This window comes from Mastacembelus armatus, chromosome 13 (genome assembly GCF_900324485.2).
Source record: "Mastacembelus armatus chromosome 13, fMasArm1.2, whole genome shotgun sequence".
NCBI lineage: Eukaryota > Metazoa > Chordata > Actinopteri > Synbranchiformes > Mastacembelidae > Mastacembelus > Mastacembelus armatus.
In genome coordinates, this window is record NC_046645.1 from 3,727,049 (window position 1) to 3,973,890 (window position 246,842).

Here is a 246,842-nt window from a genome sequence, read left to right on the forward strand (position 1 = left end):
CGTTTAACACAATCAGTTCAACCAGCTATTGACCTCTTCACTGACTGTATGGTCAGATGAAAAGAAAGGCGACAAAGGAGAAACGGAGAGGGGAGGAGACGAGGAGAGGATCCGTCAGTTAAGGTTTTGTCTGCTATTGACTGTGTGTGACTTGGATTCAGCTCGGCCTTAAGTTACTGTGTCGTAAATCACCAACAATGAGCCCACAACAACATTTTAACAAGGACATACAAGGCAGCTTTTGAGATTTGGACTTCTATGAAGATAAAACGGTGCATTCTGGACATATTTTGAGCATCTATTATAAATGTAAAGCATGAAATACAAAAGAAGATGCAGTGGATTGACAGAGATGGAAGGACAGAGGACTGAGAAACAGGGACTTGTAGGGAGAGCAGAGAAACAAGGCTCTGCGAGATAAAAAAAATAGATTAGAGACAAACAGCAGGAGAGATGCCACGCTGTGCTGATCCACCAGACAGAAAGCATAGAGCGTTAATCAAATTGTGTGGTTTCTTTTCACTGGGACCTGTGTAGACGTGTGTTTGTGTTTGTGTATGACATCTGACCCGACACTTGGAGAACACGAAAGTCATTTCTCACTGTTTGTTTGCATGCTGGGATTTGGACTCTCCCTGCTAAAACATTATCTGTCTGTGCTTCAAGCAGTAAGTTTGCAAAAACAATTCTTCAGTCATAAGTTAATAACCCACATTTTTCATCTGAACTATTCAGAAATGTATAAATTCTAGCAGAGACATGCGGTTGAGAAAAGACCCCCTGCAGCCCTAAATAGTCGAGCATTTACAACAAACACATTGCACTGACATCACACATTTCACTCAGCCTACCGCCTCCTATGACGTGAAATAAAGAAGAGAAATTAAAGGCTTTCAGGCGAGAGCGGTTCCTCTGCTCGTGACAGGTTTCAAAGAAGAGATGTTTGCTATTCATGCTGAACTGCCAGTGGGTGTTTATAGTTGTGCTGTCTTCTCCTCTGTACCATCTTTTCCTCTGACAAGTTTCAAAACAGTTTTTTTTTTTTTTCCCAATCTCCAAGAATGCAAAGTCGCCAGTGGGTTTACTAGTAGTACTCTCCTCTTTCCGTGTTTGTCCTCCCTCTTCTCAGTTTCCCTGTTTTCCACTTCAACACAAAGTCATTCCGTCTCCAGAGTTTGTATTCACCTTCACTCTGAAAGAAAGAGTGAAACAGTGTTTTGTGCATTTTTTCAGCAGTTTTTCTCTCCTCATGAGAGATGGAGGCATTCCAACATCCACACACACACACACACACTGATACAAGCAGCTGGTGATGATAAACAACATACTGTCAAAACTGGCTGCAGTTCAGTTCTTTGTGTTGACCTTTTGGATTACGTTCAACCACTCCTCATATGTAGTGTATATATTTTTTTAAGTTCTGTCTAAAATGATTAGTTCTACGGTATATTCCTCTTGTCATCAGGCGTGAAAACGCTCATGCTTTAGTGCTAATATAACCAGTCCCATGTACCTCATCAGGCCATCTCCCATGTTGCAGTGCCAGACAGAACTGGCACACACTGCCTCACCCTGGAACGGGCCAGTTCCTGTCAGCCTCTGATCCTACAGGAGGAATCAGCTAATTAGTCTGAAACAGAAGAGACAAAGAGGTTTCAACAGCTGGACTGAAATAGAACCAGATTTTCCCTCCCTATTCGTCATATTTACTGCTCTCTGATTTATGCCCTCATCATAATGACAAGTAATCTGACATAGTTTCGTTTCTTTTTTTAGGTTTGCTGGGTTGATTTGAACTTGTTCTGGTTCTAATTGTCTCTTTTGTCTCTGTTTCCTTTCTCGGGATGCTGCGTTCTACCTGCTGCACCGTGGACATCCCTGTACCTGTGGATTTGGAATGCAGGTAAAACTAGTGGTTATTTATTTTACTGTTCTGATAAGGAGCGAATGTAAACGTCTAGAGAACATATACAGACTTGTGGATTGGACCTCTCAAGTAGAAGCTACCAATGCCAATTAGAATGAATGAGAGAATGCTTATTTTCCACTGGTCGTTGAAATTAGATTGAAAATAATCAGGATGAAAACAGGTTGTTTGAACTGTATGACAGTCTGTTGCTCAAAATATTCTGCTGTACAAGTGAAATTTGAGAGGTTGTTTAATTTTTTTGTGTGTGTGTTTATTGTGATTTACATCTTTAATTGGAATATTTATTTTGTATCTCACACTACTACTGGTGGTAGTGATTTCATAAATTAACTGTTTATTTTATGATTAACATCCAATGTGGAGATTCAGTGCGTTCAGGCGTATGTTCGCGCTTCTTAATAGTTAATAGTTATGGCTCAGTAGGTCCCTACTCACCTACTGGAACCAACTGGAAGCCATAGTAGGCTGTTATCATCCCATAAGATCTTCACTGTTGTCATTACGTAAGTTACGTCTTTACGTTTAAGCAAGACAATTACGTGGTTATGTTTAGGCATCACAACGTCTCGGTTATGTTTAGGCATCACAACGTCTCGGTTATGTTTAGGCATCACAACGTCTCGGTTATGTTTAGGCATCACAACGTCTCGGTTATATTTAGGTGTTACAAGAGCTTGGTTATGTTTAGGCATCACAACATCTCGGTTATGTTTAGGCATCACAACATCTCGGTTATGTTTAGGCATCACAACATCTCGGTTATGTTTAGGCATCACAACGTCTCGGTTATGTTTAGGCATCACAACGTCTCGGTTATGTTTAGGCATCACAACGTCTCGGTTATGTTTAGGTATTACAAGAGCTTGGTTATGTTTAGGCATCACAACGTCTCGGTTATGTTTAGGCATCACAACGTCTCGGTTATGTTTAGGCATCACAACGTCTCGGTTATATTTAGGTGTTACAAGAGCTTGGTTATGTTTAGGCATCACAACATCTCGGTTATGTTTAGGCATCACAACATCTCGGTTATGTTTAGGCATCACAACGTCTCGGTTATGTTTAGGCATCACAACGTCTCGGTTATGTTTAGGCATCACAACGTCTCGGTTATATTTAGGTGTTACAAGAGCTTGGTTATGTTTAGGCATCACAACATCTCGGTTATGTTTAGGCATCACAACATCTCGGTTATGTTTAGGCATCACAACGTCTCGGTTATGTTTAGGCATCACAACGTCTCGGTTATGTTTAGGCATCACAACGTCTCGGTTATGTTTAGGCATCACAACGTCTCGGTTATGTTTAGGCATCACAACGTCTCGGTTATGTTTAGGTATTACAAGAGCTTGGTTATGTTTAGGCATCACAACGTCTCAGTTATGTTTAGGCATCACAACGTCTCGGTTATTTTTAGGCATCACAAAGTCTCGGTTATGTTTAATTATTACAAGATCTTGGTTATGTTTAGGCATCACAATACAAGATCTTGTTGAGCTTTACTCCCCTAAACTACTCAGTTATGTTTGCGCATTAAAACTATCTGGTTAGGGTTAGGACAAGACACTTTTATCCAAAGCAACCATTTCTTAAACTTGGTACACAGATACACTAGTCACTATCCAAATTAACATCCTCCTCATAATGATATGAAAGAAAGCATCACAATTAACAACATTTGTTTACTAATTAGCCGCATTCTCCAGCCCTGATCATCTCACGTTTGCGTTCATCATGGAGGAGTGGTGTGTTTATGCACTTTTGTATCTAAAATTGGATCTTTCCATTCTGAATTCAGCAGAGAGTTTTATGACATTCATGTCTGATAATTGCTTGTATTCCCTCTTGAGCGTCCAAACATTTTAGGTTATGAATGGTGCAGTGACTGATAGCTGAAGCTCTGTCATTGTCAAACAGGAAGAATCCACAGCTCACTTCACTCCATAAACCCTGCTAAAATAAATTAGATCAGTCCAGTCTTGTTTCTTTCTGATGCATTGCCTATGTTGAGAAGTTTCCAGCCTTAGCAGTTGACTTTGAGCTTACTAAAATGAACAGAAAGCAAAGGGACTTTGGAACATTGCGCAATCACGGTTAAAAAAATAGCATGGTGCATGCATTGATTTGTAAAGGGCTCTCATAATCTCATAATCCAAGTTGTAAGTGCACAGAATTCACTTGGCTGATAAAAAGCCACTGGTACTTTTCTTCACTTTGTGTTTATGCAGCATTGTGAATCTAGGTTATGTACATATTTGTGTTGGGCAACTAATGGATTAATAACAAGTAATATTTACTGATAGATTTAGTGTTCTTTTACCTTTGTAGTTTAAATAGGAATGAGTTGTGTTTTATTGAAATGCAGGTGTAACACCATTGCACCTCACCAGTGCAACCCTTTTTCCCTTACAATTTTGCTGACTTTGTAAGCATTAACCTCTGAATAATGTTAGGTGCAGCGACACCAGTAAATGCATACATTTTCATAACTGATTTAATCTAATTCGACCATATTTGTTTGATAGTGAAATCTGCCAGACCTGTTTCTAGTCTGTATGGTTGCCAGTGTTTTCCGCCCCATGCAGTGACAGCCATATGGTTGGAGTGTTTTTGTGATGGATACCATTTCACTTTCAACTGCAGTGGGTTGGAGAGAATCCTCCTCTATCCTTTCCACCCAGTCTGAGCTGTACTGTCAGATTTATTCTCTTAATAATATGAAATTGTTTCTTTCTGTGGGCCTCATTTGGTTTGTTGCGTTTACTAAGCTAGTTGTACTAATTGCTACTGTTTGATTGGTTATTTTTTCATTTATCCTGCTCCAGATTAGTAAGGGAAAATAAGACTAGTCTGTACACAAAGAATGTCAAGAGCAGATTGGTTGTTCTTGGCAGCAATGTGCAGTACAACAACAAATATACAGTACTGTGCAAAACTTTTAGGCACTAAAAATACACGGGGCATGCTTTTCATATAGATGGCATAGACAGCTTTTCAATCATCAGTTAACTTCATCCAAAGTGCAGTAAAGGGAACCAAACCTAAATCTAATCAGTATTTGCAGCAGTTCTCTCTGGTTTGACCTGCTCACAGGTTCTCCTGGTACTTTGCAGAACCTTGGACAAGCTGCTGCAGTTCGTCTGTAGATTCAGTCTGTCCCAGTGTTTCTGTCTCTTCATGTGATCCCAGACTGACTCCACACTGCTGAGATCAGGGCTCAGTGGGGGTCAGACCATCTGCTGCAGGACTCCTGGCTCTTGCTTACCAAAATAGTTCTTTGTGAACTCTAGTGGGTTCTTTATGGGCTTGTTGTCCTGCACAATGGGCTGCACAATGAACCTGGGGATCAATCGGACACCTGACAGTGTGTGTTAATCTAAAATCTAAACCTTCTGCCCAGTACTGTAGTTAACAGCCCGTTCTTTTTAACCCTAAGCCTACCTTCACTGAAAATTATTTTAAACTTTGTAGTTCATACAAAACTGCAACTACTTACTGAACAAAACAAAATAACATCTTCACTTTCAAACTGTCTGTTTAGACAAACAACACAATTGATTATATTAGTGGTAAGAGTCTCCCACATGCTGTTGGTTGAAACAGTTTTAATCTTCATGTAAATATTTAGTTGTTCACCAGAATTATTTTGGAGTGAAAAGATATCAATGGCTGTTGACAGAGGACAGGGAAGGTCAAACTAATTGGAGGTTATGTGCTCGGAGTGCTGATGAAGCTCACAAACTGTCCACATGGTCCGATAATGATTTCTCTTTTCATGCCAAACAAAGTGCCAGGCAGCAAAAAAAAAAATTCTGGCATTCACTCTCCTCCTTTTGTTAGTTAATCTGTTGGATGCTTTCATGTCACGTGCTTATGTTCACACTTTTAACTGTTTAATTTCAGTCGGACTGTGCCATTATCTTAGTTTGCTCGTTTTAGTTTATTTATTATTTTCTTTTCTTGGCTGTGATTACCAGAGACAGTTTCTTTCTCTCCCACAAAATCAATAGATTGCACAGTAACAGTATTTATAGAGCATGATGGCAAAATGAAATTATGAAATATAACGTCTTGTTTACAGCACTTAAAAAGACTGGCTGTGAATAGAGTTATATACAACAAACACTGCACTTAAAAAAAAAAAAAAAGATAAATAAATTGATGGGCTTGCATTAAAGTCTTGGCACCATTATTGGTTCACAGATTTGCTTTCCACTGAAGCAATGTTCCTATCAGACTATGCTTCTGCAGCAGTTATTGAACAGAGGGTGAGCCTCCCACTGCAATTTGTGCAGTTGCGAATGAGCAAAAAGCAAGTAGATATTCAGAGAATGAAATTTATATCAGAACTGAAACATTTCCTCAGCCAAATTGATAAAAGTTTTATGCCACCCCTTTTGAATAAAAGTGAAAGGAAGTTTAGTCTGCTTAAAATGAAGTCTTTCTCTTTTAAAATTTTATTGGTTGATTTTTTTTTTTTTTTAAGAGTTGAATAAAAGGCTCCTGTAACTGCCTAATGCTGTCTTTAGTTTAGTTTTATCTTCTGGATCCTACTTCTTTTCTCATCTAAATCAACTGCAACGACCCGATTATAGACAAACTGAATATCTATTGTAACTGCTCAAGAGAATACACAAAAGACAGAATTATTGGGAAGCACAATGTTTGTGACCAGTTCTACATGTGAGCCCTGAGCTAATATTGAACAAGACAAGCTGAATTAAAAAGTCAAATAACACTGGATCCACTTTTTTTTAACCTTAAAATTACCGTATTTTCTGGGCTATAATCGCACTGGAAATAGTCAAAAACATATATAAGTCACTTTGGTGTATAAGTTGCATTCCTAGTTATACTAATTATAGTCTAGATTATCCTATGAAGCATGCAGGCTAAGCATAACAAGCAGGAGTATGTCTGTGAAGATCCTCAGTCGTCCAGGGGAGGTTACCTAGAGGTTGAGTCATGGCAACTGGACTTTCAGTTCTTTAAGGCTGAAACGTTTCTCCACCCATCCAAGTGGCTTCATCAGTCTGAGACAGGCTGGAACCTCCAAATTTATTTCCCAGGTTAGTTTCGCTCCACCCTTAGTCCAATAGGCTCACTAAGTGAGCTAAGCAAATCAGGTGGGAGTCGTTAGACCCATGCCCCTGAGTTGGTTTCATTTCACACCAGGTCTGAATAGACACTCTTTTGAAGACAGTGAGGTACACATTTTGGACAGGGAAGATAGATGGTTTGAAAGAGGAGTCAGAGAAGCTATCTATGTCCAAGTGGAGAAACCCTGTCTCAATAGGGGTGAAGAACTCAGACATAATCCATCTTCAATATACCAGGCTGCCCTTTTGTCTCTTCCCAGCAAATTAAGGAACAAATCCAGTGTTTCTCAGGAAGGACAGACTCTGCAGACAGTTGGAGAATCACAGTGAGTCCACCATTAGATCCTAACGACCCTCAACTGAGCTCACTCCTTTGGTCAGTTAACGAGCCTATTCAGACCTGGTGTGAAGTGAAACTCAGGAGCATGGGTCTAACGACTCCTGATTTGCTTAGCTCACTTTGTGAGCCTATTGGACTAAGGGTGGAGTGAAACTAACCTGGGAAATAAATTTGGAGGTTCCAGTCCAGCCTTTCTCAGACTGATGAAGCTACTTGGATGGTTGGTGAAACGTTTCAGCCTTAAAGAACTGAAACTCCAGTTGCCGTGACTCAACCTCTAGATAACAAGCAGGAGTGCTTTACCAAATTCATTCATCGGTGTCAAGTAAACAACTCTTTCACTTGGTTAACACTAGGACATATAGTGTGACCATTTTTGTTTTTTATTTTTTTTGGAGGTACAATAATATCTTCAGTTGAGACAAGAGTGGGATGTAACACATATAAGTCACGCTATGTAAGTCACACGACAGGCCAGAGGAAAAAAAAGTGTGACCTATAGTCCAGAAAATACGGTAAATTTACAGTCACTTTATTTGAACATTTAATGAAAGTTTAACCTGGCCCTGGTATGTAGTGTTTCTCATCTCTTTTTTGAAAAGCAACTTCTGAGAAAAACCTCTGCAAATATTGGATGAATATTATATTGATCATTATTGGATAGTGTGTGTGTTAAATAGGGCACTAAAGCTCACACACGCTTTCCAGGGAACTTTACTACATAATTTAGTGGTTCCATATATCTCCTCAAAATGCCATTTATAAGTCATTATTGCACGTCTGTACACCAGCTTGATTTAGGCTTTTAGAAAGTGACCAGCTGTGTATAGTTATTTATTTTTTCTCGACAGCTATTTCAGTGAAAGCCATATGGTCGCTGTGTTCGTCACATAGTCACCTTTGTCACGTAATAACCTTTAGTTGGGCTATTTTCAGAAATTTGGGGTTGTGAACAACAAAGACAGTCTATGTGAGAGAACAAGGGCATGAGTTTGCTGCTTACAGGAAGGTAACATACATGTAAAATCCATAGTTACTGTAGATAATGTGGATTAAATGCACTCCTCTGATTCCCCCGTCAGCAGAATAGTTGATATCTGATGGAAACATGTTAGACATATATCTGTCTGTGAACTGAAAAGCAAAAACCAGGACTCTGTTAAGACGCTTCTGTGTTTTCACTGCCCTGGAGAAATACTTTTCATGTTTAGCATCTAAGAGGTTTTGTACTCCACTGTGCAGCTGAACTAACCTTCTGATAGGACGCCATTGATTGTGAGCACACATAAACACACAAACCTGGAACATCATGACACTTTGAGCGTCAGAAGAAAGTTGGAGTTCAGGCTTCCAGCAGTCTGTCTCTGCACATACTCCACACACCTTGTATTTGCAGCCTAACTCACATATATACACTGAATCTACACTGGTGCATTCACCCTCCTTGCTGTAATGATCCTACTATTCCATAAATAGTTTAGTCTGTCAGGTTCTCAGTCATTGCATTGTTTTTTTTTTTTTTTTTTCAAGCTGTGTTCAGTCATGACAGCAAACACAGCCCCCCCCCCCGTATGTTAGTGAGGTGCTGGCTGACCTCTGCAATGTGGCTTCTCTGGGCAGTGACAGATGCTCCTAAGGAAGCTCATTCGCATTGCAAAATAAAATCCCCCACCCACTCCAAGTGCAAAATGGTGTGCCCTGAGTTTGTGCATTTACAGTACAGTATGTGTGTATGTGTATGTATGTCTTTCCATAAGACCTTTAATAAGTCCGTATAGGCTCTCCTCTACTCTGTACAGGAAAGTTCCTTCAACACCATATGTGGGGCATTGTGTGTGTGGCTGTGTGTGGGTGGCTCAGCCTGATGGCTCATCTGATGACCTTCCCTTCAGCTTTACATGTAGATAAAGCTATTCATCTATTCATCACCCCACAGCACTTACGTCTCATTCAAAAACACAATGGGCTGCTTTCTCTCAGTGTCCAACCATATGCTATTTATGTGTTCCTGTTTAGTTTACATTAATGCATGCCTGATTGTTGTTGTTTACTTTATACCATATGCTGTTAATGTTTTTAAAGCTGTAGCACAGGACCCAAAGAGACGAGGAAGACGCGCATCTATCCAGAGCATCTAGTTATCTATTAACCTATGCATATTTTGTCTGTCTGACAAAATGTTCTTGGTTGTCATCTGGCAGCCCTGGTACACCTGCTCATGCATATAATCTTCTCTGTGTAGGGATAGGTGTAAATTAAGTTGTTGCCCATATAATTAAAGACACTGTCCATATGATGGTTACAGCTGTATAAGGTATGGAAAGGAAAGCATGCACACACATCTACACACACCTACAGACACATAGAGGCCACACACAACTATGCAAATAAAGCCACATAGTGTGGCTGTTGCTCCATTTTGATTTTGTTTACATCATCATCATGTTTCATCACTTTCATAGCTTTGGTGATGTGATATTTATTTATTTTTATTTATTACAGAGGATTTACAGTACCCTGTTGACTTCCTCTCACTCTGACTCTTTATTTTTCCTGTAAGTCAAATATCGCAACAACTATTGGATGGATTGACATTCACACATTCATGCCCCTCTGGGATGAATTGGAATAAGACTGGTGATCCTGTTACTTGTTATCTGGGCCCATCATGAGGCAAAAATTAGATTTGTCAGATTGTTTAATTTATGACTAAATATCTGCAGAACTCATGACCTTCCCATCAGCTCTGGGTGTAGACAAAATTTATTGCAAATTAGCAGATGACGGCATGCTCACAATCTTAACTGATATGCTGCACATGAGAAACATATCTGCTCCACAGCATCTTTTTAGCGTTGGTATTTAGAAAGAAGGCATTTAGCTCAAAGCACCGCTGTGTGTAAGTACAGCTTTATAGAGCCACTAGAATCACTACAGGCTGCTAGTCCTTTTTCATTATTATTTAATGGAAACTGTCATTGATGATCCCAGTTGTTCTTCTGAATTATATTTAAGCACTAACAGACCATTAGAGCCAGTTTTAAAAGCAACTAGAACAAAGGAGAGAGTGTAAACATCAAACTCTTTATCTGATGCTAGAAAGAGGATGCATACCAAATGTCTGTAACAGTGACAGTGTTTTTCTCTTCACTTGCTATTTTCCCATCTGTTACTGAGTTTGTGGCTGTGAAGGTTGACTTACCCTCTGATGAACCTTGAGCTCAAGGTTAAAACTGACCAACTCTCAGCTCCTTTGATTATGAAGACACGTTATTTCACGTGCATGAAAAAGCAAGCACACGTACACATTATTTCAATCGAATTCAACTTTGTTATCAGTGGAGCTGAAAGGTGCACATTGTTTAATTTGCCCTTATCACAGCAGCTTTATAGACAAGGCTCTGGGCCATAGATTAAATGTCATTATTTAATGAGATGAGAGCAGGATGGATGCAGCATGTAATTAGAACGAAACATACACTGCTCTGATATATCCATCACCGTAGACTGTGGGTGTTTCTGTGGGCCTGATGTGGGCTTCTCAGTGCTCAGATGAGTTTGTGAGTATGCAAACATTCGACACATTAGATGCTACTCATCAGTCTTCCGGTAAATCTGTTTATGTCACACTCACACACACATCCATGCACACAGACTCAAATGATCTGCATCTTATTTGGGATCCCACTTCTCGAGGCATTGTCTCAAGTATCTAGGGTTATATGTCTCAAGTATCTAAAGTTATAGAAATTATGTAGCAGCACACAGATTGTGTGTGTGTAAGCTATTAAGTGTCCCTGGTAGAATATGTTAATGATCCTGAGGTTTGGTAATAAGGGTGTCTTCCATGACTAATGGACAGAGTCACTATTTACTATATCTATTTATCTCCGTCTCTCTATCTGTGTTTCTTTTTTCTATCTCCCATTTTTCTTTAGCTCATGCAAACACACACGTTCATACAAAATGCTTCATCGAACCTATTTATCATGATAAAATGTGACATATTAGGCAGCACACACACAGACAAACACATACCTATTACAACGAAGGAGCTTACAGTTGACTGATACTGTAAGTTACAGTAATAATGCACTGCAAGACCAACATTTCAATTATGAGGCTCTACTGACATCTAGTGGTTATTATATTTCACTGCCTAATCCAGTAGCGGGGTAGGTAATTTACCATCTCTTTTGGAAAGCAGTTAGTATGTTATAACAGTAACAGATTTTGTAATTCCATGGCACATATAAACAAGTCTGCAAAGAAAGCCCATAAATAGAGCATCTCTCAGTGTTGCCTTGGTAATGATCAGAGATACAGTATATTATAGTTGGGAGCAGTAACAGTTGCCTCCAAGTCATCTTTTATTTTCTAATCCAAACAAACAAACATGAGTTGACAGCAGCAGTGTAAAGCAAAGCAAAACTTTTTATCAGACAAATGCCAAAGACACAGACACCTGTGCATGAAAATGGGCATCTTGCTGTTTGATGTACTTTTTCCACTGCGTTCAAATGTTTTTTGGCACAAGGTTTGCACAAAGTGTTTGATCAGTCTGCCTTTGCCTTTTAGAGGATCTTTGAGGTCAGCTTGTCTGTCGGTGCTATGTGAAGATTTGAAAAATGATATTTAAAACTTTTAATACATGCAAACTACATGAAAAATAATTGAACAGTTCAGTTTCAAATGTAAGTCTGTAGTAAAAAAAAAAGAATAAAAATAAAGTTTAAATAAAAGGCAGTCTTTAAGGTTTCAGATACAGTCAGATGAGTTGAATAAATAATGGAAGGAAAACATATTTCTGTGACCTTGCAGTCTTCATTAAAAAGTAAACAGTAAACATTTCTGCTGTAGGAAAGAGTCAAAGTCAGCAAAAACGATTTATGTCTCACTGGCACATGTTTAGATCTTTAACTTTGCCGTGACCTTTGCAGAACTTACTTGAACCAGGCGTGTGCCTTGCAATTACAAAGCAATGTTTGTGTAAAGAAAAAGTATTTAGGTTTAAAGAGATGATTCATGTTGCACAAAGGGAAGTGTTGGTGTAAATGATGTTAGCTTTCAGGATGATTTGATTGACAGTGTTTTGGTTTAGCAGATTCAAAGCTGGAAGTGCACACACACATAAGCAAATATTTAAAAACGGTTTGTTGCCAGTGAACACACACACACACACACACACAGATACAGATCATGGTCAATATTTGTGAAATGAAATATCTGTGTGTTGTTCTTGACATTCTAATAATAACACAAGTCTTAGACCATGTTATCATTAGACATTGGTCCTACACTGAAGTGGGCCTACCTGTTGTTCTGATTTATACAAAGAGCCTACATGTCAGGCTGATGGGTGACTCTAAATTGCCCATAGGAGTGAGTGTGAGTGTGTGAGGTTGTTTGTCTCTATGTGGCCCTGTGATGGACTGGTGACCTGTCCAGGGTGGACCCCTGCCTTTCACCCAGAGAGAGCTGGGATAGGCTCCAGCAGATCCCTGGGACCCTGGTTAGGACTAAGGGGGTATAGATGGATGGGTGGATGGATGGATGGTGCCTATATGTGTTAGGACATGAACATCTCGATGGATGTGCGTGGTAGATAAGGTCACACACATCTAAATATTTTTATAAACCCATTTTCTACAAGGACTGAGCAAAACTAAAATCGTAGTTGCTCATAAAATATATAAGGAAGCAGCATGTGTGATAGAAAAAAATGAATAGAACACGGAGTGTGTAACCTTCACGCTTTTAATTTAATATTAATTTGAGTATTGAAGATAGTTTCTACTATTTTCCATCTGTAGCTGCTACATTTTAATTGAACATGATCTAAACCTGTTAGTTTTTAGCCGTTCTTTACCATTTAATGTTATTTAAGCAGTGTGAATATCAAGAACTATTTTATACTCCAGAGAGATTTGGCTTTGTTCCTACTTCAGAGCTTCATCGCGCTACACCTTTGGCTATGTCAAGTCTGTTCTTTAATGCTCCAAAGGCTTTAAAGAAGTGAAATTCTTATGCTAGGGTCTACTGCCAGTCACAGATCACTGCTCCTCCTGGCAGATTAAAAGAAAAACAGCGCATCTGTATTCTGAAGTGATGCTGCATTTATTTATTTAATCCAGAAGGGATCATGTACCAGTCAAGCCCAGTGAACAGAAAAGCAGCGATAAGTAAATAATTGAGTCCTTTGCATTAAACATGCTACAACAGTAACAGTAAGATTATTTTCTTAGTATTATTATTATTATTATTATTATTATTATTATGTTTGGCTCTGTAGTAGGATGCAGAAATCTCCAATCTACTCTGTACACACACACACACACACACACACACACACACACACACACACCTCCGCTTTACTCATTAGACACAGCTCAACAGTCTTCTTTGAGATCGCACTATGTCACAGTCACATGCATGGACACACACACACACACACACACGCAAACACACATCCACTGCAGTCAGTGCCTCGCTTTCTCCTTCTCTGATGTTTCTATAGCAACAGCAGTCAGGCCCAGAAGTGGGAGAAGGGAAGCAGTTGTATCCTGAATCCAGAGCCAGTTTAATGCCCAGTTAAAACAGGCAGAAAATACCGGTCAGAAGTTTGACTATGCCTCCACTGATCACCGTGTCACTGCCAACACATCCTGGGAATAGACGGAACAGTAATGCATTAGGGCAAATGTAATTAAAATATGTAGCATTAATCAATGTAAACTCAGTGGACACTTTATTAGGCACACCTGCTCATTAATGCAAACAGCCCACTCAGCCAGAAAGCAATGCTTCAGGGTGCAACACAGGATAGCAAGCATGCAGACTATATACTAAGAGTACAGACAATGTGACATTTGAAATTGTGAAAGGGATTTGTTTTCGTTATACTGTATTGACTGACCAGTTAACTTCCAGTAAATAATGCCCTTTGGCATTGGGGGGGAGGGCTTTAGAGTCCCGCCAATGATTCTTGCATTAAAATTGCATATTCAATGACTTGGGTAATTAGCACATTGAGCAGCAGCCTGAATATAGATGCTGTTGGAACTGAAGCTGCACTTCATGAATTACACATCACAGTGTTGTTACACAACTTCAAACTTTGTCCTACTTGTCCACTTAAAAGTACTGAAAATAAAATAATGGTATTAGTACAGCCTGTGATTGGGTTTGTGGCGTTGGCCTTGCTGTCAGATACAATAAACTGCACCAGAATGTGCTTAAACTGTGCTCTTTTTTTTTTTTTATTTTTTTATTTTTTTGTGCATCTCCATTGTGACTAGTAGCCCTGCCCACTATCAGGCTGTGATCTGCCAATCTCACCCTGGAGCAAATCTCTCTCTGATAGATTTGCATAAAGATTATTTTTCTCCAGCTTACGTTCCAATTGTCTCCCCAAAGTGAGAAACACTGGGGTTGCCAATCGCCAGGGCAGATGGAATAGTATAGTGCATTTTAATTAATCCTGCTCAGGGAAGACTTGGCAGCCAGAGGATGCAGTCATTTTAAACATGGACCTCTCACAAGAATTAGGTTGGCAGCATATGGCTGCAAATTAGAGATTGCTGCCCATATAACTGCAGCATCAAAACAACAGAGAGCATCTGGAGACAAATATGGCTGTGTTGATTAAATGTGCATATGACATAAATTGATAAATAATGAGAGGAGTTTGTTTATATGTTTGGTCAGTCTTTCTGTGCAAACACAGCAAGAAACACATGTCTTTTGCACACACACACACACACACACACATGCATGTGTGCGTATACACACATTCTTTGACAAGCACAGTTGGGATCTGCCAGCATTTTTTGCGGTCCATAATTCTGTAATTTGCTAGTTTGCTCACTCCCTGTTGAAAACCGTTATCTCTGCAGGGTAGCCCATGGCATTTTCTTTTAGAGACTGTAAACAAGTGCTGTCCTCACAAGCTTCCCGTTCCATCCATCCCACTCTGATCCTTTGCAAACTGCGTCCCAATTCACCTTACCACAGTAAACAAGACCCACTTATCTCTTGGCCATGTGTCATTTGAGTTAGTTCCATTTCAGTGGACCTTAAATCATTGAAGTGACCCACTAAATAAGATTCATCATGCATGAACAAAAATATTTGCATCTCAAAAGTCACTCTCAGAATAATAATGGCATAAATCCACTTTACTGATTCCTTATTTATTTACTCACTGGAAACAAGTAGGAAATAATGGGAATTGTAATGTAGATATAAATATCTTTGCATCGAAGCTCCTAATTTTATTTGTGGTAATTAATTTGGAATAAATAGAAGGAGAGATTATCATAGAGTTCTGATGATTATTGGGACTTAAAGAGTAAAGCCCCCCAAAATCCCACCATTCCTTTAAGCTATTTTAGTTCATTTGAATATTTTATTTATAAGAAAAGTAAGAAAAAAAAATTAATTGCCTGTGAAAATGGATTATCCTGCAATATGATGGACCTTTCACTTTTGGCGAGTTTATTAGATTTTGGTAGTGATTTAAATCTGGGATTTCTGCAATTACACAGTTATCATGTTTTTAGCCAGAACATTTTTACTGTGTACATGTGGTGATGGAGAAATACGACATCTGGGATGTGTGCGCGGGCTTTCAAACGGCACTCGTACTTTTTGTTTATTTGGTAGAAATTCAAACCTGCAGACAGACAAACAAATTAATTACGGAGGTTACAGCTTAGTAGTTTACTTATTCGTTCAGTATCATTAAAAAAACAAACCTTTGCGCTTATCGACTCACCACTTTTCTCCAGACCTATCAAGCAGAGAGCTTTTAATTGCAGCGGGGCCAATTTGGACTCAGGGAAATATAAATATGAGTAAGTTGTAGTAAGTTAGAAACAATTATCGCGCAAGCTCCCCTGTTCATCACACAGCATAATCCTCTCCTGCTCACATACAGGGGATGCCTATGAAGAGCTGTAAGGCAGGTGGTAACCAGCAGATGTCTCTCCTATATTGGGGAACAAGACTCTCCACAGAGACTCCCTTGTCTAATTTCAGCTTCTCTCCTGTGTCGTCAGGCTATATAGGCTTATCAGAAAGACAGACTGCTGATAACTGAGTCTCTCACTCCCATCAATTTGAATGAGACAGTCAAGTTTGATGGATGGGGCTTATCACAGATCTCATGAACAAAAATGGCAGCAGAATCACTAATCAGGTTTTCTACACTCCTATCTGATCTATTGTAATGCACCAAGTAAAACTCATAAAGTAAATATCATTCTTTCTTGCCATTTTCTCTCCTTTGTGGACCAGAGTGAAGTTAATTATGAAAACACATTTGGGATTTGACCTTGTTAGACCCCCAGGTTTGGAACAGTGCATTCGGTTTTAGAATAATCATCATTTATTTTGACATTTTACCTGATTGGTTTTTGTGTGTTTATTTAGAATACATTACTGTAGAAATAGTCTTCAAGTCATCACGTACTTTTCAATGTTGTACTTCATGTATTCAAAACTATTGTTTCCCTTGAGCCAGTATGTCATAGAAACCAATGATGTTAAGAATCTAAGTGGAAAAAGAAAAGGTTACCATACCATAAAGGTTTTTTTGTTTTTGTTTTCTGGCTTGTTGTACGACTTATATGTGGTAAATTCATTTTGTCAAATACTCACGCTAGAATGCTCCTCACTCAGTTGAAGATAATACTGTACCGTTGAAAAAGTAAAAGTGTAAATATTAATATTTTATGTGTTAGCTATGTGTCAGTTCAGTCCAGTGTCTCATGGACCTTTCCGATGTGACCTGAGATTCTAGATGATGGATTGAGCGTGTTAAGTGTTTATTACTCTCCTGTTAATGTAATCATTACCAAATCTTTCTTATGTTGGTTAACGCTGAAAATGCCTTTTTTTTTTTTTTTGCCTTTGTTATAAGATTCACGTGGACAAGACATATTCTCTATTCTGTTCCATCCATGGCTTAAAGCTTATGATCCACATACTGTATTGACTTCATACTCGCTCTGCTTAAAATAGAGTCCATGAGCTGAGCAGCTGTTCAGTGGCACAACAGAGCAGGATAAATGCCAGAGGTTTACTTCTTCAATGGCAGCACATTTTGGAGAGCTGTAGACCCTCTGTTTAGAAAAATGTGAGGACGCTAAGTTTTGAAAGTCTTGTTCTTCTGCTTTCTGTGCACATTCCCCTTAATAGATTTTAAATGGCTCAATTACTCGTCAACATGTGCCCACATTTAATTATTATCTTTTGTCATAATATGTGTACTGGATTTTCATTTCAAACTACAGCCTTTGAGTGCTGATCAATAAGCCCCATGTCTACTCAAGTAAAATAAGCTTCTGAATGTAGGTCTGGTGGTTGTATTGACTGGAAAAGTGGCCAGTGTTTATGCTCCAATCTCCTTTGTATGTCTCCGGGTATGTTTTGGTTAACAATAGTTTTATCTGATGCTGTAGAGCGGCTTCCTTTGGACTGTGCCAGCGATTCATAGCAAGATTTTGAGTCTGTAATATTTTTCTCTCTCTTAATTTTTAATAATTACAGTCCTGACAAGGACATGAAAGCCACCAAAGCACAGAAAACAAACTAGGGTGCCATAGTTCCAGTTTGATCTAGGTGCTTTGTTTTTCTTCATTATCATTACCAGGACTGATAAACTTACGACTTATATAGAGTTTTTTAACGCGACGGCCTGTTTCTGCTAAAATTTTGAGGATCCTGGAGCACACACACACGCGCACAAATACACTAATGCATATATTCATGCAGACATCTATGTCCTTTTGATGTTTTCTTGTGTGAACCCACTTTATCAACGAGAAAGAAAAAAAAATGTTGAATCTCATTACTGCACTTTGTTTCAAGTTTAAATTATACAGCCACGTTTTTTCAAACATTTTGCAAATCAATTTTGAGCTCGTCTTTGAGTCAATTAAAAGTTCTGAGGAGATCTCAACTCAATATTGAATACTTTTCAGTCTCTCAGTCTCAAACTAGTGCTGTTTTAGGCAAAGATAAGTACAATGTTTTTGGCCCCCGGCGCTGAATCCTACAATTTTAATACGAGTATAAAACATTTGAGATGTAAGTCATATATTCTGGCTAGCTTCACAAAGTAAAAAATAAATAAAAATAAATAAAAGACACATCTGTCTCTGGCTCTGGAATAAAGACTATACCGAATCCCATCAATAGAACTGCTAAAGGCAATTTAAGTGGAACCAAAAGTTGCAGTCTGTGGCTCGTATTTTTATTTCTTGCCCAAACTGCTTTGAAGTAAAGAGACCATAAGTGGTTTTTCATGGACTGAAGAGGTCAAACAGAAATAGTTTCTTTAAGTATACAGCATACTCAACTGTCACTTGCCAACCATGAATTCATCACATGTAGAAGCAGCTCTGGAAACTATGGAAAACAGACGAGTAGTTGACTTAACCTCACGTTATTGCACTTCGACCTTTATTCCATCTTTATTCTATCCATCACCCTCAAACCACAATAAGGAAGGACAACACTTCCTGTGGGCTAATGTCGTCCGGCAAACGAAGTCAGTCAGTGTTTTTGATCTGTGAAATATCCTTCAGCGATGATGCGACGAAAAGCTCAATTCAACACAAGTCAAATAATTCACCACTTTTATGAGCGTCCTTGTCAACCAGTGAAGTGATGATTAGGTGGAAACTGGAGGACGGAGGGAGATGGTCTCTGGGTTGAGGAAAACGAAGTCTTGGCAGATGACAGCTATAGTGGGGTGAAGTCCCAGCCACAAAAACACTGTTGTCATTTAAAAATAGTTAAAATATGTGCATACTGTATAATATATCCTGTGTGCAGATAGATAGATAGATTCAATGTATATAATGTGGCCTGTGATCTTATCTCAGCTCTTATAGGTACAGTTCATTTTTTCATGCTGTCTCTATTTCTCAGGTGGGTAAATGTTTATTAAGATCTGATTATAGGATGGATGCAATTCAATTAACTAATTTCTAGTGATAACCAGCACCTTATGCAGTAGGAGGAGCTGAGTATGTTCAGTTGCATTATCGGTTTTAAATCTGTCTTTTAAATGCAAGGGCTTGCACTTTCAATTTAGTTATATTTCCCCTTGAGAAACCTCATTCACAGTGCGGCTCTTCCAACTCCCACCAACAAAAGACAGGGCTTTACAACTAAACCATCATTACCACATTCTTGCAGTGTTTTGGGGAGAATTGCACTTGATTTGCATCAGATCTTCTTTCTTTTTCCTCAGATTATTTGCATATATTAATGAAACAATCTGCATAATCAAAAAAAAGAAAAAAGTCTTATCATTTATTTTGTGTCACCTGCAGGACTTGTCTCCCATAAGAAGAGATGTCACTCAGCGAGTTAAAGGCTGGAATGGGGTTTCTGCTTTTCAGGTGTTTGCTTAATTTGATGTTTTGATGCTTATTTGCAGTATTTCTGAGTAAATCCCCCTTGTCAAAAGTGAATACATGTAATCTTCTCAATAATTCGACACAATCCCTCTCAGCAAGTTACCGAGTGTATAACTACAGGAATATTATGACACAGTTCTTATTTTTAATCATGTTCTCTTGTCGGTGTAAAAGAAAACATCAAACAGACTCAGATTTTACAGCAGTGTTGCACAAGGATTTGTGTAGCAAAGGAAGAATAAACTAAAAGCAAGAATTTTATTTGTAATTGGGCCTGTAATGGACACTGGTCTCATCAGCTCCTGCAGGACATGCACCATTACACACCGCTGTGATTGTCACAACGTCTCCTAAAAGCTCATTTAGATTCATTATCTGACTGTTTGAAATTGCTTAGGGATTTTAAACACCTCTCATCCTTGCCCAGCATTTAGGTTTTCGGGTGACCTCTAATGCCTTATCAATGAGAACTATTGACATCCTTGAACACACACCAGCCTTCAAGAAAGAAATCTATCTCTGATTAAAGCTGTGGACCTGATACTGGAGGAGATTAGCAGCCACATCACTTATCCTTTTCCTCTTTAGCAGAGCTAAGTCTGTTCTCTCACTTATATACACACCGTGTGTACTCCTTAACAGCTCTAAACTTACATATTACAACATAAATATCTTTAAATGCTGTATTTGTTTCGTAAAATACTCTTCCTAGAAGTGAAAAAGATAAAGATATGTTTGTGTGCTGCACTTTCATTGCTACATTAAAGACAAAAACTCAGCTAAATGCATGCAGGCCTTAAGGTCTCTTGAGAGGATCGGCTGCTCTGCTTTGTTAAAAAACAAAAAAAAACAAAAAGGCAGACAGATATCTGCACTGGGTGGGCTGGTTTTTAAATCTGTCATGAACCAAATCTAAAAGCGGTTTCCTTCTTGTTCAACCATTATATCATAGGTGCCACCTCTAGACATTTTTCGATGTAGCACGGGTTCACAATGAATAAAATAACTTTACGCTGTCAGGGCTGTGGCCATGACATTATTTCAAGTACATAGATGCCATATGTGTGTCTACATGAAGGCATAATATGGCCTGTTATCCATCACATCTTGCTGAGAGAGCCTCGCAGGAAGAGTGTTTTCAGAGTTGACTCTCACCGCTGCTTCAGCTTAACTTCAGGGGGTAAATGGAGTTTCTGAGAGTGTTGTTTTGTGTCTCTGTGTGTGTCTGAGTAAACGCGTGTTCGTGTATACACAAGCAACTGAGGAACATATTGACGTATTAACCCACTCTCACCAGACGATTAGCAACGGCAAAGTGTCTCTGCTCCACCTCTGTTTGAAACATCCTCAGCTCACCTCTCCTGTTCTGTCCGCTCAGCCAGGTTTTACAATGTCCTCTTGGTTTTTAACAGAGTCCACCTTAAGGTGCACTTGTTTTACAGTTTTAGACAGGGACTCGCTTCTGGGCATAAGCTTTGGAGGAGAAAGCGGCTGCATGATGTTGTCAGGTTGCTTATAAAAGATCAGGTACATAGGATGGGTTTCTTCTGGTTTCTGTAAGAAGAATGTCTAAATCTGTTCTGACACTGGTTCCTCTCTGAAACTGGATAAAATAGAACCAGAAAGCAGTGGGAGAATCTGTGGGTAGGGTTCTTGTTTTCATTTACGATAACAACATTTTTTTTCAATGGAACTCCTACCTGGAACAACACACGTACAGTATGTTCTGCAGAGAACAACACCCACTAGCACAATACAGAGTAGAAATAGGTATACCCCTATATTGAGGGACACACCAAGACATAGGAACCTCATTGCTTTAGTTGTGACATTTCAACTACTTGGATGCACTTGGTTGGTTGTCTCGTAGTTTTGCATGTTACGGGTGATGAGAATCACTGACCTGTCAGGCTGTAAGAGTCCACAGAGGAACCACAGTCACCATGTCCCATCATGTCTTCACTTTCTACTAAACTTTTCCTGTTGTAGTTGCAAAGACCAAGTGTAACTATATTTTGTCAGACACGTCAGCATTTTACATATCCTGCAGGTTTCGGGTCAGCGGGCAGGTCAGGATTCTGTGTATGCGGTTCCTGTTCACCAGCTTAAATGCTGTTTTTCAAATCTCCACTATACCTAAACAAGGGTGTCATTTTAAACTTCCTCTTAAATCCTGTTTCTGCCTCCTCACTTGTGTTACTTCATCTTTCATATATCTTTTCAAACATTTCAGTCTTGCTGTCCAGGGGCATCATCCAAATAAGAGAAGAAGATGTGAATTTGCCTCTTTGAGTTGCTTTCAGTTATTACTGTGCACATGAAGCAATATGCTTAAAGGTTTGACCCGTTTGAGTTTTATTTAGTTTACACACTTACACTATACCAATATCATAGCAATGAGTTTACATTATTCCAGTGGTGATAACACACCAAACATATACAGCAGTGAAGAAGAAGATTATAAGCTAGCAAACATGGATGTAAGCAGTAGAGTCATCAGTAATGTGATCTTAATCTGTGGCAGCATTGTCACATTAATGGGGTCAAACAGGCACATTGAGTAAATCTGTGTCATACATGCATCTCCTGGATGAGAGAGGGGCTGAAAGAGGCCGAAGCCTGAGCTGCAATTGGATTGACCCTGTCAGCCTCAGGTGTGAGGAGAGGTGGAAAGTGTAGCTGGTGGCAAACAACAGGCACTGATTGAAGTCAAGGAGCAAGGCTGTCTTTCTGTCTCCCACTCCTTCCCCCAGCTTCTGTTTTTCCTGCTCTTCACTTTGCACCTCTTGCACCATTATATTCAGCATTTGAAAGGGAAATTCGTCAGCTCCAGTTTCTTATCGTCATTATGACTTAATTCAGTGGTTTCACTGATAAATAATTAAAAAAAACATACATGAAAAAACATATATCTCTTAGTATTAACAATATTAATATTATTATTAATAATATTTACGATATATAGGTGATGGGTTGCCTTTGGCGACTTGAGTGCAGCTGTAACCTTCCTTCCTGATTTGTTTTGTGTGATATGGTATATGCAAGAAATGTAATAATCACCAGGGCACATGGATTAACCTCTGCTGTCACATTGTCTTTTCCAGTGTCACGGGGAAAACAATACAAGTTTCCAAACTCATCAAGTGATTCAGACGACAGTACGTTTTAGGCCTGTCAGATGTGACACGTGTTGATTTGTAGCAGTAGAATCAAATAATTAAAAAAAAAGAAGTGGACATTGTGAAGATTTGCAAATTCTGTTTGAGGCAGAAGGACTATGCTAGCGCTGTGCGTCATACCTGCATGCAGCACTGCAGTGCTCCAGTATCTGTCATCTGCCACTCAGATCACAGCTTCTCTACAACACCAGAGATAAAAACAGAAATAGATCAGCTCTCAAATGAAGAGCAATCTCACGTCTACATACAGCCAGTCTGTTTTTCTTTTCCTTTCCTTGTTTTTCAGCTTTTTTTTCTCTCCTGTTCCCGTCTCGCCATCCTCCCATTTTCGGCTTTCGTTTTTGTCATTTTGAATTGCAGCTCTGATGGGAGTGAAGTAATCAGACTGGACATGGACGGCATGGGGTGCTTTGATCTGGACTTTCTTTTATAGGTGTACACACATATGGTCTCTCTCTCTCACACACACACACACACGCACACAGTGCACATGGCAAAGTCAAGGACCAGCTCAGTTGAAGTATTTGTTGGATTAGGGACGTTCTATGTTATGGCTGTTGACATCCGAACAGATAAAAGGGTTGTCAATCGAGATATATGGCAACCAGATCACAAATTATTACACAGTAGATTTGTTGTTGTTGTTGTTTTTGTACTCATGCTACTTTAAGCAGTGACCTCTGTTAGTTTGCTGACCCCACTAACCTTTATGCTTTGACTGCAGTACTTCACACATAGTTAAAATCTGCTGCATTATCGTCGACGGTCAGCTTTAGGCTAAAACAGGGAATTCTGTGTTGTGTTAATGCATCAATGTATGGAAATGTGTTAATACGAATGTGTGTGTAATGTGACATATATTGAAATTTGCACAACTTGTCTGTTTCAACTAAGGTCTAGACGTCTAGAAATTGAGCTTTTTCTAAATTCAAGGCTTTTTTTGGGATGTGCACTGGGCAGATTAATAACAGAACCGATATGCAAAGCCAGATAATCCTCAGAGTCAACTCAGTTAATGTGGCCCTTGTTTGCCTTTTACGTAACCTAGTTATTGTTGTTTATATAAGCATGACAGCTGCGTGTGTGTGTGTGTGTGTGTTTGTAGTCATGAGTGTATCCAGCAGCTCTGCAGATGGTGCTTTCAATTGCTTTCAGGTGCTTGATGTTCCAGCTGTTTTTAGCTTTCACAATAACAAATTCCCATGGATTGCCTGGTCTGATTGTGAGCACTGGCCTTCATTTGCTGTGGATGATACATACATGCATACAACTATAAATATTATCAAGTTTTAATTCCTCTATGCAATAATTTAGGGGTTCTCTAACATTTTATGTCACTAACCCTTAGAACAGAGGTCACTAACAGGCGGACCGAGGTCCGGGTGCGGACCCAGAAGCCGCCCCATACGGACCCGGACGTACAGCCAAAACAGAAGATTGTGATTTAAAACCTAACGGGGCGCTTCTATTTCCACCGGAGCAGCTTTTTTAGACTTTACGGTAGTGGAAACGCACAGACCAATTGCATGCGAGTTGAGCCATCCCACGTGATACCACTCAGCCAATCAAGTCTGTGCATCCCAGGCGGTAAACATTACGACTCTACAGTGTAAACAGCGCTAGAGGCAAGTTACACATGAAAACAGTGTTGCCAACTTAGCGACTTTGTCGCTATATTTAGCGAGTATTCAGACCCCTCTAGCGACACTTTTTTTTTAAAAGCGACTAGCGACAAATCTGGCGACTTTTTCTGGTGTTACTGGAGACTTTTGGAGACTCTGATGTGTCCGTACTGCAACATTCTTACGCTTCTCAATTTCCCGCAGTAAGACGGCAAATCAGCTGCAGCCGCGGGCCCCTCCCCCGTCACAAAGCCTTCACAGGCGGCCCAGTCCTCTCGCAGCAGTCCCTCCCTCCCAGCTGCAGTCACAGCAGGAAGTGTTCACGCCTCGCGTCCCGACTGCAAATGAATCGCGCGTGCGATCATGTATGTGTGTGATCTGTACTGATGCATGGCATAATAAAAAAATAAAATAAATTAAAAAAGGTAAAATGTTCTTTGTCTAAAATAAATCACTGCATTTGACTCAAACAGCCTCAGTCATTTACAGCAAGGCAAATGTATTTAGTTCTGAGAACTTATTAACTGCAGGCCGTCATGCTACATTATATGGCACAGTACAAATATTTTGAGTGCCCCTTATTCTGTTTCTGAAGTTGGCAGAAGCGTCCATCACAATTACAGCATGTGCCATGGACATTATGCAAATTACGCGATGACGTAATTCAGCGACTTCTAGCGACTTTTAGGACAGCCAATAGCTACTTTCCTTACTGACGAGTTGGCAACACTGCATGAAAAGACAGTACAAAGAAAAAGAAAGAGAGCGATACATGTAGAAAACAAAGGGAGAGAAACTGTAAAGTGAGACGGAGAAAGAGAGAGAACTTAGTTAATGAGAGAACATTATACATATCTACAGCCATACAGATATGTTCAGTTGTATGTTACATGACAATAAATATTGTCAGAAAGTTTTTGAATTGTACTGAATTCATTTGATTTGACAGTCAGGTATTGATTACATGCAGATGTTGATAAAACTACTAGGCTACTTAAATATATATCACACTAACTAGTTAGACATTATGATCTTCCGGACCTTTGCTTCAAGAAATTTTCTCTAACTGGACCTCTTTAAATTTTAGTTGAATACCCCTGCCTTAGAACATACATTTTTTTTTCCTGTTTTCCAGATTTTGCTATATTAGCACAGGGAGATATGCACCTTTATTTTATTGAATGCCACTGAATAACAACTATCAATTAGATCTGCAGATATAATCATAAAAATGCCTTTACAGTTTCCTATAAACGTGTCTGCCTGGTGTGGACACCAATTAACCTATGATTCCTTGCCAAATAGCCAATAGCCAACCATTGCAGACAGCTATTCAAATGACAAATACCCAGTGTTGAATAATTGATGTATCGAGGGATAGCATCAACCAATCAGGCCCCTTCTTCTGCATCATCTCCCCAGTACCCTGCTAGGGCCGTTTAGTATTTATTTGCCTGACCTGGCTCCTTTATGGCTCTGCACTGCTTAATGGGCCAAAAGAGAGATGCAGCCCAGTTTACCTCCCCTCGTAAGTTATGATTCTGCTCAGATATTGTAAAGTTCAGGATGAGTATTTCACAAGACAGGATCAGCAAATTAGCCAGAATAATTTAAAGGCCATACTGTAAACTGTCTCATGGCCAACCCACATATAGGCATTTTCACCTTGTTGTCTGATTAGAGGTCTTCTCAGGACAACATACTGTGTGTGTGTATATGTGTGTTTTTGTGTGGATTAAGCTTGATTGATATTGACCCTGGTGTTAGTTTAACTTGTTATTGCGGCACAACTTGCTATGTAATCATTTTTTTTTACTACATAGTGACCTCATGTGTCTTCCAGCTGCAAAGGTCTGATCAGCCTGCAGAAAGTGCCTGTATGGGTGTGCAGCACCTTCAGAAAGCATGGTCTATATACAGTGGGTACGGAAAGTATTCAGACCCCTTTAAATTTTTCACTCTATGTGTCATTGCAGCCATTTGCCAAAATCAAAAAAGTTCATTTTATTTCTCATTAATGTACACTCAGCACCCCATCTTGACAGAAAAAAACAGAAATGTAGAAATTTTTGCAAATTTATTAAAAAAGAAAAACTGAAATATCACATGGTCATAAGTATTCAGACCCTGTGCTCAGTATTGAGTAGAAGCACCCTTTTGAGCTAGTACAGCCATGAGTCTTCTTGGGAATGATGCAACAAGTTTTTCACACCTGGATTTGGGGATCCTCTGCCATTCTTCCTCGCAGATCCTCTCCAGTTCTGTCAGGTTGGATGGTGAACGTTGGTGGACAGCCATTTTCAGGTCTCACCAGAGATGCTCAATTGGGTTTAGGTCAGGGCTCTGGCTGGGCCAGTCAAGAACGGTCACAAAGTTGTTCCGAAGCCACTCCTTTGTTATTTTAGCTGTGTGCTTAGGGTCATTGTCCTGTTGAAAGGTGAACCTTCGGCCCAGTCTGAGGTCCTGAGCACTCTGGAAGAGGTTTTCTTCCAGGATATCTCTGTACTTGGCCGCATTCATCTTTCCTTCAGTTGCAACCAGTCGTCCTGTCCCTGCAGCTGAAAAACACCCCCACAACATGATGCTCCCACCACCATGTTTCACTGTAGGGATTGTATTGGGCAGGTGATGAGCAGTGCCTGGTTTTCTCCACACATACCGCTTAGAATTAACGCCAAAAAGTTCAATCTTGGTCTCATCAGACCAGAGAATCTTATTTCTCATAGTCTGGGAGTCCTTCATGTGTTTTTTGGCAAACTCTGTGCAGGCTTTCATGTGTCTTGCACTGAGGAGAGGCTTTCGTCGGGCCCCTCTGCCATAAAACCCCCACTGGTGTAGGGCTGCAGTGATAGTTGACTTTGTGGAACTTTCTCCCATCTCCCTACTGCATCTCTGGAGCTCAGCCACAGTGATCTTTGGGTTCTTCTTTACCTCTCTCACCAAGGCTCTTCTCCCACGATTGCTCAGTTTGACTGGACGGCCAGGTCTAGGAAGAGTTCTGGTCGTCCCAAACTTTTTCCATTTGAGGATTATGGAGGCCACTGTGCTCTTAGGAACCTTGTGTGCTGCAGAAATTATTTTGTAACCTTGGCCAGATCTGTGCCTTGCCACAATTCTGTCTCTGAGCTCCTTGGGCAGTTCCTTCGACCTCATGATTCTCATTTGCTCTGACATGCACTGTGAGCTGTAAGGTCTTATATAGACAGGTGTGTGCCTTTCCTAATCAAGTCCAATCAGTTTAATTAAACACAGCTGGACTCCAATGAAGGAGCAGAACCATCTCAAGGAGGATCAGAAGAAATGGACAGCATGTGAGTTAAATATGAGTGTCACTGCAAAGGGTCTGAATACTTATGACCATGTGATATTTCAGTTTTTCTTTTTTAATAAATTTGCAAAAATTTCTACATTTCTGTTTTTTTCTGTCAAGATGGGGTGCTGAGTGTACATTAATGAGAAATAAAATGAACTTTTTTGATTTTGGCAAACGGCTGCAATGACACAAAGAGTGAAAAATTTAAAGGGGTCTGAATACTTTCCGTACCCACTGTATACTATATGTGTGTATATATATATATACTGTATATATATTTCTCAAATGAAATATTTTTCCTCATTGGTTCATTCTTACAAACAGTACCATCAGCACTGTTTCCAAAAGCAGCAGGCAGTTGTCCTTTTTGTGGAAAAAAATAAATAAATAAATGGATAAATTTAAATGGCAACGCCCACATAAACATAAAATCATACATACTTTTTTTTTTTTACTCACTTTTGTTGCACATGGCACAATCCAGTCAAAACATGTTAGAATCAAACATTAAAATGCCTGATGACTAAAAGCTTGTTGCTGCTGACTGAAGATGTAGGCGTGTGGTTAGAATTAGTAGGTGATGCCCCCCCCACCACATCCACCCGTCCTCCCCTGACTCCTACAGAACGTGTTGCCATCAGGCCTCCAGTCACCATGATGATGTATTTATCTCTGGCTCTCTCTACTCATGACTGATGCTTTTCCATTAGCATGCGGGGGAGGCGGGAGGATTTTAAATCTCCAGTGCAGGCTTGCATGGCCAACACCTGAATAAATTCACCCTCATTTTTGCACCTCTCGTGCTCTCCACTTTCCTCATATCAGTGTTACTATCCACTGATCAGGTCTCATCCATTCCTTCACGCTCACGACCATCCTCCGTGCTATCTCTCTATCAACCCTTTTTGCAGGCAATACTCTCTCTCCCCTCATCCTTTCCTCCCTCTGTCTAGTCTAAACAGTGCCATGATAATCCCTTATATTCTTTTCTAAATGGGTCATTAGTCCGGCAGTGTCCCCCGAAAGACTTAGCATTATTGAATCAAATGTGGGAAACGCAGCCACTGGGGAAAATTAATGCCACATCGTATCACTCTCATCCTTCATCTCCTCTCATATGTTTGGCCCGGCTACTGTCTTCATTGAAGGATTGAGGATAAAGACGTATTCCCTCTTTCTTTTCGTCTAGCGGTGGGGCTGGCCAAACGTAGTCAAACGCAATACAGAGCTGTCACTTTTGATCAACGTGATTGAGGCAGTTGAGGGCCTTTTTAATCTGGCTCACGCTCTTTCTTCTAATGGCAGTTTATGGAAAGTAATTTCCTTTCATTTTGTATTTTGCCAGGCATTTCAGAATGGGAGTGAGACTTCAGCGACTTTGGTTCAGAAACCAAAAGATTAGGACTGTTCCTTTTGGTGGAAAATGCTAAAATAGAAAAAGAAAAATGTATCATTGCCTCCTGCAAGATATGGCAAAATAGTCCTTTGACGAGTCGCCTATACAGATTGCACTTTGTATCCTGCTTGCACAAATTCATTTAATAGCCATATTAGCTATTCTATTTTGTTTCCTAATTTATTTTTTCCACGAAAAGCCTTAAGCACTGTTGCTTAATAAAAAGTTACTAAAAAAGGTTTAAGTGGTTTAAATATCTCCCTTTTGCTTTTTTCATATTTGTAATGAATAGTAACTAATGTTAATAGTACAAGTTGTATATTAGAAAATATTTTTCTTCTGGTGCAGTGACTTTTTTGATTCACTGGAATTACAACTCATAAGTAAGCTTTCAACAGTAGCACTTTGGATTCATTTATTATTTGTAAAAATTAAAAATTCATCTAATGCTCTGCAGGTGTATCTACCTGAAGCTATTCAGAAAGTACAGGAAAAAAACAAGAGCAACAGAAGAAAAAGTGCAGTAAAACGTTTCATTTGTATTGAATCTGATTAATTTTCTCACCAATCAGTCACTTCCCAGGTGAGACCAGACAGCTGAAAATTAAACACCTATGTCAATGGTACATCGCAGGATTGTTAGTTAAACAGAGATTGAGAAGGTTTGTGCCTGTGTGTGTGTGTTTGTGTAGGAGTGTGTGTGCACGTGTGTGTTTTCGTCTTTATGTTAATTTATCCCCCTGTTGAAGAATCCTGCAGAATTGTTCAAACCTAGATAGGCCTTGTTAGTGAAATAAATGAGCCTCCAATCACCAGTAACTATGGGAACAAGCCCACATACTATTGCAGCAAGCAGCACAGCAGCAGTGTCACAGGAGCTCATCAAAGAGAGGAGGAAAGGATTTGAAAGACTTGAAGAATGGCTGTTGTCTACCTGAGATTAATATTTTCATTGTGCATCACCTTGGGCTAGAGTTCTTTATTAGTCATTTTCAGTTGTGTTATTTTTTTGAAGTAGTGTTCAGCAATTTACTCTCGTTGTCTCTAAGATCTGTCTCTTTTAGCTGACATTTTATTGCTAGTCCATGAATTTAGCTTTGCATGTGGAGCTTCAAAACACGTATTTATTGTTTATTGACGTATTGATTGTTTTGTACATTCACTCATATTCATTATTTTAATGTGAAGTCACTATAGAAAAAAATTAAAGATATTTGCACAGAGCCTGACATTTAGATGATATTGAACATCTAGTGCCAAAATATACACGGGATGAATGAATTCTCTGATTTGCCCCACTGTTCACCAGTATCGTTATTGCTGCATCCACGTTACAAGCAGTAATTTTGCACCATAATATTAGCCTGGTGGTAGTACACAGTAGACAGCATGCAGTCTGCTTAGAATTGAAGCTCATCAGAGCCAAATGATGTCGTATAATAGTGAATCAATGCTTCATCAGCACAAATAAACAAGGTGCAATACTTCAGGTGCTGACACTAACAACCTTTATCAGGCAGCAGGTCTGTGATTTCTTTCGGTCTTTCTTACAGAGAGCACTTAGGTAATTCCTTTTTGTGTGTGTTCGATTGAGTCTATTATATGAAAACGTTCACCCTGTTACAACTAAATCTGAGCTCATTGGTGCCTGCAGGCTCACTTGGATAAGTGTATTCAGGTAGATGCCTAAACTATATTTTGTTCATTTAATTTTCCACCTGTGTTCTTGAACATTTCATCCACTCATCCGTTAAAGTGTGCAGTCTGAATTTATCACAGTTTAAGCAGTCAGCGATTCTTTCTTCCTTGCAGTAATGCTGCGTAATGTAATGAATGATTTTTTTTTTTTTTTTAAATAGAAGCCTTTTAAAGTGTTCTTCTTTTATACAGATAATTTGACTCCAGGATAAATATTGGGAGATCTTGAGGGGTTAATGGCTCGTGGTCCTGATGACTGCTGTTTCTGTATATCTAGCTCAGCTGCCCTGCTCAGACGCATAGTTTAACAACAGATAAGTCAGAAATACTTTCTGAGCAATGCAGACACTACATTTTAAGATTTAAGAACAGTGTTTGGCTGCGTGGAAAGAAATCCTTTTGTCCAAGACTGACAATGACACCTTTGTGATTATTTTTTTAGAGGTCAGCGTTTGAGGCATTTTTGCAGACTGACAGGTCCAGTGTGAGATTGGGATAAGAGAGAGTCTGCATCACACCCACTTAGGATGACCATGCAGTCTTTTTTTTTTCTGAATTGATGTACATACAGTAAATCCACTGTAGGTGCTGAATCCTGCTGGTTTCAAATAGGGGCACATGTTTCATTATAGTCATATGACGTTTAAAAAAAAAAAAAAGTCACATCTGTGACAACAAAATAATTCTGAGTAGCATTTCTTTTCTGCTAGACAGTACAGTTAATTCCCCTTCAGCTGCACCCTGGAAACATTCATATGGGATGAGCTGTAGAAATGTCCCCATTTGAGCTGTATTCAGAGATCTCTTTGTTCCTCTCCACTGGGTTCCAGCCGAACACGGCACTGCTATGAATAGAAAATCTAATGCTAATGTAAAGTACCATTGTGTGTGTGTGTGTGTGTGTGTGTGTGTGTGTGTGTGTGTCTGTGTGTGTGTGCGCACGCACGCACAGTGGAACTGTGTTCATGTGGGTGCATGATAAAGTGCATGTCCATGGGTTTTGATAATTCATTTCTTATTGGAAACTCAAAAAGATAAAAACAACTGCTGTCCTACATGAGTTTGTTTAAAAACAACAATATTAAAAAAGAAGTTGCCTGCATTCAGACAATTTGCATTTGTTTTGTGTTGTGCAGTGTTATGAGGTATATCACATGTTACAAACTGGCACTTAAATAGTTAGTTCATTTATATTTTTTATTTTTATTTATTTCAGAATAATATTATCATTGTTTATATTTTAAGTGCCCTGACAAGTCACAATTTAGGTTAAGTTAAATTCCAGAACATGCCATTCATGGTAACTTGGATATGTTTAAGCACAGAAACACCAGTTTAGTTTCATATTATTTTAAACTCAATATTTTTGTAGTTTGATGTACTTGCCTAATGAAACACATTTAACTTAATGAAAAACTTAATGATCCCCATGGGGAAATGACAGAATTCACATACCATGAATGCTAATCGAGATATAGGTGTTTGTTTTGTTCTCTCTTTGCCGTCCCCATTACAGATTCATTATGTGCTGCCTGGTTTGGCTTGGCTTGCAAGGATTGTAAGTTTCACCCGTCTATTGACACAGAAGTACATGTTCCTAACTGCTGTGCCAATAGAGGTCATGTACTTACATAGATCAAGATAAGGAGGCTCTGGGTATGTGTGTGTGTGGGTGTGTGTGTGTACCTTCTATCTGTGTGTATGCATGAGTGCATGTGTCTTTTTTTGTATATGCAGTGGTGTGCACATCTTTTATTGATATGTGCGGTGAGGCTACAGTCAAACCATTAGGCTCCTGTAGTGACTTTGTAAATTACCACTGGACTCTTTTAAATATTCAAGGATTTGTTGTTTCTCTTTACACAAGCTTGACTAATAAAAAAAAAAAAAAAGGCTGCTTTTGTCTTTGACTTTTACCCATGAGCAGTTTTATTATACTTAGTTGAATGATCTTGGTAGTTTTGTCGTCAATGAGTTTGTTCCAGACATATAGCACAAGAGCTGCATTATATGTTTTTGCACCATACAAGAGATCATGCACAACGCTAAGACACGGTGTCATTCTAGACGTGAACTAGTGCAGCATCCAGGAAATGCTTCATCTCAAAGATCACAGTTCAAACCTGTCCACTGTGCGTCTGCAGCCACATTGGCGACACACACACACACACACAAAAAAAGCACTCTCATTGGATGATAAGACCAAAACAAGCGTCTTTGAAAGGTCAAGATAAAACCTGAAACGAGATTAGAGGTGACCAAGGTTAATATGAAGAGCCAGGATCTACAGCACACATGCTACAGAAGGCAAGAGGATAATTGAGCTCTAGTGGACTGGTGATAAAGCAACTTTTAATCTCCCCCAACTCTTTTTAACGTGCTCTGGAAATCCCTTTGCATCATCAGGAGAAGTCGAGCTCTCTGTGGCAGGTAAATGAAAGGAAAATACGATTTTGGGATCACCTTCGACCGTGACCATGCCCTGTCCCAACCTCTACACTCACTCGAAGTCAGGGTTGTCGAAGCATCATCCAGGGCAAGAGAGGAGGAGATGTGGTCAGTAAAGTATGCATGATTTGCTATTTAAAATTTTACGATGCAATCTGAGAGTCCTTGCACGAGACTTGCAACATGAAATTTATTCACTCTCACATTCACAGTGAACTTTGAGATTAAAGATTAATGATAAACTAATGCTTCCACAAAATCAATCAAATGATAGAAGATTAAATTTGGATACTTTATGGATTTGGTTTGGATGGCGTAATTTCTCGTCCCTTCTAGTGGAGGGCATCAAATAGGCAGCGGCCAGAGGAGACAGAGTTGAAGGCGGAAGATTCTTGACTCTTAGCACCCAGGAAAACATAAAACATAAAGTTGTTAGTGTTACGGAGATAAAGGACATCTGAAGATAGAAGTTCATAGATATTTGATTTTTAATATTTTTGTAAAAAAAAAAATTCTAAAAACTCTTTGACTTTATCATTATAAATTTTTGCATGTCAATAATGGTCAAAATGGTAATTAAATTTAGATCAGAATGAAGTGTGCAAAAAGAGAAGGGACCTCAATACTTATGAAGCCACTGTATATTAAATGTGAATAGACGTCATTAGAGGCAATTTTAGTGTGAGCAGAGTTTCCTGGAACGTGTTTCCAGAATGAGTTTTTATTAGAGCCTTTATTACTGGTGAACACAATGTAGTTTTAATGGAATCCAATGACATGCACCGCGTGAGCTAAACAGATTACTCTCCTCACATCTCGCCCACCAGCGTTCACTGCTGGCATTCCTCACAACAAGCTGCTGACTCAAGATCGAACCTTCAAGTCTTTAATAACTACAATTTGTAATGTGTTTGTAAATAAACGGTGTCAGAAAATAGTATTTACTTTATATATATATATATATATATACTATTTACACACTTTATATATATATATATATATAAAGTGTATATATATATATATATAAAGTGTATATATATATATATATAAAGTGTATATATATATATATATATATATATATATATATACACAGATAAGTAAGTAAGGTAAGGTAAGTATATAATATTTTCTTCCCACTAATTTGTCTTTACATTCTTTCTGATTGTCACCCCTACCTTTTAGAGCTTTTATTTCCCTTTCTCCAGCTTGGGGACTCCTTCTGAGTCTTTCTTTCTGCTTGTGTGATTAGTCACACAGACCTGAGAGAGAGCAGACCTGCAGGTCTCTGATACCATCAGTATCCCCCCTCATGTTCCCGCCTGGAATAAAATAACTTTGGAGTTAAAGAGGTGTTATTGGTTTGCCTTGTATGTGTGTGTGTGTATGTGTGTGTCCGTTCCTATTTTCTGAACTGAGTAGGTTCGCTGGATGCACAGTGGGATGAAGCACGACTTTCATGTACAGCATTTTGGTGCAAGCTGTTTGAGATCCGGTGCTCTGTCTACGCTGCGACGTTAGGCGCTGGAGACTAAAGCATCACATCAGCCTTGTATGTTTCCCAGCTCACACATTTAAATTTTTGCACAAATTTCTATTTCAAATTAAAGAAAATATTATAAAGGAACAAAAAGTCAGACATTAGATTTTATTTACATTTTATTAATAGAATACAAAGAATGGGAGGAGATTTTTTTTTCAAGTTAGGATTTCAGGTGGAGTTTAAATTTTATTATCAATGTTAACTATGCATATTAAAAATGTTTTCAAATGTGCCTGAGTAAGTCCTTGCATTATATCAAAACAAAACAAATTAAATTTCTATCATATCTGTGCCTGTATTGTATTTAAGATGTTACATTTCAAAAGAGACCAGGATTGTGACAGTAATCAAAAGGGCTGAGGAACAGAGTAAGCCTTTTGTTTTGGATACGCATTTTGGGCATGTGGGAAACAAAATCATTTTCTGGTAATGGGGTAACACAGAGGTGTGTGTGTATGAATGTGTGTGTGTGTGTGCGTGTGCGTGTGTGCTCATATTAACTGTGAGTTTCAGCTCAGTTCTCCTCACAGGGCCAACTTTCTGCTTTGTCAGGCACTGGCTTTTCTGATGGAAAGAGGAAAAAACAAACAATTTACACCCACTGAATCAAAATGCCACTGTTTCCCAGCACCACCGGCAGCATTAGCAGCAGATGTTATCTGCCCTGTTTTCTTTGAATTTCTCTCTATCTTCTGGGATCTGCTGAGTGCACGTTGTTGAAATGGCTCTTAAGTGCAGAAATTGTCTCTGTGATCTGTTAAGCCCTAAATGTCTCTGAGATGATGTTCATTAAACTGAATTAGAAATGATCTGATTGGGAGTTTGAAGGAGATATGAGGAAGCTGCATCACAGACAGCCGTCCACCATCACTGATCAGAAAAGGCGATTTGCAGAGCTATAATAAACCATACCTGGCTGTGGTATGTCAAGTGAATTTCAAGCCAGACTGGCTCAAAACCTCTGAGATCTCAGAACAATAACTATGAATACAGAGTTATATGGGATGAAGATTTTATGGACTTATTGTAAATGCTATAGTCAAAAGGCACTTTAGCTTCTTGAAAATGTGTTTCTAAAGAAGAAGAGGAAAAAATGTCCCTAGACGCATTAAAAAGGAGGACCTGCAGAACCTATTTATTTTCTCCATCTTACCTCTTTTGCATGCAAAAAGAAAAAAAAAATACTCAGTTGGAAGAAAGCAGTAGCTAAATGGAGTTTTTTTATAGATTATAAGAGAGGACACCAGCCTACAATTCAATTATCTTAATCACAGTCTTTGATGATAGCTCATCAAAGACATCCAGTGGTAAAGATGTAGAAATGTCAGGTTATGGAAGACATACTGAAAATGTGGGCAAGAAAAGAAAAGAGTAGTTCAAGTGTTTGCATGAGTCAGTGTTGAGCAGAGGAGGGTCTGGAGTTCGTGTTTTTCTTTCTTCCTTCCTTTTCCCTCCCTCTGCACTTTCTCTTTGGTGCCCAGAGGATAGAGCTCTTGTTCCTTTGTGCTCTGCTGGTTTTTGTTCCAGGCTCTTCTCTTTCATCTTCTCCTGGACTCTGTACCTTCTTTACTCTCTCCTCTTCATAAGTCATAGAGAACACACACACACTCTCTCACACACTCTCACACACATGCATTAAACAGCTAGCTTTGTGGGGCACTCACTGACATAATCCCTTCCCTAGCTCCTTACCACAACTGCAGTCATTACCACTAAATGCCAAACCCCACAATGTGACTCATACCAGGTGTAAATATCTATCCAACATTGTCTTTGAGGAACAATGTCTGACCAACTTATCAAAGGGTGGAAGCCATCTGTGAGGTCCAATCCCTGTGACAGGAAGAAACTCAGTCCTGCTGAAGTAAAGCTTGTTTCAGTCTGAGAGACCTGCCGCTTGCCCTCTGAGTTCACTAGAGTGGACTGACACAGAGTCCTCATTGTGACAAAGGAGCAATAACAATATGTTGTTGCTTTCTGTACATATGACACAGATAATGTCAATACTTTGTTAAAACACAAATTATTCTGGTGATTAATAGATTTAATTTATAGGATTTGACAATTAATGAATTAAAATCACAGTTTTAAAATATGTGAATCCTTGTCTATCAAACATCAACTACTGGAAAATGCAGTGTGGCCTCCTTTCACTCATCCTACCCACTTAGCAGCTTCCCAGCAGTAACCTTCCTTCACCAGCTGTAAGCTTGTGGTTTTAATCACAGTTTCCCGGCTAGTCAACTGGTCACTTTTTGCTGTGCATTAAAGGTGATCCCACTTCAGATGTTGATCACAGAAATCATTAAACGACTGCAGCTTCTTAACAAGGTAGTCATGTAGTTCATCTCTGTCTCACGCCACAGACATGGTGTTAAAAGGGGTCTCACAAGCCTGCTGTTGGCAGACAGCTTGGCAGATGGACTGTGTGTGCGAGTGTGTGTGTGTGTGTGTGTGTGTGTGTGTGTGTGTGTGCGCGTGCGTGCGTGTGTGTGTGAATCCAGCTCCAAATCTGATTATAAGATAATTCATTCATCTCTTATTGAATGATCTTAATATTTAGGAAGCAAACTCGTCTTAACCATGTTAATAACACGACGATGATGTCGTTTAATGATGATTTGATGACCAATTACCAGACAGTATGATGCTGAGTGATAGACACTATGGTAATGAATTATCAAATGTTTTATCTCTGCTATTTTACATTTATTAACCCGATCATCACTTATTCACCACAGGCCTGTGCTGCTGCTGCAGAGGTTAATGTAAAAACAGCTGCTTTATATTTCAGTGAATATCAGTTAAATAAATCCTGGATGTTATGCATGCCCTGTGCATTTAGCATTAATTGAAGGTGAACCTGTTGCACTGTTACAAGTCCAGAAAACTGCATATCACAGGCAGCAGGTTGATCTTTGTTCTTGTTGTTGACTTGTCATTGCCCCATTCATTGCATCTACAATGCTTAAATTTTGCAGTTGTTTTGTTTACCTTACAACATTTAAGATGCTCTGTCCATTATTGTGTATGTATTGGTTGTCAGTGCCTGTAGTTTCAGGGAGTGAGGTTACCTAAATAAAAAATGGGAATGAAGGATCAGATAAGGGATTTAGTTGGCCATGGAACTTAACGAATCCAGGTATTTTGCCAATTCGAAACCACATCCAATATGGAACTGGGAATCTGGAGCCATCCCTATTCCCATACCACACTGTCTGCCTATCGCTGTCTCAGAAAGACACTCTCACAAGGACACATACACTCGACAGTGTAATGCAATCAGCAGGAGCAGCAAACACAACCAGAGAACATCTGCAGAGCACCAGAAAGCCAAATTACCTCTGCTGGGAGACAGTGACCATGGACGCACTGGCATATGGACGGGCAAGCTCTTTCCAACGAGCCCAAACAATGATTGATGCTAGCAGCCGCTCGCTACCAACACTGTATTCCCAGTCCACCAGAGAGGTTCTGTCACAGCCAAATGAGCAAATAAACCATAATTTCATTGTCAGTGACGATCAAATTATCCTGCTAGTCTGATTTGGAGCAGAGTCCACATAGTTAGTGAATTTCTATCTTGCTGTGCACTGGGAAGAAAGAACAATAATAATAAGAATGGTGATTTTATATGTGCATCACTGAAACTCAACACTCTGCCATCTTTTTTTTTAAATTTGTTTTTTTTATTCTTTGGCAGAGTGCTGAGTTAGAGGATGATGAAAATTTCTGTAACAGCAGCAGCCATCTAAACCTTACAAGACCCAAAATAAATCCAGAACTCCACAATAATTATTGTTGCGTATAATCCCATATTGTCTGTATCTATACAGACAATATGTAGCTGCAATAAGAATTCACTGTGTACAGTTGTATGATATAATACAATGTAAATGAAAATTAAATGTAGGCTATTTTTATTTTGTGTTTTTTGATTTATTGACATAGTTTATGAATGCTGGACCTATAGTTATAGAAAACAGACCCTTTTGTGTTCTGACCCTGCCACAGTGAACTGAAGTCTTGTTGGATGGAAACAGGTGTTTTCTCATCTGCACATGTTCTTTAATTTTCTGTGACATATCAGGTACTAAAATGGGTTGAGGGCACATTAATGAGGAAGCAAACCTGTGACACAGCACAGTTTTAATATCGACATCCTTTCCACTCCGTCATGCTTTACATGCTCTGCATCCAAAATAGACTTCTCCAGCACGTAACACTCAAACCTCTTTTATTTATGTCATGCTTGCATGATTCATTTTGATTAAAATTGGTCTTGAAGCACTTGATGTCGTCATTAGATGCACATAAAATGAGATTTTAATGTGATAGGCCATTAATATAGAATGTCTAGTATTTTAGATTTAGAAGTGATTCGTACCAGTTAACCAGTTATTACCAACAGCCTATACGGTTGATTAAATCCCTGCACCCATGTGTGGACAGCAGGTCTGCTAAGTGTCTTCCATCTGCAGCTTGTGATTTAAGAAAAGTGGTGTGTATTTTCAACGTGCTACACAATTTCAAAAGTGGTCAAATGTGGCTATATATACATGTATACAGGCAAACAAATAGCTTCGCTTGATAGTTTTTCCGTAGCTTGTAAAATTCCTGGATGGACAGAAGCGGAGATGGACGGAGCTGCTGACAAAACACAGCTCAGTGAGCAGCTTTCACACGATTGGTTGGCAGGGAATCTTTTTTATTTGTAGCTCGAAGGGATTTAACATACAGCTGAGGAAAACATTAAAAAGGTTGTCAGTGGACTGATGAAACTGCAGGTTTTGAGTGAGTATGGAAAGTTGAGACTGTGATGAGCACTTACACAACCAAAAACTTTAATGCTGTAGAATTAGGTGATCAGCGTTTTAGCTGAAAAAAAAAAAAACAAAAGAACAAAAAGATTTATCATGTAAACTTGGATTAGTCTCTTTTCTTCTGCTGCCATTTAATTTGGATTTAATACTTAAACAACATCTACAGAAGAAAAATAATAGCTTTGAGAAATGATAAAATCTAGGATGATTTCAAACTACTGACAGTCAAATAATTAAACTGCTAATCTATGAGCAGCAAAGTCAAAAAGGTTTTTGCATTGCCTTTTATCAATCTCAACAGGGAAAATCTTATATGGCGAGTTGTGTGTGATACAAGGTAGTTTTAAATTTGTTGTTACTCGTCCTGAATGACCCTCTTGACCACAACCTCTCCAAGCCAAACACACCTGTGTTGTCAGTGTGCCACCACCTGTACACACACCTTGATTCCTGAATCTAGGGCACTATGTCCTTTGGGAGAACAAGCTCACCTGAAAAAGTCGAGACACTAAATGCCTGGCACAAAAAAGATAAACAAAGTACATTGTTAACAGCAGATTTTCCTCTCCACCATTGTCCCTGTGCAGCAGTTTGCTAATGAGAAGTGTAAGAAAAGTATATGTTCATTCCCACAGTGTCCATTTTGCACTCCTGCTGCAGAAAAGAGACAGATGTCGGTATTTAAACTTTACGACAGTGGAACAACTGTGTCCACTGACATTTTATCTTCCTTCCCAATGTGGTTTTGTGAAGAAACAATTAGGCCGAGCTGAACGTGCACCCTCTGCATGCTGCTGCTTTTTTGTGGCTGCATCTGTACAGTTTACATTGCAATCTCTGAGGACATTTTGTTCTGCAGATAGACACATACGTATCCACATATGGCTCCATTGTCAGACATATTTACACTGGAGCCAGAGCTAGTTAAGGGAAAATGATTGCCCTGTTATCTGCAGAGCTTTATTGGAATGTGTCTGTTTTATTGTTCGACCTCTCTACCATCAAATCCACAGACTTGTCAGGCACAGAACGACGATTTCCCAAAAGACACGTTCGTTTGTTTTAGCAGCGCCACATCTTCTCTACCACACACGCAGAGATGCTCTCAGTTCTGCATTTGAAAGTCTGTGTATACTTCTGCCTGTGGAAATAATTACACTTGCAGGCTTCTTAAGGAGGTGTGTAATGAATCTCTCCTGGGGGAGCTGTGGCGTGAGATTCAATAGGAATAGCTTCCTTGTTATCTTGTAAATATTGATATAAATAGGAGAAAGTATGCCAACGTGTTAATTGGCCCTGAGATCTGTTAAAAATATCCACCGGGACCTGGAGGATCTAGCCTCATGATTTCTAATGTGATGCCACAAGGCAAAAGTCTACATAGCTACACATACTGTACCGAGGTTCATGGTGTCCAGATGATGTATCCCTAATATGAATCCATCCATCCATCCATCATCTATACCCCCTTAGTCCTAACCAGGTTCCCAGGGATCTGCTGGATCAGCCTATCCCAGCTCTCTTTGGGTGAAAGGCAGGGGTACACCCTGGACAGGTCACCAGTCCATCACAGGGCCACATAGAGACAAACAACCTCACACACTCACACTCACTCCTATGGGCAATTTAGAGTCACCAATCAACCTGACATACATGTTTTTGGACTGTGGGAGGAAACCAGAGTACCTGGAGAAAACCCACACAAGCACAGGGAGAACATGCAAACTCCACACAGAAAGGCCCCTGATGGGTTTCAAACCAGGAACCTTCTTGCTGTGAAGCAAGAGTGCTAACCACTTATCTACCGTGCTGCCCCTAATAATAATCCACTGCACTGATTTACCAAATACCTGGAAAACATGAGCACGACAAAACTCATTCCTTCAAACATCATGTGCTGTAAGCACGATAGCGTGCTAGCATTTAGCTCAGAGCACCACTTTTAGCATGGCTGTAGTTTTATAGAGCACTGAATGTAATCTGCCTTTTCAGGTCTTAGATAAGGGAACAGAACCAAAGGAACTTTCAGTAGTTCCCAGTATTTGCAGTACTTTCACATCAATCCTTAAAGTAAAACTCATTGTATTGGTGATTTAATTAAAAAAGGTAAAGTCCATTATATATCTGCCTCTAAAGGGATCCTGAAAAGACTGCAGAAATTCCAGATGATATTAATGCTTTGTCATATTATTCCCCAGCAGTAAATAACGAGATACATGGCAGATTTATAGCTACCATGGTAATGCACTTAGTTTTATCTTCCTTTGATGTCAGCCATTAGTAATCATTCCACCGCAGCTTTATGTGTTTGACAAAACAGCCAAGGCCAGCCATTTTCCAATTAGCCCTTATTATCTTGAAGTTTATTGCAGTCGCTCTCTACACGACTTCACTGCAGTGGTCCTCCTCCAGATAATGCCTTTGCGTTAGTATCTTGAATTGTCTGCATTACGAGGTTTTGCATTTTTCTGTGCCAGTGGTGAGGGGGCTGTGACGGAGCAGAACAGAACAGGAGTCCTCATGACTACGAGTTGTCTAATGAGTGAAGGAGCGTCTGTTTACTCAGGCTAATAAATATCTGTCTTTTTCTGTCTCTCTGCTGTAACGAACTGCAGACAGAGGAGCTTCTGCCAGGAAGTGATTATGCCCATGGTAGCTGCTAGCAGTCACCTAATCATCAGCGCCTTATTGTTGCTTCTCTTTAAAGATACACTTTTATTGTCAGTAGGAAAAGTGATAAAACCAAGAAAGGAGATAAAAGGCAAAGAGAGAGAGAGACAGAGTCTGATTGGTGACTCTAAATTGCCCATAGGAGTGAGTGTGAGTGTGTGAGGTTGTTTGTCTCTATGTGGCCCTGTGATGGACTGATGACCTGTCCAGGGTGGACCCCTGCCTTTCACCCAAAGAGAGCTGGGATAGGCTCCAACAGATCCCCGTGACCCTGGTTAGGAATAAGGGGGTATAGATGATGGATGGATGGACACTAACCCTCTCCCTCTCTTTCCCTCCCTCCATTCCAACCCACCCTCAGCAGCTTTCGCCCCAAATTTCCGCCTCCTTACATCAGATGCAGAGAATCAAAACATGGGAAGAATGATACTAAAAGGAGGAGTGTTAGTGGAGTGGCTTTACAAGCATCTCATCTCCCTGAGAGTTTTTTTTTTTTTTGCCTATATAGGTCTGTCTTCTTCATTGGCGTAAAAGTACAAGGCTGACAGAATGTTCAAAGTGTTCAGGATCAAAGAAGAGCACTCTGCTTTTCTGACTGATGGAGGTGGGATTGGATCCAGAGGGTTAGCTAGTGTCAGACTGCATCACGCCTGTCTTCTCTTGCTATCTCCCTCTGTCTGGCTTTCACTTTCTCCTTGTTCTTTCTCTCTTTTGCTGTCCTCCCCTACATGTTTACTGTAAATCACTTTATCTCTCTCCCCCTGCCCCAGTTGTTTTTTTTTTTCCTCTGTCACTCACTCTACTTTGCCTCACTTTCCATTATCTCTCTTGCTTAGCCCACGCTGCATCTCTTATCTTATCTCCTCTCATCCATCCATTTCCTCTATCCCTCACTGTTGTTATCCATCCACTTATAGCATTTACCCATTTCTCCAGCATCCTATTTTACGCCCTACCTCCACGCGTGTCGCTGTTTCTTCATCAGTAGGTTAGGCCCGTAAGGCTGACGGCTATTTAAATCGATGTTAATTAATAAATCTGAGGATTATACTATAAAAGTGCAGGAAAGAATGTGAGGAGGATGCATGTTTACACAGGAGATCTATTTCTGTGTGGGCACAATGGAGAAGTCATGTTTTCAATTAGGTTTCAGGTGATTTCCCTGTTGCATCTACGATCAAAATTCCTTGTGCCAAATCACACTTTCGGTCAGACAAAACCACTCTGTTTGCTCACAACGTGTTTCAACCTCATGATTTATCACACGGTTTATCGTTCTTTCTCTCTTGTTTCTCATTACTGAACACAGCTTGTTGCCAGAACAGCAGAAAGGCATGGAAATGATTTTCAAAGTGTCAGTATATTCTGGTCCTGCATGGTTTCTCCTGTTGAGTGACTGGTGTTGCAGTATTGGCTTGTTTAATGATTTTTATGGTGACGTTCCTTTTATCAGAAGCTATTCAGACAGAAATTATTCATGGGAGTTTGTTGTTCTGCCCCTGCCAATTACAGTAGTAACTAGACACCAGATTAGTTATTGGATTATATGTAACCCACAGTATGATGTGGTTTAAAACCATCAACCTATCAATTGATGTTTGTCCAATAATCAACAGTGTTTAATAAAAATGAAGTAATTTTGCGGTCACATGATCACATTTACTCCCACACTTCCACTTGTATAGAAATCATCTGAGTTTACAGCTGTAATTTGCAATAATCATAAGGTGTGAGTCTTAGTTGGAATCAATTTGTTAAAGGGTTAAGCTAAATAATTTGTTTTTAAGGCATGAACAGATATTTCCTGTTCGTTCACCCTGACCTCCTCATTAAGTTTTGGGTTTTGCAGCAGTAATAATGTGTCTTAGGGTTTTTCACAAGTCATCCATATGAAATCATCCACCTTAAACCTACTTACTTTCTACCCGGACTCCACCCAGACTAGTACAGTGACTCAGGGTATGATGCAACTTAATGGGCAGCAAGAGAAGAAATCAGAGAGACATTTCTCTGAGCTGTGAACATTGTGCCTGCTCGGTGACTTCTCTTAGCAGAAGAAAGGACAATAAACCCAAACTTCTCTCTCAAGCTCAGGATTTCTTTTTCTCCTCATTCTTCTTTAGTTACATTACATGGTAGCAGTCAAATCATAATTTTACAGTTTCTCATCTGCTCTCAACTACAACATAGAAAACATCCTGAAAATATAGTTTTTGTTGTTTCAGTCATTACCCTGATCTTGAATGCCTTCTGCAGATGGAAAATTGTCTGAGGCATGAACAGATTTGTGAAACTCGGCTTCATTAGTGGGACCACAGCTTTACTGACAGCAAAGAAGAGCGAGACATTTGTGCAAATTCATCATCTCATCGTTTTACACTCAAAAGCAAAAGCCTTGTTTTCACATAATTAAGAAAAAACTAGAAGAAAAGTGGAATTATGTTCTGGTGGTCCCATATACAGTGGGTACGGAAAGTATTCAGACCCCTTTAAATTTTTCACTCTTCGTGTCATTGCAGCCATTTGCCAAAATCAAAAAAGTTCATTTTATTTCTCATTAATGTACACTCAGCACCCCATCTTGACAGAAAAAAAACAGAAATGTAGAAATTTTTGCAAATTTATTAAAAAAGAGTGCTCACCTTTCCTAGAACAGTGGCAGGTCTCTGTGGCATTGCTGCTTCTCAGGCCGTGTTGATTCAATACAGATCATGCCAATCCAGCCAGGAGAGAGGTGTGTTAATGTTCTGGTGTAAGTGACTGTGACTGTGTATGTGTGTACAGTATATCTGCAATGTGTACTGTGTGTAAAAAAAACATATACCAGCCACCTTTGTGTGGACGATTCCCCAAGGGCTTCCTCTCTTTCCATCCCTCTTTCTGTCTCGGTGCCTCTTGCACTCTCTCTCTGCATCGCAGCCCAAACAAACACTTTGAAATGCAGCGAGCATTGGTGATGACTATGGGTAGGCCGGCGTTTGATGCTGTCTTTCAGATAGGGTGAACTTTTAAAGAGCTGGGGAAATAGCCCATACTGATGGGCGGAGAGGGAAGAGGAGATGGCAAGCAGTCGGGATCAGACTGGAGCAAAGACAGATCTCAGGGGCAAACCATAAATAAATGAGGCCAGGCCACTGAATTGGCTGTTTGGCTGTTAGGGAGGGAGACGCTCAGAGGGTGGATGTGTGGTAGCTGCAAAGCTCTGCAGCTCTTAAGCTGACGGGAAGTAGAATGAAAGGACAGTTTAAGATCTGTGGAAGTGGAGGGAAAGTAAATTCTGCTAGTATATGGATGGTGGAGTTAGCTGGTCCCAGCGGTTTCTTGGCTCTTTAATATTTATGAGCGAACAGAAACATTGATTGTTGCTTCAGTATTCAGCCTGCTATGATCGGATGTGTCCACTGCTAATGATGTGTCTCGCCTTGGGAGAACACAGATTTGGTTTGTAAACATGCCTGCCTTCCTCCCAACTTCCTCTCCATCTCAATGTGATTATGATTGTAATGGGGACAGTAACCCCCCTAACAGACACACACACACACACACACACACACACACACACACACACCCTTCCTCTCCCTTCACCCCCACCCCATTCTAATTCAGTCTGCCGCTGCTTCAGCTCAGGGAAATACAATCAGAGCATAAGCCATTGACAAATTCCCATTATATGCAATTTCATGGACGATAAACCCATTTGAAATAAGAATGATCCCCTGAATGTATGCATGCAACTCCCCCAATGAGCTAATTATGATTTTTTTTTTTTTTTACTCTCATGCAACCCAGGAGACAGATTTCTTGAAATGAAACTGGGCAGTGAATTGAAAGGAAAATGTCAGCGTATGAGAGGAAGAAATGTGGATTTGTGACTAAAGGTGTTTTGTCTGCGGCAGCAGTTTTTGACGTCTTATTTTGATGCGTGTATTTGCCAACACCCAGACAGTTTGCTACTGTTTCTGTAACTGCAATTTAGCTTTCAACCCACTGCCATTATAAAAAATTGTGAACCAGATTTAATAACAATAAAGTACTTTGTCCTTCAGCCTCACGGAAAACATCCTTTAGAAACTTGAAATCTTAGCCAGACGTCTACAGTCAAGGCTTTGATTTCTTGCTTTGAAATTGAAATACCCTATTAACTTCATTCTACCTCTGTAAGGAGGAAGAAATGAAGGATGTCGTCCTATCGCTTCAGAGTACTGTCATGCTAAGGACAGTAAAGCGTATATAGATAAACAATTTCTAGAAAAGACACACAGTATTGTAGTGACCTATACGTTTCACTAAAGAATTTTATATTCTTTCTAAAATAACAAAATGTCCCACAGAGTTTTCTCCTTTGTGTGTTTTTTAATGGTAATATTCATTTTGGGCCTAAAACAGTCTTCTATGTCCAATTGATGCAACAGGTCCCCTGACACTAACACTGACACTTTGTACTGCTGCATACAGGAAAGCTGCAGAGCCCTTAAACACACACAAACGTGCACAGACTCTGACACAGTGCACTCAAACTCTCACTCTCCACAGTGGAAATAGTCATTTGGGCATCACAGTAAGCTTCTTTTGCTTTTTTTAAATTTAAATTTATAATTTTACAAACACACCTTTTCCCATCCATCCATCTCAACCTGTGTAAACACACATTATTATATATTTGTTGCTGCAGCAACAAGTGTCTTTCCTGTTTAGTAGAGAAAGTCAAAATAACGTATCTCTTTTTTTTTTTCAAGGTTGGAAAAATAAAAGTAATATCACTGGTTTCTGTCACACAGTCATCACACAGTCTCAGTCTTTACCCCAGGATTCTATGTAATTATATCTTTTTGAATTACCCATTAATTTGAAACACACATCACTTTATATGTGCTATAAATACTGTATTTCTTCCGATATTTGCATATCAGCACACCCAGATTGTATCCATAACTTCACAATACCTAGTGTGTAATACTTTGACTGGATCTACTTCACAGTGCATGCATGTGTTTCTATCTGGATGCACCTTTTTGTTAGAGATATGATACATGGAGCATGAATCTCACCGATCAAGCCACTCAGGATCAGTTGCATCTCTGAAATGCTTGTGCTGCCTCCATTATGAATAAACTATTGTGTTTGTTGCAATAGGAGTTTGAATCTGACTAGAGAGTATTAGGATGGAAAACAATTCCATAATTCATAGAGATCCAGAGCCACATGAAACACATACTGGTCCATAGATTATTTACAGCTTTATTTGCATCCGTTGCTTGTGTTATCTGTGCGGCAGCGCGCGTACGTTAAAAACATTTCTGTGGAGGATTAGTCGGAAACTCTGAATCGGCCACCAGCCTCTCCAGCAATGAGCTTGAGCAGCAGTCATTATGTGTCTCATTCATCATCCATTCTTGGACTATAAACTCAGGCCTCTCAGAAATACTGCAATTAATTATGGGTAACCAATTAATACAGCCAGATACAATTATGCATTTATATATCATGACGGTGAGGACCAGTTTTGGCATAATGGTCTGTCTCTGATATTGCCTTTTGGAATCTGTAACTTTGCTCGATTATAGTGTCACTCCAATAAAATGTCTGATGTCCTGGGGCGGTTCTGAAACCTGTCTGGTTCAGACAGATGAGATTCACAAGATGGAAAATCACCTTCCTAGCAGATCAGTGTGAACTTTTATTGAGACGGTGAGGATGGTCATTTTAATGGGTCATGTTTTTGAGAGACCTTTACCGAACTGCCACTGAAGATTCTGGTAAAACCAGCTCGAGTAGGGAATAAATCTGCTGGACAGCTCCATATGACACGGTTTTCAGCTCAGTTCTTCACGATTCAGCATCACCTCACATCACCTCTGGCCTTGATACAAACAAATCTGACACTTCCTTTGAGCCCACTTGTTTTCAGGTTTCCTGGAAGTGTCGGTGACAAACTTAAAATTACTATTTTGTTTGCAAACCCTGACAAAAAGTGATTGATATGACAAGTATATGTTGTTTCTGCCAGTTGGCTCTATGTTGTATATATCAAGCCTCTGTCTCAGATCTGTTCTGTTCTTGAAATGAACTGCAGTCGCTTCAGCACTGAGTCACAGGTAGCTCCACTAGCTTGCACTGTATTTAGTGCTATTAATGTAACCCTCTAATGAACATCACCACCTTCACACTGAGAGTGTGACTGCTGAGAATTATGACACACGTTGAACCTATAGAATTAAACTCTGGGTGCAGTACATGTTCTACATTTAGCGTCTCCCGTTGTTTTCTTTCATTATTTTCGATTCACAGCACTAAATCACATCCTTCAGTAAAAACATACAATGCATATATATATATATATATATTTAAACACATAGATGTCTGAGTTTCTTTCTCCTTATAGCAGCCTTTTATATTCTGGACCTGAAGCTGCATTTACACGGTTTTGAGCCAGCGGATTTTTGCTACTGTAGCGTCTCTAAAATGCTAAATTATTGATGGAGCAGCACACGTGTACTTGTAAACTGTAGCTTTGAAACATTAATGGTGATTGCATGAAAATGATGAACTTTAAAACAAATTTAGAACAGAAACAGAATGATGTGTTTTGGTCAGCCATGAGAAGGAGAGGAGAGGAGTAGCCAGAACTGAGCATAGGACACTGTCATTTCTGGATCATCATCAGACTTTCACAAGAGAACCAGGAGTCAGGTTTCTATATAATGTCAATTTGTTCCTCATAGCGATGGAGCCTGACTGCTACACAGTTGGGTAGTTGTTGACAGCCTGCATCCCAAAAGTGCTGCAACCCAATGATATGCAGTCTCTTTGTTTCACTAGGACTAAATACTTTATATGAATAGTGGTATTATTTTCAAATAATAAGAGTGTTTGAGCCAGGATTGTCTGAGAGGGAGTCAGTAAGCCAATAAATTCTTTTCCAGAGGGGAACCGTTCCTTACAGGTGGAACAATATAATATTTTATTTTCAACATAATATATTTTGTTTTTTCATCTCCACTAAAGAAATTGTTTTGTTTTTGAGGGGATTGGAATCAATCCAAGCTGAAATTGGGTGAGAGGCGAGATGCACCCTGGACAGATCTCAGGGCTGACACACAGAGACAGACAAACACTCACATTCACACCTTTGGGAAATAATCTGCATGGCTTTGGACTACGCCCAGAGAAAACCCACACAGACATGAGGAGAAAAGTCAAACTTCACACAGTGCTGTGAGGTGAAAGTCCTAATTAGTTTTATTGAATTAATTTGTAGTCTGTTTAACCCATTACAGCATGTGATGATTTTGAACAAAATGTCTTTTCCAGACAAGCTCTCACCACAGAACTGCATCTTTATGGCGACGTCAGCCACAGAAAGCACTTGGAAAACAATCATGGTGCTGGATTATGCAGTCAGCTTCTGCTGTGGCACACCAGATTTAAACACATGCATATATGGCAAACCCAGAAAGAGGTAATACTATCATGCACATGCACAAAGCTGGCTCAGTGTGCCGTGTGAGTTATACAGTGAATCGACAATGTAATTGGCCGAAAACTCCATTTAAAGTAATATATGTTTATGCTTAGCTACATACTGCTAACCCTGCAGTGTTTAGCTCCTAGTACAGTCCTGATGTGATGGCATATTCATGAGTGTAGAAATGCGAGCACAAGCACAAACACACAAACCCACGCACACACACACACACACACACACACAGACACAGTGTTGTATTCACAGTGGGCATGACTATAATTGCACACATTGAAAAGCAATGCAAAGTTAAGGTTTCTCTCACAAAAACGTAGGCTTACATTCTGTTAGTGTCATTGGATGCAGTTAGCATTAAATGAAACTAACCTTCACAAAAATACTGACAAAAGTAAATCTGATTATTTCATTTCCTTAAGAAAAGAGTTTAATAAGCAGCTCAGTTCCTTTCACTCTTCTTATTTTTGGATCAGCATGTGCCTCTTTTTTTCTGTCCAGAATAGTAACTGACTGTAACAAAGACAATTAAACACAAGTGGCACATATATGAAAAGAGCAATGCGTGACAAAGAAATCCCATCCACACCATTAATTAAATTACCAGGAAGCCTGTTGGATTTATACTATATTCTTCATTCTTCTTAACAATTTAACGTTGCTAATTCAGCCATGTTTGCTACAGTAGGGGACAAAAGCCAAAAAACAAACAACAAAAAAACGTTTTTGATACACACTTTTGAGAATAAACTACTTCATGTTCAGCTTGGCTGTTCAGTCTGTTTGAAAAGAAGTGCATTTGTTAACTTGTAAGGGGATTAAGCCTCTTTCTGCTGTGAGTAGATTGGCAATCTGGTGAGGAAGTGAAGCCTGAGGAGAAAATTGCTGAGCCTTATGTATTTCAAAAGTTAAGACCCTAGGACCATATTTATTTCCAGACATACTGTATACTGATTTTTCCACCCCACACATCAGGCATTAACTACCACATCCTATTTGTCAGCTCTGTTGCACAAAGTCTCATGTTTTTGCGACTTTTCTCTCTCTCTCTTTTGTCATTCCTTTCCTTTTCCCTGTTTAAGACCATTTTTGTAGTCCCAGTGTGCTTGTTAGACCACAGCTGAAACTCTTCCGTTCTTCGATGAGAAGGGAAACCGAACCATTAATCAGTACGTTTTCTTGACTTAGTGCTTGGGTTACTTTATCTCTTAACACAATTGCTTTTAAATAGCCCTATTTAGGTATTTTCACAGGTGAGAAATAATGGTAATGGAGGTATAGATCATTTAGTTTCACGGATGACGTGCATTTTAGGCAGTCATCGCAGTTTGCCCGCTGCTGGTTGCCAGCAGCTTGCCGGGGAGATGTAGTTTGGTGCATAATCCTCTATGAATTGTCGTTCCAACACTTTGTTTTTTGCACATATTTAAGTAAGATCTGACGTTAATTAGAGATATTAAGTTCTTTTTTTTTTTAACCAGGCAGGTTGCTCCTGCTGTTTTCAGCCAATATGCTACGCTAAACTGTCCAGCTGGTGGCTGCAGTGGCACAAATCCTCTCACGTCTGCCAGAAAGCAAATAGTCCCTGAAGCGTCAAACAATTTCTTTAATGTGGCTGGAGTTTTCTGTACTGCTGAGAATGAATGTCCAGAGGAAAGTGGTGTTTAATGATGTTTTCTTTGTTGCAGTTTTCATCCAGTATTTGGATAAGTAATGGAGGGAGGTAAATGGAGAGCTATTGAAACATTTAGCTTGGCTCTAGAAAGGGCTGCTGTTGAATGCAGCGCAGTGTTCACTCCTTCATAATTGCAAAGTCCTTACACTATTCTGTGCTACGTGGGATGAAATGAGTTATTATATAAGTGTTTTTCCAGAGCCATTAGTACCAGAAACCAACCAATAATGTGAGATTGCTGCACATTTATCTTTGGGATTATTTAGTTTAACAGCTACAGAAGCTAATTCCAGGCAAAGTTACACAACTTAGCTCTGCAGAAGAAAGCAATCCATCACCCAGCCATCAACAGAGCACATACCCAGCATCTAATGAATCACCACACTGGAAGATTTCCTAATCGCTGTGTAGCAGAGTACAGAATGCAATAATGACAGATGGCTATACACTTCAACAGCAAAGATTTTCGCTGGCTTCAGTCAGTAAATTGGCCAGAAGGTGTCCAGAATTGTAATGCAACATCATAGCTTTCAGCAACAGAGCAGTCTAGAGTTGGAATTTCTTATATTTCATAATACTTTTGCTGTGCAGAGTCTCTGCATATATGAATGACTACTATGTATGTTCCACTTCCCTGTGGTTTTCTTTTAATCTCAGGACCTTGTTTTGGCTTCAAGCTTGACAGTTCTGTGTCATACTTTAAAAACTGCTTCGTGCTTTTTGTCATAATTTGTCTTATCTGAAGAAAGAATCAGCTTCATATGACAATCAGTCCCCTGCACACTGTAAAAACACTTAAGAAGATTCTTGGCAACGCTCTAAAATGTTACTGATATAAAAATAAGTACAAAGATTTGGCTTTGTTTGCGTTTGTGGCACCTTCACGCTAATCGCTTTAGAAGATAGAGTTTATGTATTTTATATCCTAACAATATCATTCTTTTTAACAAACAAACACTGATCTCTTAAATCTAGAACAGCCCATTTCATAGTTTTAACATCAAGTTGACGTTTCAGACGCAGTTAGCTTTAACATCATTTCAGACTATTGCTTAATATTCATGAGTTCAGTGGGAGCAGCCAGAGTATTATTAAACTGATAAACACCAAACAAGTGCAAGAATACGGTAAAGAGCATAGACTCTGACAACATTAGCTGAGGGTTTGTTTTTTTTTTCTTTAAACACAAACATATGGAATAATGTGGATTCGTGTGCCCTCTGAAATGAAACACTCCAGGCCAGAACTGAAACAAACTGGACATTAACAAATTTCCATTTTAGGATCAATTAGCGCATCATAAGAGAAAATCACAAGCTGTTTCTCCATAATCTGTAAATGACATCTCTGATGGATTGCAGATACAGATTATATAAACCTGATTAATTCATTTTAACCTGCAACAATAAAAAATCTGTTTTGCTTAAAGAAAAGCCCCAATGGAATATTCACTGTTACTTTATTTTCACTCTGGTGGGAAATAATCTTCTCCATCTCACAGCGAGTGGGCTTTTTTTTTTGCATAATACCAGTTAAAAATGGCCCTTGTCATTTTTTTAAGATCTCATTTTTTACTCTTCCAACTGTGGAATCTGAATGACTGTCAGACAATGTGGGTTTTGTATTTCTGATATATTTCTTTTGTCCTCCAAAAAGAAGGTTTTTGAAAAGCTACCTATTTGTCCTTCTGTGCAGCAGACAGACAGCGCTGAACAATCAAGTCTGCCTTTTCACCCAGTTATATAATTAGTCTTCTGTGAATAAGGACAAAACACTAAATCTTTACCTCTTGGGACCATATTACACTTAGCACGTTTGAAAACTGGCTTAATTGGGCTAACTCTGTTTCTGTGAGATCTAATAGGAGAACATAAAGAAACACAGCAGAAACAGGCATTTCCACATAAAAGCTAAAAGGTTGGCTTTGATTCTGAGACTAAAACTGATGTTAACATCTGAGGAGGTTTGTGCAGGTACACAGCATGTTTTATGTGAACTACTGACATGTTATGCATTTCTATGTGCATAAGCTGTAGATATAATAGAAGTGAGCATTGCTATTTGCAGACAGAACGTTGTACCCTGTAAGAATAGTGCTGGGGGAATTTGGCACTACTCGTGAATGAAAAGCCACAAAAACTAGCAGCCAATGATAAGAAAGGAAGCGAGGATTAAAGCTTTGCCATTTTCTTCTATGTTATGTGTGATGAGTGATGTATTTTATAATACTGTTACATATATCAGCCGTGTTTTGGTATTCAGGTTCAGAAAAGGCGAGAATGATTTAGAGTTATTATTGTGTGGTATCATTGTGAGAATCTTAACAGTAGATCAGTGCGTGGTGAGGACACTACGTTCCCTGAAATGTAGTTATCTTAGAAAAGTTGTTGGGAAATTTGATGACACATTGTTTACACAGATAAACAATGGTGCCTTTCCAAAGCTCAGGTCAGTTTAATCTCTTTTTAACATGTGGTTTACAGTAGATGATTAGTCACATGCTGCAGGTTGGCAGCTGGCAAAGGGTGACACAGCAACATCTACTGTAAATATTATCAATTTTAAAGTAGCTACAGTCCATCAGCTTTGTCGTCCTCCTCTTCCCACTGTGCACACGTCTTCTGGGTTTGCAGGACTGTTTGGCACCGATGCACATCACAGAAGCTCAACTCTGCATTATCTCCTATCCCTTTAGGCCAACGTCAGTGCTGTCATTAGTCTGTCAAAGAGCCAAGCACATACTTATTGTTAGGAATATCCATGATGACCAAAACTGACTATCATACCCGTACTAATGTTGTCCTTTATTTTATTCAGGAGACTTAGAATTTAAATACCTGTCCCCTCAATTTGCAATCATGTGTAACAATTTAATTGCAGATATATATATTTTTTTAAATCATACTAGTTCACTAATTAATATAAATATTACATTAGAGTATGATTCAAAGGATTTGAACACGTGTTTATTCAGAGTGAGTATATGTACACGAGTGGCAGGCAGGTCCATCCTTCTGGTACTCAACTCTCTCTGAGAAAAACCACTGAAAAAAGCATCACTCGTATTTGCAATCTTACTACATTTGTGATAATACTAAATTGACTTTACAATTATTGTAGTGGCCATTTGTCCTTAACCAAATTATCAACAAGTAGCTTAATCCAATGGCCACTGCGGACCATCAAACTTAGGTTAACGCTGGTTAAAAATAATGCAACCACAGGGGGGCATAATCCAGTGTTTTCATGTGCCGGTCCCAAGTCCGGGTAAATGCAGAGGGTTGTGTCAGGAAGGGCACCCGATGTAAAATTTAAGCCAAATCAAACATGTGAATCACAAATATGACTTTCATACCGGATCGGTCGCGGCCCGGGTTAACAACGACCACCACTGGTGCTGTTGACCTACAGGGTGCCAGTGGAAATTGGTGAAGAGACGTGTGCAAGCAGGTTGGAACGGGTGGAGAAAGTGTCAGGTGTGATGTGGGACAAAAGAGTGCCAGCAAGAATGAAAGGAAAGTTGGACAAGACAGTGGTGAGACCAGCAATGTTGTCTGGTTTAGAGACAGTGGCACTGAGACAAAGACAGGAGGCAGAGCTGGAGGTAGCAGAGCTGAAGATGTTGAGGTTCTCTCTGGGAGTGACGAGGATGGATAGGATCAGGAATGAGGACATCAGAGGGACAGCTCATGTTAGATGGTTTGGAGAAAAAGCCAGGGAAGCCAGATTGAGATGGTTTGGACATGTTCAGAGGAGGGACAGTGAATACATTGGTAAAAGGATGCTGAGGTTAGAGCTGCCAGGAAGGAGGCCTAGAGGAAGACCAAAGAGGAGGTTCTTGGATGTAGTGAAGGAGGACATGAGGATAGTTGGTGTGGGTGAGGAGGATACAGAGGATAGGGTTAAATGGAGGCAGATGATTCGCTGTGGAGACCTCTGAAGGGAGCAGCCCAGAGGAGAAGAAGAAGAAGAAGTTCATACCAAGAGATATGGTCTCGTGATGGTTTATTTACACATTGGTCAGCAGACTTACAGACATGAAATACACCTGCATCCTCTCTGTCCCTGGTAAAAAACCACGTGCCCTTGGTCCTGTCAGACCCTCCCCCCTACTTATAACAATTCACTGGCTGTAACAAATGAAACAAGCTAAACAAACAACTAAACAATAAAACACAAATAGCTCCAACAATTATGGTATTTCACCCTTGTGTGGGTGGTGTTGGGGCTGCAGCCCAGTGCTGCTTTTTATTTTCTTTTATTGATAAATCAACAATTTGCAGAAGTTAATCAACAATAATGAGAATTAAGCCTAAATTTCTGAAGACTAAATGTGTATATATTTTCAAATATCTTTCTACTTCAGCTTTAAAAGTGTTTCCATACTTGAAAGATAGCAGCAGTTTGCACCCACAGCAGTTACGCTGGATTTCCATGTTGACCAAAAGTATTTAATAACTGAAATGATCAGTTTTGGAAGGAAACATTTCACTACTTTTAACAGTCTGTGACAGACTGAAACCTGTGCAGACAGCTATCATGACTGTGATGCATATGTCAATTACAATTATTTACGTTTACCTCCAACAAAATTGGATGTTCTTATGAAAAAAAAAAGTCAAGCTCAGTGCATCAAACATTTCTGGTCTGCACTGTGGGTGTTTGCTTAAATTCTGGGTGACCTCAGGTGAATCATGAAATATTAATTGCATCAATCTCAGACAGAAACAACAGAATCAGGGGGCTGTTGTATTTTTCTGTGTGTGTGTTTCACCTTCATTTATGGGTAAGAAGGCCTTAGTTTTGAACAAGGTCAAGACATCTGCTAAAAGTGCACTGAGTTTACTCTCATGAAAATGCTGAACCATAAACTAAATAATAGAATCAATAATACAGCAGAAACACTGCTGCAATATTTTTTTGATGCATTTAAGGGAAATAAACTCACATTTGATCCAATAGACATTTTGAATTTAAACTTTTTTCCTTTTCATTTTCCAGCGCAGACGATTTGGCACCATTTGGTTGAAGACACTTACAGAAACTGATCATTCTAAACATTCATAAATCTTAACAGAACATATCTGACAGGCAGTTTAGCAAATGTCTTAATGTTAACCATTCAATTAGCTGCCTTTTCTCTCTACTGTCTTCAAAGCAGTGAAAGTCTGTGCAGTTATGTTACGACCTTGTGTCAATTACAAACCAGGAGATAAACCAAAACAATGTAGTTTTGCTTTGTACACTGGTATTGCAATGAAGTGCTGACAGGTTTAGTGGGCATGGGTGGTTTGCAGCCAAAGCCAGTGAACTGTGTCAAATTCTTTTCATCCCCCAGGCTAAAAAATGTGTACGAGTCCGACACACAGTCAATACTTAAACTTCATCCCTTTTTATCCTTTGTGGTGGAGTAGTGCCAAAACAAGGAAAAACAAATTATTGTCCTAAAACTTACAGTAAGACACCGTAGATGACACGATGAAAGCAAATGGCAGTAGCACACACATTTATTCAATCTAGCACTTGCATCAGCGCATCATGAATATATTTCTAAAGATTCTCTTCAGATCTTTTTGTTTTGTTTTTTACCTGAAGCCATCACAGCTGAAACTGTGATGTTCACTGGAGCCATGGGGGAAAATTGGTACGAAGTCAAATTTAAAATGACTAGATTATAAACCTGTAATCATCAACAGGCTGGACCCTGCTTTTCATGTCCTGCCTAACTAGAACTAGTGCAGGAGCAGATGGGCCTGCAATGCTGCTCAGCATCACAGGGCTGTTACTCGTGTGTGGGGTCATTAAAGCAGGTCCAGACATGATGGGCAAAGCAATGATGGATTGTAGTTGGTGTGGAGTGTGTGTGTGTGTGTATGTGTGTGTGTGTGCGTGTGTGTGTGTGTGTGTGTGTGTGTGTGTGTGTGTGTGTGTGTGTGTGTGTGTGAGGGTGTGTGAATCAGGTCACCTGTACTCCCTCCTGACCTTCCCCATTTTCCTGTGCTCCCCATCTCAACAGCAGCCTCCTGCAAAGGTTATCATAGTGAGGAAAGCCATAACTCTTTTAAGCTGAGCTCAAAACATATGTTGATACTTTAGAAAAGTTAATCCATATTTTTTATTGTGAAATAATTGAAAAATACATTTTAAAATGTAAAAGCTAAAAGTGTCATTTACCTTTTTAGATACAAAGTATCTGATAAAACTACTGTGCTTTGTAATAAAGAATGGGAGCTCTACCGCACTCTGCTGTTATCTTTTCAGTTTATTTTCCTTGTCTTCATTGATAAGCATGGTGTTCCAAAGCTGTGTGGGTGAATTTCTTTTCTCATGCTACTGATCTAAAGCAGTCCTGGGTTACTGCTGTCACTGCTTATGGTTTGAACTACAGCTAATCTATGAACTGATTTTGTTTAGATGGGGATGCAGAACTAATAGTTGCAGAGATATCAGTCAGATGTTTAGGTAGGTGGTACGATGCAGGTCTCAAAGAGCAGGTAGACCTGAGGCAGAAAGCGAGTAATCTTATTAAAAGCACAGATCTGACATTTAATGAATTAGAAAGCAGCATGTGCCTACATGGCAAACGGATTTTGAACTCACCATAACAAGTTTAACAGAGGAGTTTAAATGTACTAGACTGGGAGATGGTTCTCTGAGAGTTGGGCATAAAGGGGTGGAGCCTAGAGTAGGCAGAGAAAGGGGCAGGGCATAAAGCAGGCAGAGGAAAGGGCGGAGCCTACAGCAGGCAGTAAAGAACATGGACGACAGTGCAACCAACTATTAAATCGCTCTGGAAGAGCAAAAAAAGGTGTGTTACTGGGACATGAATCTAGTAGAATCAATTCCATTATAAATTGTAGTATATGTTTTTATTGTCACTGCTAAACTTTGCTGTTTAAAACTTACTAGGTCTGAGGTAGCATTGTTTGATATTATAAACAAGCTAACATGAGATTATAGAGGAGTGTTGTTTGGTTTGGATCAGGGTTTGGTGAACAAAGCAAGTGTGAGGCCTGATGTACTAGTGTAGTTTCTGTGCTCAGCTTATTTCTTCTCCAGGCAGAATGTTTTTTAAAGCGAATGTTTGATGCATGAGGCAGGTTTGAGGCCTATTAGCTTGGCTTGTCTTAAAAGTGTGATGGAGCCATTGGAACAAGCAAAAAGGAGGGTGGTTCTGGGATGCTGGAACACACTTGGTGCCAGCAGTTTGACCATGACCGGTAGTGGTGCCTATGAAACCATTGGATGGGCTGAACCATGAAAACACTGATGAGGTTGGGGATTATGTTTTTCCTACACAGGTAGTGTTTGCAGTCTTCTTCACAATGAAGAACCTCACCCAGAAACTTGCCTTGGAGATAAAATGCAGAGCAGAAGTCATGAAATCACTTACTGCTGCTTGTAAAGCTTAAATGATGTGAGTCCACACTAAAAACTGAAGGTGACTCAGATGAGCGTTTTAATAATATTCAGTGCTGAGCTTGACCTATTTGGAGTTTGGAAGTTGGACAGTTGGACACAATTTAGTGACTTAATCAAAGTGAAACTGTAAAAGTGACAGGGATTAAAATGTGGTTTTAAAAAGTGAGGGTGTTATCTTCTAGTTAAAAATGTAGCAGCAAGAATCTTAACAAGGTCAAAAGAGACAGAACATATTAGTTTCATTCTCACACCAAAAATGGCTCCTTGTTAAAATTGAATTCAAAATCCTGCTGTTTGTTAAAAGAAGACCTCCAAAACCCCCTGTATCCATGCCCTAGCACCTTGGCAGAGATGTGACATCCTGCTGCACTTCTCTCATTGAATTTTTTTAAACCCTGAGATTTTCTGAAGCCTGGGTAGCTGTCTTCTCATCTTTGTGTCACTGTAACTTATTATCATTAGTATTTTTAGATTCTGTTTCTTATATTTGTCTTTCAGAAATAGTCAGAGATGGTTGAAACATTCTGGTGTAAAGAGAGGTAATCAGAGGGAAACTGGGAGGCTCAGAGACTTTTGTAGTGATGGACATCGAGGTGTGCTTCATGTTACCTGGTTAGGATAATCACCAGTGTTGCAGCACTGGTGATTATCAGGACCGAGTGGAGGTTTGGTCAAATGGACCATCTTGAAACTGCATGGAAACTGCCTTTTAAGAGTTGGAAAAAGTAGAGACAACAATGCACCAAGTGTCACTTTGTCATTTATATTTATGAGAAAAACAGCAGTAATGTATGAATGTCAGAATGAAGTTCCAGCAGCAGGTTCTCTGACTGGAACAATGAGCAGTTGTGTGGTGGGCTGGTCAGCACTGACACGACAAGTGAAATCAAATCCTTCTGTTTTGTATCTGCTATAGATGAGTCGGCTGGCTCCTTAGGAGGTGTGTGTAATGTTGTATATGTATATGTGTATATGTGTATTCACACTGAACACTGAGCTGACAGCGTCCTGTGTAAATCTGTGGAAATGTGATCCTAACAAATGAGCAGGATGCTTCCTTCAAGGTTATGGTTGAAACATTTGTAAAAACAACAGGCCATGGTCTTGGCTCATATAGCTGCACTGAATTATCATTTATTGAGGCTATTTAAACATGATTGTTGCTTTTATCTGATGTGCTATGGTGGGTAATGTACAGTATGTATTTAGGCATGAATGGCTTCAGTTTCAGTAATTTATTTTAATTTTCTTCCATATGTAGTATTGAATTTCAGCAGTTACCTAAATAAATGTATATTTTTGGAGTAGCTGTTACTTTAAATCAGTGACCAGTGTATACTGAGTTTTTGGACAGTAAAGGGCATCCTCCATATCAGGACAAAAGGCCATATTTCTTGAGCCACTGATATTACGAGTTTACCTCATCACAAGGCCAATAGAGGATATGCAAAATGAACAGTGGATGTTTAGTCTTCCACTTTATCCTAATGTGAAATCCACTACTTCTCTACACTATATAAGAAAATCCCTTACTAAATATACACAATAGATTCATGTGATGTAGTGTAACAGACAATGGCAGCTGTCAGTGAAACTGAAATTTGAGCATTAAGAAATGAAAACGCCTCAAATTTAAAGATAAGTCGAAGTTTTAACACTGAGGCAGAAAAGTTATGTAGTTATTTAGCAAATATATAATAACTTACATGAAATGTTTGATGTGATCATCTACTGAATCTTTCACTTTGCTTGACGAAGTGGCAGCAGATGAAACTCTCACGTGTGTATAGATAAGCAGACTCTAATATCCTTCAAATGAATTGCATTAATTACAGGAAACAAACCTAAATGTCAAATTTCTATCAGTTTTTTTAAATGTTTGACTGATCCTTTTTAAGAAGTCATCTTGTAGTCAATGTGTTTAGCTTTTTTTCTGGAAATAGAGTTAAGAAGTTCAGGTGTAATAATGTAAGTTTGAAGGCTTCTGATGCCAAAACACTGCACAACAAGTTAAATTACTTTGGAGACAAAGTTATCAGGACGACAACAATTTTATAATTTGCCTCAACGATCACAAGGTAAACAACTGAATTGCAGCTTTCAGCTCTTCACATTAATGATTTACTAGCACAGTGAATTTACTTGATCACATAAAAAGTTGAGCCAAGTTCTGACCTTCTCGGTTGTGCGAGCCCAGTGGACTGGATGAAGGCGTTGTTGTTTTGTGTGTTTTGACGCAGTGCTGTTGGCCAAAGGGACAATAAGAATGCTAAGATTATACAGTAAGTTGCTTTCTGTGAGAGCTTGTCCTTAATGTCTTACAGAAAGCCATGAATGTAAACAGGCTCTGTAAGCTTCTTGGGGTTTAAAGCTGTTACAGCTGATATATGAAGGTGGCGGCACTCCCTAGGGTGCTGCATGGTGCCGTACGTGGCCCCAGGCTCGTCATTCCTTTGCTGTAAACATTTACCCTGTAATTCACCAGAGAGAGAGTGCGAGATATTAATTTCTGTCAAGGGAGCAGATTCTGGTTTAGTCTGTGTTATTAGATATGAAATAAAGCTATTATCCAAAGAAATGAAGCTCCTGCAGTTTCCCTTTAACACCTAATAAGCAATGAGTCATTCAAGGATTTTATGTTTGGCTGTTATTGACTTTTGTGGCTTGTGGCAATTCTTTCTCCCTTAATTATTTACTCTGCCCTTTAGCCTTTCCCCATTGCCTTTCTTTCTGACTAGAAACCTTGAAGATAAAAACGTGCATTTATGATGATGATGAGCAAGAAAAGGAAAACGATGAAGATGATAAAAGAAATATGACTCGGGGAGAAAAGAGACAGGGAAGACGAAGATAAGAACGTGTCGCAAGGGAGGAATAAAATGAGAAATCGGCAACAACTGACTGCAATTACTGCGCCTTCTTGTTCGTAGCCTCCTAATTAAGAGAACAGAGGGAGAATGCAGATTAGAGGGGAGGGCCTGTAGATAGGCCTGTGGCTCTCCAGTCTTCAGAGAAAGCCTCATCCAGGGAATCTCTCTGTTCATACCAAACAATGAGGGGGGGCCTACATTATTCATCTCTGGGCATCAGACGCAGAGAGACGACAAGAGAGAAGGATGGAGTAAAACAGGAGCGGGGGTGGAGGGATAAAGTGAAGGCACACTGGACTTTGGTAAAAACAATTTAGATTTGCGCATATGTCTCTTTTAACATAACGATTTAGGTTATGCTTATTCAGAAATGTGTGGGTTTTCAGTGACTTTCTGACGAGTTAAATCCTTCACATGCAGTTTACCAAAGCATGATGGTTGGCCTTTTGGCTTTGGATGGTGCTGCTGGGTTGAAATAACTTTGCATAAATGTACTTAAGAAAATTGTTTCTAATTTAGATTCCAGTCGTGTTAAATCTTTAGGGGGTTGTTTAAAATAGGAATGTGTTTATATTTAACCTTCACAGGTGCTGAATGAATGAAATGCATTTATTTTCCACATACTGAATCTAGCCCCAGATGCATTTATCAGTGAAAAACTGTAGCATGCAGGCTAAATACAGACAACAATCAGATGTTAAAGTCTGCCCGGCATTTGACCTACTTGTTAAACATTCAAATTTATCGGGATTTACATTGTGAATAAGTTCACGTGTATTTAGTTTCGATGGAAAGTGGTAACGAAAGCAGAATGGTTTGAATCTGTTAGGAATAAAACATGATTACATAAGAGAATCACTTCTAGCACATTTGACTGTGCATGACAGCAAAGGTTTCACATTATGCTGTTATATCACCCTCAAGGATAGAAGATAAACATGTTTATCACCATCTGCAATGACTGCGGTCAGTGGTGCAACTTTCGTTTCTTAAATTACAATCAAACTATATAAATAATCCAAGACTCTGCCAAGAAGGTTGCGTACTGTATGTTTTGTTTGTGTAACTGTATGTCAGTGAGTTAAACTGTGAACATGAAAGAGTTGCAGTAAGCGATTCTTATATGGAGCCAGTTTAAACAAATTAAACAATAATGCTGTGAGGATCGGTTAATGTGGGTTCCCCCTTTCTTTTAATCATGGTTTTATTTTTTGCACAGCACTAGGGCTGTGTGACTCAGGAACACATGTCTGGAGAGACATATAACCATCTTCATCATGTAACAGTGTTCAAATTACACAGAGAGAACTTAAACACAAATGCAATGAAGGCTAGAAAGTGTATATTAATAAGCTAAAGTCCAACTAACCAGTTTACCTGAGTTGAATAAATTTCATTTTGACATCAAATGACACTCAGTGAAGTTTATTTAACATCATTTGCACATTTTGCAGTGCAGATGATTTTGACTCAGCAAAGTAAAGGCTATTACATAGATAAAGAACACAAGTTAACAGGACAATTTAAAGCAAATGTTTTTAAGCTTTGTTGATTGTGAAAATATTCCACAGATTGATTTTAAGCCCTCTCCAAAAAACACTTTATCAACAGCCATTTTGTGATTTTGTATTATTGTGTATGTTTTTGCTGTATAGTTGCCTCTACTGTCAATTTCTGTCCAAAAAAGCAAGCACTGTTACAGACGTGACCAAAAGACCTGTTGCTTAACTATCATTATCACTGCTAAGTAGTAATTGAGAATAAAACAAAATGTCTGAAATATCCTTTTAAACACATTGCATGAATGAGGCAACTTCACAGCATTGCTTTTAATTTATGACAGTCCTCAGAGTCATGCATATTCAGAAAGTCTTAATTAGTCATCCATCACTTCTTGAAATGCATCCCATAATTCAGTCGATGACAAGCAGCAGCCCAAGTGAAGAGTGGTTACGTGATGTTTGCATGGACTTAATCTTTCATAGACTCATAGAGTGGCTTTGTGTTCACAGGGACGTGCTCTTTCTGTCACACACTATATTCCTTTACTTCTGCGAGGAATTCATCTTGTTTTCACCTTGAACCGCTGCAGATACACAACTGCTCCTCAGCAAGCTCTGCCTGAGCTCTGTTATAGAAGTGAATAGCAAGAGGAGGGATGACTCTCAGGGGGCGACTCTTTTGCAGAAAGATTAAGGACATGTTGTTATGTTGTATGTGAGGAGTAAAGGCTATGGGGGATGAAAGCTGAGGTCAGACCCCAGGAAGGTCCAGTACAGATGTGGTGTGACTCTCAGCATGCTTGGCTATCCTGCCCATTGAACACTGGTTGATCTTTAGTAGATGGAATTAAAGTCTTTTATCATGGAAGTTATTGTGAAAGCAAAGTGATGAAACACTAAAATTAGCTTCCACATCTTGTTTTGCTGCTAGTTACTAATAGTGGATTGTAAATACTCCGTACTTTCACAAGTATTCTTAAAGAACTGTAGTCATTTGTGTTTTTTTTTAGTAAATCTATAACACATCTATGCAGGAGGAAACCTTTTAGGAATGTTATTTAGTGGTTTTAGAAACCACCTTGTATTTCAGCGTCGACTGAAACGAAACAACTCGAAGGCAGAAGCTATTACTCAGTGTGGATGAGCTGGAAACACACACAGAAATGAAAGCTGCCTGATGCACCATGCTGCTTAATGTACCCCAGGATAATGGTGTTGTGTGAAAGGCTGTGTGCAATTGCACCTTGGCCAGGTCATTTGTGGGTCTGGACTCTTATTAGTGACCCTCCTTTCTTTAACATAGGTCAAAAAATCCCTTTCCCACAAGTAAAATATTCCCACCATGGTAAAAGAAAGGCTTTTGTTATTATTATATCTGACATGTGAAGCACATATTGAGGTCTGAGGCACAGAGAAACAACCGATAGGAGAAATAAAAACACACTTATTTGCAAACTCTCTCATTACACATTAAAAAAATAAATTCTGTTTATGTGATAAAACATACAAGCAGAAGAAAACAGCCCTTTAGATATGATCACCTTAACCAGCACAGGGAGAGAAGTTAGTGTATAGATCTTGGGAACACAGTGATCACACTTTGGACCGTCTGGAGAAGAGATTCATTCTTCAAACACCCTTGTTTAGTTCATATATAAACCATCTCACATGTCTACACAAAGAAAACAAGGTCAGAACTGCAGTTCTGTGAGACATCTGCTAAAACACACACAGACCAGCTGAAATTTGGTCAAGGGTTAGGTATTTATGCAAAGGAGCCCTTGAACGGCGCCTGGTGGAGGACTTGTTTGATGCTTAATGTGTCTTTGAAGTGAGTTTTGCATGTGTTTCAGGTTTTGGCAGCCTCTGTCTCTCATCATGCCAGTGTAATCATGCTTCTTTGGGCATGTAGAAAACACATTACTCTGATGTCAATCTAACCAGTAAGAGAAGTAACAAAAGGACTAAGAAAAACAAATCAATAGGTCGTCATTTCTTACATGTGGGTAGAGACTGATCACCCCGTTTATCAAATGTCATGCTGGAAAAATACTTTAGCACTTTGTATTGAATGGATTAAAACAAAAGCTCACTTTTCACAACGATTTTGTCTATCTAAACTTAGAACGATCACTTTAGCACACAGTCTACAAATAGCAAGCTTTGTGCCAAAGTTTTGCCTTGTTTTATGTTTCTGCTGACAAAGAACGAGAGAGGCAAGGAGAGCAAGAGGCTTCAGGCCAAGCTGCGTTATGCTGCATGTGTGTGTGTGTGTTGGTGCTGATACATACACTGCTAAGTATGTTAGTGGGTATCCTTTTTCCTGCATATCATGCATTTTGTTACCAAGACTGGAGTTGTGATAGGAATGCCAGGACAAATTATGCATGCACTCTGTTTTTAGAGCGAGAGAGAGAGAGAGAGAAAGAAACTTGTTCACTTTTGATTACTTGTCTCAGTCCTTTTGACTCGTGGACATCCACACACATGGAAACTTACTGTAAGTGTGTGTAGGCATGTTTTGCCAATGTATTTAGCTTGGTGTGTGTGCGTGCGCGCGTGTGTGCTTGTGTGTGTGTGTGTGTGTGTTCATTCACTCATTGATCTTCTATACCTCATGGCAGAGCAGCAGGCCATTTGTTTTCATGCAAACTTCTCAGGTATTTTTGTTTCATAGACCCAAACATGGGAAATACACCTTGAAACCAAATTCAGCTATAAGGAGGTTTATTCCTCAGTGATGTATATTTAGAAACACACATATACTCACACCTACAATTTCCAAAAGTAATCATAGGGATGGCTTATGAATAAGAGCTGTTTGCTTTCATCATGACTGGATTTTGTTTTCTCCTAAGAGTCTCTGGAGGACAATGCTGCAGCTAAGTCAGTGAAAAGAGCTGAAAACTTTATTTCAAATCAGGTCTTCATATAACTATAGAGGACTTCATTGATTACTTCACATTCAATAAAAAAATGAAATAATTTGAGAGTAAATTGTACTGTAAGTCAGCAGCGATAACCACAGTGAAGACAACAATGCCGGAGCTGCTAGAAGTTGGTGCTCCACTTTCCTTTTGCTGCTGTGAGGCGTGTGGTTGACCTTTACACTGGCATAGTACCTGAAATCAAATAATTTATATTACCACTGGCAAAAGGTTTGTGACCACAATGAAATAAAACATTTGACTTCAGTAGAGACCCGTGTCCATGCAGACAAGCCAAGGTTTTCAAGCTTCTGCACAGCCTCATCCTTCATCATCCCAAATTCTGCACACACAGAGCAGAACATGTAGTTTTTCATGTGGGCCTGCATGATGTGTGTGTGTGTGTGTGTGTGTGTGTGTGTGTGTGTGTGTGTGTGTGTGTGTGTGTGTGTGTGTGTGTGTGCGTGCGTGCGTGCGTGTGTGCGTGCGCGTACGTGTGTGTGTGTGTGTGTTAACATCTGACCCCTTCTTTTCCACTTTGTCTCCTTCCATCTGTGGGCATTAGGAAAACACACTTTAACTTGCTGTCAGTGTTATATTTGATACACATATAGTCACCCTAATCAATGAGCCAAACAAGACTGTAGTAATACTACTGTACTACTGAACTACTGTAGTAATACAGTAGTTCAGTAACCTAGTGTTTCATTGGTTAACCTAGTGTTTCATTGGTTTTTAATAGTTTAAGTGCTGCCACATATCAGCTTCTTTCACACTAAACATAAGTAGCACCTCTTTATATTTGCAGCTCTACACACAGTCACATAACTTGTTGTTATTCTTGTAATACAAACAGAAATGTTTCCATTTAGTTGGCAAATGTAATAATGATCTTATGCTAGCATTTTCTTTTAGGGAAATTTGAAACTAAAACACTGGAGTGATCAAAATCGAAGCAGCAGAGACTAAAAGTTCCCAAATTTAGTAAAAGCCCCAAATGCTTAACCCTTCCCATCATGCAACTAATCTGGATCTTTTCCTTTTACTGTGTTCTTGTTTAAATCATAACTCCAAGTAGCTAACTGAGAGAAACTATTGCTGCCAGACTCATTCTGAGTCAGATATTTTGGGATAAAATCATCAACTTGTGGTGAAAAGACCTTCAGACGTTGATTTTTGGCAGAATGCTTGTACTGTAAATGTACCACCATTGGCAGTTACATAAGAGATCCCGTAGTAATTATAATGCAGAAGTATCTGATACAGGTTGTGCATTTGGTGTGACAACAGGTTAGTACCAAGACTCACATCATGATTCGATAAAATACTGTGCAGACAGTCATTTTAGTAGTTCATGGTTACAGCTGCTGTATTGAACAACACTGAAAGGTCACAGGGGAGGCAAAATTACAGGAAGCCTTAATGAACCGGTATGACTTGAACCAATAGGACTTTTTGTAACTTTGTTCCTAAGGAGACAGAGCAGACGGAGCTGTGACTATAAATCACATAGCACATGTTGACTATATTTTATTATGAGGGAAATGCTTGCAGCTGCTTATTATTATCAGGTCTAATACTGTAACCACGTCAAAAAGTATGCATTATAACGTACTGTAAAACTGGAATGTCTGTGTTATGAGCAATACTGAATTAATTCAGTTATAATAGTGGCTCTTTACACTGGGCTCATACATCTGTGTTTCTTTCTGCTGCTCTGAATTTCACTTTTTTGATTGGTGGGGTCACTCTGCCCCGAGTCATTATGACTAATGAGATGGTGAGTCAGTCAGGGCGCTTCATGATATGTATTAATACATTTACACTGTAGTGCTTCCCCTTTGATGTTTGTTTGTAGGTTTGAGCCCCCGCAGAGAGAGGCATGATTTCTGGTTATGTTTCGTTACTCGCTGCTGTATTTCAGTAAAAAATGCCTCCTGGAGCATCCCTTGATATCACCTCCTTAAGTTGAATAATAGATCAGATGCTACTTTCCTGTCAAAGAAGTTAATTCCCTTTATACCCCTATTGTTTCATCTTTTATCTGGCACACACTGCAACACTTAGCAAAGATAATATCAATTATTATGTACTTCTCTTCACAGTATCTTGAATTAGCACTGCCATTGTCCCTGAAATATTCTCTTGGGCCCTGTGCATTAGTACTGCAGTGTTTGTAGCTGATACAAGGAGAAGTTAGGCATGTCTGTTTTATCTGTACACCTGTCACTACTCCTGCATTATATAGATTAAATTAGGCTAAATTCTGTGCTGTACTTTCTGTATTTGGCTGTGAACTGTTTTCAAATGAAAGTTTTTTTTTGTTTTTTTGTTTTTTTCAAAGTTAATGCTAACAGCAAACCCTGAGCCAAATGTTTCTACTCATATTTACTTACAGTATGTTCTGTACAGTTTATACAGCGTAGGCCGCAGCAGAATATATGACCAGTTCTGCTGTCTAAACTGCACCACCACCCCACTGAGAGCATCCCACTAGCATAATAATAACCCCTCTGTCTTCCAGCCCTCAGTTTGCTTGTGTGTATGTGTGTGTGTACATGTTTGTGTGTATGTGTGTGTGTGCATGTTTGTGTGTATGTGTGTGTGTGTGTGTGCATGTTTGTGTGCCTGGGGTAAAGCGAGCCATCACTGGCCTTTTGTTAGGAACTGGTTAAAGCTGTGGTGTCCCCTGGCCTCTCCTTCTCTGTCTCTCTGCCAAAAAGGGAAGATTTTTTACTTGCAGATGTTTGAGAATTTGATTAAAATGCAAAGCTCAAACCCTACACAGCCATTCCTGTAAAAATCTGCATGCAAAGGAGCACCTCTTGTCTTCTCTTTAGAGTCCAGTAGTCCATTTTTAAGTAGTCTTAATGCATATGCTCTTTCATAAACTGTGTAATCTTCAAGCTAAAACCTCCAGAAGCTTTTAGGAAATAGTAAAGACACTGATTAGTAAAGGCCAAGTTGGGAGCAGCTCTTCAAGCGTTTTAGTGCTAACATTTTAGTGCACTAACATTAACACCTCAAAACACTCCCCAACATCAATTACCTTGCTGTAATTCCTTTTCAGTCGTGCATATATCTGCACTTCCATTCTCTCTAATTTCGCTGTAAAACCCTACATGTAGGCATGTCGTAGGCTGCAGCTGCTGTTAAACTGGTGTATGCGTCTGATCTGCTGCTTTAAATCTACTGATGGTGAGAATAAGGCTTAACTACCCTGCCTCATGCTGGTGGTGCTCAGAACAGGATTACTCCTCGTCATTTGTGCACCAGAACAAATGCATTATATTTAGAGATAAGAGGGAGCGATCATGCAGGTTTGTGCAATGTAAACAAAGTATGTTGTCATTTTCCATTCATGTCGTGTTTGGTGTTCTAACTGTGCATGTACAGAGTTTGAATGCTAGAAATAAAGACTTTATTTCTATGATTGTAAATTATTAACCAAATATCCCCGGAGACAAAACAAAAACGGGAATAAACTGTGCAGCGACTGAGAATGATTCACATTAGTATTAATGTATTTTCTGAATCACATGAAATACCAACTGTGTTGCTTAAATTCTTCCTCTGCAGTTCATTAAGCACATCGTTGAATGAGCATTAGATCATGGCCTATTGGTGCTCAATTGGCAAATGTTGAAATCAGAAGCTCGTTCTGCATTCACATTCCAGTTGAATTGGAAAACGCAGACTTTCACAACCTTTGTCCTTGCTTAGGCTGAAAGTGGATTTAATTACCTACCGAGCTACAGCCTCATGGCAGTCTGGTCAAGAGGCGATTACATCTGTTTAAGGTATTCACAGTTGAGCTTCGCCCTGTTCATGGTCAACAGTGTCTGCACTCGTGGATCTGATTCCCTCTCCCTTATTTCCACTTAAAAGGATGAGGCCAAGCAGAGTAGACTGGTATAAAATATTTCATACAGATTAGCTTTATAAAACTGTGTAGCTGAGAGTTCTGAACATTTTTATTTCCACACTAGAATTTGAAAGACTTAAAAAAAAAAAAACATACAGCTATAAGATTAGATTAAACTTTATTGTCATAGCACATGTACATGCAAATTCACATGTACAAGGCAATAAAACATAGCAGCTAACCAGATGTATACTGGGATACTGGATATGAATACAGTGTCTCACAGAAGTGAGTACACCCCTCACATTTTTGTAAATAATTTATTATATCTTTTCATGTGACAACACTGAAGAAATGACTCTTTGCTACAATGTAAAGTAGTGAGTGTACAGCTTGTATAACAGTATAAATTTGCTGTCCCCTCAAAATAACTCAACACACAGCCATTAATGTCTAAACCGCTAGCAACAAAAGTGAGTACACCCCTCAGTGAAAATGTCCAAATTTGGCCCAAAGTGTCAATATTTTGTGTGACCACCATTATTTTCCAGCACTGCCATAACCCTCTTGGGCATGGAGTTCACCAGAGCTTCACAGGTTGCCACTGGAATCCTCTTCCACTCCTCCATGATGACATCACAGAGATGGTGGATGTTAGAGACCTTGCGCTCCTCCACCTTCCGTTTGAGGATGCCCCACAGATGCTCAATAGGGTTTAGGTCTGGAGACATGCTTGGCCAGTCCATCACCTTTACCCTCAGCTTCTTTAGCAAGGCAGTGGTCATCTTGGAGGTGTGTTTGGGGTCGTTATCATGCTGGAATACTGCCCTGTGGCCCAGTCTCTGAAGGGAGGGGATCATGCTCTGCTTCAGTATGTCACAGTACATGTTGGCATTCATGGTTCCCTCAATGAACTGTAGCTCCCCAGTACAGGCAGCACTCATGCAGCCCTAGACCATGACACTCCCACCACCATGCTTGACTGTAGGCAAGACACACTTTTCTTTGTAGTCCTCACCTGGTTGCCGCCAGACACGCTTGACACCATCTGAACCAAATAAGTTTATCTTGGTCTCATCAGACCACAGGACGCGGTTCCAGTAATCCATGTCCTTAGTCTGCTTGTCTTCAGCAAACTGTTTGCGGGCTTTCTTGTGCATCATCTTTAGAAGAGGCTTCCTTCTGGGACGACAGCCATGCAGACCAATTTGATGCAGTGTGCGGCGTATGGTCTGAGCACTGACAGGCTGACCCCCCACCCCTTGAACCTCTGCAGCAATGCTGGCAGCACTCATACGTCTATTTCCCAAAGACAACCTGTGGATATAATGCTGAGCACGTGCACTCAACTTCTTTGGTCGACCATGGCGAGGCCTGTTCTGAGTGGAACCTGTCCTGTTAAACCGCCGTATGGTCTTGGCCACCGTGCTGCAGCTCAGTATCTGGGTCTTGGCAATCTTCTTATAGCCTAGGCCTCTTTATGTAGAGCAACAATTCTTTTTTTCAGATCCTCTGAGAGTTCTCTGCCATGAGGTGCCATGTTGAACTTCCAGTGACCAGTATGAGAGACTGGGAGCAATAACACCAAATTTAACACACCTGCTCCCCAGTCACACCTGAGACCTTGTAACACTAACGAGTCACATGACACCGGGGAGGGAAAATGGCTAATTGGGCCCAATTTGGACATTTTCACTGAGGGGTGTACTCACTTTTGTTGCCAGCGGTTTAGACATTAATGGCTGTGTGTTGAGTTATTTTGAGGGGACAGCAAATTTACACTGTTATACAAGCTGTACACTCACTACTTTACATTGTAGCAAAGTGTAATTTCTTCAGTGTTGTCACATAAAAAGATATAATAAATTATTTACAAAAATGTGAGGGGTGTACTCACTTCTGAGATCCTGTAATTAGCAATATGAGTAATAGTGCAAGGGATATATACATATACATGTTATATACCACATTTTCAGAAGGTTGTGGATAGTGCAAAAATGAGAAATATTGTATTAGGTTTAATGGCAGATTTCACTGCTCATTATCTTGCAGTTCATTGCAGTTATGTCATTTTGCCTCACCTAATTCTAATTAACTACAGAAAGTATTATGCACTGGAGAGTTCATGGTCCAGTGTGAATCTGCTGCATGTGAAAATGCTATAGGGAGTGACTGCTCTAGATAACTGGGTATCTGTGAACACAGAGTTTGCTTGAAGAGAAGTAATCTCCACGGTGAGTGTCTTTCTGCATGAGAAGGTGAGGCATATATTTATATTTCTCTTTGGATTATTCGACCTTGGCAGGATCTGGAAGTTTTATTATCCCCTTGTGTTCAAATATTCAAATAACAGACAACAACCTTTTTTGTTTATTTTTCTTTAAATAAAATCTTAACACAATAATTTTATTTCTTTAATCCTAATTCCTCAACCTCACTAAATTGTGTCTCACTGAAAGGGACCTCAGGTGGTGCTGTTGTCCTGACAACCAATAAGGGGAGTATCACAGTCAGACGGCTGGATAATCTGAGAGCAGAGAGGGAGGAGGAGGTGGTGGTGGTGGTTGGGTGATTTTCCTTGACTCTGAATAGGAGTCTGCCTCTCTCCATCGCCGCTGTTGGCTGTGCCGTCCCTTTACGCGGAGAGCATTACGCATCAGTGGACTATATAGCGAGGACCCCGTACACTGCCGCACGTTTTCCCAGCCAAAAGTCTTTTAGGAGACCTGTATCTCTCATCTATTCCGGGCTGCTTTGGACCTAAAAGTCGTCCCGCGTTTTCGAAGAAGTCTGGACAACTACTCTTCATTCCTCCCTCCCTTTTTTTAAACCCTTGGATTTACAGCTGCTGAAACGAGCGCTCCTGTGCTTTAAAATGCAAGCTGGACGCAAATCGTGTTGGAGGCAATTGCAGGCTTCTTTTTTCAGACTGCTATGTCTTATCCCCACAGGATTCCCCGTCCGGAGTGTGGATATGCAGAGGGCCACCGACAACATCACCATCCGCCAGGGCGACACAGCGATTATAAGGTAAGACTCATCTTCCAACTTTCCTCTCCTCCCTCCGGATCCACAGCAGCATCCTGGCCGCGAGCAGGCAGCTGCACCCCACAGATCAGTACCAAACGTGACTGCGTTCGTTGGTGGAGGAGAATTATTCTTTATTTTGACGAGTTTGTCGAGATAAACTTGTGTTTCTCATCAGATAACAGAAAAGTAAACGGAGATATTCAGATTCCAGTTGATTAGTTTAGCATCTTAACTTTTATTCCCTCCTCCATCGAGTCCTGACAAAAATCTCTGTAAGTGCCTTTTCCTGACAAACCTGCAATAGTCCTGTCATCCGACTTTATGCTCGACACATATATGAGGCTCCATTTTCTTTTCTTTTATTCTAATTAAATTCAAGAACCCCCCGATAAGGCGAAGTGCGTCATGGTGTTCAGATACGGGGCTTGTGTGTGGACTCGCGATAAAGACAGGGATCCTCAACACAAACACAAACAAACAGAAAAGAAGGATGTTGCGAGGAGTGTGGGAGCGTTTGGATGTTTCTGTAGCTGTAGGTGGTTCAGGCAAGATGAACTGCAGCCTGGACGGGACAGGTTGAAGCGCCATCAGTGTCATAAATGCGTAATTTTAATCAATGTGTATCTGCAGCAGCACGAACATACAGGTGCAGGCTTTGACTTGGGGTTAGGCTGTGACGTAAAGTCAGATTTTGGGTCCCTCATCCCACTTAATCACTTCCTAGACAAGGCAGGCTGTCAACTCTGCGCTATTATGATGCTGCTGGGCAGATGTCAGTGACCACGTGATCCCAGCCATGTGTTTGTGGCAGGACATAAATGCATGGGGATTTAGATCAGGTTGTCTTTTGTAAACAAGGCTCTTTGCCCCCCCTGAGCCCCAGTTCCCCTCTGCACCCCCCTCACCCTGCAGCTACACTGGTGTAACAAGCTGCACACACAGAACAGCCAGTCACATACATTTTTACCTCTCTCCCCGACATGCTTTGTATTTTCTGTACCACCACCCAGACTTGCCTAATAGCTGTGAAAATACAGAATACAGTTTTTGGGGCAGAGAACTGTTCATACACACACACACACACACACACACACACACACACACACACACACACACAAGGAATAAATCCCTGTAATTGATTCCTTCTTGCACACAGGTGCCATCCATCCAGCTACCTGCTGATCAAATTAGTCAATTGACTCAGTTACTGTTGAACTCACCAGGGGTCACAGCTATTTGTTTCACTTTCTAAATCCAATTGACTGTGTCTTTGCTATATTCAGCCATTTAGTCACCCAGTCAGCCTGTTTCATTTAAAGGTGATGGCCGACTTTGCACGTAGCCACAGCTAAACTAGATTATGTTTGTCATTATTGAAACATTAGTGATAAGTGATCTTTGAATAATCACTGAGTGTCATAATCAATTTGATGTTTACACTGTGTCTTGGTAGCATTAGTGAGTTTTATTTATTGTCAATAACACAACGATAAACTGAAACTCAGACCCCTGTGGCTTCGTTGAAAAACACAATCATTTTTCACACCCAGTTTCCACCTGACAAATTGGATGTGGTGGTGGGGGGGTGACATGGAGAGGGGAAAAAAAAAAAAACAAAAAACATGAGGGCAGAAACGCGAGAACTTTGAGCAGGGGTGGGAGGCTGTTGGCTAGTAATTTGTCGAGCTATGTAGTGTATCTGATTCCATAGCTGGGTTTTGTGAAAGCTGAGGGGATATTGGTGACCTGGGGGTGTAATAAGGCCCGTGCTCCTCTAGTGGAGCCTGCGCTCGTGGTTGTGACATTCATGGTGCAAGAGGAACAACGCTGGAATAGAGAAACAGTATGTGGCCAAACAACCACTGTGACAGAACACATAGCAGCAGGCCCCACTACTGAGATGAGAAAGGAAATTTATTTTTACCAGGGGTGCAGAACTGTGTCGTGCTGAATAAATAAGGAAAGTAAACCTTTCTCTCTAGACTTAAAAGTTTTAGATTTGCAGCTCAGTTGTGGTTCCCAGTTAAAGCCTGTGTCAGAGGTATATATTTAAGCTTTATAATGCTTATGAATGAACTGAATAATTAATGCATTACTTCAGTCTTGTGTGGGCCATTTTCAAACCCACAGCTGTAAAGTACTGGGCCTTCTCATTCCCAGTGTATCAAATATACTCACACTTAGTCAAGCACCTTTTTAAGTTGACCATGTTGTTTTCTTTCTCCAAAAAACGAACCATGTACAGTTTGTGTGTCTAAACCTAAACACTGGGTTTTGGGCATACAGACTTCAGTGTCAGTATGAGATGCCAAGGGTTCCTGCCAAATCAGCAGAATTTAAAGCTCTGAGATGAACATGTTGTAATGAAGGCTGAATCATATTTGAATTTTAAGATCCAAAGATCTGCTTTCTTTCTTGTGACTCACCCATACCATAGTTAGTATGTTGTTGTTTTTTCAGCATGTTTTGTTTCACACAGTGCTTTATTCACAGAATCTCATTATCCCTCAGACTCTATCAGAAGTGAAAACGAAATATTGATAGATATCTCCACCGAGCATTGGTGCCTATGGGGATCAGCACTGAATCAAAATTGATTTTCACTGGCTCATCTTCTGTCTTACAAGACTGATACTCAGTAGTATCCTGTTCTCCTTTAGGTAGATATCAGATGTAAAGATTTAGCAACTCTTTTTGGCTAAGCTGGGCACATGGGGTTAATCTGAAAATGATTACTTTATTTATTTATTTATTTATTTATCTTTTTTGAAGCCAGTGACTGTTTGGACTGAGTTAGATAAAGGTTTTCACACCACCATGTGTGGTGTGAAGTGACTCTGGGCTTGTCTGATGTGCAGCGGGCTGTAGGATTAAGCTGCAGTAAGTGGTAAGATTGGTTTTATGTAACTTTTTTCAGAAGTAAGCATGTGGCAATCCAGGTGTTTCTGGTGGCTCTTTGTTGAGTTCAGAGATTACCCACTATCTGCATCTTTGTCCCCAAACTGTGCTCTTGATGTAAAAGGTTTCTTGGTTTAATTTACAGTATATCTGCCTGAAGTGACCTTTTGCCCCTGGAACCAGCATATAAAAACTGCAGCCCAGCAGTGATGTTTGAGACCTATAAGATGTAGATCACTGAGAAACACTCCATATTTCATGGTAACTTAGTCTGTTTTTGTCACAAGGATGATGCCAACAAGTGAAATCAAACTCCTTTCATCCTCAGCAAGTCACAAAATGAATCTAAGAAGAAGAAAAAGAAGAGTTTTTTTTTTCCTTCAAGCTGCTTGTCACAATAGTTTTTCTTTTTAATTGCTTTTTCTGAGTTCCATACTCTGCAATGGCCTCAAGCAGAAGGTTGCAATGTCAGGCCAGGGCCTGATAATTGACAGTTGCTTATTAAAGCATTAATGACAGTTTCTGCGATTGCTCTCCTCTCGGTCAATTATCTTCGCTTTGACAAAACCTTTTGCTTGGCTTGTTACTTCCAGGGAAGATGATTCTGCACTTGTGCTTTGTCCCAGAGGCTCTTCATCAAAACTTACCCCAGAACTCTTCCTTTAATTTGACTCAGCTTGATATTATGTATATGAAATCTGCTAGTGGCACAGACACAACATAAGACATGATATTAGTGTAAACCAAGTTCCAATGCAATTTACAATGGTTATGAATAGTTATTTTCATTTGCATTATTAAAACCTCAACTACTGAACTCATGGCTCAGAGTGCTGCGGTGTGCATTGGACAAACTCCAAATAAACACTTTTGCAACACAGAAACAAACACTTTTTTTTGATGTTGTAGCATATTCCACTTTTTGGAAAGTTAATCGTGTATTTCCATAGTACATCTGGACAGCATGCAGTAAATGTACAGTATTTCTTATATATGGAGATGGCAGAATATACTGAATATTCAGTATTTTTTTAAAGGTTTTACAACAATCCCAAAGTCATCCCTTTGTCACTGAGGTTCTCATTCCTGGTATTTGACAAATATTCTACCAAGTATCTCAGGGAATAGGTTATTGAACAATTTACCAATGCATGATTTAAGTCTTGTGCAAGACTGGTACCAGTGAAGAAAGTAGTTTGGTAAATGTCATGATAATGTCCATTGGGTGGATGTCATCTAAAATATTTGCTAATACAAACCATAATAAACCATGCTGTACTTGTCACTATCAATGTTTTTTCTCCATCAATTAGGCTGATTAGTATTACTGGTTAGTAAAATGTAAGCTTAACACCCATAAACATTTATATGTTTGCCTGCTGGATAACAGTAATGAAACTACAGAGAAAGAAAAATCAGAGTTTAAAGTACAAAAACAAATGGCTGTATATGTGTTTATTCCCATCAGTATTCCATAGCACTGAATTGTAATCAATGTTGTCACATTAAATTCTAATGGAGTAAGAGAGCAGATATTCATTTTCACAAACAGCACGACGTTCTTTGTGAAAGGATTCTGGCGATACAAGTCTGAGTTGTATTCCAAGTCGAGGGTGGAAAACGGGGGAAAAACAGATCAATTTCTGGATTTCCGGGCAGAGGGCAACAGAGCAACATAATTTGGGATGTGCAGCCCCCAGGGGGGCTTTATATTTCTCTCTACAGCTCATCAGACTGGAGTGCTGTTTTTTTTTTTCTTTTACAGTTTAGAGCCTCCCCAGGCATCACACAGGCTCTTTATCTCTTCATCACTCTTCCCCCCATCTCTTTTCTCTCACTGCCAGCCCTGAATTGTCCAGTTGTGCCATTTTAGCCTGATTTGCAGAATGAACATGAAGTCAGACAAGAGAACTAGAAGGAAGAAGAAAGAGTTTCTTCATGATACTGATGAGGAGGAAAAAAATTGGGTGTAAGGGGGGAGCGTGAGGGTGGGATTGATGGATAAAGAGCGTCCACAAAGAAACAGGGACGCAAACAGAGATGAGTATGATGGGTAGAATTGGAGTAAGGGGGAGGGTAGGGACACAGTATTAGTACAATCAGCACAATAATCCCTTCTGTTCCAGCCTGGGCCGGTGTAGGATTTTCAAATCAATTTCATTTTCACTCGTGATGCTCCAGCGGAGTACTGAGTGGCAGTCAGCTGGGCCATGGTAGTCCCCGTTTGTGGCTTTGAACAGAGCAGAGGTAAGGGAAAAAGACTTGGGTGGCACAGGCCAGTGGGTTTTGGTTGATATTTTGCCAAGTCTTGCAAGTTTTATAAGGTCTTTTGGAATGGCTGCAAGTCCTCATGAGTTCCACAGGCTTTCATCTGGGGTTGCATGCTCTGAATAAATGGACCACAGAGACAGTGTGAAGTCTTTTGGCATGGCAAATGAACAGGAGGGTTTTGACGCTCTTATGTGAAGCTCCCAGTCCAATCCAGTCCAGTCCAGTTCAGTTCAGTGGACTGTCGAGGCCTCTTTCAAACCGTTCCAACCAGATATGCATGATGTTTTCTGGTTTGTCATCAGGAAACATACCAGCGCACACTGAGCTTTTCATTGTGTGCTTTCAACATGTTTTTGTGAATAACTCAACCAGGGAAGCCAGACCTGAAATGTTTTTTATACAACTGAATATGAAAGCAGTGCTTCACCCTAAAAGCAATTCCACTCCATTTCCCCCTTTACCAAGGCTTTTGTTAGGGTGGCCAGACTGTCTCTAAGTGCATATATATAAACTACTCAGCCATTTCTCACTGCCTCTGGCAGGAGCAGTAGTGTAGTGAAAGAGTATTGTTACTGCTCTTACCTTGAGACATCAGTGTATTACAGAGCTGCAGCTGTAGTATTTAAAAAAAAAAAAAAAAAAAAACGGTGCACACTCGAAGAGTATATTTGAGATAATTACTGCCTTTACCCTGCTGTGCGGTGTGTAGCATCATCATCTGAGTTGAGCTCGGTTCATCTGGAACTTCAGAAGCAGGTAAAATAAATTTGAACTTGAACAGTCAGGATGAATTCAAATGAAAGCTGAAATGTGGGTTTTTGAGCAGTGATGACTTGAGTCCCTGTAGTTGTAAATCCACATGGCTTTAAAGCAGATTAGGGGCCTGCAGTAAGTATAGTCCTGGATGAACACTCTCAATATGTAAAAAAAAAAAAAAACTATTGTCGAAGATTCCATCGCACTGTGACGACCGATGCTATATCACAGTTGTAAAGATGCAATCATCAGTGAAGTATAATGTTTATTTCAGGTACTGTATACTTTAACTTTTGATGCACTTCAGCGTGAAAGTGTTTTTTTTGCCAAGCTGATTATATACAAACCTCAGCAACGGTGCTCGAGAGAATAAGACATCGAACACAAGATAGAAGTTTGTCTGCTTTGCTTACAAAGCAGCAAAAAAAGCCACAGGAAGGGACTAAGATCAGTTACTTCCAAGAGCCACGTAAGCAAAGGTCATGTGATCCTTTTGTGTACATTAAACAATGGTACTTGCACTTGTTGCCAATGGCAAAACAATGCACCTGTAAACTACAAAGAAAGCTTAAATTGTTGATTACCACAACACTGTCATGCCACAGGTATTCCGTGTACTGGGTTCTAGCATGTGAGTGAATTGCTTAACACCTGTATACATGCCAACATTTGGTGTTGTGGCCAAACGTAGCTGAGTTACAATGTCAGAGTTGAACATTCGCTTCTGTAATCTGTAATGAAGGATCAGGGACAGGCTTTAATAACACACCAAAGGCTGGAACTGCATCTGTACGGTGCCACCAGCATGTTAGTTACTGTAAGTGGAGTCCAGTGTTCAGGCGCTCCAGTAATACCGAGCATCAGTGCAATCAGTTTGGCAGCAGTATATCCAGAGGGAACAATCCATCCATCCATCCACTATCTATACCCTCTTATTCCTATTTAGGGTCTCAGGCATCTGCTGGAGCCTACAGACCATGAACCACTATTAGAAGAATAAACGTGGGTGGCTTTTTTTTTTTTTTTTGTGTAACCTGACTTGGCTTTGTTAATGTCAATGTGATGGCTCTGTACTTTTCTAAATGCCAAATGTAAGCAGAGTTACTGATGATAAAAGCTGTCTAATATACTCTGATGACTCAAAACTCAATGATATCCCATTGCTTTGCATAATGTGAGTTTCATCCACATGAAGATATTTTTAAACAGGTTGGTATAGTCCTTTAATTATAAAACAGCCTATAATGTCACAGATGAGTGAAAAGTAGGTGTCTCTGAATATTAGTGTCTCAGGAATGCATTGTTTAAGTTATATCTGTTTTTAAATTCAAGCATCAGTATGATAATCTCAAAATGACTTTGAATCAGTGTCATATAAGTAGTATAAGTGTGTTACATGAGTTTCTAGCTGTATAACCATACCAGTGAAATGTTGCTTACACCCCAAGGGAAACTGTTTGGATTTGTGTCAAAGCCATGTTATAAGCCATAAGATGATACGAGCTGCATTATCCTACTGAGTTTTGCTTTGCGTTTCAAGAGGAAAAGATATGAAATGGCCACAGTGGTAGAGGTGTAGGAGATAATTAGTTTGTTTCTTGAGCATTTGGCATTTCAGAAAATGTGGATGACTCCATGCTCTACTTGCATTAACGTCTGATTTGTACATCATTAAATGTGTTGTTAAAACTTTTTTTTATTTTTTTATTTATACAGTATGGTGTCATTAGATTTTCAACATTTGTATCAACAAGGAGCAAATGAGAACAAGGGATCAACATTGCTGGTTTTGTTTGCTATTAATTATTCCCATTCAATTGAATTTAAACCTCCTTATCCAGGGAACAACATTGTTTTCATTTGCAGGAATCTCATTCCTGTCTCTACATGGTATCCAATTACCACCAATTAAATCACATCCCCCAGTGAGTAGTTGGAGTATTGATTACTGCTAGTACCTCATTTATAAACCCTCTAATACCTATTTTTAAAATGTCCCACTGACCCTTAATAAAGCCTTCTTGTCAGCTGCCACCTATGGGCTTGTAGAGAGCTCCGTCTGACCCAGGAGAACATCGCAGGCTTTACTAATTCATTATTACCTGATGTTCTGCACTCAAACTTCATTAGCTAAAGCACTGTGCTGCACTTAGGTTTTAAAGGCTGTTTGCGTACAAAGGCTCTCTCACCACCTAAGGACAATGGGTGGCATTTGTCTGGCAACACGTCAGGGAGTGAGGAAAAAACACATAAAACCTTAAGTATGAAGAGGTTGTTGATGATTTATGGGTTATATTTAGGAGTTTCTGTAGTGTACAAAAGAGGCACATATGCTTTTTAGCAAAACTGTTCCCAAACAGAATTGAGTATGGATGTTTAATTATGATTAAAATCAGGAGGGTAATCATATCTCCAGGATGTGTCAAGTCGCATTGAATTGGAAAATATCGGTCTGCCATTTCAGGTTTCATTGAGTCACATCACTCCAAGACGGAGTGTGATTTTTGGCACAAATTGCAGCAATTTGTGTCAAACAGGGTTTTAAAGGGTTATAAAAGAATCTTTATTAGCTAATTATTTCCATCAGCTCTGTCACAGACACTGCTGCAACTCAACCTTGCACACTGTGTTAAGTGACCAAAGCATTGGAACAGACTACAATAACCGACTTGCTGTTGTTTTTAGAATACATCTGTCATATTTACCTCATAAAGTATCAATGCCTCAGAGTTGGGCTGCTTAGATTAGACTGCAGTGTGGATAATTCAACCCCTCTGCCACATCACCCTACAGTACTTAGGATACCTCTGAGATGAAAATATTAAGAGGACTCCATTCCAGTTTTCTCCAGGTCCTCTGGTTTCCTCCCACAGTCCAAAAACATGTATGTCAGGTTGATTGGTGACTCTAAATTGCCCATAGGAGTGAGTGTGAGTGTGTGAGGTTGTTTGTCTCTATGTGGCCCTGTGATGGACTGGTGACCTGTCCAGGGTGGACCCCTGCCTTTCACCCAAAGAGAGCTGGGATAGGCTCCAGCAGATCCCTGTGACCCTGGTTAGGAATAAGGGGGTATGGATGATGGATGGATGGATGGACTCCATTGTAACGTGTGTGTTGGCATGTATTTTCAGCCTCATGTAGATTATGTCTTCCCATTGTTAAAATGAGTAATATTTTTATTGCTTTATTATGCACTGTGCATAACATTTGTATGACTATTAGTGACTCAATATTACTTTGCCCTAAGAACATTTCAAGTTTGAAACATACATTTTGACCTTTACTCTCTGTTTTATATGCAGATTAAGCATTCATATGCCCGAAAAAGTTAATTAATGTTGAGTTTTCAGTTTGTTTAACTGCTACAGCCCCCAAAATGTACGAGTTTGTAGCCATTTGCATCTTCATCGCAGTACTGGAGGACATGACACACTGTGGTTTGCCTGGAGTGAACATTGTACCCAAAGACTAGGAACAGGTGGCCAAGTACAAATGCACGGTCCCTTGGAGAGATGGCAGTAAAAGCCTTCCTTTGTGTCTTTAAACAGAGACAGAACAAAGGAAGAAAACCACTGTCTGTTTAACCACAGCTCAGCTCAGACTCTTTTAACCCAATGGTTAAAAATGTTTTCTTTTAAAACGTTTATATCACTTCTAAAGCTGGTGTCAAATATAAATTATGCAGGTGAGATTGGTCTTGGGCGAGTTATGTGAAATGTTTGGCATGTTAAGAATCAGATGAGGAGCTTTAGGCCTGCATTTTTGTGTTTTATCATTTTTATTGGGTGTGTGTCCATTTTTTTTCATGTCAATGTGTGTTTGCCACAAACAGCCATGTGAGAAGCATGTACTGTACCAGGGTTAAAAGGATTAGAAACCACTACGGTTATCCAATCAGCTGTGGCAGAATACCACAAAAGAGTTGGCAGACACAATCCTTGGCCTACCCCATGGAGTGCAATCATATTTTCTACCATATTGTATTATCATGGTGTGACCACGCTGCTCCATTTGGATTTTTTGTGCCTTACCTTAGTCACTATTGACAAAGCACGTTAAGCAGATATTTTCAAAATCCCCAAACGTGACGAGCTGGTTTCCACTGAAGTGTGTTTGTGGGGAGGTGTGAGCTGCATCTACCATACCTCATTGAACTCTGTCTGACTCATTTTTAGAGCATTGATTTTATTCTTCCCCTGCATTTTCACATTTCATTTTGAATTATTTGTTCCTACCTCTTACCCAGTTTAGGACACTAACCCTCTGGCATGCTTGAAAACACACCCTTAGATATCCTGTTTGTAGATTGTCTTGTCTTTAAAATTGGGTTTAACATCTTTTTGCAGAAGCAACAGAGGTACCAGATATCATATATGATATATATATATATATATATATATATATATATATATATATACACATAAATATATGATTTAACTGTAGGTAATTATTATGTAAGACAGAGCAACTCTTGTGGATTAACCCTTTAATGACTTTTTAAAGTGGATTCCTTCCAGGAAGCTAGCATCAGAAAAAAAAGACTCTTAGCATGTGTTCTGTCTGTGGTAAAATTTAAATTTTCGTAAAGTTTAGTTTTAGAGGACTAATTGGATGTTGACCCAAATTAATACCCTCAAAAAGCCTAATGACTCTGTCCTAGGTTTTCATCTTCTACCATCTTTATTTGTGCTTAAGGAGGAGGGTTTGTTGGGGGGTGAGGGGGAATGCTCTGTAACAAATATAATACATTTTTTCTGTTCAAATTCACTCTAGCTAAGACTGTCCAAGTCTTAGACACAAATCCCCTCTATTTTTATTCAGATTCAGTCTGAGCCCCAAATTCACCCAAAGCAGCCGTTGAATAACACGGTGGCTTTTATTAGGCTTTAGCTACCTCTAATACCAAATATAGACACAAATGAACTATAAACTGCCAGCAGCTCATGAGCCCTGACAAATAAAAAACACCCTTCACATTTGCAGCAGACAGCAGATAGTCAGACACATTGACCAGGGCAGAGCTGCACAGATACAGTACAAATGACAAGATATTAGGTGTTAATTTGACTTCATGAAGTTATGTTATATTAGTATTCATTTTAGTATTATTAATCTTTTTTTTTCTTTTTTCTTTTTAATCGCCACCACCATGACTAATTCAAACACTGCACCAAAAACTTAAGCCAAATTGACAGCCTAAAAAAATGTCTGCTATTCACTGACTGAACACAGTAAGTGGAAAACGCTCCTAATGGTTCCTGTCAGAGACCTGCTTTATGAAATGGTACAGAATGCAGACCTCATTATTTTGCCCACATTACACTTATTTGAAGGTAAAGCCATTCAAACCAGTGACTTTTAATGAATGATTTTAGATATGATTCATGTTGGCAAGAAGGCATTGTGCAGAGAGTTCAGCAATACAGAATGACTGCTGTCTGCCAAGTAAAGGGGAGGTATTAAAAATGCTGGAAAACCACCAATGCAAACGATGCTTTAGGGCACACGAGTTCTAGGCCTTTGTGGATTAGTCTTAAAGTGGAGGCTTACATTTTGTGCTGACTATATAGGTGATAGATGAGACAAGTCATAGAACATGTGAAAATATGCAGAATATGTGCAGATCACCTGTGATGGACTGGTGACCTGTCCAGGGTGGACCCCTGCCTTTCACCCAAAGAGAGCTGGGATAGGCTCCAGCTGATCCCTGTGACCCTGGTTAAGGAATAATGGGGTATAGATGATGGATGGATGTGCAGATCATCCTTGTGTTTCTGTCTTGGTGAATTTGTTCCTGAGGTTCCTTCGTAGTATGCTGTTGGTTGTCTTGAATTTGTATATATCATGTTTATAGAACATTTTTACATTTGCTGATTCAGAGTCAACTTTTTGAAATTTCTCCTGCCGCACCATGCTATGTTCTCTGTGTACACACATTCCATTTCTGCTTCTAGTCTCTCCGTAATTTGTGTTGTTTCTTCTCCTTGTTCATGTTGATGTCTGTGTCACCACACTATAAATCTGTAGAAGGCATTAAGAAACATTTTGGGGGATGGCTTTTGGACAATAGACAAAGATGTGTTTTATGTGATGGTTATTCTGGTTCTCTTCTTGGTCAACATGCATATCTGTCACTTTACATTTCATATAATTTAGCTTTACTTTTCACCCAAGGTCAAACTTTTGACCACAACCTGTGTTGTTTCATAAAGCCAAGTTATAAGAAAACATGCACATGGGGTGTGGTGTGATGTCTATTTGCTCTTTGTCCTACACTTACAGTAACAGTTACGCCCCATCGAACCATATTTAGATAATTTCTGAGACACATTCTGGAGAGACTCGATATGAGGAAACCTTTAGTAGAGTGGGGTTTTCCTGAGTTATGTCACACAGTGGTATTACAAAGACAAAAGAAGATGCATCGCTGAAGTTCCTACAGCTTATACAGTGCTTGCTCATAAGGGAATTGTTGGGTTTTTAGTTTTAGTTTTTGTAAAGTGCCTTGAGATGATTTGTATTGTGATTTGGCGCTATACAAATAAAATTGAATTGAATTGAATTACCTTCTAAATATACTGTCATGCATTTATAATAAGATACCTCTGCTGGAAAGCTTAGATGGAAAATCTAAAAAAGAAGCTTTAGAAAGTTGAAGCCATTGCATCTGTTTTTCTGGAGACATACTGTATGGTAGACCCACCCACAATCCTTTGACTGTCCTCTGTTCTCTGATGCCTTTCTGGCAGGTCCAGCAGGTATTTCTCAGACACTGAGTGTGGCAAAGCAAAGGGCAGGAGTTGATGCCACTGATGAGAGAGCGAGAGAGAGATGATAATGAGAACAACGGTGGGGAAAACAATAATGAAAACAGTGATGGTATGTATGAGTAGGAGGGCCGGTGCAGGTGCTAATAAGCCATTTTAGAGAATATTCACATTTTAATTATGGTAATGAACTATTCCCATTATCATTAGCAGCAGGATGCTGACAGTAATGTCATTTTTGATCGACTGTGCTGTACTTACATTTTTTTTTTTTTTTTTTTATCTTAACCTAAATATTTTTTTGCCACTATTTGTCACCTTTAGGTTTGCAATAACTTCTATCTCAGCCCCAAGACACAAATAATAAATACATTTACTTTCATCAACATTGGGGCATTTGTTGATCTAAAAAAAGGAACAAACTGTACAGGAGAGGTGTAGAAGGTATGTTTGTTTATTTTTCTTCATTTCCTTTAGATTTCTTTGACTCGCTGCCTATTTGAGGAATGTGCATTCTAATGGCTGTCACTTAAAGTTTCTTATCCAGAGCTGTACGAATGAAAAGGGAAAGAAACCTTTGGACTAAAGAGATCTGTTTGTCCTTTTCCCTAAAGCTTCCAGTCTGAAAGAATAATCTGTTTAGTTAGAAATGTTGCATCTCTAATTTGTACATTTTCCCATGAATATTCAAGTCACTCTGCCAACAGTGTTGGATTGTACCAGTGCTGCAATAATACTCACGACTCACGTTTAATGGACATAATTTATTATGAAACCCAGTGACCCCTGCTTTCATAATGTCACAACTCTATTGTTTTAACAGTGTAAAAGCTGAATGTTTCACACTGCGACTCCACAATGTTTTGTTGACAGCAGTATAAAAATACATGAGCTGAGAGTTAGCATTTAGCATGATAGCATGCCACAACCTAAGAATTGAATTCTGTCCTTTAGACTGGTGGAAAGAAAAGCAAAGATTCAGTCCATGAATCTTAAAGCAGGTTTACATGATGTAAGATCTACAGCTCCATCCTGCCTGATTTATGTCAGATTGCATCGGAGCTTGTTAATCCAGCATACGGAGCGAACGAGGGACCGACAAATGTTGTATTGTCTATGTTGTGAGGAGAAACAGAGGGAGAGATCACAGGATACGAGAAACAAGACACATTATCACAGTAGAGACAAAAGAGGCAGAACCCGAGGGATGTTTTTCTGAGTGCACGCCTGCTGCTTTTGATGGTACAGTTGCTGAACAGGTGTGTGTGTGCAACAGGACAGGTGTTTGTGTGAGTTAGTTTGAGCATTAGTTTTTGAGCTAACAAGTGAAGAGGGGCATAGTTAATGCAGCAGAACACTCCTCTGCTCGTTGCCAAAATCTGCCAGGTGCCTTGGATTGTTTGTCGAAAAAGAAATGCAGACCCCCTCACCAATCAACTGCAAGGCTTTCTGCAAAATAACGTATACACTTAACCTTTGTTCCATCTTATTATGGAAAACAAAGAGACATGATGCCAGTTTTGCCTATGACACACAAGCTGGCACTTGAAAGGCAATCAACCTCATGATTTGGCAAAAAGTGAGTGATGAGAGACAGAGTCGGGAGAGAGGGAGAGAAGAAAGAGATTGATCACTGAGTGGGAGGAAATGTCAGGGTGCTCCAGGCAATGCATTTTCCACATGTCGAGGCTGCCATTTGTGCTCTTTTTCACATCTCAGTCTAATGTTCTCTCAAACTTCACCTCACAAGAACATTCAAATATAGATGCACTTGAAAACTAACCTATGCTTTTGTTTAGCCTAACACACATTTCTGCTATAGGCAAGATCATCTACATTATTTCTGATATTTTGGTAAGGCTTTTGCAGAGCTTTTAGCAAGTACATCGGTGTTCCCTTCAGCTTCGTCCATGCATTACTATTGGTTACCTCTCCTTCTCGTCTCTCTGCTCCTCGCCAATTTTCTCCTGTCTGCTTTCTCCAGAGGAGAAGCCAGTGCTTCTCCTTAATTGACTGGTTTTGTCAAACTCCCATATCCACTGTTGCGCAAATAACTGTGTGTTCATTTGTTGTGTCCTCATGTGTGGGTGTGTGCATGATTATGTTTGTGTGCACTCACAGCATATTACTGTGCTTTACCCCTTCGTCTGAGCCTGACGTGTAAGGAGGCCCACCCAGGAAAGCCAGGATTTGCAGAGAAGGCCATAATTATAATCAATCATAAGACAAATCCACTTCCGAGTAGAGTGGGGGTTTCAGCCTCCACTGTCCCGCTACCGAACAGCATGGGAGGCTACCAATTAAAACCCCTGAGCTCAGTGCTGTCTGCTCAGGTCTGTCACGTTGTTGAGGATGGGTTCCCCCTTGCTTCAGGCAACAATCACCTAACATGCAACATACATAGCCTACAGCATACAAACACAGCTGGAGTGTTTATGCCCTGCTAAGCCTCGTTTGTTGACAGTATTCCTGGTGTCTACACTCACTGGACACCATCTCTCTAGTTACACCTTCATGGTATACATCCACATATGAAAGCTTTGATCATAATGAAGCTACAAACATCCATTATTATAAATCTGTCTGACAGAGAATGGCATTACGCACTTTTCATTTTTTCGGTTGAGCTTATTTAAGCACCAGTTTCAACACATTTAATAGTACAGTAATAAATCTAAGACCAACAAGAAGCATGAATCTCTCTCACACAAAGTAAAACTATTCAGCAAGGGTTCGTTACATTATCTCTTAATTCGGTTCTTTAGAAAGAACCCAGAAAATGGAAGTTCTCTTGCCTCTGTGTAGGTGCATTTGTGTTAGGGGTGGGAAAAATAATAATTTTTTCAATGCATCACCGATCACTTTAAAATTGATTTATAGTGGATTTTAATATTTGATTGACTAAAGTCTGCCAGTCAGACACGTTTTACTACCACTGCTAAAACATGATGTTATAAAGCTGATGCACTGACAATTATCTAAATTGTAGATGAATTATGCTGCGTTGCTGTTGATGAACGAGACTGTGATTGGTTTGGTCTTGCTGCGACCTGACAGCAAACTGAATTACCCCCTTGGGGATAAATACAGTTCCTCTGACTCTGAATGTGAATTTGGACTACAAACGGCCTACATGTATGCGTGCTTGTAGCCCATGCGCACGTTTAGGCTCATATGTTTAGGTGCGTGAGCTATGTGAGAAAATGGCGGAACAAACCAAAATTATACAAGCGGTACCTGTTTCATTAAAAGCTGCAGTTTGGAGACACTTTAGATTTTATGAATCAGAAGCAAAACGGGAGCCTGCAGAATGTAAACCCACCATCTGTTTGTCTGTTTGTGGTAAATAAACGGTGAAACAAACTAGAGAACAAAAGGAAGTAACACTTTTTATTGAGGACTGAAAACTGAAGGCTGATGGTTTTATGGCTTTTACTCAAGGATAATACGTCTTTAGGACTATTATGAAAAAACGAATATACAAAAGCTGCTGTTTCAGTCCATGTGTGGATCTGTACACATCAGCAAAGGTAGGAAATACTGTTTCGTTGTGTCTGTACTCTTGTTAAACAATAAGGAACCGCTGTCACTGTGATAATTTAATCCTAAATCGGTTTATGCCATTTGAATTGGGAGTTTTTTTGCTTTCAATTGATATAGTGTGTCGGACTTTATCCAATTAGGCTGACGATCTTTAGAAACACATCCAGAAATACAGTTTCATGGGGTTTTAACTGGTAGGAAATACAGAAACAGTGTATTGATGCATTATTTTGTAATTGATTCGTGGAATGCCTAAAGATTCCCACCCCGAATTTGTGCACATGAAACAAATGTAGTAAACACAAATTTATTGTGCAGTCTTGTCTGGGTGTCTGTATAAATGCACCTGCTGAAAAGTGTCCTTCCCTTTAAAATTATTACATGTAAGTCCCAGAGACATTCAGGCTGAATCATCAGCATGGTACACACACATGAATGAGCATGGCCTTTATTTTGGTCCAGTAAAATAATGACTGAGGCAAAAGGACCTGGGTCAGAGGGAAATCACTATAACAGCTGACTCTTTGAAACTACTGCAAATGCATGCAGGGTTTTAAGCATTAGCCTCCCAGTCGATGGGATAAATTCAAAGTGGTGGACTCTGGATTACAAAGTTCTGTATGCTTGGTACCATTGGTTGCTATTTTAGGAGACAGTCCTATGGGTCTTATCAAAGGCTATGGACAAGTGACTTATATGCTCATTCAGGTTGATTTTTGTGTGTGTCTATCACAGAGTATGCTTGCTGGTTTTTTTTTTTTTTTTTCTCAAAAGAAAAAGGTTATTTCAGAACTGCAAACTGTGCTTGTGAGTGAAGTGGTACTGTGCATGCATTTGTGTTCTTTTGTGTCCCCTGCGGTGTACGTCGGAGTGGAGCGGAAAAGGCAGTGGCTTGGTCATTAGCACGGCGACAAGTTGTTGTGCTTTATTCCCAGCGGTGGCCTGTTCTGTGTGGTCTGCATGAGTGACTTACCTCTAGTTTCCCTGGGCACCTTTAGGTGTTTGTAGCTGACAATTGAAATGCATAGTGTTTGTATGTATTAATGAATGACTGTTTTAGCTTGACTTATGGCTCTATGGACGTGATAAACTATTAGGATCACAGTGACTCTACCTAGACCATTATGGCTGACATGAGTTTTCATCCTTCCCGTAATCATCACATGGGACAAGTTCTCGTGACCTTAAAGCATATGACCAGCGCAAAAGTCATATATTGGCCTTCTAAGCCAAATAAGATCTGCACCTATGCTGACAAGTGATAACAGCCATTGTGTAGTTTTAGCTATTCATTGTGATCAGACAAACTATCAGGGCTGAATGTAACTTTTGACCTGTACACTATATTTAGAGTACAGAGAACATTCTGTTAGACTTGACATTTGTATTTTATTACACAAAGACAATCTTTTTTGGGGCCAGAAATTTTCTGGTTTGTTACAGTGAGAGAGTGATTCTTCATCTTTGTCCTCCCTGTAGCTCATGTTTCTAAACACACCTTAGTGCAGGTACAAGTGTTTCCCTTCGTCTTTTGCTCTGATGCTCGACTAGCTCTCATCACTGTCGGGTTCATTGTTGTGTTTAATCTATTTCCTTGATATCGTGTTAACTGATCCTCAGTCCCCTGAAGCCAGGTCAGGATACAGCAGTAGTGGTCAATCTACCCTGCAGCCAGAAAGACATGGAGCATTGAGGGGAATTATTTGCCTTTTGACTGTTGTGCCAAAAAAAAAAACAAAACAAAACAAACTCCTAAATATTGTGAAACTTTCATGCTTGATTTTTGAGTGTCACATGTTTGAGTAGCTCATGTTTTAAGTACAGGGCCTGCCAGGGCTTATTCATTATCTAGTCGTGACTTAAATCCAGTTCCTCTGTGCCCAACTTCAAATTTCTGTGGTTCCTTTAACATCTTGTTGCCAGGAGAAATCAACATCCAGCTGGCACAGAGCTTCAAATAAACTAATGGTGTTTTTTGATCCATAAACATTTTGTACTGGCCATCTGGCAGAACCCCACTTGGCTGTGCTGATGTTTACTCAGTGAGAATTGTCTGCAGTGAGGTGTTGTCAGATCAGAATACCAGGTATTCGTGTACCTTTGGCACACCTGCTCTGAGGAGCTTTTTCATTTTTTTTTCAAAGAACTAAAGAACTTATTTTATGACACATTGTGTGTGCTTCTGTTTGTTTTTTTATTTACTGTCTGACATCATTGTCCAGAACCAGCAAACACCAAGTACATTTGCATGTCTGTAACATGAACTTCTTCCAGTAAGTCAGTACTGTACTTAATATTTATATTGATCTGCGTGTATATGTGAAGGATTTTGTTTTGTTAGTTCAGCTGAAATTTGCCCTTTGCAAGCTGAGCCCTACTAGGGAGCCTACTTTAGGCCTGACAGACCTTCTGCTGTCTGCCTGGTTTTCTGCAGCCCCATTGTGTTCATCATGCACACACACACACACACACACACCTCTGCCACCATCACCACACGGGTCCTAGATTATAGTGACCTAGATGTAGTGGATATTATTGAACTAGGTTACTGCTAATCAACTGCCTGGCCATAAGCATAGCATGTGTGCATCTGTGTGTATGTGTGTGCACATTTGCAGAAGAGATTGAGTGCATATTGGTTGGTAAAGCTTGTGATTACATTGTTGTATATGTTATTATATATATATGTGTGTGTGCTTCTGTTACCTTACAAATACAGTACTATAAAACTGTGGCTAACCAGCATGACTGTAAAAATTATACGACTGACAGAAGCTTTCTGAAAGTGCCATCCCCTCCAGAAGATTAAAATATTAAACCTTCTTAGAGCTGACTTCCCCAGACATCCTCCATTAATCTGAATCCCAGCCATGTAGTCAGCATTCCCACATTCAGCCACTACCTTACACAGACAGATACACAGATATATTCAGACACATATGTACAGTGTATTGGATAGGAAGAGGCAGTCCTGCTCCAGCGATGATGGAGAAATAAGCTAACAGTGTGTGTTGTTGCAGTGACTGAAAACTCATTACCACTGGCCTAGATATTCACATTTGCACCTTATTCTTCTGGTGTCCTGCACACACTTGAGATCTACATGTATCCACGTGCAGATACATATACATGCAGAAAGCTACTGGACTTTTGCACACCTCTCCTCTGTCTCCAGATACAAAAATATAAAAACACTGCATCACACATTCATCATATCTCTTCATCTGTCACAGTAAAATACATTCAAACATGCATTTCCCCCAATTTGGTGCTATTTCACGCTAATGAGAGGCTAATGGCCTGCTGCTGCTTGAGTGGGTTGCAGCACCTCTTCACACTCCGAATCTTGTTTCCCATGAGCTGTAATTGTTTTGACATTGTGGATGTGTTGACAGAGTGGTTGTCAGCATGCCTGCATGACATTGCACTTGGAACGTGCTTAGATGCAGATATAGTAATAAAGAGAATGTATGATAGAAACAGTGTGCTGTCATACCTTGCCACTGTGGTGATTGTCAAGGTTAGTGGGCTTTAACTGTAGGAGCCTTCATTCCTCAATTTTCCCAAACTGTCAGACCATTTTCGTTTTTTCTTTGTCTTAATCTTTGTCCTCTTCTCGTTTTGTGTCCTTGTGCTGTCTGTTCAGAATTTATTTTACTTTTGCTGCGTTTTAGTAATTTAGAGTTTCAGTAAAGAGGAACTATCTTTGTTTGAAATGCTAATTATCGTCTAATAAATCAAGCCAAAGTAAAAAGGGTACTTATACTGTCTGTGTCTGGTGGGGGTGGAGGAATGAGGCGGGAGTCTACTGTTGCCAACATGCTGAAATACTGCATCTGAAAAATTAAAAGGGTCGCTCAGCATGAGTTGCTGCTGCATCACTAGTATGATTTAAACATTTAGATGTGTTACTCTATGTGCTGCGCCCTGTCAGTGTCGTCATCAAATCTTAAAGCTGCGATCCAGGTGTTTTTTAATGCTAGAGCAGCTGTATTCTCAGGATTACAGCAGAAGGAAGATATATTTTACATATTGTCTGATACAGTAAATAGGCTAAAAATGGGTCATAACATAGTGTCTCTCAGATATATTACGGTACCCCCACTGCTGTTGCCTTTCTGTTATTCCAGCATCTCTGCCCTGTTATCAAAGAATGGTCTGTAAATTAGACCCGCCTGCCATCTAGCAAATGAGAAATGTTTTCCGAACTACAAGTAGTCATTTTGAACAGTCGGCCACGGAGGACTTCTTGACAGCCAGACTCTGGGAGGACCCACTGGCTCAGTTCAACTCTCCGGTGCTCTGTAAATAACCACCATACACACTCTGTCATCCCTATCTACTGTAGCCTGTTTCCCCATCGCCATTATGACACACCTTTAAATGTTCAGTTTTCATTAGCGGTAACCTATACAGCTTTGACACACCATTAGGAGAGTGAACAGGCTGATGTCAATTAAATAAGATTAAGGACACTGTATTACATGCTGCACCATTTTCTGTGAATCCCTTTTAGAGTGAAAGTAATTTGAATCCAACATGGGAGTAACTCTGTCACTAACAATGAAAACCACTATACACTGAGATAAGTAGTGACTGTAGATTTAACTGCTAGTTTAATGAATGGCTATTACTGGAAAAAAATCCAAACAGTATTGCAAATGGGGTTTGAGTTCATGAATTCTTAAGGGTTATAACTTTACAGGGAGACTTGATATTATATATCAAAGATGGTGGTACTGAAACAGAGGTTATTTTGTGGGTTCAGAGGGAGCTGTGCAAAAATTGCACCAAGGTACGTCACTTTGATTGGGTCTAAAGACTACAATTATAAAAGCAAAGAAAAATCCCTAGGTGCCATTTTTTCAAAACTTGAACATGACTCCAGTTATTTTAAAAAGTCAAGTATCCTTTTTGACACAGTTATTTAGGTTGCAGAAGTACAAACTGTTTAAAGACTATGAGTCAAGGTGTAAACTGAAACAGTGCTGTGGATCTTTGGACAGGCAATAAACATGCAAATAAGAATTTGAAGGGGACACTGTCGATTACCTGAGGTCAGTCCAAATTACATTCAAGTGAGCACAGAGTTTATCATGCTCATCAAATCCAATAAACCAGATTTTTTTTTTTTAGCAGCCTTGTTGAGCATCTCTTTATTCCACAGTCACTAGAGGATCCTTGTTAAGATCTTATAGCCCTCCAGTCTTTCATGTTAGAGGCCCTGAAGGACTCCAGCCAATTATCAGTTTTGAATTTTCATCCTCGTAAATTCATTTCTTTAAATTGTAAATCCCTTTTGCAGGGATAAATCATTGGAGATTATTTTGGCCCTTTTCGTCACGCTTTAGGATGTGCTGTGCCTTGAAAGGAACAAAGTGTTCCACCCTATTGCAATATCTCCTTTAGCAACTGATAATTTCAGACATGACACTAATCTCATGGCAATGGTTGGCTTAATAACAGGATTAGTGTGATCTTTGAGCTATGAACATATGCATGAGAGAATGCACCTGCATGCATAGAACAAAAGCCCACACCCTAATAACACACACAATGTGGAAAAGATGTTAAGTCATTTAGGGGGATTTGTTTATGCAGTTTTCTTTGTGATATGCACATGTATGTAAACAGACTCTACACATACACACAGTATTTTACAAATAAACAGGAACTTGCTGAAATATTTGATAATGACCTAATTAATCAGATGATACTGACTTTGAGCATATGCAATATTAGTATTTATTTCACTTCAGTGTGCTTGTACGTTCTGCGACATGGAGAATGTTTTCCACCTTTTTGATTTTGTTTTGTTATTTAAGCTTAAAAATTATCAATTTACTGAAATTTAATTGCTGTAAGCTTTGAAAGGCTCAGGTTGACGCACCACTGTAGATCCTGAGACATGCTCGCTTTAATAATGTGCACACACCCGTACACAGATGCATGCTTAGCCTACAGTAGCATAAAAATCTTGAAACGGAGGCATACACACATATATGAAATAAAAATTTGCATGCAGTAACCTCCCCTCTCCAATAATTACATATTGCATGAGTTTCTGTTCTAAAGTGTTATTCACAGAGCTTGACAGACACTTCTCTCCAGGAAAATTGTCATTACAGTACAATAACATAAAAGAGCAGAAGACATACTATTAATGAAAGATGTATCTTTAATGTTAACACGTAAGGACCAGTTAAGACACATGTGAAGGAGTTTCCTTCTCAATCACTCTGCACACTGGAGTCTCACGCTGGCTGAAAATGTGAGATCTGCCTTCCAAGACGAATCCTAATTAGCTGCTGTGGTAAATGCGCACTGTTCCCTTTCATTCCAGCCATGTCTTACATGGCTCTTTGACTGTGGCATCGTGTGATGCAGCTCACATTGATCTTGGGGAAAAAAACAATATCGAGCCATCTCACTGTGACAGAGTTTGCTGTTTGAAGAATCCCTGGAAAAGTAAGAAAGAATCTGCAGAAAATAGCTACAGCATAATGTTTTTCCCCTTTTCTTAGCATATGTGCAGGTGCTTAAAGGACGTGCTAAGTTGTGCTGTCTTACCTGATGTTTACTGCTCGACTAAACTACTGCACGTCCTGTCTCTGATGGATTAAGCTCTACAGTAAAAAAAAAACTGTGCTTTAACATCATAACAGCAAAGTTTTAGCAGCTTGATGTGATCTTATACCATGCATATGTCCATACATGAAAGAAAATGCCATCTGTCTTTCCACTAAGCTATATTCCTCACTGTTTTCCAAGCATGCATAAATTCACTATTTATAGCCCTTGCATTATAGAAACCATATATTACTCATTCACATTACAGTCTCTTTTTTTTTTTTTGTTTCTCCATAGCTGTTTATTTTCCTCATGATTCACTGCTCAAGATGTAACAGATCTGATCAATGGAGCAGTGAGTGGTGGTGAAGGCTGTGTGAGCTCTGATGGTGATGCTGGTGATGAAATGAGTTTCAGGAGATGGCAGATGAATTGGTTTGTGACACATCTAATGGTGTCATGGAAGATCTCGACTTCATTCTGCTGATTGAGTACACTCGTGCACACATATTCGCTCTCCCTCACACACTCACACCCCATTAATCTTAAATTTGTTAATTCACAACTGTTACACTGAAAAAACACCTGTCAGTGTACTTAAATATAGGGGATTTCCCACTGTATGGATGGTGTATTGAATTCTGTCACAGGCTGGAAAACCAGTGTAGCCATCTGTCGATCCACAACATGTAATATCTGGGACAGCACTTTCGATTGCAAAGGACGATGATGCAGAGGTTTTTCCTTTGAAATCCTTTGTTTTGTTTTATTTGCAGTAAAATTGTATTGTTTTAACTTTGTTCAAAACAAGTTATGACAGTTTTTCACACGTATAAGTGAAGTGTGAGATGTATGTAAGTGAAGTACTATTTACTGTGCAGTTAAAGTAATTCTCGACCTAACATGACATGCACTTGAATTTAGCACTAATACTATTTCTACAAGTAGTCCCTCTTATATTTACAACCACTCATCCAACTTAGTCTATAGTTTATTATATCTTTTTATGTGACAACACTGAAGAAATGACTCTTTGCTACAATGTAAAGTAGTGAGTGTACAGCTTGTATAACAGTATAAATTTGCTGTCCCCTCAAAATAACTCAACACACAGCCATTAATGTCTAAACCGCTGGCAACAAAAGTGAGTACACCCCTCAGTGAAAATGTCCAAATTGGGCCCAATTAGCCATTTTCCCTGCCCGGTGTCATGTGACTCGTTAGTGTTACAAGGTCTCAGGTGTGACTGGGGAGCAGGTGTGTTAAATTTGGTGTTATTGCTCCCAGTCTCTCATACTGGTCACTGGAAGTTCAACATGGCACCTCATGGCAAAGAACTCTCAGGGGATCTGAAAAAAAGAATTGTTGCTCTACATAAAGAGGCCTAGGCTATAAGAAGATTGCCAAGACCCAGATACTGAGCTGCAGCACGGTGGCCAAGACCATACAGCAGTTTAACAGGACAGGTTCCACTCAGAACAGGCCTCGCCATGGTCGACCAAAGAAGTTGAGTGCACGTGCTCAGCGTCATATCCAGAGGTTGTCTTTGGGAAACCTTAAAGATATATGCATTCAGATACTGTCAGCTAAAATGATCAACAAAAAAGATGACAAAATAGTTTTTATCTTCTTGGCGAGAAAACTCTGACAAGTTTTATTTAAATTAACGGAAACGTGCTTAGTGCAGATTACAGGCAGTAACTTGTGTCCTAAAATCAAGGCGTACAGGTGGATGATTGGGTGGAGGTGGTGCTGATTGGTGAGTAACAGTAATGACTGGCAGCAGCATGATGAGCAACAGAGATGATTGCAACAGCAATGCAAGCATTTAACCTCCGTCACTGTCAGTCAAACAAATAAAGTAGTTTATCTTCCTTATCAATGAAAATGTTAAATATACGGTATGTTGTCACGTCTGCATGAACTTCAGAAGCTTTGCGTGACTATCTGGTGTCACATTAACCAGCCAGCCATCCAGCTGGGCTGTATTTTATTTCAGTGATCACTCAGTAATAATAGGAATTGTTGTTGTCTGGAATTTTATTTACTGTTGCTGCAATACAAAAGATTAATGAAATTACTTTGACTTTAATATTGTTTTCATACTGTGTTTTATGAACTGTTCAAAAACAGAAAAATGGAAAAGATCTGTGAGGCATTTTAATAGTTTTCACTTGTTGGTTACGATTTGTGAAACATACCATTATTTTGGAGTAGCACTCGTGTTATTATTTTTATGAGTCTAGATGAATTTAAATTACATAAGGCTTTACATTTTGTATAATCACCTGGAAGAATGTGTAATTGACCTACAGCAGATGTGTAAGTGCTTGAAGATGTACGTTAATGTAAGGATTAACCTTGTTTATTCCACTCTTCCTCCTTCCACCCTCTTCCTCACTCCTCCATCCTTCCTTTGCCTCTTTCTCTGCTTCCCCTAGAGGGTGTTTTGAATTTATGAAAATTGACTCTGCGTCTCTTTGAGCAGATGCTCCTGCTTGGCAACAAGAAGCGCTTCATTAGTTATTTAAATCAGAATAGCCTGCAACTGCATATCAGGCACTAAATTAATTTGATATATGGCAAAAGAAAAATAGAGCTATTAGTGCAAAAACAAAAACATAGTGTCAGTATTGGAGGATTTGCTCCATCCTAATGTTAAGAATTGTAGCAGCATGTTTGGGCGTCACCAGGAAATATGTTTTTTTTTTTTTTTTCTTTTTTTTTTTTCTTCACTATAATCTTGAAAAATACATGCTGCCCCCAGTAAGAACAGAATGAAATTCATAAGGTTTCTGTCTATTTGTCAATCTATATATACATTAGCCATTGGCAGCATATGGCATATAAATATCACGTCCTGCTGAAAATACCAGTGCAGTGTGCACCTTTGTCAAAGAGTACATTTATGTTTGAATCATGAATTTCACATAGCAACCAGTGCGCCTACATAAATGTCATCCATCCTAATGATGATGCATCACCACAGGGAATCATGGGACGTCGGCCCCAGACCATGGACAGTATAGGAGTTTGCATTTCTATGGGCATGTAATATGTGTCGTTTCAACTGGTAAAAACTGACATGATGGCCAATTATTTGTATTTAGAAGCCATACTTGTGATTTTCATTTGACATGTGAGGGAGAGAGCTGGTACTTAAATGAATAGATGTGTTTTGACAGCTGTTGAGATGAGTCGAGTTCCACATCAGCATGGGATGGAAGGAGTAGGTGGATGTCAGTTTATTACATAGGCAAAGGGTCTGTGTGCGTTTGTTCATGCATGTCAGAGCCAAAACATGATACTGAGGTGTGACGAAGCTTCCTTACATTTCCTTCCATCTTGTCTGTCCTTCTCCCCTCAATTTTACACTACCATCTATCTTCACTCCATTAACCCCACCGTCTACCCTCCTTCAGCCTAATTGGGCCATATCTTCACCCCCCTCCTCTTCCAGTCCCATGAGAACCCCACTATCTGTATTTAGCCACCAGTTCTGGCTCTCAATTTGTTTTGAGCAGTCTGCCACCTTGCATTATGTGCTCCTACTTAACATGTCATTTGTAACAATTTGTTGCTTGTTTATATTTAAATCACTATTCCACTTAGGCTAAACAGCAAACAATTGTCTGTCAGCAGTGTCATCCCTGCTGAGTCCTATATGGAGGAACATGCTGAGCTTCACATCTCCATTCACCACTGTCGCTATGGCTCATGACATCTTTCTATTGATGTTGAGCCTTGTGGGACTAAGGGTATATCTGCTGAGTATTTTCATGTCAAGAACATGCAGGATGAGTGTTTAAGTATCAAAAAGTATATTAAGAATAGGAATAAATTAGCAGTTCTGCAAGATAAACTTTTCTTTGCTCTTTGTCTACCACAATTTCTTCTTCCAAAAGGCATCATTGTTCACAAATGGATGACTAGGCTTAAAAAGCTAACACCGAGAGATATGGCCACTGCAATTATACTCCCTTCCCTGCCATTCTGTAATCCTTGTGGGTTATTATGAGTGAAGGAGCCCACTGGAGAGGTTTTCGGTGATCAATCTTAAACCATCCTCTGTAATTTTCCACGGTCAACGCTTCCAACTGGCATGCCCTTGTCGCTTGGCTGCGCCAGCCAATTACGGTCATAACTATGTCGGCTTATTACAGGACAGGCGTGGCCCTTGCTGGCGTATTGACCTCATGCGATAGGCCTTCCAACCTCCAGGCTCCAATTAATTACTACCATGTCCTTGTTAAGCATGCAACCTTAAAGAGGGTTGAACAAATAGCACAATTACTGTACCTGTATATTATTTTCTTTCCACATGGATTAGGTTTAATTAAATTGAACACGCGTGTGCACATTGGAGCCTTATGACAGGTAATAAAGCAAGATAAAACTTTACTGGTGATATACCTGGACTTCCTTCCTGTTGTCTCCATATCTTCTCACAGGCCCAGTAAAGACAAAAATACCATAAAAATGACTTTACTCAATTAACTTAATTAAATATATAATATGTGGCAGATCTTAGGTTAAGTAGGTTACTGAGTTATGACAAATCTCTAATGAGCGATCGACAGATTGCTGACCCACAGCTGGCATGGACTACCAAATTAGGACACATTGAATAAGACCAAGAGAGGAGGAGAGAAAGGGAGGAGATACACAGATGTTTTGTGCTTGTGTGTGTGTGTGTAGTTCAGTGACACTATCATTGATTACACAGTTCTATCATTAGCTAAAGTAGATCAAAGGCTGGCTTGTTGGGGCAGATTTTTGGCTAGTGCACTAGGTCGGTTCACAAGCTGACCTAATAAATAAAGATTTTAATTTTATTACTGTCCTCTGCAACAAAACCTTCATCATACATTCACAACATGTGTTGTAGCTTTTGTGTGGCAGGAGGCTATAAATCCTGCTTGACACACAACCACACATCTCAATGTGTGATCGACCAACTAAAAGTGAGGTACATTCAGGTCATCCCTTGTTGAAGTTCTGCTTCTGGAGAGGGACAATTTGTTTGGAAAATTGTACTGTAAAAAAAAAAAAAAAAGGATAGACAGGTCTGGCATGTCTTTATATACAGCCAGTTTTTGGCAGGTAGGTTGACATTCAGAGCAGCATTGAATAAAATAGGTATGTTAAACATTGTGTGTTCTCAGAGTGAATCTTAAACAACAGCACAAAATAGAGCTTGTCTTTCAAAATGACAGCACTTACCTACTTCAAAACTTGCTGGCGTCTCTACAACACAATGACTTGACAACGCTTGTCTCCTTACGGACACTTACTGTCCATGACAGTGAATATTCAGCTATGACACTAGCTTTCTGTTAGATCATATAGGGCCAAGCCAGAAAACAAAGCTCGTGCACAGTACATGCTTCCAACTGATCAAATGCTAGTGTGGAAGGACTCAAACATGAAAAGGACAACCAGTACCTAACTGTTTTTCTAAGTGTTGATTTTATAGGGTTGTGGTGTCCTCTCATTATTCTGCCCATCCATTTCCACCGGCATAAACGGGGACCTAGCCCTTTTTTCAGTGGAGAATAAAGGGAGCTATGACTCTCAACTCATCAAGAGCTGCAAGTTCTCTCCCACTCTTTTTTTTTCCTCCCTGCTCTCTGACGCTCTCCCTCTTTTCACGAGACCTTCTTCTCCTTTGACGGCCTCTTCGCTGTCCTCCCTCTCCATTAACTCTACCTCTCTTTTCTTTTTCTGTACCCTTTCACCCTGTTCTTTCCGTCCTCCACTTTCCGCTCTATCCGACTATAGTTTGTGTATGAGGGATGGCAGAACCAGATCGTTGTGGTGGTGGAGAGAGATGAAGGTGTCCAGGCCATTACTGACGGGCTAAGTGGTGCTGTGCTGTCCCACTGTCTGACTGTTTTAGCACCTGGCTGGCCTCCACCTAAGTCATTAAAGTTTCTTGTCCCGGCCGTGAAATAAAAGGCCATATCACTAAGGGATAATTTTGGCCCGTGTTGAATCACATTTATTGCAGCTCTATCACAGGCTCTTTGTTCTTGCCTCAGCTCAGAGCTGAGAGGATTATGATGATGTCAACCAAGAAAAACAAAAAAAGCTCTCTCTGTCTTTTGAAAAGTCAGTCACCTCAACTTGCTGCTCTGTCCAGTTAATTATGAATCTCTGTGTGGAGGAAGTAGTTGAAACAACAGAGACAATAAAAAGGAATTGTAACCTATCGGTGTCAACCTAAGAATAATCTCTTGGACTGTATCCCAGACTGAGCCTCGGCCATCACCATACTGATTCTGCTTCATAATTAATGCCTAGCTGATTATAGACCACTTGACCCAGGCTAACGTCTGTCTCCTCTGGGAACAGGAGGAGGAGGAGCAGGGGAAGGAAGGAGCTAATTGTTGGCTGGAGTTCATTGGTGGATGAATGAGGTGGTTAATATGCAAGGAATGGAATGTCCTCGTGCCATCCTAGGAAGGAATAGCAGAGGTTCGTTCGATGTGTGTGTGAGTGAGTGTGTGTTGAAGATGGGCCAGCAAAAGAGAACAGAGCAAAAAGGCCCCAGAGACACAAAGAATCCCTCTGTTGAAGCCAGAGAGGAATATACACTGACTTACAACAACAGAGAACTGAAGGGCTTTCTTCGGGTTTAAACTGTCACGTCAGCGTCCGGGTAGTGGCGCTGTGCCCTTGACAAACGAGCTGGCCGTCCCACTGGAGGATCACCTGTCACGATGGTCCCTGGTGAGGCAGGGAGTTCTGTTAAGAGATCACCTGACTATTCCCACGCCAGTCCTGGCTGCCCAGGAGCAGATAGTAGTAGTTCTGCATTTAAGGTTTGAGTAGGCAGCAGCTGGTTGTCGGATTGTTCTGCTATGTCCTCCTGGGACCTTCCAGTGTTCTGTCTTGTCAGTTTCATGATTAGACTTTTGGTATTTTGGACCATGCTTTAGCTCATCGTGTGTCAGACTCTGTGCACCCCATGCCTTTCCTGGTTTTACTTGCTTGCTCCAGTTCTGAAATTCTGAAACCCCCCCGGTCTCTTCACTGCACCTTCCCCTGGTATTTTACTGACCATAGTCTCCTTCCCCGCTGGGTCCTCAGTAGAATCCTCTCCTTGCTGGTGCCATCTTTCTTGCTTGGCCCCTGGTAGCTCGCCTTGCAGTCCACATTGCCAGCTGCCTACAACCTGCACAATCCAATCAAGTGTATGGATGCTATAAACTGTATGATGCAAATTGCGATGGGAATGTAATTAGCATAGAATGGGATCATCGATATAATGGTTCCATAGTTATTTTAACTCCAGTTAAACTTGAATGATGAGTATATCTAAGCATTTAATCAGTGGATTATTTTCTACTCCCAGCTAATGAAATCTCTGCAGTTACAATATAAACTGTCCTCAGATTTTTGTTAATGCAGTTTCAGCTTACATCTTCATTTGTGCAGTAACAGGAGTGTGCACAGAAGCTTAACAAGACTTCCAACAATTACTGTCCATCACTTGTTGCAAAAACCTCCTTCATTTTCAGCTAGAAGTCATCCATGTAAATCTCCCATCATATTAATAATTTAGTTACAAATGAGAGCCTTTTTTCTTCCCTTACTCAGCACAAAAAAACAAAACTCTGACCTTTACTTCATCGTGTCTTCATAAATATGAAATAAAATAAAGTGAAGCCAAATGAAAGATTGACTAACAACATTTTGAAGGTTGCACATGAACACGAATAGGACATTATATTTTGCAGTCACTCAGAGTTGTACATCATCTTTCTGATCGGGGGATTATATTGGATATGTGTGACTGTAAATCACCTCAACTCTAATTATGCATGAGCTTGTCTTTCTTGCGAGAGCCAACCAATCAGAGAGTTGAACTGAAGTTTTCAGGGACAAGGGACAGGACACGTGCACATAAAGACAGAACTTCACAAACCAATTATTCATAGGCTTGATGTTTTTCTTACTGCATTATATACACCCAGCTACACAAATACACACAACTAAAGTGTTTTTTTTTTCTTTTTTTTCCCTTGGCTACATCGAATATTAAATATTTCTTTTGTCCTGCAGGAGAGGAAGGAAGGACAATCACTTTACCAATGTCAGGCTTTCTTCTACTGAACTGCATCAGCAAAGTTGAGTCCTTGTCAAACAAATGCATTCACTCAGCTCTGAAAGAAGTGATTCTTTTTCTCTCTGCGGTACATTTGAATCACTGAGCCACTATATGTGATTTCTGCTACTGGCTATAGGAACAATGCTGCTTTTGTTTTGTTATGTAGGAACTACTGAATCAGGGAGAATGTGCTACCACATCAGCTATCGACACATCAAGTGAAATTGAAGCCAGTGCCACCCCTGCAAATTCTTTAGTCCAGTCTATGACAACATGCTGACAGCATCAGACTGACCCCTGTGCTGTCATTGCACATATTTGTGCATTTGACTTCACCACTGTATTGATGCTAACATCAATCAGACACCGAAGCGCCTTTATCTGTATCTATACAAAAAAAAAGTGTACAAAGCCAGAGATACACACTCACCAGAATGGCACATAATAATAAAGTGCTGATATGAGGAAAGAAAAAGCAACACCAAAGTTTTACAAAACTTTATATGAAATAGAAAGATTATTCTTTGCCTGTCAGCCATGCAAACATCCACCCCCCCCAAAATACTCTCTCTTTCTGGCAGGAGTGATTTAAGATTGTTAGTATTAATTTAGTTCATGCTCATGTGTTTAAACATCATACCACATTGTCGCTCAGTGGGTGGTCAGTATCAACAGCCTTTTCGCAGGCCAGCAGGCATCCCTTCATAATCTTTTATTGGTCTCTTAAACAGTGGCATTTCTTTAGTTTGTGAAAACAGCTGCATTTCCAGCTGAAAGGGGTAAACATGGTGAATGAGACTTGCAATATTCTATGATTCTGCTTTCACTTTCTGATCACATACCTTTACATTTACACCTGTTTTAATTAAGTGTTCTTATATTTTCTGCACGCATTGTGATTGAATCTCAAAATGTAAACTGTGCAGACAGTTGACTTGCCAACAGGTCGAAGTACCCAATGCTGTGATGATAGCTCTCTCCTTTGCTAACGAAGGGATTCTCTGTAGCTCTTTACCAGGCCCGTTCAAGATAGTGGGACGAGGACAGATCTCGTTTACATAAGATGCTATCATAACGTGTTCTGATAATAGTCCACTTAACGTGTTCTGTATGCATTAAGATGTTGTATTAATGTGTTTTATTTTAAACTATCCAGATAGAGATGGATTATAATACCAGGAGTACTGGGCCTAAAAGTATATAAACGAGAAATGAGAGCAGGGGTAGTGCAGCCATCACAGAAGCTCATCATTCAATGAACACCATTGTCCATGTCTGAGGGCGAGAGCTGGCAAGAGATCACAGCATTGTTGCTGTGAAGGATAACACAGTGGTACATGTAGAAGTGTGTGTGTGTGTGTGTGTGTGTGTGTGTGTGTGTGTGTGTGTGTGTGTGTGTGTGTGTGTGTGTGTGTGTGTGTGTGTGTGTGTGTGTGTGTGTGTGTGTGTGTGTGTCAGAAGCAGCACATACTGATCCACATCAGGCCAACTGTAGAGGTGGCAGTGAAGAGGATGACAGTGCACTAAGAAATTATGGAAAAAAGAAAATTTACAAGTAAAACAAGACATGACAGAAAAGCTATACTGTTGAGAACATGACAGATAAAATATGTTAAAGAAACGGCAAACAGTTTTGCTTTTTGATACATGTTGAAAATCAGGCACTTTGTCAGAAATAATTCAGGTAGGGCAGCAAAAAGCATGTCTAGCCATCATTACTATACTATACAAATACTTTCCAGGCAGACATGACAATACAGTATGTCAGCGGTGATACTCACAACAATATCACACATCCTCATTTACTGCCATTCTGCAGTGGCCTTTGAACAAAAAGCCCTTTTATTCATCTGTTGTCCAGTGTGAATGCAAGGATCAGCATGGTTTAAGGATGGTGGTACATGGAAAGTGAACAGAATGCCAAATGGCCATCAACATGAAATACTAGGGGGAAAAAAATCTTTGCTATATGTTTTATAATTCATTCACTTTCATTCAATTTTAATACTGAATTTGAAATAATTAAAAATTAAATTCCTCTTAATAATGCCGTGATGTCTACAGTATATTAGGACTAATAATCATATCCTGTGGTAGCCACTGAAGTTCTTACCCTCTCGTTTGCCCTTGAAGGTTTGTTTTTGAAGATTTCACAGTTACCCTTTTAAGTCGGTAAAGTGTTATCAATAGTTAATGGCACTGTTAGTTAGGACAGTCTATGTTTTCAGGGCTATTGACTTGCTGCTCTGTATTTCAAGTATGTTATTTAGAAAGAAGGAACTTTCATGCAGTTTACTACTTTGTGTGTGGCAAGAGCATACGAAGGACATTTGCAATAGTGCCGTACAGACATTTGATACCAAGACAGCAGCTCCCTGTTCCTTTATTGGCCAGCTCATCACCAGTCAATTACTTTAAAGTGCATTTTTCTGTGACAAAACATATGCAAATACCGACATGCACATGAATCCAGTCTTTATGAAGACTCTTAAACAGGCCATCTGCACAGATGGCTACAGTACCCCTAAACGGAAAAGCCTCTCCCCATCTTGCTGTTCCTTTTTGTCTTCCTCAACAGTTTCAGCTCCAGACCCTCCTTGTTAATCTGTACGCACTAAACTGATGTGAGATAATGGCCCTCGCGTAATGTCAGAGAACAGAGAGCGTGATGCTTTTTGACACTAATTGTTCTCTCATCTTAAGCCGCCGCATCGTTGCCAATCTCTAAAACACTCCATAATGAAGCCTGTGGTGCAGGATCGGAGTTTAGCAGACACAATGAGCCCACTGATGAAATTCTGATGCTTTTTGTCATGTGTTTATTTATTTATTTTTTATTATGAACAAATTATTTAAGAATTATCCCTGCTGTTCTTCCCTGACCTGTCGCAGATATTGTCTCCGAGGTTGTTCGAGGTAAGAAGATCTGCAGAAGAGGGTGAAAAACGCGTTCCACAAGCTGACTCACTCCGTACTTTGTAGGGTGTGGTTAGAGATAACAGCCATGAGATTAATTTCCAACTTGCTTGACCAAGCAGAAATAACTACATAATTGACTGGGATTGACCTTATGCATGGGTAGAGTCCGAAGCTGCTTACAGATGTGCATGGCTGATGTTAGTACTGATCATATATGGAGGAAGTCGTCGTTAACTGTAGATCCAGTTACTGTTTTGAGGCTTCCATTAGGTGTCTCTACTGCAGGTTACCACTCTAATGCTAGTTACAAATTACACTAATCACTAATAGTACTAATCACAGTACTGAGAAAATATGAACTGTAATATAAACATCATTATCTGATTGCAGTGTCACATGATGGCATTAAGAAATCCAGTAAACACCTCAGCACATCTGTGCTCTATGTCTCCCCATGTGTTAGGCCATGAAAAGCACATAAACAGAAAAGTACATATAAACCAGATAATTAAAAAAATTCATGTTTCTTCCAAACATATGAACACACTGATCAGCTGCTGGGTGCTACAGGCTGATTCCTCTCATAAACTAGCTCTTTGGCGTACATGGAAATGTGCTTATTATGTGTTCCAGAAGTTCTGTGTGCTATTTTACTCTTTAAATTAGATCCTAACACAGTGAAAGGGTAAGCAGCCTCATAATTAATTAAATAATGGCTTAGCCCCAAGCCAACTGATTTCATCTGAACATGTCAGATGGTCCAGGCTAACCCAGCCATTGTCAACCAAGCTGACATTTCAGTCCAGAAGGACGTGGGTTTCCCTTATGATATGACACAGTAGCTACATAAATGACAAGCTTCGGTTTCATCAAGGTACCAGATGGCGACATGGTAATTAAACTGCATGACTTCTCCTTTAAAAACTAATCTTCCCAATTATACACTAATCCATTTCATAAATGAGTTAGAACAGATAGACTGCACTGTATATGAAGGGTGGTACAAATATATAAATGCCTACAACTGGACACTTTGATTTGTTACCCTTTAAATTGTAAACATTGCTTTAGAGCCAGCCAATTTACTTGACGAACAAGAGACATAACTAACCACAAGATAAAGTAGACTGTACCCCAATTACCTGATTAAAATAAGCTTTAATGGGGATTCAAGGGATAATCCAATCACAGTTTCCATCATTACCATCAGAACGGACCAAACAAAGCCATGTGAACACAACACTTTCCAAAGTCGTCATTACAGCTCCAAGGGTGCGCTCTCATTACGCTTCTCTTAGGGAAGAAATCAGTTAATATTTTTAGAAGGAAACAGTTGAAGTTAAGAGTGAGGAAACGACACCCCAGTCTTTTTTCTTTTTTCCTTCTTTAAGCCATCCATTGTTGAAATCGATTGCTCCGCTTTAGTGAATCCCTAAGGACCCATTTACACTGAGTTGGCTGTGTGCTGCTCCATGAGCTCTCTCTTTTTTACTCTTTCTCTCCTTCTGTCTCTCTTTTCCCAATACACTCTCACTCGCTCTCAAGCACACACACACACAAAAACACCAGACACCAGTGGCTAAAGGTGTTCTTAATAGCTCAATGTTTGATCCACTGTCAAATAGCAAGAGATATACAGTTTCTAGTGACTGGAGAAGAAACCTGAGAGGTGGATTTATTTCCCCTTACAAGACAAATCCACCTCAGGGTTAGTTTGTGTGAGTGTGCCAGTATGTTCCTCCTTCTCATTCACAGATGCTTTAATTTTAATGTACTTTCTTATTATTTGATGTTTTTGTTTTTGAGTGGTTAGCACTGTTGCCTCACAGCGAGAAGGTTCCTGGTCTGAAACCCATCAAGAACCTGTCTGTGTGGAGTTTGCATGTTCTCCCTGTGCTTGTGTTGGTTTACTCCAGGTACTCTGGTTTCCTCCCACAGTCCAAAAACATGTATGTCAGGTTGATTGGTGACTCTAAATTGCCCATAGTAGTGATTGTGAGTGTGTGAGGTTGTTTGTCTCTGTGTGGCCCTGTGATGGACTGGGGACCTGTCCAGGGTGGACCCCTGCCTTTCACCCAAAGAGAGCTGGGATAGGCTCCAGCAGATCCCTGTGAACCTGGTTAGGACTAAGGGGGGTAGAGATGATGGATGGATGGATGGAGTTTGTCGTCCTCAGTACACTGTACATGCACACACAGAAAGTATCATATTAGTTAGCATATTAATTACTGCCTTCTGATTAAAGTGTTTCCGACTATCAACTTGATGCTTCCTTGCCCTCTAAGGATTTTTAGAAAATACCCCCCCCCCCGGGCCCATGAAGGTCCACACTGAGGGATTAATTAATATTTCACCCAGACCAACACGCTTGCAAATATCTGTTCAGTATGGAGGGAAGGATACGGAGGAGGATAGCAGGTGGGAGAGGGGCAGATTGGGAGAAGGGGGGTACAAGGGTAGCAGCCAAGAGACTGAGAGAAAAACCAAACACACTGAAGAACACATAAAACAACTTTTGTTTTTCAGGTGGAAACATTAAAAAAGGGGAGGAAGAGGGAGAAAGTCACATCTGGACAGAGAGAAAAAAAACTGTAGGCTAAACAAAATATAATTAAAGTAATAGAACAAAGATTTGCTTCATGGGTTTGTTAACAGATTCTGTCTGGTATGTTGGTCATGTCACACTAGGGAGAACTGGCTAGACAGGGTTGTGCATGCCCAGTGGCTCTCCTCTCGTTATTGATTATGTCAGCCAAGCTCTTTCTAGCTGGTTGACACACAGTTCTCGTGTGTGTGCGTGTGTGCGTGCGTGTGTGTGTGTGTGTGTGTGTGTGTGTCTGTTTGTTTAACTGTCTGTCAGTGTCTGGCACAATCCACATAAGCAAATTCTAAATCTGTCTGTACCATTTCCTAATGTGGGTTTTGTGCCTGCAGGACCTGTGAAGCACTGAAAAAGTGTGTGTGCAGACAATGCCACTCTGTGAGTTTCAATTAGAAATAACTTTATTGCTCATAGCTCCCTGGAGGCTGTGATCAATCACTGTCATCAATAAAGACAAGCCAGTTTGTCAGGAAGCACCCACAAGCCTCAGGCTCTGGTGGCAGCACCAGAGGAGTTTCCTAATTGAGGATGGTCTTTTACCACTAACCGTACCTCAGAAACTGTCTCAGTCTTTAATCCTGTTACGCAATTACAACTTCCCATTGCTTGGAGGATCAATGGTCAATGAGCAGCAAAGGTGAGAGAGATTCCTCAAGTTAACGAAATGACAATTTTGGTTTTCAAGTTTTGCAAGTTAATTTTTTCACTACAAATAAGCTGTAAAAATTATTTTAAAACTAACTTACAGTCGCTAAATCTTTGATTTTTGACACGATGTTACATCCTCCCTTATGGAAGACGTGTTGACGGGATTGAGGAGATCCTCGAAGTATTCCTTCCACCGTCCGACAATATCCCCAGTCGAGGTCAGCAGCTCAGCACTTCCACTGTAAACATTCGTCCCGAGTACCTCAAGTCTCTGGATGTTGTTGGGCTGTCATGGCTGACACGCCTGTGCAACATCGCGTGGCGTTCTGGATTGGCAGACCGGGGTGGTGGTTCCTCTTTTTAAGAAGGGGGACTGGAGGGTGTGTTCCAACTACAGAGGGATCACACTCCTCAGCCTCCCGGGGAAGGTCTATGACAGGGTGCTGGAGAGGAGGATCCGGCCGGTGGTCGAACCTCAGATCCAGGAGGAACAATGCGGTTTCCGTCCTGGGCGTGGAACACTGGACCAGCTCTACACACTCTCGAGGGTGCTCGAGGGTTCATGGGAGTTTGCCCAACCAGTCCACATGTGTTTTGTGGACTTGGAGAAGGCATTCGACCGGGTCCCTCGTGACATCCTGTGGGAGGTGCTCCAGGAGTATGGGGTCCGGGGCCATTTGCTGGGGGCTATCCGGTCTCTGTACAAACGGAGCAGGAGCTTGGTTCGCATTGCCGGTAGTAAGTCAGACCTGTTCCCAGTACACGTTGGACTCCGGCAGGGCTGCCCTTTGTCACCGGTTCTGTTCATTACTTTTATGGACAGAATTTCTAGGCGCAGCCAGGGTCCGGAGGGAGTCCAGTTCGGGGACCACAGGATTTCATCTCTGCTTTTTGCAGATGATGTTGTCCTGTTGGCTCCATCGAGCCAGGATCTCCAGCGTGCGCTGGGGCAGTTTGCAACCGAGTGTGAAGCAGCTGGGATGAGAATCAGCACCTCCAAGTCCGAGGCCATGGTACTCAACCGGGAAAAGGTGGTTTGCCATCTCCAGGCCAGGGGAGAGATCCTGCCTCAAGTGGAGGAGTTTAAGTATCTCGGGGTCTTGTTCACGAGTGAGGGAAGGACGGAACGTGAGATTGACAGATGGGTCGGGGCATCGGAGGAAGACCCAGGACACGCTGGAGGGACTATGTCTCCCGGCTGGCCTGGGAACGCCTCGGTGTCCCCCCGGAAGAGCTGGAGGAAGTGTCCAGGGAGAAGGAAGTCTGGGTATCCCTGATTCGGCCTCTGCCCCCGCAACACAGCAACCTGTCAGGGTAGCGCAAAATTACCACATTTATTATCTGGTGTAGAGAACAAGGAACATTAACGCAAGATCAGAATAAAAGCAGTAAAACAACACAGTTCTATTACAAGGAGTAACCTAACCCAGTCCCGCTCGTGATCAAAACAGAGTAAAAAACCCTAAGAACTTAACTAGTCCTAGTCGTGCAACAGAAAAAACCTTAACTAAACAATGTATGTTCTTCCACTGAAGCGATGCTACAAAAAGATTTGAATGTAGAGCTGCAAATAATCTGCTAACACAGATCATCCATTTTAAATCAGCAGCTGTCCTCAGTGAGTCCAGACTCTAAGCCCCGTTTCTAGATGAGGTCTCCCCTGATCGGCCGATGACAAAAAACACACAACTTTCTTGTAGAGAACGAATATTTTTCTTAGGCTTGTTGTGTGAAAAGCCGTAGTGGCACATGTCCCTTTGAATGAACCTACATTTTTACAACTCTACCTTTTCAGAAGTTCAGAAGTTCATGCAAAGGTTTTAGCATCTATTTACAAGAATGTGATGGGTCAGAACATCATTAAATCCCTTTTGGCCTGAAAATGATTTTCACAGTTACAAGTTGTTTCTCCAGTTATGAGTGATGAAAGTGGACAGAAAGCTATTTACAGGTCAATATCCAGTCATTCCTTTTTTCAGTACTAATATTTCAGACCGTGGTGAACATGTTTTTCTCGTTGGCTTAAAGGCAATGGGGATCAAAACAAAGGTTTCGCAGTGTGTGGTTGATGTAGGCAGCAACCTTCTGTCATTCATAATGAATAATTAGTTAAATAAAAACGAATAGTTGCATAATAATAAAGTCTATTTGCCTTTTATAATTTAGATATTGAAATAATAGATATACTTTCATCTCATGTTTAATTTTATTTAAACTCTGTGTCTATGTGTGTGTATGTGTGTGTGTGTGTGTGTGTGTGTGTGTGTGGGCGTGGGCTGGTTACATATTTGTAAAAATGGTCATCACACCAAGACATTAGCACTCACTCACACACACACACACACACACACACACACACACACACTCTCTGATCATTGCTGAATCAAACTGTGCTTCCAGGCCTGTGTAACAGCAACCTTTGTACTGCACAGAAATAATTGTAGCCATTACTACAAGTACCATCACGCTTTAGCAAACAGACAGTTTAACCTTTAGACAGCAAGATACGTTCCTGGGAGCAGTGTTCTTGGCTTTGGCTTCTGCTGTAGTATTAAAAATAAATTGTCTTCCATAGGAGAGCTGATGGCAGCAGCTGTTAGAAATTGTCATTTCCTCACAATAATTTAACCTAATAACAACAACAGATGTTAGGATACTGGTCCACATATCAGGGCATCCAGGATGACCACAGTAGTACGCCAGAGGACGTGTGCAACAGTAAATGTGGAATAAATAATAGAGCAGCAGTCCACTTCATGAAATGTGTCATTATATCACTCAAATGTTCTTTAATTTGGATAAAACCTATTAACCACAATATTCATCCATCCCTCACTTATTCCTGCTATAGAGTGGGGTTGTAGTGGCTGCTGGTATGGAACCTCCAGTTTATCCTTCAGGTTGGTTCACCCCTAGTCCCATGGGCTCATTAGGTGAGCTATGTAAACCAGGTGAGAGTCTTTAGACCCACACTCCTGAGTTGGTTTCACTTCACACCTGGCCTGAATAGGCTCATTAGGTGAACAATAGAAGTGAGCTCAGGTGAGGGTCGTTAGGATCTAATGGTGGACTCATGTGACCCCTCTGATTCACCAAGAGTGTCTCCTCCCTGGAAGACATTTGATTTGTTCCTTAAATTTCTTTGAACAGATGAAAGGGCAGCCTGGTAGATTGAAGACAGGTTATGTCTGAGCCCTCCACCCCTGTTAAGGTTTTTCCACTTGGACATAGATAGCTTCTCTGACTCCTCTCTCAAACCTATACCACCTATCTTCTCTGTCCAAAATGTGTACATCAGTCTGCAAATGAGGGTCCTGTGTCTTTTAAATGGAGGATGTGGTCCTGAGGAGCTGCTCCTGTTGAGTGGTTAAGAGTTCTGAGCATCCTTATTTACACTGGACAGCACTCATTGCCCCTCTTTTGTTTTGGTGTCTGGTCTTTAGAGTAAATCTCTCTCTGTCTCAGCGTGTTGGTGGGTTTGAAGTGAACTGGTATCTGAGGTTTCCCAAAAATCCGTTTAAGCCTCTCTGAAACACCTGCTACAAGGGGAATGACCAGGTTTTTTCCTGTGTGGATCTCTGGTCTCAGTCGCGTCTCGTTTTTCTGCCTGATGTGGACGTTGCCTTGTTGAAAGCCCACTAACGGGTAGACACAGGTTTTGAAGGCTGTCTTTAAAAATGTCTGTCCTCCTTTCTCTTGGCCTCCATAGAGGTAGTACACAGTATGTGTGTTTTAAGTTTAAAGATAAAAAAACATCTTTTTGCAGGTTTTAGTCTCCCGGCTGCATGGTGTATAAACTCAAGATCACAAAGGTTAACTTCATGGTGGCTCTGTACAGGAAAAACCAGGGACTCACCACAGTAATTTAAAGTCTCTGTGTGGAAATTGATACTTGTACAAAATTTCATGGCAACCTGATAGTTCATGACACATTTCTCTCTGGATTAAAGTGAAGCCAATGTAGTCAGAATGGGGGCTCAGTATTAGCATGTATTGTCCAGGTGGGAGGTTGTTGGGTTAAAAGTGGTTGTGCAAGGGTCTTGACAGGTGTTACATGACTGAAGTTTTCATATCTAGAGCAGCACTAATCTGATTTCAAGTAATCTGGCAGCTGGAGATCCTGTCTCCTTTTTGGAAATCTTATCCAGTCATATTGCTTGTGGCTCTGGAGGACAAATGTTATTGCTTCAAGGAAAAGAAAGCTCGTATCTATAATGCTTCCACTTAAATTTAAAAATTATTTGTTGTCTCAGCACCCTTCAGTCTCCTCACTTACACACACAAAGTGTTAATCTCTGATCTGCTGTACAACCTGGTTTAACCTTATGGAAAACCACATCCCATATAATCCGTTGACTTTGGATAATGTATTCTCTTCTGGAATGGACTGAAGTGTTATGGAAGCACTAAGCCATGTCAGATGCCAGAAAACATGGAAGTCCTCTCTGCGTGTTGGAGTGCATGTCACGTCTCATACCTGAAACAACACAGATGATTGAGTTGTGTTTTGGCTACAGAGGTCACTCAGTGTGAGGAGAGGATACTTTGAACAGTGGATGATATCACATTGAAGTAAAAGCCAAAAATAGAGAGAGAGAAGTAAGGAGAAATAAAGTTGAAACTGTGCTGATACACACACACACACACACACGCACACACACACACACACACACACACACCCACACACTCACACACTCCTGGAAAAAGAGGCTGAGTTTGAGTTCAGGTCTCCAGTGTCATCATCAGCTTTCCCCTATACTCTGGCCTTTGACCTCGCTTAATTCAAATGGGCGTCTGTTTTCTCTTTCTGTACTTTTTCATCTTTATCTTTTGACTTTTATCTTATTGCTGACTCCTGGCTCTCAATTCCTCAGTACACTGCACATTATATTGCAGCTGTGTGTGTGTGTGTGTATATATATATATATATATATATATATATGTGTGTGTGTGTGTGTGTCTGAGTGCTAAGAAGCAATAATTGGGGTTATCTCTACAGAGGTTTGTTAAATGAGTGGGGCTGTGAATCTATTAAAGTTACAAGTTCAGTGTAGAGAATATTAGACTTGACTTGAAGTATCCTAAATAATACAAATGGACTCTCAGGGTGTGACCATTTCTAAACTAATTTAAGGCCGTGGTAATATTTTGATTTGAATTACAGACACTTAATTCTGTGGTGGAGTTACATAAACACAGTGGTTCTCAGTGGGACTGGACCGATGTCCACTGGACTCAGATCCAGAAGGTTTGCAAGTATACTGCAGGCTTCATTCTGTTTTATTTTAATTTGTCCCACAAATAAGAATAACAACTAAATGAGTTTGAATATGATTTAACAAACGCTTTAAAAATAACTTCAGTTTATTACAGTTTATTTTTGTAGTTTTTGCCTTCATCTCTGAAGTAAGTGATGGCAAAATCACTTTGGGCAAAAAGCAATAGTCAAACACTTTATTTGGAAATACAATTAAAAGTGTCCCCTACATGTGTTTGTCAGACATAGTTCCTCACTACATATGGTTAGTTTTTAAGCTGAACCAGGGAGATATATGTATCCATATGATAGATGCATCTCCTAATCATCATCATCCTTATTTTGCTGCATTCAATTTAATTAGTGAGTACAAACTTACCGTATTTTCTGGACTATTAGTCACGCTATTTTTTAGTTCTCTGGCTTGTCCTGTGACTTATATAGCGAAGCAACTTATATGTGTTAATTTACTGTCATTCTGTCGAATACTCATTAGTGTTAGATGGCACTCTTGGCACAACTACAGGTAGTACTGTACTGCTGAAAAAGTTAAAAAAAAAACAAAAAAAGTTAATGATCCTGCTAAACTATAACTCCTAGTGTAAGACAGGACACCAAAGACAGAGCTGTACTGCAGACTTCAAAGTGCAGCTGATAAAGTCTGCAGCCGAAACAAAGTTTGGAGTGAGTGTTTGATGATACTTGACACAGATGAATGAATTTCATAATGCACTTCTGGTTGTTGTTATGCTTAGCCTACAGTGTTAATAGGCTCATTTTAACCATAAGTAGTATAATTAGTAATACAACCTAAGCACCAAAGTGACTTTTATGTTTTTTTTTTCTATTCAATAAGGTCATTTTTGCTAAAAGCAACTAATATTCTGGTGCGACTTGTCTGGAAAATACGATACTGTACTGAACTGAAGGTGTAATATTAAAGCAAGTCTATGGACTCTAGTATCTAAGAGTTTTTGGTGTGTGACACCTCATCAGTTCTGCCAGGTGAGAGTGACCAGGCTCGTAGGAGCCTCTAAGGCTGCAGTGTAGTGTCCTTTGTTCCTGCTGCAGTTGTTCAGTGGCTCTACAGTGTGAAGACAAGATCCTACGATGTTTTTATGACTCTTTGGAGGGTGTTTTTTTTTTTGCTCTCCTTTAGCAGAGGTGTTATATCACACAGTGACTTTACTTTTCATGTTTTCCATTTAAATTGTGACTTCTAAATATTTCCTTCCTGTTCTCTGACCCCTCAGTATATTTCACAGGGCTTCACTACAAATGATACTAGAGGTGTGAAAAGCATTCACAGTAGGGGTCTAGTGCTAATTATAAAACTTCTACCTGTTTGGCATAACACATTGTGAATGTGCAGCGATACAGCAGCACTACTGTCTGTAAGGCTAAAAAGTGTTAAAAGATTGTAGCGGCATCCATCCAGCTAACAGGTTGAATTAGCTTCTGTGTTGTAGCTCCTTCAGATGTAGAAATACTGTAGGACTAGCATAATTATTACAATACACAGCCAAAAAACAACAAACAAAAGTAATGAAATATACAATTTGTTGTTCTGGTGTTTTATTAACAGTGATGTGGCCGCAGTGTGTCAGAGATGCTGATGAGGATCACAGATGCCAACATCCTCCCTTTTTTTATTTCAAATTCATGGTTCCCTACTCCCCTTCCTCTTTTTCCCTGCCCCGTTCATCCTTTCAAGTATTTATCATCATTCTCACCTTGTCATTTCTTTTAAATCCTACTCCAAAATCTTTTCGCTCACCTTACTCCTTTCCATGTAATTATCTCACTTGTGGCCCACATGCTCCTTGTTTCCATTTATTCAACATTTTTATTTCATTCTCAACCCACATTTCACTTCAACTTCACTCACCCTTGTTGCATTTTTTCCGGCTACTTGGCTCATCCTTTCTCTCTCCTTCTTTCAAGCCCTTGTTTTTTCCTCCTCTCTTGCTCTTGTCCTCCTCCTTCCCTGCCTCTCGCAGAGAAAACTAGCTGATAAGCCAGGTTGAAAAGCCAGGCGTTCATGCTCTCCTTCTCTTCTTTCATTTCTTCCTCTCACTTCTTCCAGTCTTTCAGGTCCTTCAGACCCCTGTGGATTTGATCTGCGAATCCCCAGTGTCTCTATTTCCTTCTTTCCCCATCGTCCATCTACCCACTCATCTTTCCTGCAGTGCGAGCAGAGAGATTACACCCCATGAGTCCATGAACTTCTTCATTTCCTCACTTTCTTCCTCCTCACTCACCCTCTGTCCTCCCAAAGATGCACACAGACATGCTTTTCAAAGTCACTGCGCAAAGAACCAGCAGCAGCAACAAAGTCAAGTCTTGTGTAGGTTGTTCCCTGCTTGCTGTCACACAGTTTAACATCCACATACTGGAGTGTTGTGTGCATGTGAGCGTGTTCCTCTCTGCATATGTTCCATGATATCTCAACTCAAACACCTTTTTTTTTTTTTTGCTCTCCCACATTTGCGACATGTCTCGTGTTCCGTCAATTTTCCAATCCGGGGAGGGGAGGAACTGGAGGGCCTCTGTGACACTTACTGAGGAGGCACTGAGGAGGATGAGGGTTGAGGAGGGTTGAGGAGGGTTGAGGAGGGTTGAGGAGGGTTGAGGAGGGTTGAGGAGGGTTGAGGAGGGGTGGCATGTGGGAGATCCAATCAACAGGTCTAGTCATGACCTTTGAGACGCAGCCTGTTGTCAGGCTCACCAAAAACTTACTGTCCTTTCCCATCCTATACCTACTTCTTCACCTTTTCCTTTCTCTGTATCTGTTTGATTCCAAAAGGACTTTTACTTTATTTTTCATTAAATGATCCTGGCAATAAATGTATGTATGTTTATAGAATCAGTTACTGTAATTCTGCAGTTTTAATTTATAAATAACACTCAGGCAATGAAGAACAATTATGTGGAATTAGTCAGAAAATTAAATGGATTATTGTGTGACTGTCATTCTGTCTAGGTCATGGCCATAGCTCAATATTATTGCACATCAACTTCCGTTTGCATAATACAGTATGTAATAAGGGCTGCCACTGTAATTTAACTGATTAACCTGTCAATTATTATCTTGATTAATCATAAATGTATTAGTCCATCAAATGTCAGAAAGTTGTTTAGAGTCCAAATTGATCTCTACAAATGTTTTATTTCTTCCAACCAACAGTTCAAAACCTTCTGAGATTTTAGAAAAACTGTGTACAAGCCAGCAAATATTTACATTTATAACTAGTGATTGTTTGGCCTTTTGGCTTGAAAAATGATTCAGAGTAATTTATGTCTTATTGTTTTTTTTATCTAACCAATTAATAAACTAATTGTTTTGTGCTTTGTGCTGAGGTCTGATTACAATAGAGTAGTACAGTAGTTTGTGTGGTGGACACACATGTGCTGAATAGAAGAGCAACAAATGTTCTCCTGCAGCAGAACCACAACATGGCTCAAACCTTGATGTGGACATTGTGTTTTGATCAGGTGTTCCACTGTGCCCTAACATTGATATTGCTCTAGGGTTGTTTCCAAAACTGTTGGACCATGAGACAAGCAGATCTGATAAATTACAGTATGCTAACATGTTTTTATCTTCTTTTTTTTTCTTTCTGATGTATTGTCAGCCTATTTACAGAACCACCTGACTGACTCAATCTATGTTTAAGTGGAACTTCAGAGTTAGATTTGCTTGTTGTGGTCCTGCTGTGAGGAGGGCAGCCTGTGCTCTTACAGGCAACACAACTCTGAGTTGTGAGTCCTATTCATATCGAACAGACTTGATTTTCCAGGGCATCTGTCTGAATGTGTCTTGCTGGCAAATGAAATTTCTGAGTCTGTCACCAGTTATTATTTTTAACTTCATGAGTAATTCTTATTTTCCCTCAGGATCAAATGAGAAAACCTTGTTTTATCTGTCGGGTGCGATAAGAAAAGAGACACTACACACACCTATGTGTATGCATATCTGCAAACAATGTCATACGCACTCAGCAAACGAGACATGGCTTCAGACAAAACTTCTCAAAGTGGGGATTTTTCCAAAGTGGTCCACACAGTACTTGCTCACGTCACACCTCCCATTTACTTTCATTCAAACCCATGTGGAGGATTTTTTAATCATATTCCCAGTGATCTTTCCAAAATGCAATTTCATGTTCCACAAAATTTGTGAAATAAATTCATCACGTTACATTGTGACTTTGAAATAATGAGTGCCCCATGGCCAACATCCTTGCTTGTATTTCAGGACAGCAGCAGTATACATGTGGAAATGACGTGTGACGGCACAGCAGCAGCTATTTCAGGGTGGCCATTGGCCTATTGATTTTTTTTTTTTTTTTTTTTTTTTTTCCCCAAATAATGCCCAGTAGAGGCTGCCAGATAGATTGATTGGGAAAGTGTGTGTTTGTATGTGGGTTTGTGTGCTTTTGTGCTCGTGTTGGCTGCATCATCTATCTATGTTAAATAAAACGTGCAATTTGAACACTTGTCATCCTCTTCAGACCGTCGAACAAAACGCCACAAACAATCAATGACTGGATCAAGCGCACATACTGTATACAGAATACAAACATCAATTGTCAGCCAGCTCTCACCCAGGAGGGACATTCTTTGATAGGAATCAAACATGGTGTTCAAAGGCAAAACAAAGAGATAGGACAGATCCTGAAATACTCTAGTTCAGAAACTGAGGCTGGATGACATGGAACAGTGCATGTCTAAAGCAATCCTGTAAATGGTGTTTTGAAATTCTTTTCGATAAGAAATTATTCCATCTGATTGAAATGTATCATTCTTGTACTCAGCCGCTATCAACCCTTTGCTGAAAGTGCATTCCTGAAACCCCAGTAGTGTGCTACAGCTTAATACTATGCCCTCCCCCCCAAAAAACCTCAAACCACAGCAGGTTCTGTCCAACATTGTCTCATTCCGGACTCATTTCTGCCCAGACCTTGATTCACTTTTTAAAGAGAAGACTATGACCGCCTGCAGATGAAAAAGCCTTTTCAATCCCTGGGACCAAATTGAAACGCTATGATACTGAGATGAAGGTTAGCCAGGTGGTTTGCAAGGAGACATAACCAGCTGAAGCAGATCTTATAAAGTGATTTTAAATGGAATGGCATTTGTTCCCTCCTGGGAATAACCTTGCTTATATCTGTCATAGCCAATGCTAAAAGAAATCACAGACTTCTGTCAAGTCTATTTCGAAGGTAAACTGAAAGAAAAGGCAGATTTTAGTTTTATAATTTCAAACTTGAGAGCACACAATAAGCTTTTCCCTAACCTTGAAGTGGATTCTGTTATTTCAGTATTGTAAATATATGAGTGTGTCCTGAATGGGAGAAAAGTAGCAGATATACAGAGTGTCCATAAAGTCTCTTTCCAAGTTAAAAAAAATATATTACAAAGGGAATTGATGAGATCACTTAATCAGATTTGTTCTATGTACTCAGTGGTTATCAAAGTTCTTTCTATGGGGTGATGTTAAAGATATTGTGTATCGAACAAAGCTGATCTAAAGGAAAAGATCACTGATGCCATTGCCACCATTGATGAGACTGTGCTGCAGCGAACATGGCAAGAAATCAAGCACCATCTTGATGTGCTTCGTGCAACTGATGGTGCCCATATAGAGGTGTATTAAATGAGGCAAAAAAAACTTCAATATCTACTCCTCATTTTGGAATAATTTCCACATATTTGTCTGTTCATTTGCTTTTGTAATCATTTTTTTGAATCGTTATGGGACTTTATGGACACCCTGTACTTACCATGAAATGATTCTTCCTTCAAAAGTACACCAATACACAAACTACACACTTTGGTGTTCTCAACAACAATCCCCAAACAAACAATAGGGAAAGAGAAATTATTTTCAAAATTCAGAATAAAACATTACGATTACTCATGTCGTGACTTTGTTAAACATGTCACAGTTTCATCAGCATATACCAGGAAATTAAATGGTTTGCCTTGTAAAGTTCAAAATCAAACCTTCTTCATACTCATCACAACGCCAGGCGTTCACTTGTAAGGAATGTACTAAATGTCCATAACTTCTCACTGTAAAAGTTAATTAAATAAGAGTCTTGTGGCATAGCTCGGCTGTGGTCTGGTAATTAACCTTCCCTATTCAATATGTCAACTGAAGTAACCTTTTCAAAACTCGCTCTTGGCCTTGAGACCCTGTTTTCTGATGAAAATAAGGTGAGGCACTTTCCTATCAAAACACATCTATTATTCTGTTGTTATTATATAATTTGCGTCTGATTTTAACATGCTCTGATTTGAAAGTAGCTCATTATTTGCGGGGAACCCTGTGGTAGGAATTGGCGTATTTAAGCCTGTGGCCTGTTAACGTGTGTTATTGCATGTCAGCTTATTGAAATACTCATGCAAATGCATGAAAGTCACATATTAGAAGATTGTATTCTAAAACCCAATTTGACTGGGCAATTTTTGCCTGAGATGTGATGTTTTTAATTATACTTGACCTTTTTTTTTTCTATCATGTTAGCTGAATCACTGCCAATGCTGTTTGTAACACTTTATGAATTATAATCTCAAAGGCATCTGCAGGCGCTATTAGATGAAATCAACAATCAATTGTACTTGTGAACTCGAAGCCATTTGCTCAGTGTACTTATAACTCAGGGGATCCAAACAGATTATGTGTCGTCATGCAGAATCTCATCTTCCCATTTCATGTGGTTATTATTGAAAGAGATTGTTATTGGAAAAGACCTTGGGTGTTTGCTCGCTAGTGATTCCTCATAATGCAGCTGTTGTGTCTGTTTCTGCGATGGGTCCTTGTATGTTTTCAAATGTCTACATATGTAAGTGTGTGGGAGTCTTTGTTTGGTACTGGTAATAATGGTTGGGTGGAGGGTCTGTGACCTTGCCCAAGGATGCGCCTGTTTGGCCCTCTAAGTCTTTTGTCTTCCAAATCAATATTCTGCTATTTTACCTTGATATCGCACTGAGAAAGGATCCCTCCACAACTCAACACCTGTCCCTGGAACAGCAGAAATCTGTCAAAGACCTTTCCTCGCTGAAACATGAAATCACCGGCAGCAGCAGAGAAGCGATGCTGCCATTTATAACCGTTGTGTGCCCCTCCGTAAGGCCCCATGGGAAGCTGTGATGAGAAGTGGGGAGTGTTAAAAGGTTACACCCATTGGGAGAAGAGATTAGACAGGGATTTGGGTTCCAACTTGAACAGGAAATGGATCCGTCTCCATCTGGTGGGTTGTTCATTACGAGGTAGCATATCAAATACAGTTCAGTTCAACTTTCTCACCAACTGAATTCCTCTAAAAACAGCTTCTCTGCAAATGGGATGAAATAACTTTTCTATTGACTTTAAAGATACTTCAGGGAAAATGTGCCTGTTAGCAAGAAAATCCAAACCCCAGGTGTTTATGTGACACACACATATGAATACTTTATAATTACACGCCACTGTGGCTGTGCATGTTCTCTCACAAATACAACACAACCCACAAAGCAGTTTTATACATAAACTTTCTAGTCTTTCCACAAAGGGGGAAAATCACTTTGAAATCTTTATGAATCAAACAATGAAAAATGACTGAATGTCTTTATCTTATCTGATGATTGTATATAACCTTAAAGTACATAAAGTACTTTTCTCAACTTAAAATGTTTTTTATACTCGGCTGTTGAAAAGAATATTTTGACAAACTCTCGATCTGTCCAGGATACACCCCGCCCCTAACCCATTTCAGCTGGGGTTGCCTCCCTGTCTCCACCCGCCAAAGCGCTCAATAGGAGCGTAGATGATGGATGGATTGACAGATGATTTAAAAAAAGTTTTTCTTCCTTTCTCTTTTTCTACTACAAGTGGTGTTTGATTGACGATACTGATAATGGTGTTGCTGATGGTGGTAGTGATGATGATGATGAAAGAGGATATCGCTGTTTTGATGATGATGATGATGATGAAAGAGGATATCGCTGTTTTGATGATGATGATGATGATGATGATGGTGATGGTGATGGGGCTTCTTGAGCTAAACTCCTTTTCTTTCCTATACTGTATAATCATTTTCATTATTCATCCATGTGCTGCTGCCGAGGAATATACAGTTTTAAATGACTCGTGTCTTTCCTGGGGTTTGTCGGATTTTTAGAAAAGAATAGCAGTTTCTAAATTTAGGGGTTAGAGTTGCAGCAGAGCGTTTCATTTTTGATCAGTGGTGTATTACTAGTTATAAATCCTCATTATCCTCCATTATATGCATTACAGAAACATTACACACACAAAATTGTTACTGCAGCTTCTCTGTCTCTTGGTAACGTCATATAACGGTTTACGTCATATACCTTTCATACAGGTAAAAGAGCCATTTCATTGTAGCACGTGTTATTTTATTTTTTGCACAAGGAAAGCATGGCCTCCAGCACCATTTAGTAGTTACGTTCCTAATGTGAATGAAAGTTTGCATTTGCATCGACACATAGCTGTGGACTCACTGTGAACTTGTATTTGCATACTCAGTGCATCCTCCCGGATCTCAGCGAATATTCATATGCTGCTGAAAACAAGTCTCAGAGTTTGAAATACAGATTGCTGTCACAGCCCCAGAATCACAGAGCAATTTCCACTCTTGAAGGCACTGTAATCAGCAGTGCCTGCTGTCATCGCCAATGCGCACAAAAAGACAGATATGCATCTACACATACAAACACACACACACCCGATGGGCACATACCAGTAAATTCTCTTCCTGTTGCTGGTGTCTCCTTTAGATCAGGTGACAGTCTTAAGAAAAGCCAAGAGAAGGGCTTGTAGCTTGATGTGTCGCACGCTATCACTTCAGATGCACTCCTCTCTGAAATCTCTCTTCACTAAGGGGGAGACCTAATAAACCCAGTGGACAGCTACAAGCTTGAAGTGTCATGCCACATCCATCCACACAGTCCCCTCACTGCCTCTCAGATGTGACTAAGGGATTGTTAAAGGCGGTGAAAGTGTTTATCTCTCAAAACCAATAGTCAGTACAAAACTCGAGGAGAGCGGGAAAGATTAAAAGCTGCCTGTCACTACGGTGCTGGTGTAATTTCCCTTGCCTATCAGGTTGAGGTAGAAGTACTATCAGTTGTTGTTAATGGAAGAAAATGCTCAAGGAAGGGACGTCTGTATGTTTGCACTGTTGTCCTTTGCTATCTGGCAAATACAAAACGAAAGAAAGTCAGTGGTCCCGAATAAAAGAGTTATTTAGCTGCTTACAATAAAGGTGGAATGAAAATAAGCGTGAATAAGCATTTAAGGTGTAGAGCTGACAAGACAGAATGAAATAGTGACTTAGAAATGTGTGTTGGACAGCGGTGACCCTGAGCTTTGAGAAGGAAACCTGTGAATGGAAAGTCTCCAGACTGGTCAGATTAAAACTGGATGAGACGATCAATAAAGCAGAACTTGCTCGTCAAACCCTTAACCCCAACTGCTCAAGCGGAGCTGCTCAGTGACCAGCAGGTCAGACCCGACAACTTCAAGGTGTGAAAGTCCATAAGGGTGTAAATGTAATCAGGGTTTGGCTGTAAAAGAGGAGCTCTCATCAGTGGACATCATTTCATCATCATCACCAAATTCAGTCCAGTTAATTAGCCACGTTAGTGAGTGGTGAGCATGAACCCTTCATTTTTCCTCTAACATAATCATTAGATCTTTGGATTACCACAAATGGCTGCTAAACCGATGGCGTCCCCATCATCCACAGCTGTGCTTGTGTTGCTGAGTGCATTAGCATTGTCTCAATGAGCATTTTGGCATGCTAATGTTGGCGTTTAACTCAAAGCCTATCAGAGCTGCTACTCTTTTCCTTATTTCTTTTATTTGTTTATTTATTTATTTATTGGTGAGGGAAGCTTGTCTTTTCTTGTCATCTGTATTTATAAAGGCAGGTTGCCACGGGATAAATGCTTATTTGACAAATTGCGATGATGGGCTGTGTCCATAGGGGCCATTAGTTTTGTGTTATTATCCTCAACAGTTTGCATGAGTCATTGTAGAAGGAAAAAAAAAAACTACTCACATATTCATTTTAACAATCGACACAATTTGTTTCCCACAGTGCCATATTTTTAATGCAAACCCCACAGTCCTGCACTCCTCTGAGGTTGCCTGGTTTCATTTATATATCTGACTATGGTGACTGGCCTGCTCATAAATTGCAAATGTGCTACTTCAGGGTGTTTAGATGTATAACTTGTTCAGTCTAAGTAAATCATCGTTGCTGATCCTGCACTCTCTATCCATCTCTTTCCCACATTAAATCACATTATTGGTGTTCCACAACTCAGGCTGATGTATATTGGTTGTCATTCTGCAGGTATACACCTATTGCTGCAATATAAATGTCCTTTCACCATTAGATTGTTTTTGTTTAGTACATTGTTCTGTAAGTCTCTGTGTTTATGTTAATGTGTACCAATGTATATGGAAGAAAAAAGGATTAGCATATTTTTTTGTCATTGCTGGACAATCACTGGTGTGTGCTCCCAGATCATGCATATATTCAGCTGTGCCTTATTCTGTCCACATGGCAGCACACTAAAATGTGGAATGGAGGTGCTTCACATCCAGAGCAGAGCTGTTCATTTAGATAAGAACAGCAGTGTATTCAGGACAGGAAACAGAGGGTTAGGGCCGTGGCCCATAGATCAGCCAGCAGCCCTGGATTTACCGGTATTTCAGGGGGAATTTAGTGGGGAAACTGGGACTAATCCTGTTTGTAAAAAGTCACAGGTAGAGGGATTAAGGTCTGTTGTGTTGTCAGCCTCAACGTAGACACAGTCTTGGCAGTAAGGAGGTAGAGGTGTGTGTTGGTCTCGATCTGGGCATGTGCATGTAATGGTGTTTTGGTGAGAGTATGTGAGAAGTGCCAAGGGGATTTGTCAGGATGGGGGAGCATAACTGACCTTCAGTAAACACACACATACACTGGCTCACACACACTGACACATAGGGTGTGGATATTGCATTGCATGCTTATTGATTTATTTAAAGTGTGCTGTGTGAGAGTTGGAGGTATATAAAAAGTTATTCTCTGCTACTGCTTTGAATCACAAGTAAACAGTCTCATTCACCTTCACACATGCTCTGTCTCGTCTTTAAAATTTAGCACCAAAGCCAGATTAATATGGAAGGAAGCTCAAACTCTGGTTTGTGGAAGTCACCTTAGTAGTTATGGAAAATTCAAGGTCTTATTTTCATATTTGTAGCTGTTATTCTTGTTTATTTTTTGGAATTTGTACCACCAGCTAAATCATTACAGCAGTGCTACAACACATTTTTAGTTATTGAAAAGAAAAATAATTTCTAAAGCTCACTTATCTCTCTCCAGACACTGGTGGTATTTGATATATGCTCCTGATTTTGTTACTTGTAGATTCCTTAGAGTTGTACGGGTCAATCCACCTGAACAAAATAATAAAAAATAAATATAGTGAATAGTCTTTACAGTTACATCACATCCAGTCTAGTAGCTGAGTGACTGTAATTTTCTAACAAATTCAGAAATAAAATGCATGATATATTTATGATTTCTTAATTGCATGGAAAAAATTAGTGTATAATGGATTACTAAGACGTGTGAAAGAACTATAAAAAAAAAACCACCAAAGTTTTAAAAGAATAAAAAAGTTACGACAGCTGTTGGCAAAAGCATAAAACATACTGTGAGACGTTTTCAAGGAAAAACTATTTATTACTTCCTCAAAGCCACAAAAGTAAGACAATGGTAGATGAATGGTATATTAATTTCTAATTTGTTTACATGTTGAAAGAGCAGCAAATATTATATTGGAGGGGACGAATTTCCATTTTTTTAATATTTTGGTAGGGGACAGAACAGAACAGATTGTGAACAGGGCCCAAAGTAGATACTACTCATCAGAACTGTTACCTTGATGTTGGCTCATGGTACAGAGAAAAGACAAAGGTCATAGTTCAGAGAACATGCAACAACTCAATATGTGCGCATTGTTACTGAAGATGTGCCACCAAATGTGTCCATCTTCTGTCTCGTTTAACCTGGCAGAGAACCCTGCACTAATCCCGCAGATGGCCACGTCTAGTTTTTCTTTCACACTCTCTCTCTCACACACACACACACACACACACACACACACACACACACTTCCACACTTCCACACTCTTCCACTGCAATTTTCTCTCCCTCCTACATCCAGATCTGCAAATCTGGCTCCAGTTAAGAGCCTCTCTGTCCCTGCTCACATTACTTTCCACTATGGTCTTTGTTGGCTCTGTAACCTTCACAAACAACAGTTTTATTCATTTTATTTTTACAACATCTCAAGACCACAGGGTCCCTATTCTTCACCTTTTTCTTCTATTTACACCCATAAGTACACCCATCCAAGTATGGAGGCCCAGCAGGAATATTTTGTGAGCACCACAGATAAACCTGCAGCAAAGCTGTGGCCTGTCTGATGGCTGGAGCCTAAAAGTCACCCAGACCAATTTTAGACTTATTTGAGCAGCTGCACAGCTTCCTGTCTCCACTCCACTTCATCTCCTGCCTCTATCCAATTCGATTCATTTCTAGGACACTAGGGACCGGCAGAGCTTTCAGATTATTAAAATCAAGTCATCACTTGCCTTAATGATAGCAGGCAGAATAATTCTGTTAAAAAAAACACCTCTTCTTTTAAAGCAACCTCCTCTCTCACATCTCTGTTTCTCTATCTCACACAAACTGTCAATATAAGATGCATTTCAAAACAAATTAGGCTGCTTTAAGCTTCTCTTCAGGACAGAGACTGAACATCAGGTACACATATAATTATACTCCCACGATGCAGTATCTAATACTGGTGAAAGCATGGATTCTTTCATGCACATGTCACATCTCTCCGTCATGTACTGTAGTTTTCTCCCTATTTCTTGTACAGAACTCTCCTTCCCCCAGAGATGCTGATAAAATAATTGAGAAAAGAGAGACAGGAAAAGATCGGAGTCCAACATCATATGATGCCAGGCCAACCAGCCAGCACTATATTCCTCACTTATTAATTTGACTTCATGAATGATCGGGCATTGTGCTGTGAAAATGACTGGAGATTAGCAGTGATTAAAGAGGGAAATCAGTTAACATAAGCACCACCTTCACATCCTCTCCAGCAACCCTCCTAATTAAATGCAGCCATGTGGAGCTGGGGCTTCTCGAGCCTTACTCTCTCCTGGGCCTCTGCTCCACTCCTGAAAACCGCATATCAAATATGTAAACCACTTTCGATAGCAGACAGATGGAATTAATTATTCCCTGCTAGTTGATTGATGAGGTTACATGAAAGCTAGTGTGCACAGTTATTTTTGACATTAATGGTGCTGTGTTTTATGCTTTTTTTTTTTTTTCATCTAAAGATGTGGCAGGATGAGTAGAAGACTCTGCAAACCTTTGAGAAAAATGTATTATCCTCAATGTTTTGTCATGTTCCTTTAATTGTAAACAGAAGGCACATTTTAAATTCGATCTGTCGGTTCGTCTTCATAATGCAGAGAAGTATGACATGGTAATTCATGATCTGGGTAACTAATGTCCAAGAAAATAGGAGGTAATTTCTGACTAAATAGCAGAGTTAAGACCAATTCCAGGGGCATAATTGTCATTTTTTCAATACACGAAGTGAAAAGTGAGGTCTTTTTCTGTGCAGTCTTTCAGATCACACGTAAATATACTTAAAAGGTTTCAACAGTGGTGCTAAAACAGTGCTCTGATGACCTTTTGTGACCATAAGGCGCTCTGTAGCCAGACCCAGAAGGTTGCTGCCAGTTTCTGCCTGTCCTAACGTGACCTTGGGCAAGACACTTAACCCATTTATTAGTCCAGACGCAGCTCTGTTGCCTGTTTCTCTATTCGGACCCATTCTGTATTATGTGTACATGGACGTTTGTCAAACAGGGATATGCAGGGAAATCTGTACTCACTGTGCATCATGGAAATGTACTCTTTACACATGTATTTGAAAAAATGCTTTCCTGATCCTTGAATGCCCTCCACCTCTACAAAGGCCATGGTACATGCTCTGGGACTCCAGTATAGCCTTCCCACAGCCATAAAGCCTTTGGCATTCTGTACACCTGCATGTTGCATAAACATGAAATTGTTTGTTCTGCATGGCTCACTAGTAAATTAGGACCCGAGGACATCTCTAGTGTATGGAATTCCTTTTCTAGGCACATATACATTTAAAATCACAGTAAGCACTGCAAAGAAATTAATACATTACAGACAGACTTCACTCTACTACACTATACACTTGATTTTACAGCACATTTCATTATTGCTGCACGAATTTTAATGCAGAGCACCCTGCTAACGGAGAGGAAAAGATATTCACATTATGGGAACGGACGACCATAACCTATTCCCTGTGTCACCAGCCGTGAATTTTACATCTTCGATTCTGTGGTTGCAACTGATGAGCGAGTGTGTGCTCCATGTTTTATGGATAAGATGGAAAGAATGGAAGCTAGAAGATGTTGAAGGCGTTATCACACAGAGATGAAATGCTAAAAGACAGGATCTTAGTGGGGCCTCTACTGAGACACCTTAGCATGGGCCTTAGCAGTGTGCACTTATGAGTGGTAAACACAGCCCTGGGCTCACACACATAAACACACAGACACACTTATGGACTTGATACATTAACCAAACTGGGTTTTAGACCCCAGAGGCACTTGAGGGCTTGGTTAGATGTTTTTTTTTTTATCAAAGTCTCCCAGGAGCTGTAGAGTAAATAGAAATGGGCTAATGCACCCAGAAAGATGAGGAGGAGGAATGCCTTAAGAATGTGCCTGACCGTGGCTGAAGGCTTATCCAAAATAGCTGTAATATGCAGAGTCTGGAGGCAGGTTTCTTGTGATCATAAGTGTGTAGTTTTTCCTTCTCCAGCTGACTTAAGATTGAATTGATATGAGAAAATTCACAGCACACGTACTGTTAAGATGACGCATGAACCTGAGCTGAGTTGAATTTCATCTTCCAACTGTAGTGTAGCTTTGTGGGAAGTGTGTGTGACGTGCTGTGTGTTTAATATTCATTTTCAAATATTGTTTTTAAAACCGTTGCAAGTAAATAAAACACCCTCTGATGTGATGTGTGAAAAATAGCATCTGTTGTTATGATGACAGATATAAAATTAGAATTAAATGCTACATACAAATTGTGCTGTAACCACTGCAGTTGTAAAGCTGTTAGACTCACTGGGTCTGAGTCCTTTTTAAAATTTCTGCAAAAAAGCTTTTCTCATTTGTAAACATTTTTTTTTAAATTTCTTCTGCTCTGAGCTTATGCATCAGCCATTATTAGTGCATTACATAAATGCAGTGAAATTACTTGTCTTATTTCACATACCATATTTCTGGAGCTAACAGTGTAGCCAACCCACATCTGGGATATATCAAATACTCGGTGGTGATTTGAGAGGTACCTTTGCCCTCACTGGACTGTCCCCCCCCCCCCCCCGAGTTGTATGTGAGAGTATGATTCAAGCATACCATGAGTGGAGAAGGCAGAGAGACCATTCAGCTGGGCTCTAGTAAGCCATATATCACTCTGTATTGAAGGTGTCAAGGGCTCTCTTCCTGATGTACCTGAGCTGGCCTGACAAATGTGTATCTCTGTCGCACTGCAAGTGACAATTACACTGACAGAGTATAGTCACGTACGAAGGAGTGTCATATATATGTATCTTGAAAGTTAAGCTGTGAAAACCTAGGACAGTGTTTGCTAGAGGCTGGATGGAGGGTGTGTTACAGTGTGTGTGTTCTGCATGCATGTTATGTTTATTAACATTGTGCATCATGCAGTGATTTGTATTTGAAACCATGTGTGCAAATTGAATTTCCCTTATGGGGATTTATACATTTGGCAAGTTGGATTGTTTTATGTTATAGCACGTGTTGTTGTCTTGTGCTGGTACAAGTGTGTGTGTGACACATGTAGAAAGTAATTTGCAAACCAATGAATTCTCTGACTCCCAGTCCATTATTTCCTGTAAAGCAAACTTCATATTTTACCACAGGAGAGAGGCAACAGTGCATTCCCAGTGCATTTATCCCCTCTGTGCCTGGTATGAAATGCTTCCACCCCCCAACTGCCTGGTAGGGGCCTAACCGGCCCAGTCTGCTGTCACAGTACTTGAATATAGGCCAGGCATCCACCATGACTGTTTACACTGGAGCCTCGACATGACTCTGTTTCATTCCACAGTTTTCATTTGAAAATGACGTATTACATCTCCCATTCATAAACCTTTTCCCATTAATATACTCTTACAGTTTTATTCCTATCATCATTAAGTTGGTACTTTTAGCACCAAGGCTGCAGAGATAAATATTCAGCCTCAGGTTAAGGACACTGTTTTCTATTGAAGGCAAATTAAGGCTATTTCATTCACGTATTATAGAAAATAAAAATGGTCACCTTAAATTGTAAGTTAATTTGTGTACAAGGAGAAGAGTAGAGGAGAAAGATCACATCCTTTAGGAAAGCTGGAAGTGAGCAGATCAGACATTAGCAGTGTCTCAATTCAGGGGCTGCCTCCCTTGAAAGACACATTTTACAAAGACCAGATAGGCCAAATTATGGGCCCAGTGAGATGGCTTAGTCTATGGATGGTTTCCTATTTGTGCCTGCTCCAAGCAGCCTTCACAGTTACAGCTGGACCAGAGATGGACAATGATACTGGGAAAATTTACTAATATTATCAATAATGATATTTTTTTGTTTTATGCTCCCTTTGAGAAAAATTTGATGCTTCACCTTGAGATTATTAAGGCTCCTCGTTTTTAAACAGTTATATTATTACTCAATCGACCGAGTGGAAACCTATTATTTTTACATGTGTGTAAAAAAAGAAAAAATTAAACTCAGCCCAGATCCACTGATTCCTCACGCATCCAGCCTTAGTTTCCCAGGGAAAGGAGAACCCATTTGTCGGCCACTTTTGAAGGAGCCATTGAAATGGGACAGCCTTGTTGTGACGCTGTGATGCAACCGGCTCTCAAATGCAGCCTTTAAGGGATGTGGCCCCTGAGTTAGGACACAACTATTGTTCCACTGGCACAGACTAGAGAGACAGTCTTTGTATCCGCAGACGTTTATCATCATTATCCTCAAAATCAGTCTTTGTAAAAGAATATGTGCATTTCTAGTGTTAAAGAGTGAAAATAACACTGTTCTATTTGGTCATTTCTGTTTCATTCATACTCGCTGTGTTATTTACACTGTTCTGTTGATTGTATAACTATTTCTGTACCCTCTGTATTTTAGTGTACTGACTGAATAATGAAGCGTTGCTTGATACATGTTCACCTACACTTGAAGTATTGAACAACAACCTATACAACAATAGTGATAATAAATCCCAGTGGTAGATTGTACCAATAAAAGATCTGACTTGTAAAACAATTAACAAAGTCAGCAGAAATAAAACCAACCATCTGCGATACAGGGAATATGCATACAACTGCACATGCATTGTAATTATACACACTATCAGCAAATAACAACAACAGTAACCTAAACACACACGCAGACGAACAACAAACAACAAACACCCAGAGCAACCACCCCTGACGACTACACCTGTTCCACAGTGTGGTGACATTGAGCGTGGGTTCTTCACCTTGTGCTCTATTGCGAAGTGAAGTGTTTAATTGAGAGTGAGTGAAGAGTAGGTCTGTGGCATTTTGGCCCCACTCCACCCAGCGGCCTGTGAAATAGACTATTTCACACCATTTCCACAGATGTGCAAGAAGTAACAGTAACACCTCATGTCTCAGCACCTTCTCCTTTGCTTGCTGAAACAGAAAAAAATTGTCATACGTTTACTTATTTCATGGATTTCCCACCTCTCTGTTTCACTTTAACGCTTGCATGGCTCAGTGGGCCCGAGCAACTGGGGCAAAAGAGAGAGAAAGGGGAGATGGAAAGAGGTGTGTGACCCGATTGGTTTTTAAATTAACTCCTGTTTGCGGGTCTGTTCTTGTTGCTTCGTGTTTGCTTGCTTTCTTCTGCTGGCTTGGATTCTGCTGCGGCCAAGAACGGCGGTGCTAGGTACTGTCAGTGGTGATGAAGGGTGACAATAGCAAAGGAGATATTTCTTCTTCAGCTGAGCTTGCTGCAATTTGTGAAAATACACAAAGTAGCTGAAAAAGCTACATCACACAGTTTAAACATGCACATCTAAGTATTAAACTGCCCTAAGCAACCGTTTTATACTAATATTGAATTAAAGGACTATTTACAATGTGAATAGTGTCCCTTGCAGCAACAAACCAAAGAAGGGGGAGCCTGTTTAGATCTTTAACTTCTGGCTGTGTAAATAGAGAAATTCATAAACCCACAATATGTCAACTAAAAACTGTTGTGCTGCCTTCAAATTGTGAAGGTTTAAAGTAATAAAATGTCTATTATTTAAACAATTCATGATATTTCCAATATATTAAGACAGTGTACATCCCCTAAGGACCCTGGCACAAGTGTATAAACATTTTCCCCAGAATCATATGAACATTATAATTATTGATCAGTCATCTTAAGATAAGGTCTAAGTAATTTTCCTACTTGTGCAGCACCCAGTCTATGGAGGATTTACATGTAGTAACATGTCACAAAGGTGTGTGTTGCCATTGGTGAATCAAACAAGATAGCTCAAGCTCATTAAACTAGTAGACTGGGAAATAGATAGAATCCTCTTGTCTGCTTCTCTCTTCTAATGAGGTTAAGCCTCGGAATCTCAGTGACTGATTTTTGAGTTTGGTGAGAGGACAGACTGAGAAAAGGAGGCTGTGTTTGTGGTTTTCTGGTCTCCTTCCACAGTTAAACCTCTTCAGTCCTCCAGGGAGAGAGACAGTCAATGTGGCCGTGACTCATGAATCCTTCTAAAACGTCCTACTCCTTGTCCTGTGTTTATAGAGAAACTTTCTTTGTCAGAATTTTGAGGCGTTAAAGCTGAATTTAACCTCTTCTTCTTCCTGCTGGTGTAAATTGTCCTTAAAAACTCTGTTGTCAAAGACAGAAGCAGAAAGACGCCCAATTGTCATTCTAAGCAATATGAGTTTCCATGGCAACAAACCAAGCTATTGCTCTTCGTTTACAGAAATAATGTAGTGCCAGAGTATCATAACATGACCGCATGATATTTTTATGAATAGCTATTCATACGAGCTTGATAAATCCCCTTTTGCCAGCACAGTTCCTGCAGAATAGTTTGAATATTTTTGTCATTGTAAGTATGACGAGCACAAAGTTAAACAAAAAATAATAATGCAAGCAGTTTGGTTTATGAATTTTCTTTTCCATTGGCAAAATGCTGTGCATGAAGACTAGACTTGGCTGATAAGTGCATGTATTTTTCATTTATTTTGCTCACACCAGTGTCCCTTAGTCTTCTAGTGAACTCTGCAGTGAACGTCTCTCTCTGCCACTAGCGTGGTTTTTATTCATGTAAATGTGATGGGATCATTTATGAAGACATTCCTTCATGAATAATTTGCTCGTCTAAGTTTTTATCCTTGAGATATAACTTGCTCATTTTATTTTCTTCACCCTGCCTGTTAGAAAGAAATCAGACATTTAGTCTTAAAGCCTCATTCAAGGATTGAGTTTTGTGTTGAGTGATTAATGATGCTGTGCATCTTTGTCTGAAAAAGCCGTGTTAGGCTTTAGGGAAAGGTCTTGACATTGACTTACAGTGTAGTTAAATTACACATATTCTGAACGAGCAGCATTTCCTTTTTCTTTTCATTTGCTGGAATACAATGGCAGCATACACACTACACAACAGGAAGAAATGGCTCACACCAAGATTAGCGCTTACAGTCTACTTTTTCTTCTGATTCCTCAATTCACAGCTACATTCCCTGTTGAGAAAGTGATGTTTAAATGATAGAAAGACGCTGCCTCCACTGTTTTAACACTCGTGCCATCTGGCAAGATCATGAATGAACACAGCTTTGCTCCTGGAGAGCCATTAAAGGAAGATGGAGTAAGATGTGTGAAGTATGAATTGCCAAAGTCACACTAGTAACATATGGAGGCAGCCTGAAGGGTTTAAGGAGAAACTCTTGATTTCTTCAATGACATTAACTTTATAAACACCCATGAGCATTTACTGAACCGTCTTCACCGAGCTGCTCTTTGAGTTACAATAATATTTCTTTCCTCTTTTTCATGCCTGTTTTAGCACTATTTTGTAGGGAATCTCTGAAATTAGCTGCCATGAGGATCTATAGTCTGCAACAGTGATCAGGAAAATTCTTCTAAGGAGATGGATGGTTTTCATTAAGTTTTCTCACTGAAACAGAATGGCAATAAATTGCAGCCGGTATTACTAGTTGAAGTTAAATAGATACGTAACCAATGTAAACTGTGCAGTTACAAAGAATCTCAAATTCACTCTATCACTCTGTTCTGTTTGATGACTTCAGAACTTATTTAAATCCTGTCACAATTTGTACACTTTATTGTGGAGTAGATTTAATTTTAAAAGTTTAAAAAATCCACAAGAACCAATACTGTCAATGGTCTAATATGTTTTTAGACATTTTTTGCACATTTATTAATAACCAAAAAGTGAAATCTTTGATTAACAAAAGTATTCAGACCCGGGATTAATAATTTTGCAGAAGCCCTTTTGGCAGCTTTGCGTACCTGAAGTTGGGCAGTTTGTTCCACTGTTCCTGGCAAATCCTGCACTGATTGATGGAGCGATGATCATCAGTCCGGCGTTTTCTCTCATCTCTGCAGGGGACTTCTGAAGCTGTTGGGTTTCTCATCACCTCCGTGACCAAGACTCGTCTCGCCTGGTTACTGAGTTTGGCCAGACAGGCCACTCGGTCGTTCTCAGAGTTACTGAGGCCACTGTGCTTCAGAAACATTCAGAGCTTTAGAAATGATTGTAAAGCTTTGCCCTAGAGAGTTCCTTGGAGTTTATTCTCCTGAGATACTGTATGATTTGTGGAACATTATATAAACAAATGTTCACCTCTCTAAACAGTCTAATCAATTCAGTTTGCCAACTCCCGTCATGTTCTCAAGGATGACTGAAAAGACAAACAGGATGCACCTGACCAGGATGCCACAGCAAAGGGTTGAATACTTATGTAAATATGAGATTTTCAATATATTTCTAATATAAATGTTCTTCACATTCTCATCTTGGGATATTGAGTGTAGATTAATGACCAGAAATAACAATTTTATTCATTCTGTTATTCAGTCTCTATATTCTGACTGAAAATATTTATTTTCATGTTTGCATTTTCAAACATCCACCTTATAGAACCAGTTGTCATACAATACCCTCAAAGGTTGTAAAGTCTTACTCTGGTATAGACCTTATTATATTTGTGTTAATCGTTGTGTTAATGGAATTCACATGCGTTTGCTTGTCTTCAGCTTATTCCTACTAGAAGTCAGTTCTGGCTTTATGGACATTTCACCATGACCCGTTTGAACCTTCAGTGATTTGATAGTTGCAAATATGTCAACCTGAACCAAATTCTGCTGAATGTCACCACACATGCCAACACCGGATTAAAATACTTTGACTTGTAGTCGTTCTCAAATTTTTTCGTTGACACCTCAGCCCACCACTGTCAGTAAAACAGAATATAATTTCAATTCCCAGTACACCTCAGGTGAGCTTCCAGTGAATTGGCTGCCACAGGTGTCTCAGAACGAGAGAAGATGCTTTTTTCTCACATGCCACACTAGTGCAGGTTTATTCCATTGGAAGGTCTGTCCGTCAAAATGCCAGTTAGAGCCAGCTGAGCCCAGTTTATCAGTGTCGCAAATACCCCAGTATCTGGCACAAAATACACCTGGGGTTGTTGGGAACTGGGAAGCTGAGGCAGTCCAGATGGAACTGCTTGGGAAGGTGTGCACTGTTAAAGAGCTACAAGCTGGGTTTTGCAGAAACACACACCGAAACAGGCATGTATGCATATAAGGCCAAGTAAGGGAATGTACACACACACACACACACACACACACACACACAGAGTCTGCATGTGCCTGTTGACACTCCTCTGCAATTGGCCATATCATGTTGACAGCCAGAGGTTATTACAGCTGTCTCTCTGCCCAGGATCCCTGTGACCAGGGCAAACACACACTTTTTGCTTCACAGAAAAACATGGACATCTCTTCTTTTTTTTTTTTTTTTGTCTTTAGCACCTCGTCTCCTCCTGCTCCTTCTCGTCTTTCTTTTTTCCTGCTGTCTTCAGCAGCATGAGCAGCTCCTGCATCAGCCATCTTCCTCTGCAACCTCTGTGCCAGCACACCGCCCCGGCCACCCGCCGACTCAAGTGACATCTGCCAGTCAGCTCGGTGTCAGCCGCTGGTTAGTCGGTCAGTCAAGTCAGCATATCAGTCAGTTAATGTCGGTCAGAAGCGAGTCTGCTTGCTTTCCAGTTGGACGGTCAGCCAGTCAGTCAATCAAACAGACAGCTTGTCAGTCAGGTGGCCTCTCCGTCAGACATGCGAACAGTCAGCTGCATGTCATTCTCCAAAGCAGCACGGTGCCAGTGTTCTCTCTTTATTGCTATTCTAAGACTTTTGACTTCACTTTTATAAGACACTGACTTGATTAGTTAACACTCCTTCATATATTGTGACTCAGTAGCGGTAGAAAAAAATGTCATTACAGCAAAGGTGGCGATTCCACAGCGGCCCTGGGTGTTATCTTTCAAAAGATATTCTCCCCTTCTTTTCTTGCATGGGATTAATAGACGGTAATATCATGAAAAATGAAAAATGGCAGATTTGTTGTCTTACTGTGTCCTGTGTTGCACTGACACTTAAACCTTGTGTTTCCTGAGTGAAAGATTGATTGGTGCTGTTTTATTACATTTGCACAGGAGCAGAAACACACACACACACACACACACACACACACAAATAATAAGAGACAAAAGGGACGAGAGAGTGATCTTGTTTATTTGTTAGTGGAGTCTGTTTTGCTGTTGTTGTTGATTGCAATGATTTGGATGGATGCTCCGCTGCTGCCTAAATGTGCATGTGTGGGTTTATCATTTTTCCAGGATATTAAAACTGCTGGAAAATTGTACATTCTACTGAACAAATAATCTCACAGCCTGATGCATTAAGCTGCTATAAACGCCCACATCTACCTGTTGGATTTTCACATTTTAAATTAGCCAGAGGGAAGCTGGCTGACCCTGTCAAAGCTGTCTGTCACCATCTGGAGAGACTGAGGATCAGCACAAGTTGGGCTTCTTCCAGATTGCATCTCATTTGGAGTTACGTTGTTGGTAAAGCTGTATTCTCACCTCAGTGCAAACAAATCACTAAAGACAGACGGACAGATGTAACAAAGTGATGCTACCACCTTTTCGTTTACGTCAGTACGCGTTATGAATTGTGAGATGCGTAGGTTGGTGCAGTCTTTATCTTTATGAGGACACTCATTGGCATAATGCACTCCATAGACCCTTACTCTGACCTTCACTGTCACAACTGGATGCCTAACCCTAAACCCTTACCCTAACCCAAACCTAGTTCTAACCTGGACCTTAAAATCAAGTGTTAAACCTCAAAGATGAGTATGAAGAAGCGAGGACGTTTTCGTTTGCCACCATGTCCTCACTCAGATGTAATTATACTCAAAACATTCCTCCACAATGATAGAAATACACACACACACACACACACACATACATTTATATGTTCAAATGTTTGACCCCAACAGACATGAAAAAACAGTAGGTTAGCAGAACAGTGTAATGCTGTTGTGCAGTAATTAACATTGTTCCGTCCAGTACTACTGTTGCTGAATCGCACAATGGTTTCCAACAAAGCAGCGTCCGTATTAATCTTATATAAGGATCCGTATTAATCTTAATAAGGATCCTCATGAGAGGACCACTGACGGGCTAGCTGAAGACTGCATGACCTCTAACGGGTGTTGCTGGGGATTATATGAGTCTCGTAATTCTACAAATGAATTTATGTTATTTATTTATAATATTTAAATTCCACCCTCTGCCTCTCCCCTACAGAGTCTGACTTGTGACTCTCCACTGTTAAAGCTCTACATAGCTACTGCTTGGGGAAAAGTCCATTTCCGTCACTTCTTGGATTTATTATGTTTACTGTTCATAAGGTGCAAATGAAAAACAAGAAATTGCTTATTATTAAAGGTTTACATGCAAAATTGGAGAACATTTGACAGCGTTGTTATCTTCTCACCTGGGAAAGTGTGATATCATTTTATATTTAAATGTAAAGGTGAAGTTGTGTTTTACAAAATGTTTATATGGCTCCTTATTTCACTTTTTTATTTTTATCTACCCTGTCCATGTTTTATGTTTTCTTCCTTTATTGACTGTTTTATTGCTTCTCCTTCGTGTCTGCCTAATAACACAGCTATGACCTCTTTATGTGCATATCTTTCAAGCAGTGGTTTTGCATTTAATAGTCTCTTAATGTCTGCAGTGATTGTGTTTACCTGGTCATGGCCTAGTGTTTGGATTTTTTTAAACTTTTACTTTTTATCTCTTTTATTTTAATTTATTTATAGTCAGTCAATCTATAAAATGCTCATCTCACTTTGCTGTGATGCCATCTAATGCCTGACCATTAAAAATACTTACAGATATTACATTTTACATTCCATTATGGAGAAATTCCCACAGCACCACTGGTAAATGTTTTGGCTCTGCAGTCACAGTCATCCTATTAATTTACAGCAATAGGCTTATGTACAGCTACGATTGAACTGTAGCAAAGAGAGGTCACACGATGTCGTTGTCGTTTGGATATGATTCGGATTTTTAAACCTGGATAAACAACACGGGTGATATCCATATAGAGATCACTATCATTTTACTCATTACTCAATATGATGGAAGCTCAAAAAGAGAAACTGGTGCCCAGCAACCCTGAAGAGTCGGTGTCAATCCTAAACTGAATATAGCCCTTTGAAATTTAAATTATAAAAGAGTTTTCTTGTAAACAATGTTCATATGTTGATATATTGTGTGTTTCCTTAATTGATATCAATGTAAAAAAAAAAAAAAAAAATTTTCTCTCTGCATTAATGCACAGCTTTATGTACATCCAGCAGTTTGTCTGTACTTTAGTCGTTCTTCCAGAACAGTTTTCTGTCTAAATAGTCAAATTAATGCTTCGAGAGTCTGACTTTGTTACCAGTTGATCAAAAGAAGACTTTTTGTACCATGTTCAGTGGACTCAAAAGATATCTCCCAAGCCTTTAATAATAAACACAACAATGGAAAGCTAACAGTATGCTGTTTCGAATGCATGGTAGTCATGCTGTATCCTTCTAGGCTGTTTTCATCCTTCATTGTTTTTAAGTGGACTGTTAAGATCTATCTCTTCCTTCATAAATTGCCCTCTGAAGACCCATGCAGTTAGCTGCTATGTCCCCTTTGTAAGGCTCATCTCTCATAGTATAGTCCCCAGTTAGTGTAACGCATAATATAAAATGAAAATGAAAAGTTCAGATGGATAGTATCTAAAGATTACCAAGGCAACTACCCAAATAAAATGAAATCAAATTTTAATGGTCATGCAGTGCTTAGGCATCTCCCAAGCTTACACAGCCTGTAGCCCCCAGTTCAGACACTGTGCTATGAAATATGGAGTAATCCATAATGTCCTCTGTGAGTATGTACTAGGAAGCATTATAGTTAGTCCAAAATGTCGGTCTCAAATCCTGCAGCTGACTTAACGGGGTGATGCTTCCCTGGAGGCAGAGAGGGAAAACCAGAAACTTATCTCTCTCCCTGTAGATCTTCAGCCGCCCAGTGATGTGTTTTCATGTCAGTGGATGGCAGAAGTAAACTAGGCTGGCACTGCAGTAAAAGAGTGAACATCAGCACACATTGTGGATGTTATAACCAAGACACCCCTATGACTGTTCCCTGAAACAAGGTTAATAAACAGCAAAGTGCTTCTCTAAGGATCAGAGCCAGCTGGTTGTTTCTAGCTGGCACCTCCTTCACCTTGTCAGAGAAGTCGGGTAGAGGACAGGGAGTCACTACAAGACAGTGAATGTTGTAATTATATTTCTTGTTTTACAGCCTGGAAAACATCAAATTATGATTTGTATGCACAACGGAACTAGATGTTTAATTATATGTGTAAAAAAAAAGTGAATTAAGCAGCATGATTGTGGCTTTGAGAATCATTAAACAGCCTTGATATTTTCTGTGCCTATAACCATTTCAGAAGGTGGCAATAAATTAAATACAGCTACTGTACAAAGCAAAGCGTGGACATACAGTGAGACTTGCTTATTTCCTTTCCATCTGTTTTCAACAATGAGATACTCCAATGGAAAATGTGATGGTGCTGATCATTTTCCCCCTCGATGTGAAGGAAGCTGCTTGTGGAAGGAAAGGAGATAGAGCGACTATCCTAAGAGTCATTAGTGGTCTGCTGTTTGACGTTAATAAAGATTCATTTGAAAAGATTTTATGTAATTAATGCTTTACTGTTTTACTCGGAATCAAAAATGTGGAACTAATGTGAGTATAAATCCAGCTCAGGCTCCACTACCTGTATTGACGTACCAAAACAAGTTAATTACAGATTATATAGCAACAAAATCTACGTTTTAAAACAAATACAGTAGCTGTTTCAAGACAATAAAAATGTTTCTATGTTTTGAACCTTCCAGTTAATAATGATGGATAATAGGATACCTTCAAAGTATGAAGTGTGGACGTACAGTATATAAAACCTGGAATTTTTCACACTTGTCCTTCCAGCAGTATGTTTGTTGGCACATTTGCCCATCTGCCTCTACATGTCACAGTGCTCTCTGTCCGTCCAGATGTGATCTTTCTGTCAGGCTGTGGATATTATAGATTTCCCCGCCGGGTTTGGAAAGATCCCCCCCTTTCATCCACTAGGTCTTTTAATGATGGTGGCCTACCAGCAGGGAGGTTGAACGCTGCCAGATGACAGCTGTGAAACCTCAGTGCTGGCCAAGCCCTCCCTGCCTCGAGCCCTCCCATCCATATGGCCTCTATTAAGAAGCAAGCACCATAGCATCGCCTGTGTGGTGAAGGAATGATTTTGAGGCAGCTCAGCTCTGAAACAACTGGCTTGTTTTCTGTCATTTTGAAGGATGAGGGGTATATAGCTACATTGAGACTGAATTAATGTGTGTATGTGTTGTATGTATTTGCATGCCCATGAGTGTGTGTGTGTGTGTGTGTGTGTGTGTGTGTGTGTGTGTGTGTGTGAATAACAGAAACTCTCACCCACTATTGCACTTTGAGCCAAGTGTACTTGTGTGCAGGTACTTCATGTGTCTGTCAGCCTGACTCAGAGCTGATAGTGTTACTTGATCTCCATACCAGTCAAGTGATCACATTAAGGATATCTTGAGATTTGCATAATTTCTGCACAGCAGACTTGTAATGCTGATGGTTGTGGAGGTTTACAGGATATACCGGCAGCCTGTGTATTGTTATAGGTTGTGTTAACAAGAGAAATTTGAAGAAATCTGACATAATTTTAATCTTTGAGGTCTGTAAACAAGACATCCTCATACCTCAGTCACGGTTTCAGCAGCTTCCCATGTTTGCTCTGTTTCACAGTTATATGCAATATGCTTGCAGTAGTTGATGCGGCCCTCTCTTTGATGTTCTTCCTCTTTGATGTCCTCAATGTGACATAATTTACTTTCACGTCTTTCTTCATAGTAAAATATGGAAGTTTTCCTTGCACTTCCTGTCACTCCTTTCAGTCTAATCTGCTTCGGAGGAACATTTTAATAGTTTTAAAACTTCCCCAAATGTCCTTACATTCAGCACAATTAAAATACTTTATGACTCCCTGTACTCTTTACGCTATTTTCCTTGTGCTGTTATCTTAAAGATTTTTGCATGCCTCCTCTGTGCACTGTAGGCCTGTTTTTTAACCCGCCTTCGAATGTGGCTGTTCTGCCTTCTGATGTGGCTGGATGAACTGCTCCTTCTCTCGTATAACCCACTTCTAGCACTGCTAGTTATGTTTCATAATAAATCTGATGTAGTTTATCATTAAATGTGCTTTTTTTTAGGATTTGATGACTGAAGCTTTGATGCTGAGATCAAACCTTTGCTCCTAAATATCCCTGGAAGCTGTAAATGCCATATACTGGCCTAATCCTACAGCTTTCTAAACATACCGTATGCTGCAGTTTAGTAGAACTGATTAAATCTGTCCAAGACTATTTGATTTGTTAATTACAAGAACTATAATCTGATTGTGCATCGGCAAGGTTCTACTTATATTTTATCTAAATGTGTGGAACCATGAAACACTTTGACAAATGGCTTTTAAGAATAAGTTTCCTCAACAGCCAGTTCAGAGAGCTGCAAGGAAAAATGATCAGCATTAGAAAGTAGTTCCAGTGCTGACATTGCAGAACTGTTGACTGTCCACATCAAAAATTTATTGGTCCTACTAATCAAACGTACTGGCTATATGGTTCTGCAATAAATACTATTGAAACATGCATGTAGCTGTAGTGAATTCTGGCTTTTTGTGGATTTGTCCTGGTGTTTACGATGTACTAATCTCAGTAAGGGGCATTTTTGCCAAACTTAATGTGACTAGTGTCATAGTGAACCATCAAGTCCATTTTTTGTTATTATCTATAATGACTTACCTGTTACAGTGTCTCACAGAAGTGAGTACACCCCTCACATTTTTGTAAATAATTTATTATATCTTTTCATGTGACAACACTGAAGAAATGACTCTTTGCTACAATGTAAAGTAGTGAGTGTACAGCTTGTATAACAGTATAAATTTGCTGTCCCCTCAAAATAACTCAACACACAGCCATTAATGTCTAAACCGCTGGCAACAAAAGTGAGTACACCCCTCAGTGAAAATGTCCAAATTGGGCCCAAAGTGTCAATATTTTGTGTGAGCACCATTATTTTCCAGCACTGCCATAACCCTCTTGGGCATGGAGCTCACCAGAGCTTCACAGGTTGCCACTGGAATCCTCTTCCACTCCTCCATGATGACATCACAGAGATGGTGGATGTTAGAGACCTTGTGCTCCTCCACCTTCCGTTTGAGGATGCCCCACAGATGCTCAATAGGGTTTAGGTCTGGAGACATGTTTGGCCAGTCCATCACCTTTACCCTCAGCTTCTTTAGCAAGGCAGTGGTCATCTTGGAGGTGTGTTTGGGGTCGTTATCATGCTGGAATACTGCCCTGTGGCCCAGTCTCTGAAGGGAGGGGATCATGCTCTGCTTCAGTATGTCACAGTACATGTTGGCATTCATGGTTCCCTCGATGAACTGTAGCTCCCCAGTACAGGCAGCACTCATGCAGCCCCAGACCATGACACTCCCACCACCATGCTTGACTGTAGGCAAGACACACTTTTCTTTGTAGTCCTCACCTGGTTGCCGCCAGACACGCTTGACACCATCTGAACCAAATAAGTTTATCTTGGTCTCATCAGACCACAGGACGCGGTTCCAGTAATCCATGTCCTTAGTCTGCTTGTCTTCAGCAAACTGTTTGAAGTGTGAAACGGGCTTTCTTGTGCATCATCTTTAGAAGAGGCTTCCTTCTGGGACGACAGCCATGCAGACCAATTTGATGCAGTGTGCGGCGTATGGTCTGAGCACTGACAGGCTGACCCCCCACCCCTTGAACCTCTGCAGCAATGCTGGCAGCACGCATACGTCTATTTCCCAAAGACAACCTCTGGATATGACGCTGAGCACGTGCACTCAACTTCTTTGGTCAACCATGGCGAGGCCTGTTCTGAGTGGAACCTGTCCTGTTAAACCGCTGTATGGTCTTGGCCACCGTGCTGCAGCTCAGTATCTGGGTCTTGGCAATCTTCTTATAGCCTAGGCCTCTTTATGTAGAGCAACAATTCTTTTTTTCAGATCCCCTGAGAGTTCTTTGCCATGAGGTGCCATGTTGAACTTCCAGTGACCAGTATGAGAGACTGAGAGCAATAACACCAAATTTAACACACCTGCTCCCCAGTCACACCTGAGACCTTGTAACACTAACGAGTCACATGACACCGGGGAGGGAAAATGGCTAATTGGGCCCAATTTGGACATTTTCACTGAGGGGTGTACTCACTTTTGTTGCCAGCAGTTTAGACATTAATGGCTGTGTGTTGAGTTATTTTGAGGGGACAGCAAATTTATACTGTTATACAAGCTGTACACTCACTACTTTACATTGTAGCAAAGAGTCATTTCTTCAGTGTTGTCACATGAAAAGATCAATTATTTAGAAAAATGTGAGGGGTGTACTCACTTCTGTGAGATACTGTATATGCAGAGGTTGTTTAAAACAGTTTTTACAAAGTCCAACTGCTCATTTAGCCCCATTCAATTTCAAATGTCACGGAAAACAACTGTGAATGACAAACTGACATTTGCATTTTGTAAAGATGCATCAGAAAATTTATATCAACATTTCAAAAAAATAATTCCAACCTGGCATCACAGAGGAAGAGTTTCCAATTCTGTTCTTCATTTCTTGCTCCAGTGAATCTGTCTGAAAAATAAAGGAAAAAACATCTTACAATCTGTTAATGTTCATGTAAGAATGTTTTTTTGCTCTTTGCATCTAAACAACAGCCTCAGTAGCCAACTATCCATTGCACATTTGTGATGTTACAGTACATGTTATGGACTCTGGCTAAGAGGTCAAGCATTGCTAGGGAGTCACTAACAAAGATATTCAAAGTTGGCAGTTATACTTGGATACAACTCCCGTTTATTTTCCTGTAAAGACGTAGCTGCTTTTATATATCTGCAGAACATTCAGTGCTAGATATTCTGTGGGTTTCTCTAACAAGATAAAAGTGAATAAATCAAATGAAAAAGAGCAGCCAGACTGTAGCGGACACATAACAAAGATATCCTCAGCTGATGTAAGGCTGCTGTCATGGATGGCATATCTTTAATGCCTCTCTGGGGAGAGCTGGGTTGAAATCTGGGTGTGACATTGTGTCTCAAGTGTAGCTTCAAAATGACTTGAGGTGTGACCACACTGACTGATAGGCACCTGAGCGGCACAACAGCCACAAATAACAGATCTGTCTCATTTAAGTAGCGGAACAACATGTAGTTATGAAGTGAACAGCAAGTACAAGGTCTTCATTTGCACATCATCCTCATTGAATTGCATTCTGTGTGTTGTGCCTGTGTAAATCCCTGGTGCATGACTCATGTGATGCACCAGGGATTAGAGGGAAGTCATCATCAGGGGGTGTGTCCGAGGGCTTTTGAAAAATCACGGTGAAGTCAAATCCACTCCTCTTACTTCTTCGGAAAGTATTTCATTTAATGCCGTTTCTTCTTGACAGTTTTATAATAGAAAGGAGGGTTCATGGCAGTTCCGATGTGTCCGGTGCAGAGTCGCCAAGGACAGATATCTCCTTTGGGTGGCATTAATAGTCCTGCAGATACTGAGAGCTTGGTTGCCAACTGTTTAATGTTGGAAGGCAATAATCACAAATGCACTTTATATGATTCCATAATTTATCTCAGAAAAAAGTGAAACTCTTTCAGCAATGGAACCACTGACCTTATTTTTCTAATGATCACCCACTGGGGAAAAAAAAAAGCTTAGTACCTCAAATGTGCTGACTCACTTCCTGCTTTTATGAGTCCAAACCATAAATCTCTGTTATGACTCTGATATTGACAGAGCTTACGTATGCAATTATCTCACATGAAACTCACTTGAAATTCTGTCATTCTTTTCTTTGGGACTCCCTAATGGACAACGCTGGTGCCACTGTAATAGTCAAGCACAATAAATAACGGCAAACCTGACAGGTTGTGTAATGCATAATGAGATTTTTGAGCCAAGACTGAATGGAGCCTCTTTCAGTAGATTAGCTCAGGCGTCTGATCACTTTCAGCAGCACTGCACTCTTCATTTCTCTCAAGACGAGCAAGAAATTGGACACGAAATCTGAATTAATGTTATCTTGGAAACAGGCTTTCCTCACAACTGAAATGAATACGTTATCATGTTAGAGATGAGCAATGCATGGCAGTTATCCTTGCTCTATATATATATATTTCTGTGTCTTTCTCTCACATTTGCTGTTCTCTGAGCAGGTTGAACTTGGCGACACTGCCTTCAGGGAAAAAGTCTTTTTTTAATCCATTTAGGTTTAAGCTATTGAGCTGAGGCATGGGTGTCAGTCAGTGTGCCTGTGTCTTTATAAGCAGATGTGCAGATATTTTCTGTTGCCATTTAGCAGGAATTGAAGGCAGGTCATGTCGAGGTAAACGAGGACATCTTCAGGTAACTGCTGCTGTGTAAGTTAGTTTTCTATGTTGTTTCCTTTCTTTATTAAGTGTGTGTGTGTGTGTGTGTGTGTGTGTGTGTGTGCGTGCGTGCGTGCGTGCGTGCGTGCGTGTGTGTGTGTTTGGCAGTAAGGCACAGACAGCATGAAAGTACGAGGCTCCTGATTACTTGTGGGTGTATTGATTTATGGAAGCGGTAATTAACTCCATCCAGATGAAACACACATCTTAACTCACCAGAGTTGTAGGAATATTAGTCGTTTCATTGAGATAAACTGCCGGTGGTGTTGATTCTCCAGTCAGTTGCTAAAGTACTAGTCCATAAGAAAAAGTGACAAGATAATGTCATTAAAAAGTGCTAGTTAGAAAAGAATATAGCCAAGTTAATGGAAATATGGCCTTTATATTTTTGTCATGTATTAATTTGGAGAACAAGCTTCATTTTCATCTTTACCGTGTTACAAAGGCGTTTTTACCCATTGCTTTCTTTTACACCACAGACAAGTGTGAACACTTTTTATATATCTTACCTAATACATCATATTTAGTTGATTTTTATTTGGTATTAATAATCTGAATCTGCAAAGCAAACCATATAAATAAATGGTGTAGATGAAAGTGTCATACTTGCTATCAAAATGTAATGGAGTAGAAGTAGAACAGTAGACGTTTTAGGCACAAGAGATATTTTAGATTTTTATGACACAGCACCATCAGGTTCATTGTGCAGCCCTTTGTGAAAGACAACAAGCCCATAAAGAACCCACTAGAGTTCATGAAGAACTATTTTCAGAGGCAAAAAGAACCAGGAGTCCTGCAGCAGATGGTCTGATCTCCACTGAGCCCTGATCTCAGCAGTGTGGAGTCAGTCTGGGATCACATGAAGAGACAGAAACACTGGGACAGACTGAATCTACAGACGAACTGCAGCAGCTTGTCCAAGGTTCTGCAAAGTACCAGGAGAACCTGTGAGCAGGTCAAACCAGAGAGAACTGCTGCAAATACTGATTAGATTTAGGTTTGGTTCCCTTTACTGCACTTTGGATGAAGTTAACTGATAAATAAAAAAAAACTATTGATGTAATATTATAATTATTAAATTAAAGCATCCCCTGTGTACTTTTAGTGCCTAAAACTATTGCACAATGTTTTAAACACTGAAATAAAGTACATGTGACATTGTGTTTAAGTACTGTACAGTACTTGAGTAAATTTCCATATTGCTTTGTGTATTGTGTAAATTAGATTTAGTGCTCGTGCTGTAACTGTAAGAAGAGATGAGCTTAGGAGAAGGCTGTCCATACTCTGTGTGATTGTACTACTGACAGAAAGAAAGGAGGAGGGACAGAGGAGGGACAGGGAAAAGGAGGAGAACAAGCTCTGCAGAACAATGACAAGTAATGGTTTTCAGCCCTTCGGTGTTGGAAGTGCAATTTGTTGTATTAGGAGGAAAATGCTGAGCCCAGTAAGAACTCATCACTGTTGATACTGTGGCAATAGCTCGCTCAGTCCCTCTGCTGGACGGCTCCTGTGTGATGTAGGGCAGCTGTGATAAATAATTGAAATGTTGATTCAGCCCAGTGGTCTGGGTCAGAACAAGCTGTACGTGTGTGTGTGGTCGGGTGGACTGGGGGGAGGTTTGAAAGAGCCAAGAGGCTGCTGTCTGAAAGGTATCGTATATTCGTCAAGAGGAGAGGTCATGAGGTTTGGACTGATATGGAGGTGGAGTGGAAGGTAAAGAGAGTGGAAGTAGAGAAAGCAACAGTGAGAGGAAGTGTGAAATTGAACAGCATTGTCCCGCTGACATGTGCCATCCTTTAACACTTTGCGTTAGTGACTGCACAGTAGTCATACACACACACACAACTTGCTGCTGGCTTGTGCAGTAAATACACAGAGGACTTCAGTATCAGTTTTCCAGGCCTTATTTTATGTCTGCAATCAACTCTGCAAGGCACATTGATCCTCATGCTTTGATTTGAACACAGCAGAGGCAGATGGACGGCAACTGGTCCCGAAATGCTAACGCTATTGGAAATCCCTGTTTGTTGGACTGTGTAGCACAAATCAATGGAAGGCCATCCGCAAAGGTTTAATCACAAAGAAATAGAGATTCCTCTTTTTCTCCAATGCGTCAGTCCGATTGAAAAGCAGACTTGTCTGTTTTCCACCGCCCAGACATTTAGTCAAATTTCATCTGGTTTCATTACTATTCTCAGTTTCACATTTGTGCTGAAAAATGACAGTTTTAAAAGTTTAACAGAACCTTTGCCTTGACATCCAGTGTCAATATGGGATGCATGGGAGGAAGCACGTTTTCCCTGACATTTAGTGGTGCTGTAATATGTCAGAGAGATTTTCCCTTTGTAAGTGTCACCTTAGAGAAATGTTTTGAATAAAGTGTGAAACTAGAACAGAAGGTGCTGAAGCTAAGAATAAGGAAAACCATAGAAATATGGTTTTAGAATGAAGGGAGGTGGAGAATCTGTGGGTTTTGTGGTAGTGGACTCTACAAGAACCGTATTTTCCTCTTGAAATACATATATATGTTTATTTGTTAACACAAATGCTGTCATTATTTAGTGCAGCTGTCCGTTTGCCTAGAGTTAAAGCTTACTTACAGCTGATTGATGTGTAAGAGATAATCCACCAAAGGATTTTAACACAACACACAGGGAAGGAACCACCAAATGTGAAGCAGAGTGCAGCTTTAGAATGGATTATCCCTCTTATATCATGGCCATTGGCCAAAAAAAATAAAATACCAGCATTCATTTATTATTTTTTAATACTTTGGATTCACAACCAAAGCGAATAAGGAAAACAACTGCCTAAAATTAAGTTAGGTTTCTTAAGAGTTTAAGTCACTTAATCTGCTACATCAGAAGTGAAGTGAAGTTTAATCTGATTTGATTTGAACAGTGGCCTGTAAACACCACCAAACACTTTTACTTAAACTATTACTAAATCCTGATGAGAAGAAAATCTAAAACTACCTTTTGTGAAAGAAACATAAATGTGTGTTCATGTAAGATCATCACTGAGAAAATTGGTTGTCAGCACGTTCTGAAAATCTGCTGTGAGCCAAGTACTGCAGGAATCTGCCTTATGGTGCCCTGGAACATCAGGATCCAAACTGCCCCCTAAGCCCACTAATCCTTGATTTTATGCGATCACATGAACTGCCACCATGACACTGACTGCCCCAGTTCTGAATGAACAAGACCTAGCAAGGGCAACACACTCTGCCCTCGAGTCAGTCCTGTGAAATACAGGATAACAAAATAATGGATTGATGTCAGTGTTGACCCAGGACCTTGTCAAGTCCTTTACCAACATTTAGCACAGAGAAAAAGAAGTAGTAGTATAGCATATAGTTTGACAGCAGAAGGTTAAAGATGTGAATCTGCATGGGCCTTAAGCAATTAGTTCACAAAATAGAGAAAATCAGCCTTTGTTACTTTGAAATAAGGAGATAAAAGAACAATACAACACAGTCATAACATTAATTGAAGAAAAAAGGGCACATCAAGGAGTCTATTTAATATACCTCAATGTTCTAATTAAAAATAAATTACAATAACTTTCAAATTAATTGCCTGCGTGAATAATCGTACGACTTGTATGGCTGTGACGCATCAAAACTGAAATCAGATTTATCTAATGCCAAATTAGAAAGTCAAATGCAGCCAGAGTCACAACAGCTGTTTGCTAATAAAGACACACAGTAACATCAAGAAATGTAAACAAGTGGCTCCCAAAGGTGGTGGAATTTGTTTCGCTGCTTGCCCCAATCCCTGCTCTATCTATCTACTCCTCATTCGCAGCTAAAAGTGTCAGTTTTGCAATAATCAAAACATAATCAGTTTGGTTGAATAGGAAAAATATGACTTGCAGTCTCGAGCATCAAATAAAAATACGTTTAACAATATGTGAGGCCTATTTTGAGGTTTCTGAGTTACAGTAATTTGGCGATACAAAATGGAATTTGACGCCAGATGGAAAAGAGACACTTATGTGTTCAACTCTTGGCTTTGCTGGTCTGCATGATAATGTAAGTGCAGAGAAGAGGTCACTAGCCTTTTTCCTCTCACTCTTCCTCTCATTAGAGATATCCGCTTGGTAAAAGTACTCCATCCCCTGCTCACATTTTAGAACACGATGCCTAATTGCTGTATGCTGTAGCATTTTTCTGCCTAACTAGATCTGCACAGTCCTGCACACAAGGGGGTTATGGGTATCAGTTGTGGCTCGTGGCTATCTTACCGTGCTTTATCCCAAACACCGTTTCCATCTGTTTGCTTCAACTAAAGCATAATGCAATGACTGACAGGTAATGTATTTATCCAGAAACATTCGAGGTAAACTACCTGGGAAGAAAAGCTTTTTGTGTGTTGATCATATTGTAACACTGTGAGTTCACTAATGCCTGCAAGGGGGAAAAGAGATTTTGCCCTCAGAGTTTGCCCCCACACAGGTTTGCTCAGTGTTTAGCCCACCGCTGTCTTTTGTAGGAGTTGACTCGGTCAGAAACAACAGGAGTTCTGTCTTCTGTTTTGTTCTGTCTGGTCAAGTGGGTTTGATTGTTTCACATCACTCACATGCACATGTTTCCGCCTACCAACTTGGTCACAATCCATAATAAAAGGCCTTTGATCGCACTCTTTCTTGTTTTTTTCCACTTATTTTCCTGCATTTTCTTCTGCCATCTGTCCCTCGCTCTTTCCTTGCTACTTCCTCTTTCTGTCTCACTATCCCATTCACTGTTTACTCCCTAAGGGCTGTGATTGACTGAGTAACATTAAAAGAGTAACTCTCTACCCCTCATCCTCCTTTCATTCTCTTGTCATCACAGGTCCCAGACTGATAACAGTTTGCAGTTCCTCTTCCACAACGCTTCCTTTTCTTGTTTAAATTGATACCTAAAGTAAATGAGCTGCACCTCACACCTCGTGGGGGTGGGGGTTGACCGAGGAGGAAGAACGGGTGCAGCCTGCGAGTGAGGCCACTGAATGAAAACTATATCTCAACTCACTGCTTTGGCAACATGGCCAATAACAAAGCTATTTAAATACATCAGAAATCATATGGGCTGGGGGAGAAAGATTGATTTTTGGTGGTACATGGAGGTTTCACAGCTTTAAAGGACAGGAAGGATTGTGTCTATTGCCATATAGTTTCCTTAAGAATTATGTCCTTATTGGACAATTCTCCACTTCATCATTTACATGCAGTGCCAATGTTCAATGCCAGAGGAGAAAGTAATGTGCACTTTGTGTACGTGTCACGAGCCGAGACAGCTCTGCTGCAACCACATTTTGCAGGAAATAGAATTGCAACTAGACTGTAATATTTACTATTCATGTAACAATAATAGGTTTTTTAATTTACATTTTTTGGCAAGTCTCAGCACAACATATTCTGACAGATGGTGTTTATTCACACTTAACCAAAATCATAATCTTTCCCCCACCTAAGCGCTATTGTTGACTAAACCTAATCTCTGGATGTAAATCTTGGTCTCTTGTGTGAGACTGGTGCTCTTTGTAAGCCTGCCCTGTAAAACCCATTGGCGTTAATAAATGTGCCCTTCATTCACTCGACAAAATGTTGCCTCTGACTATAATCCAACCAGCAATTATGTTTCCTACATTATGTATTTGCTGTTGCAGTTTAGCTGTACATGATTTCCAAAAGTCAGATTTTCCTCTCGTATTGTGTAAGCGTCGGCGATATGTTGAGGTGTGTGTAGGAAAGCACAATCAGTCATTAATGCAAAGAACAAAGCCCTCCCTGTAGTAATTATCATGGAGCAAAGGATGAACTCTTGTGAGAGAGCTATTTAGCGACAAAGTCCACATAGCAGGGGATCCAGGTGGATGGATGGGTCAACCAAACGCTCGACTTTGACACGGGACAACACTGTTTTTATTCCATTTTCAACCAACAGTCAGTATTGTGTCTCTTGATCACAACTCTTCCATAAACCTGCTTTTTATTGCTGTCCTCTCATTCCTGTCTAACAGTGAGCTGTGTGTGTGTGTGTTTTGGAGGTAAAAACCAAAATTGTGGAATAGCTTGAGAAGCGAAGACAAACAAGGTTGATGCTTTTCTTATTGATCTAACTTTTCTTGGCATGTTTTTGGAAACAAACAGGAACGTCATGTTCTAAGACTGGCACTCGGTGCTGAAAACCATGAAGAAGCTTTAATCTCTTCTATGTTTGGGTGGGTGTGTGTGTGTGTGTGTGTGTGTGTGTGTGGGTGTGTGTGTGGTTGGGTGGGTGTGTGTGTGGTTGGGTGGGTGTGTGTGTGGTTGGGTGTGTGTGTGTGTGTGTGTGTGGGTGTGTGTGTGTGGGTGTGTGTGTGGTTGGGTGTGTGTGTGGGTGGGTGGGTGCGTGCGTTTGTTTGTGTGTGTGAGAGAGAGAGAGAGAGAGAGAGAGTGATGCCTCCAAAAGAGCAGAAGACAATTCCATTGTTTTCTCATGCTGTTCATTTTTGATGTCAAACATAGGACCGAGTATATAAAATCCTGATGAGTTATACACTCATTAGGTTTAAGTGTGGCTCATTGCTTGAATCTTGAGGATAGCTAATATTGCTGGCTCCTAGCACAATGCAGAAACCCCAATAAACAAATGGGCAAAATGAAGCCCTAGGAGATTATCAGTTGAATCATGTTCCTAAATTTTATATTGAATGTAAATTTGAAAAATGAGTTTGCTTGTCCTTAGGCAAACTGTTAAAAACGTTTGTGTATTCATGCATCTTATATTTGTCTGTGTGTGTGTGTGTGTGTGTGTGTGTGTGTGTGTGTGTGTGTGTGTGTGTGTGTGTGTGTGTGTGTGTGTGTGTGTGTGTGTGTGGGCCTGCATCTGTCCATGCAGATGTGTTTTGTTGTCCATAGGCAGGTAGAACATTTGTTTGTTGGCGGCTTCATTCCCCTAAGTCCTGTCTAAAGGGGATAAGGGAATGGCCTGTGGCAAGAAAGATGGAAGGATGTTGTATTTATTCCAGCTGGTCCGCAGGCTTCGGCTCCAACATCACAACAAGGGGGAAAGGGAGTTGGAGGGAAAGAGAGGAACTCACCAGAGGAGAGTGCCAACTCAGACAACAAAGGGGAGTGAAAGGAAGGGAATGGGACAGATTATTGGGAGTAGAGGGATACGCAGGGAGAGTTATGAGAGCACAACGGGGAATCACAAAAAGACATATATAGCATTAAAATGTTTTCGGTATTGTTGAAGGAAACTTATAGATAACCCACTTGAATCCTGCTATTCACAGGAGGCAAAAACTCCCATAGGTGGCTGCACAGCTTTAGTGATGACACAGATTTATTCTCTATTATTGCGCACCTTTATTAAATCTTTTACCACGCACACACACAATTTGGATTATATATCAATTATGATTATGATGAATGCATTTTTTAATATGAGTGAAACTTGGGCGCAATTTTACCACATAGGATATAAAAAAAAATAAAACTTTGGGGACAGCTGGCAAATTGTAATTGCAGTGGATGTCTAATAACTAATAACACAACATGACAGCTGACAAAACGAGTGATTAGTGAGGGGCTCTTTAAGACATTTAAAAAAAAAGCAGCCTGTTTGGCAAATATGTGAAGCAATTGTGCTTCAGACATACTTACACATTCAGCTGTCAAATAGAAGACTTGGTGTGGTTTGACTTCCAGTAGAAATGAACATGCAAAGAAAAGACTCCTTCATGTAGGATGTCTCTTCTAACAATACATGCCACAGCTCAAAAAGGATGATGGTGATTATTATTATTTTTAGTAGTAGTATTAGTAGTAGTACATAAATACTGTCTTATTTTCCCCACTGCATTCCACAGAAAACTGATGAGTATTTTCAGCCCATTCTCATTAAATCAGCATCAAATATTGTTGCGTTGTCAAGTACCTTTTTGTGTTTCGAGGTCATTGTTAAGCCAAACCATATATAGTTTTTTGAACACTAACCTAAATACCTAGTTATTTCGTGTGAAGAACATTCTGCTGTCTTTTGCAGAGTTTTGTCCTGTAGCATCAATAGTATGAAGGGTGAGAACATGCTGGTAGATTCTTTAAAATATTCGGCAAATAATAAACCACCTCCTCAGCAGGTAGTGTAGTTTGTTGCATGGTTTTAGGCACCTAACAACAGCAGAAATAGAAAAGCATGTTTGTTTTGTGACATTTTTATTGTGTGCAGCAGGTAATTCCAGCACATCATAATGAAGTGCACTGTATATACAGTACAGTGACCGGCTGTTCCTTTTGACATCTGATTTTAAAGGTGTGTGGCTGTGGCTTCACTGCTGAAATGAGCATTTCTGTGTTTGCAGTGATCTATGCTGTTTTCTTCTTTCAATCTTCAGGCTTATTTGGAGTGAGAATGGTCTTCCATGTTATTTTGGCTGGTGCTGAAGTTTGAAAATGGAAAATATCTGGGGTGTGGAGTTAGGAAAAAATGACCTCAGCAGACCTTGATAGTCTGCTTCTTATTTTTGCTCGAGAAAAGAGGCCCTGGACCAAGATACCCTAACTGTAAGCACATATCCAAATCTCTGACCAAACTGGTAGCGGTAAAGTTGTAAGTTGTCAAGGAATTTCAATGTGTAGAATTTAAAAAAAAGGAGATATTTGTAACTGTTCATTATCAGGCCTGTAGTGTGTTAGAAGTGTAGTTCTGAATTGATGGATGCAAATCAGTGCTGTGTCTGTGAGTATATTGCAGAGAAGCATTTATACATCAATGCACCCCACCAGTATGGCGTTGCTTTACACTGATGTAGAAATCTTTCTTACTGTTTTAATGTCAGTCTGTCAGTCGCAGCCTTCAGGCAGTGTGAACAATGGAGGGCAAAGAGACTGAAAAGGCGGGAGGGCTAAGAAAGGTGTGAAGGACAGATGGCAGTAGGATCAAAACATGTATGTTCTGTCTAAATACTAGATCAAAGATACTGTGAATCCAGACACGAGCTCTGTTTATTTCACACACACACACACACACACACACTGTGTGTTGCATCTGTGTCGTCGGCAACTCGTTCTAACATTATTGATTAGGGTGGACCAGGCGTTTTCAGTTAAACGGCCTTGTAAGTCCATTACGTTTCTAATAACGTGCGGTTAAGCTGTAGCTCGTATATCTCATCTCAGGTGCAGATGAGGGGGTGAAGGAACAGCTGTCAGCGCAGCATGTATGCCAGGTGTAGCTAGGTAATGTTTCAGCACAATCTGTCAGAACACTTACATACAAATATAAGACAACAGAAATATTCATCTATCATCTGCCCGTCATTCATCTCCATAAATATCTTCTCTGTCATTCATTCAGTCATCACTTTTGCTATCTATCCATCTTTTCATCCATCACGACAAATCCATCCATTCTTCAAATCCTGCGATCAGTTCCCTCTTCAACATCCAGCAGCTAGATCTTCATTAAAGTAGCTGCGTCAAATTAGACCAGACAGTCTGGCTGCTGTTTGCTCACATCATCACTCTTCTTACTTGTATGAACAAGCCCCTCGCAGCCCCATAAGGCATATGGCATACTTGTCAACATATCCTGTTTAATGATTTTCTATGCATTCACAAGCATAGACTTGGTTTACTTTTGGGATAGATTCTGACATTTTCAAGTTTCTGTCGGCTCTGGCAGAATAACAAGCCCCGAAGCTGTAAAACACATCACAGCCACATGCGCATACACCGACATGCAAGTACACACCTTAGCAGCAGCAAGACCAGTGAGCTCACTGCTGTCTAGTAGCAGGCCTTGGGCGACTCATTCATTTTGGAGACCACCGCCGCTTAACTTCCATCCCACGTGTCAGAGCAGACAGGAGATGTAAACATCAGTTTATTCCTACTATGTTTCATACAGAGAGGGCAGCGTATCTCTCGTTGCCTCTGGAAATCGTCTTCTTAGGCTTTTAGAGACGTTAGTTCTGCCCGGGAAGCTGTTTTTTTGGCTGCGAGCTTCACTGTCATCGCCTGTAGGCTAGACGGGCTTTACCTTACCACTGGCGACTATGAATATGTTGTCTAGTGTGGGTTTGACGAGAGAATAAATATGGTATAATACAAATTTAGCGATGTAACTACACTACAAACACAAGACAGCATGGAAATTATGCTGTCACCTATTCTGGGAGTTCATTATAATGGCTGCTTCAGTAATTGAGTGTCCCTCAAAATGTTGTGGGTGTTGTGTAGGGTAATATGGCATTTGTGATTACATTCATTCATCAATGTCTTTGTTATTGTCAGAACAGGAGATATTAATAGATCATCGCTGTAATAAAGTGGATGGAGGGAACATGTTGATATTATTCCCTTCAGAATAAAGTGACAGTTGGCTAATCTTGTTTAAAAGGGGGTTGAAAGGAACCGTTCTTCTGATCCAGCCCTTACATGACAGTCACTGTCCTTACTGTGTGTCCCTTTGTACAAGCTTTTATAATTGTGGGTCTGTATACACTTTCCAGTCCAGTGGCTTGTGAAAGCACTATTAAATGTGATATCTCAGTAAGACAGTGCACACACACCGTGACAAGGCACTTCATTAGCCAACGACCTGAAAGCCAAGACATGTCTAGCTGCTGTGCACTCTGGGTAATAAGCTCTGGACAAAAGCTCTCCTTTTCCTTTCTCCAAAGACGCCACTCACACAGTTGTGCTCAGATGTGCAAGCACATGCACACATGCAAGCACAAAGGTATTAACAATTCAGTTTGCGAAAGGAGAGTGAATCCCAGCACGAAAAGCTGACAGCAGCAGCACACCTCCAGCTAGTTTGGCCACCAGGGAATCGTCTCTGCGAAATGGCGTCTGTGTTGCTCACCCGATAGATAATTGCCAGTCTGCTTCCACCTCTCTTTTTTCCACCTCGAACTCTCTACAGGACATCAGTGTTCTTTGTAATTATTTGGGAGGCCAGCGAGTCCATGTAAAGAGATGTGGTTTCTCTCTCTCTGCCCCTCTTTTTTTTTTTTTTAGTTAAAAGAGTAAAACTGCCTCTGGAGAATACATTCCCTTTTTTTAACTGATCTGTTAATTTGTTCTGTCTCTAAATGTGAATGATTTTTTTTTAGGCTGCAAGACCTGATCTTGTTCTGTTCTCTTATATTCTGCTTTAGGGCTATAGTGCATCAGTTCCTTTGTACATTGGCTTTTGTATAGCACATTAATTTAATGGCATAAAGTCTATGGAATGTGTGTTTGTATTTGGTGTTCATCTCACCTTTATTACTTAATTATTAATTGAGCTGCAGCACAGCTGCACTCAGCTGAGCCGAGTATTTAACACATTAGATTTGGATCTCAAGCAAGAAGGTTCTCCCTGTGCTTGTGTGGGTTTTCTCCAGGTACTCCAGTTTCCTCACACAGTCCAAAAACATGTATGTCAGGTTGATTGGTGACTCTAAATTGCCCATAGGAGTGAGTGTGAGTGTGTGAGGTTGTTTGTCTCTATGTGGCCCTGTGATGGACTGGTGACCTGTCCAGGGTGGACCCCTGCCTTTCACCCAGAGAGAGCTGGGATAGGCTCCAGCAGATCCCTGGGACCCTGGTTAGGAATAAAGGGGGTATAGATGATGGATGGATGGATTTGGATCTCAAGTCAAAGCCTCACTAGTGATTATGTTCCAAGTTGAAACACAGGTCACTCTCTGTGGCTGGGCAGCTGTCTGTGTGGAGCTATACTGTCAGAAAACCAAGCCTGTAAAACATCAAGTAAACAGCAAACAACTCTTTAGTACTGAAATGTTGACACTGGAGGTTCTTGCAACACCTTGAATACACCACAATACAATGAAAGCCAGCTCAGTCCTGAATCACCTGCAAATGTATGTTTTTCAATCCAACATGTAGTAAATAAGAAAACTCTGTACAGTCCTTGAACAAACTTGCAAAGATGCAAGAGCAGAGAAGAGCCCAGTAAATCACATGTAGCCAAGTGCTTAGCAGACCTGTGAGGCGTTGGGTTTAAAATATGTGGTCAGCTGCACTAAATTTTCAAGCTGTTTTTGATTAAATATTTGAAAGTGAAGTGAAATGAAAAGCTCCTCACTGAACAAGTATGCTTAAATAAACCAAAATTCAGAGTATATCTATAATATTTAGAGGAAGAACACACTATCTGCAATTGCAACGCTCTGTTCATAAAGAAGGTGCTTATGCCTGACAGGTGCACATGTTTTTTTTTTTTTGTTTGTTTTGTTTTCATTTGAATATTTTACCTAATTTTCAACCAAAGTGTTTGTCAGCAAGCTACTATATTATGCACAGTGTAGTTACACATACATTTACCACCCTATAAAGTTCCAGCTATAACAGGGTGGAACATGGAACAAACATAGTGTTCCTATAGAACAGTCTTTCTGACCTACTTGTGAATGTAATTTCAATCTTCTCTGTGGTTTGACCTTCTTTGATTCCTGAGGGAAATAGCTGCTGCTTTAGCTGCTTAGTGCTGCACGGGGATCACCAGTTAGCAGCTAGCATAGTCAGTCATGTACTGGAGTGTTGTTATGTTTTAGTGTTCAGCGGGTTTACCAGGAGTGGACACAATAAGTGAGTCGCTCTAAAGAAGGAGTTAATACTATCCAATGGTTTGTCACCCTTCACATTATATACATGAAGTGTGTGATCAGACTGTCGGTGTGAGGCAGGACCTGAACCCTGGATGCTACTTATGCAGAATTCTGCACTTAAATGGAAATTAGATGTGTAAGAGAAGATTTTGGTATCTTTTTAGTGTCTGTGCTCACATTTTAATCGTTATCAGCATGCAGGTAGGTATAGCATTGTTTTCTTGACAGGTGTTAGACTGAATCAAATATATGGTTGAATTAATAGATATGCAGACTGAACCAGTTACGTTCCACATTACCATAGTCTTACACTACAGTAGTTGTTTCTGTTTGCAAAGATACACATATCACATGTGTATAAACTTTCCATCTTCAAACTTCTGTTCTGTAATTTAAGATGAATTTTGCTTTAAAGAACGGAGACACTGACAGTGTGCTTGGGAGGAGATTGCAATCATCAGCTATGTCCCGGACAGACAGATCCATGTTCCTGACTCCTGGTGTCATACTGGCAGGGTGTGCCGTAGCCAAAGCCTGGCCTCCCACGCAACATTAAAGCTTCACCTACACACCCAGAGTCACATCTAACAAAACTTTGAGCCTACAGTGTATTGACTGAGGATCAACAGTTAAGATGAAAGTATCTCAGGTTTCTCGAAGTCAGCGTTTGGTTTAAACTTGAAGCTGCTGTAGAGAATATGCAAAGTTTCATTTGCACAGCTGCATCTTAATGTTTTAGCTTTGCACTCGACCGACTTAAGGAAGCAGTTTATTCTGTGATTCACAGAGCAAACAAAATGCCACACCCAGACTTACAGTACAATGAAATTGGATGGAAGGATTTAATTTTAGTGGCAGCACGGTGGATTAGTGGTTTGCACTGTTGCCTCATAGCAAGGCAAAGCAAGTTTATTTATATAGCACAATTCATACACAGAGTAATTCAAAGTGCTTTGCAGAAATAAAAGACAAGTTAAAAGTACATAGGCAAAAATCAAAATAAGAAAAGACCAGGAAAAGAAGGTTCCCTGGTTTGAAACCCATCAGGGTCCTTTCTGTGTGGAGTCTGCATGTTCTCCCTGTGCTTGTGTGGGTTTTCTCCAGGTACTCTGGTTTCCTCCCACAGTCCAAAAACATGTATGTCAGGTTGATTGGTGACTCTAAATTGCCCATAGGAGTGAGTGTGAGTGTGTGAGGTTGTTTGTCTCTATGTGGCCCTGTGATGGACTGGTGACCTGTCCAGGGTGGACCCCTGCCTTTCACTCAAAGAGAGCTGGGATAGGCTCCAGCTGATCCCTGGGACCTTGGTTAGGACTAAGGGGGTATAGATGATGGATGGATGGATGGATTTAATTTTAATGTTAATCTCTAAAAATCAACAAAACACAACTTCTTTGTAAATTTACTATGATTCACAACAATTCTGCCAGCTAAGGAATAAATTACAATAAAGTTAAAATTAATTAATTGCAAATCTACATTAGAGTAAGGCAAAGTCATGATGACAGCTGGACTTTGATAAATACTGGTAATTGAAAACACCTGAATTGAATTGAAAAAGAACAATGGTAAAGTTTTTCTCACTAGGTGTAAAAGTGTCAATGGCTCATTCCTGAGTCAAGTCACAACACTTACATTTTCTTCTTCTTCAACCAAAATATATGTATGACGTTTAATCGTTTTAATTTCATTTGGCTTTCATGCATATTGCACATATTAGGTAAGACAAAGAAACATAAAGACGAAGATTTTCCTTGATGTCCAGCAGATTATCAGCTTAGTTATTTGTAGTAAATGCTTTTGAATCTGGATTTGTCAGTAGAATTGCATGATTTCATTAATTCCTGTAATGTCGAGTGATAGAAAACCAGTAATTACAGACGGCGACTAAAATCACTGGAAAAACAAATATTGTAATTAGTTAATTCACTTGGCAGATAAATGCATTTCTCTTAATGAGAGATATTTTCCTGACATCAATTCATTTAGAGTTTAGATCATTACACCCATGTGGAGACATTGGTTCTGAAATCATGTGGTTTAACTGTGCGCGGCATGTGGTTTGTCGTGGATTTCACAGACATGTAGGGTGTCGTTTTAGTTTTAACTATACTGTAATTATCGTGTGACTTCATATACATGTACAGCAAAAGCATAAGTGTGAAATGAGGATGTGGGGGGTCAATTCGAGGTATTGGTTTTGGTCTTTCTTTTCATGGACATTGAAACGTCAGCCTTCATTGTTGTGATTAAAACACAAGGACGATGAGCTTCTAGAGGCTTAACTGCTTCAAGGGTAATGTGATGGCACTGTGATGGTACTTCACCCAGTCGGTCTTAAAACTGATATTACAATCAAAGTTTGCTTCTATAACCTGACATGCCTGAGAGAAGCCAATTTTCAATGACTGTTCTGTCGACATTAACATCAGATAGAAATGAATGACTCAATGAATAATTCATGGATGTCAGACAAGTACGGAGGAATCCAGAGGAAAAAATGATTTTAGCTTGCCCGTCCAGATTTTGTTTTGTATCACTCTCCGCGAGCATAACTTAAAGGAAGCCAAAAGTGACAGTAAGCAACAGATCAATGGCAGCTGTTATGGCAGTGCTGTGTGAGGTGCATATGTAGCAGCAGCAGAGCATGAGCTGTGGGGATGAAATCTTAACTTAGCAGATGTATTGGTTCATTTTAAACTAACTGCTTCATTTATTGATAGTTGTTTTTTTTTTTTTTTATGGAGAGACCAAATACTCTTTTTTTTTTTCTCTCTCTCTTGGTTTCAAAGCTGTTTTTGTTGCTGCTCCCTGAGAAGCATATTTCAAAGGAAGAAAATGCAAAAGTCAAGAACAAAATCAGCTCAGAGTCAGACACAGTTATGCAGAATTTACACATGCAGCATTCACTATATGCCCGAGCTGCTCCCTGATTCTGTCTGGGTTCTTTGTGTGTGCATATGGCCAAGCTCATCCCATAATGCAATACTGCTCTGTACGAAGCAAGTGGATATTTGAAAGTACAGATGCTGCATTAGTAAAGCGACACCTTGGCTTTGAACTTTCAGTGTTTTCCCTGTGACATGGGAAAGACAATTTCAAAATGGAGCTCAACATTTGCAGGGTGGTCATCTCTTTGGTAACTGTTTGTTAAACTGCTCACATTTAAAACTTTATGCAAATGAAACACTTTGAAAATGAAGCATGACGACAGCGTATTTATAGTGTTTGGTCCTGTTTCCTACCTTTGTGCTAGTAGTTCTGTCTGTTATCATATTTAATCATAATTTGATTATGATTATTTGAGGTATTTTATATTTTTAATCTAACATTTAATTTGTGTACAGGTTTATAATGGTGATATTTTCATATGTCCACATTTTATTTACATTTGCTGTACAAAGTTACGTAAATGTAAATGTTACTCATGTTACATAGTTTTAAGTCATGTGCAGCATCCACACTAGCTTAAGTTACATTATGTGACTGTACAGCTGCCAGTATAAAATCCGTCTGAAGCTAGATTCACTCGAGACTCTGAAAGCCTCATGTATTAATGTAAGAGCGGAGAGGGAACATACAGTGTCAGAGACCAGCTGTAGCTCTCTTTGAAGTGTTGAGGTGCCGCATGTGATGTAAGACAGAAAAAATACATATTTGATATTATTCTCTTTGCTGCCAGAGTGGGCAGAAAGAAAAAGGCCAGTAGCCAGAGGCGTTTCCAGATTTTAGTGTAAAGTCCAGTTGTTTTGAGATTCTGATATTTTGATGACTTCTTCACTAACATGTTCTGAGTTACAGAATGTGTTCGGTTGAAATGACTGTACATAATTTAAAACACATATCTATCAATATAGACCTGTCCAGGGTGCACCCCTGCCTTTCACCCGAGAGAGAGTTGGGGTAGGCTCCAGCAGATCCCCGTGACCCTGGCTTTCAGGAATAAGGGGGTATAGAAAATGGATTTATGGATGGATCTATCAATATACGGAGAAGATTGCATTAACATTCAAAGTGCTCCCTGAAGAGAGCGGTTATGTCATTTATATATTAGTTGTGTGCTATTTGTTTGTTTATTTGTTTATTAGGGCACCTTAACAAGCTGCCAGATCAGTTTGGAGACTTTGCCCACTGTGCTGGCTCTAGTCAACTATTTCCTACGGCGTTGAACGGATTTCTGACTTGAATGATCTGATTTGACTGTTAGCTTGCTGCCAGCACCAACTGCAAAGAATTCCCTTTGAAATTCTTTTCATAGCATGCTCGAGTTCATCTGTTGCTCTGCAAACACTTTATTGACTCCAGAACCAGAAGCCATGCCAGACAAAAGGATTGATGTTTGGCTGCCGTTGTATCTTAGCTGCCATGTCTTTGAGCAACAAAACACTCTAACAAGGCAGTCAGAAGAAACTTTGTGCCAGCCCGTGTCAAAACCCTTGTAAGTCATAATGACCTCTTAGCAAACACAGCCAGTGAAGAGAGCAAGGTCTTTATTTTTGTTTATTTGTGGTCTGTATGCCACCAGCTTATTTTTTCATACTGTATTCGTGATTGATTCCTCAGTGTTGGATGGATATGAAGCTACCTCTCTGGGCAAATGCACAGAAAAACACTCATCAAACACTAGTTTCACGGTCCTGGCATTGTGCTGCTGCCTCATAACTGAATAACACACTAGAATTCGGGGTGTGCACTTTTATTCTCTGTATGTCACACACACAGATTCATGAAATACTTTAAATAATATATGTGCACCCTTTGAAAATGAATGTCCTTATTTTTAGGGATATGTACTTCATATATGAAATTATTGGATACAGCAAAAACAGTAAGATATATAACACATCACCAAGTGAGCCTAATAAAATTGTTTGATGGAGAGCACAAAGTATATTTATAGCCCCTGAAAACCTGGTTTCCAAATTGTCTCATATATACATATTTGCATATAAATAAGAAACCACAAGTAACTTCAGAAAAAGATATTAAAAGATATTTATTCATAATTAAACACTATGAAAGGCAAAGCAGCAAATCTGCTCCATGTGGATTGTGTGGATGTTGTCTGATCAGATTTTAACAGAATCATTGATAAACTCTTTAATCCATGTAATGCAGAGACAAACCCTATAAGGTGCTACCTTGTTTATTTATATGCTGTCTCTAAGCTAAGCTTGTTTATGTTGATTTAATAAAAAGCTATACTAAAGCTAAAATGCAGTTATGTTATTCAACATAAACTGAAATAACCCAATTATTCCAAACAGTGTATTATATTCAACATTTACAACAAAAACAACACAAACACACCTGACCTTTCCTTCTGACATGCCCGTCTCTAATGGCAGAACCTGCTGTGTCTCTGTCTCTCTTACCGACTGCTTATTTGCCTGCAGCCATTAAAATGGCTCATAATGAAGACACAGTAAGCTTCAAAACAGGCTTGTCTTCGCACAAAGCGGCGACCTTACGCCATTTGCCATTATCACCAAACCACAGTAAGCTCTCACCTGAGATCAACCTGCCTATGCTGCTGTCTCTACTCTACCACCTGCATGTTCCATTAAAAAAATACATGACCTTTAGAAACAAACTGATCATGTCCGTATGTCTGTCTGTTCACATGGTGGTTGGTTATCATCAGACCTTCCAAATAAGTCTCTAGAACTACATACATTACATTTTGAATTAAGTTTCAGGATTTACTGTCCATTAATACGTTAGTGAAAAGGCTTTCATCTTAGGGGAAATAGCAGATTAGCTAACTAACACTGATAAAGCTCATGTTTTAGTAAGGCAAGGCAAATTTATTTGTATAGCACCATTCATACACTACGCAATTCAAAGTGCTTTACAAGGCATGTAATTACATTAAAAGCATTGAAAAGAGCATCTAAAAACAAAGACATTTAACATAAAATAAATTTAAATCAAATAAAGTAAATTAAAATAAAACATAAAAACACATTAAGAAAACAAGGATGAACAATTATTCGAAGGCAGCAGTAAACAACAGAGTTTTCAGTCCTGATATGAATGAGCTGACAGTTTGAGCAGACCTCAGGTGTTCAGGAAGTTTGTTCCACAAGTGAGGAGCATAGTGACTGAATGCTGCTTCAGTTTGTTTGGTTCTGGTTCTGGGAACACACAGTAGACCTGTCCCAGATGACCTGAGGGGTCTGGAAACCTCATAGGGAACCAATATATCTTGGATATATTTTGGTCCACAACCATTTAGTGCTTTATAAAGAAGCAATAAGATTTTAAAATCTATCCTTTGACTAACGGGGAGCCAGTGTAGTGATCTGAGAACTGGTGTGATATGGTCCAGTGTCCTGGTGTTTGTAAGGACCCTGGCAGCAGCATTCTGGATTAGCTGCAGCTGCCTGATTGACTTTTTGCTTAGACCTGTGAACAAGCCATTACAATAATTTAATCTACTGAAGATAAATGCATGAACAAGTTTTTCTGCATCTTTCTTTCTGCATCTAGTAGCAACGTGTTTACTGCTGTTCGGCCGATTTGACTGTTGTCTTACCAGTCAGTGAGTAGGGACCTACTGAATCCTCCATTATATGGCATTAAAGCACCGAATGGGACAACATATAAAATGAAATATTAATAATCATTTGCCTCATTCAAAAACAATAACACAACTTAGATGTACAGTAGCATGTACAGTGTATGTATATATATATATATATATATATATATATATATATTCCATTCTGTGAAATGTCAACTCTGAACAGGTTTGTCAAAAATGTGAGTGATGGTACTTTTGTCCTTTGGCTATGACGGGTACAGTGGAAATATGGACTGCTTAAGGAAGGTCAGTCTTTCCGATCTCAAAATTGCAAAGGCCAAAAATATATTTCCAAATCATATATTAAGTTAAAGTTTTGAGAAAATATAAAACAGCGAGGACCTCGAAAAGTCTTGGTCTGACCCTGAAGCACGATGTGGACTCTGCTGCTTTTAACAAACTACCAGCCAGCTGGCTGGAGGAAAAGCCTTATAAATCAAAAGTGTTTCATGTAATGAAGTTCTATTCACATCAGAGACAGAGCTACTTCATCACTACAGAGAATTTTTTTTTTACTTTGAAACAATAGTCCTCAAAAAGTTGATTGTACATATATTTGTACATATATTTGACCTGCTTAGCTCTCCCCTCTCTCCAGTCCTTTCAGAAAAACTGCATGCAAATTTCTAAACCGACAGCTCTTTGTGTCCGTGGTAAAAATAACAGCATATTTTCTTTCTGGTGTGAAGTCTTTGCTCTTCTCTGACACTTGAACGGAAGCTGAAGCAGAGCACTGTCCAAGTGATTAACGACTTGCACACACTCACACAAACACACACACACACGCTGCAATGCACAGTTGCTGCAATAAAGAGCTTCGTCGTCGCTCAAGATACATCACAGACATTTGAAGTTGTGTGAAGTTCACCTTAAATTGCTCAGTCCCTCACTTGAGTGCAGATTAGCGTCCCACACTGCAAGGTTATCACAGCTTGCACACATACATACAAACCCTATTTGCAAGCAACCATATGCATGCAAATATACCGTATAAGGGCACAATTTCCTGCTGTGATCTGTCTTCCTCCACTGAACAATTTTTCTTTCAGTTTTTCACACACACACACACACACGCATTTCTGTCTGTGGCATGATGCCCAACATGATAAACACAACATCAAAATACCCACAACTTTTACACAGTATATTGCACAACTTTTACTGCCACTTAAGTTACAAACATCATGGCTCTTTAGTGATTTATATTGTCGCTTATATTTTTTAATGATTCTACAAAACCAGAACTAGATACATGTTAAAATAATGTGCCTTTTAATTTCACAAATTATATTAAACTTTGGTGTTAATTCTTTTTTTTTTTTTTTTTTTTTTTATAACTTTGCAGTCATTGCAACAGAGGATAACAGAAACCAAACATGCTTTAAATGGTTTGTGGTGTTTGTTCCACTGTTTATAACAAAATAATTGTGGTTATGGAAATACCTCCACAGGTCTCAGTTTGGTTTCCACATTTCTACAGTCACATTTCAAGCTTCATGAGCTGTCAAATCTACTATGCCAAGCTAAGAATCCAAGAAATCCCCTCACCAGCATTGGGTCATGCATGAAGGTAGCCAGACTGCTGGTACCTGCGGCTGAAACACCCGCCTCTGTCTTTTCTGCCTCTTTTCTCAGAATAAAATTGAATCATCTGTCAGTGGTTGTGTAGCTATAGTAACAGGCCTAAGGTTCACCTCCAGTTGTCTTAGATGAGTAAACAGGTAATCAAAACTCCTCGCTCTGCCCTGAGAGCTCAGCTTGGTAGATGCAGGACTCACTGTGTGCAGGTACTGCATGCAGCTGCTACAGGCAGAGCGAGACTGTGTGTGTGTGTGTGTGTGTGTGTGTGCTGCTGTGTGAATCCACATTTTGGATGGGACTTTTGGTTTTTGCATTTGATGTTGCACATTTATGAGATTGTGTGAGACATGTTTTGTGTGCGTTTAGCTATTGTACTGTATTGTATTGAACTCGGCTTGGTTCTTGCACTGTGTGTCCTGAGTGGGTGCAAGGAGACGGCACTGATTTTCTATCTGTCCCCCACAAACCGATTAGCTTTAAGGACTTTTCCCTCTGACTGAACAAAGTTCTTATAGAAGGCGACAAGAGAATGTGGCTGGCACAAAGTGATTTCCTGTTTTACTGTCACTTTAAAGTGATATGCTACATGTCGCCCAGTCAATTCCCCACTACCTGTGACAGATAGAAATTGGCTGGGCTGAAGACCCGCAAAATGGGTTTTCCAGTCGATGTGAGCAAGAGCACCAAAGCAAGTGACTTGAAGGGGAATCAAAATCAGTCGGAGTTTAGATTGCTTCAAATCGCAATGGTGGGCCGGGGCTTGGTAGTACACACTGTTGGAAGGTGGAGATGCTAGTAGGGGATGCAGGTGATGTTAAGAACCTGAAAATATAAGTTCATTATCTCCTCTCTGTGATAACCACGTATGTCCAACAGGCTGATGAGCTGCTTGTCCTGAAGGTACAGAGCAAAGTGGGAAGGTCTTTCTAGCTTGTGTAGTTTTTGTGTTGTGTGTAATGCAGTTTTTGTGTAGGAACTATTCTGGGAAATGCTGGTGCTTCAAGGGATTTTCCAGTATCTTAAACTTGATAGATGTTGTTGGAAGAACAGAACATGAGCAAACATGAGTGCTGTCAGTGGGATAATGGTATGTCTTTTCCTGCATTTAGAGTTAATGCATGGCCTCTGTTCATATCTGTGTAGGGTTAGTTTGATCAATAATCTGCTGTGATGTTAAAACCATTGAATGTTGTTTATGCTGCTGACGATGGGCCTGAGGGGGGCTCCTTGTATCTTAGGGAGCCAATACAGACAAGCGGTGGTCTCCCCTGGATACAGTCTGTAGTAGGTGGTTCTGTCAATGGCATTGTCCTTTTCCAGGTGTTTTAAACAGTCAATCACCTTTTTTGTAGGTGCTGGTGGGGTCCCTTCTTAACTTTTTGTAGGTCTATTGGTCTTCCAACAGAGAGATGACTTTTTTCTGATAGTCTGCTGTGTTTAGGACCACTGTGCATCTCCCGCTGTCTGCAGGCAGGATGGTAATAGTCTTGTCCTTGGACAGGGAGGGCAGGGCCCTGCTCTCCTGGGTGGCGAGGTTGGATGGTGGTGACTTAGATCTAGAGAGTGCTGCAGTGACTGAGTTCCCCTGCTTCTGTATTAGTTGTTCTCTTGTTGCATCCTAAAAAACTAGAAGTCCAGTTTCCATGACTCAACCTCTAGAGAACTTCACTTGGACAACTGAGAATCTCCTCAGACTTTGAATGGAACCCAGTGAACCCTCAAAAAGAATAAATCTATGAATGTGAACTGGTCAGCAGTGATGCAGTTGTCAGTAACTGAAATAAATATGGTATGGTCTTTTTAGGATGCCTATTGTTTAAAAGTTTGGTAGCCATGCCCTTAGCAAACAATAGTGGACTAGCTGCAATTATTCATTATTGGTGATTTCTTGATACTGTGTTGTAACATTAAGTAGCACTATTTGAGAATCCAAAGTGTGTGGCATTTTGTTTTAATGTTCTTAAAATCCTACTAATCCTTGTTTGTGCCAGAGGCTAATTTCCTCCCGGTCTCGGTTTTACAACAGTGGCATAGTTTCTTTTATTATTAAACCACCAGTGTGATGAAATTACATTCCCCTGCTTGTTTATTTTCTAGTGTCGTTTGAGTGTTTTAGCGTGATTAGCTCCAAGCTATCCCTCTCTCAGCCCTTCATAGATATGAGCAGAAGAAGGAAAAAGTAGGGATGGATTTTAAGCCCAGAAAAGCTCATCCCTCTGCCTCCTGTTTTCTCATCCCCTTTCTTGTCAGGGTTTCTTGGCATTATCTGCAACAGTTGCTCTGAAGAAACTCTGCCTCTCCTCCTTCCTTGTCCTGTGTGCCCTGCACAGAGGAGAAAGCAGTTCAATGGGAATATGCTAGATTGTCTGTGTTTTGTGCTACAGCAATAATACATTGCTGGATCATTACCCAGAATCCTTGTCTTATCCTTCAGTGCACAGATTGGGCTGCCACACATAAGGTGATGATTGAAAGCATGAGTCCTTTTATTCTTAACCACTTATTGTGCAAGTTGTAAATCTTTGCTCTCATTTTGTTTCTCTCCCTCTGCTCTTTCTGTTCTTATTTTGTAGCCGTTGAGGTTGAGTTTTGACAAAAGGCTTCAATTGAGTCCAGTAATTATTACTCATTAAAATCTATTTATTGATATGTTTCTACTTCATGTGCCTTTAAATTAACCCAACTACATTTCAGAGAAAAATGGTAATTATTATGTGGAAATCATACAATGACATATGCACTTCCCTTGCTGTTTATTCATAAAATGGCATGTCAAGCATGTCCATTAGGCTAATATATGCATGTTAGGGCACTGATATTAAATTATACATGCAGCTCCATTAGTACAGTGTTTCTCCTGTACATGACTTAATTAATTTCATCAATCTTAAAATCATTATTACTTAAGTTTTCTTTCTCTGGGTTCTAAGGTCTGTTGCATTAGTGTGTTTACATTAGTGATAATAGGCTAAAAAGACAAACTTCTGTTTTATTTTATTTATTTTTTCAGCCTGTACTATGTAATCTAACTGTAATTTAGCTCATAGATACTAATTTATCATACATTTATTTATGAGTCCCCTCCTGAGTCTAAATTATGGTCTTAAAATATCATCATTTTGCATCAATGGGTTTAACAGCAGAACCATAATAGCATGTCTGAGGCTGTGCCTTGATGCATGAATAACTTAATGTATCACTTAATAGATATACACTACATTATCATTGTGCAGTGTGAGCTGGATGAGATCGCTGTCTAAACCCTGTATTCTAACAACTTCCCATTATGAATGATTGTGTTAGGCCACTGTGGATGCTGAGGTCAACATTTACAGTTTATTAGACTTGTTAATAATTAATATCAGATTAGCAAAAAGAAGTCATCATGGACCTGACAGAGTTTAAACCTTTTACACCTCATTCTTGTGCAGCATGTAGTGGTTGTTAACACTAGTTAGTCTTGTACAGGCTCAGAGGAGCACATGAAGTGGTGACTTATGCTCTGTGCTATCAGTGACCTTACTAGCAGCACTGAGATTCACATTCACTCCATCTAGCACCATTTGCAATATCTCTGTAAAGAATTAATTACGCCACATGAAATGGACAAAGCAAGAAAACTTAGTGACATAATGTTGAGACTGTGAGATGCTCTGTTGTTGCCATGGCTACACTATACCGTGTTATAATTCCTCAATAGGATGTCGATCTTCTCGTCGAGAGCAGACATGTGGCTGTGCTTTATGTGTGAATACCGTAGTCGTTGCAGCTCATGTTTACCAACAAATCTGTCTTCAGGAGGCAGAGCAGATGCATTTACATCTCTATAGTTGGTCCCACACAGGACTGGTGAAGCAGGACTACAGAGGTAATTGATATATCTAAAAATGCTTTTTTCCTAAACTTAATTTTACTATTACCACTTTAGATCTTTTTTTTTTTATCAGACTAAAATTCAAATTGTGACATCAGGCTATTATGCAGACTTAATTATTCAACACACTCATAGTAATTGCTCGTCCCTGGCATGTGTGAAACAAGCTAAGCCTATTTCTTTCAAATGGTCTGTATTGCATGACTGAAAAGCAACAGATGGACTTAAAATATATGCATTTGAATGATACAGGCAGCCTCCACCTTCACCAGAATTTGTATACATATAAAAAATAGCTGAGTTATGATAGTGAATTAGCTATTCCATCCCCAGCAACAAATCATAGAAGACGTCTCCGACCTTCTTGTTTGACGTGACAGTCAGTCTGTCAGTCATGTATTTAATATGCAGACTCCAGTACCACTGCTGGTTAGCCTTTAAAGCCCACACATTAATGCTTTACATTGTCGATGCAGCATCAACCCCTCACAGCTTGTTTAATATAGCTCTGCTATTGAAAATTAGCACCACAACGGAGAAATGCAGATTAGTGTGGCAAGGGAGTATAAAAAACAATTCTCATGATGATGAAATGACCTGCACTCAAATCTCTGATTCAAACTATAATTATTTAAGTCTGTTCACTGAGTTACCGCCTGGGTAAGAAAAGGTAGCAAAGTTCTTGGCTTATACTTGTGTGATTTTCTAAGCTTTGCTAAAGCTTTACTGGATGTGTGTGGAATTTATGTTTCTGAGCTCTACTACATTTACTTGGTAGTTCTACTTTATACATTATCAGAAGTTCTCCCCAGAAACATAAATAGTGTGCCGGGACAACAACTTCAAATAAGCCTATTTCATTTCAGACAGAATTTATGATGCTGCATTTCACTTTGCAGCCTAAATACCCGCAGCCAGGTCTGGAGTATTTTAGCAGTAAAAGAAGAGTACCCCCCGCCCCTCTCTCTCTCTCTTCCCCCTGCTCTCCTTCACTGGTACTGAATCAACTTATTCACCTCTTTCTTTCCATAATACACCAAAGCAGAATACAAGTGGTAAATGTAGAGAGTAGAGAAATGAGGTAGTAGTTCCACAGTGTCACACTTGGAGACACGACCTTATGTGACATCCTGTAATAAATGCATGTTGAGGAGGGAATGCGACGTAGAGACAGCAATGGGTGGGTAAGGTTGACACTCAGCATGCCTGTAATTGTGGAGTAATACGCATAATTTGCAGCTGTAAGACCTGTGTGGATTACATTAGCAATAATATCACTCACCACTATAGTTAGGCCACACAAACAGCACAGATACATCATAAACACAGAGTGAAGGGTAAACTGCAATGCAATGTGCACCGTTAAAGTAGCACAAACAAATATAGAATATATCTTGCTGTTGGTGTTGCTGTTATTTTGTCCATCCCATAATAATAATTCTGCTGTGTAGTCAGACCACTGCTGTGTAGGGGAGTGAGAAGAAGAAGGAGAGGCAATGGGGATAAATGATAGGGCAGGAATGAATGAGGAAGGTAGAGTGAGAAGGGCGAAGACAGAAAGATAAGTGAAGCTGCAAAGGAGCAGAAAGAGAGGAGAGGAGAACAAGAGTGACAGAAAGTAAAGCTATGACAGAGAGAGAGAGGAAGCACTGTACTTTTCCTGAGATTTAATAGTAGCATCCTGCCTCTGCCATAGATTCTCCTGCCTATGTCTCAATGAGGCGCCATCTGTCATGGGCTGGTTGCGTCCAACCACCTCTTCCTCACAGTACAACAGTACTGCTTAAAACACAACACAGAGAAGGGGGAGGAACAAACAACGAGCTGTCACATTGACTTTAAAATGAGCAGGAAGGGGTTAAAAATTAAGCTGTACTGACAGGAGAAGTGTCAAGTCTCCCGCACTGCTGATATGTGCTGCACAGACTCTGATCAGCAGTTAGATGCTGGTTTCAAGTGGTGCATGTTTTGCCTTCACCCAACGGTCGCTCCAACGGCAGACCTAAGAATAACACGTCTATGGAACACTGAAATTGACGTACGCGGAACTTTAACTGGCCTGGCACTCGAAAAGCCTCAGAGGTAGCCTCACACCTCTGCCAAACAAATTTAAATCTAGCAGACCTGCAAATTTCCTGAGTTGTTTGTAGCCATTTTTGGTTAATAATTTCCCCCCAGTAGTTCTGCTGGCCAAGTCTCAAAACAATCATTCCTGTCCTGATTAATGGCTTGGTCTAAGCAGTGATGCATGGCAACCAAGGTGGAGGAGAATTACATGAGGATGTGTCTGATGGCTTTGAAGCAGAGAGGAAAAGGAAGGAGTGAGGTTACTAACTATACTGACTTATGGCAGGTATTGAAAGGTTAAAACAGCATTATTGTTTCCTATATTCTTCTTCTACACAGAGAAAGAGAGATGCTGGATGACTTTGAGAGAAGTGTTTTATAATGTTGGACCTCTGTGAGAACCCCAGTAGGGGGGTCTCTCTGTTCATGACAGTTTTGTTCTAAATCACTATTAATTAAAGGGGACAGTGTAACACCTAGAACATAACACCTCCATCTTCCTTCTCTTTAAACGCTTCATTAAACCAGCAAAGGACATTTCACAAACAACATTTTCAATTGTGTTAACATGTGATTCCACATTTTCTCCAATCATTTAGTTCATCATTGTTAATTACATTTTCTGCAAAGGATGTCCCACTAACCGAGTTTCATATTTGTCTGTGTGACCCCATATAGGTTGCAAGTACTTACTTGATGTTAAGGTGTTAATTAAAATCCCCCTTTGCTGCTGCCAGCAGGGGGAGGTATTTAGCTTTGGTTTCCCTTTTTTTTGTCAAACATAAAAAGTAGAGGGTCAATTCTATAGAAAAACCAGGTATTTCAATACATGCTCTGTCGTTTATCCTAGGGGATAAAGTTAGACCTTAGCAGAAATACATTTAACCTCCTACACAGAGAATATCTCGAGCAAGAAACTGCTTTGAGGGCTGAAAAAGACTGACCTGACTTTGATTTGATTTGGAGCTTTAGCTTTGCTGCTGTCCTTTAGTTTACAGATCTGCTCTCCCACTTTTTTATTTGTGTGGCTTTTTTCTGTGGCGTGTCTTTCTTTCTGTGTCTGTTTGTTGGTCTGATTTGCCATAAGTTTATAGACAGCAAAGACACAGAACTTCGTGGACTCTTGCCCACCAGGCTCTAGTAAGGCAGCTTTCGGTCGAGCAGCTGATGTGCCAGTCTCACCTTTTAATCTTCATTGATTAACGAAACGGGTCGACTGTTTTGAAGAAAGGATTGCAGATTCTCTTTGTATGGCATGTAGTGCCATGAAGTCTGCGCTAACACGTGCAGACAGATATACCTCAGTGACAAGGACTGTTCAGGCAATGTGAGGCTAACAAAAAGAAAAGGACAGAGGAGGAGAAATGAATGTTGAGGAGGGCGGAGGTCAGCAAAGAGGAAATTCAGAAAAAAAAGTGTTTTGTTAAGGGGTGAGAGGTGTCAGAGGGGCAAAAAAGAGAGAGAAGACGAGGTGAGGTGAGGAGAACTGGGTATTGATAGGGATAGTGGGTGGTGTGGCTGTTCTGTCAGTCTTGGCACATCATTCCTCTCATTACAGTTTCACTCCCTGGCTCCAGCCTGCTCTTTGGTCCTCCCCCACGGCTAGCCCTGGAGCAGGGATCCATCCAGCCCAGCCCTCCTGTCAACACAAGCCCAGCTCAGCAGCTCTGGACGAGGCATCTGTCAGCCCACACAGTCCCCTGTCAGCTATAGCCTATTGGCCAGTCCATATTGGCACAGCACAGGCAGAAAAAAACAGTATAATATAGCACAGCGGAGCATCAATCAACAAAGTTCAGGGTAACACAGCACAGGACAGCAACCTAGGCATCCATCACAAGCAAGAACCACATAAACCTAACCCTGGTCTCTGAAGGGACTGATAAACAACAAGACCACTTTGTAAAAGCCAGTAAACACAAAGTGCATCACCAAATATTTGCTACCATTTTTCTTTTAATGTTAGCAGACTGTGTATTCTGCAGAGGCTTAAAGGCTTAGAGAGGAATCTTCAGGGAAATGTAAACACACTGTGTTGATTTTTTTTGCCAACTATTCAAGCACATTGGCCAAATAACACAGAGATACAACTTAGATACTGCATCATTGTGAGCACTGGAAGCAGTTAATGGGATGGATTTTCATTACAAATCATTCAACCATAGTGCACTATTCAAATCAGATCAACGTCCCTGCAAGCAACTTGTTGAATGTGCCTCAGATTAGGCCAGATGGAGATCGCCAAGCTCATATTTCTCATTCTGGTCCAACAGGGCACTGCTAAGACACACCTTGACAGCTACTCTCCTAGAGGGAAGTGAGAGCCACAGGCAGACAACTGCTCTTACAAGTGAAAAAGTTCTCTACTTCCCGGGCAGTCTCTCATTAGTGAGAACAGGAAATGCCTGCTACTGAGCATGCTCTACACTATGCACCGAGGGTTGCCGGGACCCTCTGGAGGCTTGAGCCCTTTGAGGCAGGGTAGGCAAAGAGATATCCAAGAAACCTGATCTGTAGGGGAAAGGATCAGCGAAGAGTTCCTTTGATTTCTGCTCCATTTTGTCCACTGTTCACCCTTCCAGAGTGCTGATAGAGAGATGATGATGATGATAAAAGAAGCACCCTGCAGAGAGCAGCAAGTACAACCAGTGTGAGAGAAGTTAGCGAGAGAACAAGAGCGAGGAACAGAGTGGAGAGGCAGAGGTGCGAGGAGATGAGAGTGAAAAAGATCAGGCAAAGGGGAGATGAGAACATTTGAATACGGCTGATTGAGGCCTGAGAACCATATGTTGTGTATTTATATGTCTGTTTCTTTGGCCCTTATGGAGAAACATATGGTGACCACTAACTGAAAGGACGTAATACAATTAGGAACAGTTGGATAATTATGGTCCAAGTCACCTGTATTTATCCAAGAGCTCATGTAATGTACAGATCGCAGTTAAAACTGCTTGGGTGCATTCTGCTTCTCTACCTCTTTCTTTCACTGTATTGACTCCTTCACTTGTTACCTGGAAAATGATGTTTGAATTTTGACATGCAGGAATCAGAGAAAGCTGCTTTGATATTATCGCCAAGTGCAGCAGCTCTGGCAGACTTGTACTGTAAGGCCCTTCCTATAGATCCTTTTTATATTATTTTTATTTATTTATGTTTTTATTTATTATAACCATGACATTCACAGCAAAATCACATTTCCCAAAATCACAATAGAACAAAATTTGCTAAAACAATAACAAATTTAAAGGAACATCATATTATCAACACTATGACATTGATAGTGCAATGAATACAAAACTCAATCAGATATTTTAAGTTGTTTGATGACTGCTATCCTCAGCCTCATCTCAGACAAGGTTGACTGGGAGTACAGAGGACTGATCCAGGACTTTGTGGACTGGTTCCTATAGAACCAGCTCCAGATCAACACAGGGAAGACCAAGGGCCTGGTGGTGGACTTCTTCAGGCACCAGTGAACATCCAGGGAATGGACATTGGGAGAGTGGGCTTGGGTTTTCACCTCAACAATAAGCTGGACTGGTCAAATAACGCAGATGCCTTTTATAAGAAAGTCCAGAAAATGTGACTCTGCCCTTTTTTTAAATATAGAACATCTGTGTTTAGTGACCAGTGCAACTTATTGTCCAGATGCACACCTAGGTATTTGTAGGCTGGGACCACTTCAATGTCCACATCACAGATGTTGACTCGATACGGAGGAGGCTTAGACCTTAAAAATCCACTACCATCTCCTTGGTTTTGGTTTTTGGGGTGTTCAGGAGCAGGCTGTTTTTGTGTCTCAGGTCACTGAAGGATTTTATCAGGGCCCTGCGCTCCTCTTCCTGTCAATTCCTGATACATGCAACAGTCACAGTATCATCAGAATATTTCTGAATGTGGCAGGACTCAGGATTGTGTGTGAAGTCTGCTGTGTACAGCGTGTACTGGAATGAAACCCTGTGGGGTCCCTGTGGTGCTTAGAACTGTACCAGAGACGTAGTTCTCCAGCCTGACAAACTGTGGCCTTTCTGTCAGGTAGTCTGTGATCCAGGAAACCAAAAAAAGGGGTCCACCCCAGTCCCTCTGAGCTTGTCTTTGAGGATGACTGGTATTAAATGCACTTGAAAAATCAAACAAAATCCTCACACGTTAGTCGTGTTACATGTCATAGAAGTTAACTCTATAGAATACAGTAATTCAGGTTCACTGACAGCATGGAGTTCAGTTTAATCTGGGTTTCTGACAAAGTCAAGTCCCAGAAACCAATCACATGATTCTGATCACGTATCCTCCTTTCTTTTTTTTTCACCTCCTGGTTACTTTGCGGTAGGAGACGAGTGGTAATAAGGGATGAGAGGAAGCAAGCTCAGTGAAAACAAACAAGATGCAACCACTCAGTCAGCCAGGGCAGTTTATTGCCTCACTGCAAATACCTAAAAGCTGTTCAAGCTGTCACTGTGTGTTTATTTGTTTCCCTAATGTAGAGCATTAAGAAAAAGGACAGGTTTTGAATGATCACCTGCAGCATTAAAACCTTTACTCACATGGAAATATAGCAGCATTAGATTGCAGATTAAAGCAAATGTGCACCATTGCTAATGTTCTAGGCCGAGAAAATAAAAACAACATTCAATAAGGTGATGCTGGATCATCTTCATCTGCTTTTTCCAGTCAAAGTTGTATTAAGTAAAAATATTATATTATATTTTGTGCATATTTTTAAATCTTTTCATTGAATTCCAGAGGGTCTTTTTGTATCTTTGAAAGCACTGAGGTCTTCACTAGAAGACAAAAATGATCATCTTAAGGTCTGAACATGTAATTTGGATGAATCGCACACCACAGGGGTCCCATCAATCATAAATGATATGCAGAGGTTAAAGCTCAAAATCTCATATTAAATTTGAGTCATTCTGTATGAACTGAATTATGTGATCCAGGCTTCATGTTAATGCTCCTGATGTTTCCTCTGGATGTGGATATTTGTGAGGAAGTGGTGTTTGTTGTTCGTCTCCATGATTATCGGGATATGTATCTGAATTAGCACGCGATGCCGTTGAGTCATCGGTATTAACTGCAGGCTCGAAGCTATTTGAAAGAAAACTGGATAAAGCTTGAGGGTGAGGGAAGTGGAAGGTAGATGTCAGAGAGAGTCAGTAAATATCGTGAGTTATCCGGATGCCACACAAAAGCGAAGAAACAACAAAAGGTTTCAAGTTGCAAGTACAAGCGCTCAACAAATCTGACATTGGGCTCCTGCTGGGTAACAGGTGGAGCGACGGCACCGACACTTTTGTGCATCACCCAGGGTCACCTGCCAAATTCAGCATCACTCCGCTGCCTCGCTAATCTACTCCCTTGTAGCCAAACACACTCGAAAGCAGTGTGCACAGCTAAGGCCTGGGGAGACGCTGGAATTTGCATGTGAGGTGCATCCACTGTCAGCTTGAATTACGCCTGATATCTGTTCTCATTGATTCCGACGTCTTCTCACATTTACATTTATTCATTAGGCAGGCATTCCGCTCCCTTCCCTCTCGTCTTAGATGTCTTAGCTCAGGCTTACTTGGCATAATGCTCTGACAGCGTGCAACAAGAAGTAAACAACAGGATACTGGTGTCCTTTCTTATTCACAGGAATGGGTTCACTGGAGATGTATTTATCAGAGAGGAGAAGGGGGCAGATTCAAAGGGTTGTGGGTAAAGGGAGACAATAAGAAAGTTTGAGTGGGTGGAAGGGCATGTGTGGGAGATGAATAAGTATGGGAGAGGGAAAGAGATGCGTCTTGACTTTGGGTTTTCTTTCGAGACCTCAGGATATGTGGAGTGCTGACTTGTCTGATTAAATTAACTAACTTTGGAAGACATTTGCTGGTCAGCAGTATCAAACATAGCACTGCTGATTTGTGTTGCAATACCGTCTACCCACCTTGGCCCACTGTTTCAAGACCTGATTGTGTGAATAAACACTCACTTACCTGCTCTAGAGGATTACATAATTATTTGTTTATTTCCCCCTCCTATATAAATAAAAGATGTAGCGTTTTTCATAATTTTTCACACCTCATCTCCTTCTATTTTTAGTTCCTTCTCCTCACTTACTTTTCTGCCCACAGGTGTTATGTTGATGACAAAGTGTCCAGGGTGGCCTGGCTCAATCGATCCAACATCATTTTTGCTGGTCAGGATAAGTGGTCCCTGGATCCCAGAGTAGATCTGGTCACTAAAGGACAGCTGGAGTACAGCCTGCGCATACAAAAGGTAACAGTGACTTGAGTTGCATGATGCATTTAGTGATGCACAGACAGATCCTCATCAAAAAATGATGAAACAACCTTAATAAACTGCACAATTTGACTTAAATGGATTGTTTTCAAGAGCAAGAGAGTTTACTGTGTTGTTACATCAAGTATCTGCCAACACAACCTTATACATAAATTCTAAGTTTGACCTTTAGAGAAATACTAAAAATGACACTGGAGGCAGGATGGTTAGTTTATCTTCGTGCAGTCTTAGCCCTTTGCAAGAAAATGAGTATTTTGTCAACCTGCCCAATAAGTCTTTCCCTAACCCTTAACCAATGAGGTGTAGATGCCTAAACCATAAAAAATAGTACTACAGTACTGTAGTTGCTAGAGGTGGATATTGTTTGGCAAGACAAATGAAACATTCAGTGCAAAAATTTTGTGAATTGCCATTTCCTCATTATGTTAATAAAAAAAAAAAAAATCCTGCAGGTATTATATTTCTTTCCAAAAATATTCACCGTTGCAAATTAGTAGTAGTATTAGTAGTAAATGTAATTCAAAGCAGGATGGCTGTTTGTGTAGACATGAATAAGACTGAAGAAGAAGAAGAGAGGAGGGAAGGGGAAGGCAAGATTTAGGAAGGAGGAAAATATGAAAATGATAGTGATAGATGTTTTTTCATTAATTCCCAGTAAACCTTCCTATTAATCAGAGGTTAGTGCCAGTATTTCATTTGCAGCTGCATGTTTGTAGTTTAGGAATGACGCATATGTATTTGTTTAGGCGATATTTTTTGCAGAATTACAAAGGCAAAATATATATTACTTTATCAGTAATATTGTGATATGACTAAAACTGTACATTCAAACTAATACAGCAATAATATTTTGTTTTATTGTGTGTAGGTGGATGTGTATGATGAGGGATCGTATACCTGCTCCATACAGACTAAGCAGCAGCCCAAGACCTCACAAGTCTATCTCATTGTACAAGGTAAGCTGGCACTAATTGTGAATGTAATGCAGCACTCACCCATGCCAGCCGGAGTGATACGAACTTTGTACGCAGGGTAAAACAGCACATTATATGCTAAACAGAAGCTTAATGGCTCTCATTAACCACGTTCCCTCATTACATTTTACACATTTGTATCATTACATTTCAAATGTCTTAAGATTAGAGAGACAGCATTGTCCAACAGCACACAATCAGTAGTCATAAGTGTCAGCACTCTCTATTATTAAATGTGAAAACGTGTCCCTCTAAGGTGTCTGCAGTCAAAATCTATGAATATTTATTGTAAGAAAAAATTTTTTAAAAATCCCTGACAGCAGCAGAAGTTCTTGTTCAAGTTCAAATGAATCTTAAATGCACTTGAAAAGCCTTTAGCAGCCGTTTTCCATTTCAAAGAATAGGATTTTTTTTTCCTGTTGAACGGAGACAACATGAGAGTTGACACAGAGAAATACAGAAATCACAAGAAGAAAGAGGTATTTGATCCAAGGCCTGGAGGTTGGAAAATTTTGTTTTTTCAATGCCAAAATGTCTCCCAAAAGTTTTCTTTTGAGTTTTCAGATTGCGAGATGAGATGAAAGACAAAGCAATGCTATAGTCCTGAAATTGTTGTACCTGGGAGGGCTGACAGTAAGACATATATGCAGAGTCATGTTCTGTTTTCAGCCCCGGATTTTGTAAAGTGCATATTGTTCCTGTAAATACAGGGAAGTGAAATCTTAACCCTTAGGAGTCTAACATCACGCCGGCATCAATCGATAGATAGGAAATAGGCCTAGACTTGCAAAGGTTAAATAGTATAATTTATGTTACCAGAAAATATCATACAACACAGAAATTTAAAGAACAATGTTATCAAGTGTGCACTGAAGAAATCCATGTATTCACATGGCAAATGTCCTCAAGTTAAACATTAAACAGGAATATTTGTTTTCGGTGTTTAGGAAGAGCAGTTAAAACTCAGTGCTCACCGTGAGAAAATCTTAGTCAACCAAAGTCACTGATTGAAATTTAAAAGAGAGTAACACAATCAGCGCACAGTCACTTTGAAAACACAGCAATAATTACAGGATTTCTGTCTCAGCTGGACTTGGACAAGTCACAAACTGTAACTCTCCTTATGCAGAATGCTTCTGATAAAGTTTTCACTAAGACCGAGAAACCAAAACGCAAGCCTGGTTTCCTCTGTGTCTAAATATTGATTTTAAAATACTTCTTGTTAGTTTTTAATCTAAAATAAATGTCTGATCTGCTGCTACGTTATGAACTGTCCCGACCTTTCTGGACATTTTTCTGGACATATCGGCTTAATACTCCTCAAAGAGGAATCATGGGGAAGCAGCACTCGGTTTTTATGCAGCACGTATCTGAATCAAACTAACATGCTGCTTTCTATTAAATTAAAGAGGTTATTTATTCCTCTGCTTATTGTTTTATTTACATTAAGCCTCAGTTTTATTGCATCCTTTTTAGATCCTGTTTACTGTATATGCATCTTTTACAGTATATTGCCTTATATTTCTTTTATATCTTGTCTGCTGTGACATTTTTTATGTCTTGTATAAAACATATTTAATTGCCTTGTTTTTGAAAGGCACTATACAGATAAATATCCTTTATGTTACTTATAAAATAGTGGGAACATGTTAAAAGAAGTACATACACAGTTCCTTGATGAAAGGTTAGATAAGAGGATTGATGATGTGTCCTTGCCTGTAAGGTATCTTGTGCCAGCGCTTGGTTTGTGTGGCTCAGGAAGCATCTTATAACCTTTGTCACGTCATTTCTTCATCCTTAATCTTTTCTGTGTCTTACCTCCACACTGTCTAATGAAGAAAGAAAGGATCTTGGCAAAAGCAGCTTCATTAGAACCCCTTTTCTGATTTGTTCACTTCTGTATGTCACAGCAGCTGCAGGCTGTTCCCTTTACACTTTGAGAATACTTGACCCTTTTAGTTCTTCTTTAAACCTGCGAGACATTTCTGAAATGATAGCCACCTCTCAGGAGCATAAAAGAATAAGAGCAATAAAAAAAGACTGTGCTGTGCATCAAAGCCCCCAAAAAAGAGGGAGTTCATTATCAAAATGCCATTGTCAAGTCTCCACTGTCTCGTTTTCCAGAGCCACATTTGGCTGTTACAAATTGCAGAAACAAGCCTCCCGACAGACGTTTGCAAAACCTGGGTTTGTTTGTATGTGTGAGGAGGGAGAGTGTGTCTTTGCATGATTTGCTTTCAGCTGTGAATATTTCTGCTGCCATCTTTCCATTAGAGAACACACTGAGGCACGACCAAGATTGTTTTATATGTATAGAGACAGACCTCATGATGCTGCTGGATATATTTCATCCGAGTTAATTGATTCATCATTCAGAGTACATTTTAGTTTTAACTGCCCTTTTCACTTTAAACCTACAGACTCTCTGATAAAATACAACTGGAGGAAATGAACTACAGTCTAATCTCACCACACACAATAGCCTGCTAGAGAACTTCTCATTCAGCTAAGAACTGAAGATATCCATTAATAACCTTTTTAAAGGTCAATATATAAATTGATGCTCCTCTTCTAGGACCCAAAAGCAGCAAATTGCCTCTCCTTCCCAGAATCCATTGTGTCCAATTATTCAGCACTTGATCATTAGAACGTCCTGCGTCAACTTCTGGAGTTTCTGTCGGCGTCTTCATTTATTACAGCTAATGCAACAGCTATAGCCAAACATTGATTCTGTTGCTTTCTTTCCCTGTTATTTTGTCCTCTTTTGTGCAACTCACAGTCCCATTGAATTTGGCTGCCACTGTTACGCTCATCTGTTGTATTTTCCCGCTGTGTGGGCGTAATCTTCTCCTTGAGCTTCAGTTCAGCATCTTTCATCTAAATTGTGGTTAAAGTGCTGAAGCTGTAGGTTTCTGGCAATTACTGTAACTGTGTTACTGTGAACGAATACTCAAAAGTTTTTATTTACTTTTAAATCATGGTCGAATATTAAAGACAGATGTTAGGAAGCTACTGAATCTGGAATACTGATACAAATACATTTAAAAAGAACATAAGTAAAATCCTCCATCATCCACTTATTTAACTTCAACAATAAGAATGTGTCTTTGTGTGTGTGATGACACATAAGACACACACAAAGACACATTCTTATTGTGGACAACCTGATCCAACCCCCACAAAACCCAATCATCTCTGGGGGATAATAATTCACTCTGCCTTCATATTTTAATGTGTATGAAAATGTTGCAAGCATCAAACATTGCCCCTGGTTACAGACCCAAGAGCAGGTCCACATAACCAAAGTTGACAATTTTCTGCCAGCAGGGACAGAGACGTAATTGGAAAACAAATGATCAGACAAAGTAAATTTGCAGCGGATGAAAAACTGGCACATTCATAAGGCTCAGAGAAGGAGTAGCAAGCAGGCAGGGTCAGTGCACATGGCAGGAATCCCAGTATAATGGCAGGCTTTCCACTTTGATTAGATTTTTATGAAACATGGATAAAAGTTTAGCTGCTAGGCTGCCCTGCCCGGTGCTGTGAGGAACTGAAGGATTGATATTGATGTTGACCATGTTTTTTATAGCGAGATACTCATGCAAGTGCCAGTGTGTTTGCATGCGCGTGTCTGTTTTAGTAAGTATGACTTTCTTTTCTGTAGATTGTAGATTCAGACGATTGATTAATTTATGGTCACAGTTATGAATGTTGTTTGTTTTCATCAGCACACTTTGTGTATTAATCATAATAATTACACATATCCAGTTTATCCATTTGTCCACTGACTTTCAGAGTCAGAATACAAATATGAGATTAAAACGATGGCTGCTGTCGTCTTCCAAACTAATTAAATTCAGTGAGACATGCTGCAGATTATAATAATAAAGAGTTAGTAGATATTATATTTATTTTACCGCCGTTTAGATAAATTAACAGTTAATTGATGTTAGATGTCTGAATGAAAGTGAAGCTCTTTTTGGCCTAGGGAAAGACAGGGGATAGAGCAAACAGATACATGTGCCCAGCTGTTCACATCACAAACACAGCTCATGCCTGCTGGTCAGTTACTGGCTGTGTTCTCCAGCCAGTAACTGACCAGATTTGTTCATTTTCAGATTTTGTAATAGTTAGAATGATCTCTGGGGGCATGTGTGGCTTACACCATTGCTCTGTGTGTTTCCTCTCATCCTGTGATTCTTGGCTCCTTTGGGCATGTTTAGATTTTATCCCACTTCCTTTGCCATGTTGCCATTTTGGTTGCACTTTTTTAGGTTTCTATTGGCCTTTATATATTAGTCTGGATGAAAAAGTCTCTTGAATGCTTTGTGTGTATTGGGATCTTGCTGATGAAAGGTTCTGATGGATTTACGTTTATAGCACGAGGATGTGGTCTCTTAGTGGTTGGAAGTGTGTTATGCAGTACGTGACCTTTTGCAAAGGCTGTCTGTTTTGATCCTACAACCTATCCATTTCACTACTGCAACAGCCTATGGAGAGGTAATATACACTTCGCACACTTGAACCAAATATCACCACATTAAAATTATAACTGTGCTGCACTGATGGGATTTTTTTGAGTTTGTAGAAAGTTCAGGTTCAGTATTCTACCACTTCATCAAATATACCCTGTAGGTGCTGCTTCCAACAGCATTCGCAGATGAGGGGAAACAGTTTGTGCTTTTATGTTGATATTGAAGGTATTAAATTCTAACTGTAGCCCATGCAGCTTGGCTGTTATTAATGACATTGTTCATCTCATAAAGGACAGACTATACATTTCTCCAAAGGTAAAACTAAAATATTTGATATAATAAAATGTTAAGTAGCTTATTGCTTTATAACCCCTGTAAAGCTTTCTTATAGTTCTTTTGAATAAGGGTAATGTCCAGTAACTATTCTTCTGTGTTTATCTCTAAATAAAGAACAAATTCTTACTTGTCTGCATGACTAAACAATTGCTTAATGTAATTGGGTATAACGAAGAATATTAAACAACTAATTCTAAATGTTTAATGCTAAAGGAGCAAAATATGGACATAGTGGCAAACAGGAAATAAAGTATTAAAGGTTATAGAACAAGAGGATTGTTGTGGTGACACAAAGCTATTCTGTAAGTATGTGAGAATACCCATGCCCTGCAAAACTATTAGTTTTTGTATTAATGTTATATAGTGTTCATGCCATAGAAATTAGTGTGTAGATGCATCATAAAGTATGACAATATGAAATCATGTCTGCCATGTCTGTGATTGATGAATAATGTACTGTATTTTTGTGAAGACTAAGGTCCCCCTGATAAAAATAGTCCCTGGTGAATCAAACTGCAACATGCAATTTGAAATAAAACATGAAATAAAACAAGCACAATCAGAATATATAATGGCTGACCTACTATGGTTACAGTTTTCAAGCATTTACAGCGTCATCAGAGAACGACGTCTTTGTACAAAATCATTTCCATAGTGTCTTTGATACAACAACATCTACAGCTGCGGTGTTTCAGCAATTTCGGCAAATCTTAACAGGCCATGCAAATGTGGTTCATAAAAATCAGAGGCTGGGGAGTGATTCATTCATCTCATGAGGTCCTCTTATAATACTCACCCCACAGGAGTGGAGCTTTTGGTTCATTTAGCCCTTTACTGTAACTACCACTCTGCCTGCAGAATGCTGACCCCAATCAGAAATATTGTTCATCTCTGATTTGCACTAGTGTAGAACATTTTGAGTTCATTTGACCTGCTTCTTTTGTGAGTTAGCAAAATAATAGTCAGTGAGCAGTTTAGCTTTCAGCGTGTAGTGTTTCAAATCGCTGATCTAATAGTGTGTGAATCAAAAGTCATTCTGCTAAAAGAGCCGTAACAATTGGATGGATTTGGACATGCATGTGATTCTGTGGTGCAGTGAATGCATGTGTCCATTTGTGCAGGAATGTTTCACGTGCGACCAATCATAAAGAGCTGTGTTGGTTTTTTGCCAGGTTTCATAAGTTTATTGAAGTCTGTCAATAATATTGATCCAACCTTGGCCTCACATTGCAACAAGATGCTTTCTTAGTTCCCCTTTTTTGTTTTTTATCTACTTTCTAATGATCTAATTCAAATCAGCATTGATCAGTTACCCTTGTTTTTTTAAATATATTTTGACTCAGCATTTTATTATACATTGACCTTTATAAAAACAACTTACGTAGCCTTGTTAATATAAAATTATAATTCAAGCACAGACGTCAACAAATGATCAGTGTCAGGCCTTAATGGGTCAGACACACTTCCTGTTTTTGTTTTTGTTTTCATAACAATTTCAGGAAAAATACAGCACACTTAATATTTTGCAAGTGGGAATATTTTCGAATTGTTCCTGAAAAGGACAGAACATTACGCTTAAGCACGTCCAATTTGAAGAAACATGTAGATAAGGTGCTTTAGCATGTTAGAAGAGTTAGATGCTTATGACATTAGACACCTGAAGATAAATGTTTGATAGATGCTTTAGAACAGTGCAAAGCAGCAAAAGCTGGATCTGCAAACCCTGTCTTCCACAAAAACAGTTGTCTTTGAAGGCACTAAGGAACCTCACAGCTGCATATCTGGGGGAGGATGTGAGGTGAATATCAATGCTGGAGTCCCCCGGCTTTCAGAAAGTTCATTAGCCATATTCCAACCAAGTGACGAAGTTGTAGATCGCTAGTCTAAGATAGCAAAGCAGTTTAATTGGGTTAGCAGGGATGGAAACGTATATGTCCAAGTACATCATCCACGTGAATCTTGTAAGTCTCAATTGCAACTCCAGTCTTGAGAACCTTTACAAACTTGAGTCTGAGTCCATTACTAACATTAAATAATTGGGAAGTAGGCCAAAATGAAACTTACTGTTGTGTTTGTGTGCTCTCTGTAAGCCAGGGGTCAGTTAATGAGCTGTTTTCAGCACAACACTGCCTGTAAATGATGTGATAGCATTGGAGTGGACCTCATTGTGGACCGGTTAAGAAAAGCATGAGAAATGTCTTAGTGATAAGTCATATTTGATGACTGTATTAGTAACTGGGACTTCATATTAGACCAAATCTTTATTTATGGAGATGCTTTGCAAGAGAAACTTAATTAAATTAGGAAGTAATGTTACCTCCTTAGAGAATAATACTGGGTCTTAACTTATTACTACTAAATAATATGTGATATATTACTTTTAACAAGTAACTCTAAATCTAACTAAAGTTATAGCCACAGGAATAATACAGTATCATAAGTCTTTGTTTGGGTTTATGTCCAGAAGCAGACTGGACAATCTGGATTGGATCTTAAATCTAGAAGCTATCACTAAACCTTCCTTGCAAGCATCTTTCTCTCCAAGACAGATGGCATTACCCATTCATAAATGTCACAGAAACAGAGGGCCCATAAAGCAGCAGACAAAGTCAATAGTCTCGTAAGCAGCTGTTCCTCAGTTGCAGTGATCCCATTACATTATATTGTGTCCATTGAGAAGTAACGCATGTTAATGTACTGCAGACACTTGCTCTGGAGCTTGGAGAACTGACAGAATTAATGCGGCGACAGGATGTTGCGCGTGTCATTTTGAGTCACAGCACAAAATCAGAGCGATGCAGCCATAGCTTGGTGCAGTGTTTACTCTTGCTGTAAACAAAGAACTCAGAAAACCTAATTTTTTCCAATTTAAAATGATTTCCCTCCAGCATATTGCTTGTGTTATCATTTATTTTGTATGTGCCAAGTGCTCTTGGCGATATCTCCTATACTATTTACCTGATTAAAAAGAAACAGAATAAAATTAGAAAATGTTCTTTTTTTTGTTCTTGTGCTCTTTTACTCAAACTCACCCACAGGAACAATCAGGTGCCTCCTTTTTTACGCCATCTATTCACCTTTCTTTTTTTTTCCATCCTTGTTTCACAATGCTGTGGTATTTAAGGAGCTAATCCACAGCACTCTCTAAAGGCAGCCGTGTCACTCTAAAGAGCACCCTAGCAAGAGGGGTGAGAGGTGAGTGTGTGAAGACGTGTGTGTGTCTGTGTGTTTGTGCATAGCTTCTACTCTACAGTCTGTGCGTAGAGGAGGACTGACCTTTTAACAATTATCATGGGACAATCAGAACCTTTTGCCGCCTGTGCAGCTATCTATCCACTATCCCCTGCTCCACTTCTTCTCATCTCGACACCACCTTCCTCTTTTCTCCTGCCTCTGCATAGCCCTTTACAGTTCTGCATCTTGGATCAGCCCTTATCGCTGCTGTAGCGGAGGTGTTTTGTTACCTCCTCTCACACTAACCATAGGTAGACAGGATGAGAGATAGGAAGAGTGAGAAATTGAGAGAGATGCAGAGGGTAAGTGCGGATTAGGTATGGCTGCTGTTAATTTTAGATATCGGCAGTCTGTCTGGCTCTGCTGCTGCAGCGCTGTGATGGCACCCATGTACCCGTTACTGCTTGTATTGCTGCCAACCGTGGTGTTCGGACTACGCACGTTTTGCTGAATGATCCCTCCTTACCTATCTGAAAAAAAAGCATGTTAAGAGAGATCAATGAAGCTTCCACTCACCCAGAGAGAAAAAGCAAACACATCAACAACATTTCTTCCTCATCAAACTCCATCTAGCAGCTGTTAGCAGCCTCTCACTGAAGGCAAAGCTATTACTTGCCAGGAGCTTTCCAGCAGCTCCAGTATGACACTTGAAACATTGAACACAATTTAGTTGCTGCCAAATTCTTATTGCATACAACACACCATCAGTGATGAGACCTCAAGTCTAATTTTCAATAGATCAACACCAGAACCGTGATGTGCTGTGATTGTGTGTTTATCTATGTCTATCTGATGATTCAACAAGAGTCATGATACATGATCATTTGAATTAGCTGGGTTATACATTGCATGTTTTGCAGGCTGGTAAGACAATGTGAAGATTTCATAGTTGTAAATCTCCAGTTTATCTTACTGTGGGTTTTGTTTCATGACTATGGGAATTCATTTAAAGAAAGTAACTAGTGGCATTTGGAAGGATTGTTGTTATCTTTATGGAAATCCAAACAAAATTTAATTCAGATCTGTATTTTTGTAGTCATATCTCTGACTCTGGTTTTTAGTTTTGCTTTCATCTTGAAATGTCTCATCCTTACACTCTTATGTGTAAGGATGAGACAGAGGAAGAGTGACAGTGATGAGCCAAGAATCGAAGAGTCAGAATGACAGCGGACAAAGAGAACAGAAGAAATGCAAGGGAGGATGGGAGGGAGAAAAGACACAGAGATGGAGGTTGGTCATATGTACAGAATACGCAACTTCTTAAGTGGTGAAGTTGCGTATTCACAGATACACACCAATACTAGGGATTTGTGTTTTTTCTATCCTCCTTTTAGCCCAGTTTTTTGATAAATACCAGCACCTGAGGGAGATAACATTAACTGTTTGGTGGTGGTTTAGTAGCATGGAGCCATTAAATATACTTGGTCATTTCATCCATTCTAAAAATACTGATCACATTGTCTCTGAACACACTGATGGTTCTGCACCTTATATTTAGACTGTAACCAACCAGGATATTAAGAGGAATTCAAAGTCTTGTGTTGAGCACTTGAAAATCCCCCTAACCCTGCAGAAGCACTGCTATGTGTGAAGGTCATCAGTAAGTCCTGCTATGTCTCAATATGACGGCAGACCAGCAACTAGACACACATCCATATAAACCAACCTTCCAGGGACAAGATTACATGTAGTTGTCCTGTTGCCCATTATTCCATGTAGTGACACGGCTGAATGAAATAGAGGAATAAGAAACAGGAAGTGGGAGAAAGCAGCCACACAGATTTTCTATTGCCTTTGAACCTTCATAATGAAACAAACTCCTTGAAGTTTTAATGAAAGCAACTATTTACCATTCCCTTTTTCTCCCTGGGCTGCTGAGCTTATGTTGCTTAGACTGAAAAAGTAAAATATATATATATATATAAATAAATAAAAATAAAACTGCAGTCTCCTTTAATCTTCTTTATGCAGGCTGTAAGAGGTGCTCTCATGCATTTAAATGGGGGAGATTCTTGGACACACATGACAGCAGGGGGTATTGACAGGCCCTACAGGTGAGGAATTGGTGCCATATTTCACAGTCTAGGTGAGCCAGTGGCCATCAGTTCTGGCCAGCATATCCTCTGGCCTTATCTCTGATATAGAGGGCCACTATTTCTTTCTCCCATCGCCTCCGCTCCCTGTGTGCACGCCCATTACTTGCACACAACCTGCCAGTATCCTTTCCCTACATTTTTTTCCATCTTCTATGTGACCCAGGCCTGTCAGACGGATGGACAACCCGTTGGCACACTGCACCTCGTGCTTGTGAATGCCTCTGGAAGTGAGATTGAGTGGCACAGTTAAACCTGACCTCACCTGAGTTCTCTGTGAAAAGATGAGGTTAGGTGTGTGTGTGTGTGTGCGTGTGTGTGTGCGTGTGTGTGTGCGTGTGTGTGTGTGTGTGTGTGTAGAATTTGTGTCTAACATGTCATGACATGTAACAGCCAGTGTTTGCTGATGCACAGGTAATATATAGGATTTTGGTTGTAATATAAGAACATCAACCTTTTATGTTGCAGTTCTGTGCTTTTACCATATAACACTGTGGTGGGTTAATAGAATGCTGTTACCTTTTTTTTCAATGCCTGTGCCCTACATTACTCAGGGTCACCTGCTGTGTGTGTGTGTGTGTGTGTGTGTGTGTGTGTGTGTGTGTGTGTGTGTGTGTGTGTGTGTGTGTGTGTGTGTGTGTGTGTGTGTGTGTGTGTGTGTGTGTGTGTGTGTGTGTTTTTGTGTGAACAATCCAACACTCTGATCCACTGGTGTTCAGGTCAATCTTACTGCTAGGCCGTGATCCCACTTTCATTGCCCTTGGCCAGATAAAAGCAGAGAGGCAAACATGGGGGTTTTACTCAGAGACAAGACAATAAAACTGAAATGATGTTGGTAAATAGCAGAAAGTGTTGTGTTTAGAATCAGTGAGACCAGTAATGTAAGGGATTTGGTCTGTTACTGGCTTCTGCTGGGTGTGTCAGTGGCACAAGCCTGCACTTCAGATGCCTGCTGAGAGAGAGATCTGATTTCAGATGCTTCTTGGTGGTTCAGGTGTAACAGGCTCAGCACTGCTCTCAACCACGGGGACTAGAACTACTTCCCCACCGTTACTCTACTTTCTACTGTCAGCCGTTAAAAAAATAAGTGCAGGCCTTCTTACAACATGATAAAGAAACACATTTTCTGTTTGAAAATACCAACACTTGCATTGTCTTGATTTTAAAATGAGGCGTTTAAATCTACACAGGGAGCAGGTGTCCTTTGATGGAGGCAGCCATGTTGCACCGCCATGTTTCTACGGTAGCCCAGAGCAGACAAACCAAACACTGGATCTAGACAGGGAGTTTACATATTGTGCCTTCGTCTTTTAATGTAGCTTAACTATCAGATCAGTATTTTTATTTGTCCAGCACTTTACACCCAAATAGCTGAAAAATGAACAAAGAATGTCTGACTGTAAAGTCTTTTCATTTTTAATATTCAGTTTGAATTTAAACTTTAAGTTTTGATTCTCTTGCCTTGAAATATTTCAAAGATGGTCAGAAAATATTAACAGAAATCTGTGCTTCGCCTGATCACATACTCATGAACATCCTCAGTCTTTTCTAGTGCATGTACTTGGCTGCTCCTTCTCCCAGTGCCCACTGCCCCACCAGATGTCCAGCATGTTACTGAGTTGGACCATATGGTAGCCAGCACCGATACAGTGCTTAACATTACCAAGTCTTCTGTGTGACAGAAGAGTGTTAAACACTTCTCATGATGCAGCAAATGTCTCATTGGGTGTGTGTTTGGTAAAGGACTGCTGGGATAGGGAGAAATACAGGGGGTCAAAGCTGAGGCTGATAATTCTCTGTCACTGAACCATCCAAGTATTTGATTGCAAGTTTCGTTGGAAATGGTTTGAAGCTTTTATCAGAAATGTTCTTGTCTGACTGTATTTTGCATTAAACTAAAACTACAAAGGTTTAAAACATGATGTCTAATGCACATGAGTACTATAATCACAACAGAGGCCAATGGAGAAATGATATTGGAAAACATTGTTTATCAGTTGGATACAAATTATTTACAATTACAATACGCTGCTCTATGGTGCACAGGCATCTCGCAGCTACAGTGAGTGTTGTCAAGTATTTGGCTCTTGCCAGCACTTTGATGGTGAAGCTCTGGATTTGACAGGAAATATTTTTTCCCCTGGGAGGGTCTTTGAGAGTTGGCACTGGTCTGCTACTGCAGTGACCACTGTGGTAAATAACATACGGGCTTGTTATCTGTCCTCAGACCTAGAAAACACTCTCCCATCACCAGATACTTGCTCATTAGACTGCAGCTCAAGGCAAAGCACAGAAGGAGAGAGCAGTGGGGGGAAAAAAGTGTGAGAGGCAAAGAAGACAGAGGAAGAGTGACAGTGATGAGCCAAGAATCGAAGAGTCAGAATGACAGGGGACAAAGAGAACAGAAGATATGCAAGAGAGGATGGGAGGGAGAAAAGACACAGAGATGGAGGTTGGTCATATGTACAGGTATCATATGTGCACAGAATGGATATCAGCATCAGAGTGTGCATGTTTGCACGAAAGAGGAAATGAGCTAAGTAAAATAGGACGTTGACAGGCAGTGAGAGTGAGGCCCATAGAGATGCGGGAGAGAAAATGCGATGGCACACCTCAGCGATCAGCCGATATAGCAGCAGCTGTGGGCTCAGTCAGAGGCTGTGTGTCTATATATCTGTGTGGAGCAGTGTGTAGCGGTTTCCAGCGGAGTGTGTCAGGTGCTCTTCAGTCTACCAGCTGTTCACAGCTCTTCACACAGTGAGAAACAACAAGCTGGTTGAGAATCTACAGACCTGGAACCCAATCAGCACAATGGCAGCACTTTGTTTCATGTTTCCAAGCCAGTGACACTCTACTGTCTTTGCTATAGATTTTTACAACCATTATTATTTAACTTTATAGTATCGTTCACCTTCTGTATTCAGTCGCTGTTGCTACACAACTGATATTGACACTGATACTGATATTTTCTTGTTAATATATTTTTAAGAAGAAAATGGCCACTTAAAATTGTGAAACTTAAGATATTCAATTTGCAGTTGAAGAAAATTAATTAGTTCTAACTTTTAAAAAGATGGAACCATTTTTGACAACTGACTACAAACGGTAACTCTTCATTTTATTACTTACATTTAAAAAATATATATATAGATATATATACATCTGCCTGCTAATAAAATGTACATCTTACAAAGATACTCACTTGTACTTCCAGTTGTTGTCAATTCTGATAATGCTGTTTTTGCTTTGGTCTGTTTTACATTGCTGTGATAGTATTTGCCAACAATCACTTTGCTCTCAGCTCTTGGTCTCAGTGAGGAAGCAAAATAACCAGCTCGTGAAATTTAGTGTGACAGTCTGGTTTAGGCTTGTGCTGAGCTGTGAATGTACTGTAGTATAGTCCTCACACAGGCACTAAACAGTAGAACTTACTGTTTGACTCAGGAGTAAGTAATTCTGGTTATTGCAGTACTGGATCTCAAACAGCCACAGGTACATCCATAAAATCGAGTGTTGTTTTATCTCAAAATTAAATTAGCTCATTAGAGAACAAGTCCTCCAAATTAAAAGATCACATAAGTTGTTTGCCCCTGTGATGAGGAACATCTCCTGAAAGAGCCAAATATTGGTTTGAAACAGGAAACAAATCCTGTCTTTTGTCGACACACTCACCCTGACCTCCTCTATGAGATGCTGTTAGTTGCATTATGGGAATTGTAGTTTATAATCTATTGGAGCTTGAGCAGTAAGAACTAGAAATCAGGATGCTCCAGCTTCTGTTTATTTGATTTTGACTTAAAAAAAAAAAAAATCTAAATCTTCTGACTGGAAATGCAGAACTGGCATGTGTTCAATGTGAAACTCATCTAGCTAATGACTGCCCTGAAGTCATTTGATAACACTTTATTTGGCTAATCTTACAAATTTCTTATAATTTCCTAGACAGGAATTAATGTGTCATTTTGTACTAATTAGAAGGAAAACAGCCAGTATGCTGGCAGAGTTGTAGCAATTAATTGTTGATTTGTAGAAAAGTTTCCTTAGAAGACCCGTTAAGAAGCCTCAAAAGAGCTGGGCCAATCACAGCTGTTTATCTGCAATGTGGCGGGCTTTCCGCTCCAGGCGTCCAATCAGATTTAGACAAGCTCTGCACATATGCACTGACTTTCATAACGTTTCTCAGTTCCTGTCCCAAGTCTGCAAATCTTTCTACAACTTTCTTTTGCTGTTTACTCTGTTTAGAAATATGCACAGAAGAGGTGATAACACCATGTGTTCTTATGTTTTTACAACAAAAACCACAAATGTTATTCACTAGCAATAGCACGCAGCCCGCCCCCTGGAAATCGTTTTCGACCAAAGAGATTCCAGACTAATTCTGTGTGTAGAATAGGAAAAGAATTAGTCTGGCTGGCCAAGCCCTTAAAACAGAGGCGTCTTCAGAGCTGCCTGTATGGAAACTAATCCTACAACATGATATGTGTATGATAAAAAATAAAAGAAGACTTATTGTAGGTTTTTGCTGTGCATCTTTGTGCTATAGACTTTAGTTGAACCATGATCCACCATTTTCTTCTAAAGTTTTTTCAGGGCGATTTTTATCGTCAACCTTGGAAAACTTTCCATTTAAAACTAGATCATTTTTTGTGTTGGAAACTTTATTCTCCGTATTTGTATTTAGTTAGTTATTTAAGTATAAGTATACTAACAGAATAGTATAATTACATAGTGTAGAGTTTTTATTTACTATTATGTGCCAGTGGGCTCATGCACACTGATCGTACATTGCTTCTTTGTCACTGTAATGAGAATCAGTGAGGCTCCTGAGTGACATAAGGGACTTCTGGACCCAATCTCAAGTCTGAAGTAAACACCTGCTAACCAATGAGTTTGAAGGATTTCAGGCTGGGGAGGCATAGGAATTGTTAATGGTCACACACATATACACACACACACACTTTTCCCATTATGTGGTGGTGTACTGTTGCAAACGGGGACAAATCAGGCAGTATTGATTACTTAGTGCTGATTGCTGGTTTGAGGATCAGGGGCGTTATGCTGAGAGACTATCTGAATGCCATAATAAGTCAAGCTGTAATTTGATACAACCTATTGAAAGCCCGCTCCAACAGTGAGACAATAGCTGCTGCTTTGAATTTCTAGTTTCACCTTGAGTTTGTATGAATCAATAAGATACTGTCTACGTTTTCTGGTGTGCTGTAATGAAGAAAATCACTACCTCTGTTATGTGCATTTGTAATTGTTTTTATTGGAACGATGAGCTGTAAAATATTTAGAGTTTAGTTTAACTGTCTCGATTCTGATGCGTTATTGTTCATGTCCTCAGGTGATGTTTTTTATTTGGAATCATAATAATTTTAATTATGAATAACTAAAAGCCTTATTAATAGCAAATAAATTAAAAAAAACTCCCTCTTGTTTTTCCTTTTTGGAGCAGAAGTGTGAGACATGACATGAAAACAAGTGCAAAGCACCTTTGACTCTCCATTAACTGCCAGGACTTTGCTGAACCAGCTGCACTGGTCAAACCTGGAAATACTTTCAAATAACAGAGAAGGTGATTTTACATTTGGATTAAACCGAGAGGTGGTGGGACATACGTTTTCTAACGTGAGCTGCATAGGTATATAGGCTGTGGGAGGTCTCGTGATCTCCACTAACCCTTGTCTGAACAAAGTGACATAATGAGGAATGGTATTTGGAAGTAGAGGAGCAAAGGGCAAGAAATGGTATTAACAACTGAAGAAATGTGGAGGGAAAGGCAGCCATCCCAGCCGAGATCCTCTAACCTCGGATTTAGCTTGTCTAGCCATCTTTGTTTTTCTCATTATCATGAGGGCTAGGATATCATAAGCCTCTAAATCATTTGACGGCTGGAATGCAAAATCTGCTTCGCCTTTTTGGCAAGCCCTCCACACTTTGTGAGCGCCAAGCTGGATTTATGAACCTACCTCGGTTGGGCCAAGATAAGAACTATAGGTTATATGGAAAATATAAACACAGACGTTTTTTCAGAAGTACAAAAGTTGCCATTAGTTCATTGTATGAAAAAAAGAAAAAATAATTTTCTCTTGTTTATTCCTTCTTCGCTGTCTGTGTACACTAGCAAAGAAATGCTACTACACCTTTCTGCCTTACACTTCTTATTTTTCATCTTTCAGTGCAAACACCAATTACATTTTCATGTGATTTACGAGTTGCTGCCTTTACAGGACCCTCATTGGAAAAACAGCTCTCAACACGGTCTGAAAAACCATCTCCTTAATTAATCAGCTTGGTGTCCCCAGGTAGAACGGGGTCAACCTATCACGGAAGGAAACACGATGGGTCTCAAATGGAGAAAAAGCTGTTTTTTCTTCTTCTCCCTCTCTTCCATCAGAGCCTCGAGCAGGCTGCTGCATCTGTTTCATATTTGGTCCTTCCTTTGAAAGTTTCACAGCCATCTTGGGTTTTTACATCGCTGCCGCTGCTGATGGCTATGGTTAAGATGGATGGGGGGAGATGCGGCGTTTTCTCCTCTGTCATCAGCATTTTCACTTCTCTTCTTCTCTTCTGTTTTCATAACAGCTGTGCTGGGAGAACAGGGGCCCACTGGCATCACCAGGCCACTTGAGCTTCTCTTCCTGCAGCAGTAACAGCAGCGTCAGCCCACCTCTCGAACCTATTCATTCTCTTTCCTTTCAACTCTGCAGTGCTAGGCAGGGAGGAATTGGTGTGTGTGTACAGTATGTCGCTGCAGAAAACACACCCTTGGATCAAACAGGATCAGTGTTCCTCTGTATTTTGGATGTAGGGATGTGACACTACAGGCAAAATTCATGTCCGAGAGTGTGAGTTTGAGCTACAGAAAACCATATGTGTCTTTGCATACAGGTGCATCTAAAGAGATGTGTGGGCACTTTGCAGACATTTATATTTTTGCTCCTTTCTCTTCTTCGTTTGGCATTTTTTCCTTTTTTCAAAAGTAAGGGTACAAGTTTGTGTCAGATTTATCAAAGGTGTGTGTCTGAGCACAAGTTTTCTGTGCCTTTTCTTTTCCTTTGACCTGAAGTGTCCAAATCCTGAGAGAAAGACTGATGATAATCTCTTCCATTCGGCCCTTGAATGAGCTGACTATCACCTGCTAAGTTTCTTCAATAATAAATTGCCTTGTAAGGTCAAGATGCAAAAGTTGAGATGCAGGAAAAAGGAAAAAAAAAACCCAAATACTCACCAGTATTAAAGCGCATTCAAGCTGAGTTGTTGAGCCAACAGACTAGTTATACTGGTCTTTTTTGGGGACAGGGTTTGGGTTGACCTTGTTTAATAGAAAGCAGGTTAAATGACAGTAAAGCTTCCAAGCATTAAAAGCTAAAGAGCTTGCAGTGTTTTCTCCTGATTATCTTCTAATGTTTTGAAATTAGCTGAGCGTAATCGCACGCCTCTTCTGCTCTCAGCGCTACAGCTCTCCTCCAAATGTCACACTGAGTCCCAGTGGGGGGTAAATGTAGGAGAGAGCACAATGAGCCCAAGGGTGGAAATACTAAATGTAAAATGGTATACACTGAACCAGTGAAAGTATACATGATTTATTGCCCAACAATACTTTGTCTTTGATATAAAACTGTAGCTGAGCATTTGCTCTCCTTGTGAAAAAATATATAGTTCACTTTAAACCCAAAATGTTCTTTTATTGTGCCATTGTTTCTTATTTTGTGACAATAAAGTCACATGCATTTTGTTGTTTTAACCAATCGGTTAGAGAGAGAAAGGCAAGAGAATGAATTTTACAGTCGGAGCCCACAGCTGCCTTGTTTATTGTTTCCTGTATGTGCCATAAACAGTGGGATAGAGTTTGCCGTCGAATTGTAATGAATAGTTTAGCTTGAATATAAAGCAGTGTGACAGAGTCCAGGTGGGTGAAGTTGCGTCCTAGATTACCTACTGCCTTTCCTGCTTCTGTTCAAAGGCTAATTTCATGCTCAATATTCCTGCATCTCAGATGGTCCAAGCAAGAATGTCGGCGTATTTTTGATACGTCGGAGAATAGACCGCCTGTCGTTATGAAAAACAGGAAACGGAGGGGGAGAAGTGTAGTGTTGCAGAAACAGTATTAAAGAAAATATGTTACACGTGTTACTAAGGTCTGAACTGACATATAGGCCTCTGGACACAACCAGCGCTATACAAGTTGGTAATTTCCTAATCTTAAAATGCTTTGTGTTGTATTTGTTCCTATCAATGTTACTGTGTTGGTGTTGGTCCGGTCTCGTCTGTAGCTGACAGTCAGGGATGATGCCTCTGTTATTTATTTTGACTGCAGCTTTCAGGTGAAGTCTTTTTTTTGGTTTGTTTTTGTGATGAGTACACAGCGTTCACAACATTAATCAGCCTCCCCCATACTCTGTCTATTGTTAAACAGGACAAGACAATTGTGAAAGTGCTAAATTAAACATTGTGGTTTGGCTGAACCACATTTAACATGAGCTCAACCTTTTTGTCATTAAAGGCCTTTTGCCTTTTTTCAGCTAACTGCTTCATTTTTTGTCAACATGTTTTACATTTAGGCTACAAGTATGTTGTTTACCATACATGGCAAACTGAGGACATGCTTTGCTGTAAATGAGCATATATATGTCCGAGCATTGTAGATGTGGGACATTTGGATTAGAATCAGTCCCAGTGTTTGTTTGTTTGTCTGTTTTCAGTGTTTTCTTCCTGTTCAGAGGAGGAAACATGAAGTCACACTGACAGTTTTGGTGACATCCTCCTGCATCATCATCGACAAGAGGGTTTGTTTTAATTCAACCACAGATGCTCAGTGTGAAAAGTCTGTCATGGGCGGTTTTATCCCAGTGTCCTGCTGGAAAGTCAGACGCACCACTCGTCCATCCAACACCACTACCATGTCTTGGTGTTCTGTTTGTGGAAAACAAGCAAAAAATAGAATATGACCAGTTTTATTGAAGTTCCAGTCCAGTTTAATTATAGCAGGAAAAGCAGTATTGTACTTCCTAAAAAGAGATGAGTCATTTGTCACTGCTACCTAAAAAGAATGGTAGTTGTACAAAACCATTACACAATCACAGCTGGGGTTCTGATGTATAAGTGTCTTACTGATCTATAAACTGCTGTCCTTCCACTAATAATACTGGATAACCTGGAACAGCAGCCACGTGCAAAGCCATTATTTTGGTAGGTTTCATTATATAGAATAATGTTGGAACTGTAATCACCTTATTTGTAAAGTATTTCGAAATAGGCTGTGTGTAAAAAGTAGGTGCACAACAATAATCCCCGTGATGAAAGGAGAGGGAGCTGTTAATCATGCAGAGATATAAGTTTAGTGCTCTCCTCCCCATGGGGACCAAGTTGTCACATGAATAAAAGAAGTGCCCGTGGCTCTTTCTCACACAGTTAAGATTCTTCTGTGCACCCTCACAAACACAGGCCCATTCCCCCCTTAATTACTCTTACTCTCTCTGCATCTCCATCACTTTTCACTCTATTTTTCTTTGAAGCTTGAAATCAGAGTTGAAAGCAAGGCCAGTGTATTTATAACATTTTCATCAGTTATTATTTTTGAGGAACTGAAAAACCAAACGAAATATGAGATTATTAGCTAGAAAAGAAATGACAGGGTGTTTTTTCTTGTTGTTGTTGTTCTGTTGTGGGTTTTTTTTTCTGAAGGAAGGGGCCGTGGTGAAGAAGAACAAGTAGCGTCTGAATGAGGTGCAGGTAAAAAAAAAGAAATTAAAATAGAATAATTAGAGTATAAATTCTCTGAGGTGTAGAGCTGTGAGTGTACAGTACACTAAGTGAGTCTGGGCCTATATATCTGTACATGAGGTTATGTTAGAGGGTAGTGTGCTCGGTCTATGCCTGTGTCAAAACCATAATTCATAAGGAAAATATCAGCAGAGTGCAGGGTATCTCTATGGAATTTATCCATCCTGGAGCTGCAGAGGTAAAGTGCTTTTCAAAAGAGCTGCCCTTTCCAACATTGTTCCTTCAACACTGACCTATGACTAAGATTACAATTCACTCCCTCCTATATGGCTGTTAGTGCTGAAATGTCATTCACACTTCTTTTCTCTACTATTGTCTTCCAGCCTTCATCTCCTCTCCTCTTCCACGTCTCTCCACATCTTTCTTGTTGCCTATGGAGGTGACAGGGTTATCACAGTATGAGCAGTTGTTTTCTCCCCAATCCATTTTTATCTGTGATTCGAAAGATTAATTTTCCAGTCACGCTTCTTCCTCCTCAGCCAATCAACTTCCCCACCCCGCCATGCTTTGGTTGTTTTTGAGGTGGGGGGAAAAAAGCCAATTGGTTTCTTTGTCACCTCAATCGAGTGCCTCCGCCCCGGCGTTCCCGCGTTCCATCTGGAAAACACATCTTCGCTTTGGCTCGGTCATTTGACTACAGCAATAAGTCTGTATGACTTCATTTAAAATGCTGTTTGGCGCGATCGTGAATGTCTTGTCAGTTGGTATTAGAGCGATGGGACGTTGTGTGTTGGTGTGTGTGTGTGTGTGTGTGTGTGTGTGTGTGTGTGTGTGTGTGTGTGTGTGTGTGAGAGTTGTTAGTAATGCTGCACAGAGACAAAGCTTCAATAAAAACCTGGCTGTAGAAATACTGAAAACCAAAACATGACCAGCATGGAGGGAACAGGGCGGCTTTGTTTGAAATGAACCCAGCAGGTTCTATTAGATTTAAATAGCACATGAACTCCCTCATGATATTGTTTAAACGTGGTACCCTTCAATGCTTTCAGTGTAGATTTCGCATATGTGTTTTTGTTCATTATACAGTCAGTGATGCCGACACTAAAATATATATCTAAAGCTGCTTCACCAAAATGAAGGTTGTTAAAGTGGGAGCAGGCCTCAGTGTAAGTGGATGTCACCCACAGCAGGAGTGCAGCACGAGTGCATGTTTATTGTCGGGCTACTGAGTAACTTTAATGGAGCAGTTTGGGTTTAACTGCCTTGTTTATGGACAAATTTGACAAGAGTCGGTAAGAGAGAGTAGAGCCTGTTATTTTACACACCAGCTATTTGCAAGTGATTGTGCTGGTGTTGACACTTTTAATAAGCAGGTACCCTATAACTTTAATGGCTTACTTCTCAGCCCTGCCTTTTTTCTATAATTAATCTGGATCTCTTGGTAAAGATCAGAGTGACCTAGAGCTCTGATTCAGTTGCTTCATTTAAAAAGTGATATTTTGGCATGTCTCCACCTCTTTAATTCTCAGTGTATCTGTACAGGACAGGCATGCACACTAACTGAGGATTATTCAGACCTTCTCTAGCAACCTTCTTGCTCTGCAATCTCACCACTTAGTTTTTCACATTGTATGAATTTGTACAGATTCAGAGGCTCTAGCGTACAGTATATGTTACTCCGTGGGCAATGTGGTCATGACTGTTGCACAGAATAACTTGTGATACATGAAAATGAAAAATAAATATTAAGATTAATTCTATTTTACAGTTTCCAAGCAGCAATCCATCTAACATATAATGGTGTAGCTGGCAGCAGCTATGCCCTTACAGTGTGAGATTATTATAGGTAATAAAAGCATCAGACAAACCTTCACTCAGAGCGACTCAGCTGTGACTCCTGTCAAACTGTCAGGCACTGTACTTTCTATGGCTGCAGATGTCACAGATCACAACAGCAAACTCCAAAATATGAATTGTCATCAAGTCAAACAGATTGATTATTCAATTTTCTCATAAGAAACAGAAATAACAATACATTTCATGACATACACCAGTTATTATATAACTGAAGATATACAACATGCCCTAATGTATGAGCGCACACAGTCACATGCACACATACCTGAAATTAAAGGTATAAATTTACAGATTTATAGAAAAGAAGTTTTTTTTCTTTCATTTGATCACATTATGCCTGTTCCAGTATTCATCATATTCCAGGTCTGCTTTTCCATGGTCTGTGAAACAGTGATGTATGCCCTCTGCATCTTTGTGATTGATTGCATCTTAGCTGCTGACTTGCTTTAAAGCAAACAGTAACTTAATTCATCGGGGTTGTTTATTTTATTTTGGTTATTTATTGCATATGATATTGCATATCCCAGCTTCTCTTTCTCTCTTTAGGTTTCTCCAGGTTTGTTTGTGTGGTTGTTACAGCGTTAGGAGACAGGACTGGATGTGGTTGTGAGGCAGGATGGTTATTAAACACAGCATCAAGATGAAATAGCTGTGTATCACTTTGAACATCAGCATCACACACACACATATATACATTTAAATATTTGTCTTTTTACCTTTAAAATTTTGAGCCTTGTATTAAAGCCTACTTTTCTGAAGGTATGTGTCTAAAGTCAGAATCAGAGCCAAGCATCTGGTGGGTCCCTATATAACAACAGAAGCAATCTGTTTTCATGAGCTCGGTTCCCGGGGCAGCAGATTAAATTGCTTATTTGGATCCTGGGTTGAGAAAGTTTACTATAAGTACCTCTGAGGGCTAAAGCAGCAGGAAAAAGGTTCTTCAAAGCTTTTCTAAACTCTTCCTTTCAACTTGAGAAAATCAAGGTCAGCTTGTGTTTAACTTCTGTTCAGAGCCAACAGTAAAAGAAAGTGTGGGTGTAAAATCATGGCATCATAAACTAGCATGGATTTCAGTTTAACAGTCTCACATATTTTGACTGAGCTTGTATTTTAAAAGATGAATAAAAACTGTTTAATATTCATTGCCACCAAAAATAAATGTCACTTGCTAATTTGTAGTTGAAACCTCTGCTAAGCTCTGGAGCTTGGTCTAACCTTGATGTCACTTTTCTTGTGTCTCCAGTTCCACCCAACATCTACAAGGTGTCAGAAGATATCATAGTTAATGAGGGCAGCAATGTGACGCTCAGCTGTTTGGCCAACGGCAGGCCGGACCCTGCCATCACTTGGAGGCTGCTCAACCCCTCAGGTAAGAGACGCGTGTGGTGGTCTAGATGTCTGGCCAGTCTCTTTCAATCACATCAACATCAGGTTTGTTTTTAAGGGACCTGAAAACCAGAATCTTTCTTAAAGCATCAGCATTAGTTCATGCTACTGTATATGTAAAGGTTAAAGAGCTAAACAAATATGAATGTGTTATTTAGATATGGACAAAAAATCTGCTAGAAACAGATTCGAGCAGCATCTTTTTTCTCTTAATAATGTTTATTTGTTTTTTGATTTGTTTTGTTTGGATTGGGTTTTTTTGCCCCTTCACCCGATACAATTTGAAACAAACAAAAAATACATTTTCGCTCCTGGTGGGGACTTTAAATTGATTCATTTCCTGGGGAGACTTGCCCTAACCTTAACCATAAACACTACATGCCTAACCCTAACCCTAACTTTAACCATAAACACTACATGCCTAACCCTAAGCCTAACCTTAACCTTAAACTTAACCTAACCTTAGTGTGTGTCACAGTGTGAGTCCCCACAGTGTGAGCAATGTTGGTTGCACACACACAGACACACACTCATATTAGAGTCGCAGTGTAAACAGGAACTGCTAGTAGCCAAAGCAGCAACATGCAGATTTGCCTAAAAATAAATAAATAGACTAAAGGCGAAAAACCCATCTATCCTAAAATGTGGGTGCTTCTAATAGGTTCAATATTTAAAGATAGAAATACTGATAACTTAATGAAAACAGTTTCAGATGCACGAACTGGATTTGCATTTAAAGGGGTGTGTTTGTTTGACCATGGGTAGATTTCTGGCACAGTAGGTTTTTGTATGTGTGAAAGCTGTGTTGATGTTTGTGGTGTGTGCAAGGGGATGAGATTCCTCTAATAGAAGTGATGCAGTTTCTCTAGGATTTAATCTGGTTTCAGAGGAAAAATAAACGACGCCAACCACTGATAAACTCGTAGTGTGATGGATGGAGATGCTCAGTGTTGACAGCATCTCAGTTTGATAACAGCCATTATCAATTTGTGTGTCAGTTTGTCAGCACTCCACATGTTTCATCAAATACTTCTGCTTCCTGCACCAGGAAGCTCAGCAGCTTGGATAGATGCATTTGCCTCTTTTGTCTGTTTACTCTAAAGGAGAGTGGTTTGTTCAGCCTAGTCCTGCGAGCCATGTGGATCCGACAGTTGCGCTACAAAACTGTGGAGAAATCTGAAAGTTCCTTTTCATTTTCTTCCTGCGAATCTGAAAAGTAGCCCTCAAGGTTCAGATGGCTCACAAAGCTGCTGTAGGTAAAGCTCCTTTGTTTCCTTTAGGCAGCTTTTGTTCCAAGAAAATGAATGAAGAATTGGTTGTAGAGGAAAGTTAAAAGCAACATCCAGTAGTAGATTTTTTAGGGCTGCAGTGGACCTGGCCTTAGTAACAACGCCTCTGCAGGTTCTGTACAGTATTTTTTCTTTTCGTGATTCACTTTCTCTCTGTTTTGTTGAGGAGGTAGTGGGCAGACCACCTTCAACGTGTCTTTGTTCTTTATTGAAACTCTGTGAATGCTGAAACTGAAACACTGTGATAGAAGAATAATCCTGACAGCCTCCTGGCATCTTGTAAGTCTGCACAAGCACATGTGGCTTCTGAGATGAGGGTCCCAAACCATTTGCACTTAGTACTGTTGTTGTTGTTGTTGTTGTTTTGTTTTGTGGGTGTCTTTCGCCCCAGAATCCATAAAGTCTAACTCACTTCGAGAGCGTGCGGGGGACTGCTGAGACAGATAATGATGTCTGGCAGCCTGTGGTCTTGCTGCTTCATGTCTTCGCCCGTCTGGGTGGAATCGCTGCTTCGCTCAGGTAGCGAGACTCTTTTTTTGTTTTCAGTGCATACATCGAATCTCAGTTCGTGCCCATGAGGTTGGGCATGACACATGCCTGAAAGGTTCAAACGTATTAACAATACGGTCAACTAAAGCACTTTGTGCTCACTAAAATTAAGAACTTTTTATTTTAAGTGCTTGTTTCCTACCAGCTTTTGTTACCGTTCACTTTAACTATTACACAAAACGTCACTATGCCCTTATGTTAATATGGTTGTTTAATGATTTTACCTCATCAGATATAGAGCTGCAATGATGAGTCAATTAGTCAATCAAACTGATTTTTAATTGTTAATTATTTTGTTAATTGTTTGTTAATTATTTTGTTAGAAAAAATGCTAAAATTATTTCATCCCAACTTCTTAACATTTCTAGCTTTCTCATTTTTGCAATATTTTAATTATTTTGGGAGTTTTTGATCAAAGATGTCACCATGAGTATTTTTCACCATTTTTTTTTTTTGACATTTTAAAGAATTAACACCAGTCAATCCAGACGGATCGGGGCATCGGCAGCAGTAATGCGGTCGGTGTACCGGTCCGTTGTGGTGAAGAAGGAGCTGAGCCGGAAGGTGAAGCTCTCGATTTACCGGTCAATCTACGTTCCTACTCTCACCTATGGTCATGAGCTCTGGGTCATGACCGAAAGAACGAGATCGCGGATACAAGCGGCTGAAATGAGCTTCCTCCGCAGGGTGGCCGGGCGCTCCCTTAGAGATAGGGTGAGGAGCTCGGTCACCCGGGAGGAGCTCGGAGTAGAGCCGCTGCTCCTCCACATCGAGAGGAGTCAGTTGAGGTGGCTCGGGCATCTGTTTCAGATGCCTCCTGGGCACCTTCCTGGGGAGGTGTTCCGGGAGGAGGCCCCCGGGGAAGACCCAGGACACGCTGGAGGGACTATGTCTCCCGGCTGGCCTGGGAACGCCTCGGTGTCCCTCTGGAAGAGCTGGAGGAAGTGTCCAGGGAGACGGAAGACTGGGTATCCCTGATTCGGCTACTGCCCCCGCGACCCGGCCCCGGATAAGCGGTAGAAGATGGATGGATGGATGGATGGATGGATGGATGGACACCAGTCAATCAATCATTTTATATAATGAAACTATAATGAAATGAGGGACAAAACTCCAATATTAATCAGACTAAGACAATATTCTGATAAAGAAACTACCATGCAGAGGTGACAAAAGTACTCACATTCTATACTTAAGTAGAAGTACAGATACTTATGTGATCAAAGTAGAAGTACTGACTCAACTGCTTTACTCAAGTAAACGTAAAAAATACTGGAATGTACTTAAGTAAAAAAGTAAAAATGTTTGTTTGCCATCAATGATACACAACACATCTTTTGATAACTCCACAAAACTAATAAAGTTCGACACAAGAAAAAGGAAATTATTCTTCTTCTTTTATTAACAACCTGCTCAGCGCTGGTACAGGGAACAAAACACAACACATTCACCATGAATCGTTCTCGAACACTTCTTTTAAATACGGCCATGAACGGGGAACGTCTTGCTTTTCCGAATCTGCTGCATCGTCGGACTCGGTAACACTCCCTGGATCCCTTTCTTCGTCCATGTCGCACTGCAGGTTTTCTCTCTATGCTCTGTAACATGTAAAACAGGAACATGAAGGAATGTTCTAAAAGCAACTCATGTAAACACCATAATCAGAATATTGTCTTATTCAGAATAAGGTCAGTAGTCGGATTATTGCTGTCCATGTAAACATAGTCAGTATTGCTGTGCATATATATGAATCAAACTACTAAATAAATCAAAGCGAGCAAGAATTGCTGTGGTTTAATTACGTTTTTAAAAATGTAATTTATACAGAAGACGAGGTCAAAAGAGAGAAAACAACTGTTCAAAACAGCTTTAAATCAAACTGAACAAAACCATAAAACTCAAGATTACAACAAACAAACCCAGAAAGTCATCAAACTGCAGATAGTAACAAGTTGGCTCAGGAATATGTCTATTGTAAAGTTTTATCTGCGAAGGTTTACTCGTCTCAGGGGCTCAAAAGTAAAACTTAAAGCAATTCCATACAGTTCATATAACCCGAGTGACAAATGATGCCTCCGGTGCTGGAGATGAGTGTTTTCAGCTGACTGTCTAAATTGGTATTCTGTCGTAGGGTTTGTTTGGGAGATAGTTAACGGCATGGTGTCTCAGGGTATCCACACTGATTACATTTGTCAACTGTTTCTACACGATCGTCCAAGTTCAAACTCATGATGCTCGACACAATTTTGTTTCCTCTGTTATTGTCGTCTCTGCTCTCAATTATCACAAAGTTAATTAGATTGTAGCTGATGTGTTTGTGATGTTTCAAAAAGGCTTGACAAGATAAACCGAACGCATTTTCAGCACTGACGACATATTGTATATGTAAGTAGCAATCCTTTATTTAAACTAATTGAGATCATGATCTCTGTGTACAGGATTAAACATGCACATAAATATGACAGATAAAACATTTCACACACTAAATTAAATTTAGTCTTTTAAAACCCTTGACTAAAATGATGATGTTTGCACAGGTGCGTAGATATTGTGTGTGACACAGGCTCAGTCAGGTTATTGCTCACACGTCACAGAACTACATTTGTAAGGGACTGTGGGTCTGAATTGATGCATCTCTAGAGCAGGTCTGAGGCAGAGATTTTTGGCTGTGCTGTGTTGAGAGCAGTGGAGTGAAATGAGAAATACTGAGGTTTGATAAATATTACAATCTTTTGAGCATGATCTAAGATGACAGTGAGGCAAATATACTTAATTCTGAGCAAGGCTGTGGACTGGGGGGCGAATGGGCAAACAAGGTGCTCATTAAGGTGGTACATGCCCCCAGTTCACCCAAAGGGTTTTGTTGTTTGGCTTACATTGTCAGATCAGATAACAAGCATTTGTGTTGCTACAGTCACATATAATAAAAATGAAGCTTTGTAAACAACAACCTGTTTTTCATAAACTCAGTGAACAAAAGATTTGGTGGCTATTGCAACAGTGGGAGTTTTTACTTGAGCATGTGGCCCAAAGTACAGTACAAAGCCCTTCAGCAGCTGCAGTAATTACGATGGGAACAAAGGGATAAGGCAGGCAAACTTATTCCTCAGGGTAGAGGGAGGAGGCTTCAAAATGAGCTTTCTTGTTAGACGCCACACTAAACCGTCTCTGACCGGTAACACCTGCTCTGCCATCCTGTCGCAAAATGCAGCGAAAACTCTCACAGAACGTTCATATTAAAGCGTTTACAGTCCATATGAATCAGATCAGTGCTTGAATACTTAGTGATGCTTTTTAGAAGTTTGTCACCTGAATTTTCCTTTGGGCTTTACTAAAGTTAATCTTATCTTATCTTAAATTACAGTGTAACGTTATATCTGTGCCTAAACCTAACCAAAAATGACCACTGTTTATCAATAGTCATTTTTTAGAAACAAATAATGATGTCCTGCTGATAGAGGTTAGAAAACACTAATACTTTAAATGTCACATTAAAGTGCGTATCCAATTCATTTTGTTGCTGAAATCAGAGGAAGTTTATTTGCAGTTTTGTCTAAGCTTCAAAGTCCTCTGACTCAGCGGCTTGTCTCTTAAAGAGAATGTAGTTTTTTCTAAATAATTAAGCTTTAATAGCGATAAGTTCATCCTTTCACTGTGGTGTTTGCATAGAATTTAAGAATGAAGCCATTAACTGGCATGAGCACCATCAGCTCAGGTACCACAGGACAAACAAACGCATCCTCCATGTGTCTCATTACATGTGGGGCTCTCATTAAATAGGCTCCTTTGACCACAGTCATTGAAGGCAACAAGGGGGACTATGGAGATCTGCAGCAGACACACTGTACAATATTGTCTACAGAAACAATGTGACATCTCTTTTACCTGTGTGAGACACTGAGAATACTGTAGGTAGCACGCTATCTTGTAGCTCTTGTACTTTTTATCAAAACACTTTCTGTGCAGCCTCTGTGTGGGTGCTGCTGTGAATATTGACTGAATAGCTCATTGCTTTGACGTGTGAGGCAACTAATCAATAGAGGGATAGGAGGAGAGCAGAGGTGAAGGGATGTTCACCGAGATGGGAGGAAGGAAAGAAGATAAAAGAGGAGGGTGAGGAGTAAAATATGTGTGAGAGAGTAAATGCACATGTGTGGCACAGTGCGTGTGTCTGGACAACATGCATGTGTTGAGGCCTCCAAGCAAGGTGATCCCTTTAACTGGTTGGGTCCCAGCTTGAGACCACTTCTGCTTTTTTTTTAACTCCCTAGAATATTTGCTAAAGGTCGGAGACTGGAGCTCCTGTGAGGCCGGTGGAATGACAGCACCCCGTTGAGTATGATGGGAGGGGGTGGAGCCGCTGGTCAGGCAATGGATCCCTCACTGTACGCCTTTCAGACCACCAAAATAGAAGTCAGACAAGTATGAAAAATACATGCCTTCTGGCTGCCTCTGGCATTCTGTGACACAAGGAGGCCCCACACAGAGCTGCAAAACGAAGGAGCTGGTAGAAGCTATGCTATCCTCAGGGATGGAAGGGAAAGAAACACATTAAAAAGAGAAGAGAGATAGATAGCAGATGAAGATAGAACAAGCAGAACAGTGTTTTAGTCTGCAAATGGGCAGTTTCATTAGATGTGCAATCATTCTTGTCATTAGTTATAGTAACTCCGGTAGTTAATTAATGATCAATTATGCATTCAAGAGCCTTTTACCTGTCTGGTGAAATAGAGTTTTGTCGCTGCAGGATTGACCACAGTGAACCTTGGATCCACTTGAGTAAAGACGCATATATCTGGACATCTAAGACATCTAACATTTAAGTCCTCAGCTTCCACTGCCTGTCTGTCAGCAGTCATATTTGCTGTTGCATTGGCCTTGAGCAACTTACTGAACCCTTAAGGTGTTCTGGATATTAGTGTCACCTAACTGCAAATGAAAGCTATGAATCTACCACAACAATTTCATTGCAACAAAGACATCTGTCCAAATGAATTGATTTGGACGGCAGCCCACGCTCCTATGCTATATGATCTGGCTGAATATTGAAGTCATAACCCTTTTATAACAGTGCTTGGCAGGGCAGCCTTTTAGAGGTTTGATGCTGAGTGCCCTTGACATCCCTCCTACGCCGGTCTCGGCAGTGTCGGCCATGCTCCAAGACCAAGCTCAGGAAAGTCTCCCCATGACTGTCACCTTGTGTGGGAAGCTCTCTCCCTGTTCCTTCATGCAACTTTTTATCTATCCACCGTCAGATGTCGCTTTGCCTTCCTTTCCCTCGTTTTCACTCTCACTGTCTCCTCCTCTTTCCATCATCCTCCCATGCCTTCCTTCAGCAGAGTATGACAGTGACTTCAATTGTCCTTTCTGCACCTCCTCTCACTGTCTGGGGAGACATGGAGCGAGGGGGAGAGCACAGCTCAACACACACATACACACATATATCTTTGTCTCTCAGGAGGGAGTGAATCAGGCATGAGTAGAGACACACAGGTGCCTCAGTAGTCTAACTCCCGTGTAGTGGGAGTTGGTGAGCGGATTAGGCAGGTGACTCACACACACATCGTCGTGTGCCGAGCTGACAGAGAGCAGCTGACAACACTGCTGATTGTGTGAGTGAAGTGTAAAGTGGTGACAGGTCTTTGTCAGAGCAGCCCAGGTCAAACCTCCTGCTCCGTGTCTCCAGCTGTGCACAAGTGTGCACATGTGCATGCATGTGTGTCAAGTCAGCACCAGCCCTTTGCAAAGCAAGAGAAGACAGCTGCTCATCTGACTCTCAGCAGGTCTCAGATCTGCTGACTGTCACTGTTCACATGTTTGTTTACTATCAGCACCGTTAACAGCTGGTCTGAAATCAGTCTGCTGTCACATGGTGCACAGAGCATCATGAGCACAGCTTGCCCTGTGTCTGCCCGGCCTCATTAGGTGCAGTCACCGCTGCGCTGCCTGAACACTGGAGCTCACACTTGTTTAAAGACACAACTGTACAGACACTCAGCACTTTTTTTTCAGTCCATAAGCACTTTTTCAAGAGCCCCGAGTCACACAGCCCCTCAGGGAGGCAATAGCTTGAAGGAGAAGTGATTTGCAGCTTTCTGGTTTGAAATGCTGCACAAGTTAAGGAAATGGAAGCAGCAGAGAAGGACGGAGATGCATACGTTCCTACATTCTCCTCCCATGCCCTTGAGCAATTTAGTTAGCTCCCACTTATGCTGTGAAATAATGTGGTCATATTGCGCAGATTCAGTGTACAGGCAATGGGAAAATTAAAGGAAAATATCTAAATAAATGAGGGGAGAAGCATAACAAGTGCTTCCAAATGATCATTTTAGAGGGATGTGTTCGACAGTAGTTTTGTACAATAAGTGCAAAATGTCCTTGAGCCACGGAGCCATCTGATGCCTCATTTTGTTCTACCAGCAGCTGCAAACCCAGGAATGTTCAATTTATTATAAGGTAACACACAAAGAAGACAACACACAATTTTACACAATAGAGAACATGAAAATATAAACAATTTCAGCATTTTAGCTTGAAAATGGTTATTTGAGTAAATGATTCAACATTGCTGCTCCAAAACTAACATATGCAAATGCATGGCAAATTACTGTTTGCCAAAATATGTCTTAACATAGACAGAATCCTGCATACAAGAGCCCACATTTTACACTGTCATGTCATGTGACTACAGCTTAAGCTCCTTCCTTGTCAGTTTTTTGAGGGTAACCTTCATTTGGACATTTTAATAATAGTTTTATTTTTCATCAGTAACTTAAAATATTGCAAAACTATGCTGTAATATTTTGTAGGAAAAGGCCTTAAATATAACAACTTCATGCAAAATTGTAGAATTAAGTATAAAGAAGATGATTTATAGTGATTTTTTTTTATTTAGTATAATTTATTTTACTGAAATAAGTTTTTGCACATGGGTGTTGAGGCGTAAGGAACAAAGAAGGGAAAGGAGAGAGGGCAGATAGAAACAATGATATGCTGTGTCTGACCTCGCTATACTTGCTCAACACAAAGCCTCTTCTCCCATGGCAAACACAAGCCTTTTGAATCTATCCAGACAGTAATGAGAAGTCATCCTGCAACAATAGGCTAGATCCGTTTATCAGGTGAGTAAAGAAAACAGAGACAACCTAACCCCTCTTCATGGGAATTCAATCACTGAAGCCTATTCTGTTTTATCAACAATTAATCTCATTGTAAAGCCTCAGACGTGAATAGAGCAAACAGCCATACAGTGTGCAAACCACCCTGAGAGAAGCCACGCCGAACTGTGTAAAAAAAAACACAACAAAGGTATGTGAGGTCAAAGAAAAAGAAGGAGAGAGTGCGTAAATAAGATAGAGAGAGGAATGACAGCATTCAGGAGAACAGACGGCTGCAGTGCTCTGCTGTGCATATCATTTCTTCGGCTCAAGAAGCGGCAAATAAACAGCCGTCTTGTTTTTGGCTGCACCGCCAGCAGCAGTGGCAGCAAATGGCTTGTGAATAGAAGTGGAAGTTCTCCTTTTGTCCTCAGACTGCTCAGAAGATATTGTTCATGTAGGATATACTGTCACGTCATGTGACTACAGCTTAAGATGCTTCCTTGTCAGTTATAGTCAGTCAGTCTGCGACCAAACGTAATAGCATGTTAGAATTCAGGCAATAAAACACAGAATCCCAGTAGGATAGTTCTGGTGTTGTTTCCAAAGATGCAAGACATTTCAGAAAGTGATTACTTTGAAACTGCCAGAGAGCAGAGATGTCTAGGATTAATTTTGCTGTTGGCATAAAAACATATTTTTGTATTTATTTTAAAAGTAATGTCTAAACTGCAGGAATCACATGACCTTGAATCTGAACTTTGAGTACAGTGTCTCTTTAAGACAGTAGTTCCCAAACTGGGGAGCCAGACCCCTATGGTTCCACGCAAAGCCACTCCAGGGGGGTCACAAGACATGATTGAGCACTGATATCATAAAATGTACATGCAGGAGAAGTTTGGCTTCCACTGCTGTAAAGCAACAGTTGCCTTTTATTTACTTATTTGTTTTTTACTGCATGTTTGGATTTGGCAGCACACTGTCAGTAAAAGGGACCTAAATTATCAGCATTGTCATCTTTTCAGTATCTCCTTCCTTCCTAATCTTCTTCCTCCATGAGGAAGTTGTTGTTGAGGATAGTTACTCTGTAATTATGTGTTGACCCATCATTTAATTCAAACTGACATCTGACAGGGGGAAACACAAACACACACACACTGAGCTGAAGGTTCAGATGGAGAGAGATGGGGTATATGCACAGATACAAACACCAGCACACACACACAGTCATGCAGACAAAAGAAAATAAATGTTGCAGGGGCTTTTATGCTACTCGACTCTGAAGTTTCTCAAATCAGCTGCTTAACATAAATTAGCATTTGCAAAATAAATGTAATGTTTCGCAGTGTGGTAAAGTGATGCTGATGAATGATGCATGAGGATATGCAAATAAGCGCCATCAAGTTGCCAGCTGAAGTTGCTAGTTTGTGATTCACATCTCTCATCCCCTCTGCCTGCTCTGTCTCTCCTTCTCTCTCCTCTCCCAGGTCTCCCTTTCTTGTTTTAGGAGGTGGGGAGGTGTGTGCATGTATGAACCTGCAGGATGTGCGTTCGTGCTCCCTTCCCACCACTGTCCCTCACTCCTACAGAGTACTTTGACATGGAAACGTTTTCGCACAAACCTAAAATTGCCAGTGCAATGCAAATCAACATGCAACTGCACTTTTTCCAGGCCCCTCAAAGCTTCCCAGCTTGCTTCCAAAAGCTTGCTGTTGCAGGCAGTAGGGCTTTCAAGAAAATGACGTGTGAAAAAAGACAGCAATTATATGCATTGCCTTTTCAGAATGGCTAACACCAGGCGGCATGGCAAAATAAAGAACGAAAGAAAAACAAACTGAACTTGGTGATCATGATGAAGAAAACATCTCATAAAGCAGTCATTGATTTATTGGCCCAGCTTAGTATTTTGGCCAGTCACAAAGTTTTGACTGTTTCATCTAGTTTTCCTACACATTTCAGAAGCTTTTAAGTGATAATGGCTGTGGCGACAAGCTGGCTGAAATCTTTCATTTAGGCCACTTTACCAGCTGTCGGCAGCTCTAATGTGGCTTACTGTATAACTTCATTATCTACTGATGTTTCCCATAATTCTGTAATTACATGGTTTCCATTTACAGTACCCTTTTTGGAGTAGAGTGTGTTTTCCATGTATGACTTTAAGGGTTTACACCCACAGTATTTCATGCTCCCACGTCAATGGTATTACTTTTCAATATTGCTCCTAAAACAATCCTTTCTGCAAGGAATGGTTTCGTAGCAGCTCAGCAGCGGTAATTTAGTTTGGGATCCTTTGCTGGCTGGGTATGCAGTTCTCTCTGACAATCATGGAATAGTTTTATTCTAAAATTAGATATGCAACCCCTAAAATGGGACACCTCTTGAAACATTATTACAGGCGCAAAATTGGAACGAATTTTGAAACTTACCATCCAAGTGATTAAACACACAGTAACACATTTACACTTTAGAGAAGGATTATGCATAAGGATTATGTATAAAGTTTATATGTTTGACAGAGGGTTTATCTGTCGAAACACCACTGTTCAGTGGTCCAACACACCCTCTGTGAAGCTCTGCTCTCTCACAGTAAAGACAGACAATACATTTTGCCACCTATTGTCTTCCTCATTGTTAAATCTATAGTTAGAGTAGCTCAAGGCTACTGACACCTGTGCGCCCCTCACTGCAAGTGTTCAAGGAGAATAGCTGGAGAAATGCAGTCGAAAGATGTGCAACAAATACGGTGCTGTTTGGCAGGGATTCAGTCTCTGACCTGCAGGTGTGTGTGTGTGTGTGTGTGTGTGTGTGTGTGTGTGTGTGTGTGTGTGTGTGTGTGTGTGTGTGTGTGTGTGCGTGTGTGTGTGTGTGTGAATGTATGGGAAGATTTGCAGGAGACAAAGGGAAAAGCAGTGTCGAAGGAGTGCAGCTTAAAACAACCTTCAGTCTCTGCAGTGTATCTCTGTATCTGTTAGCTGAATGATTTTATTCATCCAAATTTGAAAAGCATGATATAGATATAGCAACTGAAGGCTTAGAGTGAACTGGTGGCTGTTGATTTCAGCAGCTATAATGACAAAGGTTGCTGATAAAGTACTCAGCTAAAGGTAATTAATGTTAGCACAACAGCACAAATGAAAAATGATAATATGCTCTCTGTCACTGATTGTTTTGTGGGAGGAGAATATCAACTCTTTATTTATATAGCAAGTCACGTACACATATACAGGTTCATGAAATTCATAGATAAACAGAGTTTAAAAATGAATAATAAAAACAAAAAAGTTTTAAGTTTGCATTAATTTCCAGCTGCTTTCAGTTCCTCAGACTGTTCAGACAGCAGGTAGCTGGATAGTAGCTTAGCAGTTGTCAAGCATGTTAAAAAAAATTGACATTACCTGTCTTGACCTATCTAGCTACCTAGAAAAAAAAATTAAAATATGTAGTCATTCTTTTTCTCTGTCACCCACTCACCCTCCTCTGTCTAGATTAGCATAAAAATGTGATGATATAATACAGTGTAATGCCAGGATTCATGGAGCTTTTCTAATGTGCACACTCTGAATCTGTGCTCCCTGAAACCTTCAAGGAAATATGTCTTCACCCCAATTCATGCATCCACGCTTCTTCATCCCCACCAGAGTCGTAACAGCTCAGCCCTCTAGGGGATGCAGGGATGTGTGCCTACACATCCACACGACTATACGTGTTCCCTCTAGACAAGATTAACCAATCTGTCTTCATTATGCTCCATTAAATAGTTAAGATGAAGCACACTCTTCATGTGCAAGAAGCAGCTTTCTCTGAATGAAACACTGTGATATGTGCTGTTATTGTTTCCTTTGACAATCCATCACATTCCATTCGTTCTTTATGGTCGAGGCGCTCCGCGCACACACAGGTGAGCTAAGTGACAGTTAATTGCTGCGGTTTAACAACTAGTCGGGCGATTTCCTCTCATCTCATTTAAATTCTCTCCCCTCCTCTCTCGGTTCTTCTTTGATCTTTGCAGACACCTGGTTTTATCTCTCTCTCTCTCTCTCTCTCTCTCTCTCGCACCAAAGCAAAGAAGAAGAGCTTGAGCTTCACTAGGATTTCCATGACAACAGATTTTCAATCATACCTCTCCAATCACGTCACTCTGGTCCAGGGAGAGCTAATGTAAATATTATATGGCTTGGACTTTGATCATGATCCCACTGGTCTTTCAGTCAACATGAAACAGGATCAGCTGACCTTCATCTTGATAATACACTCGACTTGGTTTCTTTCATTCTTTCACTGAGCCATTTGTGTGGATTTGTCATTTGAGCTTCAGTGATGTGTAAAAGTTAGACTGAGGTTTTCTGTTACTGGTTTGTTTTTTGTGAGCCTCTTGGCATCAAATGACACAGCATGTGTGTTCACCAAAGCAGAACAGCAGTTTTTCAACTAACCTCCCATATCAGAGTCCCTGGAGTTGCTGGTTCATTTCTCAGGGCACCGCGCCTCGTTCTCACGGAGCCTGCAACCTCTCATTCGGAGCATGAGCATCAACTTGCCCACAACTGAGGCTGCTGACATTTACTCTTGCTGCAAGCAGCACGTTCCCCCTCCTTCACTGCAGACATCTCCTCTGTGCAGTTTGTTTCAGCCACCCAGATTCCATCTTAAATTAAGGGAAGTTAAAATCAATGTTATTATATCAGTCCAGTTATTTGTTTTTGAGAAACATCCTCAGTTTTTAATTACTGACACTGACTGCAAGCAGATGATTGCTTGTTATGTTGTTGCAATTTCTAATAATTGCACACTACAGATTTATTTAGTGTGCAGATGCCTGTGTAATGCTATTGTCATAGACAAATTCATGGAAGTGTCAAGCACATTCAGTAAATAAACAAACTGCCATATCACGAATAATTGAATCTCAGGGTCTTAGCACCAATGCTGTCGTTAGATGAGGGAAAAGATGAAGTGCAGTAAACATAGCAGCACATTAAAGACTTTATTTCCTCCTCCTGACCCACTGACAGGTCTTTAATAAGCCATAGCAGAACTTTCTTAATCAGACACAGAGACAGAGTTTTTTTCCTGGCTAATTAGCCTGATGCACATTAAACAATTAGTCAGATATCTCTCAGATAGTCTCTGTGATTTGCTTGCACTCAATAAAGATGTGTGACATTTGCACATATAATTCTTTTGTTAATTGAAGGTTGCAGACAATAAATAAAAGCCATTTTAACCAGTCGTTGAATATTAAATGTGTTTTTCAGTTAAAGGTCAGTCTAAATGATTCAGTCTGAGTTTCACAGCGTGACCTGACTGGGAATTTGCAAGTTGCTGCCATATTTATTTACCTCTTAATCAAAGTCCTGAAGAAATTTAAGGTGTCAGTTTGATTCACGTGAAGTGCTTGTCACATGGTCAGACAGCACCTGAAACCCTGTTCCTTCATGCCTTTCCCATATCAAGCCTGGGAGGCCTGAGTGTGACAATTTGTGTGACTGTCAGAACGTAACAATCCCTCACATCAGCCAGATTTGTTGGTGAGGAAGTAAGCAGAGGTTGAACGTCTCTCTCAAGCTTGTTTTTTATGACATTTATTGCAACACCTTGAGTGCTTTCAATAGGAGACTGACTTGAAGTGTGTGCAGTTATTCCTGAACAATTACTGTACCCGCCTGTGCGGCTAGATGGACACTTTCATTCAGAGCAGCTTTAAACACTTTGACTGTACCAAAATAACCTACAAAATATGCCATTACAGCAAAATTCCCATTTCTTATAGGACCTAAACATAAGATACAGTGCTTCACACCAAATTCATGGCCATGTAAGCTTTGAGTGAATCTTAAATCTGAATTTGAATGGACATGTTGTGTTTGTTCCATTATTGTATCTCATTGTTGTCCAGTCCAGTAGTACCCAAGTCAATCTGGCATAGGCAGCAAAATAATAATGTTCAAAATATGTTTTCTTCATGCTTTCATGCCTTTAAAATTTCCAAAGTTCTTCATCAGCAAAAATCTGTCTTTTAGTCAGTTTCTCATTCTTTAGAATTGATGCTCAGTAGATTATGTTAGTCCAGAGTCACTGGGACAAGGAGGTGTTGAAATTAAATGGCAAGTTTATTACTGTGGAAAAGAGCTCAAACAATAAACAATTTGTCTTCATCTAACCTCGTTTTCTCTCTCCTCCTGTTTGTCCATTTGTCCTCCCCCAATCCCTCCTCTCTGCAGCAGAGCCACTGGACGGAGAAGAGTACCTGGACATCATAGGTATCATGCGAAACCAAGCAGGTCGTTACGAATGCAAGGCCAGTAATGACGTCGCCATGCCAGACGTCAAATACGTCAACGTGGTGGTCAATTGTAAGTAGTGCAGTGCATGATGTATAAGACAAACTCAACACGCATCAATGTTCTCATCGTGTTTCATGTCAGACATTTCACAATATGCTCAGCAGACAAAAACATATAAAAACGCTGAAGTATAGTGTTGGAGACGAGAGCGAAGGTGGTATCTTCAAAGTTTTGGAGCACCCTTCGGTGTAGGAAGGGAAAGAGCTGCGAGTTTGATTGCAGCTGTCATTTCCATAGCAATTCTCACGTACCACATCATCATTTAAGAGACACTTAACATTTTAAAACAAGATCACCTGATTACATCTTGTCAGGAGTCCGTGTTAGATCGGATCAGAGTTATAGATACGTTGATGGTCTGGGACAGTCTGACACAATGCCCTGTGGAGGGCTCACTACCAAACACCCCAGATCTGAACAAATCACCTGTGGCTGTTCTCTCAAACTGTCCCACAGCCAAGTCTGAATACCTGAGTGAAATTATAAATATTTCTATTTTAAACCATCTCTTTGTGTTGATTCTCAAACGAAGAAGGAGCATTAATCCCCATGGGACATATTTCTGGACATTGAGATGTTTGTCTTTATGTGTATGATGAATGATAACTGTTGGCTCTGATTCAATATTTATTTAACCCTGTTATTAATTTCACTTTGGGTCTTGGGACTTACACTGGGATTAAATTTCCCATTACAGATGTAGCACGTAGAAGAAATATTTAAATTCTTATGAATATTTCTTCATCCGTCCAATATATTATTTGCTGTTTTGTTCTTTTGTTTTCTTTCATCAGTGAAATTCAATACAGAGCATTTGTGATTTCATGAACAGGCTTTACTTCTGTCCCAGGCTTATATCAATGATCCTGTTGAGAATAAGACTTTATTTTATCATGAGAGCTGGTTTGAATATTACTTTTATGACTTATATCACCACTGACTCTGCAGACCCTCCATCAATAAAGAAAACCCACAGCTCAGAAACTCAGGTGGGCCGCATGGGGACGCTGCAGTGTGATGCCACCGCTGTGCCCACTCCAGAGTTTGAATGGTTCAGAGACGAGAAAAGGTAAAATTTAACATTTACACATTCACACTATCACGCCTGACATCAGCTTTGCACATCTGCACCCAGCTACAGTACTGCGCATACACTCAGGCTTTGCCTCAGAAAGATGTGAGAGTAAAGCTCAAAATGGAGATTTGGGAAATTTTAAACTGTTCAGTCGGGAAAATTCAATCTCAAGTGACCTTTAGAAAGACTTGATAGTCATGTAGTAATGGTCAATGACCTAAAAACCAACTTATTCCCAAAATTGTTGCTTTTTGATTCAGTGTCTTCATATGATTTTATCCTTTAGTCCAATCAAAGACTAAAAGACATGAGCAGTACACAAGCAAGCCATTAAACAGAGTAGAAGCCATTAGCTTCCTTTATCACAAACAACCATATCAACTATAAGACTGATCCACCGAGGATGGCACCCCTCATGCCCTGAAGCGTCTTTATTACAGGAATGATCTCCTGTAATGCTTCTGGGATGGAAAACCTTCTCTCGTTTACATGTCAAATTACTGGAAACAAGACGTCTTTAAGAAAAGCCGTAGTGTATGTCCATTACAACCATTTGGAAATGTGTTTTTCCTCCTTGGCCTTGTACATTCCTTGGGTTTTATTTTGGTGGAGCCTGTGTCAAAGCATTTTGATTTGTGATGTCTGCTAATTAGTTACAGTTATGAAGTGCTGCAGGTGACGTGTAGATAATAAAAGACTGCAGAAATACCCTTTACATTGACTTTATCTGACTTGCCTTGAGGAAAGGGGCACACTTGATTTATGCTGCTGACATTACTATTAAAATTATGAGGCAAAATAATGAGATTTACATTGAGTTTACTTAGGCATGACCATGGCAGCTGTAAAGACTTTACAGTTATGAGCACAATTAATGAATAGCATTGCTTTCTACATTAAAAAGCATATCAAGCACTGTTCTCTATGTGCAAGTCTTTGATGAATATAAGCACTAATCTCTGAACCAAAAACAGGGCTGCACTGACATCCTGACTGTGGGTTTTAATGAATAGCCCCTTTTTTTCAAAAGGAGTTCTCTACAGGCTTTTTCCTGAGATGATTCCTTCTCATCTCCCAAATGTTGCACCAGCTTCATCTCTTTATTCTCTGTGCCAGACATGTCCCGTATCATTTTATCCATTGGTTATAATGGATCTCTTTGATCCCTTCTGTCAAGTCTGCACTAACACTGGTCCCATTGTCACATCCCAGTGATAATTGGTGACATCATCTGTGTAGTTTGATAATGACTAATCACCCACTTAATCACTCACAGGGCTGCTATTCCATTGTTAATTGAACATTACTGTGTAAGGCAGCTGTGAATTCTGCCGTTAGTTTTTGTGAGAAGAGAAAAGGGATCTGGCTGATCTGTTCTCCTGCATGCAATTTAGAAACTGTAGTCACTGAAAATCTCGCTAACTTTTTTTCTCATAACACGAGTAATTCCGCCGAAATGGAAATCATGCTTCTTGCGGTGTGCCCGCCTTACAAATTGTGTGACCAGACACAGATGTTCATCTGAAAGCCATCAATTTAAGTGTCCTGCATGAATCTGAAAAACACTTGAAGAGGATCGCCGTGTAATGACATTCAAACGCAATGACAACCCAGTTCGTCCTTTGCAACACTTGTCATTTAATAACCGGAGAGATTCCCTCCTATGCAGCGAGCTCGCCATCTGAGTCGGTTTGAGAACGGAGAGGCTTGAATGGAAAAACTAATGATAAGGATATTGCACACGCGGAGCACCATAATCTGCAATTTCACTCGCACCCAAACTACAGCAGTAAAAGTTCACTAAAGATTGGGAGAAAAACATCGGAGGAATGTCACAAGTGTTATCAGAGATATGGTATCTAAAGTAATAGGCCTATCACACCGGTGCTTGAAAAGAAAGATTTATGGTTGTTGAAATATTTTTGCATTATCTGCTGTTCGCACCCTCTATCTATCTCAGTTGTTTACTCCCCTTGAGGACTTTGGCAATATGCCTCTTCACGCAACTTCTCCCTCCATGCCAGTGGAAAGTGTTATTGCACTTTCTCTTGGATGATGATGTTAGTGCAGCATAATAATATCATTTATCCTTGCTTGGCTAGTTAATTTTATAGTCCCCCTCCCCAAGAATCAAAGCTAATGTGCTGTAGCCTGTTGTGTCTTATTTACCTGATTGTTAATGTGGGGTCTGGTTCTCTGTTGGTTTCCCCTTTTAATCCATTTAACCTCATCAGCACACAGGGTGTAAGTGCAAAACTTGAAAGCAACATTTAAATATCAAAGAAAGGCTTCAGTTGTGGTTCAAGTCTTGCAGGGCACACCTGCAGTTTACCGCTCAAAGTTCCTGGCAGGTTTTGTTGATTTCAGCGAGAGGTATTGTAAACAACAGCCATCTTGCCAGATTTAACGACAGCTTTTGCTAACAGATTTGATCAGCTTTAACTAACTAGATGTTAGAATTGTCTTGAATTGTTTGAAAATAGCTCCCCGCTTCTATTTTATTGTTTCCACCTACCTTGTTTTAGTCCACAGCCACTGTCACTGAATGAATGAATCACTTTATGTGAGTGTGTGAGGTTGTTTGTCTCTATGTGGCCCTGTGATGGACTGGTGACCTGTCCAGGGTCCTGTCTTTCACCTAAAGAGAGCTGGGATAGGCTCCACAAATAGAGCTATTGTTTTTGTTGACATAACCTGTAAACCCATAGACTAATGTACTCAGTTATTGATGTACTCCTTTACTTGTACTCAGTTACTGCTGTAGGTGCTGAGTTTCTTATTAAAGCTACATGCTAACTATTGCAGCTCCTCTTAGAGCAGACGCTCATTGTTTGATCCATTTCCTTATACGTTTGTATTTACTCACAGACCAAAGAAAAAACATTCTGTATGGTTTCACCCTTTCAGGTGAGAGCCACACTAACAATCAACAACCTGGTATAGTGTTAATACCAGTTAAAACACATGAAAAGTGAGGAAACGGAAAGACTGAATTGTCACCGCTAATTATTTCAGCATCAGATACGAATACCTGCTGCATTTTTAAATGTGCATTTAAGTTTCTTTTGCACATTATCTGATTTTGTCCCTCATTTTATTAAATCTTATTTAATCTCTTGTGCTGTATTTTAACAAACCAACTAGTCCTGATTTATATTGAGGAAACAAACTACACAAAAGGAGTAAACATGTACTGAGAACAAAGGTTTAAATCGCCTAAATCACTTCATGCATATCCATCTTCTGTCCACATGAAAACACAGACTTCATCTGTGATTTCATGTAACTTCATGGTGTGAAACCTAAATTAAGTCTTTTGACTTCATTGGGACCCAAGAGTCTCTGTCGCCTTTAGAGACCCAATTAGTCTCAGCAGAGACTGGACTATCATGATCGTGACCCTTTCATAACCAATAACTGACTGTCAGGACCCTCCCTGCTCGTTTTGACTCTTCTCATAGTAGAAAAGAAGATTTGCAAGGTGCAATTTGGTCCAGACTGTAAATCAAATGATTCTGAAACATAATGTTCTCCCTTAAAGAGAATCTACAAATCTGATTGTGACAGGGAATAATATTGGTCAGTTTTTACGCAGTAGATTTTATGAAGTGGAAAATTGTAATTGTAATAATCAGCCGTTGTCTATTAGCAACAGCATATTTTAAAGTAGGCTATCCCTCCTGTGCTTTGTGCAGTAAATCAGTCAGTCCATGTTCATGACATGACAAAATCCAAAGGGTAGCTGTCAGCTGACGTGACAGACAGACATGTTTGTTGTTTTGTCAGCTGGTACATGGCTGTCACAGCCACTGGACCATTTTCAATCATCTCTGGGTTACAAGTCTCAGCAGGACTCTCTAGTTGATTTCATTTATCATCAGCCTTGAATCATAACAGACCTGTCACTTTCTCTGGCAGTGATAACCTACTTTAGATGCTCCCACACGCTACAGAATCAAATCTGTCCATCAGATGATTTGCTCTAGTCTTTCATCTCTGCCGGGCTGCGACTGCAGGCCTGCGCACACACTGCATGCCCACTGCCAAATAGAGGGGTCAAATCATTTCAATCTGGGGTTTAATGTGGCAGAGTGGCTCTGTGCCTCATGAAACAATCACTAAAGATGGCCAGTAGAGCGCTGCTGCCCCCTGTCTGTGAGAAAGGACACAAGATGTGATACTGTAGTGAGGACAACACTTAAAAACTTTCCTCTAAAAAGGCAGACGTGCAAGTTCTTCCAACCTCTCTGATAGTGTATTCTAGTTTATTATACCAGATAGTGACAGATACACAGGCATACTGCATGAGGATGAAGTTAAAAGTATGACAGTTAGTGGGATTCAGATCTGAGTGCACCAACACATTAAAGAAATGTTAAGCTGGATAAATGCTGATAGAAAAGAAGTTTGTCTGTAAATGACGCCGACCTGAAAACTTCAGTGTGAAAACAAAAGAGTTTTCTCTCTTTTGGCCTGTTTAGGTCAGAACATTCTCCTGCTACTGCATCACGATCATCATAGCTGTTTGCTCTCAGCTCCATGTACTTGTGTTTATTATCAGGGTCTCTCAGCAAGGATGCACTGTAGAGTAGATCTGCTGCTTATCATTGGAGGCCGTTTGGCTTTCAGATGTAGTGTGACACTGCTAGTCCACTTGTCCTCCCTTAGGTTTCTCTTAATTTCTTTTTTTAAAATACAAATACAGACCCGCACGGCTGCCGTTCGCAAGGTGTCCCTGTGGGGAGAGCTCAGCACTTTATCACATTCCCCGCTCCCCACTGAGCTGTGCCATGATGTGTGTTTTCCTTTTTATGTTAATACTTTCTATCAGCCAAAGATGTGTCAGCATAAACTCCTTGGTCCCTTGCTCGAAGTCCGATTAGCACATTACCCAGACTTAAGCAGGATTAAGTTGAGGCACATTAAATGAACTTCACCTCGCTCATGATACGAAAGGGCTCCGTCAGCCCCGAACAGGCAGAATCCATTATGTGTGCTGGTTATTTAAAGAGTTTTACTTGGTTGCAATGATGTAAAGAACAGTTCATTAGCAAAGTATACAGTCTGAGTCAGCAAATTGTATTGATTCATTTGCTGCAAAACGAGTTCAAGGTTGACATAATTGATTGTCAGAAGCTTGGTGCTCATTAAAGCTCCCAGAAGTGCAAGATCAAGGCTACGGCAGAATACTAATCCCAAAATGGAATAACAATGATCCTGTGCTGGGAAGAAACAAAATACAACATAGTAATATGTCCAAATAAAAGACAACAACACTTGATAATTTACTACAAACTGAGGTTCATCTTTGAGATCTTGTGGTTAAGGTATGAGGATTTGTTGATCTGTCCTCTTCTGTATCGAGAACCTTTTATGTTAAAATGTGTTATGAAATATAATTTATACAGGAACAAATTCCGCAGAGTTTAAGGTGTTGATAAATGTGGGAGTGAATGTATGTAATATGACAGTATGTTTCAGAAACAACACACTGTGCTGCTTGGATGTCACAGCTGAATCCTTTCAGCCACGTTGTGAAAAGTATCATGTTGCCGTAAAGCTGATAATCAAACCTATTTTTAAGCCACAAGTAGGTTATGATTAATTTGATTAAAAAAATATCTGCTCTCTTCTGGTAAAAAAAAATCTGGATTAGTTAAAGTCTGGTGATCTTCTCCTTCTCATTTTACCTGAACAGAAACTGCAGACTTTTTTATTTTGCTCACTTTATCTAAATTGGCCTCACTTTCTTCTCTCCAGGCTGTCCAATGCCCAGGGCATCAATATCCAAATTCATGGCACTACCACTATTCTCATGATTGCCAATGTCACCGAAGAGGATTATGGGAACTACACCTGTGTGGCCTCGAACCGACTGGGTGTCCAGAATGCCAGCCTTTTCCTCTATAGTGAGTATAACTACAATTTCAGTAGGTACTTTTCAGGATAAGAACCACCAGAGGTGTTTACAATGATTCTTCACAAACTAACCTAAGCCAAGTTCAGTTTAGTCATGTGTAGATGATAACAGATCTGAAAGCAGCTAAAGTATCACAGCAGATACTGTAACATCACCTCTACAACAGATCCAAGTTGAGTCTGGAAGACTTTAAAGTGTTGTCCAATTAACCTAATTTCCCAGTGAATCCCTGAAAATCAACAGGAGGGAAACTCGCAGTTTTGTTTGCTTTTCTTTAAGTTTGGGAAGCTGGTATGAAAAGTAAAACCAAGAGGGAAGGTGACGCTTGATCTGTGGGTGACGTAACATAATCTTCGGAGGTTTTCAGTAATGTCAAGGTCATAATTCATTCACTGAACACGTTCTCAGATAAACCTCTAATTACATCATTGATTTTTGGTCTCTATAATTAAAACAGTTGTGAGATACATCCTAATATGCGTATACATGGCTTCTACACTTATTAAAGCTAATATTTTAGCCCTCGGAAACATTAGCATTAATTTGTAATCACTTTCTCAGTTACTTGATAAATACAACTCCATATCACTCTCCTCTCAGGTTTGTTTTTGTTCCCATCGATAGTGTTAGATAAGGAAATATGAGTATTTGAATATCTGGCTGCAACTCCGAACTTTAATGCCACTTTTGACCAGGTAGTGTGAGGAGGGTATATCAGAGCTGATTTGCTGGGAATGTGCTGATGAAGCTCAGAGTGAGCAGCACTTGTTGAGGCCAAACATGCAGATTTTTTTCTGCAGCTGCAGAGCTGAGTGATATTTCTCCAGGATTGTGCTAATGACACACATCTTTCACTTTCAACACGTCGAATTCATTCATTTTTCATATTGATTGAGTGATTTGAGTTTGATATATTATTGTTTCATACTTAAATTATACTTTTAGTGTATAAAGTGTGCAAAAATAATTTATGAAGTATATTTGTGCTTGTGTTAAACCATGGTAAAAATATATTTTCTCCAAAGTACAAGATTAGTGAAAGAGTTACTGATACAATAAAGCATATTAAAAGAAAATTTTGCAAAGTATATTGAAATGATATCAATACTAATTATTTAATTACTAATTAAATAATTTAATTTCATTTTAAGCACATTTATAACTATATTTAGTTATTTTTCCAAAAGTATGTTTGTTTTTTTAGTTTAAATTGTATAAATCTTTTTAAAATATAATACTATGCCTACATTTAACTGCCTACAAATGTGCTATATTTCAGTACACTTATTTAAAGTTATATTATATTATATTACATTATTGTATTATATTATAAGCTGCAGTGGGAGGCTCATCTCACTGCAGCTGCAGAACTGAGATTAGACTTTTAATTGTAATTGTTGATATGTTATTTATTTTATATGTTATTGACTGGGTGCCTTTATCGGTTTATTATATTTTATTATATTTTGTAGTGAAATTTCTATGTTTAGGCAAATATAAGAGCTGCTGGACAATCTGAATTTCCTCCATGGGGATGAATAAAGTATCTATCTATCTAAAGTACATAATATATATGTTCCTGGCTGTGCTGGCATATGGCAGGTTTTCATTTTTTCTAAATCTATAATTAATCTGCCATGAAAATACCCATGTAAAGGAGAAATGTTAGTTTGACATAACTAATTGGTAGAAATGATAAACAGTGGCAGTTTGAACCATGTTTACCAAAACTGCATCACTTGCTATGACGTAGGTGGAGGAGGAAGTAGAATTTGGCTAATTGTTGCTGGTAGTGGTTATCGAGTGGTTTTCAGGTCATTTTTTGTCTTTTTTCTGTTAGACTTAATACCATTACTTATTGGGTACCTGGAAGCTGCACTATAAATCTGCTTTAGTACAATAAAAACATATTTTTCACATGTTATTGGGTACTTTTGCTGACCAAAATAGTACAATACTGTACTATTAAAATATACTTATTTCAAGTATACTTGTTTTACTAATATACTGTAAGCTTAATGTTAGTATATATTATTTTACATTGGCAACAAGTATACTTTAAACATTTCACGTATACACTTTGAGTCAAAGTAAATGTACTTAAAATACTCTCTGATCTCACTTTAAGGATGTATGAAATACAACATAATGATGTTTGAAATGTGAAAAAAGTACATAAAGTATATTTTTAAAAGTATCCGTATTTTTTCCCACTAAACATAATTTCAAAATATATTTCATACATAATAAAATATGTTTTTAATGTACCAAAGCCGATTTATAGTGCAACTTCCAGTGTATTAAGTGCAACTTAAGTGGTTTAATTTCAACACAACTTTAAGCATAGTGAAATTTTACATATAAAAAGTATTCTCAGTATAGAGTATATATTCTCAGTATATATATCTATAGATCTATATCTATATATATACTTCAGATAGAAAAGGTGTCATAGAGTCTGCAGTTCTTTGTTGTGCCACCTTGAGACAGCAGACAGAAGCTGTGAACACAGTATCAACATTATTAGCTTTTAAGGTGTCACAGCTGTTTTAACAAATGTTTATTTATACATCAACATTTATGGAGGTACATTAGCTTTCAATTAGTGCAGTGTTTCTGGCCACCAGGAAAAACAGTAGGTCCAACATTCTTTTTAGGTCTGTTGTTGGTCTCCATTGAGCTTTCCACCAACTCCTGAGGGAAACATTTGGCTCTTTAGTTGCTGAATGATCCGCTGTGTTTACCACAGTGTCTGTCTGGTGCTGGGTGCTGAGCAGGTAGTGCACAGCTGGTTATGAAAACAACAACAAAAAAAAAAAGATTATGAGAACAATGAGCGTGAATCCAAACTGGAAATTTAAAGCACTGTCTTGTGTTAAAGCCTGTTTTCCATCAAATGTGTGTTTCCTCTTTAATTTAATCCATATCCCCAAACACACAGGGCACTACAGGAACACAAGACGGGACAGCTACACAATGACATGAAACTCAATATACAGTCATGCTTAGGGAAGTGGAACAGCAAATTTGATTGATAATTGTTAATCACAATGAGAATAATGAGCTTTTGACAGTCAACCTGTTTCCACATTGTCATCTGACACATTATTATTATAAAATATCTTATATGACGCTGCCACCTGCTTTCATTCAGTATTATCTCCCACTTCAGTTGCCAAAGCCAAATAGAGAAAAGCAGCTGCTGTGACATCAGTGATTGGGATTTGACCTGAGGTGTAACGTGCTCAAACTACCCTCACCTTTTTCTATTTGAATTAGGCTCAAGCTTAAATCTAATCAATGCAGGCAGTAGCTCAAAATGGCCACCAGATGTCTCCAAACATCCCCTGGAGTCTATAGTCAGTTCATGTAAATTAAGTTATGTATTTACTGTCTTAAGGGAAGTGCAAATATTGTTACTGATGTTTCTCTTCTGTCAAGTGTCCAAACTAACTGTGATATTATCTAGAAAACCAAAACTTGTTTGTCATCCTTCTTCATGGTGGGCCTGTGTAAAAGGGCTCACTGGTAATAACTCTGACTAAACTCTCCATGTCTCTTGTTCTGTTATTCTAGGACCTGGGACAGGCCGGGATATCAACGGCTCCGCCTGCGTATCTCAATCACTGTGGCTCCTGCTGGCATCGCTCGTCTGCCTTTACTTCAATTGTTAATACCGCTGTCGTCATCTTCTTCCTCCACCCTCCCAGGCCTTTTTCCTCCTTCTTCTCCTCCTCCTCCTCCTCCTCCTCCTCTCCAACATAGCAACATCCTTATTGCTACCTTATTCCAACTTTCCCCCTCCAGCCCCCAGACTGTTTGCATCATGATACGAAAACCTTATGTGCTCTCGAACACTGCTTATTATAGATAATACGAAAAATGAGTTACGAGTAAAATGTTATAAGAGCAACAAAAAAAAAAAAAAAAAACAGTGAACAACAGAACAAGCAAACAGTTTTCCTTTTCTTTTGCTTCTGTTATATCTTGTCTTCAGTATCTGGATTGGGGTTGGGATTTGTTGTGTTTTTGTTTTCATGGGAATTAAAGCAACATGCTGACAGGGACACCAACGATCATTGTACCTAGAAGTACTGAAGACATAAGGTGTATTTCTTCTTACTCCCATCGATGCATTATGTTGACTTAAAATGTAGATTTAACCAAGTGTGTAACCAGTGCATTAATGAGCGACCTGCAAACTATCTGCCAAATATATGTATAGATTTAAAACTAACACATACAGAAATCTAAGGGAAAATATTGCAGCTCAGTCTGTAACGAGATTAGAGGTTGATATTAATATAAACTGATTACTACAGGTATACAATATTTTCCAGGTATCTCTTCGATCAGTGAGATTGTTTCTAGATGCAGTAGTCACTTGGGTTGTTGCAGATGAGCCCAGAAATTCAAGTCCACTTGATCCTACTGAGTTAAACCAAGTGGCGCACAAACAGAGGGAGAAAGAGTTTAATCTAGTGATGGATCTACCTACATCCTCATTCAGTGGCTCTGCAAAACCTTTTGTCATCCAAAAGAATTCCTCTTTCCTTTGCCGCAGGACTCTTAGTTAAAAGAAAAACAAAGCGTAGGTTATGGCGATGCGTACTGTACATAGTAAAATTTTGTATTTCTTCATGATAATACAGCTTGTTCTGCCAATGTAATGACAGGAAACAGAGGAAATTGTTGCAGTGTATGTTGCTTGTTTGACAACCAACCAGTCATCCTGTGCAGTTTGTCGCTGCACCACACTCAGCTACCGTACACTAAACCACACACACACACACACACACACACACACACACACACACACACACACACACACACACACACACACACACACAGTGTTCGCTTTTAGTTTCTAGAGTTGTAGGATCATTCTATTATACTGCTGGAATTTGGCTTAAAAATGTATGACACCAATGAATGATTTCATTTTTAGATTTTCTCTTTCAATGTATGTGTTTTAATATGAAATGCTACAGAAAAATACATAATATATTGAGGATATTTTTTCTGTCTTTACTTCAGTCATTTTACGTTGTGAAGCCAATGTCCTTACACTGTATGAACATGACAAATTTGTGTCCATGCCTCTGAGTAGGATAGCAGTTTACTGGACTGAATAACATCTCTTGAAAGGGTAGCCCTGCTTCATCATGTGAACTGAAACCCATTAGACAGATGTTTAAAAAAATATATCTAGCATACAAAGAAAATAGTTTATTAATGTATCTATCTGAGATGATATAAGAGATATTATAGGGAATATTACATTCAGCTGGGTGAATCAATATTCAATAATAACTAAGCCTCAAAGGTCACTGTGCTGATGGGCATATTTAAATAAATGATATCACATGTCCTGCAACAAATCTCCTTAACCTAATCACATGTATCAGTATTTTGTAAATCCCACTAGAAGGAGCTCTTCCAAACAGAGCCAAGGTTTTGGTTTTTGGGATGAGAATTGCTTAAACTGTGTGTTATTAGCTGCCTTTTTTTGGCATTTATATTGACCTACTCTAAGGTGACTAATAAAGGATTGGGCTCCAGTGTCCAGCTCAGCTCCTAGACTGGATGTGTGTTCATGTCTCCACCGCGCTAACAACCAAGCCATGACAGTACGAGTACTGTAAAACACACACATGTAATTAATAGCATTGTTGTCATCATACATTAAAAGAGTCGTTTCTGGTGTTTCTTATCGTCAGTGCCTCCGAGGCCAAGGCTGTGTGTTGTAGTGTTGGACATGCCATCTGAAAGAGCAGAGTAGATAGACTGTAACGACCTAAAACAACATTTTTATCCTCTCAATCATAATATAAACATCTCACATTCACATTGATAAAACTAAGTGTGAAGAAAAATAAGAAAGCTGTTTGTTTTTGTGCTTTCATTATCTCACACCTATTTTATTTTATTCTAACATCTGAACAAGTAACTCTGGTGTGCCCACGTCCATGTGAATTAACTTGACTCCTGATGTTTTCTATTACATTGGAATTTCTGCAGAATATCTGCATTTTAGCCCCTGGCTAACCCATAGCAAGGGGCCAGCAAGTTCCTGTAATAACATATGAGTAATCTGGACTAACTTTGCATGAGAGTGGTCAGCGCTACACGTATATTGCAGGAAGTTTCAGTGTGGGTCACATTTTTAAAAAATAAAAACCTTCAGGCCAGATCAAAGTTGGCCTTGAGCAGACTCAGACTAAACTTTGTTTGTTTTGCTTGAGAAGACCCTGACAGACTATTAAAGCAGCGTCACGTATCCCCAAATTTGAACTTGCTTTGGATGCATGATGGTAAATAGTGTGAGTAAACTGAGTGACTCAATATTCATTGTTCAAACCTGCCATCATACAGGTGATTTTCATAGGAGGCAAACCTCACCAACATAGCTGTCCAAGTGTGTGTCCATGCAGGTGAAAACCAGCCAATAAGCACTGACTAATGTAAGACCACTGCTGTCAAAGCCATGGAGCTCTGTCTTAAAGCAGAAAAGAATAAAAAAGTGTCTTTCATAGGCCGACCACCAGCCGGCCTATGGACACAGCGTCATCTCCCTGTAGACAGACCTGGATATCTACTGAGGACTGTAGATACAGCTTTCTAGTTTACTATCGAGCGTCATCCATCAACCATCTATTCACTGTACAGAACTGGCTTTGTATACGTGTATTCATCTAATTCTATTCATTAATATCAACACACCTGAAAAGTTACGAACATGAGGCATGAAATACAACGGGTTGGCCGAGCAGCTAACTTTCTATTTGTCATTGCGCTATGGTTACAGTGGTAACCCTGTACTTTAAGTTCAGATTGTTTTTTTCTTTTCCTCCTCTGTGTATATACAGTATGATATTTCTACAGTAGAATGTTGTAAAGTCAGCAAATCCATGAGATCGTGTTTATACAACCTCCACATTTAAAATTTTAAACAGCAAATGTAACTATCATGTTTGTACTTCCCTTCCCTTTGTCATGGGGAATTAAGATTCATAGATTATGACACTGCAGTGCCCCATTTCTTTTTTGTTTCTTTTTGACTTAAATATGGCATAAGGTAATTAAAGTTGGTTTCTAAAACATGATATGTAACAGAGATATATGAAAATGTTCATAACATACAATAAAGTTGTTTGAATTTAATGTTCTGTATTTGAATGTGAGCCGAGATGTTTGGGCAAGTAACCCCTTTTTTTGGAGATAGCTTGAAACACACTGAATCTTAATGGTACTGTTGTGTTTATCACCATGTAACATGCAAATAAAATATGTATTGGTATATTCTCTCTGAGAGACATGTTTGTTCTCAAAAACTGTGAGAAATAGAGCTGAGGTATGTTTGTTTTGTTTTTTTTAAAACCAATGGACTATTCCACTTTTAGTTTTTTTGACCCTGTCACATTATTGTGCAGCTCCCAAGGGAAATGCTGCAGTAAAATGTTTTCTCCAGCAGGTGTCACAACAAACCAAATGATCTCCTCACTGTGTTGCGGTACAATAGTCAGGACAAACATTATTTTTGCATCATTAGCATCAGATACAGTCTCAGAATAGCAAATGTTATTTAGAGATACATAGGTGCAATAGTAAAAAAAAAAAAAAAATAGCCTTTTCACATTTGTTGCATATAAATATTAAGGAGAAAAAAAGAGTGCTGGATTTTCTCCAACTAGATGTTATGAGTTGGCTCTTAAGGACAGAAAGACAAATATTGGCGATAAATGATCTTCTTTCCACACACACCCACACACACACGTTTATATAGTTACATAGTATAATATATAGTATATTACTTCTGACTCAAAATGGCAGTGTCCAGGAATGCTCCTGTTTTTGAAACCTTGAAAAACATTCAACCAATGTTCTTGACATGTGATGTGTTAACATGAAAAACCAACTGCACCATGTTGAGGGAATAAGTAATGAAAAGAAAAAATTAAAATCCTCAACAAAATGTACCTAAAGTAAAAAGCAAAAGTAGTAACAGGAGAAATGATCCCCCAGAATGTTTGTAGCGACCTACTATTATATATGATATCAATGTTACTGCTTGGATCAAGTTGAAGTACGTTCTAAGTTGTGGGCAACTCAGTCTACACATGTGCATCATGTTCTACAAGATTTCATATGTCTGAAGTTTTCACTGGACAGAACAGGGATGAAAAACTAATTTGAAAGGTAACTATAGCTGCCAGGTAGAAGCAGCGATAAGTACAATATTTGCCTCTGGAGTGTACTGGACTCTTAAGTATAAGGTTGCTGAAATACTCCAATAACACAGGTAGTATAACTCATAACTGTACTTAAGTCACTTCCCCCACTGCTTACCGAAAACTTACATCCATCCATCCATCATCTATGCCCCCTTAATCCTAACCAGGGTCCCAGGGATCAGCTGGAGCTTACCCCAGCTCTCTTTGGGTGAAAGACAGGACCCTGGACAGGTCACCAGTCCATCACAGGGCCACATAGAGACAAACAACCTCACACGATAGCTTTGATTCTTGGGGAGGGAGACTATAAAACTATAGAGTCACCAATCAACCTGACATACATGTTTTTGGACTGTGGGAGGAAACCAGAGTACCTGGAGAAAACCCACACAAGCACAGGGAGAACATGCAGACTCCACACAGAAAGGCCCCTGATGGGTTTCAAACCAGGAACCTTCTTGCTGTGAGGCAGCAGTGCTAACCACCAAGTCACCGTGCCACCCATGAAAAATAGCATATTTGACCTTAAAGCCACCAACACTGAATTTACCACAAAAGATTCTTAGAAAAATTAAACTAGGTTTTGAAACTGCAAAAGAAAATGACCTTTTACAAGTAAAACTGTTTGTGCCAACTGTGATGATCTGTTGAATTCTGAAACTTCTACTTTCTGATTTTCAAAAACCCAAGACCCAACTTCAAACAGTGAAACAAAAATTCACTTCATAAACTTTCTTCTTAGAGGCCAAGGGCTGAACTAGAAAGTCTCCTTTTGAGATCAGTGGTAAATAAGAACCTACGAGCGTGGAACAGAAATGTGAGCCATGAGGGGAGAAAATAAATAAATAAATAAATAATTCTGTTCTTAAGTTACATGTTTATTACCAAGGCTGAACTAGACAATTACACACGAGCCTCAATTTGCTCACAGAAATTCAGCCCACAATATAATGGCACCATTTCAAATATTTAAAAAGATGCTTCAACCTGTACATGTGACACTAACCAGTTTTTCATAGCCACTGCTGTCATCATCACCAGTAGATGGAAAATTAGACTAACACACCCAAACCAGGTGTCCAACAACTACTGTCCAGTTGCCTGAATTGTCTGTCTCTGCCAGGCTTTCTGCCCCCCAAAACAACAGAAGCCCAGTCCTGGCTGGTACCACGACGATCGACCGACACGATATCCCGACGTCAGCGATGCGATGGTTTACAGGGGTGGGATAAGATCCCCTGCTGGGAGGCCTCCCCACGGGTCCGGAAAAGAAACGCAAAGTTGGACCTCACCAGGATTAGAGGTTCGGTTTGGGGGGGGGTGAAACTTGGCAGAGAGACAACCCAGAGACTGAAGCCTCAGGTACAACTAAGATTATATTTCTATTAAAATTTGGTTGGTGATGATCAACAAGACGACAACTCTAAAAATTACAACAATTACAACATTAGGTAACTCCTGTTTTGGAGAATCAAAGTCTGATCATATCAACACTGCCCTGGCACCTCCAAAAATGTACTTACAGAAACATTAACTACATCCTGTGTAGGTGAGAGAGTTCATACAAATGTTCAACAGGTGAGCTGGAGTTCTATCCTACATGCAGCCAGTTCACTTTGTACGTTTACTGAGCTCAGTCCCACGGGTCAGACTTTTATACCAACGGGTCTGATGGGAGATCTGGAGATGAAGGTGGAGGGCAGGTCTTGGTGACAACATTGCTCCTTCACAGCTTCCCTAAAGTTGGACAAAGCAAAACGAAACAGTCAATAATTGTGATCGGTACAAACAAGCGAAGGTTTAACAGAAGTAGACGACGTACCTGAACACATCAGTGGGTCAACAGCTGCAGAGACGTCGACATCGAGGATGGTTTGGTCCACCGTGGTCATCTTCAGCCTCATCCAGGACACATCCGGTCACGGTGTGGAGTCGGTGCCAGAGGACCCTGCCGACCTTCTTCAGCCTCCATCTTCTCCATATGGTTTATGGGTGCACTGCAACCTTTTCAATTCAATTCAATTTTATTTGTATAGCGCCAAATCACAATACAAATCATCTCAAGGCACTTTACAAAAACTAAAACTAAAAACCCAACAATTCCCTTATGAGCAAGCACTTGGCGACAGTGGAGAGGAAAAAACTCCCTTTAACGGAAGAAAAAAACCTCCAGCAGAACCGGGCTCAGTTTGGGCGGCCATCTGCCTCGACCGGTTGGGGTGAGTGGATAGAGCAGAGAGAAAAGAACAGCAACAATAAACAACAAATAGACACTGCAAGGTGGTGGGGCCAGTAACTGCACATCAGCGATAAACAGCTCCAGGACCAGGGACACCTGCAGAAGGTACAGAGAGAACAGAGAGGGAGAGAGCACAAACTAGGGGAGAGAGAGAGCACAAGGTTAGTGACATTCAATGGTGGAATATACATGAGGTGGGACCTTTCAAACAGGAAGCCCAATTAGATGTTTTCTTTTAACCATAAAATCTTCTAGTCCTGGCTTTGGGTCCTGAGGGGTGGGGGGGGTAATTCTACAGGACCACAAGCTCTTGTTTAAACTTTCTACCAACTGACACTAAATGTGTGACCAGTCAGGGCCGTTACCAACATCTGACAGAAACTACAAGATCTGACTGTCAGTTTTCAGCTACGGGCTCACGGCAGCAGTGAGCTGTATGTAAGTGTAAACACTGAGGCCACACACAAGACCCCTTTCCCACTTCTGTCTGTCCAACACTGGCCAGAGACAAAGACAAGAAAGACCTCAAACCCAGTGAGAGTCTATCTGAGGTGTAGACCTGTTTACTACCTCAAACTCCTCATTTTCTCTGACACTGGTGAAGCGTTTGAAAGCAGCAGACGCCACAAACCGTCTGGTCTGTTCAGAAAAGTTCTAACAAAAACAACCAAGTCCAACTGAATCTGTTCAGAACAGGAAATAAAGACTAGTTAGTTTCTATGGTTTGAAAAGCAGCTCTAACACATGAGTGGAGGTGAGAGACGAGTGCTGCCCTCTTCACCGACCTCCCCTTACTGTCCAACAGCACGACAACCTACCGCCCCAAGCTGCCTTCATGTAGTCTGCTCTGTGTCAGGCTGATGTGGGACAGCTGAAGCTTCCTTCCCTGAAACAAGTCAGCATCAGTTTCTGTCTGAACACCACAGGCAGCTGATTCACAAAACCAGAGGGATCCTGGTCTGGTTTTGGAAACTGCACAACCATGGCACATAGCTCCAAATCAGGAGTCTACATTATGTGCCTACATCTTGTGTTTTGTCCTACTGTGTCGTTCTGCAGCAACAATTAAACCTCCACTAGCCTGACATCTGGTCTCTAGGTCTTCTCTGATCCACACATGTGGATAAAACCTGTTTGAGACTACCTGGTCTCAGCTCAGCTGTTGTAAATAGCATTTCTGAACTCACTAACATTCATAGTCATTGCTGTCATCATCACCAGAAGACAGAAAATTAGACTAACACACCCAAACCAGGTGTCCAACAACTACTGTCCAGTTGCCTGAATTGTCTGTCTCTGCCAGGTTTTCTGCCCCCCAAAACAACAGAAGCCCAGTCCTGGCTGGTACCACGACGATCGACCGACACGATATCCCGACGTCAGCGATGCGATGGTTTACAGGGGTGGGATAAGATCCCCTGCTGGGAGGCCTCCCCACGGGTCCGGAAAAGAAACGCAAAGTTGGACCTCACCAGGATTAGAGGTTCGGTTTGGGGGGGGGGTGAAACTTGGCAGAGAGACAACCCAGAGACTGAAGCCTCAGGTACAACTAAGATTATATTTCTATTAAAATTTGGTTGGTGATGATCAACAAGACGACAACTCTAAAAATTACAACAATTACAACATTAGGTAACTCCTGTTTTGGAGAATCAAAGTCTGATCATATCAACACTGCCCTGGCACCTCCAAAAATGTACTTACAGAAACATTAACTACATCCTGTGTAGGTGAGAGAGTTCATACAAATGTTCAACAGGTGAGCTGGAGTTCTATCCTACATGCAGCCAGTTCACTTTGTACGTTTACTGAGCTCAGTCCCACGGGTCAGACTTTTATACCAACGGGTCTGATGGGAGATCTGGAGATGAAGGTGGAGGGCAGGTCTTGGTGACAACATTGCTCCTTCACAGCTTCCCTAAAGTTGGACAAAGCAAAACGAAACAGTCAATAATTGTGATCGGTACAAACAAGCGAAGGTTTAACAGAAGTAGACGACGTACCTGAACACATCAGTGGGTCAACAGCTGCAGAGACGTCGACATCGAGGATGGTTTGGTCCACCGTGGTCATCTTCAGCCTCATCCAGGACACATCCGGTCACGGTGTGGAGTCGGTGCCAGAGGACCCTGCCGACCTTCTTCAGCCTCCATCTTCTCCATATGGTTTATGGGTGCACTGCAACCTTTTCAATTCAATTCAATTTTATTTGTATAGCGCCAAATCACAATACAAATCATCTCAAGGCACTTTACAAAAACTAAAACTAAAAACCCAACAATTCCCTTATGAGCAAGCACTTGGCGACAGTGGAGAGGAAAAAACTCCCTTTAACGGAAGAAAAAAACCTCCAGCAGAACCGGGCTCAGTTTGGGCGGCCATCTGCCTCGACCGGTTGGGGTGAGTGGATAGAGCAGAGAGAAAAGAACAGCAACAATAAACAACAAATAGACACTGCAAGGTGGTGGGGCCAGTAACTGCACATCAGCGATAAACAGCTCCAGGACCAGGGACACCTGCAGAAGGTACAGAGAGAACAGAGAGGGAGAGAGCACAAACTAGGGGAGAGAGAGAGCACAAGGTTAGTGACATTCAATGGTGGAATATACATGAGGTGGGACCTTTCAAACAGGAAGCCCAATTAGATGTTTTCTTTTAACCATAAAATCTTCTAGTCCTGGCTTTGGGTCCTGAGGGGTGGGGGGGGTAATTCTACAGGACCACAAGCTCTTGTTTAAACTTTCTACCAACTGACACTAAATGTGTGACCAGTCAGGGCCGTTACCAACATCTGACAGAAACTACAAGATCTGACTGTCAGTTTTCAGCTACGGGCTCACGGCAGCAGTGAGCTGTATGTAAGTGTAAACACTGAGGCCACACACAAGACCCCTTTCCCACTTCTGTCTGTCCAACACTGGCCAGAGACAAAGACAAGAAAGACCTCAAACCCAGTGAGAGTCTATCTGAGGTGTAGACATGTTTACTACCTCAAACTCCTCATTTTCTCTGACACTGGTGAAGCGTTTGAAAGCAGCAGACGCCACAAACCGTCTGGTCTGTTCAGAAAAGTTCTAACAAAAACAACCAAGTCCAACTGAATCTGTTCAGAACAGGAAATAAAGACTAGTTAGTTTCTATGGTTTGAAAAGCAGCTCTAACACATGAGTGGAGGTGAGAGACGAGTGCTGCCCTCTTCACCGACCTCCCCTTACTGTCCAACAGCACGACAACCTACCGCCCCAAGCTGCCTTCATGTAGTCTGCTCTGTGTCAGGCTGATGTGGGACAGCTGAAGCTTCCTTCCCTGAAACAAGTCAGCATCAGTTTCTGTCTGAACACCACAGGCAGCTGATTCACAAAACCAGAGGGATCCTGGTCTGGTTTTGGAAACTGCACAACCATGGCACATAGCTCCAAACCAGGAGTCTACATTATGTGCCTACATCTTGTGTTTTGTCCTACTGTGTCGTTCTGCAGCAACAATTAAACCTCCACTAGCCTGACATCTGGTCTCTAGGTCTTCTCTGATCCACACATGTGGATAAAACCTGTTTGAGACTACCTGGTCTCAGCTCAGCTGTTGTAAATAGCATTTCTGAACTCACTAACATTCATAGTCATTGCTGTCATCATCACCAGAAGACAGAAAATTAGACTAACACACCCAAACCAGGTGTCCAACAACTACAGTCCAGTTGCCTGAATTGTCTGTCTCTGCCAGGCTTTCTGCCCCCCAAAACAACAGAAGCCCAGTCCTGGCTGATACCACGACGATCGACCGACACGATATCCCTACGTCAGCGATGCGATGGTTTACAGGGGTGGGATAAGATCCCCTGCTGGGAGGCCTCCCCACGGGTCCGGAAAAGAAACGCAAAGTTGGACCTCACCAGGATTAGAGGTTCGGTTTGGGGGGGGGGTGAAACTTGGCAGAGAGACAACCGACATTGGATTTCTATCACAATTTGGGTGGTGACGATTAACAGCAAATCTACTAACATTACAATATACTAACTCCTGCTTTGGACAATCCCAATCTGACCATGTCAAGACTTCCCTGGTAATCACTCTCAAATTTATACAATGAGCCAATCATTATCAAAGCCTGATCAAGTAATGGTTAGACAGTTCAAATTTAACAACGTCAAACAAACCAATCTTGGACAGACAGAATCATGAAACCCAAGACTATTACAATCCTGATTTCAGCTGCATACGCCAACATAGTTCAGATGTTACTAACTAGGCTGCTGACTTTCTAGGACACAAAACAGATACAAAGACAACAGACTCTACAATACTTCCCTTAGGACTGTCTGGAGGCCTGACCATGATCCAGTGCCAGAAGACGGTGGTCCAACGGTAGTCCGTGTTAGCAGCTAAACAGCTCCCCCTGTTGGACTTCACTGAGACGAGCAGAGGCATGGAGGTGGTAAAGTGCTTCTTGGAGGCCAGGTTCTTAAGTCACAAGGAAGCCAGAATCCAGATGTGCCTGCTACTTATCACTGTCACGGCACCTAGAAGATCCATTAAATATTTAGTGCAACAACATTTTTGTATCTGGAATGTTATCCAAAACATTAACTAACATGGTTAATGTTGGATTAAAGTTGTGCTTCCCAGACCTGTCACAGCCGAAAACGAACACACGGCTGGGATAAGTTATAGTTCAGGCTATCACTCACCTTCCTGGATCAGGTTTCAAGGTCCTTCTGAAGCTTGATAAATCCTGGTATCTTTATCTGGCACTCTTCACCGGAGGCAGTTTTTCCTTTCAATAGAACAAAGGATCTCTGTCACACCATCCAGCAGCCAATATGGCCCATGACGCACGTGCAGTAAGACAAGGGACGAAAAAAAAAAAAAAAAAAAAAAAACATAGCAAATAATTACAAACATTTTTAAGAAGAAAGTGGCTTTCACTAAAATTATTAAAATACACCAACAAACAAACAACACTACCGTATCAATTTCAGGTAGACTTTTGAGGCTTCATTTTCCATCAGGTTTGGACAGCTGTGGACACAGACGGACAGACATGTAAAACGTGGAAACAGTAAACTGGTTCTTGGATGCCAGGCTCTTCAAGTCTCAAGGAAGCGAGAATCCAGATGTGCATGCTACTCATCACTGCCATGTCATCAGTGTTAATTTTGACAGCAGATTTTACTGTAGTTTTAGTCAGTCTTTTGACTAAAATGCAATTTTAGTTTTAGTCATATTTTAGTCATCTGCTTTGTTTTAGTCGACTAAATCTACTGTAGATTTAGTTGACTAAAATATATTGGGTTTAATTTAAGTGTAATTTAGTAAAACTATACTAATATACTAAATATTCTAAATTAAAATTAAATGAAAAACAAATTTCATTAAATATATATGGAATATGACATTTCCATAAAAGATCAAAAATTAGATATGAATCGTTTAACCTGCATATAACATTCTTCATAGCAAAAGAGCAATTCCAAAATATTTAAAAGAAAAACTGTATTTAGCAGTAATGTCATTTCATCAAACGTGAAACTGACCCATATATCTTCTCTTTGTTTTCTCCAGCTGTTTTCATTTCATTATAGTTTAAGTCAGAGACAAACCCAGTGTAGGCTCTGATGATTTCGTGTACTCGCGCATCCCGCGTCACAAGGTGGATCAGTTACTTTTTAAATGTGCGTCTAAGAAGGTTAATTCTGACTGGATCTTTTCTAAAAACGTCCTTCACTCATATTTTCGTCTCATTTTTATTAGTCAACGAAAATGTCAGTATATGTTTATTTTCGTCGTCATCAATTAATTTTGATTTAGTTAACGTCTCATTTTCATCAGTGAAAACTTGTCGTTGACAAAAATACTTCGTCAACGAAATTAACACTGCCTGGCACCTAGAAGATCCATTAAGTATTTAGTGCAACAACATTTTCGTATTTGGAATCTTATCCAAAACATTAACCAACATGGTTAATGTTGGACTAAAACTGTGCTTCCCAGACCCGCCATAACCAACAACTAACACATGGCTAAGTTATAGTTCAGGCTGTCATTCACCTTCCAGGATCAGTTGTCAGGGTCCTTCTGAATCTAGATGTGGTTTGGTATCTGTCTCTAGTCTTTACAGAAGGCAGCTTGTCAAGAGCAAAGGTTGTGGAACTCTGTCACACTGTCCAGCAGCCAATATGGCCCAGTTGTATTTGAGCATCTCATGTGATGCACCTGTAGAAGAACAAGGGACCAAAAGATGTATGAAAGGATTACAGACATTTGGAAGAACAAAGTTCCTTTAAAGAGTCAGTGCCTTACCAATTTCAGAGAGACTTTTGGGGCTTCATGTTCCAGCTGGATCCAACAGAGACAAACAAACACGTTTATGCAGACACAGACAGACAAGCAGACACGCTGATGCAGACAGACGGACATACAGACACATGTAGATAGAGAAGTCAAAGTTCAAACACACAGTGAAAGGAGGAAAGAGTTAAATTGAGATAGAGCTGGAGCAACACCAACAGGCCTATTGGAGCCAAAACACACAGGTCAGACCTCTAAGCTCCACAACAGGCAACAGACCAGACCACTAACACACAACAACCACCAGGCCTGTTGGAGCTAAAATAATCCAGTCAGATATTTGACACCACAACAGGCAATGGGACTTCTAGCACCACTGACACTATATCCAACCAACAACAGACCTATCTGAGCCAAAACTGAAAGGTCGGTTCTCTTGGCACCACCAGCCCAGCCACTTAATGGAAATAAAGATGAATTATAGATTAGATAGAAATGGAGACACAAATAAGTGACAAAGCAGTAAAAATAACTCATTATTGGTAGAAAGATACAAAATAAATAAGTCATCAAAATCGCAAACTGCTAATTATTTCTAACGTGACAGATGAGAAATGACAAGGCAGTCAAAATAATAAATGACAGTTTGGGGATCTTTTTAGTTTTTGTTATTATGATGTATCTACACTGACTAACATATTTAGAGCTAATGTTTGTGTTTGTTTTGTGCCTCCACATGAGACAGCACAGAACAAACCTCTCATACTTAGGTCACCGCTTTAAGTCCTTAAAACACTGACCTAAGTCGGTCTATCGGAGCGACTGGTGGCCAAGGGCAGGTAGTTAGCAACTTCAAGGCGCTGTTCCTCCTTTATCCAGCTCCATACAAACGTGTTCGGGCCGACGACGGAAAAAAGGCTTGAGTTTCATCGCCATTTTAGCGAACTGCGTATTTCTCGCGAACAACTGCTCACCTGCTGCCGCTCAGAATTTAAATGGCGGTGATAGACGACCACGCCCACTATAGCTCCTGGTTGATGATTGGCTCAGTGTTATTTTTAGGTCATTTCCTTTTCCGGTGATGGCTTGTAAACTACCATTGAATAAAAGAAGAAGAAAACGTTCAACGCGCCTTGTTTGCCGGTTGTCAGAAGAAGAACAAAAATAAGGTTGGTCTTTTTTTTTTTTTCTAATGTGGATTTTTATGTGCATCAAAGTACAACATTTAATGTCACAGAGGAAGATCCGTCTTTCCATAGTAATGATAAGTTATTTTGTCAAAGGTGTGTCATTGTGTAGATAATACAATATTTAAAAGGAGTTTGTATAACACGCAGCTTTGAAGAGGCAAATATGTTTTATAGTTAAATTCTGTTGGTATAAATGTTGATGCTGGTTCAGGACGTCAGATCAAAGTGCTCCCAGGCCTATGATCCAGCTCTTTTTTGGCTCTTGCTCCATGACAGGTGCAAACTAATGGTGAGTACATTATCTTTATGTGTCTGTACACACATCCAGAATACTCAGTAACTAAACACTTATAGCATCAGAACTGGTCCCACACTACCCATTTTTAAATTTAGGATAAAATCATTTGTTGTTGAGCTGACTTATTACTCATGATTTGCATTTGCTTTGCCTTGTTTCTTGTAATTTTATTTGTGACCTTGTTTTTGTTTTAATTCTGTTAATGGTTACTTACTTTGTACAGCACATTGGTCAACGGTAGTTGTGTTTTATAAATAAATTGAAATTGAAATTTGCTGTTTAAGGTTTTACCTTTTCTTTCAGAAAATTAAGCTCCAAATTGCCTTCTTTCTTTTTGCTTTTGTGGCTGATCAGTGCAGCACCTGTGCAGGATGGTGCTGCAGAAGCTCAAGGTAAAAATATGACAAAATGGGTTGTAGTGTATGTGTGTGTCTGAATATTTGAAGTAATGTCGGCTCTGTTTTATGGATTGATCTGGAAGGCGAAGAAATGAAGCCAAGGCCCAACAATGGCAACCACTGGGCCTTCATCCCGATATGTCATATGTGTTGACCGACTGAACCCGAGGGCCAACAATGATGACAGCAAGGAGGAGGGTCTGATACTTCACTTGCAGGGCTAGTAAGATAAAGAAGCAGGTTTTCCTCACTTAATAATCTTCATATCTTTTCCTGTTCACACTGTTAATTTAGTTTAGGGACAGCATATGCAGTGTGACTGTACAGCTCTCTTATGACCAGGGAGCATATAAATGTGTTTTGTCTCAGTAAATGTTTCTATACTCAAATGTCAATGAAAATGGGGATTCAGCTCTGACTGAACGTCCCACAGTAACTTTTAATCTAAAGAGAATAGGCTTTACAAATCACTGAGGAGCTTTTTAGCATCAACACCTGCTCTATGACTTCACCATGCTTACAGCAATAAACTGCATTTCAGCATTTAAACCAGCTGAGTCATTGCGTCTGTTGTCTCCTGCTATTTATTGATGCTTTGTGCTGTACATTACAAAACCCTACAAAGCAGCATTTCTGTATCTTTGTTGTGTTGTGGTTCCCAAAACCATCACACTGATCCACAGTGTAAAACAAAGTTTCATCAATAATGGAAAAAACAGTTTGAGACTTGAAATTAAAAATTAAACTGTGAAAATTTTTTAAATCGTCCTTAAAATTACAGCAGCACAATAAATGTCAGCCTGTTAATGAATCTCGGTGTGTAGCTGTGCCCTCTATCAGATGCCTTTGAGCATTTGCCACAGA

At 40.0% G+C, this 246,842-nt stretch overlaps 1 protein-coding gene across 1 annotated transcript; it reads left to right on the top strand.

Moving 5' to 3' along the window:
• Window positions 1–72,820: 72,820 nt before the first annotated feature.
• Window positions 72,821–234,632, top strand: lsamp (limbic system associated membrane protein). Its single transcript, XM_026312836.2, has 8 exons — window positions 72,821–73,257; window positions 180,806–180,950; window positions 181,843–181,930; window positions 204,916–205,041; window positions 220,215–220,346; window positions 221,286–221,406; window positions 227,173–227,321; window positions 230,909–234,632. Exons 1-8 carry the CDS (start codon window positions 73,103–73,105, stop codon window positions 231,004–231,006), a joined length of 1,014 nt encoding a protein of 337 aa, XP_026168621.1. The 5' UTR covers window positions 72,821–73,102; the 3' UTR covers window positions 231,007–234,632.
• Window positions 234,633–246,842: the final 12,210 nt, after the last annotated feature.

Bases quoted from the DNA above. Each gene is read 5' to 3' on its own strand.
- lsamp (XM_026312836.2), top strand. From the start codon at position 73,103: ATGCAAGCTGGACGCAAATCGTGTTGGAGGCAATTGCAGGCTTCTTTT. The intron at 205,042-220,214 runs GTAAGAGACGCG...TCCTCTCTGCAG, and splicing joins GAGGCTGCTCAACCCCTCAG to CAGAGCCACTGGACGGAGAA. The intron at 221,407-227,172 runs GTAAAATTTAAC...TCTTCTCTCCAG, and splicing joins TGGTTCAGAGACGAGAAAAG to GCTGTCCAATGCCCAGGGCA.